This window comes from Schistocerca gregaria, chromosome 7 (assembly GCF_023897955.1).
Source record: "Schistocerca gregaria isolate iqSchGreg1 chromosome 7, iqSchGreg1.2, whole genome shotgun sequence".
Classification (NCBI taxonomy): Eukaryota; Metazoa; Arthropoda; class Insecta; order Orthoptera; family Acrididae; genus Schistocerca; species Schistocerca gregaria.
The window spans coordinates 537,126,332-537,414,689 of NC_064926.1; the positions used below are offsets into that span (position 1 = coordinate 537,126,332).

At 39.9% G+C, this 288,358-nt stretch overlaps 2 protein-coding genes across 3 annotated transcripts; one reads left to right on the top strand and one right to left on the bottom strand.

The window, feature by feature from the left end:
• Positions 1-15,721: 15,721 nt before the first annotated feature.
• Positions 15,722-116,557, top strand: LOC126282067 (uncharacterized). The gene is made up of 5 exons (XM_049981512.1): positions 15,722-15,761; positions 46,536-46,636; positions 62,728-62,969; positions 90,636-90,743; positions 114,239-116,557. Exons 2-5 carry the CDS (start codon positions 46,543-46,545, stop codon positions 114,521-114,523), a joined length of 729 nt encoding a protein of 242 aa, XP_049837469.1. The 5' UTR covers positions 15,722-15,761; positions 46,536-46,542; the 3' UTR covers positions 114,524-116,557.
• Positions 114,369-223,045, bottom strand: LOC126282066 (uncharacterized). 2 transcript variants are annotated; one of them, XR_007551322.1, is made up of 7 exons: positions 222,417-223,026; positions 192,968-193,200; positions 170,982-171,188; positions 170,552-170,739; positions 168,610-168,885; positions 118,303-118,360; positions 114,369-114,455 (listed from the first exon to the last, which is right to left on the bottom strand). XR_007551322.1 is itself a non-coding variant. In XM_049981510.1 (6 exons), the coding sequence occupies exons 1-5, from the start codon at positions 222,644-222,646 to the stop codon at positions 168,637-168,639; spliced, it is 1,107 nt and encodes a 368-aa protein (XP_049837467.1). In that variant the 5' UTR covers positions 222,647-223,045; the 3' UTR covers positions 142,045-147,811; positions 168,610-168,636. The 2 variants fall into 2 exon arrangements, 1 of the variants encoding a protein (XP_049837467.1); XM_049981510.1 differs by lacking the exons at positions 114,369-114,455; positions 118,303-118,360 and adding an exon at positions 142,045-147,811 and having other exon boundaries at positions 222,417-223,045.
• Positions 223,046-288,358: the final 65,313 nt, after the last annotated feature.

Here is a 288,358-nt window from a genome sequence, read left to right on the forward strand (position 1 = left end):
TATTTTACCATTTTCATCTCTGATGCAAATACTTGGAGAGCTTGATAGCCCTTTAGATGATTGTTAAACATCTGAAAGAATTCCAGGAGTTATTTTTAACAAAGCTGTTTTGTATGCCAAGAAGTTGTGACTTCTCAAAAGATTGTTTAGCACTCTTTATTATATTTACTGTTTCAGTCCTATTAATTTTAAATTCATCAAGGTGCTCAGTCTTTCCAGAACATTTTCATTTTTCCCATTGTTTTGTTCTTTCTGCAACTGCTTTCCCACAGGTTTCATTCCACCAAACTTTCTTCTTCATTTTTCTTGATCCAAGCACATTCTTCGATGCCCTGTTGATTTCTTTGGATAATTCTTCCCACTTCCCTGATTTACCTATTTTAATTTGTTCTTGAAAATGTTTATTGCTTTATTTGTGACCTATAGCCTGTCTGTGTCACATTTAACCAATTTTTACTTTCTCTTTTGGTTTTTATTAGGGAGTAGTTTCAGTTTAATCTTAGTCAGGTATTGATCAGAATTAAATTACACGGTTCTTGTTAGTTTTACATTCACAATTTCTGTAATATTGCTCTGAGAAATAGCCACATTATCTAATTGCAACCCCCCTAGTAATATACTCTGAGAAACCAATGTCTTTGGTTTTCTTGGCAACATTTGAAGGAAGTTCACACTAACTTCAACTGAAATGTTTTACAAAGATTAATTAATCTTGTGCCAATTTTGTTTGTTCTTTTATAGGCTGGATATTCTCTTATCATTTTTCCAAAAGTTTTTCACTCCCTATTTGTGCATGAAAATCCCCCTGTAGTATCACAACATCTAATTTTGGAATTTCTGATATTTTATCTTCCATAAGTTCCCAGAATGCTTCTACTTTACTCAGATTTTTCTAACTGTCATAATTAATTGGAGAATGATATACTGTTCTTTCTGAGCCATAGCTAGACTTATATAGCAATTCCTTTAGTATTTTGCCTGAAAATGTACTGGGATGGGTGCACCTTGAACCCACCAACATGCAATATGACAAGACACTGCACAATAAATTCCAAGAAGCATATCTGTTGAACTTCTACTACTGTTTTGATGGACACAATTATAAATCACAGCTAGATCCTTATCCTTATATATAAAATTCTAGTGTCACAGTGTTAGTTGCCGCACTCCTCGAAAACGGCTCAATCGATTCTGATTAAATTTTACATGCATATTCGGTAGGTCTGATAATCAGTCATAATCTGTTTTTCATACCCCTAAGTGATAATGGTGCTCAACCCCAAACATTTTTTCTTATTTTCTGGGCATAACTTTATATTTTTTTTATTATGTAGCATTAAAAAACACACGCAACCCTAAATTTTCACCCTTCTACCACCAATCCCTATTTTTAATAGTGATTTTAGTAATTTAATAATTTTCAACCCCAGTCGGTAACTGGTCAATTATCACTCGATCAGTTATCAACACCAGATGTATACCGGTGATAGTCTTTCACTATTCGATAGATAGGTAATTGAAGAAAACGTATCAAAAGCAACGACTCGAATATCCCTCTTTGAATCGACCTAACTAGACAGAGAAGTTTAACTAGGTAGCACGCGTCATTTGCCAAACTGACATTTAGACGTAGCACACACACATCAGTTTTTATAGTGTGGAAATATATTGTACGATCAAATTCTTTTAGTGGAACAAAGAAGTTCCTATGCACTCCTTTGTTCCTCTAAAAGAATTTAATCGTACAATATTTTTGTGTGTGATAAAAATCAATTGATGTGCACTTGGCCTTCTTCATAATGCCGGTGAACACGTTTTGACACGAAATTGCCACTATGTTTGTATGCTCATGGTCGAGCCGTGTATCAGCTTCAATTGTTAAATCCGTGATCTACCGTAGAAACGATAGAACTAGTGAATAGTGTTTTATTCGTCTCATAACATACAATTTCTAATCATATGATTAGTGTACAGGAGACATGTCAAAAAAATGGATAACACAAGTTAGGCCTAATTGGTACAAAGAATTTTAAATTTAACATAAACTTTTATTTTTCTTTCCTCCCTTTTGTGAAGGACAACTACATTTACACACAAGACTATATGTAAATTTATCCTGCTCAAATGTTCAGTTCATCCTTCATGAACTCCTCAACAGTGTAGTAGTAGCATTTGACAAGTATATCATATAGCTTTGTTTTCAGTGTCTCTAGGTTCATACTCAGAATATTCTTTACTTTTAGCTTGTTATGAATTTTCATTGCCATATACTGAGGAGACTGCACATATAGGTTTAAGCAATGAGTGGGAAGCATAAAATTGTCTTTGTTTCTCGTATTATATGCATGATTGAAACAGTGTTTCTCGAATAACTCTAAACTGCTATGTAGAAAGATGATAATATCATAGAAGTATAAGGAGGGAACTGTAAATAACTGTTGTTTTTCAAATAGTGGGTGACATGATGTCCTCAGATGGGCAGGACACATGTTCCTTATTATTCTTTTCTGTAGCTTTAGTATGTGCAATATATTGCTTGAATTTCCCCAAAAAATAATACCATACCTTACAACTGATTGAAAGTAGCTGTCGTATGCAATTTTCCTTGTATTCATGTCTGTTGCACCAGCTAATATTTGCATAGCAAATGCAAAGCTACATAATTTGTTCAACTGGCAGTCAACACGTTTATTCCAATTCAAATTTTTATCTAGGTTTAACTCTAAAACTTCACAGAATCTACTTCTTCTATATCCTGATTTTTATGAGTTATTTTAATTTCTTGGGGCTTTGACTGTTTTGTTCTGAACTGGACCATGTGAGTTTGGGGATGTTAAATCTTAATCCATTCAGTTGGAACCATGTTTCTAGTTTGTTCATTGTGTTTATTATGTAGAGAGGGGTGTATTCTGGCTCCTGGTTTTCAATTAATACAGATGTGTTGTCTGCAAATAAAACTGATGGAGTTTTTATATTGTTCGGTAAATCATTAACATAGAACAAGAACAAAATAGGTCCTAGAATCGAGCCTTGAGGGACACCTTGGGCTAATGCTTTCCATTTTGAATAGTAATTTGCTGCATTTGATGAGACAATCACTCTTTGTTTCCCATTTGATAAGTATGAAGTAAGCCAATTTAGATCATTACCCTTGATCCCATACTTGACAAGCTTATAGATAAGCAGTGCAAGATTTACAGAGTTAAAGGCTTTTGTGAGATCACAAAAGATTCCTGTGCAACTTTATTGTGGTTGTCTAATGATGTGCTGATCTTGTCGATAAACTTGTCAATTGCATCAGTAGTACTTTTGCCAAGCTGGAAACCAAATTGGTTTTCCGTAATAATAACATATTTCTCGATAAAATTTCGAATCTGCATAGTAGCAGCATTTTTAAAGATTTTTCATAGGATTGGAAGGAGGGAGATGGGACGATAATTCCCCATATCATCTCTTGACCCTTTTTTGAACAACGGTTTTACTTCCGCATACTTCAGCACCTCTGGGAAGCTTGTTCAAAGGATTGGTTTATTATTTTAGATAGTGGGTATCCTATTATTTTACACACAAATTTAAGGACTTTTGCTGGTATTCCATCCCAACCTGCATAATTTTTGTTTTAATATAATTGTTTCTACATCTATTGTTGAAACTGTTTTGGATATTGTGAGGCATTCATTCAGAATTATGATGTAGTCCAAAGGGACATAATTGTTCTCATAATCTGCAACATTAACCTCTGGTTTCACTACATTAATGAAGAACTCATTGAAGCATTCTGAAATTTGAGCCGGATTTACAATGATCTCATCTTCAAGCTTAATTGTACTAATTCCATGTCTAATGGCTTTGATACCTAATTCGTGTTTTACAACTGACCACACTGCCTTTGATTTATTCTCATGTTTTAAGATTAATTTATTATTTGTTATTTGCTTTTCTGCTTTGACAACTTTCTTAAATGTACTTTTGTATCGTTTAACATATTCAATAAATTCAATTTTTTTAATTATATCTTAGTTGCTTATGTAGCTGCCTTTTCTTAGCACTGGAGATTTTTATGCTTTTAGTGATCCATTTTAATTTTGTCATTTTATTAAAGTAAGTTTTTTGTGGAAACATTTCATTGAAAACACTTAGAAAATCCCTTAGAAATGCTTCAAAATTTGCCAAGCATGAAATATTTTTTTCAAAGTGCCATTCTGTCTCCTTGAGCTTATCATGAAATAGAGTCAAAGTTTCTTGGTTGAAGACCCTTTTTACATAAGCTTTTTTACATGGGACTTCTCTACCTGCTCTGGGTAGCTCAATGAATAATGCTACATGATCAGAAATTCCTAGATCTAGACAAAATTTATATCCATCGTCAAATACGTAATTCGTTAAAATATTGTCACTACTAGTGGCCGATACTGCTGGACTTTCCCCTAAGCCTTTTCTCACTTCCTACACAGTTTTCGGCCATTATTATTGTTTGTGTCATGAGGTCCCACCAACAATGTCTATTGTGTTGCACGTACACATTGTGTGACATGTATACATTGTTCTTATAGACTAGAGATAATTTATATGGCAAAACAGCGTTTGCCAGGTCAGCTATAAAATATAAACATTTTAGAGGCGGAACAAAGTTTGCCAGGTGTACATTGTGTTACACGTATACATTATTCTTATAGACTAGATATAATTTATATAGCAAAACAACGTTTGCCGGGTCAGCTATAATATAAAGATATTCAGAGGCGGACCGAAGCATACCTTGTAATGTATAAAATGTACTAATCTGTTCAGATAAAAATATAATCAGTAAAAAAAACTTTTCCATACTAAATCCTAACAAATCAAAAAATAGGAACTACTTGACCAATGACATTTTAGAATTAATTCTGAGCTTGGCTACAAAAATAGTTGAGCCAAACATGGAGACAATTGCTACAGAGTGTCTCACTTCACATCATATTGTGTAAATAGCATTTCTTTGTTAAATAAAATGAATGGAATATATAAGTAACTGTGACCCCCCCCCCCCCCCTCCCTGTCCTTTACCAAGTCTGTACACTCGGATAGCACTTTCTTTAGTCCTTTGGCCTGACATCCAAAGCAAAACCATCACACTCCCTCCTCCCTCCCTCAGAACATGTCGGTGGTTGGTGCATGGGTAGCAGCCATGCTGCAAGGCACTGTATTCATCAGGCTGCTTGAAATGAGTAAGATCTTGATCACATTCGACTCATTAAGTGCTGTATATCATAAGCTCTCAACATCTCAGAAATGCATACAGACAACAACGTTAATCTTATAAATATATTGCAGAAAGTGGCTGAGGTACAGGGCATTAAACTTGTTCTGCATTCCACTATGCCAAGGCCTCCAATGGAACCAATATGTAGACATTCTCACAAACTTGCAACATAAAATGGAAATCCACCAACTTTTTTTTTTTTCAACAATGCATCTAAGCACATTCCAAGAACTTAATGCAAGGGCTTACAATCCTTGGAAAGAAACATGGTGACAGAGAGGCCAGCAGTACTATAATCTGAAAGCTGCTCTTCCAGAAGATTGTGATACGTGGTAGACAATCACCTGATTACAGTCATTCTTTCAAAACCACTGTGGAGTGAATGGTACGGGAGAATTTAGGAGATTGCAGCATATTCCTATATCTCTCAGTTAATACCTGTTCTTGAAATTTGTCAGTAGTTCTTTGCAGGACACTGCCAGTTCAGGTTATTCAGCAGTTCTGTGAGGCTCCCCTGTGAGTAAAAAAAACCCGTGACCATTCATGCTGCCCTCCTTTGTATTCATTATTATCCCCTATTAGCCCTATTTTTTATGGGTCTGAGAGACTTTAGGGTCATTCCATCTCAAATCAACTAACAGTCTGAACCTTGATATCTCAGATTTGGATGAATTTTTTTAGATAGTGTACCCACCAATATTATTTTAAATTTGAAATTTCCAATTTTTCTGACCTTTGGTTTTTGAATTTCAAGGGTTTAAAAATCAAAAAAACCTCCATTTTGATCAATCGATGACTGTTTTAAAATGCTGTAGCTCAAAAACTATACAACCTAGAGAGTTCAAACTTACACCGTTGTTTTCCTCTATAAATTCCCTTCAATTTGATATGTGGCATGACTATGCTACCTAAATTTGAACATTTTAAACTATTCCAAAAAAACATTTTTTGAAATTTTCAAAATACGTACCTTGGATTTTTTTTATAAAAATTGTATGTGTTGTCCAAACTAACAGGCTACATGCATGCAAAATTTCAAGATGGGATCTCAATGGGTTCTTGTATAAAATAATATTTTACTACCGCAATACACACTAGTGAGTTGAAAAGCAGACTATTTCTACACTATTAATACTAAGGTAGGCCTATGTAATTCTAACAAACTTAAATTATTATGTTAGCCTTTATATGCAACATTACCCTCTTATTGTTTGTTAATTCATTAAATGATATTTTAATGCGAGAATAAAATATATAAAAAATAATAACTTAAGAATCTTACAATTTTGTATGATATTCACTTTTTATTATGAAAAAACTTGAGATTTTCATATAGGGTCAAGGCTCTAGTTTAGGCCACTACCCCACTTATGGCCACGTTGATGTAACGGGAAGCTACACTGCATCCTTTCATCATATATTATAAATGGGAGGGAAAACTAAAAAATCTGCAGTATGTCTTCATATCAGATTGCCTGAAACATAATGCAGTTGCTTTCTATGTATTCCAGAAAAAACTGCTAAAAATCATAAACCAAAACTTGTCTTTTACACTTAAAAAAATTACTTACTTTTCTGATGGCAGCACTTCACAATATAAAAATAAGAAAAACTTCCTTAATTTGTGTTTGCATAATACTGATTTTGAAATTGAGGCAGAGTGGGAGTTCTTTGCAACATCCCATGGCAAGAGCACATGTGATGGCCTTGGCGGACGTGTTTAGTGGCTAGCTGCTAAAGCCAGCTTACAAAGACCATATGACCAACAAATCTTAACGCCCAAATCACTTCATGTATTTGCCATGGAAAACATAAAAAACATTGACTATGAATACTGCAAAAAAGAGGACTATGAAGTGACCAAAGAATACTTACTTCCTTGGTTTAGTGACTCAAAAGCGATCGTGGGAATACAAAAGTTTCACTCATATAAACCCTGCACAGAGAGTCAAATTACTGTCAAGCCTCATCATTTTAGTCTTGACGAGTCTCTTGAATATGTGACAACACTGAACCAAAGAACACCGTCACATATGGAAAATATTACTGCTGGTTTTGTGACAGCATATGACGACTCTTGGTGGTTAGGATGCATTGAAGAAAAATAGTGACATGTACCGAATAAATTTTTTATACCCCAATGGTCCAGCCCAGTCTTTTTACTATCCACAACCAAGAGATATATTAGATGTCCCAGGAAATACTCTTTTACAAACAGCGAATCCAACAACAGCTACGGGAAGAACCTACACTTTAAGTGCTAAAGAAATAAAGTTGTCGTCTCTTGCTTTGGAAAAATATCTTAAAAGATCATAAAAGAAGCACATTTAAGTTATGTTACACCTACCCTCACTAGGGTAAATTGTTATAGGTACAGAAAGCTGGCTGAAGCCAGCGATAAATACAGCCGAAATTTTTACAAAGGCACAGACGGTGTTTAGAAAGGATAGATTGCATGAAACCGGTGGTGGTGTGTTTGTCGCTGTTAGTAGTAGATTATCCTGTGATGAAGTAGAAGTGGATAGTTCCTGCGAATTATTATGGGTGGAGGTTACACTCAACAACCAAGCTAGGTTAATAATTGGCTCCTTTTACCGACCTCCCGACTCAGCAGCATTAGTGGCAGAACAACTGAGAGAAAGTTTGGAATACATTTCACATAAATTTTATCAGCATATTATAGTTTTAGGTGGAGATTTCAATTTAGCAGATATAGACTGGGATACTCAGATGTTTAGGACGGGTGGTAGGGACAGAGCATCGAGTGACATTATACTGAGTGTACTATCTGAGAATTACCTCGAGCAATTAAACAGAAAACCGACTCATGGAGATAACATCGTGGACCTACTCATAACAAACAGACCCGAACTTTTCGACTCTGTAAGTGCAGAACAGGGAATCAGTGATCATAAGGCCATTGCAGCATCCCTGAATATGGAAGTTAATAGGAATATACAAAAAGGGAGGAAGGTTTCTCTGTTTAGCAAGAGTAATAGAAGGCAGATTTCAGACTACCTAACAGATCAAAACGAAAATTTCTGTTCCGACACTGACAATGTTGAGTGTTTATGGAAAAAGTTTAAGGCAATTGTAAAATGTGTTTTAGACAGGTACGTGCCGAGTAAAACTGTGAGGGATGGGAAAAACCCACCGTGGTTCAACAACAAAGTTATTAAACTACTGCGGAAGCAAAGAGAGCTTCACTCCAAGTTTAAACGCAGCCAAAACCTCTCAGACAAACGATGTCAAAGTTAGCGTAAGAAGGGCTATGCGTGAAGCGTTCAGTGAATTCGAAAGTAAAACAGAAAATCCTACGAAGTTCTGGTCTTACGTTAAATCAGTAAGTGGCTCGAAACAGCATATCCAGACACTCCGGGATGATGATGGCTTTGAAACAGATGATGACACGCGTAAAGCTGAAATACTAAACACCTTTTTCCAAAGCTGTTTCAGAGAGGAAGACTGCACTGCAGTTCCTTCTCTAAATCCTCGCACAAATGATAAAATGGCTGACATCGAAATAAGTGTCCAAGGAATAGAAAAGCAACTGAAATCACTCAACAGAGGAAAGTCCACTGGGCCTGACGGAATACCAATTCGATTCTACACAGAGTACGCAAAAGAACTTGCCCCCCTTCTAACAGCCGTGTACCGCAAGTCTCTAGAGGAACGGAAGGTTCCAAATGATTGGAAAAGAGAACAGGTAGTCCCAGTCTTCAAAAAGGGTCGTCGAGCAGATGCGCAAAACTATAGACCTATATCTCTGACGTCGATCTGTTGTAGAATTTTAGAACATGTTTTTTGCTCGAGTATCATGTCGTTTTTGGAAACCCAGAATCTACTCTGTAGGAATCAACATGGATTCCGGAAACAGCGATAGTGTGAGACCCAACTCACTTTATTTGTTCATGAGACCCAGAAATTATTAGATACAGGCTCCCAGGTAGATGCTATTTTCCTAGACTTCCGGAAGGCGTTCGATACAGTTCCGCACTGTCGCCTGATAAACAAAGTAAGAGCCTACGGAATATCAGACCAGCTGTGTGGCTGGATTGAAGAGTTTTTAGCAAACAGAACACAGCATGTTGTTATCAATGGAGAGACGTCTACAGACGTTAAAGTAACCTCTGGCGTGCCACAGGGGAGTGTTATGGGACCATTGCTTTTCACAATATATATAAATGACCTAGTAGATAGTGTCGGAAGTTCCATGCGGCTCTTCGCGGATGATGCTGTAGTATACAGAGAAGTTGCAGCATTAGAAAATTGTAGCGAAATGCAGGAAGATCTGCAGCGGATAGGCACTTGGTGTAGGGAGTCGCAACTGAAGCTTAACATAGACAAATGTAATGTATTGCGAATACATAGAAAGAAGGATCCTTTATTGTATGATTATATGATAGTGGAACAAACACTGGTAGCAGTTACTTCTCTTAAATATCTGGGAGTATGCGTGCGGAACGATTTGAAATGGAATGATCATATAAAATTAATTGTTGGTAAGGCGGGTACCAGGTTGAGATTCGTTGGGAGAGTCCTTAGAAGATGTAGTCCATCAACAAAGGAGGTGGCTTACAAAACACTCTTGAGTATTGTTGATCAGTATGTGTGGAATCCGTACCAAGTCGGCTTGACGGAGGAGATAGAAAAGATCCAAAGAATAGGGGCGCGTTTCGTCACAAGGTTATTTGGTAACCGTGATAGCATTACGAAGATGTTTAGCAAACTCAAGTGGCAGACTCTGCATCGCGATGTCGCTTGCTCGCCAGGTTTCGAGAGGGTGCGTTTCTGGATGAGGTATCGAATATACTGCTTCCCCCTACTTATACCTCCCGTGGAGATCACGAATGTAAAATTAGAGAGATTCGAGCGTGCATGGAGGCTTTCAGACAGTCGTTCTTCCCACGAACCATACGCGACTGGAACAGAAAAGGGAGGTAATGACAGTGGCACGTAAAGTGCCCTCCGCCACACACCGTTGGGTGGCTTGCGGAATATGAATGTAGATGTAGATGTAAACACTAACTTGTATCAATACCATGTGTATTAACTTTGTAAATACCAATTGGTATTAGAAATACAGTCCTATCCATGCAGATATCAAGTTAATCTTTTTCCCAAGTGAAATTACTTATATGCTAATTTCTAATATAAGGAACTTGTTGTAAATACCCTAATTACAAATAACACTGGAAAACCAAGAAAAAGATAATCTCTGTAATTTACAACTAAGGATGAAGATGAATGGCTTTATTCAAAATTTTAACTTGTAGCACATATATTACCAATTAAAATGTGTTCACTTCCTTCTGATGCATAGTTAAAAGAATCATGAACATTAAATGAAAACAACACTATGTCATTTAATGAATTAACAAACAATAAGAGGGCAATGTTGCATATAAAGGCTAACAAAATAATTTAAGTTTGTTAGACTTACATAGGCCTACCTTAGTATTCATAGCCTAGAAATGGTCTGCTTTTCACCTCACTGGTGTGTATTGTGGTAGTAAATTATTATTTTATACAAGAACCCATTGAGATCCCATCTTGAAATTTTGCATGCATGTAGTCAGTTAGACTGGACAACACATCTAATTTTTAAAAAGAAATCCGAGGGTACGTATTTTGGAAATTTCAAAACGTGTTTTTGGAATAGTTTAAATTTTCAGATTTAGGTAGCATAGTCATGTTACATATCAAATTGAAGGGAATTTATAGAGGAAAACAATGGTGCAATTTTGAGCTCTCTAGGTTGTATAGTATTTGAGCTACAGTATTTTAAAACAATCATCGATTGATCAAAAACAGAGGTTTTTTTACTTTTAGACCCTTGAAACTCAAAAACCAAAGATCAGAAAAAATTGAAATCTCAAATATACACTAGTGTTAGAGGGTACATTACCTGAAAAAAATTCAGCCAAATCTGAGAGGTCATGGTTCAGATCATGTAGTACAATTGGTTGATTTGACATGAAATGATCCTTTAGCAATATATTACACTGCTGTGTATGCTGGCCACTAGGTTGGTAAGGACTTCTTATGGTAGGACATTCAATTCCCCAAGCATCACAGTCAATAACTGCTAGATGATCATTGGTGCATATGGACATGCAGCAATATGTCTCACCAATGCATCCCACATGTGCTTCATGGGATTTAAGTTGGGAAAGTGGGTAGATCAGACCATTTGCCAATTGCATTTGCCATTTTCTCCACCTATCCTTTCAAAGCCGCCACGCATTTTCATCCAAAAGAATGACGTCAGTGCCAAATGTGCTCCTGAAAAGATACACAGGGAGAAGGAGCACAGAGTCACAATAAAACTGACCAGTGAGTGTACTGTGTTCAAAGATATCTGATGATGCTAAGAGCATAGAAACTGGACCAACAAGGCGTAGGGCCACATCTTCTTCTTGGATGAGGATGGATTCAGTCTGAGTAGTGATTCTGGATGTACTCTCAAATGGCGAGATGTGGGAAGACGTGATGTACCCAAGAACTCTGTTAAATATTATTATTCTCATGGTCCAGCTGTTATGGTGTGGGAAGGTAGAATGTTGCATCAGAATACTGACCTCCAAATCTTTGAACATTGTACACTCATAAATCAACATTATTGTGACACAGCATACCTTCAAACTGAGCATCTTCTCAGGTGTGCATTCAGCCCTAACTTCACTGGTTATATATGACAATGTGTAAATGCACTGTACAGTGCAAGTCGAGGAACTCTTGGAACTAGAGGATATTTGGCATTCCCATGACTTAAATCCCATTGAGTATGTGTAGAACGGAGCTGATATGGCGATTGAATGTCCTACTACAAGAACTCCTTGCCAACCTTGTTGCCAGCATGAGAGTACATTGCAGAGCATGCACTGCTGTCAAGAGTTGATCATATATCATACTAAGAACAATGTCCCTCTTTCTGCATTGTCCAGAGGACCTTTTAAATCATGATGGCTTTAATGAAATTATTGTCCACGAATAAATGTTTCATTTCTGCTTGTCTCATTGCGTATTTCTTTCGGTTACCTTCTGCACTATACTATATTGGTTCTTTCTATGTATGGTCCAAGTTTCATTAGTTACGTTGCTTGGCAGTGTCACATCATGCGAAAGTTACTTTTGTCCTTATGTTTTGCACACCCATGGTGGCTACCCAAACTTTCACAAAAAAATTCCCCGAGTATTCTTGGTTGATGATGACAGTAACCACTTTTCTTTCCTTACGTCTGAGACATACTAGACAATAAGCAGTTCTTCAACTGTCGTTTTTTAAAATCAATAATTTATAAGGAATACTAGTCATCAAGTAACACACTTTGAAATGCCAAATATTTTAAAATTCATGATTGATAAAGCTCAATAGAATTGCATTAGAATGCTAGGTTAAAAACACAGAATTCCCTACCATTTTATGAAATTCTCTGAGATCTTGCTAATTTTTCCACATGCAATTCCTTGAGAATTTCAGCTTTTCCAGAAAAATTGCCCCCTGACACTAGTGTGGAATGGGCTCCACTAGTATTCTGTAAGCCATCTCCTTTGTAAACAGACTGCCTTTTGCCAGTATCCTGCCAATGAGCTCAAACTCAAACTCATAATAACTTTCTGATTCAAATTGTAGGATAAATCCTAGAGACTCTCCACCTTGTTCATACAATTCAACATCAGAAGGTAATTTAAACCACATATCCTTTTCATGTGAGTAATACTGTAAACAACAAGTCATTAAGTGCAACTATTAGCCTACTATAGTTGAGTCAGTGTAAGGTGATCCCTGACGATCACGGTGGACTGATCGCGGCGGCTTTGCACGTCTGCCTCGACTCATAACGTAATGTGATTTTGTGAATGTATCCATGGCAACATGTCAATCTTGTCACAGCTTTGTAAATAGCTACTGTTTTTGCCTGCATCTTTTAGCTTTTTGTAGCTGGAAGGTTGACAACAGAAGTGCCAGTTCTCAGGGTTCTTCTTATGGTGTCTCGGCTATTATTACTAACATCACGTCAGAAAACACAACGTACAGAATTGTCATGGACATTTTAAGAGACTGTAATATCCACATTTAACTGACTCTATTTGCTAGGAGACAGCCTTTGTACCATTGAATGGACTGTCAAGACAGGAGTGCTATAACTACGCCTGCTTATGGAACCATTGTATGACCAGAAGAAAAGAATAATACTGCAGTATCATTTCCAGCAAATTGCCATGTCTTTACCTTTTATCTCTTTTATAACCTAAAAGAACTGTGCCGCCACTTACTATGATGTGTTATTATGATCTGTTATCAAAAACTAGACATACACCTGCAAATCACTGTTAAGCTCAGGGTATTGGGTACTTCCCATTGTGCCAGTCATTAAAGCTTTTTCCAAATCCATTCATGTATGGGGTGCAGGAACAATGATTGCTCAGCTGCCTCCCTATGTACTTGTCTTGTCTTGTCTTCACAATCCTTACAGGGACAATAGATTGGAGGTTATATATTTCTTTGATTACCTATTTAAAGCTGATTCTTGAAACAATGAAAGTATGTTTGCAAATGATAGTTTGCACATATTTTCTAGTGACTGCATGATAGTTTGCACATATTTTCTAGTGACTGCCAGTTCAGTGTCTTCAGAATTTATGTGAAGCTCTCCCACAGGTCAAACAAACCTATGATCATTCATGCTGCCCTTCTTTGTACACATTCAATATCCCATGTTAGTCCTATTTGTTACACAGCCCACATACTTCAACTACATTCTAGTGTGCTTCAGATGTGTATTTGTAAGCTATCTTCTTTGAAGACTAATTGCATTTACCTAGTATCCTATCTATGAACCAAAGTCTACAACAGGTTTTACATACGACTGAGTCTGTGTGACTCCACCATATCCCTACAAATTGTTACAACAAAGTATTTCTTTTTGATTTAATGTGGTCAACTTTGACCTTTGTGATGCCATTACAGATGAAGCAACCATCCAAGCCCCGTGTCAGTGTTAGTGTTTGATGTTTTCATGCTTTGTTCATCACTATTTTTACCTCCTTCCTGGATTCCTGGATGGGGAATGAGTAGGTAAACAGACCTAATATATATATATATATATATATATATATATATATATATATATATATATATATATATATATATATATATATATATATATATATTCCTGGTGCTGACTCATAAGAAGAAATTCAGATATGGATTGGGAGTGTTCAATATATATATATATATATATTCCTGGTGCTGACTCATAAGAAGAAATTCAGATATGGATTGGGAGTGTTCAAGGACGAGAAAATATTTGGACAAACAAATTCAACTATTCGAGAACACACTGCAAAAAGTGAAGACTGAGAAAATGAAGAACTTACACTAGAAAGAGATAAACTTGGAGGAAAATGGGTGATGGCAGTGGAGTATAAATAGACCCAGAACTTGTTCACAAGTACAACAATAAGGTGTGTGGAGATTTTTGGCAATTTCCCAAATCACTTAATGATTGATCTCCCCATCTATTTTCTAAAGAAAGCAATATATACTGACCGAAAAAACTGGTACCTGAAGGTTCACTGGAAAAGCAAGGTTTTTATTCAATCTTAAAAATCAAACCTGAAAAAAATGTAGTCCGACAAGTTTGTTTTTCAATTGTTTTGAATAATAGTATTAAAATCGAAGTGTTTGTCTTTAAATCTAATTAATAAAAGGCAATCCAAGAAAACCTTGATTTAAGTGGCAACTTCTACAAAAAATATTAGGAAAATACGAAATTGGTAATGTGCTTTCGGAAATTCAAAGTTGCTTTATATTCAACTTTCGCTGCATAATTTCACACCGTTAAGACAAGTGGGAAATGATTCCTCGTAAGTAAAACAATCAAGTCACAGTTCTTGTTATATTTATTGTTTCCAGCGCCATCTGTCATCACAACAGGCAGAAATAAGGTAAAAATTGCGTACCGTTTGGGTATATTTTTGTGGAAACTTGATAATGTATGTGGATAGCTTGCTTGATTCAACGATTTCATACTTTTTTTCGTTACGTAGAATGAATTGCGCCACGTAGTTGCAGTCTTGGAAGGCAGCAGTCACTATAGTAGTGTTTTCGGCTGGCGATACATTGTTCTTGAAAGTACATTGATCTGTTGGGCTTGTTAAGACTGTACCTTCATCTGCGCACTAAAAAAAGAATGTTGTATAGGAGTTCATGACAATCCACTAAATAACTTTTGCGAGGACTTCCATAACAATGTCAAATTTCACGACAAGATTGTAATAATTCAACTATAAGCACAGGAAACGAGCAAAAGCAGGGGCCGCGCCATGTAAATTCCGCATCGCTAATTAGAACGAGAGAGATTATAAACAGAGCTTGACCTACCGGTACTGTGGACCAGTTAATGGAAGGCGTGACAGAGTACCGTTTCCGCCAAGCAAGTTAAGCATCAGGATCATTTACGAGCTACATTTCGTCATTGTTGCCTGAGTCGTCCACGCCGCGTATTCCAAGGTAAATGGCTGTCACTAATATTGTACTGTACTGTGCTGTGCTACTGATACAGCTTCGGAGGAGAGTTAAAAATTGTTTCTTATAATGTAATGACACTGAATTTTTCCCTCGCTAATCAGTAGAAGCTTTAGTGTTTAGAAAGAGGTACGAATGACAATATAAACCGGCACTCGAGATACTGCTGTAATTTGAGGACTCAAGGTTCCACCCCATTTAAATATATTATTTCAACCTCAAAATGCGTAATTAGCAAGTTAAATACCATACAGTAGGTTTCAAATAAATCTTCACATTACCATCCAAAAGTCATCTCTTTGTACAGGTATTTGTCTTTGTGATAATGCTAATACTCACCACATGCTTCATACAACTCTTCCTTACGCGACGAAGTCGTCAATTCCAAAACAAGGTCATCAAATTGTGCGAAGATAATTGAATTATTCAGTGCTAGTCACATACATTGTTAACTTCGACTATGGCCACAGATTTTTTTTTTTAATACCAAAGTAGGTCTATGTATCTCTGTTAATGGAATCCTGTCATACCATATTATATATCACCTATGAGCAACATTTGAACTGAGACGAAAAAACAGTTGTTTCATTTAGATATTCCATGTCGTTGATATGTTTTCGTTACTTTTCAACTGGAAGGATCGTTCTCAATAGTAAAAATGCTATTAAGACTTTCTCGAAAGTATAATAATAAGAGAACAATTACCGGTAGCAGTTCATTTCGTGAATCTGGCTTGCGAGATTCTTCCTGTTCCTTTTCCGACTGTTTGTTGCAGTTTTGTTTTAAAGTCCCATATTAACACGAGTGAGTACCCACGCGCGGTTCTCTCTCTCTCTCTCTCTCTCTCTCTCTCTCTGTGTGTGGGTGTGTGTGTTATGAAACAGTGTGTCACCTTGATTCAGCTTAAGTTACCGTATGTCTGATTGGTTTTTTATTATTATTACTAAGAAATCCCGCTGTTTATACCCTAGAGAGACGGATTAATGAAAAACATTTTTAGAAACGTTCATTGCATGGTCTTGTATTTCATCTCAATTCTACCATAATTCCTGGATTTTAATGGCAATTTCTAAACCCATTACGGTATGATAAATGATTATAAAAGAAATAATAATTTTCTTGTGACTACCATACAGTAACTCATAACACCAAACCACATTACACAACCACTATGACGTAACTTTAACGTAGCAATGTTGGTAGGGGTGTTGTGAACTACCTTTACAACCCGTCATAGATTTCGTGTGATGTACTTATTTTAAAGGCACTACTACATGAAGTGCAAAGGTCTGCAAGGAAACCTTACCTTAATACTCTGTTTATTCCGTTTCGGTGTATGTTATATGTACTGCGTTGCTCGTTGTTTTCTTATTCCGGAATGAGTGAAGAGACGAATTCTGGTCCACTAATGTGTTGCAGAATTAATTAAATCCTTCCTGCAGTAGGTGGGAAAGCGTCTGAGTTTTTATATAAACTTAGCCATGAAAGAAGAAATATTTACCACACGTTTAAAAAAAAAAAGTGAATTTGATTCCTATTTAGAAAAAGGCACCAAGGAAGACCAAGGAAATTAAAGACGAATAACTGTTACACTTGTCTTATCCAAAATAATTGAAAAGACAGAACAGTAAATTTTGCAGGAAAATGCAATACTTTGAATAATGCACGGGATAGGTTTAGAAAGGTTTGATCCACCAAACTGCACCATCTGAGTTTTTGGCATTTGTAAATAAGGCCCTAGATGAATAGAAGAAAGTTTGTGCTACTTTTCATGACTTTTCAAAAGCATTTGATTGTGTATACCCCAATATATTAGAAAATCTTCGATGTTATGGTATAAGGGAGCATTCAGACATCATAAAATCATTCATGGAAAATGGAGAAGTAGAAATGAAACATAAAAGTGAACAATACTACTACAACTGCATATTCAGATTTTGGATTTGTTAAAAATGGTGTGCATCAAGGATCAGTACTTGGCCCACTGCTTTTCTTTTTGTACAAAGCCTATATGATTTGCACAACATAGTGTGTGGAAACGGTGCCATGTATGCAGATGACACTTCATTTGCTGTATGTAGTGTTTTTACACATACCTTATAAGAGAAAGCTTTTCTAAATATACAAATGGAAATAATTATTTCAGCAAAAATAAGCTTCTTATAAACGTTAATAAAAGCACACATATGACCAATATAAGGAAAAGGACAGAATGCTACTCACCATAAAGATGGCACATCGAGTTGCAGACAAGCATAACCGAGAGACTGTTACACATTTAGCTTTCGGCCAAAGCCTTCTTCAGAAAAGGAAACACACATACACACTCTTTCACACTAGCAAGCACACCTACGTACACAAGACCAGCAGCTCAGACTGGAATGCATATATGGAAATACATGTAAACAAAACGTGTAAGTTGAACAAAGCTACTGTTAGTCTTGAGTGACATTGATATTGTAGAGATAGAAAGTCACAAATTACTGAGTGTGATGGTGGATAGGTAGAATTAGAGAAACGATATTTGTTATAAAGAGAGTTTAGTTTAGTTCTAACAACAATAATGTTGAGGGCAATAAACTCTCAAACACTAATAGCAATGTACTGTATACTAGTCCATTCACAAATATCATGTTATACTGATCTGTGGAAATGCAGCAAATGTGCACTCACAAAGAGTACTAAAGCTATAAATGAAAGCTGTAAGATGCACAGCAAAATTGTCTCCTAGAGATTACTACAGAAGTAAATTCAGAGAGTTAAACATATTAAGAAGATCTCACTATGCACATATATGAAATAATTGTGTGGATGCTGCATTGCTAAACAGATATCCATTATTATAGCACAAAAATGAAAATGATTATCATGTTGAGGAAATGGACTCAAATTAACTGACAAAGAGCCTGTAAAAATAGGAGGCTTTCCATACAACAGTTTGGCACACTATATAAAGATACCAGAGATGTCTGTTTTCAAAAGTAAAATGAAATGTTATGTGGTAAAACTAATCCAAACATTGTTAAAGAATACCTTGAAGCTAAAAGTTTAACTCATTTGTTCGTATGTACTGTTAACTGTGAAAATATGTAATTTTTTCAAGTCGCATAAAGTGACTTCTGTCTGTGATACACATACACACACACACATTGCTTATAAGCAGTTATTTTACGAGAAATAAGTATGTCTTCTATAGATGTATATCTGTACAACTCCTTGAAACATACTATAACTGTATTAGATTAGATTAGATTAGATTAATACTTGTTCCATAGATCATGAATACGACACTTCGTAATGATGTGGAACGTGTCAGGTTAATAAAAGATGTCTGTACAAGAAATTACATTACACAAAATATTGCATGACACTAATGATTAAGTTTTTTTTGTTTTTTTTTTTTTTTTACTTAGTTTATATCTAAAAATTCAGCCAATGAGTAGAAGGAGTTGTCATCTAGAAATTCTTTTAATTTATTTTTAAATGTTAGTTGGCTATCTGTCAGGCTTTTGATGCTGTTTGGTAGGTGCCCAAAGACTTTTGTGGCAGCATAATTTACCCCTTTCTGTGCCAAAGTCAGATTTAACCCTGCATAGTGATCATCCTTTCTCCTGGTGTTATAGGTATGCACACTGCTATTACTTTTGAATTGGGTTGGATTATTATCAACAAATTTCATAAGGGAATATATATACTGTGAGGTTACTGTGAGGATCCCTAGATCCTTAAATAGATGTCTGCAGGATGACCGTGGGTGGGCTCCAGCAATTATTCTGATTACACGTTTTTGTGCAATGAATACTTTTCTACTCAACGATGAACTACCCCAGAATATGATGCCATACGAAAGCAGTGAATGAAAGTAGGCATAGTAAGCTAATTTACTGAGATTCTTATCACCAAAATTTGCAATAACCCTAATAGCATACATAGCTGAACTCAGACGTTTTCAGCAGACCATCAATGTGTTGCTTCCAGTTTAACCTCTCATCAATGGACACACCTAAAAATTTTGAAAATTCTACCTTAGCTACAGACTTCTGTTCAAATTCTATATTTATTACTGGAGTTGTGCCATTTACTGTACGGAACTGTATATACTGTGTTTTATCAAAATTTAAAGAGAGTCCGTTTGCTGAGAACCGCTTAATAATTTTGTGAAAAACATCATTTACAATTACATCACTTAGTTCTTGGTTTTTGGATGTTATTACTATACTTGTATCATCAGCAAAAAGAACTAACTTTGCATCTTCATCAATGTGGAATGGTAAGTCATTAATGTATATCAAGAACAGTAAAGGACCTAAGACCGAACCCTGTGGGACCCCGTGCTTGATAGCACCCCAGTTTGAGGAATCAGCTGTTGTTTTAACATTACACGAACCACTTATTTCAACTTTCTGCATTCTTCCAGTTAAGTATGAATTAAACCATTTGTGCACTGCCCCACTCAAACCATAATGATTTAGCTTATCTAAAAGAATTCCATGATTTACACAATCAAAGGCCTTTGAGAAATCACAAAAAATACCAATGGGTGATGTCCGGTTATTCAGAGCATTTAATATTTGATCAGTGCTCCTATATATATATATCAGTGTTCCTAGATCCTAATATTAAGATAATCATTCATTTTATTGATTTAGTCATGTATGTAACTGTTTAATTTTTAAAGTTATAATTGTTTTATCTTCAAACACCATGTAAATATGTAAAATTGACATGTCCAACACCATCGTACAGAATGGCCCACAGACAAATGAAACCATTACTGTTATTACTATGATCAGAAAGGATTGGCAATTCCTAAAACCACATGTCAGTTCTGTTTCTGCATAAGCACAGAACAAGGATGTAAACTGCCAGCCATGTGAGAAGAAAGCGGGACTTGTTCACCCCCATTGCTTTCACCTCATGGACAGTCAAAATTCTCTCTCTTCTTCTTCTTCTTCTTCTTCTTCTTCTTCTCTCTCTCTCTCTCTCTCTCTCTCTTCCTCTCTTCCCCCCCCCCCCCCCCCCCCACACACACTCATGGCTGGCTGCCACATTATAGTGTCCCTACTATGCTATACAATAGTGTTTACCAAAGTATTTTCAGTTTAAGTCAACTACTGAAAATACAATTTTATAAATTAGTAGGTACTGTAAAGTAATCCACTGGAGTCATAGAATGTCTGATTGACATGTAATTCTGGACAGGCAACTAGCATAACGTTTGCCCATATCAGTATGATGTTCTTGCACCCTATTCAGGAGAGGCTCATTGTTGTTCACATAAAGTTGTGACAAACAAATTAGATTCATATTTGACTTTCCATATGCTATCAATCGAAAACAGTACAAAAATATTACCACCTGAATATTAATGCCTTAACTACTGATATCTACACTTCTCTCATCAAAGGATAGGTAACAACTACTGCATTGATATTTACATGACAGACCTGCAATTGATATAAAATAATGTCATTCCGTCTTTCGGCAGTTCACCAGCTATACAGTTGATTTGAATGTTGGCAAGTAGTGTTTGTACTTGTATCATTTGAAAAAAATATTATCGCATAAACAATTTCTAAAATATGATAACACTAAATTGATTTTGTCATATAGCAGATGCTGGCAGAAAAATGGGCTAACATTATCCCAGTTGATGGTCCTCGTTTATATTTCAATCTGCATCATTTTCGTGTATACCTACTTGGAAAATTTCTAACATCACACGGTTGATATGGGTCTCTTGCTGTGTCTGGTGCTCAACTTACATGCGTACCATTCTTTTGAAGGTGTCGCTGAACTCTTTGTGGCGAGCATATAATGGAAAGTATACTTTTCAGATGAGGCTCAACCATGTTACATGCCAGAGCCATCACAAAAATCAGTCCTATCATTACTTCTACCTTTGAATGAGCCAAATGTGGCACATTAGAGTTCACACAACAAGCAGTTCCAACTAACATGAAGAAAATGGCCAAACACAATGTTGTTCGATCTCGTTTGGTGACTTCACGAATAAGCTCTGCACATTTGTCCGAGACTGTCCACAACACCTTCTGTCATGTTACAAAGCAGAGCTGGTCAAACAGCACTCCGTGATCCTTCTGGCCACTCTGCTGCCTAGCACTCCAAACACAGCACAGCAGCAAGTGGGGCTGAGGGCAAAATGGAAGAGGTAAAGGAAGGCTGCAGCCAGACGCCTCTAGAGTGAAGCAGTCAGCTGGCAAGCAGTCTGCTGACAGTACTAATTGCGTTAAATTAGATTTACATTTTGCATTAGGAATACTGTGGTATGTGTGTACTTGTCTAAAACAGGTAAGGTGATGAAGCCACATCACTGAATGCCAAATGGAAATTGCTTTTGTGTTTGTATCATTTGAAGGTCATTCTTAAAATGCCAACACACTATTATGACCTAGAAAAGCACATATTGGAACGTCATTACAACACCAGCCACAAAGATGATATGCACTTGTCTTCTGCCAAATGACAATAAAAGCTGGCTGAACTAAAGGTGGTAATTAATGGGAGTATAAGTGGTCAGTTTGTGAAGATTTTAATTTTATTTATCCAGAATTATTGTGTGGAATTCACTGATTAATTTGTTGTATGAATTATTAAATTTAATTCAAACTGATAGATAAAAAATCTACTCAGTAATCAGCAGCAGGAGAACCTTTTGGAGGCACTTGCTCTTTCTTCTGACAGAAGAGTTGATGAGGAAGAAAGAGGGTGAAGGACCAGAGAAGTTTAGGCTGTTGGCACAGCGTGGGCGGGAGCAAAGGCTGCAGAATGCCCATAGAAGAGTCGCACCACACTTCATCTGAAATGCCCGGTAACTTAGCCTTGGTAAACACGAGCAAAGACTGCAGAACCTGAGCATCCTTGTTCAAAGCCTGTAGGTTGGTGAGGTGGGATCAATTGATGATACTTTAAATGACATTGCTCCGCAAGAGGAAATCAGCAGGGATGTTCTCTGTGCCTTTGATGTAGCGTACGTCCATAGTAAATTGAGAGACCAGGTCAAAGTGGTGGAAACTTCGTGGGAGGGGGAGGATCCTCTGGCGGGTTGCAGAAGGCATCTTCCAGTAGTTTGTGATCAGTAAGAATGAAGAAAGGACGGCCCTCGATGTCAGTGCGGAAGTGTTTGATGGCCTCATACACTGCCAGAAGCTCTCTATCAAAAGCAGAATATTTCTACTGTTTTTTGGAGAAGAAATGAAGTGGTGAGACTGTGTCGCCATTGCTCTGTTGTAATACTGACCCGACCGCGATGTCACTGGCGTTCGTAGTGATGAACAAATTGGCAGACGGATCAGGTTGGACGGGTATGACTGCATGAGCTAAACTTGTTTTAAGAGGACTGACAGCCTCTAGCATGGGTTCAGTCCAACAGACTGGTTTAACGCCCAAAATTTGTTTGTCAGAGATTGAGTCCATCAGTGGGGCCTACACAGCGGCGGCAGAAGGTAGATGATGGAAGTAGTAATTTATAGTACCTAGGAAACTTTTGAGTTCTTTGTACATAGCTAGGGGTGGCAATGATGTGATAGCCTGCACGTGGGATTTGGGAGGCTGTATTCCGTCTGCAGAGACAGTGTAACCTAGAAATATCACAGAAGACTGATGCAATTGTAATTTTCCTTTGATGACCTCTGCACTCTTGGATGCCAAAGTCTGGAGGACCTGGGATAAATTATCTTTGTAGTCTTCAGTCGATTTGCTGAAAATGAGTATGTCATTCAGGTATGCGAAGCAGAACTCAAATCGTAAGAGTCAATGAAACGTTGCCACATTTGTGCCGCATTCTTTAATACGGGTGGTATGATGTTGTACTGGAACAAACCGAGTGGCGTGATGATCTCAGTCTTTGGAATGTCTTCCGGCACTACGGGAATCTGGTGATAAGCACGTTTGCAGTCAATCACAATGAAAATTGTGGCGCCTAATAACATATGAGTGAAATCATTTCTGTTTGGCACGGGGTAATTGTCCATGACAATGCAAGGATTTAAATGTCTGTAATCACCACACATTCGAAAAGAATAGTTGTGCTTGGTGACGAGGTGAATTGATGAAGACTAATTGCTGTCCAATGGTCGTAGAATGCCTGCCTCCAGAAATTTGTTAATTTGCTGCCAGGCCACGCGCTGTTTAATGGGGTTGAGGCGTCTAACCTTGTGTCTAATAGGAGAGCCAGCAGTGGTAATTATCTTGTGTGTCATTCCATCAGTGACGGAAGAGACTGAGAACTGCACACGAGGCTGAGTAATGTTCTGACTTAGAGTTTTGGGATGAGTGGGGCGCAATGAGGCATAGACGTTAGCACAAATGGGAAAAGGCAGTGTGAAAGTCACATGTCTATTACATGAGCATGGTGTGCGTTTGTTTGTAGAGGTCGGCTGCAAACACAGCACAGAGTGATGTGGGTCACGCAGCGACTGTCTGTTGTTAACTTTGCCTTTGGTAACCGGTGTGGGCAAGAGAGGCACTGACGTTGCGCAAGAGGCACTGGCATTTTGCGAGGGACAGTGATGTCTGCCGAGTTGCTCGGCTGGTGTGCGGAAGAGGGAGAATGTTTATTAACAAGCGGGGCGGCTGCCTGCATAGTGGGTGTGGTCATGCTGTGCAAGCGACTGTTATTAGAGACACTGTTTGAAACATGAGGCACTGCACGTAGTGGGCATTTGGGCAATGCATGAGTCACTGAATGCAAATTGTCATGCACAGTGAATGTTTTTGAACTAACCTGATGAGTGTTTGAGCTGATTCTTGGCGACGAAGTTTAATCCGGTGAAGAAACTGCGGATTACAGTTGCAACAGTGAGGTGTGGGCCACAGTGAGCTCGTTGTAAGTGTGAGGAATGCATTGTTTCAGCTTGTCATTCTCCCGATGGAGGTGCACCACTGAGTCATATTCTGAAAGTAGGTTAGTGATGCAGGTCACAATCATACCTGCCAGAGCAAAACACTCGAGAACTAAATCCCATGTTGCGGCGGAAATGGAACGAGGAGTATGAGTGCCAGAGCATGGTATCTGAGTGTTAGATGGGTGGTGTAACACTAAACACTGGACTATGTTTGGGGAGAGCTTGTAATGGGACAAAAAATCCATACCAAGAATTGGTTCATCGATGTCAGCAATGTAGATGGTCCACAGGAAATGGAGAGATAGGGATACGTGTACCATCACTTTCACAGAACTGACAGATTGTAACATTGATGCATTGACTTTGTCGGTGAAATTCAGTAGGAGCCAATGATCGAGGTATGATTGACACATCAGTGCCAGTATCAATTAGGTAGACAAATTGCGATGAAATGTCTGTCACGTATAAATGACCGCTCGGCTGAGGGGACGATTGGACGGAGTGCAGTATTAGGGGATGGCTGTGAAGTTCCCCGGAGGACTTGGCATCATTTAGTCCCTGCAGCTGGCATTTGGTTGTTGGCATGGTAACCTGCACTTCTTGGCCTCTGCTCCAAAAATCTTGTGGTACCTACAGTATGGATGAGCCGGATGTGGCCGTGACTGTGATAGTGGGGGAGGCTTGTCCTCCTTGATCTGTTCTGGTAAGTTAACAGGGATGTATGGAGCGTGGGTGAGTATTGAGTGCTTGGAAAGAGGAGAGAGTGAATGAGTACTGCCTGATGGCGTAGAAGGCGTAGAAGTGGAACAAGCCCTACCCCTGCCTGCAGGTGGCCGGTAAACAGGATGTGTAGTCTCACACAGCGATGGGGCATGAGCTGGGTGTTTCTGATGCAGGAGTGCATACAGCTAATCTGTGATGCATAGCAAGAACCGGTAGATTAGAAAGAGTGCGGCAGTAGGTGTATCTGTAGGTCGGTAGGTAACTTGGCAGACCATACCGCCTACAGAGTGACATCTGGCGTCGTGTGTTCACTCACGAGTAACCTGAGGCAGTGCCAAAGTTGTGACAGAGTGCAGTCCCCCAGGTGCTCCTCGTACAGAATCTTGATTATCAATTCAATCAATTCATGTGGTGAGCAGGCAAGTTGGTCCAATATCGTTTTCTTGGTGAACTCGTACTTCGGTGGTGGTGGAGGCGAAAGTAGGAGATCCCAAAATAAATCCAAGTGGTCGTGAAGGTGTGTGACCAAACATAGGAACTTGGAGTTGTCATCAGTCACTTAATGGAGCTCGAAGAGGTGCTTCACCAGTGTGAACCATGAAACTGGATTGTCCTCTTATGGGGGAGGTAGCTTGGGTAGGCGGCCTGGAGGTGGAGATGAAGGTGGCTTCAGCATGTCTTGGAAGGCCTGCGGTCCTGCTACACAAGAGTTCATCCTGGGATCTGGCATCACCGGAGTGGAAATGTTACTAGCACACACGTTTAGAACAATGGCTAGTTGTAATGTCTCTGAAGACGCCCGAAAACACAATGCGGCAGGCACGGTCAGTACCGTGGGAGCGAACAGGCGAGGGGTGCGTAATGAGGGCCCGAAAAGTGGACTGGAAATTTCAGAAATAGCACTGACGTTGTCCAACTCAGAAATGACATGGAAGGGCGGCGCAGCTGACGCTGACGTTACTAAGGGAGGACGAACAGTTGTATGGTAGGAATCGAGGCCCCCATGTGTGATGGGGAGAGGAGGTAGGAGGGTGGGGTGGCCTGGAGCTTAAAGTGGCAACAAGGAGAGTTTTTCACACACACTGGCCACACACCCTTCATGGTAGGACCATAAAACACTGGTGAAAGCTGTTGGCGGTTGCACTGTTATAGTACAACATTGCTGGGTGGAGAGGCTATGTTGGGTGCACTCGTACCCACGTGGTGACGAAACTGGGCCGCCGATCCGGTGGTTTGTTGTGGCGACTGGCTGCATAAAAATGTCTGTTATCAATTTTACTGATTTGTGAGGAAGGCGAAGCCGGCGTAGCTTCGTAATAGTTGACTGCATGTGCATTTTCCACAAATGGTGGTGTTGCACATGGCACTACTGTAACTGACATCATGACACATAGAGGATCAAAGCATGTGTGCGAATTTCGGTCCCTTTGAACTTCGTATGAGTGATTGATCGTCACACTATTTAGTAGATCATCCACTTCACTTTTCACTTGTTGTTGTGCGTAATCCGGTGAAATAAAGTCTGAGTCCATTGTTTGAGGTAACTGCATAACACTCGGTCATTGTGGAGTTGCTAAAGCAGAGGATCGTAGATCATTGTCTGTTAGCTGTGAAATAACCAATGGCGGAAGTTTATGTTGGCCTGGTCGTAAGAGCTGGGCCTCAAAATCTTCGTGAAGAATGTTCGTTGATGTAGCCGTGGCACCCTATGTGAAAGCTGTTGATTCTATACGACTGGTGCGGAAGACGTAGAACTTTTTTGTCTGGGGTCACCTATATGGGATTCTGGATATGGATCATAATATACTTAAGAAACCGTTCCCAAGTTTTCTATTTACACATATATTTTATCATAGAGACTGATACACATGAACACTGCACGAAGTACAAAGGCAGAGTGAATTAAACATGGCGGCTTGTCAGAGCAGTTAATATTCCAACGATTGTAATTTGTGTGGTCAATGTGACCTATCGATGCCACAACATATTCATTTCTTACTCTTTCAGGATCGCAGCCTGCTACGACTTCCTGAATTTTCATACCATATTGCACAATTCCACAAACATCATCACTATTAAAACTGTTTTTTACCATTTCAGCCACACCACAAAGTAAATCTGAAATTCATCAGCGATGATTTTCTGTGGACTTGCCATGGCTGTTTACGTGACAAAATGGCCGTATGTCATTCACCAGCCACAGCTCGACAGACAATGTCAAGATACCACATTATCAAAATACATGAATACAGCTCTACTATGATAGGAATTTAATTCCGCAAGACATATTTGAGTTATAAATTAGATTACAATAATATCACAACAATAAAATAGATACAAGTATATAATGAAATTAAATATAATGGTTGCTGTTGGAGTCATTGAACTGAGCTGCAGTTCAAGTTAACACTATGCTGTTACTAGAGAAGAATTCTTCAATACTGTAGAAGGGTTGCTCTTTTAGCTTACACAAAATAGTAGTTTTAAATTGCTCCCATGGTAAAGACTGAATGTCATTATGTAGAGCATTAAACAGTTTTAGGGCCTCCATTGGGAAGCTGTTGTCTTTGCTAATCGACACCTTGGCATGTCGATACTGTCTTTATTGTGAGTGCTATAATTGTGAACTTCATTTCACTTTCTGTAGATATCATGGTTCCTCTTTATGTGGAAGAGGCAGTTCAATATATACTGGCTGTAAACAGTCAGATCTCCTAACCTGGTGAAAACTGGTTTACAGTGGTCTGTTTTTTTGCTTGAAGTAATGATCCTCATTGCTTTCTTTTGCAGTAAAAGTACATTCTTGCAGCCTGCAGAATGGCCCCAAAACAACAGCTCATAACTGATGTGGCTGTGGAACATTGCGTAGTACACAATTAGCAGGTACTGTTCTTGTACTATACTTTTCTGTTTCCTCAAGAGGTACAGGACCCGTGAAAGTTTGGAACATTCATGTTTGGTGTGCTGTTGCCAGGTTAATTTGGTATCAATGAGAAAGCTCAGAAGTTTAACATCTGCTGTGTTACCCAGTGCTCCAGTGTTGCTGGGGCTGCATATCGTCCTCTGAGTTTTTTCTTCATTAATTTTCATTTTGTTCATGATAAACTAGCCCTTAGCTTTGCTGAACAAGACTTCTGCTTGTTGCAATGCTTGTACAACATTCTCTCCTTTTGAGAACAAGGTTGTATCATCCGCAAACTGCAAGGTGTGCCCATTGGAACCTATGTCATTTACAAAGATAAGGAACAGCAGCAGCCCTATATTACTGATCCCTGTGGCACACCATGCTGTAGCTTCTTCTCACCTGAATCAGCTCCTTGCACAGAGACAATCTGTCATCTGTAGGATTCAAGAGTTTGCAGGGCAGGTCCCCCTATACACTATGTTTTTAGCTTTCTGAACAGGGCCTTATGTCATATGCAGTCAAATGCCTTACCAAGGTCACAGAATACTAGTGTTATAGACTCTTTGTCTTCAAAATCCTGACTTATGTTTGTAACTAAGTCAAGTACAGCTGTTGTTGTTGACCCAGGCGCGCTGCCAAGATTACGTAAGCTGGTCGGCGAGTTGCGTCAGCCGCCTTTGTGGCGTGACATGCTGTTGCCTCCTTGAGCCCCCCGGTTCTAGATGTACCCTTGTCCGGTTAATGGCTGACGCTACAGATCAGTTTGCAAATAAACAATTTATTTATGAAAATATACAGTACAGTCACCAACAAACTTTACATATTCACACACACCTTTTCCTTTAACCCAAATAAATACAGATTCGTTTACAGATATTTTCCTCCTGTTATGAGTATATAATGACAAAGAAGAAGGAGAAACATATGCTGATTTACCAAAATCCTTATTAGCCAATTCAGAAATATGGTAGGTGCGAAAAGCAATAATGTCTCTGTTAACAAAACTTTCAAGTCCAGGAACATTTGGTACTCCTGTACCACCACGAACAACGGCAACGGTAAACCATCCGTTACCATGACCAAATGAATCATTTATATCTAAACTAAAATTAAGTCTGCAACTGACGAAAACAGCAGGACCATCCAGCAGCGCTTGTGCAGCGACAGACTTAACTGGAATACGATTCTTCTTGTCTCCAGCTGTTGTAGCAAATTCGATGTTCTCGATGATCTTGTAGACTGTTTGTTTACAACCGCGGCGATATCTTCTGACCCGCCCTTCCAAAAGCCCTATAGCGCATCATAAGAGAGACTATTTCCTTCAAAGTAACTTAATAGTTGTTCTTTCATTATTGACTCCATCGCCTTCGCTAGTACTGGTATTGTAGATATGGTCCTGTAGTTTGACGCATCATGTGGACTGCCATTTTTATAAACAGGCACTGTGCATGCTACTTTCAGGAAGTCTGGAAATTCCCTTGCACGGAGGCTTTTATTTATTACTACTGTTAATGGCTGTGCAATTTCACTGATTATAGTTTTTAACATAGTACAAGACATGCCATAATATCAGGGCTCCCTGAATATTTGTAGCTTTTTATAATTTTTATTATTTCTTTTGGATACACTCTCTTCCACATTACCATGCTGCATTTATTCTCAAATTTCACAGCAGCTGCAGGATCTATTCCAAAGTCAGGAATTTCATTTACTGTGTTTTCCACTATTTTAATAAAACAGTCATTGAACTCATCTGGACTGCAAGAATTAGAGCAAGAGGTGGGGTTTTTCCTGTGCTCATTAGGCAGATCCCATGCTGCTTTACAAGGATTGTGAGCTTCTTCAATAAATCTGGCATTGCTTTCCTTGTTTGCGTTTTCTACTTCCTTTCTGTAGATCCTTCTCATCTGTAAATTACAGTCTATCCTTAATATCTATACCTTTAGCAGCTTTTACCTTGTAATTTAGTATTTGGACAATACATTTTATTTTGGCTAGTCTAGGAGTATACCACCTCTTTAATTTGTTAGGTTTTTTGTCTACATTTTGATTTAGCATTTGAATATCTCTTGGGTTTTAATGGGAAAGGTTAATCAAATTTCACTTTAAGGGTCTGGAACATGTGATTGAAAGCAGAATTTGGTGGCAATTCATCAATTGTTTGGCGCCAATCTGTAGAAGACACTGTAGATTTGAAATCATGTAAGCTTGTCTTTGTAATAACTCTATTTCTGAATACATAATTTGAATGCCAGCTGGGAATTTGTTGTGTACTTGCTGAGTTTGTCCATAACTTCATGATTACTACATGGTGATGTGCTAGTATAGGGTCCACCACACTTTCTTTGCAGTCCCAACTATTTAGGTTTGTCACAATTGTGTGAAGACAGATAGCTCCTCTTGTTGGTAGAGAGTTTCCTATGAATAGCCCATAGCTGCTTAATAAGTTCATGAAAGCTCTCTCTTTATCATTACCTTCTCTAGTATGAATGTTGAAGTCTCCACATAAAGCAATTTTTGTCCCTAAGTGCACTAGATGACAGAGACAGCTTTCCAACTGGTTGAGGAAATTTTCAAAGTTTCCATCTGGCAACCAGCACACAGAAACAACAATTAAGTTGGAATCTGACAGTCCCAAAGCAGCTAATTCTAGGTCCAGATCTACACAAAATTTACTTACACCAATATTATTGGCACTGAGTGTACTATTTACATACACAGCCACACCACTATGGATAGTAGTTTCTCTACACCAGGCTGTTCCAGCTCGTCGGCTCCGTTGTGAGCCGCGGAGCGCTCCTTGCTCCAGGGAGCCGTGTCGCTCACTGTGACCATTCAAGTGGTCCAGCAAGCCGGCACGGCTGGCTGAGGCAGGCGGCAAGGCAAGCGTTTTGATGTTCCAGCTGCGTCTTACAAGATCGACAACCTCATACTCTTAGGTGCTAAGACGTGGTGACATGTTACACCAGGAAATATGATGTTCAGAAAATAAATAAGAAACAACTATTGTACAAGAAATTGCATACTATATTTATTGGGCCTCTGTAGCTTGAAATTTTCATTACAAGATCAGAAATATCAGGCGTCAAAGTGTTCCAGTGTTAATGCGGAGGATGGCCTTCATTGTTGCATTCTGAAGAAACGATCGTTCCTTACTTTTTAATCTTTTCATTGCTGAGAAAAGCTGCTCACAACACCATGTAGATCCAAACACGCACATGATATGAGCGGCATTGTTGTGAAGCTTGGGAAATGTTTTTTGCTGTAATGAATGATACCATCATGTTGTAGTACCTCTCATTCAACAAAGTTGAATTTAGCAAATCAATAATCTCAAATGGAAGTGACGATGACAGGTCATCAGGGGAAACTGAAAGAGGAGTGTTGAACACCTTAAGTTCCATTTCCAAACTAGTGAGGTCTCGGAATCGTGATCAAACGATGCGATGAGCTGCTTTAACTTTGCTTGGTAATCGCCGAAAGTAGTACCCTCAGGTAGTTTTGAAGAAGCAAGACGATTATTCAGATGCATAGTTATGTCAGCTAGGAACTCCAGGTGTGATATCCATTTTATATCTTTCAGACAACGCATTTGTTCCCCTTTCATTTCGAGAAAAGGGGATATTTCCTCACGAATGGCAAAGAAAACATCAAGAAATTTCCCCCAACTCAGCCAACGAACTGTACTGTGGTAAGGTATATCCCCATACACCGCTTCCATATCTTTCAGGAATCATTTGAATTGGTGATGATTCATACCGTGACGCCACAAAAATTTCACACACTTCACGACATCTTTCATTACGCCACCTAGCTCTACTGTTTCAGCACACAGTGCCTCTTGGTGAATAAACCAATAAAGAGTCAAAATGTCTTTCCCAAATTCATCTCTGAGTTTATTTTTCAAACGAGAAGCAAAACCTTGGTGACACCCAATCATTTGTGGTGCACCGTCTGTCACTACACAATGGAGCTTATCCCACTGCAAATTCATATTGTCCACTGATCCACAAACAGCTTAAAAAATGTCATGTCCTGTTGTGGTGTAATTGAGTGGTACCACAGCCAAGAGTTCTTCAGTTACTTACAGTTCCATGTCAACACCACGCACAAAGACTGCAAGCTGAGCACAGTTCGATATGTTGGTGCTTTCGTCAGGTGCTAGTGAAAATGCAACAAAGGTCTCCACTTTTTTCCTGAGCTGTGTCTCTAAATCCGATGCCATGTCTAGGATTCAACAAGACATTGTTTGCTGCGACAGGCAAACCCCTTCAATTGCCTGCACCTCCCTTGGAAACAAACATTCTGCAACTGCTGCCATGCACGATTTTACGAATGGTCTCACCGAAAACAGCTTGCCACTCATCCCAATGGTGTGAGTGACCCTGTAGCTTGCTCGAATTGCAGATTCAGTAGTGTTTTCTCCACTCTCATTCACCTGAAAATTATAAACGCATTACAGAACATCAACTATATGCATGTTTGGTACCCTCCATATTACGAAAGCTTTTTTAAACTTAGGTTTCCTGGTATGTCGTTCTTAAGCCTGGCTACCAGTTCTCTGCGTGCAACGCCTTCTACCTGTGCACTGCATGAAGACGTGTATAATGTTGTTGTATATTATAGCTCTTCCCAGAATTAAATACTTTATGACATACAAGACACTGCGGATGACCATCCCTCTCAATGAATAGAAAGGTATCATCCTCCAATAGAGGTACAGGGCTCCCGCCCCTAGTCATAGCTGTCATCGAACATGGATTATTGTGTCAGTTGTGGCTGCATGGGGCCAGGGGGCAGTGAGTTCGCTTTCCCACTCCACGCGGGCTCCGAGCTGCCGCAGTGAGCACTCCAGAGCGCCCCAACTCCCTGGAGCTTGGTTGGAACAGCCTGCTCTACACCATGCGTTCACCATTTCTAAATATTCAATGTTTCTATAGTATTCTGTTTCTGGTTGGGATAGCCGGTGCTCACATATACATAATACATCAGGTCTCACTTCGTCAACAGTGATAATGTATCAAGTTTTGTTCTGAGGCACTGCACATTTACACTCGCTATAACTAAGACAGCATTTTCTTCAATGATATCATTTCCTTTTTCACTGGAATGTTCTTGGTCTTGGTAGTTTATCGCACTGGTGCACTGGGGATCCTCTGGAATAAAAAAAACATTTTATCACAATGTTCTTCGGCCATATACTGTTCTCCATTATTTTATCTTTTAGGTAGAAATCAACGCCAATTTTGAAGCAATTATTTATTCCCTTTGTTTCCAATTTTTCAAATGTAAAATTGTTGTAATTGGGGAAAGTGTTCTGTAAGAAGTTAGTTACAGTTTCAGCTGTGGTGCCACCTCTTAGTTCGCTTAGGTGTAACCATAAAGCATTCCTTTTTCATCGCCAGTACCTATTATGGCTTTATTTCTGTTTTTAGTAATGTCATTCACAAACGTTTGTATAGTGGGCTTCAAACACTGTTACCATATTTTCCATTTCTTAGCACAGTCTTGTAAGATGTTTTGTTTTCTTTTCTTGTGTCTTCAGTGGTTTTGGCCAGTTCATTTTCTTGTTTTGCTACAGTCAAATTTCTTCTGCCTCCTCGCTTGTTTTTCACTCCTTGCCAGTCTGTACTGATGCTTTCCAAAGAGTTTCCATCCATCAGATTGTTTATGTCTGTATTTGGTTTGTTTCTAATGTGGGGTTGAGTTTCACTGACACACTCATTTTTTACATTTGTACTAGATGCCATTCTAGCAATGTTTGGGTCTTCAACATTATTTCTCATTGGAAAATTACCACTTGATGAATTTGCAGGCTCTTTGCTGTGTGGTGTGCAATTTCCAGTCATTGAATAATCAGTGTTCCTTGATGGCATGGTGACTAATGAACTGTACATGAAGTTTTTGGCAGATGGTTTCATCACCATTATCCAAAGTGACGCTGATTTCAATAAAATGTGGCTCGTGCTTGATGGAGCTCAACTCAATCAAAGCAGGTGAGTGCTTGGTGTCCTGGAGGAGGACTTTGGGGACAGCTGGCCTTGATTGGTCACCATATTCTCCAGATCTGAACATGTGCAACTCTTTTTTGTGGGGTTGTATTAAAGACAAGCTTAGCTGAAAACAGCCATTCAGGAGGTCATCGACACTATCTGTATTCCGACACTTCAGCGGGTCATCCAGAACTTCACTATTATTTTGTGCCACATCATTGCCAATGATGGCAGGCTCTAAAATGGCTCTAAGCACTGTGGGACTTAACATCTGAGGTCATCAGTCCCCTAGACTTAGAACTACTTAAACATAACAAACTAAGCGCATCACACACATCCATACCCGAGGCAGGATTTGAACCTGCGACCATAGCAGCAGCGCGGTTCCGGACTGAAGTGTGTAGAACCGTTTGGCCACTGCGGCCGGCTGGATGGCAGCCATATTGAGCATGTCGTAACCAGAATCTGAATATCTGTAGTGATGTTTACATGTTGAATAAAGTGTACACATGCTGTAGTTTGTAACTAATTTTTGTTTTCTTCATATAGTTCAGTAATTGTCACCCTGTATAAGCACCACACAAGAAAGGAGGGACCACAGAATATGCTGAAAGTCAGATAGCCAAACTGACAATAAAGGATTATATCTTATCCAGTTACTTCAGTAGATCTAAACATAAAGGTGGTGGAGTTTCCATACATATTAAAACAGGAAAGCCCCTAAAGACTGCAAACAGTAAAGGACCGAAATTACCCATAGCTAGAGAAAAAGACTGAAATTACTGGTGTAGTGACTGATGACTTTAGATTGTTATGTGTGTACAGACCACCAAGTGGCAAAATTAGCATCTTTCTGAAAAAAACTGCCAACTTAATAAGAATGAATGCTCAGAAAAATATTGTTATATGGGGATACTTCAATACTGATATGGGAAAAGAATCAAAAACAATATAAGATTTTGAAGAATTGTTAATACACTACAATATGGAGGCAACAATATTTGCACCAACAAGAGTGACTTCTCAAAGTCACACAGTTACTGACTTCATCATTACTAATATTAATAGGTATAACTATGAGTCAGATGTAGTCCAAACAGAAGTATCTGATCATCATGGACAGCTGATCTGCTTCTGCAGAAGTAAGCATATAATATCAGAACCAATACAAACAACCAAGGAAATCAGTGAACAAAATATTAACATCTTTAGCATATTATTAAGCAGGGACACCTGGAATGAAACCCTACAGTTTCAGAATGTAAACAAAAAGTATCATTCACCAATCAAACACCATTTTAATGTAGATTCCCCAAAGTAAAGAGACAAGGAAAGCTACAGGATCAGACAAAGTAGATTACCAGTGAAATAATAACATTGTGCAGGAAGCTGCAGGATTAGAGACAGAGGGCTGAAGCTCAAAATTGTAAATTGCTTATTTATTTATTTATTTATTTTGATCCAACATCAACTGATTACAAAAAAGGTTTTTTTTGTTCCAGTCTTCTGGATAAGTCAGAGCCTTACTTACTAGGGTTACATATTATTGGCTGGCACTTTTATCTACACAACTTTTTCTAAATTTAGTTGAGAGAACAGAGTTACATATATGGACTATACATAAAAAAAAATTGTTATTGCCATACTTAAATTAAGGAATCTACAGTTTGTAACACAGTATTTATATCTGACATTCAAATATTTACAGTTTGTGACACAGTATCAGATCTGAGATTACATATATTTTTAGATAGATGGTCTTCCATCATAGAAGTGTACTAAATCTAGAAACTCATCTATTGAATATATTGGATTGTTTACGAGCCATTATCTTAATTTCATTTTTAGTTTTGTAATGGGCAATTTGGAGATATTAGGATGGAAGAAATTAAGTAGTTTTATGCCTGCATAGTGAGGGCTTTTCTCATAAAGTGTTGTTCTATGAGAGATGATGTGGGGTCCCTCTCTACCTCTAGTGTTGTGATCGTGTACGTCTTTATTAAGTGTTTTGTTGCTGTTTACTGCCATAATGATCATCTTCAGCACATACAGGTTATGAACAGTTAGTATTTTAAATTCTTTAAACAAATTTCTGCAGGACTACCTGGTACATTTCTTTCCCATAATTCTAAGTGCCTTCTTTTGTAAGGTAAGTACACTTTTCATATTACCTTTACTGCTGGATCCCCATACCTCTATCCCATAACTTAGATGGGATTCAAATAGTGCAAAATATATTTGCCTCAGCGTGGTGATGTTACAAAAAGGTGTCAGTTTTCTTAGGACATATATGGTAGTACATAGCTTGCTGTGAAAGAAGCATAGAAAAATAATAAAATAGACAACAGCAAGAGCAATGAATACCACCACAATGAACTAGGCAGCTTGCAATGCAATTAATAGTGAAAGAAAGAAAAATGCTGGATCGAACAACGAAACAGATATCAAATCAATGAAAATAGACAACACAGTGGTTATAGATTGTAGGGAAATAGCTAACATACTCAATGGTGACTATGTAAATGTGGTAGGCAACTTAAAACTGGAAAAAAAAGAGTTATTAAGCTAACCATGTTCTTGAAACACCAGTCACAGAAGATGAACTGAGGAATACTATACAAAATCTGAAGTCCAATAAATTGGCTGGTAATGATCAAATATTGAATCATATAATAAAGCAAGTATGTGAGCAAGTAATCTCACCATTGATCTCGTTCAGAGATGCAATTTTTCTAGAAAAACTGAAGATAAGCAGGGTAGTGCCAGTGTACAAGAAAGGGGATAAGGATGACCCCAACAACTAGAGGCTAGTTTCACTGATATCACATTTCTCAATAATCCTGTAAATGCTTACATACACACACCAACAAAAGTTTTGCATCACATTGGTTCTGAGAGTTCCGGAACATGTACAGAAAACTGGAATAGAGATCAACATAAATATTATTTCCGCCCTTTTTATTGCTTATGAAAACCACACATTGCATGTTGTACCACCATACAGCAAAACCTTCAGGGGTGGTTGTCCAGACTGCTGTATGCATTGGTACCTCTAGAACCAAGTAACCTGTCCTCTTGCATTGATGCATGCCTGTATTCATCGTGGCATACTATCCACAAGTTCATTAAGGCATTGTTGGTCTAGATTGTCCCATTCCTCAATGGCAATTTGGTATAGATCCCTCAAAAAGGTTGGTGGTTCTTGACATCCATAAACAGCCCATTTCAATCTATCCCAGGCATGTTCAATAGGGTTCATGTCCATAGAACATGCTGGCCACTCTAGTGGAGTGATGTTATGCTGAAGGAGGTCATTTAAAAGATGTGCACAATGGGGACACAAATTGTCGTCCATGAAGACAAATACCTTGCCAATATGCTGCTAATATGGTTGCACTATCATTCAGAGGATGGCCTCCACATATTGTACAGCCATTACGGCACCTTCCATGACCACCAGCGGCATACGTTGTCCCCGCATAATGCCACCCCAAAACATCAGGGAACCTCCAGCTTGCTACCTTCACTGGACAGTGTGTTGAAGGCACTCAGTCTGACCAGTCCGCTTCCAACACATCTCTGTTGATTGTCTGGTTGAAGGCATATGCGATACTGATCAGTGAAGAGAACGTGATGGCAATCCTGAGTAATCCATTCGGCTTGTTGTTGGGCCAGTCTTTACCGTATTGCATGGTGTCGTGGTTGCAAAGATGGACCTAGCCATGGATGTCAGGAGTGATGTTGTGCATCATGCAGCCTATTGCGCATAGTTTTAGTCATAACGCAACGTCCTGTGGCTGCAGAAAAAGCATTATTCAACATGGTGGTGTTGCTGTCAGGGTGCCGCTGAGCCATAATCCGTAGGTAGCAGTCATCCACCACAGTAGTAGCCCTTGGTCAGCCTGAGCGAAACATGTCATCGACAGTTCCTGTCTCTCTGGTTCTCCTCCATGTCTGAACAGCATTGCTTTGGTTCACTCCAAGATGCCTGGACACTTCCCTTGTAGATAGCCCTTCCTGGCACAAAGTAACAATGCGGACACGATTGAACTGCAGTATTCACCATCTAGGCATGTTTGAACTGCGGACAATACGAGCCGTGTACCTCCTTCCTGGTGGAATGACTGGAACTGAACGGCTGTCAGACCCCCTCCATCTAATAGGTGCTGCTCATGCATGGTCATTTACATCTTTTTTAGTGACATCTCTGAACAGTCAAAAGGATTGTGTCCATGATAAATATCCACAACCAATGTCTATCTTCAGGAGTTGTGGGAACCGGGGTGAAGCAAAACTTTTTTTGGTGTGTGTATAATAGATTAGTTGATTATCTGGACAAATGCAACATTCTTATACCATCACAGAATGGTTTCAGAAAGAGTAAATCTACAGAACCAGTGACTGACAGTCTGACAGGCTATAATATAAAATATACAGTCCTTAGATGAAAAACAAGTTGTATCTGCAATGTTTCTGGGTCTCTCTCAAGCATTTGACACCACTGACCATGATATAATGATAAGAAAATTGGAAAACTATGGTATTTGAGTGCAAGCAGGTGAGTGGATAGAATCATACTTATTCAACAGGTAACAATATGTACCTGTAGGGAGTGCAAGCACGACTCACGCCTCGTCCTCACAGCTTTACTTCTGCCAGTACCTCGTCTCCTACCTTCCAAACTTAACAGAAACTCTCCTACGAATCATGCAGAACTAGCACTCCTGAAAGAAAGGATATTGCGGAGACATGGCTTAGCAACAGCCTGGGGGATATTTCCAGAATGTGAGGATGGGGCATGAGTCGTGCTTGGGTAGCTCAGTTGGTAGAGCACTTTCCCGTGAAAGGCAAAGGCCCCGAGTTCTAGTCTCGGTCTGGCACACAATTTTAATCTGCCAGGAAGTTTCATATCAGCGCACACTCCGCTGCAGAGTGAAAATCTAATTCTGGAAACATCCCCCAGGCTGTGGCTAAGCCATGTCTACGCAATATCCTTTCTTTCAGGAGTGCTAGTTCTGCATGGTTCGTAAGAGAGCTTCTGTTAAGTTTGGAAGGTAGGAGACGAGGTACTGGCTGAAGTAAAGCTGTGAGGACGTGGCGTGAGTTATGCTTGGGTAGCTCAGTTGGTAGAGCACTTGCCCGTGAAAGGCAAAGGTCCCAAGTTCGAGTCTGAGTCCGGCACACAGTTTTAATCTGCCAAGAAGTTTCACCACAGTCCTGAAAAATGGAATTTTTGTAAACCTAAAAAAAGACTATGTATGCAGTTATCAGAAATGAAGAGAAGGCTGTGCATTTGGGTTTAGAAGTGATGAAATGAGACTGGAAGAAGTAGAATCCGCTAGATACTTAGGTATTACTGTGGATAATGAGCTGAAATAGAAGCAATATATTAATTCTGTCTGTAAGCATTTCAGCTCCAACATGTTCATAATGAGGCACCTATCACAGTATGCAAACAGCTTCTGTGCACAGTATATCATGGACTCTTCAAACCATACGTTCAGTGAGGCAAGATAGTGTGGGGAAACCAAACAAATTTAAGAAATAAGAAGGGTGTTCACATTACACACACACACACACAAAAGGAATGAGGATCATATTAAAAAGAAGACTTCTGAAACATGCAGAAACTGCTTTAAAAGACTAGGCATCTTAATTTTACATCCTTGTATATAAATAAAATTATAACACATAGCTAGTGTACACGACCACAACACATGGAGGAAGAATGACATATGAAGCATACCCTAATGATAAAAAATGCTTGAAAAAAGACTGCAGTACTCATGTATCAAGTTACTTAGAAGTTTGCCTAAAATCTGCATGTTAATGTACATGACACTAAGTTTTCAAAGAACTTCAAAGATTTTCCGGTGGAAAAGGAATTTTACAGTGCTGAAGAGTACTTATCACATTAAATTTGAATATATTGTTACTTATAATCAATGATGGTAGAATGTAAGAAAAAAGGTTAGGAAGTATATGATAATGAATGTTTTCTATTTTTGATGTGCCCTATATTACATGTACATCCACTGTACACCTTGTAATCCTACAGGATAAAATAAAATTCAACACAATTCAACTATGATCAAGGTCACACAAACATTGCTGTAAAGTAATCATTCCTTCAATATAAATTTATGCTCTTAATAAATGTTTTGATCATAAATTACTGTTACATTTCTTTAATCAAAAAAGAAAGAAAGCTGAGGACAAGCCAATGAGGGTGCTGGAAACCCATTGCACCTCGAGTGTAATTATCAATACTTTGGTTAAGTAGAATGAATATATTCTTTGCTCATCAGACATCAAGCAAATGTCATTTCCTGTTATTGATTGATCATTGTTGTAACTTCTTCTGACTAATAAACTAAAATTCTAGCAAAAACTTGTGCTTGATAGCCATACCTCTTGCTTGGTTTTTACTTACAGTTAATAAGACAAAGCAAGAAAATCAGCTAAATTATTTACACTAAATTAACCCACCCACCTCAAAAAATGTGTATAATCAAACCATGTAGGCTACCATAGACATTTTTAGATTTTAAACAGTATGTATGTTAATATTGGCAAGCAAGAGTAATTACATTTTCCAAACCTTTTGTTGCTTACCTACTATACTCCTTTACTCTTTATTTTCTGTATTATGAAAAGCTCACAAATATCAGACATTAGCATCCTTATTTCCTTACCAAATCAGTGTATGAATAGGTCACACAACACAGGTGGGTTACGTTACTTTGTCACCTCAGAAAAGCCCCCAAACTAATAGTATGCCACTTCTATAGAAACCATCAAACACACCTTCCCTAAAATAAAAATCCCAATTTCACAGTGATGGTGTTCTGTATATCAATTATACTTCATTGAGACATAGGTCATCCGTTATTGGGTTCACCTACCCTATTTATTACATCATTCACATATATAACAGTACAGTAACCCGTTTAATACAGCAAATTGCCTCCTCTCTTCTTTTCCTCCCATATTTTAAGGCAACTTACTGCTATTGTACCTAGAACCCATACCTGATTACTTAGCTTCTTTATCTGCTGTTTCCCAAGTGTGTGCTCCTGCATTTGTCTTACTGTACCCAAAACTTATTTTTGTTCATACAAATGTATTTTGCTGATGTGGCTTTTAATGCCTCTATGCAGCTTTCATCTGGATTCCAGTTGTATCTTGCCTGAAGTGTACCCTCCCTTTTTCCCCCAATGGTTGTGACACCACTAACAGTCAATATTAATCTATTTAACTTTTAAAAAATTAATTACTTCATCAATGTAACCTTGTTATAGTTTTGTAGTAACAACACTGATGGAATGGTATATGACATAATGTACTCCTGAGACACTCCAAAAAGGGACTGTTAGTATTATATCTGGCTAGATAATCTTCCAGATAAATACAAACTCCTTGTGTGGTTTTATTCTGTATTTATGATCATTATGTTCTTAGAATGCCTGCGAGGGAGAAAGAAGGTAATTGCCATATTGTTATCATAACATTACATAGATCTTATTATGGTTATACAGGGTGTTTATAAATGAATATAGGGATTTTAACTCTTTTTAATATTTATTACATTAAACTTACAGTTATAAACGATATATCAAATGAAAGAGCAACTCAAACATTTTTACCAAGAACCTTATAAATGTTCAATGTGAGCACTGGCATAGCGAAGTACACGCGATTGGTTGAACTTCATTGTACCCAAGCGTTGGATAGGTTGCAAGGGGCCCAATGACAGGGCTTGCTTTGCATGGCCTCCACATTCACCTGACCTAACACCATGCGATTTTCTCCTTTGGGGCTTCATCAAGGATCGTGTGTATGTGCCTCTGCTACCAGCAGACCTTCCTGAATTAAGAAACCAGATTGAAGCTGCTTTTGCTACAATCACTGAAGACACACTTGTCAACATTTGGGAAGAATTCGGCTATAGACTTGATGTGTGCCGTGTGACAAATGGTGCTCACATTCTTGGTAAAACTGTTTGAATTGCTCTTTCATTTGACATATCATTAACAACTGTAAGTTTAATATAATAAATATTATAAAGCGTTAAAACCCCAACATTCATTTATAAACACCCTGTATTACTGAAATAACATTTGCACTTAGGTAACATACCATTAATATCTATCAGAGATGTTGAGTTGCAGATAGGCACAACCAAAAGACTGTCAGAAAGTGAGCTCTCAACGAAAAAGGGTTTCATCGAAATTAGATCTCTCTCTCTCTCTCTCTCTCTCTCTCTCTCTCTCTCTCTCTCTCTCTCTCACACACACACACACACACACACACACACACACACACACATGACCACAGTCTCTGGCAGCTGAATTCATCCTGGATTTTCCATTTTTTCATTAATATATATGACATGTTAAGCATGTTGTTTAATCATGTCACTTCAATAACCACAATATATATGTGGCATGAGTGTGGAGGTGCTAAGTATATTGAAAATACCCATGATTAGTTACTGCTCACTACTTTTTATCTGTAGGTGTAGTTTGCAGGAAGTGCCTGCTACAGAGATCTGGTAGACAGTTAATATATCATTTGTAGCTCTGATCCTCTAATCAGTATAGATAGGATAGATTATAGCACAACCTCATGCCATGTGATACAGATTCCTGTAACATTCTAAACAATATTTAGATTAATATTTAATATTTGGAACACACATACTCTTAAGCATAGTCGTCTATTAGCAACCACATCAAATACACATAAAACATCTTTACCTTTCATTATTTACAACTTGTGCCATTTTTACATAATTTCTGCATATTAGACACAAGTGGCTTTGGTGCTTCACATTGGTTAATGCTCTCAGGTAATTGTGTCAATGTCACATGTGGGTGCTTTTTTTCCAGGACATTTCACACTCCAAAAAGGTAGGATCAGAGAGTTCACAGTTTTATCATTTGGATTATGTTTGTTTCATTATTTTAAATGCTTGTTGTTTGCCCTCTGCAGAAATAATGGAGTTTCAGGGGGGTGTTTATTATTTATTTATTTCGTCCCAGGGCCATCTAATAATGATATGGGAGTTGTCATTATAATACAATAAAAATCAGTAGCTCAAAATATAGATATACACAGGATAGCTAAGTGTGCTCTATAAGGATAGGACAGGTGGTTGGCCATGATGAAGGAACCAGCCTTGCATTTGTCTGACGTGATGTAGCAAAACCCAAATCAGGATGGCCAGAGAGAGTGGACCATGTCCTCCTGAATATGAAGTTAGTGCCTTAACAGTTACACCACCTCATTCGGTTGGTTCCTGTTGTATAACATTCTTTGATTTGCACACAAATATCTTTTGACAGGTAATAATATAAAAACATAGTTTTGCTCTTTGTTGCACCAGACATTAAGGACACCTGCTGATGACTTACCTGGAAAATAAAATGCATCAGTGGGATATTACTACCATGCACTTTAGATCCTGACACAGGAATTTCTTGTAAAAGCTGTAAATCAATATCATTAATTGGAATGTGACAGGATGTTGTAGTCAACCCCTTTCACTATTACCCACTGCTCTGAGTCTCGAGTAGTCTTTAATTGTGTATTATGCATTAGTTATTTTCTGCTGACAATGGAAATATGGAGTAAGATAACCAACAATAAATATGGTTGCACCATCATTGCTCTGTATTTTATCCTACTTATATGCACAGTGATAGGAAACACCTGTGAGCCAGACTACATAAGTGCAATCAGTGAAATAGTAGCCAGCATTCTTCATCAAATTACAGATAGGATAGCAAAAGAAAAATTAACTTTAAGGATTATAGTACAATATAAGGAGAAGACTGTCATGTGGAAATCTAAATAAGAAGAAGTATAATGGACAACCTTGTGTGGGCATCACTTTGCGTTGTTCATACAGGACATGAATCCACTGATGCTAATGGCACTTAGCATCATTACTGTGTCCCTGTGACATTGAAAAGGCCACACGAGAAGTTACCCTTGATACATCAGTCGACCTACACACCCCAGTTTGCTTAGTATGTGCATGAAGGCATTTGCCTTTATTAAAAAATACACTTTTTGTCTTCTTTTAACTCTGCATAAACATTTAAAATTTGTATTTGCATAACATAAAGTTTAAATGTGAATGCTTAGCTGTACTTGACTCCATCCTTTTCGTAAGTAATCAATTTACTAAACATTAACCCCAATTCATTTGTACTTAGTCTTGTAGCATATGAGTATACAGCATTGTGTAAACATCAGAGATGCCAGAAAACAAATACCAAATACCATAGGCCTACAAAAATCCAAACAATCACGTTTAAATTATTGACAAGAATCTGTCAATAATGTAATTATAATTGTGCATCAAAGGCAGATAATCTTTTTCAAATAGACTTATTAGTTATAACTTCTGACAAAGGAGATGTGTTAACAATTAATTCATCATATTGCTGCTACTCATGTCTGAAAGAGCAGACACTATTTGTTTTGATCCCACAGCTGTAGGTATGCATGACGAAGTTGAAATTCCGCCCTAGCTGCAATCTGGCAATGAAATAAATTCAGTGGAAACAAGTGTAAATTTGTGCCAGACCAGAACTCTAATGTTGATTTCCTTCTTTATGTAAGTAGTCGCCTTAACTGTTTCAGCTATCCGAGCATGCCCAAGCCAAATTCCCAACTTGCCACTCACTTCATACTTAGTGTCCCCTGTCCATTGTCCTCTTTGCTCACAGCCACATGCTGATTCTCTAAAGAGGTTGGATGAAGAGTGCATCTGTACTGAAAGATCTTTAATTGCTATCAAGTTGCATATATTTATATGTGTGGTTTCTGTTGTTGCAAATGCCTGTGTAGGTGGGAACTGCCCTCCAGTAAATCTTTTGTTCTCACAAGGTAACAAAGCCTGCACAGTGTTGCGGACAGAGAGCTGGCTGGAACCAGAGTCTAATAGCAATGAAATTTTAAACTCTGATTGGAATGTTTATAGCAAAGATAGGTTGATTGCTGGGAGTGCAGGTATGTTTGCAGCAATGAAAAAATACAACAACATCTAGTGAGACTTGTATAGGTTCAGAATGCAAAATAATTTATGTGAAGAATAAAGTTAAAAGTGAATCAAACAGGGTCATTGGATGCTTGTACAGACCCCCACCTCACAACAGTAGTGTCTTAACAGTTGAGGGAAAACTTAGAGAACACTACATGTAAATTTTGTGTTCATATTACAGTTTTAAGTGGGGATTTCTATTTACCAGCTGTAGACTGGAAGACTCCAGTGATTAGGTTGGGTAGTAGGGGCAGACTCCTTCCCACTCCTGAGTCTTTCCTCTCCCATATTTCTTTCCAGACCTCATGTCATTACTTTAATAGAGAACCACCTGCTCCCCCCACCCCCAATGTGCCCCTTCTCAGTTACCCCTACCTCTCACGTATGTGAACCTGAGCAACCACTCAATCTGTATCACAGCAGCAGTGTACTTGTGTACCTGTGACTGTGTGTGTGTGGGGGGTGGGGGGAGGGGGGGGTGGCTGAGGTGAGGGTAGGGGGAGAGGGATAGAGCGACATCATGTTTCCACTAGAAAAAGAGCTGTAACTTCAAAATTATTGAAGTTTGTATGTTGTTACAAATTTCTAAGCTATAGGTGAGTGGTTGTCTTTTGTCCTTTTTATTGAATGTTTCCATCCTGGAATTACAGTTATTGTAGTTTAATAACACTTATTTAATAATAATAGTAATAATAAATAATAGTTATTATTTAATTAATAATGTAGCTCATAAAAGCACATACTCACAGTTATGGTAACCATATGTTTTGACTCCAAAATGACCCTTTCTCTGTGTATATGAAACTTTCTGCATAATGAGCCAGAATCAAACCTGTACCCTCACCTTCCTTTATGTTTTTACTCATTCCTGATCTTTCCTCATCATGCAATCAGTAGAACTCAATATGTCAGTGGTTGAAGAAACTCGATACAGTGCACAACTTTTCTGACATCCACTATTGAAATCTGAATTTTCTGTTAACTTGTGCTCAAAACTAGAATTCAAAAGTTGTCTCATTGTTGTATTAATTCTTTAAGATAATTTCATTGCATGAATTAGTAACAGAGAATGATAATGTTATACTTTTAACTCCTTGGAACATAAATGCTGTTAATATTTTCTATCTAGTTTTTAGTTCACTTTGTATGAATGTAGTCAGTCAGTTTTTTCAGATATAATGCAGTTACCAATACTGTACCATTTTGGACTGCTTTCAGGTTGTGAATGCATATAACAATGTTTGTGCAGCCACTGTTGCTTCTCACTATAATGAACTCTTGGGTTGCTCAGAATGCTCAAGGCTTGATGTGCAGTGACAGTAAGTAGTGATGCAATTTAAATATAATTCTATTGTGAAAATTAAAATGTAACTTGTTTATTTAACATTAGATTACATTTACACCTATGTCTATATTCACCAAGCCACTTTACAGTTTATAATTGAGAGCACTTTGTGTGCCAGTGTCCCTTTACCTTTTTCCTGTTCCAGTCACATACAATTTTTGGGATGAACAATTGCTGGTAAGCCTCCATTTGGGCTCGAATCTCTCTAATTATATCTTGATGGTCTTCTCATGAGAGATATATAAGTGGAAGTAATATATGAGATGTGATCAAAAAGTACTGGGAATTTTTGTTTTTCTTAAAGAATCTTCATCAACATCAACTTTGACCACTTCAAATTAATCCCCCTAAAATATAATGAACTTGTGCCAGTGCTTTTTTCAGTATTGAAAACTCTTCTGGAACTCACTTTTTGGTATGGTGTTTGTCTCCTTCGGCAATTCTGTTTTTATATCATCAGTGGTGGCAAAACAACATCCTTTCATGGTTCTCTTCAGCCTTGGGAATAGAAAGAAGCTGTAGGGGGCCATGTCCAGTGCACATGGTATCTGATTCAACATAAGAGCTTTGCTTTTGCCAAGAAATCATGATCAAGCATTTAGGTGAGAGTGGGAGCATTATCGGGATCCAATTTTCACAACTGGTTTTGCCATAATTCTGGTTATTGTCTTCGGATGCTTCACACACACAAAGCATAACTTCCAACTAGTATTCCTTATTGACCATATGAACATAAGGCAGGAACTCATGATGCACTATGCCACTGTAATCAAAGAAAACAGTAATCAAAACAGTGAAGAACCTATATATGTGAACAAACTTGATAAATGTTTTTCAAACTTGGCTCTTCAGGCTGTTTCCATTGGGATTATTGAGCCTTGGCTTCAACATCATAGCCATATATCCCATTTATCCATATTTTTCCAGCTGTTATAAGGTTCTTTGAAAGTTCTAGATCATTGTCGATTTCATTCAGCAATTTCCGAGCGATTTTTACATTATGTAGTTTTTGGATGAAATTCAACAATTTCAGAAACAAACTTTTCTGCTAAAAGTTTCAAGCCCAAAACATCTGCAAAATGCTTGCCATGAGCAGAAGGATATGCCAACATTGTCAGCAACTTCTCTGATGTGATTTGGCAATTTTCCAGAATTATTTTCTTTGCTTCTTCCACATTGTCATCAGCAATCTACGTGCTAGGGCATCCAGGATAGTCATCATCTTCAAAATCTTCTCACCTCTCTTTGAAACATTTATACTACTCGTAAACTCTTTTCTTACTGACAGTCGATTTACCAAAAGCCACAGTCAATCACATGAATGTGGTAATGCACTTTATTTCATTTTTCAAGCAAAATTTAATACAAATTCTTTGATACATCTTTTTCAAAAGTAAAAATTCACTGGACACTTGAAAATACATGTAATCTTTTCGACTATCAACAATAAACTAAATATTCAAAACAAATGAAAAATCCACTTGCTGATTAAACCTAAGACCAGAACTTCATAGGATTTCCTGTGGAGTAATTAGATAGAGTTTTACTTTTTTATTCATTGAACTCTTCATGCCTCGCCCTCCTTAGACTAATTTTCACTTCATTGAGCTTTTGTTTGTCTTTGAGGCTGTGGCTACATTTAAGTTTGTAGTAAGGTTCATTTTGCTCTCATAGCAGCTTCCAAACATGGTTGTCAAACCACACTAAGACTTCTCCATCCCTCACAATTATGGTTGGGCCACATTGAATGATGCTCTTGAACATTGTCCATTAATTCTCAGCAATACCAGTGCTGTAGATTAAATTTTTATGATGACCTGTCAAGTAATCTGAAACATCTTTCATGTCATTCTAGCTAAACGGAAAGATCTTCCTGCTTTCTTTGTGTTCCTATTTACAGCCATGTTGAGTGGTTCTGTAATGGCATTATGGTCACTGATTTCCTCTTCTATGGCAACTGAGTCAAAACGTTTGGTCTGTTTGTCAATAGCAGGTCTGAGGTATTATCTTCAGAAGTCAGTTCTCTGATTAACCTGCTCAATGTAATTTTTGGAGAAGGCATTTAGAACAATTAAACATGATTCTCTGCCCCTACTACCCAACCTAATCACTGGAGTCTTCCAGTCTACAGCTGGTAAATAGAAATCCCCACTTAAAACTGTAATATGAACACAAAATTTACATGTAGTGTTCTCTAAGTTTTCCCTCAACTGTTAAGACACTACTGTTGTGAGGTGGGGGTCTATACAAGCATCCAATGACCCTGTTTGATTCACTTTTAACTTTTATCTTCACATAAATTATTTTACATTCTGAACCTATACTAGTCTCACTAGATGTTATTGTATTTTTTCATTGCTGCAAACATACCTGCACTCCCAGCATTCAACCTATCTTTGCTATAAACAGTCCAATCAGAGTTTAAAATTTCATTGCTATTAGACTCTGGTTCCAGCCAGCTCTCTGTCCGCAACACTGTGCAGGCTGTGTTACCTTTTATAAGTGAAATTAGTTCCAGCACCTTTACATGGACACTTCTGCAGTTAACCAATAATATTTTATCATTTTCATTCTCCAATCTGCTGGGACAGATGCTACTCTGTCTGAGCTTAGAAGACACCTTGTCAGGCCTATGGTGGGATTTCTCTAGCCAAAAAACGTCCAATATATGCAGAGCACTCTTCATCAAACAATAAAAAACAAGGAATCATATATTAGTAATGTGCATCACAGCATTAGACTCTATTTCATTATTATTTCTAGCTGTATTATTTGAGATTTTCTTGTCTTTTGTTACTGTATCCATGTCCCTAAAGGTTCTCTTTCCTCACTGAATCTACAGAAGATGATGAATTAATGTATAAGGTTACACTACACTAGTGACAATTTTTCACTGTCTTCATCTCTTCCCCTTCTTTTTTTTTAAACTGCCTCTACCATGGATCATGCTAAGAAGTGGTGCAGGGAAATGATAGAAACATTATCTCTAACAACAATATGGGAAGGGGAGATCACTATTGTGTGTGTGTGTGTGTGTGTGTGTGTGTGTGTGTAGATTTATAATATGTAAAACTTACATACATCTAAATATGAAACTCACAGAATTCAGACATTTTGAAAGTAGGCAAGTTTTTTTTTTTTTTTTTTTTTTACCACATTATCAAAGAACACACTTAAAAAATGTGAGATTATTATGATCCATAATAACATGGATGACACTAGATGGAAGGATTTCTAGATCTGTTTCTGATGTAGATAACAATAGCTATATTTCCAACGGGTTAAAGTTTAATGGAGAACCCCAAATGGAAGGATGTGATGCTTAGCATTAGGAACTGTTGGAAGGTACCATATTTAACTGTGAAGGTTACCAACATGTGCAGTGTGATAGTTTTGTCCCATAGTATGTTGTTTTTATGTATAGTAAGGAAAGTTCTGGTGGAATGTAGATAATTTGGGAGAAAATTAGACTACTTACCAGATTTCAGAAGCATTATGTAGTTGTCAGACACACCCAAGAGAGAATGAAAGCATTGATAGCTTTTGGAAGAAATTGCATGATGAGCTAGGTTATGAATACACACACAGACTTGTACTCAGTTGCACTGTGTGTATGTGTGTGTGTGTGTGTGTGTGTGTGTGTGTGTGTGTGTGTGTGTATTATTTAATGGGCTTCTTTGCAATGAATCAAATACAGCTCTGTTTATGAACTCTCCCTCTACATCTAACTCTCCAATAAAATGTGATATTATTCTGTTCAAACTGTAAAATTACTGCCTGCAGAATAATAACTACTTAGAATAGTTTGGAAGTCACCTCATGATGGAAATATATTAGATCTAATGGCAACAAATAGACATGACCTCTTTTTATATATTCACATTACAATGGGCATCAGTGACTATGATGTTGTTGTAGTAACCATGATTACTAAAGGACAAAGGACAGTTAAAATAAGCAGAAAAAATTATCTGTAAACCAAATAAAATTTTAGTACTGTCATATCTCAAGAAGGATTTTAAACATTTAGTTCTGGTCAGAATGGCTTGTGTAAGGACAAACAATAGCAAGAATTTGCGAAAACCTATTACCCAGAGGTGATTGGCATGAGAAGCCATGATTGAAGGAAAAGCAAAACAGTGCCAAAAAGTATTCTAGTGTGTTTTTGTAAATATCCTTAACTGGTTCACGAGATACTGTGGCTGTGTGGCATTGTTAGCTGCCTCATACAAAAGATGTGCTTTATGGGGCTCCACAATTTTAGTTGTTTTTAATGTGATACTGTTGGTGTTCGTCTCTGGCATGCTAGTGTAGAAGGTGTCATGACACAAGTTACAAGCAAAATCCATGCATTGTGCACAGTTATTAACATATACAAACATAAGGAAACTTGCAGTACTTCTTTGCTGCCTAATTAAAGTCCTGTGTCACATGAATTCACTTTGCAAACCTAAATCTTAAAACTTTACATAAAATTTAAATGTGATTTTCATGCTAATTGTATCATATCTCATTTATCTACATCTATACTCTGCAAACCAATGTGAGGTATATGGCAGAGGGTGTATCCCATTGTACCAGTTATTAGGGTTTCTTCCTGTTACATTCACATATGGAGCGTGGAAAAAATGAATGTTTGAATGCCTCTGTGCAAGCAGTAATTATTCTAATCTTATCCTCACAACCCCTGTGTGAGCAATACGTAGGGGGTTACAGTGTCACATTCAATAATAACTCATTGAAGAGCCTTTGCAGATCTTCATTTTCCACCTGGAGCTGCTACACCCTTGGTTGCAATTGTGCATCCATCTCCAGCTCTCCCTTGACCTGATCATGGGCATCTTTTTAAACAAATACACCTCAAAACAAACAAAAAGTCTTCATGGCAGTTATCGCTACATGCCTCTGGTGGCTTCACCTTGGCAGTATCTTCTCACTGAAAGTTAAAGCTCATGACTTATGTCTGCTGATCGTCAGTCAGTGTGGCAGTTTCATGCACTGGCATTTGGCATCACCCAGCATTGTGGTGGTGCTCAAGCAGCTTCGTGCAGATGCAGCAGCAGCAGTGGCTACACTGGGTAGAAGGTGATGTGTAGCCCAGATTGACTGTGCTAAGCTCTCACCTAGTTCACCTGAGTGCACAGTTGGATAGCTCCACATGACTGTTTAATACACCTGTCCATGGCTTAGTAAATTGAAGACAGCACCACAATGCCAAAAACAGGTTACTAAAATGACACGTTTTATAATGCCAGTTTGTAGTCTCACATGGTGAGTAGGGCTGTAGGCTGATTTTAAAAGGAGTTGACCTGCAAACAACATACTCATATTTGGAAAAAGAAATTGTATCAATCTGTTTTCTTATGAGGATTGCATGTTATGATTGCCAGGGGGAGGGAGGGTGAGAGGATGTTAACCCTTCAGTCTCAGACCTGTCCAGCAGGAAGTTTAAAGATAAGGAAGACTAAGACAATTAGTTACTGCTCTTATGGTGATTTGGAAGAAAAGGGAACTCAGTTCTATGGCTATTGCTCTTAGACCCTGCTGCATGATTTTATTGAGAAGGTGACTTTGCTGATTACGATTCAGCGTATTCTGGTTTGAACTGGACAATTGTTGTCACAGTAGCAGTAATGTATAGGATGAAAAAGGCAGCCTTTTCATAAAATTTAAATAATAAAAATTTCTTGTATTCTGAGTATGCAGAACTTTGTGTTATTTATTATTATTATTATTTTATTTATCGATCCATTGACAATAAATATTGTATGGATGTTGTCAAGGGTACATTAAGCCATTTCAAATAAATGGGACACAAACAATACGTAAAAAAGTACAAAACAAAATAATACAATGAAGTTAATAATAATACAATGAAATTAATATAGCCTGTATACATCCCTGCTTGTTATTTTAAATGCATAGTCTGTTTTTCATAAGGCTTTTGTTTTGTCCTCCCTAAACGGCCAAGTCCTTATATACACAACACTGCTCAAGTATATATTTACATCACACAACAGCTGTCCTTTAAGTATGTAAATGTAATGAATGATTAGGTTCAGATAGAGTATTTTCCATTTTTCCTTTATAAATATCATCATAAAAAAATTTATTGACCTACATAGTCATTTACAGAATAAAAACATTGTTCTGCTAGAAATTTTTAAAATTCTGTTTTAAATTTGTCATCATCTTCTAACTGCCTGATGTTGACTGGCAGTGCGTTGTACAGTTTTGCACCGATACGGCTCACATGCCTTTGTGTATTCGTTCTTTTTGTTCGCTGTGTATGGAGTGCTGCGCTATTACAGGTATTGTAGTTATGAAAGTCAGCATTTGTCTGACAATCTGCAATGTGGGTCCTGACATACAATACACATTTGTATATGTATAATGATGGTATAGTAAATATTCTAAGCTTTTTGAATATGGGTTTGCAGTGTGTCTGTGGATGAATGTGAGTTATTATTCGGATGGCCCTCTTCTGCAACAAAAAAAATTGTTTTATGTGCCCTGTTGTGGAACCCCAAAATATTATTCTGTATTTGACAAGAGATTGAAAATAGTCAAAATATGCCATTCTGGCACCCTCTGAGGTACAAACATTTGCAATAATTCTGAGGGCAAAACAGGCTGAATTAAGTTTCTGTGCAAGTTTTATTACATGCTCACTAAAATTTAAGTTTTCATCCACATGAATCCCCAGCAATTTTGTGGATGTCACTCTGTCTAAGGCTTTGTCACCCAACACCAGATCGAGATTTACATTTTGACATCTTTTCCGAAACTCAGAATCAGACTTAGTTTAAAGTTTTTTGTCTGCTGTTCTGTAAAACATTGCAGCAGTCACAATGTGGACCCACTGTGAATGCTATTCTCTAACAAGAGATGAGTTGTTGCTTTTCATATGCTGCTGGCAATTGCCCTGACTGCTGTATAATGATTGAAAGCTGTTGTCAGTGGATGTGGTGAGAGGGAGATCGAGAATACATACTGGAGATACCAAAGGTACCACAGGTACAGTCCTCTCCTTTGAATACTCTTTCCTCTAGAGGAAATACATATCTATCACTTTTTATTTATTTATTTATTTTTCTTTCAATATATAAACTTTACAGCCAACCAGTTGCATAAGTTTAGTTTACAACCCTTGACCAGATTTCAATACCACTAAGTGTGTCTTCTTCAGAGGGAAAGTCACCTACAATGTTTTAAACACACCATAAAATAAACTTCTAAAATACTTAATACTTTACAGCACTGAAATGAAGTACATAAGATAAAATTACATGACTTTAAAATTGTAAACATACATGATGAGCTAAGGAGCTTCCGTCAAAAAATAGAAAATATGGAATAAAGTCTTCCATGGAAACAGTAAAAATTTTTACAGCATGATAAAAGAGCAGACATTGGACTGAGTGTGTGACAACTAGTTATAACACCAGGTAAATGTGATATAGAGTGTGCCACTTGCTGGGAGCTAGCAGAATGATGAACACTCAGCTGTATGAGATATTCAACTGTAAACACATCAGTATGATACTACAACTACAGTCAAGAAACAAAAGCTTCTTTAATGCCTTTAAGCCACTGCTCACAAATATATAATACTTTGGTTCATGCTTCCATTTACTTCTATTTCAGAAACATTGTTTCTCCCTTTCCTTTATGGGCTCTGTACTTCCTTACTGATAGCACACCGTATGGCACTGTATGCACATACTGTTTGCAGATATTATGTGATGCATATTATCTCCTCCCCTCTGTTTTGCTTACTGTAAATGCTTGATAAAATCCTGTCATAGTACATTTTCATTTTGTGCAACATATAGTCATCGTCATTTTTACAAAAAAATATTTTGTTCTGTTTTTATCTTGGATACATTCTTTCTCTTATACTACAGATAATTTCAAAATGTACTTTGTTTAAACATCTAGATACATATCATACTGATGTATTACTGTGATAGTTGTGGATTTCATATAGTTAAGTATTTGTCGTGTTACTAGCACCCAGTAAGTGATGCACTCTACACCATGTTTACTTGGCAGTGCAGGTAGTTGCCACGCACTCAGTCTCATGCCTGCTCTTCTAACAGGCTGTACCAGTGTAACAATTTTTACTGTTTCTGTGGAGGACTTTATTTGCTGTGGAGGACTTTACTGGATATTTTCTACTGCTTGACTGGAGCTCATTAGCTCAACATGCATGTTTACAATTTTAACATCATGAAATTTATGTAAGTACCAGTTTTACGACATGTACTTCCTTTCAGTGTTGTAAAGTATTAAGTATTTTAGTTGTTTAATTTGTGATTATAGGTGAGTTCCCTTCTGAAGAAGATACTCTTACTGGTACCAAAACCTGGTCACAGATTTTACAGTAAACGTATGCATTATAAACTGAAAATTTATTTACAGATGCTGTGCCAGCCATGTTTAAAATTGTGATATTTATCACCAATCATTCACTTGTCTGTGAGTGATATGTCAGTAGTAGGTTTGCCGCCCTTGTACAGTGGAGCCAGGGCCAAGGAGAGCTCTGGGTATTGCACTCATATGCCCCCCTCGCTCCCCCTCACCCCCTCCCTCCCCCTCCCCCACCATCCCAATCACATCCCTCCCAATCAACAAATATGACGTGCTGCCTTCCAATCATTGGCAGGTCAAATGTACGGTGAATAATGGTATCCCTTATGAGAATGGCAGCAAGGGATGGGAAGGATCATCTTGTGCACTCAGTGTATATGCCAGGAAGACTTGTTCAGCATGATGAAGAGGATGTTCCAGCAGCCATCAAGTGAACATCATACAACCAACTGCAGATTGTGGAGCATATTGGAAAAACTGATATCCATTGTCTAGGCTATGAGGTCACATTTGCATCATTCTAGTGGCTGGCAGCTAAGATTCAGCAGACCAGCCTTGCTAATAGAATGTCAATGAACTTCACAATTCACAGCATTTTTCCTTAAGGTGATCACAGTCTCTGGGTCTGAGTGGACTGGATGGGTTGAATCAGAGATTTTTGAGATACTGTGACAAACTTAGCTGTGTAGATTTGCACCATAGCTTTGATAACTGTAGGGCCCCCATAAATGGGTCAGGTGTTGACTCTCCATCCAGTCCAGAAATTCATACCTGCATCTCACCCTTAGGTATTAGAAGAAATGTGTCTCTTAAATGTCCATATAGTATATTAGTGCCCTTGCAGACAATATTAATAGTAACCTCAGACTTTTTGCAGATGATACAATTATCTACAATGAAATCAGTATGAAAATGCTGCAGAAATATGCAGTCGGATTTTGATAAGATTTTGAAATGGTGGAAGGATTGGTAACTTGCTTTTAAAACTGTGCATTTTACAAAATGAAAAAATGTAGTAACTTATGACTGCAATACTAGTCACAGTTGATACCAGTTATTGCATACAAATAATTGGTGATAACAATTTGTAGGGATATGAAATGGAATGAAACATAGCTCAGTCATAGGTAAATCATATGGAAGACTTCAATTCATTGGCAGGATACTGGGAAAAATGCAATCAGTCCACAAAGAAGATTGCTTACAAAACTTTTATGCAACTTTTGAAAGGACTTATTGCTGGGCATGATGCTGGACTCAACAGCCTGACAGTTGTTGCTGGAGAATAATTAGTTTTCAATGGGACTTCATAAAATTTAACTTCAGTGAGTTATTTAAGCCCAACTAGTCTTGTGATTCATCACACTCTTCACATATGTCTGAGGATAATAAACAATTAACTGAACTTTAATTCTTGTGTGTGTTGACTATAATAATTTAAAATTAGCCTAACATCATAATTATTTTGGAATATGTTCTTGAGGAACAATATGTGATGCACACAAATCATAAACATTAAGTAGTTATCCATGCAATGTGTTCCATTGATGGTGTATGGTCATCAACATTAAGAAAGTAAAGTTTATTTTATTTTAAAGCCCCAGACGGGACCAGAAGTGTCACAAACTCTAACCATTGATCACTGCCTCAGCGATATTGGATAGGTTCTGGTAGCAGTCAAGCCACCATGTGAAACCTATCACATAGTTATCATAAATGATTTTAATGCAGTTGTTACCAAATATGGAATCGACTGAGAAACTTAAGTACATTTCTTGTGCTGCAACAGTGCACAGAGAGTTTATTAATCACAGATTGTGCCATATTTCTGTATTACATTCATATGCAACACTACTCTAAGTTGATTTTACATCTGAATCTACATCTATACTCTCCAAACCACTGTGAAGTGCGTGGCAGAGGGTAGGTCCTATTATACCAGTTATTAAGGCATTCTCCAGTTCCATTCACCTGTGGAGCATGGGATGAATGAGTGATTAAATGTCTGTGTGCGTGCTATAATTAGTCTAATCTTTTATTTGCAATCCCTATGGGAGCAATACTTAGGAGGATTGCAGTATAATCATAGATTCATCATGTGCAGTTGGTTCTAGAAATTTTCTAAGTTGGTTTTTAGGGATAGTCTGTGTTTGTCTTCAAGTGTCAGCCAGTCCAGTTCTTTCAGCATCTTTGTGACATTCTCTCAAAAGTTGAAAAAAACCTGTGACCAATCCTGCTTCCCTTCTTTGAATATGTTCAATATCTCCTGTTATTATTATCTGGCAAGGGTCTTACACTTTTGAGTAACTTTCTAGGACAGGTTGCACAAGTGTTTTGTATGCAGTCTCCTTTGAGGACTGATCATATTTCCCTAGCACTTTACCAATGAACCCAATGTGGTCATTAGGCTCCATATCCCAACAAACTGTTACACCCAGTTATTTGTATGAGTTGACCCATTCCACCTGTGACTAATTGATACCACAGTCATATGATACTACGTTTTTTGTTTGTTTGTTTTTTATGTTTCTAACACTTAAAGCAAGTTGCCAAGCTTTCACCAGTTTGAAACTTACCAATATCTGACTGAATATTTCTGCAGCTTCTTTCAGACAGTACTTTATTATACATAATTGCATAATCTGCAGAAAGTCTGAATTTGCTATTAATATTGACCACAATGTTGTTAATATATAACATTAATGGCAATGGTCCCAACACACTTTCCTGGGGGCACACAAGAGGTTTTTTTTATGTTTTTCAATGACTCTCCATACAAGATAACTTATGATATGCTTCCTAGCAAAAAATTCTCAGTCCAGTCACAAAGTACAGTTGATAACCCTTACATTCGACAGTAAGCATTGATGTTTTACTGAGTCAAATACTTTTTGGACATTGAGAAATACTGCATCTACATGATTGCCTTGATCCATATCTTTCAATATGTCATGCGAGAAAAGTGTGAGTTGGATTTCACATGGTCTCTGTTTTCAGAATCCATGCTGGTTGACATGGAGGATGTCATACATACAACAAATGGATGTCAAGGACATTGGACAGTAGTTTTGTGAGTTACTCCTGTTACCTATCTTGTAAACGGATGTGGCCTATGCTTTCTTCCAACTAATGGGCAAAGGTTTTTGTTTCAGGGATCTATGGTAGATTATATTAAAGAGATGGGCTTACTCAGCAACAAATTCAGTATGGAATCTGATAGGGATTCCATCTGACTCTGAAACTTTCTTCTATTTTAATGATTTCAGCTTTTTCTCAACACCACTGACACTATTATCTATGTTACTCATTTCTTAGTGATACAAGAACTTGGATTTCTGTAGTAAAGGGACATCTGAAAATAGAGTTAAGCATTTCTGATTTTGCTATGCTATTCTCAATTTCAGTTGCGTCACTTGTGAGTGACTGGACACTAGCTTCAATGCCATTAACAGTATTTACTTATAACTAGCATTTCTTTGGGTTTTGTGAAATATCTTTTGACAATACTGTGTTATGGTAGTCATTGAAGACTTCATGCATTGCTCTTGTGACAGCCAAAGACATTTAATCCAGCCTTTGCTTTGTTTTACACCTATTCTGCAGTAGTATCTGTTTCTTTAGCTGTTGCTTTACAGTGACTGAATACCATGGAGGATCACTCCTATCATGAAATATTCTACTTGGTTTACATATACCCACTGCATAGTCATATATTCTTTTAAGCTTCTGTCATAGTTCCTCGGCATGCTCCTGAGCTAAAAGTTTCAAGTTGCTCATTGATGTATGACACTAGTGCTTCTTTATTTATTTTACTGAATGTACATATCTTTCTACTCGTTTTAGTTGCCCTTAGTACTTTGGTAATAATTTTTGCTACAACAGCCACATGGTCACTGATACCAGTTTCAGGTTGGACATCCTGAAAGAGGTCAGTCTGTTTGTTGCCATTAGGTCTACTATTTTTCCATCACAAGTGGGGTTTTAATAATTTGTTCTGGGAAGTTTTTGGAAAAGGCATTTAGTAGTGTTTCAGAATATGCCATACCCACCACTAACAAAACTGTAATTTTCCCAGATGATTGTTAGATGGTTAAAGTCTCCTCCAATGATTACAGTATGATTTGGGAACATGTGTGAACTGAGGTTGTCTCTAAAGTTTTTGGTTGCATCAGGAGGAGGGTCTGGTGGTCAGTAATAGGATTCAAATATAATTTCATGCCCGTCCCTGATATAGTCTTGCCCAAGCAACTCTCATGCAACTCTATAAGCTTTCCCGACGATCTAATGACATCTCGGGGTTTTGGGTGTTCTGCCAGAATCAGCATCATTCTTGCACAATATTTTGGTAATGTAGCTTGTAACCTTCATCAGGTGCAGTCTCAGGTCGCACCTGATGAGGGTTATGAGCTACTTTACCAAAATATCATGCAAGAACGATGCTGATATCCAGCAGAACACCCGACAATCCAAATTGTAACTCTCATGCAGCTTTAATTTCTTTCTATCTTAGTAGATTTGAGATTCTTGTCTGCTGTGCTGAATAAACCACCTCCATTTCCCATTTGCCTGTTCTTTCAGGATATGCTGAAATTTCCCCAAAAATCTCACTGCTGTAACTTCATGTTTTAAACAGCTTTCAGTACCTAGCACTGTGTGAGCTTCACTGCATTTTAGGAGACCATCAGACATTGGCATTTTGTTGCAATTCCTTTGGCAGTTAATGACTAGGATTTTTATATACTTTCCTGTAGGGGGCATTTCTTTGGATCTTTAACTGATACTTCCAGGATTTCTGCAGCTAGATTGTTTGCACCCCACACACTATCAGCTACCTGTGTAGCAGCCACTGACATGTAGTGCACACCTGAACCATTCAGAGAAGCCCCACAGTTCTCAACCCTATGGCACAAGTCTAGGAATTCACAGCCTAGTTTGTCATAGAACCTTGACAGTGTCTGGGTCAAGCCTCCCACTTGACTCAGAAGCAGGCCCATGAGGTGTTACAGGGACAATGCTGAAGACTATGAGCTTCATTGAAACTCCATGAGCAAGGTCAATTTCCTAAACCTTACCTACCAGCTGCTGAATTTATCCATCTCGGAGCTGAGATTACAGGCATAATTTATCCCATAGTGTGCCACAATCTGGAGTTGTTTACAGCCTATTTTATCAGTGACTGAAGAAACAGAATCTTCAACATGCTGAATGAGGCCTCCAGGCATATACACAGAGTGCACAATATGATCCTTCCCATTCCTTGCTGCCATTTCCCTAAGTGGTACCATTATTTGCCATATGTCGGAACTGCCAATGATTAATAGACCCTACCTTTTTGTATTTGCCTCACCTTCACAATCCCTAACAGGTGAAGTGAATCACTGCTTTATTTTGGTTTCAGTGGATGACAGCATCTCGGACTTGTTGGTTAGGGGAATGGGTGTTACAACCTAAGTTCTCCTCTGTACTGTCTCACCAGTACAGGACACCCAGACCTACCATTGTCATGGCACTCAGTCAAGTGGACAATGAAATGTTAGTAGCTAGCAGTTATAAATAATTTCGGGGTTTTTTACTCATCCGTATCTGTCACAGCCATGGTCCTGAATTCTTAGACAATAACTGTAAAATAGACAGAAAAGTCCAATTAATATTTCATCAAGTATTAAGTTTCAGAATATTGATAATTGTAATTTCGAAAAATCCAACCTTCCTTTACAAAAATTCAAATAGATTTTAACATACTTACAATAATGAAATGAATATTGCTTAACAAGCTACATGTTTTCTGTCCAATGTCATACAAAGTACTGCCCCCATGCCAACATGTCTCCCACTGTTTATATAATCATTAACAATCTACTGTATTGTTGTACATGCTTCTTTAAATAAATAACAAACAAAATTAGTTTTTAGTACAGTATTTCATAAATTACATTGACTCTTATACATTAAACACATGAGTGAATCTTAGCATATTTATTAATTTAAAAGTGTACACACTCTTAAGTACTGTTCATTAAGAATACATAAGTATTTATTATTAATTACAGAAAATTCATGTTTAGGGCAATATCACTACAAATTACAGAACCTACACCCCTCAATACAATTATAATGTAGTAACTGCCCTAGTTGTATATATTCCACAAGTACATGTTTACCTACACCCCTATAGTATTTACGTCAGAAATTTTCTGTTTATGGTCAAAAAATATTTTTAAATCAGTTTTAATGGACTGTTATGTCTCAACAAGTAGTGATAGATCCTAAATTTCCTGCGGAAGGGATGGTATCCACAGGAGAAAATAATACTTGGGGTACCTTTGGTATTTCTGGTACATGACTCTTGGTAATCCTCTCAACATGCCCATTTGCAGCAGCTTCCAGTTGCCTGACAGTACTCAGGGCACCAGCTGCTTAACATCAACTGTCTCATCCAATAGCTGAGAACAGCATACACCATGGATCCGCATTATGCGTGGTGCGGTATTTTACAGAACAGTAAATAAATAACTTTAAACTAAGCTTTTCGATTCTCTTTTAATTTATGGATCTGTCATGCTGCAAGTATTGCCAGTAGTATTTTAGAACTGAAGTGACTAACAGCAAAATGAGATATCTATTATGACAACAACAAAACTTGATACAAAATTTCCTGTTTCTTTGAAACATGTTTTATGTTGTGATCAGCAACAGATTCAGTAAGAGCATTAATTTATTATAAATGTTGACAATATACACTCTTGTTAAAAGAGAAATTAATGTGACACTTTGTTAGTTATTTCTGATTTACTATGAAATAGGTTACACACGACACTTGCAATTTAAAAAAATTCATGAACATACGCATTTGCAGTGTCAAAAAATTCTCAGGAATGTGCCTTTTTTCAGACAAATAATGAATGAAATCGTGGAATGATTTTTTAAAATAAGGATAATGTGGCGAATAATTTCTAAAAATCATAAATTAAATTTACATTTGGCCATATAGTACGAGTTTTTTTTTTTTGGTACTTACAAATTTTTAAAAAAAATCATTATGATGTACATAATTATTGACACAATTAATGAAAGATTATGTGAACAAGACATGAACAGAATAATATCATAATCTAGAATTTCAAAGTAGACCTATCCAACACAAGGGTCTCTCACACAAAGAAAAATTCAGAAGTTGGCTTATATATGTAAATAAATGTGCAAATTGCACAGATTTTTTACTTAGCTGAAATTGTGACCCTCTACAGTGCATCATTCAGTAAGAGCATTAATTTTAACATTTGGAAAGTAGTGGAGCATCAATCAAAGAACGTCTTCCGCTTGTCATGGCTAACAATGTTTGGTAACTTCCTTCTCCTGTCTGTCTGTCTTTTCCTAAACAGGACAACTTTATGTTTTTAATTGATATATTTATTGTTATTTATGAGTTGTCTTGCTTGTAGCTTTTAGTAATAAATAACATTTGATTTGTTCCTATTTGAACGGATGTATCTTTGCTTCATTTATCACTTCGCCTTAGTTTTGCATGCCTATTTTCTCTCATTATCTCAAAAAGCAAGAGACAATTTTTCTGAAAAACATGATGAATTTCCATCTTGTTATTTATTTTAAATTGAACTGTGTTATCATAGAATTTTAGTTATCTTTATCATGTTTGGAACTATGTATAATGGAATATAATTTGTTCAACAGTGACACTTCAAGAAGCAGAGCAGCAGCATGGTGCTGAAATAACTGGTCTTAATACCAGCTGTAATGTAGCGCAGTTAGTTAGTTCAGGCCTGTTGGCCTTGAAGCAACCACAGACCCCAAGCAGCAGGGACAGGGGTGGAAGTGGTGGCAACACAGTGGCGGCTGTATTTCGATTACTTGGTTTGGAGCCTTCACGTCTTCGAGCAGTCACTCTCAATTCTCTTCTTTTTATTGCACAGCTTGTAAGTAAATATTACTGCAGACTGGATTAGCATTCCTTGCACTTATGAAACTCTGAAATAAAGTTGTATTCTTGACATAGAGTTCTGCCTTACTTTTTTCTATTTAAAGCAGTATAGTGCATAGTATTGATCGCATAGAGATATTTTCTATAATAAAATGATCACACTAAATATATACAACTAACAAAATTTTCTCCACAGTGTTATATATTACTCAGCAGAGCATAACAACTTACCCTGTTATACCAATACCAATGCTGAATGTTGAAACTAAATCAGAAACTTACTTTCTGTGGTTACTTTTTTCGTTGACACATCCTGTTGTCTTTCCAAAAGCATATTTTGTCAGTTTTATATTTTAATTTATACTATTTCACTATAAATTTAAATGTAGCCAAAGACTCACAGACAAATAAAAATTAATTGTTGCCAAAATAGCTGTGCATGAAGTGTTCAACAAATTTGAAACTTGACAGAAAGTCCAAAGAAGTTTTGGTGAACAGATCAAAGCCACCCATCCAGAAACTCTGTGACCATTGTGGTGCTGAAATGGAGGACAATACAAAAAAGCCCAAAATACTAAACGTCCTGTTCAAAATAGTTCTGCAGTGGAAATCATCGTACAAATGACAGAATGGCTGATCAAATTAAGTGACCATGGGGTAGAAAAGCAACTGAAATTGCTCATCAGATGGAAGGCCACTGGACCTGATGGAATACTAATAAGATTCTGTAGAGAGTATGCAAAGGAATTCCCCCTGTCCTAACAACAGTGCGCCACAAGTACTTGGAGGAACAAAGTGTTCCAGATGATTGGAAAAAAGCTCAGGCTATTTCTGGTTAAAAGAAGGGCCATCAAGTAGATGCTCAAAACTGTAGGCCTATATCTCTGACATTGGTCAGTTGTAGATTTTTGGAATATTTTATCTTTGCATATTATGACACTTATGGAAGCCAAAAATATCCTTGATAGGAACCAACATGGTTTCTGAAAACAATGAGCAAATGAAATCCAGCCTGCTCCGTTCACCAGTGACGCTCAGAAAGCAATAGATATAGGCACCGAGGTAGATGTTGTGTTATCTTGACTTCCGGAACTCATTTAATAAGTTCCACACTACTGCGTAATGAACAAAATATGAGCGTTGAAATATCAGACCAGTTGTGTGAATGGATTGAAGAGTTTAGCAAACAGAACACAGCATGTCATTCTGAATGGAGAGAAGTCTCCAGACATAAAAGTGTCTTTGGACATGACCCAGGGAAGTGTTACAGGACCTTAAATTTATGTATTTATTATCATCCCATTGATCACATTTGTGGTATATGATTTGTCAGGATACATTTAAAAACTACATAATATCTTTACAAAAAAAATTTCTATGCTGAATTCATATGAATCTATCTTATGTTTAATATAATATGCAACTGATAAGTGTTTTTTATAACATAACTTCTTATGTGCTTGACAGACCTATTCCTTGATGTTGTGATTTCATTTGTGACATTTATGCTATCATATATTCTTATACAGTTGAGCAGAGCTATTCACTTACACTGTAGTGACATTTGTTAAACATGTGGTTCTTAATTTTCTTATGTGCTTGACAGACATATTCAATGATGTAATTTCATTTGTCACATTAACTTAAAAATATATTCTTATACAGTTGCGCAGAGATATTCACTTATGCTGTAATAACATTTGTCAAGCATGTGGTTCTTTATATTCTAATACAGTTGAGCATCGAAATTCACTTACACTGTAATAACATTTGTCAAGTATATTATAACAGTTTTAAATTATCCTCATTTTCCAGTTCTTTGATATGTTTTGGTAGTGGATTAAAAAGTTTGATGCCTTGATTACATACATGTTTCTGACTTTGGGTCCTTGTTACAGCTTGTAAGTGGAGATCTTTAAATTGCTGTGTATTGTAATTATGGTAGTCTGTATTGGTTTTCATTTTGTCCTGTTTTTTTTTTTTTTTTTTTTTTTTTTTTTTTTTTTTTTTTTTTTTTTTTTTTTTTGCATTCAGTGTTAGCTTGTTTGCACTAAACCATTTTTATATCTTGTAGGACATTGTCCACAGTACTGTGCAATGACTGCTTCATACCACTAACTATTAAACTAGTATCATCAGCAAATAACATGATTATAGCTTTTCTCTCTGACACCTGAATATCATTAATGTAAATGAGGAACAGCAAGGTGCCTAATACACTTCCTTGGGATACTCCTACTGTGACCTCCCTTGGATCTGATCTTAGTTTAATTTTTTTGGTTAATATTTGGTGCTATAATTTCAACCACCTGCATCCTCTTTTCCAGATATGACTCAAACCACTTTTTTACCGGTCCTCTGATACCTATAGCTTCAAGCTTTTCCAAAAGTATGCTGTGGTCAACAGTGTCAAAGGCTTTTGACAAATCTAGATTTATCCCAACTACACTTTTTTTCCCTCTTCCAATTTACTGATTATTTCTTTTGTGTATTCCAGTACAGCTGTTTCGGTACTTCTCCCAGCTTGAAATCCATGCTGATTACTGTTTATCAGATTGTGGATATTAAGATAATGTGTTACTCTATATTGCATTAGTATCTCTAAAACCTTAGAGAAAGTTGAGAGAAGTGAGACAGGTCTGTAGTTTTCTATTTTAAGTTTATCACCCTTTTTCAACAGGGGAACGACTTTAGAAATTTTCAGTTTCTGCGGAAACACGCCCTCAGCCATTGACAAGTTTGCTATGTACACCAATGGTTTTGCTATTTGATTAGCTGTTTTCTTTACTGGTATTATTGGCACCTCATCTACTCCAGCTGACATCTTGGACTTGAGACTATCAATCACTTTTAAAAACTTCCTTTTCGTTTGTTGGGACTGCCATCATTCTGCTGGCTGCCTTGGGTGCTTCCATCTTAATCTGCTTCCCAAAATTCCTGGTTAATGTCTGGGGTGTATTTAAAAAGTAATTATTTATGTAATTAGGCATGGCATATTTATCTACCATTCTATTCTCCTCATCTTTTAGAATAATTTCCTTATCTTTGATAGGTACCCTGGTTTCTTTCCTCACAATTTCCCGAGCTATTTTGGTTTTATTTCTATGTCATTACTTAGTAACTTTGCATTTGCAATAACTCGGTATATTTTCCTATACCTTTTTACATATTCTATAAAATCAGTATCTGCACAGTCCCTCAACTCTTATCTGCACAGTCCCTCAACTCTGAATTGAGTTTTTTCATGTTTTCACATGATTTCTTAATGCCGAAAGTCATCCAAGAACTTGACTTTATGTGTCCAGTAGACTTGATTCTGGTCAGTTTCTTTGGAAAACACATCTCAAGGTTCATCATATAAATTGATGCAAATACACTTTATGCCTCATCTGTACTTGTTTGTTTCATAACATCTAACCAATTTTCATTTGCTAAGATACTTATGAACTGATGACAGCTGATCACAGAGAAGTTTCTTTTGTAAATATTATTTACACCTTTATCTTCCTTTGACCTTAAAGGGATTTCAATCGTGAAAGAATTGTGGTCAGACAATTCTAAATCTATGTTTGTTACCTCGACGTCAGTTGTTGACATGTTTGAGAAAATGTTCTCTATGAGGCTATTGGAGGTGTTTGTTATTCTAGTTGAATTGTTTATGTGTGGTGACATATTGAAACTCTTTAATATGACAAAAAATTGCCTTTTTTGTTGACTTTCAACTAGAAGATTAATATTGAAATCACCACAAAGAATAATCACAGTTTCTTTTTTGTAATAAGTATTTACCAACAATTCTAATTTATCAAAAAATACTTCTATGTTTCCACATGGTGACCTATACAGTGTTATGACTATGACTTTTTTCATCAGGCCATATAGCTAGACAGTACCTGCTTCAAAGAACTTTTCAATACTTAAGTTCTCTGCTTCACATCTCTTTTTAAATTCTAACTCTTGTCTAAGGTAAATACTGACTCCACCACCTTTTCCAATTTTCCTACTATAATGATTTGTCAGTTTAAATGGAATAATATGAACACTACTAATTTCATGGTCCTTACACCAATGTTCAGTAATACACAAGACATCAGGAGGTTGGGTGTTACTGTTATTGTGAGTTCACAATATTATTTATTGAGGCACTGCACATTTAGAGTCATCATCTTTAGAACACCGATGGTATTTCTCCTTTCGTTTAACACTGTTAACTTGGAGTTTTCATTAAGGCAGGATACCAAAAATCCTGTTTCTGTTGCTTTTCCTACTTGAAATGGATGATGCTGATTAATTGTGCATACTAGCTGTGGCAGCTGATGACATTTTAATATTAACTATAGCAGATGTTGATGTTTTTAGTGCTTCAGGAAATGTTGCTCTTGTTAAGGTTTTCATTTCTTCTGCTTCTGCCCTCATTTGGAGTGGGATTTTATGGAACTTTTCTATTAATATACAGCTTATTTCTTCTTGTATCTTTCCACCCATCATCTTTTTTCCATAATAGTTCCTATGCTCCCCCCCATGAACCATGGACCTTGCCGTTGGTGGGGAGGCTTGCATGCCTCAGCGATACAGATGGCCGTACCGTAGGTGCAACCACGACGGAGGGGTATCTGTTGAGAGGCCAGACAAACGTGTGGTTCCTGAAGAGGGGCAGCAGCCTTTTCAGTAGTTGCAGGGGCAACAGTCTGGATGATTGGCTGATCTGGCCTTGCAACATTAACCAAAACGGCCTTGCTGTGCTGGTACTGCGAATGGCTGAAAGCAAGGGGAAACTACAACCGTAATTTTTCCCGAGGACATGCAGCTTTACTGTATGATTAAATGATGATGGCGTCCTCTTGGGTAAAATATTCCGGAGGTAAAATAGTCCCCCATTCGGATCTCCGGGTGGGGACTACTCAAGAGGATGTCGTTATCAGGAGAAAGAAAACTGGCATTCTACGGATTGGAGCATGGAATGTCAGATCCCTTAATCGGGCAGGTAGGTTAGAAAATTTAAAAAGGGAAATGGATAGATTAAAGTTAGACATAGTGGGAATTAGTGAAGTTCGGTGGTAGGAGAAACAAGACTTCTGGTCAGGTGACTACAGGGTTATAAACACAAAATCAAATAGGGGTAATGCAGGAGTAGGTTTAATAATGAATAGGAAAATAGGAATGCGGGTAAGCTACTACAAACAGCATAGTGAACGCATTATTGTGGCCAAGATAGATACGAAGCCCACACCTACTACAGTAGTACAAGTTTATATGCCAACTAGCTTTGCAGATGATGAAGAAATTGAAGAAATATACGATGAAATAAAAGAAATTATTCAGATAGTGAAGGGAGACGAAAATTTAATAGGAATGGGTGACTGGAATTCGAGTGTAGGAAAAGGGAGGGAAGGAAACATAGTAGGTGAATATGGATTGGGGCTAAGAAATGAAAGAGGAAGCCGCCTAGTAGAATTTTGCACAGAGCACAACTTAATCATAGCTAACACTTGGTTTAAGAATCATGAAAGAAGGTCGTATACATGGAAGAACCCTGGAGATACTAAAAGGTATCAGATAGATTATATAATGGTAAGACAGAGATTTAGGAACCAGGTTTTAAGTTGTAAGACATTTCCAGGGGCAGATGTGGACTCTGACCACAATCTATTGGTTATGACCTGTAGATTAAAACTGAAGAAACTGCAAAAATGTGGGAAATTAAGGAGATGGGACCTGGATAAACTGAAAGAACCAGAGGTTGTACAGAGTTTCAGGGAGAGCATAAGGGAACAATTGACAGGAATGGGGGAAAGAAATACAGTAGAAGAAGAATGGGTAGCTCTGAGAGATGAAGTAGTGAAGGCAGCAGAGGATAAAGTAGGTAAAAAGACGAGGGCTGCTAGAAATCCTTGGGTAACAGAAGAAATATTGAATTTAATTGATGAAAGGAGAAAATATAAAAATGCAGTAAATGAAGCAGGCAAAAAGGAATACAAACGTCTCAAAAATGAGATCGACAGGAAGTGCAAAATGGCTAAACAGGGATGGATAGAGGACAAATGTAAGGATGTAGAAGCTTATCTCACTAGGGGTAAGATAAATACTGCCTACAGGAAAATTAAAGAGACCTTTGGAGAAAAGAGAACCACGTGTATGAATATCAAGAGCTCAGATGGCAACCCAGTTCTAAGCAAAGAAGGGAAGGCAGAAAGGTGGAAGGAGTATATAGAAGGTTTATACAAGGGCGATGTACTTGAGGACAATATTATGGAAATGGAAGAGGATGTAGATGAAGACGAAATGGGAGATACGATACTGCGTGAAGAGTTTGACAGAGCACTAAAAGACCTGAGTCGAAACAAGTCACAGCTGCGAAATACTAACGCGAATTCTTTACAGACGAATGGAAAAACTGGTAGATGCGGACCTTGGGGAGGATCAGTTTGGATTTCATAGAAATGTTGGAACACGTGAGGCAATACTGACCGTACGACTTATCTTAGAAGAAAGATTAAGGAAAGGCAAACCTATGTTTCTAGCATTTGTAGACTTAGAGAGAGCTTTTGACAATGTTGACTGGAATACTCTTTTTCAGATTCTAAAGGTGGCAGGGATAAAATACAGGGAGCGGAAGACTATTTACAATTTGTACAGAAACCAGATGGCAGTCATAAGAGTCGAGGGGCATGAAAGAGAAGCAGTTGTTGGGAAAGGAGTGAGACGGGGTTGTAGCCTCTCCCCGATGTTATTCAATCTGTATATTGAGCAAGCTGTAAAGGAAACAAAAGAAAAATTTGGAGTAGGTATTAAAATTCATGGAGAAGAAGTAAAAACTTTGAGGTGCGCCGATGACATTGTAATTCTGTCAGAGACGGCAAAGGACTTGGAAGAGCAGTTGAACGGAATGGACAGTGTCTTGAAAGGAGGATATAAAATGAACATCAACAAAAGCAAAACGAGGATAATGGAATGTAGTCAAATTAAATCGGGTGATGCTGAGGGAATTAGATTAGAAAATGAGACACTTAAAGTAGTAAAGGAGTTTTGCTATTTAGGAAGTAAAATAACTGATGATGGTCGAAGTAGAGAGGATATAAAATGTAGACTGGCAATGGCAAAGAAAGCGTTTCTGAAGAAGAGAAATTTGTTAACATCGAATATAGATTTATGTATCAGGAAGTCGTTTCTGAAAGTATTTGTTTGGAGTGTAGCCATGTATGGAAGTGAAACTAGTTTGGACAAGAAGAGAATAGAAGCTTTCAAAATGTGGTGCTACAGAAGAATACTGAAGATAAGGTGGATAGATCACGTAACTAATGAAGAGGTATTGAATAGGATTGGGGAGAAGAGAAGTTTGTGGCACAACTTGACTAGAAGAAGGGATCGGTTGGTAGGACATGTTTTGAGGCATCAAGGGATCACAAATTTAGCATTGGAGGGCAGCGTGGAGGGTAAAAATCATAGAGGGAGACCGAGAGATGAGTACACTAAGCAGATTCAGAAGGATGTAGTTTGCAGTAGGTACTGGGAGATGAAGCAGCTTGCACAGCATAGAGTAGCATGGAGAGCTGCATCAAACCAGTCTCAGGACTCAAGACAACAACAACAACAACAACAGTTCCTATGCTGTCCATGCCTCGTGAAATGATTTCTCTCTGAGCTGTTTGCATCCACAAAAGCTGCACACTTAAAAGCACAGCAGATCTTCCTAAATTTATTATTTGTTGACTTTATTTCTATGTTTACACATGATTCCTTGATTAGATCATGTCTATGTGGCACACTTACACGAGACCCTTTAAATTTAGACCTGACAGCTTTTTTAGAATTGTTTGAAGTGCCCTTGTCACTAGTTGGTTTTCATTTTTGTATATGTCATTTGCTCCAGCTATTAGCACACAGCATGTTCCAGCCTGAATTAAGTTTTCACAATTATTTACTATTTCATTAAGGGGCGCACCAGGTTTGACAATGCCTGTTACTTTAAATTGGGACTGCCGATCGCTTATTATTTGTGCCACACCCTTTCCATGACTATCACCTAGTAAACAGACTTGATATTTGATATTGTTAGAAGCTTCATGGGGCTTTTTGCAGTTGATGCTAGAAAATTATCTCAAAATGCAGGAGGCCCTGCAGAGGAACAATGCTTGCTGCAAGGAGTGGCAGTCAACCCTCAACATAAATAAATGTAACATATTGTGAATAGAAAGATCCTTTATTGTATGATTGCACAATTGCAGAACAATCACGAGAAGCAGTTACTTCTGTAAAATATCTGGGATCATATTACTGACAATCAACCATAACGGAACTTCTTTTTTATGAATCTTCTGAAGACCATATAATATGGGTGCACAGAGAACAATGAGGTCTTAGTCTTTTGGTCACTTTTTGCAGAATAGAAGTAGAATTCAACAGTGCTGATGTTTTCCTTTCCACTTTTGCTGTGGAGTTTTTGTCAATCTTCTGATATATTGGTTAATTCAGAAAGTTATAAATATTCTGTTGATAAACCTCAAGTGGCAAAGCATGTTGGCATTTCCCATATCCACTGGTGAGACCACTGTGTGAGGATCTTCTCACAGTTTTGATAGTGCGGCCCTTTCTATGGCAAAAATGTTGCTCTTCTGAGGCTGAGCTTTCGTGAGTGCATGACATGTTTCATGTCTTATTACTTCTGCAGAATCACTAGGAACAGGTCTAACAGCTTCCTCAATAGCACTAATAAAATCAGTCAGAGGCAGGTTTCTCAATGTAGGGGTGAAGTTCAAGCCTTTGCCAAGCACAGACAGTGTTATGTTGCCCAAAACCTTATCTGTTAAATTGACCATGGAGCATGAAAAAAATATCTGCTTGCAGTAACATTGCTAATAGGTGACTTATCAATGAAAACTGTCCTGATGTAGACTCCTTATGAACCCAGTCTGATTCTGCCCAGGTCACACCATCGACCCATGCCTAGGAAAGTGATGGCAGGCTGGATGCAACCTTCATATACAGATGAAACAACTGTTTCGATATGGCGTCAGTTCACATCAAGTAAACCAGATCCTCTCTTTCATTAGTGCTAGGCTCACATTTTGTGTAATGAATTTTGCAGTGGTGGTCTGGATAAAATTTCTCACTCTGGCAAACTTCGGAATAAGGCCATTGTCCTGACACTTCAGTAAATAACGCAGAACTTTACAATCTCGCTTGCTTATTGTGTAGCTTGTCCAACTTCTGAATTTTTAATGCCATCACCACCCCAAAGAGCTATCTGATATGATTCTTGAAGTTTTCCCGGCATACTGAATATTTGATGATGTTTCGGGATTGCAGTCAGATCATGTTGACTTCTTGCCACAATATTTCAGCTGCTAACCGTCCAGCCATCTTCAGGTGAGTGTCCACCACTGGAGACTGAAGATGGTTGGACAGTGGCCAAAAGACTAAGACATCATAGTTCTGTTCTACTCAGGTTATATGGTCTTCTGAAGATTCATCAAAAAGAAGTTAGGATATGGCCGATTGTCAGTAATATGATCATCTATGATTTGGTATACATCTCACCTCTCTGCTCAGACATTTTGTGGGGAATAGTGCACATCATTTTTGTAACTTCGCTGACTTTATCAATAGACTGAAGTCACTTCAACTCAGTGAAACAGAGCTACTAGTGAGATTCAATGTCATCTCATTTTTCACTAATGTGTCTCTTATGGACTCATTGTCACTCAACAGCAGTAAGTTCACAGCCGACAAAACAACACTTTTTCATCATGTCCTTTCCTCAAACTACTTTTTATTTAACAATGAGCAGACTGATGTTGTTGCCATGGGCAGTCTTCTCTCCGCCTTGGTATCAAACTTTTTTACGGAAGACTTTGAGGAAAGGGCACTCGATTTGCCAGAACTTAAACAGTCTTCTGGCGATATGTGGATGACGTTTCTGTAGTGTGGCCCAATGCTGAAGAAGAACTGTCATGTTTCTTGCAACATCTGAATGCAACCCACAAGAACATCCAGTTTATGATGGAAATAGAGAAGGATGGTTGTTTACCATTTTTGGACATCTTGGTTACTGGAGAGTGGATGGCTCATTAGGACATTCTGTCTACCATAAGCCCACACATACAGACCTCTACCTCTACCTCCAATCATGGATTTGCCATCACCCTTCACAAACTACCGGCATCCTTAGAATGTTAGTGCACAAGGCTCATGTTGGTTCTATGAAGACAGCCTTACAAAGGGGCTACAACATCTACAGTCGGTGTTCAAAGATAATGGTTACCCTCCACACCAGATTAGCACAGCGCTAAAGAGGAAGAAACATGAGAACCCACAACATCAAGAAGAGAAGCAGCTGTTCAAGACCAGGGTCTTCCTTCCATACATCAGCAACCTTTCATCTAAAGTAGACAGGATACTAAGGAAACATCTTCTGGCCACGCTTCTCATTGTGGTAAAAGACAATCTGGTTCTGCGGAAGACTGGTTCTACATAATTCCTTGCCAGTGTGACAAGGCTTACATAGGTCAGACAATACACACAGTACATGATAGGTGCATTGAACTTGAGTGCCACACTCACCTTTCACAATCCTGTAAATCAGCCGTAGCTTTTATTATCACAGGAGACTCTATGGATATTTCTGCCACAAAAATCTTGGCCCCAGCGAGAACTTTTTGGGAGTCAGTAATTAAAGAATTTGTGGAAATACAACTAGCACAAAATCTTATAAATGATGATAGCGGCTTTCAACTGGACAAGGCGTGGGACCTGGTGATCTCTCTAGTTTCTTCTGGGAGAAAACAGTTTATTCATAATGACATGGCTGCCAACATCTGGTTTTAGTGTCATAAGTGCACACTCCGACAGAGGGCGGACATGTAACTTCACCTTTACGCATGCGCCTGTGCACCACAGATAGAACAGTATTTGCAGAGAGCGCAAATTGGAGTAGACGACACTCCTGTGATGGCCACCAATTTTTGCTATAAAGCTGATGCTGGAAACTTGCAGTCTCCAGTAGTGTACACTCACCTGAAGATGGCTGGACAGTTAAGTGCCAAAATATTGTGACAATAAGTCAACATGATCCAGCTGCAATCCCAAAACCTCATCAAATATTCCTCCTATGTATATATTGTGAAAAGACCACAAGAGAGATTTGAGCCCATGCTGTGGTTTACCACAATTGTTATGCCCGCAAACTATTTACGTCTGGAGCAGGAAAGAGGAGAAGTGACAGTGCTATACAAAGTACTCTGTGCAACTCACCATAAGATGGCATGTGGAGTATAGATGCAGATGTAGAAATCACCTACTTGAATTGCTGCCCATCATTTACTTTCAAGATGTGAAATGCATAGCATTGCTGATAGACAGGTATAAAAGTAAATGTGACACATATCTCAGTTTACGAGCTAAAAATTCCATGCTCGGGAAGGAGAGAGGGGCAGGTTGGGGATGATTAAAAGGAAAGGGCAGGTCACTCCAATCCTAGGATGAGAGGGATCAACCTGCAGTGAGGACAAGAATAGACGAAGATGAAATGGGAGGCATCAGGGAGAGTGGTTTAAAGGTGGTACATTGGTAAGCAGCGAGATTCTGCTATAAATTACCTTCTTGAAACCCTTAGAGAAAACTCAAAAGACGGAGATTAGTCTATAATTAGAAGTAACTTGTTTGACTCCAGTTTTACAAATAAGTCCTTACCACCTCATATTTCTGCCTTCCAGGTGATACACCTTTCTTTGACTAGTTACAAAGATAACTCAAGGGAGTTGCTTCCAAGTAAGCAAAAGATTTTAATGCTTTGTTTGAAATAGCATCATAACCATATGGCGACAGATCCAGGGTTTGGTTTAGGGTGGGGGGGGGGGGAGTCAGGTTCACATTTAAATTTGTTACTGCCTGCTCCATCCTTCCCCCCCCCCCCCCCCCCCCCAACAAAAAGAATATTAATTGTGGTCATCCTCACTTCTATAATACCAAAGATGCCTACAATCATAATAGGAATTGCAATAAAGTATATGTATACATAATATTTGAATACAATAATAATAATTAGTTAAAACCATTATTTAGTACATTGTTTTAGCATAACACCCATGACCTTGCAATTCAGAGAAACATAGATAGCACTTGAAGCGCAAAAAATTGAGAAGAAGACAGGCCATAACATTAATTTAAGAACTATAATAGTAACAAGCTCTAACAACTTTGACAAGGAAACTTCCTGGCAAATTAAAACTATGTGCTGGACCGAGACTCAAACTTGGGACCTTTGCCTATCGCGGGCAAGTGCTCTACCAAATGAGCTACCCAAGCTCAACTGATGACCCGACATCACAGCTTTACTTCCACCACTGCCTTGTCTCCTATCTTCCATTCTGGAAATTTTGACAATATCATAATTTGTTGCGTATAAAATAGAAATGTGTCCTAACCATTATCAGCAGTTCACTTAGTACAGCAGCTGTGAACACAGATCTGGAGACAATACCTGTGTGAGCATGTAAATGTGGAGGAACACTGTTCCTTTGAGACATTTCTACTTGTGGGAAGTCACTTTTTCACCTTTCTTCTTCTTTTGTTTTTAATGGAAGTCTAGAAGTAGCATCTTTTACTACTAATCAAAATGTCATGGGTCCAGTGTTTGATCGAAGCCACTGCTTAAATTTCGAATAAAATTCAATAGTAGTGGTAGCCAAAAACTTCTGATATGAATCATTCTCATTCTACCAACAGCCTTGTCAAAGATGAAAGAGGATCACATAAATGTTCAGAGTATCCTCTTGCCCTTATTTTACAAAACAGGTGGCTCCTTTCCAGCTGTTACGTTTTTAAATTTCATTGTATCTTCAGTAATGTTATTTTTATGACATGTGCACAGTACCAAAAATTCCAAATATTGGCACAGGCCTGACTGACTTAACTTTATTGTCAGTCAAATTCCTTGCATTACCAGTAGATAATGAGCTAATTAGTTTGCCTAAGAATCATACTAATTGCAGAAAATCTAAAAACTAAAGTAAACTCTGCCCGAATAGGCCATGAAGGTGCAACGGTACTGACTGGTCACCATGTCATACTCAGCCCATAGGCATCACTGGATGCATATACAGAGCGACATGTGGTCAGCACACCGCACTCCTGGCTGTATGTCAGTTTACGAGACCAGAGCCATGACTTCCCACTCAAGTATCTCCCCTGTTTGCCTCACAAGGGCTGACCCACTTGCCAACAGTGCTCGGCAGACCAGATGGCCACGCATCCAAGTTCTAGGCCAGCCTAACACCGCTTAACTTCAGTGATCTAGTGGGAACCAGTGTTACCACTGTAGCAATGCTGTTGGCAATTACAAAACATCACTGATTTTAAATTTCATTATTGTTGTTCATATGTAAACATAGTACCCAATTACTACCTTCCTGATAAGATAATTCAAAAAGATATAGAAATAACTGTGTATATATACAACTAATAACAGAGACATAAAAAGATATAGAAATAACTGTGTATATATACAGCTAATAACAGACACATATTAGCAACATTTGCACTCGTTCAGTTCCAGATAATTAGCTTCTTTAGTAAAAACATTGTTTCTGAAATAGAATCCCATGTTTAGGCAAACTAGCCAGCATTACTCAGTAGAAATTATTCTTGTATCTAGAAGTTCTTTTTAAAACAAATCTCCCTCTTCTATTCATGTGCTCAGAAATGTAAATCTTTAATTGTAATTACTTTAGCCATATAAAAAAGTCATGTTGGAACCTATTTTAAGTCAGTCTGTGGTAGGTTATGAAACAAGTAAGATCTTTGTCGAAAAGTATGGGGTAATGTACCGCAGATGATGGAGTACAAATTGCAAGTAGGAAAATGTACGGTGTTCTATCTAGATATTGTGTTTGGAAGTTCAATCTGTGACTCAGTGGATGTTTTTTAATGGCTGACTGTGTAGCTGTAATAATTTTCATCAAAGTGTACAACAGTTAAAGCAAATGATAATAGCAGGATCAGACTATGTACTGTGTCATCTCCAATAGTTACTTATTGTGTACATATTTTGTGTATTGCTGTAACTATTAGACTTCAAAGAAAATTATTTAATAACTGGATTCAGTGGCCACATTAGTCATATATGTTTGCCACATGTGAAGTATTGTGAATACTTATGCTAATGTTAGGTAACTGCATTCAAACAATCATATTGTAGGATATCAACCTAGCATAGTATGTGGCTACACATTTACCTGTGTATAATTTAAATAAATGAGACTGTATCTGGCCATAAAGAGCAGTTTATTCAACTTCAAAGTGTTATAAAAGTGTTTGAATTGGAATCTTGGTGCAGAATAAATCATTGACAGTTGCCTACTTTTTGACAAACACTTTTCAGGCACATTCAATGGAGGTCCAGTTGCCAAAGGCATATTTGAACAGGTAATGGATAGGCTACACTGCTGTGGGAAACTGCTCCCAAAATGTGGAAAAATCAGCAATGGCCAGTAACATGAGGGTACAGAAGACTGTGGAAACCACTGCATTAAAGACACCTAGTGTGCATTCACAGGAAATGTGAACTGTAATTAAAAAAGTGTCATGATGATCTCTCTGTTGGCAAAAAATAATGGATTAATCCCCCATTCTGACCTCCAGGAGGGGATTGCCAAGATAGAATAACAACCAAAGTGTAGAATGTCAGATGTTTGGACATGGTACGGAATCTAGAAAATATGGAAAGGAAAATGCAGAGATTTAGTGGAGGTAAGTTAATTGAAATGGAAAAAAGATAAAGTTTTCTGGTCAGACAAATATAGGGTAATATTGACATCAGAGGAAAATGATGTAACAGATGTAGGATTCATTATGAATTGGAAAGTATGACAGAGAGTAAGTTACTTTGAGCATTTCAGTAGCAAGATTATTTTCATCATAACCAAAATCAAACTAATGCCAGCAACAAAAGTAAAAGTATATCTACTGATGTCACAAGCAGAAGATGAAGAGATAGAGAAGTATATAAAGGTACTGAACATGTAATTCAGTATGTAAATGGAAATGAAAATCAAATAATCACAATTTATTGGAACACTGCAGTAGAGGAAAGTACAGAAGGCAGAGTTACAGGAGAATATGGGCATGGCAGTGTGAATAAGAGAGGAGAACAATCAATTTAGTTCTGCAGTAAATTTCAGCTAGTAATAGAGAATACCCCGTTCAAGAGATACAAGAGCAGAAGGTATACTTGGAAAAGGCCTGGAGACATGGGAAGATTCCATCTGGATTACATCATGATGAGACAGAGATTGTAAGGTGTACCCAGGAGCAGATATGGACTTAGACCACAATTTATTAATGATGAAGAATGTGTAAAAAAACTTAAGTTTAGGAGAATAATCTGCAAGAATGGATATGGAAAGAAGTGGGACAGTGAAGTTCTGAGGAACAATGACATGTGCTTAAAGTTTTTGAAGGCTGTAGATACTGTGCTTATAAATACCACAATGGGCAGTTCCATTGAAATGGAGTGGACATCACTGTGAAAACCAATCACTGAAGTTGGACAGAAAATATAGGTACAAGGAACATAACTGTGAAGGAAACTTGGATAACAGAAATACTACAACTGATCGATGAAAAAAGGGAGTAAAAATGTTTAGGGAAAGAAAGGAATACAGTAATTCACTTAGGGATGACATGAATAGGAATTGCAGAGAAGTCAAGAAGGGAGTAAAAGTGTTTAGGGAAAGAAAGGAATACAGTAATTCACTTAGGGATGACATAAATAGGAAGTGCAGAGAAGTCAAGGTGAAATGGTCCCAGGAAAGAAGAAAAGAACTTGAAATGGGTGTCAGAAAGACTGTTTCAGCTTTTAGGAAAGTCTAAACAGTCTTCAATGAAATAAGAAGCAAAGGCATCTAGACAAAGAATTTCACTTATAAACACAAAGAGGAAAGTAGATAAATGGGAAGAGTACACTGAAGGCTTCTATGTGAGGGAGAAACTGTCTGATGATGTAATATTTTTTTATTTTGATATGAACTTCACATATTGCTTCGTGAATAACAGTTACATAACATATAGATGAAAAGGGATTGTACAAAATTTAAATTTAAAAAATGAATCACAAACATTGACTACAGTTTTCAGCCAAGCTGTTCACATCTGTAGCAGGGTACTACACGTACTCTCATGGTAATGCTAAATGAACAGCAACAATGAACTACTACTGTCTAATGGTCTCCAAGTGAACACATTGTGAGGCTAAATTCAAAGTGAAAAGTCTCTTAAAGTGCAAGAAGATGAATGGGAGTTGATATGGAAAACCTAGGGAATACTGTATTAGAGTCAAAATTTTGATCAAATAAGGCAGAAGACCTCTGGAATTTCTGAAATCTAGAGTTTATGGGTCTGGAGACATACCATCAGGCTTTCAGAAAAATATCATCCATACAACCCTGAAGACAGCGAGAGCTGATAGATGCAATAAATATTCCACAGTGTGCTTAAAAGCTCATGTTTCCATGTTTCTGACAGGAATAATTTACAGAGGAATGCAAAAGAAAATTGAGGACCTGTCAGATGACAATCAGCTTGGTTTTAGGAAAGACAAAGGCACCAAGAAGCAGTTCTCATGTGCTCAATAATGGAAGCAAGAAAAATCAATGCGTGTTCACTGGATTTGTCAATTTAGAAAAAGTGTTCAGCAATGTAAAATTGTACTAGATGATTGAAATTCTCTGGAATTGGTGAAAGCTATAGGGAAAGACAGTTAATATACATAATGTACAAGAATCAAGAGGAAAAAACTAGAGTGGAAGACCAAGCATAAGGTGCTTAGATAAAAAGGGTATAAAACAGGGATTTAGTCTTTTGGCCCTACTTTTCAATTTACTTATGAAAGAAGCAATTGAAATTCTCAGGATAGCAGGTGAAAGCTGTAGGAAAAGGCAGGTAATATATGATATTTACAAGAACCAAGAGGGTAAAAAAAACAAGAATGGAAGATCAAGAATAAAGTGCTTGGATTAGAAAGCATATAAGACAGGGATTAAGTCCTACAATTGCACTGTTCAATCTACAAAGATGAATTGATGGAAATAAAAGAAGGGTTCACTGATGAAGTTTCTGTTTTCAGTGAATGTGAAGCTGAAGAATCAATAATCTAATGAACACACAGTTTGAATTGAGATTAAATCATAGAAAGATGAAAGTAATGAATGGCAGAAATGAGATAGCTGTAAACTTAATGCCTGAATTGGGGACCACAAAGTGGACAAAGTGAAGGAATTATTCTACTTTGCAATAACACTAACACATCACTAAAGAAGCAAGGGGGACAATAAAAACAGTTTCACAGAGCCAAAGAGGGCATTCTTGACCAAAATAACTATTAGTATCAAACATTGGCCTTAATTTTTTCAGACTGTATGTCTAGAATCCCCTCCTCCATGAACCATCGACCTTACTGTTGGTGGGGAGGCTTGCGTGCCTTAGTGATACAGATATCCGTACCGTAGGTGCAACCACAACGGAGGGGTATCTGTTGAGAGGCCAGACAAATGTGTGGTTCCTGAAGAGGGGCAGCAGTCTTTTCAGTAGTTGGAGGGGCAACAGTCTGGATGATTGACTCATCTGGCCTAGTAACACTAACCAAAACAGCCTTGCTGTGCTGGTACTGCGAATGGCTGAAAGCAAGGGGAAGCTACAGCAGTAATTTTTCCCAAGGGCATGCAGCTTTACTGTATGGTTAAATTATGATGGCGTCCTCTTGGGTAAAATATTCCGGAGGTAAAATAGTCCACCATTCGGATCTCCTCATAGGAGGACGTTGTTATCAGAAGAAAGAAAACTGGCGTTTTACAGATCGGAGCATGGAATGTCAGATCCCTTAATCGGGCAGGTAGGTTAGAAAATTTAAAAAGGGAAATGGATAGGTTAAAGTTAGATATAGTGGGAATTAATGAAGTTCGGTGGCAAGAGGAACAAGACTTTTGGTCAGGTGAATACAGAGGTAATGTGGGAGTAGGTTTAATAATGAATAGGAAAATAGCAATGCGGGTTAGCTACTACAAACAGCATAGTGAACGCATTATTGTGGCCAAGATAGATATGAAGCCCATGCCTACCACAGTGGTACAAGTTTATATGCCAACTAGCTCCAAAGATGACAAAGAGATTGATGAAATATATGATGAGATAAAAGAAATTATTCAGATAGTGAGGGAAGACGAAAATTTAATAGCCATGGGTGACTGGAACTTGATAGTAGGAAAAGGGAGAGAAGGAAATGTAGTAGCTGAATATGGACTGGGGGGAAGAAATTTAAGAGAGCCGCCTGGTAGAATTTTGCACAGATCATAACTTAATCATAGCTAACTCTTGGTTAAAGAATTATGAAAGAAGGTTGCATACATGGAAGGAGCCTGGAGATACTGAAAGATCTCAGACAGATTATATAATGGTAAGACAGAGATTTAGGAATCAGGTTTTAAACTGTAAGACATTTCCAGGGGCAGATGTGGACCCTAACCACAATCTACTGGTTATGAACTGTAGATTAAAACTGAAGAAACTGCAAAAAAGTGGGAAGTTGAGGAAATGGGACCTGGATAAACTGAAAGAACAGAGGTTGTGGAGAGCTTCAGGGAGAGCATTAGTGAACAATTGACAAGAATGGATGAAAGAAATACTGTAGAAGAAGAATGGGTAGTTTTGAGAGACAAAATAGTGAAGGTAGCAGAGGAAAATATTATGGAAATGGAAGAGGAGGTAGATGAAGATGAAATGGGAGATATGATACTACTTGAAGAGTTTGACAGAGCACTGAAATATTTAAGTTGAAACAAGGCTCCGGGAGCTGACAACATTCCATTAGAACTAGTGACAGCCTTGGGAGAGCCAGGCCTAACAAAACTCTACCATCTGGTGAGCAAGATGTGTGAGACAGGCGAAATACCCTCAGACTTAAAGAAGAATATAGTAATTCCAATCCCAAAGAAAGCAGGTGTTGATAGATGTGAAAATTACCGAACTATCAGCATAATAAGTCACTGCTTCAAAATACTAACATGAATTCTCTAGAGATGAATGGAAAAACTGGTCGAAGCCGACCTCGGGGAAGATTAGTTTGGATTCCATAGAAGTGTTGGAACACGTGAGGCAATACTGACCCTACAACTTATCTTAGAAGAAAGATTAAGGAACGGCAAACCTACCTTTCTAGCATTTATAGACTTAGAGAAAGCTTTTGACAATGTTGACTGGAATACTCTCTTTCAAATTCTAAAGTTGGCAGGGGTAAAATACAGGGAGCGAAAGGCTATTTACAATTTGTACAGAAACCAGATGGCAGTTATGAGAGTCAAGGGGCATGAAGGGGAAGCAGTGGTTGGGAAGGGAGTGAGACAGGGTTGTAGCCTCTCCCTGATGTTATTCAGTCTGTATATTAAGCAAGCAGTAAAGGAAACAAAAGAAAAATTAATCCATGGAGGAAAAATAAAAACTTTGAAGTTCACCGATGACATTGTAATTCTGTCAGAGAGAACAAAGGACTTGGAAGAGCAGCTGAACAGAATGGCCAGGGTCTTGAAAGGAGGATATAATATGAACATCAAAAAAAGCAAAACGGGAATAATGGAATGTAGTCGAATTAAATCGGGTGATGCTGAGGGAATTAGATTAGGAAATGAGGCACTTAAAGTAGTAAAGGAATTTTACTATCCGGGGAGCAAAATAACTGATAATGGTCAAAGTAGAGAGGATATAAATGTAGACTGGCAATGGCAAAGAGAGCATTTCTGAAGAAGAGAAATTTGTTAACATCGAGTATAGATTTAAGTGTCAGGAAGTTGTTTCTGAAAGTATTTGTGTGGAGTGCAGCCATGTATGGAAGTGAAACGTGGACGATAAATAGTTTAAACAAGAAGAGAATGGAAGCTTTTGAAATGTGGTTCTACAGAAGAATGCTGAAGATTAGGTGGGTAGATCACATAACTAATGAAGAGGTGTTGAATAGAATTGGAGAGAAGAGAAATATGTGGCATAACTTGACTAGAAGAATGGATCGGTTGGTAGGGCTTATTCTGAGGCATCAAGGGATCACCAATTTAGTACTGGAGGGGAGTGTGGAGGGTAAAAATCGTAGAGGGAGACCAAGAGATGAAGACACTAAACATATTCACAAGGACGTAGGTTGCAGTAGGTCTTGAGACATGAAGAAACTTGCACAGGATAGAGTAACATGGAGAGCTGCATCAAACCAGTCTCTGGATTGAAGACCACAACAACAACAACATGTCTAGAATGCAGCCTTGTATGGGAGTGTATCACAGACTATGGGAAATCAAGAAAAGAAGAGAATCAGAGCATTTGAGATGTGTTGCTGTAGACAAATGTTGAAAATTAGGCGCAGTGTTAAGATAAGAAATGAGATGGTTTCTGCTGAATCGGCAAGGAGAGAAACATGTGGAAAATATTGATAAGAAGAGAGACAGATGATAGGCCATGCAATAAAAGAAATAACTTCCACAGTACCTAAGGGAGCTGTAGAGGTTAATAACTGTAGGGGAATACAGAGATCGGAGTATGACCAACAAATAATTGAGGATGTGAGGTGCAAGTACTACTCCGAAGTGAAGAGGTTGGCACAGGAAAAGAATTCATGTTGGGCCACATCAAACAGTTGGATGGTTCCTTCCTTGCTGTCTTCCCTCACTTCCTGTGGTTTTTTTGTTCCATCTGTGGACTTATGAACCATGTCAGATTTGTGGTTGATAGCAGGTATTCTCAGCCTCAGAATGTGTGCCTTAACCTGGCTAGAATGTTCCCAGCCAGATCATAATACCATCCACATGAGCATGCCCTCAAAGAACAGCTGTGTTATATGAAGTTTTCAATTTCCCTGCAATTTTTGAAACACTTACATTATTCTCCAAAAGTTAGCTCTGAAATTGGAAAAATGATGTGCAATAGACTCTCAGTTATCTGCAGATTAACTGCAGACTATTCATCCCACTTCTTTTTGCAGCTATAAATTTTTCCTTAAACCAGGAATGGTTGTGGTTGAGTGATAATCTCACATTACAACACAAGTTTACTAAACAGTGTACTACATGATCATTGCAAGTGTTCGACTGTATTTTGTTTCAAAGTAGTATAAGGTAATGTGAAACTGGCTTTTATCTGTAACCTTTGTAAGTATCGAATTTTCACATAAACTGTGATGATTAAAGTAAAATTTGTTATAAACATTATCTGCATGATTTTAATTATGACATTGTAATTAATTTTTGTTTTTGAATAATCTTAATACACTACTTTGTATTTTAATTGCAGGTTAATCATGGAATTCAATTATCCATGGTTTTCAAGTCCCCAATTACTGTGGGTAATGGAGAGTGTATTGTATGTACAAATATAAACTCTTCTACTGAAATATGTTTTTTGGGGTGGGATTCATTAACTCCATGACAACTTCCTCTATCTCCACCCTCTCTGGATCCCCATCTATAAACGCCAAAACCTTAAGTGACCTAAGTTCTTCTGGTGTCTCTCTAACAACTGATTTGGAAACACTGGTATATTCTGGTGGAGTCAAAAACTTTGTAATATGATCATTAGTATTAACTAGAATTTGCATCACGAAGTTCAAATATTCTGATAAATTATAGAAAGAGTGTCCAGTAATGAACTCTTTTACTATGTTTTTTACTATATTGGGATTTCAAATTTCTTGTCTGATTGTTATTGGTTAGCTGTTACTCTGAACTGTAGGTCAGTATGCACAGACTGTACACACATCATTTTTATTTCTAGCATTGTTTTCAAATGTTCAACATTCTTGTTTAGGCCCAACTGTGAATGTTGTGAATATCAACTGAAATACACAAATAACCATAACCAGTCCCTTTAATGATCTTACAACAACATGTTTGAAGGACTAGATCTCCATCTCTTAGGTGGATATGTTTAAATAAAATTAAACTGCCTGGCAGATTAAAATTGTTGGACACGGACTCGAACCCGAGACCGTTGGTTTTCCTTTGAAAAGAAATTAACTATTTGGGTACACAGTTTTTCTGGACAGAATGTGGGACTGTCTGGTAGTGAACAAGGAGACAAATTGTTTTAGTGGTTGACTCAAAAGTTATGTGGATGAACAAATAAATCAACAAATAAATAAAATAAAACTGAATTACAGGTCAAATCCAAGTAATACTTGCAGGGGCATTCTCAAAAATGTCCAAGTCCTCTAAAAACTGCAGTAATTGGCACACTGCATTTCCATTCGGGAGGATGACCACTCAAATCTGTGTCTGGCCATCCAGATTTAGGTTTTCCATGATTTCTCTAAATCACTCCAAAGAAACGCCAGAATGGTTCCTGGCTGGTTCCCCATTCTTGCAAAATTCTGATCTTGTTCTCTGCTCCTAATGACCTTGATGTCAAAGGGATGTTAAATTCTAATGTTTTTTCTACTCTAAAATAACAATATAAGTTAGTATAGTTTGCTTGTCACCACACAGAGAAGCCACTGTGCAGCAGACAGGTACTTTTCAAAGTAGACTGTTGGAACACTCATACAATTACAACTCACACGTGTATAGCCAATTTCATTTCCAGTTACTGTGGCAGTTAGCAGTTTATAGGAGAGGCGTAGGGTGGGAAGAAGAGAGACGGCAGGGTATGGAGAGGTGAAGATGCTTCAGGGCTGCCTGTGGAAGTGTGCAGAGACAGCACAAGGGCAGCATAAGGTAAGCTGTGCTTGGTGGGGGAGGGGAGAGAGAAACAGGGAGAAGGAGCAGGGAATGTAATAGAAACAGATGGGCAACAGTGACCAGTAAAGGTTGATGGTGGGGAAACTATGGGAATAAAAGATGTGTTGTAGGAAGAGTTCCCACCTGCAAACTCCGAAACATGGTGGCGGTGATGGTGATGGCAGTGGAAGGAAACCAGATGTCATGGATTGGAAAGCAGTCATTTAAGTCAAGCACATTGTGTTGCATGGCATGCTCAGCAACTGGACAAATAGTTGTCTGTTGGCCATAGTTTGGTGGTGGCTGTTCATAGGGACAGAGAGCTTGTTAGTGGTCATGGCCACGTACAATGTCTCAGACTGACTGCTGCAAAGTTGGTATACTAATGGTTGCTTACACATACCCCCTCAAAGGCAGGGTGACTTAGCAACCATGCAGTCTATTAACTTAGTTGTAAACACTGTGCAGTACTTTATGCACACATCCCTACTAACAAGATTTCTTCATGTATGGACACTGCCAAAAACTACCCAAGAGACAGCTGGATGAACCAGTTGCTGAGCATGCCATGCAACACAATGTGGTTGACTTAAGTGACTGCTTCACAGTATATGGCATCTGGAGTCCTCCCAACACCATCAGCTTTGCTCACATTTCAGTATCACAAATGCCTTCTGTCCCCTCAACTCATATACATAACCTTTTCTCTCTCTCTCTCTCTGCATCTCTCTTACTCCCCAGCACAGCTCTCCCTATGGTGCACCTATCAGTACACCCCTCCTGTCCTTGCTCCATTTGTGCACGCTCTCACAGCACCACTACAGTGTCTCCCCTTCTCCCTACCCTACCGTCCCTCCTCCACCTCACCCCATGTCTATTCTGTATCACCACTACCCACTCCAGGTGATATCACTATTCATTGCAGTGGTGCTGCAGCACCTGGAGATGACAGTGTCCATGCGTTTGTAAGTTGTACATGTATGTGGTGCAGTGGCACACAGAGATGACAGTGGCGCTGCATGTGTGAGTTGTGCATGTGTGAGTGTGTATGTTTATTTCTCATCTGATGAAGGACTTTGTCCAAAATCTGATATTTTCCAACACTCTACTTTTAAAAGTGCCTATATGTCATTTAACACCTCCTCTATGTGGTGAGTTGCAATTTATCATAATTTATATTGTTATTCAGTTCTAGAATTAATCCCTTTAAAATAAATACATGGTCACAGCTAACCTCCTGTCCTCTTCAACAGCATATTAGAAAAAATGATAAGAATTTGGAATGAAAACTAAAAAGAAAATCAAATATCACCAATGAATGTGGTAAGAAAGAAAGAGTATAGTGACATAAACTGCTTGGCATTTACAGACAATTTTGCTGGCCTATCTGAAAATCTAGAAGATGAAGAAATATAAGCCAATCTCTTGAGCACATAGCCAGTAGAGCAGGTTTAAGAATCTCTACTAGGAGAGATAATTCAAGAAAGTAGATTAGAAAAATCTTCCATAAATAAAATGAAACAGAAAAGTGGAAGAGCATATGGAATAAAAATGTTTAAAATAAAAACGCAAAAACAACGCATTCCAGCATTGAGCTTGTTGTGTACAGCGAGAAGTCTTTTAACAAATGCAGACTTATATTTTTTGGACATTTATATGGAAGTAATGGCAATAAGCTGGCAAAACAGGTCTTCAGGTATCTCTGGGAAACTAAGTTGGATCGAAGAAGTTAAAAAAGATTTAGAAATAAACAACATGAAAGCAGAAGAAGCAGCAGAAACAGTTATTTTCAGAATGAAAGATTTCAGGGCAGAAACAGTAAGACAACAAGTATGAAGTTGTCTGTAAGGAAAAGAGAGGCAGCAGGAAAAAAAATGAAAGGATACTCGAAGAAAGAGTAAAAGCAAATGAGCAGGAATCAAAGTTGTCACGTAGTATCCAGCTGCCCAGAATGTAAATGAAAACATCTATAAAATTCACCACAGCTGGCAGCATTACATTACTACATGTTTCTTGTACTCATTGGAACACAACCATTGCTTATTTTAATTTAGAGGAAGTGTGTATACTCCAAATATAAACCTTACTCAAGTAAAAGGCAGGTTAGTCACAGAAGTTTTCTATTTGTTTGTTTGGTGGGATTAATTCATTCTCTCTCTCTCTCTCTCTCTCTCTCCCTCTCTCCCTCTCTCTCTCTCTCTCTCTCTCTCTCTCTCTCTCTCTCTCTCTCTCTCTTTCTCTCTCCCACTCTCTCTGCCTTTTTCTCTCTCTCTCTCTCTCTCTCTCTCTCTGCCATATAAGTGAGAGCTTGAAAAATCTGTACATCCAATCAAAACATGGACCTGTATTCCCAGGCTATCTTCTGATAGTAAAATGAATTTTCTTTATACTCAGTATGCTTAATGTCAAATACAGATATGGATGGAGCAAACAAAAAACATATATCAATACCAGAAAAGGAAAGTTGCTACTCACTATATAGCAGAGATGCTGAGTCACGATAGGCACAGTAAAAAGATTCACACAATTAAAGCTTTCGGCCATTAAGGCCTTTGTCAGCAGTAAGCACACATACACACACACACACACTCACATAAACGCAACACTCAGCTCTCTGAGAATGCAGATGTGTGTGCAAGTTGTGTGTGTGTGTGTGTGTGTGTGTGTGTGTGTGTGTGTGTGTGTGTGTGTGTGTGTGTGCGTTTGTGTGTGTATGTGCGTATACTGCTGACAAAGGCCTTACTGGCCAAAAGCTTTAATTGTGTGAATCTTTTTATTGGGCATGTACAGGTACAGCTGCCCATGCAGCTTTAACACAATACCACAGTTCATCAAGAGCAGTGACTGGAATATTGTAACGAGCCAGTTGCTCGGCCACCATTGAGCAGACGTTTTCAATTGGTGAGAGATCTGGAGAATGTGCTGGCCAGGGCAGTAGCTGAACATTTTCTTTATCCAGAAAGGCCCGTAAAGGACCTGCAACATGCAGTCGTACATTATCCTGCTGAAATGTAGGGTTTTGCATGGATCGAATGAAGGGTAGAGCCACTGGTCGTAACACATCTGAAATGTAGTGTCCACTATTCAAAGTGACATCAGTGTGAACAAGAGGTGACCGAGACGTGTAACCAATGGCGCCCCATACCATCATGCCGGGCGATGCGCCAGAAAGACACACGCGAGACAGATCTTCCAATGTGCGTTCACCGCGATGTCACCAGACACAGATGCGAGACCATCATGATGCTGTAAACAGAACCTGGATTCATCTGAAAAAATGATGTTTTGCCATTCGTGCACCCAGGTTCGTCATTGAGTACATGATCACAGGTGCTCCTGTCTGTGATGCAGCGTCAAGGGTAACCAAAGCCATGGTCTCTGAACTGATAGTCCATGCTGCTACAAACGTCGTCGAACTCTTCGTGCAGATGGTTGTTGTCTTGCAAACATCCCCATCTGTTAACTCAGGGATCGCGACGTGGCTGCACGATCCATTACAGCCATGTAGATAAGATGCCTGTCATCTCGACTTCTAGTGATACGAGGCCGTTGGGATCCAGCACGGCGTTCCATATTACCCTCCTGAACCCACTGATTCCATATTCTACTAACAGTCATTGGGTCTCGACCAATGCGAGCAGCAATGTCGCAATACGATAAACCGCAATCACGATTGGCTACAATCCGATCTTTATCAAAGTCGGAAACATGATGGTATGCATTTCTCCTCCTTACACAAGGCATCACAACAACGTTTTACCAGGCAACGCTGGTCAACTGCTGTTTGTGTATGAGAAATGTGTCGGAAACTTTGTCATGTCAGCATATTGTAGGTGTCGCCACTGGTGCCAACCTTGTGTGAATGCTCTGAAATGCTAATCATTTGCATATCACAGCATCTTCTTCCTGTCAGATAAATTTCGTGTCTGTAGCACGTCATCTTCATGGTGTAGCAATTTTAATGGCCAATAGGGTATATCAGGATCATTGGTAGAGTACCTAGTGATTCATCATGGCATACACATAATAATTTGTAATAGTTTACAAATAAGTCTGTCTTTTTTTCTGTTAGTGCTGTAAAGGAGGAGAAGTTTAAGGCAGAAACAGCAACTGACAATTTTGCTTATGAGATAGCAATAACATGTCTCCTTTTCTGTATTTTTAAATGATGCTAATGATTACCTTAATATATTTAGAGAAATGCAGTTATTTTTATAAAATGTTTCTGTCTTTTTCTCACCTTTTTTACACTTTGTGAATTTACTAGTATCACTTTCTGCATATGATTATAAGTGAAATCTAGTGTTGTCTTTATGCCATTATTTGTGCCTATGTGCCACACATCACTCAACTTCTGATGAGTGGCTGCCTTTCCTTATTTTGTTTGTTGCTTTCATCCAGTAATTTCTATTATTAAATAAAGATATAAGTTAATGCTATTTTGTCAGATAAAGACATGCTTGGATACCATGGCTGTTGTATGAAATAAAGTATTACGATGGTATACAGCAAGCAGCTACACATTGGTTTTAGGCTACTTTATTCGAAATGGTGTACACCATCAACAATTTATTAATGATATAAGTGATTTAAACAGAAAGTTTCATTCTATGTCATGATATAAGGGGGGACATTAAAGACTGTGGCTGCAACTGATCAGATATAGGAAGGCCATAAGAATCAGATAAATGACAGATGTGTAATGGTTAATACTTCAGCCAAAATATAATTGTTAAATAATATGGAAGAAACAAAGAAAATGTTGTTCACAAATTCAGAGCAGATTTTAAAATCTTCTCAAATTCATATTGTTCTTTTATCAGCCCTCATTATACACAGTGATTATTTAGCTTCATATTATAATCTGAAAATGATGCGACCACAAATGAAAGTAAGTCACTTAAAGCAACATTCATTAACAGATCAGCAATTTCTTCATCCAACAAGGAGCACCCAAAAATACCGGGAAGCAAGGAAAAAAACATCAAGATTCTCTGCTGCCATGGATCCTGCAGAATCCTACAGTTCAGGTTAGTTTAAAAACATAAAAACCATTTGCTCAACCTGGAAAGAAGAGCTGTTTCAGTTGGAGTACATATTGATTAACATGTGAAAAGATAGCATATTATATAATGTTTATTCACTATTTTTAGTGTTATTTATTTTGGTAGAAAAGTCAAAAACTTTTTATACAGGCTCCATATAATAGTACTGTTCACACAGATATTAACTTTCAATATAACACAGTACCAGGCTGTAGAAATTTGAGTGGCAAAGTTCTGTATCTGTATTGGCTGACTTTTTGAACATTAAATACCATGAAATTACAAATTAATGAAACATGTTACATTCTTGTAAATGCACAGAATGGTTTCAGAAAAAGCAAATCTACACAAACAACTCTCTTCAGTTTCCTAAAACTTGTTTACGAAGCTATTGACAACAAGGAACTGATCTGTGTGTTGTTTATGGACCTCTCCAAAGTGTTCGATCTTATAAAACATCATCTATTGCTGTTAAAACTGTATAATTATGGTGTCCATGGTATTTCCCACAAGTGGTTCAAGTCATATTTAACTGAAAGGAAACAAAGGTACAAATTTCTCAGGATCGAAATGCTCACCATTCAGAATATAAAAAAGTTAATTATGGTGTGCCCCAGGGCTCCGTATTGGGACTATTGTTATTCTTGATTTTTATTAATGACCTACCTCAACAGTTTCCAACAGCTGAGACAATATTATTTGCTGATGATACCAGCTTCATTATGAAAGGGAAGAATGACTATGAGATGCAGCAAAAAATAGACAAAACAGTAAAAGTGGCAGAAAAATGGTTTAAAGATAACTGTCTAGTTGTCAATGACAAGAAAACTGTATGGATGAACTTCAACCATATAGGGAACAAAAATAGGACAAATGTAAAATGCACTTTATCGAATAGCCTAATTCAGCAAAAGAATCCCATAAAATTTTTATGATTATGGGTGGATGAGCATCTAAGATGGGAAAAACATATAGAAATGCTTAAAAAAATTTAAGCAAGTACTGTTACATATTAAGAGTGCTTAAAGATTTCTGTGATACCGAAACAGTGTTAAGTGCTTATTATGCACACGTGCATTGTCTACTGAAGTATGGAATAGTGTTCTGGGGAAATACCTCTATTGCAAAGCAATCTTTTAAGCTCCAAAAGAAAGCTTTAAGTTAATAAGTGATGTTGCTACAGAGTACCATGTAGAGATATCTTTAAGAAATTAAAAATCATGACTTTACCATCTGTATTTATATTTGAAAGCATATGCTTAATTAAAAACCATCAAGTGTCACCTTTGAATAGTGAGATCCACCATTATCAAACAAGGAACAGGGATGACTATCATAGGGATGTGCACATAAAATCAAAATATCAGGACAGTGCTGTTTAGAAACCAAAAATTCTGTACATTGCATTGCCAGATAGCATCAAAAAATATCAAACAGTAATACATTAAAAAATAACTAAAAAGTCTTCTAATAAACAACAGCTTCTAAAGCATTAATGAATAGCTGGAATTTTGCTCAAATCTGTAGATCTATTTCATAACTCTCTAAACAAAACTTCATAATTATCAACCATACCTAGATAAAACCAAACTTCTTTCATCCATGTATGTATGTAATTATGCACCTAGCTTTTGTACTGAATTTCACTATGCCTAGTTAACTAAAGTATTGGTATTTAATAGCTTTAGTAAAATCAACCAAGGGGTTTCACAAACTTTTCTTCTATCTCTATGTAGCCTACATAAGCAGAATAATGTTTTTGTTATAAAGATGTGTTGATACCAATAATAAGATTTTGTACATGATGTAAATACGTAATATTTTATACTGTTTGTACTTTGACAAGTCCAACATCATGAATGTTATAATATGAGTGCTAAATAAACAAACATGTCATTAAGTAATTTACACATTTGTACACTTGCAATCTGACATGCTTGGACTTGCATATCTATTTTAGAGATTGCATGGGTTGAAATATTTAAATGACAAGTGTCTGGAATGTGTGTGTGCATGTGTGTGGGAGGAAGGGGCACACGGAACTCTGTAAAGAAGAGTCCAAGATACAGAGCTGTGCTCACATAAAATGTTTTCAATGTAATGTACAATGCATCATTTAAGATTTTAGTATAGAGTCATCCAAAATGCAGATTTCATTAAAGGTAACTATTTTCACAGACTATATATTATTGGATGATATAATTTGCTCTTACTATAAAGCTACAGGCCACATTAAGAAAAGCTACCCTGAACGTAGAAAGTGACGTTCCTCTTCATCTGATACAGAACCACCAGAATATAAGAGAAAGAATCCAGAAGCTGAAAATAAAGGCTCAAGCATCAATTATTGATCAGCAATATAAATCACGAGATAATGAAAATTTCAACATTACTGTGGAAAAAACACTATTAATGATAGCAAATAATACTTCAGCACATCAGCTGCAGACAGGCACAGTGAAAAGATTGTTACACATCACAGCTTTTGGCCAAAGCTTCCTTCAGCAAAGAAAATACACACACATACACACAAGCAAGCAAACATCACAGACACATGGCCACTATCAGCAGCAGCTATCACCAGAATGTGAGTGTCACATGAATAGCAACTTGTAGCAGGGTGGGTAACGGGGAGGGATAGCAGGATACAGGTGGGGGGAAGAGCACTGTCTGGCAGGCAGGCACATACTAGAGACTGCCAGGTGCAGCATTGAGAAGTAGGTCACACAAAGAGCAAAATGAAGAATGGAAAAGGAGAGGAGCGATAAAGAAGATGAGCAAGGAACAGGAAAGGATGGATGAGTATACTGTCAGTGTGGCACAGAGGATTAGGGAATGTGAAAAGGGTGTTGGTAATAGGACGAGAGAATGGAAACAGGTGGGTGGAGGATGTGTGGACAGTAGGTTACTGTAGTTAAAGGCCAGCATAATTTTGGGAACATAGAATGTGTTAGATAACTCCCATCTGCACAGTTCAGAAAATCTGGTTTCAGAGGGGAGGACCCAGATGGCCTGGGTTGTGAAGCAGCCATTAAATTAAGCATGTTGTGTTCAGCTGCACCTTGCACCACAGGGTGGTCTAATTTGCTCCTGGCCACAGTTTAAGAGTGGCTGTTCGTTCTTGTGGACAGATGGTTGGTAATCATACCAATATGAAAAGCTGTACAACAGTTGCATTGGAAGTGGTATACAATATGGCTGGTTTTATAGGTGGCCTGGCCATTGATTTGGTAAGATAAGCATGTGTTGGGACTGGAATAGGAAGTGGTGGCTAAGTGGACTGAGTAGTCTTGCACCTGTGTCGTCCACTGGGATATGATACCTGTGGCAAGGGGGTGGGAATGGCATATGAATGGACTAGGATATTGTCAAGATTGGGTGAGCAACATAACACCACTTCAGGAGTGGTGGGAAGATATTGGGTAGGAAGTCACTTACTTTAGGACAGGAAGATAGGTAATCAAATCCCTGGCAAAGGATGTGGTTCAGTTGTTCCACTACAGAGTGCTGTTGGGTAATGAAGGGGGCATTTTCTTGTATATGCTTTTGGGAGTGGTGGGAGGATTGGGGGTGTATCAGGAAATAGCAATGGAAATCTATTTGTGGACTGTGCCCTGGGGAAAGTATCTATGAAGGCCCTGGTGGGACCCTCAGCATACTGGGAAGGGAGTTCTTATCACTGCAGATACAGTCTCCAGTTGGCAAGGTTGTACAGAGGGATTTTTTTGATGTGAAAAGAATGGCATCTGCCAAAACGTGGGTACTGTTGGTGGTTAGTGTACTTGATCTACATAGAGGTCTGGATGGAGTCTTCAGAGAAGAGAGCGTCATTGTCTAGGAAGATGGCATGCTGGTTGAGGAGGACCAGGTGAAGCAGATGGGAGAGAAGAGAAGGTTGTGAAGAAATGAGGATACATTGTCTTGCTCTGAGTCCAGATCATGAAGATATAATTAATTAACCTGAACCATATCAGGGCTTTGGGGTATTGGAAGGCTAGGAATGTTTCCTCTAGATGGTCAATAAACAGGTTGGCATATGAGGGTGCCATGCAGGTGCCCATGACTGTGCTGCAGATTCATTTGTATACCTTCCCTTTAAAGGTGAAGTAGTTATGTGTTAAGGATAAAGTTGGTTATAAGAATGAGATGGTCGGTTAGGAGTCTGAAGGATGTTGGGAAAGGTAGTGTTCATCTGTAGCAAGATCATGGGCATGAGGGATGTTGGTGTATAGGAAAGTGGTGTCAAAAGTGACCATTGGGGAACCAGCAGGTAAAAGAGTGGCAGTGGTTGATAGTTGGTGAAGGAAGTGGTTGCTATCTTTGATGTGGTAGGCTAGATTACAGGCAATTGATTGGATGTGTCAGTGAGGCATGAAATTCTTTCAGTGGGAGCACAATAACCAGCTAAAATAGGGTATCCAGATTTATAGTGGCAATTATGGTATTGGGAAGTGGGAAGTGTCACAGTAAATGGACAAATGAAGTTATCCAACCTGCCATCATCCTACTAATGTCTTGGGCACCATTATTCTTACCCTATCCCATCCACAGTGTTCCTCCTCTTCAATACATCATAGCACCCAGACCCTGCCTAGTAGACCTTTTCAACTTGCCACATCCCCTAAAACTCCCTACCAACACTTCAAATCCAGAGCCTAAACAATACTAGAACACTGTTGCTAACCATTCCACCAAAATCCTCAGCCCCACTGAAGTTTCAGTCCTATTCAAAGGCCTCACCTTTAGCCTTACGCCCAAATTTAACCATGTTGGACTAGTCAAAGACCTATTCTCCTTCTCCTGATACCTGCAATGGAAGTACTTCTTTGCCTCAAATCCCTCCAACCAAAACCAACCTATTTCCAACATTGAACTCTGCCTCTTCCAGTTCATACCACCATCCCACCTCATCCCCTCCCACATAACCACCTTCTGATTATCTTCCAGGAATTCCTTGCTCCAACTTGGCTTCACCGTCCTTTGCCAGGTCCCTTCCTAATAACATCGACCTTCCAGCAGAAGAAAGGGCAGACATACACAATCTTAAAACAGATCCTGACCTAACCATCCTCCCTGGAGAGAAAGGCTCCACCACTGTCATGAAGAGTCATAGTAATTACTGGTCAGAAAGCCTCTACAAATTGTCTGACCCGTCTACCTATAAACACTGACAAAATGATCCCACCCAAAGGGTCCAACATAACCTCAAATCCCTGCTTAAAGCCTTAGGTTCTTCCCAGAACTTCTCCCCTGAATCCATTTACCTTCTATACCTGTGACTCCCACTACATCCACTTTCCAGATGCTCCCCAAAATTCACAATCTTAACTATCATGGGTACCCCATTACAGCTGGTTACAGTGGCCCCACTGAAAGGATTTAGGCCCTCATTGACCAACACCTGCAACCAACTGCTCATAATCTAGCCTCCCACATCAAAGATATCAAACACTTCCTCCACTGACTCTCCAACAACCCCACACCTTTACCTCCCTTTGTTTCCTAATGGTCACTGTTGATATCCCTTTCCTGTGCATCAACATCCCTCATGCCCATGGTCTTGCCTCAATTGAACACTACCTTTCCTAATGTCCTTTTGACTCCAAACCCACTGTCTCACTCCTCATTCTCCTATCCAACTTTACTCTAACACATAACTACTATTCCTCTGAAGGGAAGATATACAAAGAAATCCACAGCACAGCCTTGGGCACCCGCATGGCACCCTCCTGTGCCCACCTGTTTATGGGCCCTTCTAGAGGAAGCCTTTCTTGCTTCCCAAGACCCCAAATGACTGGTCTGGTTCAGGTTCATTGATGATATCTTCATGATCTGGACCCAAAGCCCACATGGTCTTTTCCAACCTAGTGTGACACCTTTCTAGATGTTGACCACCTCTTCTCTGATGGCTCCATCCACATTTTTGTCCAATTCAAACCCACTAACCACCAACAGTACCTACATTTTGATGGCAACCATCCCTTCCACATCAAAAAATCCCTCCTGTATATCCTTGCTACCTGTGGACAGCGTATCTGCAGTGATAAGAACTCCCCTTCCCAGTATACTGAGGGTCTCACCTAGGCCTCCACAGACAGACAGTATGCCCTGAGCATAGTTCACAAATAGATTTCCTGAGCCATTTCCACATACAGCCCCTAACCCTTTCACCACTCCCAAAAGCCACCCATAGACAAATTCCTTCTTCATTACCCACCACCACTCTGGACTGGAACAACTGAACCACATCCTTCACTAGGGCTTTGATTACCTGTCATGCTGCCCTGAAATGAGGGACATCATACCGAAAATCTTTCCCACCCCTATTTAATGGTGTCCCCTCATTTTCTCCACCCCCACTACCCATTACCACAACATCCTAGTCCATCCACATGCAACTCCCAATCCCAATCCCTTGCCACAAGGATCATATCCCTGTGGCAGATCCAGGTGCATACTTGGTCAATCCACCCACCCAGCACTTCCTATTCCAGTCCTGACACAGGCTTATCTCACCCCATCATAGGTTAGGCCACTGTGAAAGCAATGTTGCACACCAGCTTTTTGTATTGGTATGACTACCAACCAGCTGTCCACCAGGAAGAACGACCACCACCAAACTGTGGACAAGAGAAAAGTAGACTATCCTGTGATAAAATGTCCAGCTGAAAACAACATGCTTGAATTCAGTGGCTGCTTCACAACCCATGCCATCTGGATCCTCTCCTGCACTATCAGCTTTTCTGAACTACACAGATGGGAGTTATTCTTACAACGCATTCTCTGCTCTCGAAAGTATCCCAGCTTCAACCTACTGTAACCTACTGTCCACACACCCACTACCCACCAGCTTCCATCCTCTCATCCTGTCACCACCACACTTTCCACATTTCATCTTTGTGTGCCACCCTCTGCCAATGTACTCATCCATCTTGTCCCCTTTTTCACTCCTCTCCTTTTTCATTTTCCATTTTTTCCCCAATGTCCTGCCTCTCAATGCTGCACTTGTTGGACTTTTTTACCTGCTTGCCCTGTCAGACTGTGCTGTTCTCCCCCCCCCCCCCCCCACATGTACCAAGCTATCCCTCACTCTCCTCTCATCCCCCCCCCCCCTCCTCTCATCCCCCCCCCCCCCAACTCCAGATTGCTATTCATGTGACAGTTGCTTTCTGGCCAGAGCTGCCAGTGGTACCGGTCATGTGCACATGAGGTGTGCTTGCTTGTGCGAGTTTATATGAGTTTTCTTTGCTGAAGAAGGCTTTGGCCAAAGCTATAATGGGTAAAATACTTTTTGTTGTGGTTGTCTGAAACTCAGAGGGTCATCGTTTGGTGAGTAGCCACTATCCTTTTCCTAATGTTGTTAATATTTCAACTTGGAGTTTCCATTGTTTGACACCAACAGATAGCTTCATAAGTCATTGATAATGGATGTTCACTTGTTAGTGCACAATGATAGATACGACTTCCCACTTACACACAAGAATCAAATGAGGAAGTCCAACTAATACAGACTCACCTTTCAGAAATTAATATACACTCCTGGAAATGGAAAAAAGAACACATTGACACCGGTGTGTCAGACCCACCATACTTGCTCCGGACACTGCGAGAGGGCTGTACAAGCAATGATCACACGCACGGCACAGCGGACACACCAGGAACCGCGGTGTTGGCCGTCGAATGGCGCTAGCTGCGCAGCATTTGTGCACCGCCGCCGTCAGTGTCAGCCAGTTTGCCGTGGCATACGGAGCTCCATCGCAGTCTTTAACACTGGTAGCATGCCGCGACAGCGTGGACGTGAACCGTATGTGCAGTTGACGGACTTTGAGCGAGGGCGTATAGTGGGCATGCGGGAGGCCGGGTGGACGTACCGCCGAATTGCTCAACACGTGCGGCGTGAGGTCTCCACAGTACATCGATGTTGTCGCCAGTGGTCGGCGGAAGGTGCACGTGCCCATCGACCTGGGACTGGACCACAGCGACGCAAGGATGCACGCCGAGACCGTAGGATCCTACGCAGTGCCGTAGGGGATCGCACCGCCACTTCCCAGCAAATTAGGGACACTGTTGCTCCTGGGGTATCGTCGAGGACCATTCGCAACCGTCTCCATGAAGCTGGGCTACGGTCCCGCACACCGTTAGGCCGTCTTCCGCTCACGCCCCAACATTGTGCAGCCCGCCTCCAGTGGTGTCGCGACAGGCGTGAATGGAGGGACGAATGGAGACGTGTAGTCTTCAGCGATGAGAGTCGCTTCTGCCTCGGTGCCAATGATGGTCGCATGCGTGTTTGGCGCCGTGCAGGTGAGCGCCACAATCAGGACTGCATACGACCGAGGCACACAGGGCCAACACCCGGCATCGTGGTGTGGGGAGCGATCTCCTACACTGGCCGTACACCTCTGGTGATCGTCGAGGGGACACTGAATAGTGCACGGTACATCCAAACCGTCATCGAACCCATTGTTCTACCATTCCTAGACCGGCAAGGGAACTTGCTGTTCCAACAGGACAATGCACGTCCGCATGTATTCCGTGCCACCCAACGTGCTCTAGAAGGTGTAAGTCAACTACCCTGGCCAGCAAGATCTCCGGATCTGTCCCCCATTGAGCATGTTTGGGACTGGATGAAGCGTCGTCTCACGCGGTCTGCACGTCCAGCACGAACGCTGGTCCAACTGAGGCGCCAGGTGGAAATGGCATGGCAAGCCGTTCCACAGGACTACATCCAGCATCTCTACGATCGTCTCCATGGGAGAATAGCAGCCTGCATTGCTGCGAAAGGTGGATATACACTGTACTAGTGCCGACATTGTGCATGCTCTGTTGCCTGTGTCTTTGTGCCTGTGGTTCTGTCAGTGTGATCATGTGATGTATCTGACCCCAGGAATGTGTCAATAAAGTTTCCCCTTCCTGGGACAATGAATTCACGGTGTTCTTATTTCAATTTCCAGGAGTGTATTTCCAGTTATGGCCAATCCATGGATGAACTAGATAATGCAGTGTCAGAGTTTGAATTAGTGCCATCAGCACTAACGTCATACAGTGCAAAAGCATGTTATTTCAAAGGTCAACTCTTCTCTCCTATCGAATTTACAAGGTTCTTGAAAGCCATTAGGCATACTAAAAAGTTCCTCTCAGTAACAAAACAATTCGACAAAAGACACCAACTCCCTAAAAATTCAGACAGAGAAGAGAATTTCCAGAATGAAAAATTTTAGAACAACACAAAATTTTCAACAACTGCCTCGCCTTGGAAACAGAAATTCTATCATGACAGGCATCAAGTACATTCACATAAACTTGCAGTGTTCTGGTGGTGCAATACACAGTCTTTAGGAATTCATACAAGGAAACAACACACATATAGTGTTCACCGAGGAACCATACTGTAAACAAAATAAAATCTATGGAATAATGCCAAAGTATGGAAGTTTCAGTGCATGAATAGAAAGGAAACTGCCACAATAATAGACACTGGCAAATTTGGAACCATTATGTAGACACGGACATTGTGGTAATAGAAATAAAAATTGGAGGGGACATAGAATTTGATTTAGGAAAAGTTGATAAAATTTTGTCTATTAGAAAAGGGCTGGTATTTTAACCGCCACTGATAGAAATGTGGCATGGTTCAGTAACCAATAACTTGGAAGAATACTTGAATATGATAGACTTATTCATTATGACTGAAGCCAGTGACACAACTGCTTTCATAAGTAACGGAGGCTAAAGTTACTACACACAACACGGTACACTCACATGCTACCTAAAACACACACATCAAAAAAACATTTTGCATCACCTCAGTTCCCGAAACTCCTGAAGATAGACATTAATTGTGAATATTGTATCACGAGCACAGTCCCTTTGACTGTTCAGAGACGTTACTAAACCCTCCCAAAGATGTAAGCAACCATGCATCAGCAGCACCTATTAGACAAGGTGGGAGGGGGGGGGGGGGGGGGGGGGGGGGCTCTGACAGCCACAATCAGTTCTAGTCATTCCACCAGGAAGAAGGTACACGACTCGTGTTGTCTGTAGTTCAGCCATGTTTAGACTGTCAATAGCGGTTTGATTGCATCCACTTTGTTACTTTGTGTCAGGAAGGGCTCTCAACAAGAGACGTGTCCAGGCATCTTGGAATGAACCAAAGCAATGTTGTTCAGACATGGAGGAGATACAGAGAGACAGGAACTGTCGATGATGTGCCTCGCTCAGGCCACCCCAGGACTACTATTGCAGTGGATGACTGCCACCTACGAATTATGGCTTGGAGGAAGTCTGACAGCACCACCATGTTGAATAATGCTTTTCCTGCAGCTACAGGACGTTGTGTTATGACTCAAACTGTGCACAATATGCTGCATGATGTGCAGCTTGACTCCTGATGTCCATTGCAAGGTCCATCTTTGCCACCACAATGCAGTGTGGTACTGGTGGGCCCAACAACATGCCGAATGGACCACTCAGGATTGGCATCATGTTCTTTTCACAGATGAGAGTCGCATATGCCTTCAACCAATCATCAAAGATGTGTTTGGAGGCAACTGTGCCTTAGGCACACTGTCCAGTGAGTGCAGCATGTTTGAGGTTCCCTGATTTTTTGGGGTGGCATTATGTGGGGCTGACGTACGCCACTGGTGGTCATGAAAGGTGCCGTAACGGCTTTACAATATATGAATGCCATCCTCCAACCGATAGTGCAACCATATTGGCAGCATATAGGCAAGGCATTCATCGTCATCAATGACAATTCGCGCCCCCATCGTGCACATCTTGTGAATGAATTCCTTCAGGATAACAACATAACTCGACTAGAGTGGCCAGCATGTTCTCCAGACATGAACCCTATGAAACAAGCCTGGGATAGATTGAAAGGGGCTGTTTATGGGTGATGTTACCCACCAACCACTCTGAGGGATCTATGCTGAATCATTCACTTCAGTATAGGAAAACATGTGGCTAAACTCAATGAAAACTTGATTTCAGACAAATTCATCACCGACGAATTTGATGAGTATGTCGCTGAAGAGCTTATCTATGAATATTTTAAACAGTGCGACAATGAATACAAGGGAAATAGGCGATAAGGTGGACCATTTAGATGAAAGAGAAACAGAAGTGCAAAAAATTGAAGATGAATATAAAACAATTAAAAAAATGGATTGCAGTAAAGTGACACACGCAGTAAAAATCAATTCCTCGTCTGCATATGAATTACCAAATAAGATGAAAAATGCACATGCAATTAGGCAACTTTATCAAAGGATGAAAAGTGATGAGGAGTTAAATGGTACATAGAAAAGAGAAGTAGTAAACAGATTGATGATGATAACTTTGAAGAAATCAAATAATACTAATGTAGAAGACACAAACATGTATATGCTTGATTATTTTGCACCACCATAGGAAGAAACAGCAGATAATGAGCATCACAAGTAAATACAGTTTCAGACACATAAAGCTGTAGAAATGACTGATGACGGAATATTTACAGAACAATAAATCCTTGAAATATACGGTACAGTCATATTAATGTGACCAATGCCTATGTTCAACGTCAACTTACAATAACCACTCACATGCTGCAGGTGGCAGCTCTAGTGTTAGAGGGTATATAAAGTGTTTTAGGGGGATGCAGAAAACAGTAAAGTCATTGTTCAAAAATGGTTCAAATGGTTCTGGGCACTATGGGACTTAACATCTATGGTCATCAGCCCCCTAGAACTTAGAACTACTGAAACCTAACTAACCTAAGGACAACACACAACACCCATCCATCACGAGGCAGAGAAAACCCCTGACCCCACCGGGAATTGAACCTGGGAACCCAGACGTGGGAAGCGAGAACGCTACCGCACGGCCACGAGACGTGGGCTAAAGTCATTGTTGTAATGCAAAAATGGAGTGATTTATCTGACATCAAAGAGTGCATGATCATTGGCTTTTGGTCCGAGGGTGGAAGCACTTTTCAAATGGCAAAGTTTATAAACTGTTCATGTGCTGCCATGGTTTAAGTATACCACATATGGAAAAATGGCATTATCCAAACTGGCACTGAAGCAACTATGGTGCACCATGGGTCATGGATGACAAGAGTAAATGGAGGCTGTAGAGATGTGTACATGTGAATAGACATGCAACTGTTGAGCAACTGATCACCCAGATGAACATAGGGGCTACCAACAGTGTCACCTCAGTGACTGTTCAGTAAATATTGCAGTTTGTTGGTCTCCACAGCAGGCACCCAGATCATACGCACATGGTGACTGCTGTTCTTCAGCAACAAAGGCTGAAACTTACAAGCCAATACCACAATTGGATGTCCACTTAGTGGAAACAGGTGGAGTTTTCAAATCAATTGGACAGATGGCCATTGGATCTAGGCCAAAGGAGGAGTTGTTATGATCTGGGGCATGTTTTTATGGCATTCCTTGGGTGATTGTGTCATTCTAGAGGGTGTAATGTATCAATACAAATATTGCGTTCGCCCCTACATGCAGTTCGTTTTTCCTCAGCGTGATGGCATCTACCAGGGGGACAATGCAATGTATCATACGGCTTGCAGTGTATGTGCATGGTTTGAAGAGCAGCAGAATGAGTTCACTGTACTCACCTAGCCACCAGACTCCCTGGATTTAAACCCAATTGGGAATTTGTGGGACCACCTCAACAGGGCCCTTCATGCCATCATTCCCTCAACTGAGAAACATAGCACAACTTGCCACAGCACTGGAGTCAGCATGGCTCCACATCCCTGTTGGTACCTTCCAGAACCCCAGTAGCTCTCTTCCTCCATATCTCACTGTGGAGCATGCTGCAAAAGGTGGTTATTCCAGCTTTTGACAGATGGTCACTGGATAGTGTTATAAAAGATTGAATCAAAATAATAGCCCTGGGAATATGGAATCAACAATACAATACTCCTTCACATGTTCAGCCTTTTTCCAAAGTATGTCACAGCAGTGTACAACACATGCTCAAAACATGGCTGTAGTAAGGTACTAGCAGAAGTAAGGCTGTGAGTACCGGGCATGAGTCGTGCTTCGGTATCTCAGATGGTAGAGCACTTGCCTGCGAAAGGCAAAGGTCCCGAGTTCGGGTCTCGGTCGGGCACACAGTTTTAATCTGCCAGGAAGTTTCATATCAGTGCACACTCCGCTGCAGAGTGAAAATCTCATTCTGGGAATATTATCTATGTTATCATAGGCAGCTCCAGTATGGATTAACACTCTAAATTGGCAGTCTAACAAAGCTGTGCAGTGGCAATGAATACAAATGACTACAATGATTAATTAATATCCAGAGTGGCAAAACATGTAGAACAGTATCATGAAGTGCTTTTTATTCTGTTAGCCCTAACACCAATATTTATTAAGGCCAAAGACATAATGAATGAATATAATAAAATTAAAAATGGATATATTAAACAGGTATTAGAAAATGCTGATCATCCAGCTGGTACAGTCATTCTTAACAAAAGAAATAACAGGAGACTGCTCTAGATAGAAGTATTTACTGACATGAGTAAAACTGAACAAGGAGTAGGATTAGGCATAGCAAATTTTATGAACAAAAAGTCAACATACTTGCTGAAATATAAACCGAGAAATAAATGTTCAAACAATCAGGCAGAATGCTTTGTTATTTTAAAGGCTCTCGAAAAGCTAAGCATATCAGATGGCTTACAAAGAATGGCAGTAATACAGACTGACAGTAAAGCGATATTACAGTCTTTAAGGAATCCTAACAATAACTACAGCCTGATTTGGGAAAGAAGAAATAAGATTAGAATGTTGCAGAAGAAAATCTGTGTTATAGACTTTACATTGATTAAAGCTCACACAGGCATACACGGAAATGAAATTACAGACCAGCTGGCAAAGAGGCAACCAGATCACACAAGGAAGTTAGCTATATCAAACATTCCAGAACCTTCCTGAAACAAACATCACAAAAAGCAGTTCTGGAAGAGAGCGAGGAAGAATGGCAATAGCCTACAAAAGGAATTATTACAAATGAATATTTTTTCCAATGAGGCACCAAAGACTGGCACTGAGACTAGCAGTCTCTCCTAATTTCACAGTGATGATAATGGGACACAGAAAACTGAAGGCTTACTACCATCAATTCAGAATAACCAACAGTGTCATATGACCATCTGCTGGAGGTAATCAAACTGTAGACCACATGTTATTGAAATGTAGCAGCTTGAAGAGGAGGAGAAACATACTACCAAAAAATGTAATAATGAAACATGGAAATCGGCCAGTTAGCAAAAATGAACAGGTACAACTCTTTTTAAGGTACTTCTACAAATTCTGTAATTCAATTGAATGTCCAAATGTAAAAATTTCACTCACCAGGCTCAAAACAAACTCTGTACTAATTTGAAGGCAGTAAACTTTGTACAAGAAACTATGCAATATTTAAAATATCTTTTTTGTATCTATGACAAAAGTTGTAATTAAATAAATCAACACATGCAATATTACTCTTTGTAATGGATCATGTTAATATAAATAATAATAATAATAATAATAATAAACAATGGTTCATTGTCACTATACTTAAATTTCTACATCTACATCATCCATATATAGGCAAACCACTGTGATGTGCATGACAGAGGGTATGTCCAATTGTACCAATTATTAGGGTTTCTTCCCATTCCATTCACATATTGAGTGCCAAAAGAATGATTGTTTGAATGCCTGTGTATGCGGTAATTATTCTAATCTTAGCCTCACGATCCCTATGTGAACAATATGTAGGGGATTTTTGTACGTTCCTATAGCAATCATTTCAAGCTGGTTCTTAAAACTTTGTTAATAGACTTACTCAGGAAAATTTACCTCTACCTTCAAGAGTCTTTCAGTTCAGTTCCTTCAGTATCTCTGTGACACTCTCTTATGTGTTAAATAAACCTGTGACTATTCGTGCTGCCCTTCTCTGTATATGTTCAATATCCTGTGTTAGTCCTATCTGGTATGGGTCTCACACACTTGAGCAGTATTCTAGAAGCAGTCACATGAATGATTTGTAAGCAATCTCCTTTGTGGACTGACTGTACTTCTCCAGAATTTTCCCAATAAACTGAAGACTACTACCTGCCTTACCCACAATAGACTTTATGTGATCATTCCACTTCATATCCCTACAATGTGTTACACCCAGGTATTTGTATGAGTTGGCTGATTCCAACAGTGGCTCATTGATATTATAGAATATTATGATATTTTGTTTTGTGAAGTGCAAAATTTTATGTTTCTGAAGCAAGTTACCAATCTCTGCACCACGTTTAAATCTTATCAGAATATAACTGAATGTTTATGCAGCTTCTTTCAGATACTACTTCATTATTTGCAAAAAACCTGATTTTACTATTAATATTATCTGCAAAGTCATTGATATATAACATGAATAGCAAGGTTTCCAACGCACTTCCTAGGACACACCTGAAGTTACTTCTGCTTCTTGATGTCTAATTCCATTGGAACTATGTGCACCACAGCCATATTATTGTCAATGTATTTTGGATAAATGGTGGCATCAGCTGTAAAGAATGAAATCCTTTATTTTACTGATCAATTTTGATCACTGTGTGACCAGCTTCAGTGCAAACTATTTAAATATTCACTTTTACTGCATACAATAATTTTGAAATTACAGAACAATCTCTCTTGTGGCCTTACCAGTTGCCAAACCAACATACAGTCAGAATGTATGTTGGAACAACAGCTGCTGTCATGAGAGAGGTTTTTCTATAATTTTAAAATTATTGTACACAGTAAAAGTGAAGATATCTGTTGGAAGTAATCATCACAGTACATGTTACACTTTATAGAAAATGTGATTTTATTATGATATGGGCCTATAGTTTGCACTGAAGATGGGCATACAGAGACAAATGAGTTTGTAAAATTAAGTCTTTAAGATTGATGTTGCCATTTATCCAAAATATATTGACTTCTACATCTGACAATGTCTCCCCATCCAAGATAACATGTTATGTCCTTCCTTCCAAAAAGTTCTCTATCCAGTCACCACTTTCACTTGATATGCCATATGATCATACTTTTGAAAATAAGCATAGACACAGTAATGAGTCAAATGATTTTCAGAAATCAAGAAATGCTACTTCTACCTGGTAGCCTTGACCTAAAGCTTTCACTATGTCATGTGAGAAAAGTGTGAGTTGGGTTTCACATGATTGATGTTTTCAAAATCCTTGCTGCTTGGCATTGAGGAGGTCATTCTGTTCAAGATACTACATTATGTTTGAGCTCATAACATATTCTAAGACTCTACAACAAACTGATGTCAAGGATACTGGATGGTAGTTTTGTGGATCATTTCTACTGCCCTTCTGGCAGATGGGTGTGACTTGTACCTTTTTCCAAGAATTGGAAGATGTTTTGTTTGAGGGCTCTACGACAGATTACACCTAAAAGAGGGGCTAACTCAGCTTCATATTCAGTATAGAAACTGACAGGGATTCCTTGGGGCTGGAGCTGTATCAGTTTTAACAATTTCAGCTGTTTCTCAATGCCACTGACACTAACACTTATTTGTTTCATCTTTTCAGTGGGGCAATTCTTCTGGGTTTTCCTTTGTAAAGGAACTTTTGAAAATGGAGTTAAGCATTTCAGGATTTGCTTTCTATCCTCGATTTCAGTTCCTGTCTTGTTTGCTAGGGACTGGATACTGACAGCCTTTACATGTGACCAGATTTCTTTGGATTTTGTAAAATGTCATTTGACAATATTCTGCTATGGTAGTTGCTGAAGGCATCTCGCATTGCTCTCTTGACAGCTGAATGTTTTCATTCAGCATCTCTCTATCTATAGACCTACACTTTGTATTACACCTGTTATGCAGTAATCTCTGTTTCTTTAGAATTTTCTTGACAGTGAACATATACCATGGAGGTTCTCTCCCTTTATGAACTGTTTTACTGGGTACACATCTATCCAGTGTGTGGTCATCTATTCTATTAAGCTTCAGCCAGAGTTCCTCTACATGCTCCTGACCTTTGCTGAAAGTTTCAAGTTTCTAATTGAGATATGACATTATCTTTCTGCTTGTTTTAGTTGACCTTTGTACTTTGGTAATCACTGTTACCGTAAACGTGTCATGGTTGCTGATACCAATTTCAATATAGATATCCTGAAATACATAAATTTAATAATTTGCACCAGATTGTGCAATTAATAATAAGAATTTTAAGTATGGCAGACATTTCATAGTTTCAGATATTTCCAAAAGAAGAATAATTTTAGCTGTATCAATCATAATAAATTAATTTCTTTTTATACATTTTAGTCTGAAATAAAATACATCATATACAAAATCATATGAAGTTCATTTAGTTAAACAACTGAGATAATGTTCACCTGTACAAGAATTGATAGTATAAATGGTATTGATTAGTTCTATATATTTAAAAAAGTAATGTTAGAGGAGGGTGTCCCATAGCCCCCTCACAAAATTTGGAAACAGGGTGTTTACAATATTTTGTGACAGACTATAAGATTTGCCAAATAAAGTACAAAATGATACCCAAAAGATAAAATATAGATGTATAGAAGTATCTGCTACATAACGTATTACAGAAAACATAAGGAAAAAAATCTACTACACATGTTATATGCTATACATATATCAGGACATGGCATTCAGACTTTCAGATCTGTGGAACATACTATCACAAGACAAATATTACAAGGTCAAAATTATAACATTGCATCACTAAACTATAAAAATAAATAGAGACGCAAGGTAAATTACTAGAATTATAAATTTTAAGGTAACATCCATACAATCAAATGTTCAAAATCTTCAAAAGAGAAGAGCGACTATTTCAGAGCCTAAGTGTATGACGAATGAGCCAGCTTGAAAACCTCATAACAATGGGGACAGACTAGAAAATATACTCATTCATGAGTAGGAATCAATCAGCCACATAAACCAGAGTATTTAAGGGTATGTTGACTCATGAAAGAACAAAATAATGGAAAAATTTTAGGGCATGAGTTCACAATGGGGGAATATATCTAAAAACAGAGATGCTGTAACTTACCAAACGAAAGTGTTGGTATGTTGATAGAGACAATAAACACACACACAAATTTCAAGCTCTCACAACCAAAGGTTGCTTCATAACGAAAGAGGGAAGGAGAGGGAAAGATGAAAGGATGTGGGTTTTAAGCGAGAGGGTAAGGTGTCATTCCAATCCCGGGTGCGGAAAGACTTACCGGGGGAGGGGGGGGGGGGGCGGAGGACAGGTATATACACTCACCCACACGCATATCCAGACACAGGCAGACAACAAAGTAAAATTTGATAATGAACTGAGAAAGTTTCACCTTGACAACTCTTTCTATTCTGCAGAAGGTGGTGGGTAGGAATTACTAAGTCACATCTATATATCTTTTTTGTTTTTTGTTTTGTAAATGCGAATGTAAAATGATTAGTTCTACATCAGTATGATCTATCATGCAAAATGATCCAGGGAACTTGTAATTAACTACAGGTCGGTCTGTGTCTGTGTATGTGCGGAAGGATGTGTGTGTGTGTGTGTGTGTGTGTGTGTGTGTGTGTGTGTGTGTGTGTGTGTGTGTGTGTGTGCGCGCGCGAGTGTATACCTGTCCTTTTTTCCCCCCCAGGTAAGTCTTTCCGCACCCGGGATTGGAATGACTCCTTACCCTCTCCCTTAAAATCCACATACTTTCGCCTTTCCCTCTTTCCTGATGAAGCAACCTTTGGTTGTGAAAGCTTGATATTTGTGTGTGTGTTTATTGTCTCTATCAGCATACCAACACTTTCGTTTGATAAGTTACAGCATCTCTGTTTTTAGATATATTTTTTCCCATGTGGAATGTTTCCTTCTATTATATTTATATATAAACTTATGTACGTTTAATCCCATAGACATTTTTGTGCCTTACAAAAATGCCTGTGAGGTTAAATGGACATAATGTTACATATACAGGGTGTTACGAAAAGGTACGGCCAAACTTTCAGGAATCATTTCTCACACACAAATAAAGAAAAGATGTTATGTGGACATGTGTCCGGAAATGCTTAATTTCCGTGTTAGAGCTCATTTTAGTTTCGTTAGTGTGTACTGTACTTCCTCGATTTACCACCAGTTGGCCCAATTGAAGGAAGGTAATGTTGACTTCGGTGCTTGTGTTGACATGCGACTCATTGCTCTACAGTACTAGCATCAAGCACAACAGTACTAGCATCAACAGGTTAGTGTCCATCACGAACGTGGTTTTGCAGTCAGTGCACAGTTTACAAATGCGGAGTTGGCAGATGCCCATTTGATGTATGGATTAGCACAGGGCAATATTCGTGGCGCGGTACGTTTGTATCGAGACAGATGTCCAGAACGAAGGTGTCCCGACAAGAAGATGTTCGAAGCAATTGATCGGCATCTTAGGGAGCACAGAACATTCCAGCCTATGACTCGTGACTGGGGAAGACCTAGAACGACAAGGACACCTGCAATGGACGAGGCAATTCTTTGTGCAGTTGATGATAATCCTAATGTCAGCGTCAGAGAAGATGCTTCTGTACAAGGTAACGCTGACCACGTCACTGTATGGAGAGTGCTACGGGAGAACCAGTCGTTTCCGCACCATGTAGAGCGTGTGCAGGCACTATCAGCAGCTGATTGGCCTCCATGGGTACACTTCTGCGAACGGTTCATCCAACAATGTGTCGATCCTCATTTCAGTGGAAATTTTCTCTTTACGGATGAGGCTTCATTACAACATGATCAAATTGTAAATTTTCACAATCAACATGTGTGGGCTGACAAGAATCCGCATGCAATTGTGCAATCACGTCATCAACACAGATTTTCTGTGAACGTTTGGGCAGACATTGTTGGTGATGTCTTGATTGGGCCCAATGTTCTTCCATCTAGGCTCAATGGAGCACGTTATCATGATTTCATATGGGATACTCTACCTGTGCTGCTAGAACATGTGCCTTTACAAGTACAACACAACATGTGGTTCATGCACGATGGAGCTCCTGCACATTTCAGTCGAAGTGTTCGTACACTTCTCAACAACAGATTTGGTGACCTACGGATTGGTAGAAGCGCACCAATTCCATGGCCTCCACGCTCTCCTGACCTCAACCCTATTGGCTTTCATTTATGGGGGCATTTGAAAGCTTTCATCTACGCAACCCCGGTACCAAATGTAGAGACTCTTCGTGCTCGTATTGTGGACGGCTGTGATACAATACGCCATTCTCCAGAGCTGCATCATGGCATCAGGTATTCCATGCGGCGGAGGGTGGATGCATGTATCCTCGCTAACGGAGGACATTTTGAACATTTCCTGTAACAAAGTGTTTGAAGTCACGCTGATACGTTCTGTTGCTGTGTCTTTCCATTCCATGATTAATGTGATTTGAAGAGAAGTAATAACATGAGCTCTAACATGGAGAGTAAGCGTTTCCGGACACATGTCCACATAACATATTTTCTTTCTTTGTGTGTGAGGAATGTTTCCTGAAAGTTTGGCCGTACATTTTTGTAACACCCTGTATACAGCTACTATCAGTGATGGAACAATATACATCTGATAACTGTAATTTGCCAGCCGGTGTGGCCAAGCGCTTCTAGGCACTTCAGTCTGGAACCACGTGACTGCTACAGTCGCAGGTTCGAATCCCGCCTTGGGCATGGATGCGTGTGATGTCCTTAGGTTAGTTAGGTTTAAGTAGTTCTAAGTTGTAGGGGCCTGATGACCTCATATTTTAAGTCCCGTAGTGCTCAACGTCATAGCTTTTATTTCAGTTTTGTAAACGCACAGCTGAAATGTCTTTTGAACCTTACGTTGGTCTGATCCTAGACTGAAATTGATCATATCTGATAAAATATAGCATTACAGCTGTGTATTGCATAAAACACCTCATAACAGTCATTTTGTCCCACAAAATGTTTGTGAGGTTAAATGGATATAATGTTATACACATACATATCAATGATGGAACAATGTACATCTGATAACTGTTATTTAAATTACACAAATGCATAGCTGAGATGGATTGGACCTGATGATAGTCTGATCCTAGACTAAAAGTGATAGTCTCTAATAAAATATACTGATACAGCTGTGTATTGCATAATGAAGTTCTTAACATTCATTAAAGCTGTACAACACCACGACCATAAAATATTTACAACTGGAAGTCATCAGTGTACAAGTGGTACTTGCAGTAGGTCAAAACTGATGACACTTTACTGGAATACAATGAAGAGAGTACAGGACCTAATACCAAACCCTGGGGGACACCTGATACTACCTGCCTCCTCTGTGGCTTCATAGTGCTGGACAGGATGCATTGCTGTGGGAAGTTAGGTATGAGCGAAACCACTGCACTTCACTTTGGAAGAAATTTAGGCTGCTAAGTTTTGCAAGTAAAATGTCTAATTCAACAGTGTCAAAGACTTTGCTGAAGTCAAAGAAGCGCATGGTAGTCGCCGCTTGTGCATCTATGACAAGCTTCAGGTCATCTGTTACCTTTATTAAGGTGGACGTTATTGTGCAGCATTTGCAGAAACCTAATTGATATTCATGTAGTAGTTATTTGTAGTTAGGTAGACTGTCAATTGGCCAAGACCTATATATTCTAAAGCCTTGGACAGTGCAGAAAGGATGCAAATAGGTTGTTAATCAGACAGTGCTGTGACATCTTTTTACGTAGGGGCTTAACTAGTCCCTGTTTCCAGGCTGCAGGAAAAGCTCTTGTAGTTAAAGACTGGTTGAAGGTGCCTGCTACAGTGTGTAGTAGTGGCTCACAATAAGCTTCATCATTTGGACTGTGACAGCATCTTGTCCAATAGATGCCCATCTGATATGTGTGATGGCCTCTCTGCTGGTATTGCAAGTAATATGCTTTAGATAGAACTTTTCATGGTTTCAGTCATTTATACCCAAGAAGTTATCAATAAGTCTCTGTTTTGTTTGTGCTTCAATTGCAGTTGTAGGTATATGAAGTACCAGTTCAGTTCTTCAGCTGGAACAATAGGATCAACTGCAGCTTTTACTTTGCCTATGCCAAGACCACATAGTTTTTCCATAGGACAGCTGGTCTATTTCTGTTGTAGGTCGATGTAATGTCATGCCTGAATTTTGAATTTCTCACAGCTTCACTGACTCTACTCCACTTCTGTCTGTAAGCTATATGGTATATATCAGAAAGGACAACAAATTTGGTTGTTATCATTTGTTGAAATCATAACAGATGTAGTAATTCCAACTTGGTATGTCTCAGTGCCAGAAAACAGCAGTAGGTCTTTCCATATTACTAAAGCCACCTCTTGTTTCTCATTTAGCATGTTACGGTGACAATTTTGTTCTTTTCGTACTATGCTTTTTTTCATTCCCAACTGCAATATGGAATATTGCTTTGGGGTAACTCCCCAGGGGCTGAAGAAAGCAATCAGGTGCATGGAGGGGTTAGCACCCAGAGAGGACTGCTGAAATTATTTTAAATATCTTGGTGTAATGACAGTGCCAAGCATGTACATATATAACTGTCTAATATATGCCAGAGAAAATCTGAAAAAATTGAACATGAGGTGTGATGTGCATGCACACTGTACAAGAAACAGTCACCTGCTGCACTTGCCTTCCGCAAGACTTGCTGTAGTCCATAAAAACTATAAGTATTTAAGCATAAAATTTTTCAATAAGTTACCATGCTCAGCTCGTACAGTACCACTAAATAAATATAAGAATACATTGCAAACCTGGCTAAAAAAACAACAAATTCTATGCAACTGAAGAATTCTTAGAAACTAATCATCAAAATATAGGTTTTACCTAAGTTGTGAAGAAAATGTTTTGATATTATATAAGCTAGTTATTTACTGTGATTCTTTTCTTATGTGTGTATTTAATTACTGTATAAAACATTGTTTTACATAATGCCAAAGAAAAGGTCTTTAGTTCTTTTTCTCCCCTTTCTGTAACTATTTGAATATCGTGCTGAAAGTAAAACCCTCTGTAAACTTTGATGAAGCCAATTGTATGAAAAATACTGAAAGGCTAATAAAAATATTCTATTCTATTCTATTCTTTCTGAAATACCTTACTCCATGCGCATTACGGTTTCAACTTGTCTTGGACTGTGAGCAATTTATTTCCATTTCATTCATTTTCTGACTTCTTCTTCTATTCGTAAGTTACATAAAAATTGTGTTTTTGTAACCTAAGCCACACTCCCCTGTCTGCTGTACTCACAGCTTTCTGTCATGGAGGTGAGTACTGAGATCTTTATTCTTTGCAATAATTTTACATTCTTATATTTGACTTTTGCTGAGAAAATTTTAAAAATAAACAAAATAAAATAAATTCCAGAATGTAAACAGTAAATATTATATGATTATTCTTGTTGATGGAATTAGAGTAACACTACTGAAACACTCATATTTCCATTATTTTCAGAAGTTTGTGCCATCTATAAAGGATCAGTCCCTGGCTGATCGTGTTATGGATGCTGTAAATGGTCACATTTCACAGTACGCCAATCTGACATGCTCTCAGCTGCTTATTTGTAGACTCATGCCATTCATTCGTGGCATGCAGAGATCTGTGATTCCCCTTCTATCAGAAGCAGACTTTTACTCCATGACAGGGATAAATATTTTCTTCAGCAGTCTCCCTGAGGAAAAAGAAATGGAAGACATCACAGATAAATGTGATTTGCAGTACCCAGGATGTGTGTATTAATATTTAATAGATACTGGAAAGAAAACACATTTTCTAAACTAAACTTGATGGGGTAATGACAATATTATGAAATGGATAGATTGCCACTTACCACAATGGAGATGCTGAGTCGCAGATAGGCACAACAAGTGGTGAGTAGCAATCTATCCTTTTTTGTAAATTGTCATCATTCCATCCTGGATTTGCATTGTTTGAACTTGATGGAGTGCAACAAAGCAGTCATTAAAGTTACTGTAGTATTATGTTGAACTACTCAGTAATTTACTAAGTCTTACATATTCCCAACATACTGTTGGCTAGAACAGCAACCAACACAATAAGAAAAAAATATGTGTTTTACTCTATAGTCACTGAGTTTTATTTTTAATTTGCCTACTAGGTACACAATACCATCCCCAGGTCCTCGCGTGGCACAAAGTCATTTCACTCGCTTCCCTAGTAGGTGTGTCAAATACTGACAAATAACACACCTTCTTGGAAAATGAGCATGAAGACTGTGTGGCCTGAAGATGGTATTGTGAACCAAAACCAGTAGTCATTATGCACAGTAGTAATAAAAATTGTGACTATATACTAAAACACATATTTTTTTCTTATTAAGTATTGTTATGGTGGAAATGGACAATTAACGTTTTATTTCTGAACATGGAATACAATCAGGATCGACTTTTTGTCCCATCATCAGCATTGGCAAAAGTGAAACTCATGTAAAGCAAAAAATAAAAATCAATGAAGAGAATTTGAATAACAAACTCATAAATAACAACCCATATGGCTCAAGTTTTGAACTGCTGATCATATTCAAAACTAAACATGTTTCAAAACTTTATTTTGTTGTATTCATGTTAAGAAATGTAAGAAATACGCCCATTTCAAAAACCAAATTTTCACAGCAAATGCTACTGTGTCATTCTACTAAATATTTTTTGGTGAACCTAGGAATGCACATAACGTCTTTGTCTTTGTATAAATAGAGAGTTAAGCATGGACTATTGTACTCTTTCCAACATAAAAACAACCTGATAGATTTCTGTTATGTATTTGGATTTGCTCATACATTTGTGTGGACAGTTGATTGGTGGCCATGCCCACATTAAATACTGTGTAAAAGTTACAGGAAAGGTGCTATATGCCTATACTGTTTTCCTAGGTGTCTCTGCCCCATTGTGTTAGAATATGACTATGATGGTCTGTGTGTGTGTGTGTGTGTGTGTGTGTGTGTGTGTGTGTGTTGGGGCTTATGGGCGCTCAACATCGAGGTCGGGTGGGTGCGTGAGACAGGTCTTACACTGGGGCATCCACAGAGGTTTCACCCATGTGACAAGAGTTTGAAAATAGGAATGGTATAAGAATGGACCTAGATCTTTTTCTCTAATGCCTCCTAACCCCTCCCTGTTCCCTTTCTCCCAAAGTTCATGGCACCTGATACAGCTGTCATCCTAGATCAGCTGCAGGCTGGAGCAGTAGTCGGCTGGGACAAAGTAGCTGCACAGGTGTATGCATGTGCATATTTATTATTTAACTGTTAGCCCTGAAGAAGACATTGCAAGTTACAGTCTTGTTTAAGTGCCTATTGATCACTCAATGCCTCAGTTACATAGTGAGTAGTGATGTTTCTTGCTTCCATCATTTATATTGCACCAAGGAATTTCAGTTACCAAATTTACAAGTTAGTGACTGTGAGAGGAACTGTTGGTTCTGATGAAAATATTCTATATGATTTGTTTGTTTTCTATGAGATCAATTAACTAGGTAAATTCTTTGGCTCCACTAAAATATATACGTTGAAACAATTAGTTGCACATACATTATCTTCCATACACAATATTTAATATTCATCCTTTTTACACTGCACAACCTCAGTACTCATATATATCTGGACTTTACAAAATATGTGACACACATAGTACAGTACAATCATTTTCCGTCAACTTACAACTTAAACTTGAAGCTGACTTGCCAAGAAGAATAAATACATTACACATCTAAGTAACTCTTTAACTTAACAAAGAGCTTGCATATTACCATTCTTATCCAGTGTTATTTTGAGAGTTTGTAATTAATAGTTACAACATCAGTAACTTCAAATGTAATTACAATTTTGAAATAAACTGAAAATATGAAAAATAGTTATGTTATTTGAAAAATAATTAAACTATAATTATTTGCATTAGACCTTTCATTTGAAAGTATATTTTTATATTTGAATGTTAATAAAATATCACTTTACTACTTGCTTACTCAGAAGTCAAAATTTATGTGATATCAGAAAAATGTTTGTGTATCAGATACCCAGATTATATGTATGTCAAATAATCCGATTCTTTCTGTGAATTGAGAAGTTCTGTATGTAGTGAAAGATGAGCCACTAATGAGTTCCATTACAGCATGTGGCTGAATAACAGTTTAGGAGATGTGGGAATAGTTGATAGTAGATGTATATCATCCCTAATAATGTTTTCAGTCTTCTTAATGTGCTCTTCAACTGTTCCAACACCTCAACTATATGGTATGGAAATGAGGGTTGGGAGGCCCCTTACGGGGCAGGTCTGGCCGCCTTGGTGCAGATCTTATTACATTCGACGCCACATTGGGCGTCCTGGCGCTTGATGGGGATGAAATGATGATGAAGACAACACAACACCCAGTCCCTGAGAGGAGAACAACACAACACCCAGTCCCTGATAGGAGAAAATCCCCAACCCAGCCGGGAATCAAACCTAGGCTCATAGGATGGCAATCCGTCACATTGACCACTCAGCTATCAGGGTGGACAAGTATTTGGTGACTTGTAACCTTTACTCTTTCTATTATTAACAATGAACTTGATTCCATAAATGATCAGTTAGAAGACGGTTGGAAGAAACAAATTGAAATATCTGTGACATGACCGTATTGCTGCTTATTGGTAGGTATTACATGAGCACAAGCATCAGGATGACCTTTATAGATGCATACATGAACACAGAGAAAAATTAATTGGGACTTGGAAAAAGATATGCTCATTCACTGAGTCAGATGTAATGACCTTCTCAGAAAAACTTCTCGATAAAACATAATATTCTCACACTCAGCATACTTAGAATGCAAAAACGTTATTTTATCAAAAATAAGAAGAGAGCATTGTAATTCTTTTATCAAAAGTAGGAAGAAAACATTCTAATCTCATGACTGCACTCATAACCTACACATAGACTAATCCTTAAAGGCAGAATTATGATTAATCACAATACAATTAATTAAAAGAGTTCAATAATGAACATACCTTCAAATGAGGGACAGTGGTATAAAAAAACATGGTATTAATGGTGATGGTGAAGTTGCCTGCAGGGAACAAATATAAACAGATTTTCAGAAGTTGATAGGATGGATAACTGTTGAGGATTTGTGTAGTGTGTTACAAGTGGATGTTATGCAAAGCAGAAGTTGGGCATTGCGTTTAGTGCCTTGAGAACTGTGGAAGGTTACCTATCAAAATATCAGCTGATTTGGACATTTCTTCCTCGCTGCAATCTGGTAAACTAAACAGTGTATACATAAGGAGAAGTCTGCCTCCACAGCTGAGGGGTCAGCATGTAAAGGTCCTAGGTGCAATACCCGTTACTCCCAAGGACTTCTTTTTTATGAGAGGACTGGAATAGGGAGCACTATATACCAGTTAAAATTACTTTGTGCGTTTCCATGAGATGAGTGATAGGAGTCAGCCATCAGCCAACTGTAATTCATTCTCAAGCACCACATGCTCACTGTATTGCCAGCATTGCAGGTTATGTGCATACCTTTTGAAGTGTGACTGGCTGGCTGCTTGCTGGCAACACTGCTTCCTGCCACTGCACCCTGTCAATCATAAAGTATTTTAATTGAACTAGAAGTCTTGTGAGGCCAATTGAGGAACTATATCAATGAGAAATAGCAGCTCTAAAGCCTGAAAAGCTGAAAACACCATGAAGAGCCATGTGCTGACTCCATGCCCCTCCATACCACTTCCAAATTAGACCATTTGACAGAGTATGTCATGGCAGCCAGCCTGCATCGTATGGTTCTCTGGGCCAGGTTGTAAAGTTGCTTTTTCTCTATACACTGGGTATATCTCAGTATTCACACAATGTACCGAACATTTATGCTGTTGGAATATAGATGTATAATAAAAATATTTTTCCTTTTCTTGTGCCTTTGTCCTGCATATGGTCAGCATGGTTATTGACAGATTTGTCATGGTTAACCTAATGGGTGGCCGGATGCTCTTCCTGTCACTACCCATTACCCCACGGATGGAATATGTGTACCCAACTGTCTGCATTAAGTGTTATGTATGTGAAAATGACTGAAAGGTTTTCTAAATGTTTGTGAATTGTGTAATTGAGGCAGAAGTTGGTTACCATCCTAGTATTCACCAAGTGTGATGTGTGAAACCACCTAAAAACGACATCCACATTGGTTGGCATACCTATGCCCGTTGTCAATCCACCAGGCAGGTTTAATATAGGGTTGGCACACTGAACCATCCTGGAGGTGGCACTGTGACATGTATAGAAATCTGGGCAGGTACTATAAATGAATAATAATAATAATAATAATAATAATAATAATAATAATAGCAGTAATAATAACTTGCCAAATGAATTTTTTTAAAAAGTGCAATACAAATCAAAAAGATCTCTTTTAGAGAAAAGCTGTTATATGGTAAACAATTTTTTGGAAATAGTTGGATATAGTTTGTTGTGTAACATATCATTTTTTGGAAAGTGATGTCTCTCTAATCGATGAATGATGGCCATGACTCTGACCAGTGATTTTGTGTTAGTTAAGTAGTTAATTTTGAACTGCATATTGTGTGCAGGACTTTCTTTCTTTTGTGCATTTGCCTGAGTTTAGATGAACAGTCTTTCTGTACTTTGTGAAGACTGCTAGTTGAGCAATTACTCCTTGTCAGCACTGTCCTGACTCGGAAATATGCTGAGGGCCATGGAATCTAGAAGATCGTGACAATACTGATGATGTCACAATAATTGAAGTAAGCATTCATTAACTAAAATTGAAAGAGGATTGATAAATTTGTACAGATAAGCATTTTCCATATAAATCTGTAAATGATCTGCAACTGAAATGTTTCTAATTTAAATACGAGATACAATATATACGGTCTTTGCTTAGCTCACTGGCACACAACACAGAACATTTCATTCTGGTGCTGTTTGTAACAGGACCCATGACACGCCTATTCTAACAAAACAATGATATTTGAATGATATAAATGCAATTAATTGGGATTAAGAAGAAAGTCATGAGAACACTGTGTTTGTTCTTAGCAACTAGGTCAACAGTCACAATTACAGCACTGCACAAGCCATTACACATATGGCAGCTAAGAACTTATGAAAAATTAATCTGTTAAAGACCTATTATTAAATTCTTAAACAATTATTATCTCAAATAAGAGTTTTAAAAGTCCACACGTCAGAAGATCATTGACTTCAGTGATCAAGGGCTTCAATTGTATAAGCTGTACTTTGGCTACTTGGAGCTGACAGCAATTCTGTCTCAAGAGTCCTCAGTCTACATCATCTGCAGCTGGAGCCTTGCACCCACCTCCAGTGCAGCAGTTCACCCCACACAACACAGTTCATATTTCACACTGCTTCAGCTAAGCGTCACCACCACGATGCCGAGATATGTGCAAGTGACTTGGTGAGATGTAGTTAGTTCAAACTGGGTATTCTTAGTAGATGGTTGTGTTGGTGTCTTTTGGGGTGACAATGAGTGGTTTCAAAACTCAAAATACTGGTTTTGTTTGACAAAGGTGCATGCCTATTAGTATAGTTAGTGGTTGACTGTAGTTAAATATAGGCTAACTATATTCTTGTTGTTGTTGTTGTTGTACACTGGTAGTCACAAGAGACAAGGAGGTGAGCATGAGTTGTTTAAAAAGTCTGAGTGTGCAGTTTAGTGCCCATATAAATACTCAGCTAGATATTATTAATAGACAATTAAGTGTTGATCCAAGTACTAATCATATAGTATCAGAGAGAGAGCCACCTGTGAAATCACACACGTCATTATTTGAACAGTGTTTGGCCTTTTACATCAGCATGATCACCATTCAACTATCTATCAGATGAATGGGCATAAACAGAGGGTGTATACCAGCAATACATACAATATCTCATTGCTGAGCATGCTCTACAACACGACAGTCATGACGTCGGTGCGTGCTTCACCACACCCAGCACCTGGAATTCTTCCCCCAGACACCAGTTCCTCAGAGCTCTGCAGGTGGGAACTAGTTCTACAAGATATACTTGGTTCTTGCCACCCACCTGGCCTTCATTTATGTTAATTTCTTCTGTCTCAGCATTTCTTCACAGTAACTATCCCTTTCTTCACTACGGTTTAGTTTTCTACAGCTTTCACTTTTTGACCATCTATTTTTCACCGTCCCCTTTCCAACTCTGTTACATACAATGCACTTAGCATTTCATTCTTATTAACTTGTGTACAATGTTTTTGTAGTAATCTCTGTCTTACATATTACCCTGTCTTCCACTTTTAAGCTCTCAGATTTCCAAATCTCATGCACTACAATCCCCAAAAATCAGTCATTGCTTCTTATCCTGTCTGTTAATTCTCCCCAGACGTGGGGTTTTGGGTGACTTTTCTGATCTGTACATCTTTTCCTTAACCTCTCCAGTTCTTTTCTTTACCCCTTTTCCTCCCCCTTTAACAATTCTGCCAGAAGAAGGAGGCACTATCTCCGAAAGCTTCTAAAAGTTAAACTTTCTGTGCATGTGTTCTCCTGCCACTGCTTGATGAGGAGATTTTTTACTTACTATTAATGCAAACATTAAAGCTCAAAGTGATGAACTAAAGGGTGCTAATGGGAGTATTAAAGTTCGTGGTGCTGAGCTATGTGCTAAAACAGGTACCTCAGATGCTGATTTAAGTACTAAGCTTGATACAAATGTTACTGACGGATGACAGAGTGAACTTCTAGCATTAAAGCCCAGGGAACTAAAGTTGAGCAAGTTCTTACTGCAATGCAAAGTACTAATTCCAACCTCGAGAAACACATCAGTGACTTATCTCAGAAAGAAAAAGAGATAAATAATAAGATTCTGAGATTGAAAACTACATAGTCTACTTTAATAGAGGAGTTACATGCTGAAGTAATATGACCTGCTAAGAAATAAAGTTAGTGAGCAGTTTAGAACAGTATAATGACTTAAAGCAGATTAGAGACTTAACAGAACTGGAGTTTAAGACAGTACATGAGCAAATCTGAGACATACAAGTAAGGTTAAATGAGTTAAAGCAAGACTAAGATTCTGAGGTAAATCAAGATTCCAGTGATTACTTTCGCTAATTTGGAGGAGCATGTAAGTGACTTGATTGATCAAAGGTGCAGGAAAAGATTGAATCATCTGTCAGAACACCTTTTTTCCTAACTGGTAGATATAGAACTCAGAGTGAATTTCAGAATATGTGGAAGGAACCTGCAAAAATCAAGGAGGGGTTAAAGCAGGTTGTCAGTGGAGCTGACTAAGGAATTGCATCTGGGAACAGGGATAAATTTATACAAATAATTCCCAAAATTCATGCCAGATGGGGATGTTCATCATGCATATTTTTAAGGATTTTTTCCAAGTCTTTCCTTTGATTCCAAAAGAAAAGATTTCACTCTTGTTCATGTGGAAAGGAATGCAGCTGATATGGAAAGCGATGCAGCTGAGTGGGGGATAGCTCAAACAGAAGATTTCTCTTCCTGAAATGATTTTCAGGAAAAATTTAATAGGAAATACTGATCACTGGATACTCAAGAAAAGTTAACACTTGAACTACTTGACCCTAGATATTATAATAGTAAATGGGGTAGTCACAAGAAATATGCTGAGTGGCATCTCACAAAGTCATAATATTTAGGCAATCCCATAGAAGAGAGCCATTTAGTTAAAGTGATGGTGCAAAGATTACCTTACCATGTAAGGAAAGAAATTTGATATCGTGGATAGACAACACAGAATTTAATGTCCACAATTTGAAATAGATGTGTATAACCAATACACCAGTTACTACCAGTAGCTGGTGTTTATGTGGTAGGCATTACCGGCAGTAGATGGAAGCCTATAAAAGAACAGAGAAGAGTATCTCCAGTAATTAATAATTTTACTTTTCATCATGCTCTATTGGTTATGGTGAATTTAAATTTAGTTATATTACTAGGATTAGATTGGCTATTGCACCACACCACTTAATAATGCAATTTTATTTGAGCAAGACTCCAGAGTAGTAGCCCAAGTGTGTCTACAGTTGCAGAAAGTTGTAGGTTGCAGTAGTTATTTGGAGATGAAGAGGCTCGCACAAGACAGAGTAGCATGGAGAGCTGTATCAAACCAATCTTCAGACTGAAGACCACAACAACAATAGAAAATACTATTAGAGAAACAGAAGAACTAATAGAACATACACAGCTCCAGTCTCAAGAATCAAGTATATTAACTGAAGAGCAGAAAAGGAATTTGTATGATATCTAACATAAGTACAAAAACTTTTTTCTGACAAACCAGACAAGATTAGTGGGTGTGTATTAAGTTTAAGATGAAAGATGACATGAAGTTCTTCAGCAAACCTTATTCCATTCCAATGGGTCTACACATAAAAGGGGGTTGAAAATGGCATTATTGAGCACAGTTAAAATGTGTATAAGAATCCATTGCTGGATGTGAGAAAACCTGCTAGGGGTGTACTCTTGGTGTTACACATCCGAACATTAAATAAGCATATAGAAACTGAAAAGGATAGACCAGTAGACATAGAAGAATTATTGTCAAGTTTGAGCAAGCTCTGTTCTCTAGTTTCACACAGTTAACAGGGGCCTTTGCGTGAAGATTCCAGACTTTATGTAGCATTTCTATTTGAGGGCAAATCTTTCCAATTATAGATTCTTTCATTTGGATTAAATATACATGTAATAATTTTTATATGAGCATCAGGTCAGGCCTCTGGTAATGATTTGGTGAAAGACCTAAATATGTACATAGATACATTACAATTAGTATGAAAGACATGTGGGAACATTGTGTATTATTAAGCAGACTGCTGAAGAGAGACTCACAATAAAACTGGCTGAGTCTCATTTTGGTGTGGATTAGCTAAAACTTTTAGGACATACAGTGGGTGTAAAAGGAGTACAACCTGAGCCAGAAAGGATTTGGTTGATAAAAGAGTGCCCTAAACCATACAGTGTGGAACAATTATGTTCATTTTTAGGATTGGCTGATTTTACCAAAAGTGTATAAGGAGATGATCAGTGCATGGTCCATAACTTTTGTCCTTGCTTAAACAATGACTGAGGTTGATAAGGTATGATAGTGTAGCTGGTATATTTAATAATATTACACTGTGTCTGTATGGTGCTAAAAATGTTTGTCACACAAAGATGCATCAACCATTTAAATTAGCCATCGATGCTTTGGAGCATGGAGTAGGATGTGGAATGTTTAAAGAAGAGTGGGATGGATCTTCAGCAAGGGGCATGTAGTACAACAGCTTCTGTCAGCATGAGTCTTCAAATATGAGTTAAATTACACAGCAACCAATAAAGAACTGTTATCCATCATTTGGAGTTTACTGAATTTTCAACTCTAATTTGGTTCATAATGGCTGTGAACACTATGGGACTTAACTTTTGAGATCATCAGTCCCCTAGAACTTGGAACTACTTAAACCTAACTAACCTAAGGACATCGCACACATCCATGCCCGAGGCAGGATTCGAACCTGCGACCGTAGCAGTCGCGTGGTTCCAGACTGTAATGCCTAGAACCGCTCAGCCACTCCGGCCGGCTGTAATTTGGGAATCTACAGTAATCATATATAGCACCATACACTACTTTTTCTTTTTTTAAAATGGAAAGCAGATTACTGTATAGCCAGTTAATGATGTGAATACTATTTCTGCAAGAATTTCAAACTGGAATAAATTGCGTCAAGTATCACCTAATACAATCCAGACACACTGTATTGATTACCCGTAGATGTGAATAAAGAAATAAGAGTTTTGGCAAGGAAGATAAGAGAAGAATTGAGGCTGGATGAGTATTTCAATAACAAGGTGTTATCATGGCCACAAAGAAAGTTACATAAGAAAGAAAAGAATTGTTGACCCATACACAAGAGTGTGTTAATGGGACAACTTGAAGCACTGGAAATCATGTGTTCCTCAAATACTGGCAGAGAATCTAATTTGGTTCCTACATAACTATTGTGGACATTTTGGAATAAGAAAATGCATGAAACATTTTGTTAAGTTCAGTTGTTTTAAAAATCTAAGTAGGAAATTAAAGAGTATATTAAGAACTTGCAAGCTGTGTCAAAAAGCGAAGGACGACAATAGTCAGGAAAGTTATAAGATTTATGCTTCAGCACCAAAAGCACTGCATGATTTAAATGCTGCAGATTCATACAGAGCTTTGCCAAGGAATAGGTAAGGTAATGTCCACATTTTTGTATTAGTCAAATGCTAGTCCAAATATATGAAAGTATATCCAGTAAAATTAATTGATTCAACTATGTGGATTAACTGTTTAAGAGAGTGCTTTGCAGATGTGGGAAATCCCAACTGCTTAATCAGTGATAATGCATTGTAATTTACGAATAACAGCTTTAAAGGGTTTTTATCCTGCAAAGGGCCTAACATGATATGGTTTCTAAATATCATCCACAATTTAACTGATCCGAGTGTATACTGAAAGAAATTCACTGATTGTGTTGAACATATTGCTCTTCTAAATGTACTGCCTGGACCCAAATGATTCCAGAATTTGAAATTATTCTCAATGAGTTACCATATTCATCTATGTGACTTTTGCCTGTAGAGGTAATGAAAAAAAAAAAAAAAAAAAAAAAAAAAAAAATCCATCTGGGACGCCTTACTGAAATATTTTATTTGGCCAGGCAGGGAAAAGATAAACACTGATGGCATACACAAGTATGTGGGATAATAACTGAAGAATCAAGCCAGATACAGGTTGTGGGAATCCAATCAAAAAGCAATCTCACCTCTTTTCGATCTATATGAGCTGGTATTACAGGCTGTCTATGATCCAGGACAACTGGGAGATCCTGGAAAAACCCATGAATTTTTTCATCCTGGAGAAAACTGGGAAAAACCCGGAATTTTTTTGAATTCCGGGAACTTTTCATTGTTTTTGTTCTCAGTTAAATTTTTGTATTTTTGACTGGTAAGAATAAGAACCAATATTCTAACAAAGGATATTACTGTATACTGCTACTGCAGAATAATACTGCAGCAATAAAACATGAACGAGAAAAAAAAAACTAAAATAAAACTTAAATTGCAAAGGAAATGTGTTATATACTGCAATGAAACATAGTGCTCATACAAGCATCTGCCAACAGCAAAATGTGTCAAAGACTTTAGGAAGACTATGCAATGCTTTGTAACAACAAATTGCCTCCGATGAGCATGACATCACAACTATTAACATTAGATCTGTTTTAGCAGTTACGAGTGGGATCATGCACATGTGCAGTTGAGTAGTATCTTCTTCTGCTTCTGGCTACAGAAACGTGGCTGTTTGCTGTGTAAGCAGTCATAACAAAAGAAAAAAAAAATGAAAAGAAAAAAAAGGCAGCTAGGCCATCCGCGGATGGATATGTGTGTGTGTGCGGTGTACACCTATCCTTTTTTCCCCCTAAGGGAAGTCTTTCTGCTCCCGCGATTGGAATGACTCCTTACCCTCTCCCTTAAAACCCACATCCTTTCGTCTTTCCCTCTCCTTCCCTCTTTCCTGAAGAAGCAACCGCCGCTTGCGAAAGCTAGAAATTCTGTGTGTGTGTTTGTGTGTTTTATTTATTGTGTCTATCTACCGGCACTTTCACGCTTGGTAAGTCTTGGAATCTTTGTTTTTAATATATTTTTCCCATTTGGAAGTTTCTTTATATATATATATATATATATATATATATATATATATATATATATTAAAAACAAAGATTCCAAGACTTACCAAGCGGGAAAGCGCCGGCAGACAGACACATGAACAAAACACACAAACACACACACACACACACACACACACACACACACACACACACACACACACACAGAGTTACTAGCTTTCACAACCGATGGTTGCTTCTTCAGGAAGGAGAGGGAAAGACGAAAGGATGTGGGTTTTAAGGGAGAGGGTAAGGAGTCATTCCAATCCAGGGAGCGGAAAGACTTCCCTTAGGGAAAAAAAGGACAGGTGTACACTCGCGCGCACACACACACACACACACACACACACACACACACACACACACATATATCCATCCGCACATACACAGACACAAGCAGACATATTTAAAGGCAAAGAGTAAGGGCAGAGATGTCAGTCGAGGCGGAAGTGCAGAGGCAAAGAAGTTGTTGAAAGACAGGTGAGGTATGAGCGGCGGCAACTTGAAATTAGCGGAGGTTGAGGCCTGGCGGAAATCGAGAAGAGAGGATATACTGAAGGGCGAGTTCCCATCTCCGGAGTTCGGATAGGTTGGTGTTGGTGGGAAGTATCCAGATAACTCGGACGGTGTAACACTGTGCCAAGATGTGCTGGCCGTGCATCAAGGCATGTTTAGCCACAGGGTGATCCTCATTACCAACAAACACTGTCTGCCTGTGTCCATTCACGCAAATGGACAGTTTGTTGCTGGTCATTCCTACATAGAAAGCGTCACAGTGCAGGCAGGTCAGTTGGTAAATCACGTGGGTGCTTTCACACGTGGCTCTCCCTTTGATCGTGTACACCTTCCGGGTTACAGGACTGGAGTAGGTGGTGGTGGGAGGGTGCATAGGACAGGTTTTACACCGGGGGCGGTTGCAAGGGTAGGAGCCAGAGGGTAGGGAAGGTGGTTTGGGGATTTCATAGGGATGAACCAAGAGGTTACAAAGGTTAGGTGGACGGCGGAAAGACACTCTTGGTGGAGTGGGGAGGATTTCATGAAGGATGGATCTCATTTCGGGGCAGGATTTTAGTAAGTCGTATCCCTGCTGGAGAGCCACATTCAAGGTCTGATCCAGTCCCGGGAAGTATTCTGTCAAAAGTGGGGCACTTTTGGGGTTCTTCTGTGAGAGGTTCTGGGTTTGAGGGGATGAGGAAGTGGCTCTGGTTATCTGCTTCTGTACCAGGTTGGGAGGGTAGTTGCGGGATGCGAAAGCTGTTTTCAGGTTGTTGGTGTAATGGTCGAGGGATTCAGGACTGGAGCAGATTCGTTTGCCACGACGGCCTAGGCTGTAGGGAAGGGACCGTTTCATATGGAATGGGTGGCAGCTGTCATAATGGAGGTACTGTTGCTTGTTGGTGGGTTTGATGTGGACGGATGTGTGCAGCTGGCCATTGGAAAGATGGAGGTCAACGTCTAGGAAAGTGGCGTGGGATTTGGAGTAGGACCAGGTGAATCTGATGGAACCAAAGGAGTTGAGGTTGGTGAGGAAATTCTGGAGTTGTTCTTCACTGTGAGTCCAGATCATGAAGATGTCATCAATAAATCTGTACCAAACTTTGGGTTGGCAGGCTTGGGTAACCAAGAAGGCTTCCTCTAAGCGACCCATAAATAGGTTGGCATACGAGGGGGCCATCCTGGTACCCATGGCTGTTCCCTTTAATTGTTGGTATGTCTGGCCTTCAAAAGTGAAGAAGTTGTGGGTCAGGATGAAGCTGGCTAAGGTGACGAGGAAAGAGGTTTTAGGTAGGGTGGCAGGAGATCGGCGTGAAAGGAAGTGCTCCATTGCAGCGAGGCCCTGGACGTGCGGGATATTCGTGTATAGGGAAGTGGCATCAATGGTTACAAGGATGGTTTCCGGGGGTAACAGACTGGGTACGGATTCCAGGCGTTCGAGAAAGTGGTTGGTGTCTTTGATGAAGGATGGGAGACTGCATGTAATGGGTTGAAGGTGTTGATCTACGTAGGCAGAGATACGTTCTGTGGGGGCTTGGTAACCAGCTACAATGGGGCGGCCAGGATGTTTGGGTTTGTGAATTTTAGGAAGTAGGTAGAAGGTAGGAGTGCGAGGTGTCGGTGGGGTGAGGAGTTTGATGGAGTCAGGTGAAAGGTTTTGTAGGGGGCCTAAGGTTCTGAGGATTCCTTGAAGCTCCGCATGGACATCAGGAATGGGATTACCTTGGCAACCTTTGTATGTAGAGTTGTCTGAAAGCTGACGCAGTCCCTCAGCCACATACTCCCGACGATCAAGTACCACGGTCGTGGAACCCTTGTCAGCCGGAAGAATGATGATGGATCGGTCAGCTTTCAGATCACGGATAGCCTGGGCTTCGGCTGTGGTGATGTTGGGAGTAGGATTAAGGTTTTTCAAGAAAGATTGAGAGGCAAGGCTGGAAGTGAGAAATTCCTGGAAGGTTTGGAGAGGGTGATTTTGAGGAAGAGGAGGTGGGTTCCGCTGTGATGGAGGACGGAACTGTTGCAGGCAGGGTTCAATTTGGATAGTGTCTTGGGGAGTTGGATCATTAGGAGTGGGATCAGGATTGTTTTTCTTCGTGGCAAAGTGATATTTCCAGCAGAGACTACGAGTGTAGGACAGTAAATCTTTGACAAGGGCAGTTTGGTTGAACCTGGGAGTGGGGCTGAAGGTGAGGCCTTTGGATAGGACAGAGGTTTCGGATTGGGAGAGGGGTTTGGAGGAAAGGTTAACTACTGAATTGGGGTGTTGTGGTTCCAGATTGTGTTGACTAGAATTTTGAGGTGTTGGGGGGAGTGGAGCTGGAAGTGGGAGATTGAGTAGATGGGAGAGACTGGGTCTGTGTGCAATGAGAGGAGGTTGAGGTTTGTTGGAAAGGTTGTGGAGGGTGAGTGAGTTGCCTTTCCGGAGGTGGGAAACCAGGAGATTGGATAGTTTTTTGAGGTGGAGGGTGGCATGTTGTTCTAATTTGCGGTTGGCCTGTAGGAGGATGCTATGTACAGCCGGTGTGGATGTGGGAGAGGAAAGATTGAGGACTTTGATTTGGGATAGGAGTTGACAGGTGTGTTCATTGGCCGAGTCGATGTATAGGTGAAGGATTAGGCGGGTGAGGGCTATGGATTGTGCTGTTTGGAACTGGTATAAGGACTGATGGAAAGAAGGATTGCAGCCAGAGATGGGAACTTTAAGTGTGAGGCCTTTGGGAGTAATGCCAAATGTCAGACAAGCCTGAGTAAATAAAATATGGGAGCGTAATCTGGCTAGGGTGAAGGCATGTTTGCGGAGGGAATGTAAATAAAATTTAATGGGGTCGTTGTAGGGATGTTGTGTGTTTGACATGGTATTAGTAGGTGGAAAGGGTAATATGAGGTTAAAGTGAAAGTAAATAGAGATTTATATAGGGAGAGATAAAGGTGTGAAAAAAGTCGAAAAAGTGTTGGTTTGAGATGAGCTATGTTGATCATGTGCTGAACTTAGGTTGGTGAACAACAATGGGTGCAAAGGTTGGGTAGTTATGTTGTCTCCAGATCACGTTAAAGGGTGGGGAAATTCAAGAAAATTTCGAAAAAATAATTTCCGAAAAACTAAAATTCTAAAAAAAATTTCGAATAAAATCTCGAAGAATATGTGTGTAAAAGTATTCAAAGGACTGGTTATGTACTGGCAGGTTATGAGAATGAGGCTAACAATTGTTTGATGAAGAAATAATAACGTGTAAACCTGTGGGAAGCTGCTAAAAAATGATCGGTTATGTGGGAAAAACGGGAATGGAAATAAAACGAAAGTTGTTGGAAAAAACTGAGATGGTTGTGTAATGGGTGAAAGGAACTGAAGCTGTGAAATAGTATTAACGAGTCTACACAAAATGTTTGTAAACTTGGAACAATGGATTTTATAGCAGCGGTTATGTTGAAAGCGTTGAAAATTTTAGGTTATGGTTTGGAAGTAAATTACGTATTATTGAGTATAATTAGGTAGGATAAAATGTATGGTAGATTACGGAAAAATGGAAGATGAATACAAAGTGAAACTTATTGTACAAACGAAAAGAGAAAGTAAGACGATAGAGAAGATTTCGAAATGCAACAGAGACAATAACAAACGTAATTGTTGGGTTCAAATTAATGATGATGTAAATAAAATAGAAAGAAGCTTCCACATGGGAAAAATATATTAAAACAAAGATTCCAAGACTTACCAAGCGGGAAAGCGCCGGCAGACAGGCACATGAACAAAACACACAAACACACACACAGAGTTACTAGCTTTCGCAACCGATGGTTGCTTCTTCAGGAAGGAGAGGGAAAGACGAAAGGATGTGGGTTTTAAGGGAGAGGGTAAGGAGTCATTCCAATCCCGGGAGCGGAAAGACTTCCCTTAGGGGGAAAAAAAAGGACAGGTGTACACTCGCGCACACACACACACACACACACACACACACACACACACACACACACACATATCCATCCGCACATACACAGACACAAGCAGACATATTTAAAGGCAAAGAGTAAGGGCAGAGATGTCAGTCGAGGCGGAAGTGCAGAGGCAAAGAAGTTGTTGAAAGACAGGTGAGGTATGAGCGGTGGCAACTTGAAATTAGCGGAGGTTGAGACCTGGCGGAAATCGAGAAGAGAGGATACACTAAAGGGCGAGTTCCCATCTCCGGAGTTCGGATAGGTTGGTGTTGGTGGGAAGTATCCAGATAACTCGGACGGTGTAACACTGTGCCAAGATGTGCTGGCCGTGCATCAAGGCATGTTTAGCCAGTACATGTGCCCAGTACATGCCACCTAATTTTGAAAATACATGAAAGTATAGCACAACAGTTAGTGTTTCATTCCATAGTTTACATAATTACCCATACCTTTTGATGACATACAACATGCCATGTATGACATCTAAGTACTTTAAAAAATTCTACCTACTCCTCCTACAACATGATGTGCTAAAATAACTTTCTTCAATTAATAGCACTGTTCAGCTGTATGTTTTACTGTGGACACAAAAGTATGTTAGAACCTGCTGCCTCTCCCTCCCAGCTATCCTCCACCCTTTATCGGCCTTCCCTTTTGCTCCCTCTTCCTTTCTCACTTCGCCCACTCCACTATTCAACAAGTCTACTATTATATGAGCTGTTATCTTTACTCTTTAAATATTAACATTCGACCAGAAGTGTCTATTACAATATCAATATAAATTCTCTATTTCTCTACAAATCTTCATACTCAGTTTGCAAAGATCCAACACTATTTAAAATGTTCATCACTTGAAAAGGTATACTATACTGGGTGTTCAGCTTGTGTCAGTCTTGAAAAACTTGTTTGAGGTGTACAGTACCAAATTTATGTCTGGAGTGTAATTAACACTTATTCATGTACAATTCTCAAGTGAAAGCACTTTTATTATACATTGCTAGCTAAAGGTTGTGTTTACTGAAACATTTGTTCACATCAGTATATATGCATTTCAAAGATGTAAAAATAATCTCAATCCTCTTATCTGTATCACATTGAAAATTTGGAAGAATGATTAGGGTTCATTGTATCATTGGTGATGAGATCATGATAAGATGGAGCAAGAGCTTGAATTGGGAAAGGACGGGGAAGGAAATCAGCTATGCACTTTTTCTGGAACTATCCTAGCATTTCCCTTTTTTTGCTTTGTTGGAATCACGGAAAACATAAATCTGGATGGAGATTTGTACTATCATCATCCCAAAAATGAGCCCAGTATCTGACCACTGTAACACCTTGCTTGATCCTTATAGTTGGTTCTTTGGTCCTGTACACTTCCTCACTTAGGTAATTCAAGCATCCAAATTCTGCCTCTCCCATTCACTTTACCTGGTCCTCCTCAAACCAACATGCCATCTTCCTGGACATTGAACTCCTCCTCTCTGATGGCTTCATCAACACCTCTGTCCCTATTAAACCCACCAAACTCCAACAGTAGCTGCATTTTGACAGCTACTGTACCTTCCGCACCAAAAAATCCCTCAGATCTGGGCTAGAAACAGATTTCCTGCATTGTATCCCCACACAGCCCCAGTCCTTCCACCACCCCTAAGTACCAGCTACAAAGGAGTGCCCCCTTCATCACCCCGTACCTTCACAGACTGGAACAACTGAACCACATCCTCTGTCACGGCTTTGACTATCTACTATCATGCTCTGAAATTGCGGATATCCTACCCAAGATCATTCCCACCCTCCCTAAAGTAGTGTTCAATCACCCACCCAACCTCCACAACATCCTAAACCATCCCAGTTCAAAACTTTTGCCATTCCGGTCAAGAGCAAAATGAACAACCTGTGGCACAACATGCAGCTAAACGTAACATGCTTGACCACAATGGGTATTTCACTACCTGGACCATCTGGACTCTCCCCTCCATCAATAGCTTTTCTGAACTGCGCAGATGGGAGTTAACTCCACAACTCATTCTCCATTCCTGAAATTATCGTGGCCTCCAACTTATGTTAGCCTATCATTACCACACCCTCCACCCAACATTTTTCACCCCCTCTGTCTTATTAAATCCTCCCAATTCTCATCCCATCACCCTCAGTGCGTGCCACTCTTTTCTATTGCATACACTGGTCTCTTCCCCTTCTCTGCTTCTCTCCTTTTCGCTCTCTCCCTCCCTCCTCTCCCATGGCCTCTCCACACTGTACGCCTGGCAGCCTTGTCCTGCCACCCTCTAGTCCCTGCACATTACACCAAATATCATTCTTCCCCCCCCCCCCCCCTCCCACACCTGCTACCTTGCCCCTTCTCTGCCCCTCTTCTGATTGCTGCTTTCTTTCAACACGACAGTTACATTTTGGCCAGAGCAGCCGGAGATAGTGGTCATGTGTGCTTGCTTGTGTAATTTGTGTATTTTCATTCCTGAGTAAGGCTTTATCCAAAAGCTCAGTGTGTAATGGTTCTTACAATGTGCCTGCCTGCAATTCAGTGTGTTATATTTATAGTGAGTAGCAATCTATTCTTTTCATAATATTGTTGATATTCCAACCTGGTTTTTCCATGTTTAAGATTTTACCATTATTGTTTGTTCCCCATGTATATCTCAAGATCTTTTATTCCTCCTTCTTCTGCTCCTCTCGTATCCAAACTCTCACACACATTATCAGTGGCTCTGTCACATACAATGTGGCACTTCTGATAGTTGCCTCAGTGTGTTGTAATTTAGCATCTATTTTGTATTACAGTTTTTAAAATAGTTGTGCCTTTCAGTTGTGCTCTAGGTCCGTAAATTACTTGCTGGGTTTGCCATAAGTATCAGATGCTGTTAACCCTCTGTACCATACGGCTTCTTACTTTTCAGATCATTTCTGCGGCCAATATATTAGCATATTACTGTTTCTCATTTAGCAGTATTGTATCATTCAGAGTCTGCAAGCATCTGTCATGGAGCTTCGCTTAATATTGCATTCATTCTGTAAAACTTCATTCCCATGGATCTGTGCACTTCACTGTCTGCCCAAGTTGTTTAGAATCATGTTAAATAATACTTTGATAGGCTCTCAGTGGTGAACTTGTAACTTTATGCCAAAGCTGTCTCGACAACTGCAGCATTTCACTCTCGTAATTTTCAACTTTCTACCAGCAATATAAATATCACAGTTTCCTGTCATCTGCTTCACAGCATGTGTGGCACGGTTTTGAGTTCTACAGGATCAGCTATTCATTTATTCTTAGCACAATATTTCTTCCTGGCTGCAGTGTTCATTATAGTTATGTATGAGTTGCAATGTATTGTTTTTATTGTAATATTTTGGCCTTCTTGCCTTCAAAAGGAACTAATGCATAAGACTTTGGACAAGTTTTCGATTATGTAATCAGCCAATTTGAATTCCCTCAGATTGACAATCTTTTTGTTCATGTAGTCCATACTTTCCTTCACAACTTACTATCGGTGGGTGCAGAACTTGTCTTACATCTGTGGTGTACCATAGTGCCAAAGTTGTTGTATGCATAAGAGTTTTTCTATAGACTTCTTACTTACCTAGCTGTAGTTCATCAGCTCAGCCTTTCACGCAAAAGTTCAGTAGATACATAGCATATAACATAATTCATGATTTTTCATGGAAAACTGTCTGAATTTTTCACATCATCATCATCATCATCATCATCATCATCATCATCATCCCCACCCCCTCCCACTTCTTCTCACAGTCTCAGTCTCAAGACTAGCAAGTCCGCTTTCTTTTTTGCCTTCCTTGTGTCTGTACTGCATCTTCACATACCATTTGGCACCACCTTTTTCTGTATTTTCATATTATTAACAGACAATCATTCTGATTCTGATCCAATCACACCAAAGCATTACAGATAACTGTGTGTTTCTTTTTGCTCTTGATTCCTGTTACTGACTAACCATATACTACTATTTTCAACCATTTACTACTATTTTCAGAGCTTTTTTATTTGCGGGGAGACTGCAAGAACAGAAAACTTTTCAAACCTACATCTTGTCATCAAACTTCCTTTCAAATTGAATTTAAAGAAAGTCAATAGTGAGTTCACATTTTGGAATGGGATGGGAAAATTGAAAAGATTTGCGTGTCATGTGCCTCAACAGACTGTGAACCTCAATTGCAGGATTGGAATATCAGCATGTCTACTTCCTATGGAATCCGTCACTTATACATTACACCAGCTTGCTCTGCATCATCTAGTCAACAATTAGCATATATACATATACTAACCTTGCAAACTGTACGAAACACAGTATTTATTTTCTCATTATACCAGCTTGATAAGCATCACCTAATGTACATTATTTAGCATGTATACACTCACATCAAAAAAGGTTTTGCATCACCTCGGTTCCGAGAGTTCTGGAACCTGTCCTGAAAATTGGAAGAAAGATCAACATAAACATCATTTTTGTCCTTTTTATTTCTCATGAAAACCACATATTGCATGTTGTACCACCATACAGCAAGACATTCAGAGGTGGTGGCCCAGACTGCTGTACACACCGGTACCTCTAATACCCAGTAGCACATCTTCTTGCATTGATGCATGCCTTTATTCTTTGTGATATACTACCCACAAATTCATCAAGGCACTGTTGATCCAGATTGTCCCACTCAACGGAATTTCGGCGTAGATCCCTTGGAGTGGATGGTGGGTAACGTTGTTCATGAACAGCCCTGTTCAATCTATCCCAGGCTTGTTCAATGGGGTTCATGTCTGGAAATCATTCTGGCCACTCTAGTCAAGCAGTGCCATTATACTGAAGGAATTCATTCACAAGATGTGCACTATGGGGGTTTCTACCTCTGGGTCCCAAGTTCAATTCCCGGCCAGGATGGGGATTTTCTCTGTCCGGGGACAGGGCATTTGTGTTGTCATCATCATTTCATCCTCATTGTCGTCATTTGTGACAGTGGCTTGAATGGATTGTGAAAAAAATTGGACTGCGAATAAAGTGGGACTTTGTACAGGTGCTGATGACCACATAGTTGAGTGCCCCACAAACCAATCATCATCATCATCATCATCATCATCATAGTCATCACCACCACCTGGTAAGCCCACTATAGACTTTACTTATCACATTCTTTCTTGTACTCCATATCATGCATTATTAAATAACAGAAATCTATAGGCCTACAGTAGCGATACCTAACAAACGTACAACAAGCATTTTGTAACTATGGTACAGCATTCTCTGATGTACAGTAGCGCTGTTAACAAGATGACTGTTGACACTGTAGCCTAGTATATAGCATATTTTAGATATGCGAGATGATGCTGAGCTGAGCTGGTTTCATTATATTAGGACATACTGTAAAACAGGTATATCTCATCATATTTAAAGTGTATGTTTCCCACATGTGTGTTAGTAATGCTTTTCATTATGGTCTATGTAATTGTTTTATGATGTAAAAAATCCACTAGTTGTATCTGTGTTTTTTTCCACATTTTGCTGCAGATCTGAAGATGGTCATCTCTGGCCAAAACCGGAAGTCTAAGGACCTAACAACTTTATCATCATAGATGGAAATAAAAGAAATTTATTCTAATAACAACATAGTTGAGTCCCTTTATATGTACAATCATTATCATTGTGGAACACGTGAGGCAATACTGACCCTAAGACTTATCTTGGAGACTAGATTAAGGAAAGGCAAACCTACGTTTCTAGAATTTGTAGACTTAGAGAAAGCTTTTGACATTGTTGACTCGAATACTCTCTTTCAGATTCTGAAGGTGGCAGGGGTAAAATACAGGAAACGAAAGGCTATTTACAATTTGTACAGAAACCAAATGGCAGTTATAAGAGTTGAGGGGCACGAAAGGGAAGCAGTGGTTGGGAAGGGAGTGAGACAGGGTTGTAGCCTCTCCCCAATGTTATTCAATCTGTATATTGAGCAAGCAGTGAAGGAAACGAAAGAAAAATTCGGAGTAGGTATTAAAATCCATGGAGAAGAAATAAAAACTTTGAGGTTCACTGATGACATTGTAATTCTGTCAGATAGAACAAAGGACCTGGAAGCAGCTGAACGGAATGGATTGCATCTTGAAAGGAGGATATAAGATGAACATCAACAAAAGCAAAACTAGGATAATGGAATGTAGTCAAATTAAGTCAGGTGATGCTGAGGGAATTAGATTAGGAAATGAGACACTAAAGTAGTAAAGGAGTTTTGCTATTTGGGGAGCAAAATAACTGATGATGGTCGAAGTAGAGAGGACATAAAATGTAGACTGGCAATGGCAAGGAAAGCGTTTCTGAAGAAGAGAAATTTGTTAACATCAAGTGCAAATATAAGTGACAGGAAGTCGTTTCTGAAAGTATTTTATGGAGTGTAGCCATGTATGGAAGTGAAACATCGACAATAAATAGTTTAGACAAGAAGAGAATAGAAGCTTTCAAAATTTGGTGGTACAGAAGAATGCTGAAGATTAGATGGGTAGATCACATAACTGATGAGGAGGTACTGAATAGGATTGGGGGAAAGAGAAGTTTGTGGCACAACTTTACTAGAAGAAGGGATCGTTTGGTAGGACATGTTCCGAGGCATCAAGGGACCACAAATTTAGCATTGGAGGGCAGTGTGGAGGGTAAAAATCGTAGAGGGAGACCAAGAGATGAATACACCAAGCAGATTCAGAAGGATGTAGGTTGCAGTAGGTACTGGGAGATGAAGAAGCTTGCACAGGATAGAGTAGCATGGAGAGCTGCATCAAACCAGTCTCTGGACTGAAGACCATAACAACAACAATTATCATCACCACACCTTATTCCAGCAAATGTTTTGTCACCAGCCATTTTTACGAGAGTATTTGTCACTAAAAGTGAGGGCAAGTATAGTAGTTTAGAAATTAGCCAGATATGCATTTTACAGGGATGTTTGAGTTTTGAGCTCAACAATTTATTTATTATCTATGTGTTTCCAACTAGTAAACATAAAAACACTCCTCTTCAGTTAAACAAAGGAAATTACTGTTTTTTTCCTTCACTCCACATAAAATCAGTTTGTCCACATTCACCAACTTTTTAAAACACAGGTAGCAACCTGAGAACATAGTCACAACTGAAATGTGGTTGAACATCTACTAGAGCCAAAATACACTGTAGAAGCTTAAATCTGCAATCAAACCTGCATTTCCAGAATTGTCCTTAATCCGCGAGCAGCAGACGCTTACCAGGTGTAGAAGTTATTACAATGATAAAACACAACAATTTAAAATCATAACCAAAGTTAAATTTAGACAGCTGAGAAGGAAATTTTTAAGTGATTATAATCCTGGTATACTCTTGTCGTAATTTTAGATGTAAATGTAATAACATACATAAGAACAAAGTTATTGAGCAAACAGAATAATATAAAAATTACAAAATAAATACAGAAAGAAGAATAAATGATACAATAGACTGCAGTAAGCAATCAGTGACTTCTTGAGGTGTTTCTGCCAGAATGCAAGCATAGGTAAAAAGTGGTCAGAGGAACTTAATCGTCTCATACTCTGTAACATGTCATTCCAAGAAAAGAATGATAAAACACTGTACCAATCGATTAATAAGACTGCCTAGTAAATGAAATACATAAACAGAGAAGAAATGAGTATATATGAGAGTAAATAATCTCAACCTAAGAAAATGAAGCAAATATTTAACGCATTCTATAAGAGGTAAAGACAAAGGCAAAATATACACTGCTCAGAAGAATTAGGGGAACATAAATTTGAGAGCTTGTCATACTCCACTGAGCAGTAATTGATGACTGGGTATGTTACCAAATTATACCTTTATCCTCCACAAATAAAGTACACAACAAAAAATCATTACATCTTCATTCATTTACAGAGCAAGAAAAGAACTGTCTGACAGGTGATGAAAACAAAGTAAAAACAATCATTCGTACCATCATCATGAGTGCTTTCCTCTCGACTTTGAGAGCTTCAATAATGTGTATGCTCTACGTAATCTTTTATCACCGACTGACGCCTATGTGGCATGGTGTGCATAAATCTATGGAAGTCACCTTGAGGTATCCATTCTCACTCTTCAATGAGAGCCCTTAGAGTTCTTGGGAGAGTATGTGGTGGACCAGGAATGAATGTGTCTGTCAAGCATGATCGATGGAGTTTAAGTTGGGAATCAAGGTCCAGGGCTTGCAACACACCTGCCACATGGATCCTGGCATTATTGTGCATGAGAAGGAATTCAGTGTCACCACCATGTGTCACAGCCACCATATGGTCCAACTGGATCTGTTCGAAGTACTGCCTGGTGATAAGATGACCATGACCTCCCCACACCATCACAAAACTTTGGCTGAACCTGTCAATTTCCTGAACAACATATGGCAGGTACTGCTCACCATGACGTCTCCACACACAAAGATGGCCATCACCTTGCGTCAGAGGAAATCTGGACTCATCTGTGGATAGAATAACATGTTCTGCCAGTGACAAAGTTGCCAGTTGACTTAGGAACGAAAGAACTGGAGGAAAGCCACGACATAATGTCGTGTCAAGAGGGGTACTTGAACAGGATGTCTGGGTTGTAAGGTTCTTCCTTATAACATGTTCCTTAATCTGATCGTACACAGTGGCTCTAGTGGCCCTTCTGAGATCATCATGCAATGCCTTGGCAGTAGTTGTACAATGCCACAATGCTGAGATGGGCAGATATTGGTATCACATGGGGTTGCAATGCATCAATGACCTTGTCCAACTCGTCTTGTGGACTGATCTGTCTCCTTGTAGTGTGTCCTCAACCTATGGATGACAGATGGAGAGACACTGGCATCTGCAGCAACACAATGGTAAGTGCATCCTTCTTGGGTCAAACTGACAGCCCTTACAATCTGCACTGCATTAAGACGTCGCATTGCATGTGCTTGGTTGAATACATTTTCCACAAATCACAACTGCCATCTGTGTACCTCACTAGAGGACACAGGGACATAGGTAAACACTTCCTTCTGAGGGGTCACCTGATACTGTAATGTACAACACAGCCGATAGATGGCGAATGACTTTAATTGTTGCATACATTGAAAGCAAAGATCTTATGCTACTTAATATGACACAGGCACCGCCTGCACCTGCTGAAAGCTGTAATTGTGTGAATCTTTTTGTTGTGCCTATCGCGACTCAGCATCTCCGCTATATGGTGAGTAGCAACTTTCCTTCTTGGGAATACTGTTTTTTGTGTAAATAGCTACTCCCCCACCCCACAAGGAACTCCTTGAAAAACAGCCAGCTAATCTGTATCCTGATAAAGGAAGTCTCTGAATTGTCAAATTATTTAAGTGGTGCTCCGACATACCAATAATTTCATAGTCAACATCTATAAGCAGTTCACTAACTTTATCTCTAATAATTCTTATATTTTGATGAAGTGTCCTAAATCCTTCTCTGCTTGGAAACACGACGTCCTCTGAAGGTGAGCCCTTAGTAGGAGGGACTTCCTTTAAACAGGTATACCTATCAGCTGACTTCAATCTAAAAAAGGTGCAGCTCTAACACCAACTACTACAGGAATTTTTCCATGAGTGATCCCACCACCACCTGCTACACTGTCACCATAAGCTTTGCCAGCCTCTCCTTCCCATACCTATTGAGGTGCAGGCCATGCCTAGTGAAACCTGATCTGCTGATAGACCCAACTGGCACCACTGAAATGTGACCCACACCCTCTGTCATCAGTGCCCCCTCCAGACCCTTGTTAACACGCCAAACAGCTGCATTAAGATGAGGCTGATCATGATGTTGAAACAGTTGCACGAAATGATTAGTGCCACCAGTTTGAGTCGCTATCTTTACCAGATCACCACCTACATCAAATTCCCCATCTCTATCAAGACGCTACCTGCTCCACCCACTATCACTACCTGGTCCTCCTTTGTAAAACTCCTACATAACTCCCCTATGGCTGTCAGTCACTTGAGCCAACCCTGCACTAGGTTTCACAATGCTGCTGACCTGGTACTCACTCCTCAACACTTCCTATAACTGCTGGCCCACACCTCTACAGTGTGAAGTACCTAGCAGCAGAACCTCCTCCTTTCTGTTTGACTTTGCAACTAACCTAGGCCTCCAAACTGCTGATGACTGCTGCATGTTCCATACATCTACAGCTACAAGAGGCTCCTCTCCACTTAGCTCTGACAGTTGGTCAAATCTGTTGCATATATGCAAAGTATAACTGCCTGAATACCTCTTCCTCCGAGCTATCTTCTTGCCAACTACCAGTTCCCATTCCCCACCACCCTTCAACCTCCTCAGCCTATCTAGTTCCTCCTTTGCGCTTTGTAACTGCACCTGAAGGGCACAGATCTTGCACTCCTGCTCCTCTACCAACTTATTTCTACTACAGAGTCTGCGTTCCCAGGAGAAGAGCTTGCTAGAATGCGCACTGGCTTCCCCCACTGCAACCCCCCCCCCCCCCCTCCCGCTCATGAAAATACATCCCACACAGTAATCCACTACTCACAAACCTACAACAGAGCCCACACTTCTCACTCATGGTAAAATTTGCTACCTATAATGAAATACTAAAAAGGGAAAGTCATTATATTATTTTATAGTGCTCTATGTGTGGCTATTAATGCAGAAATAGGAACGTGTCTCTCTCACTGAGAAGTTTTTAAGGGATTACAAGTCTGTCTTCCATCACTGATTACTTTGCACTCCCCTCCTCATAGTTCTTGTATTCTAGTTGGGTATAAGAAAACAGTTTCGAACTCATTAAATGGCATACAGTTCCTCCTCAAGAGTAAACTGACTTCATAAGGAAATTGCACTCTCTTTCTTGAAAATATGACAAAAGTATAGACAAATTCACTTTACTATGCTGATGAAATTGGAACAGCTGTTTTGTACCATCTGTGCAAAACAATTGAACCTGGAAAACTTCTATTTGATCAGGCAAACAAAATAGATTCAACCCTAATATGTGATGGTAAAAAATCATTTCCAGAATTTGGTTTTTGTCTTCTGCAAGATGTCCCACACGTAAATGTGGTGGCTGTCTTCAACTTTAGACATTAACCCAATAAAGGATCCAGTAAGGCTCTGACACGAAAGTTGGCTGACATTATATTATTATTTATTGGGATTCAATTCTCAAGAATAAACACTGATTCTACTATATTAAATGCTTTATATTTCTTAATAACCAATCAAATCACACTAATCATTGATACAAAAAAATTAGTCTTCTTTATCACATTTTAAAACAGAGAATGAGCATTTCGTGTAATCTTAAAAAAGGAAGAAACATATTGCTTTATATCACATGCATTGATTATAGTTTCAAAATACAATAAATCAAGCTCATTTACACGTTAAGATCTGTCACAACCTAATATATAGTATTTGTACTATAAACACATCAAATACACCAGTAAGTATTCTACACAAAATGCATATCAGGCATACAATGTAAATTATATATCTGTGACCAGTATTTTTGAAAACCTGTCTTTTTTTTTTAACACATGACTCACACAATATGATCTTCAAAGTTAAATCCCAAGGTATTTAGTGAAGCATCTGATACATTTATTTCTGAAACTCTACAAATAAATTTAATCATCAGTAATTAACAAAAAATGGGTTTCGAAATTCTGCAGCAAGACCTTCAAGAAAATTCATAACAAAAATAATTATGTGTTTAAAATAATTCACCTACATATTTTGAATCATGTGAACATTGGGTATCAAAATCACAAGGTTTTGCAATTCATTTCCAAGGAAGACTGAGATGGTAATATATAATTCAGATGAGTACTCACCTACGACACACAAAATCAAAATTAAGACAATGTACTTTCAAAATTTCTATAGAAAACATGGAAGACAAAATATTTAAACAACTGAGCTGATTACACAACCGATGCTGCATTAAATAAATTGCAGACTATCAGTCTCTAAGATCTATTGTATAAAAATTCAAATATGTACACATCAAAAGAAGATCTACAATATTATTCTTGGACATACATCAGAATAAAGTCAAAGACAATATCACATTTTAGAACATCTACTGAAACTTTGTAGAATATCAGATGCATATATTAAAAGGCTCAAGAAGAGTTCTACCACATACCGCACATAAAAACTCACTCTCCTCATTTCCTGCTACTGCTAACAGTATTTAAAATCTTCATAATTAGAAAAACTAGACAACTGAGACTACCCACAGTGAGTTTTGAGAGAAAAAAGCAGCTTCAAGGCGGGAAGGGGCAGGGCATAGTAGTTTTTCTAATGGACTAGAAATGCATGTGATATTTTTTCCTTTCTTTTTTTTTCTACTGTGGACAAGACACTGATTAAAATGATTAAAACACAGCATCGTGAAGAAGTTATTCAAATTCATGATCACAATAACAAGACAGCCAAACTTTGTCTGTCTGTTACATTATTTATTTAACATTCACTTTTAAATTTCACAACACAATTACTCCACAAATATATAAATATTTAAAAATTTACCATATCTTTGGTGTCTCAAAATGGTGTCCCATTGACTACTGAATCTCAGTTTTGTTTTTATTTAGTTTATATTTTATTTTTTAAGTGTAACAGGTGTAGATAACTGATGACTGTTGTAACAGATTGTCAGTCAATTTCACAATTTATCATCATTTATATGGACCACAAACAAATTGTAGGCTCTATCTGAAGATCTTTTAATAAATTTGTGTCGAGATTAATGCACCTGCCATTTGACTGTATGCTTGCAAAACTGTAAGTTCTCAAAAACCTGACTGTGTTGTGGGGAAGAGAAGTGACTTCACAAGTACATGCTAAAAGGTTAGTGAAACTTGTCCATTTTCCTAAACTTCCATTAACCACTGTATTTGAAAAATTTGTTTTGGCACTAAAAACAGATCTCATTTCATGAAGTGATTGCACAAATTACACCACACAGTAGTGGATATTTCAGTGTGTATAACATACACACACCTAAGTGTAACACCAAAAATATGAGTGTGATTTAAGAAAAGAGAATAAATTAAACATAATGCTATGAATATTTAAAAAATTCAAACATAAAAGGAAAGAGCTGCCTGCAATGGAAATGTGATTATGCAGCTGGGCTATCACTATCATGAGCATTTTAGAAGAGGAGGATAATACCACAACAACAAACCCATGAACACTGTATGTAGATGCATACCTAACATGTCAAATCTTTTGCATAAAAATGACAAAATATATTATATGGAAACATAAAGTCCCACATTACACTACTAAAAAAGGAAAGACAATTTATACTGCAGGAGCAGAGCACTCAAATTCATAAACAAAAGTATTTGTAAAGGCACCAAAAGAAAAAACAATCATATGTCCTGAAAGCTAAAATGTAGCAAAGAGAAAATACTAGGAACTGGTATGTATGTGTAATTTCTGGCACCCGGCATTAGACTTAAGAATTCTTTTTCAGATGTTTTAATATAAGTAGTTGCCCATGGAATGTGCATAAATGCACGCACCACTAAAGAAATGAGAATATTATTAGAAAATAAGACATGTGGATTAGAGACAAAGATCCTACAATTATTATGAAATAAAGGCCATCATAGGAAAAACTTAAGTCAACATATAACCTTGAAATGGAAAATATCTGTCACATTTCATTTATGAAAGACAGATAAACAGATAGCCATAAAGAATTTGCAAAAAATACTAGAGTCATTTTAGGGTAACTTGGTAGTTACCTATCTTAGTCATGAGAGTTAAGAGTAATATAAAGATATTTTGTGTATTTTACAAAATAGATTGCATACACTGTGTTGTAAACTTTTGTGAAAAAGTTATCAATGAGTAAAAAACTGCAAAAAATTCTAAATATTTGAACACTTTCATCAAAAATATATGTATTAAATGCAAGAATTCACAAAACTGGGCTCTTCTACATGAAAGTGTCAATAAACTTTTCAGTGTCGAAAGGTAAAAACTGATGAAACAAATACTCATTTTAGTAGTAAATGTGGATGCACATGAGTATGAAAATTCCAAAACTTTAAAAAGAAAATGTTTTTTGTTCTTTCCACTATTTATTTGGAGAATGAGAAGTGTGTGTCATGACCATTTATGTATGGTTATTATTGTAACAATCTGACACATTCTACATCCTAGCAATGCAGTTGTGTCAAGGATCCGTGAAATTTGAAAATAAATAAAATATATTCAATTAATCTTTAATAATTGGAAAGAGGGACACTTTGCATTTATGAACTAAAAATTGCGAAGATACTTACTAATAATGTCAGTACTATTGCTTGACATCAAAAATCTACTGAAATAGTAAAGATGTAATATCCGTGTCTACATATCTAAAACTTCCCTATTTAATATGTTAACCAAATGCTGACTGTCAACTCTAACAAAATGTGTCTCAAAGGAGTAAAAATGTGCTTTTAGTCTGAAGTATTCATGTGAGATGTCTGCCTGAAAACTTCGAGTCAGCAAACTTAACACTATGAAAACTTTAACACTGGTCTAGGAGATCTGGTATTTCCCATGCAATCCTCAACAGAATAGAGAGATTGATTTCTGTCCACACAAATGTCAATATCAGAAACAGTGCAAAAATGTTTTCAAAACTAAGTGATGAAAATATGGATATGGAGGAAAACGAGGAGGAAGTGAAGTAATAATCAAATGGGGGGTACCAGTGATAAAAGAGCAAGACAGCCTTAAGTAGAAATATGAAGAAGACCTGATGCATATCTAACTAGTATGTAAATCACAAATCAAAAGTTTATATTTGATAGATCAGCTATCAGGAGAATCATAGACATATATAAACACACTTAACAAGAGCTTACCGACAGGAAATTTTAGCCTCACGAGACAAAATAGTACAACAAAAACAGTGAGCAATGAAAAAAAAAAACTATGATTATCCTTTAAATGTAGAAAATACAGGTGGAATGTATAGGCCAAACAACACAAAGAGCAACAGCAATGAGAAAATAATGAGGGAGAAGAAGAGTAGGAAGGCTGGGCTACTGGGAGCAACACTAACCAGCACTGCTCAAATGCATCAAAAATATGTCTCCTGTGTAAATTGTAAGCTATTGTATCAACAGTGTTTTGTTGTCAATTTGCTGCTACAAAACATCACCTCATTAAATGGAAATTTCACAGTTTAACTGTTTAAACACTGCATGAGGAAAAATTATGAGGAGGACAAGTTAACAGAGTTAAAAAATTGAAATTTCTTTTAGCAGGATAAACGTGAACACGGCAAGAAGAACTAGCAATAGAACCAAATCAATCAAATTTATGATAGTGGTTCAAGCTTTGAGTTGTACACCAAGATGTGCGCATCATGTAAAAACAAGCTACAAGCAGAAGCTGGATTGGATATAAGAAGCTCCCCAATGTTAAATTCACACAGGTGACAGCAATAAAGGTTACAATATGAACACTTATTGTATCACTAAGAAAAAGGCAAAGGGAAGTTGATGAAACAGAACTGAGAAACATCAAAGAAATGTGAAGCATTACAAAAAATGAAGTTAGGATGAAAAAGAAGGGTAAATAATGCTGGGACATCCATTAGACCTCTCATGGAGATATACATCTAAAATGATATTTAAACATTGAGGAGGGAAAACACATTATGAAAAGGACCAATGAATCCACAGAGGGGGACAACTTGCAGAAATAAGTAATATATTAACTGAACAGGGATTAATGGCAGCAATTTTCATGTTAGTAGCAACTAATATGGCTGGATAGTTGAATTTCAGCGAAAACAGACATCAATGAGATTTATCCTGGGAATTGTCAGTACACAACATTCATGTGTATTTAGAGTTATACAATGAAGATGTCACTTCTGCACATTGGATACATATTTATTAAGACTTATTCTTAGTTACAGAAGTTGTTTCTAATTAAAATGTTATTTTTTAGGTTTACCCAAAGCAGTTAACTCATATAATGTGTTATCATTTGTAATGTTTTACAAATTACACTGTTTTTTATAGTTTAACACATAATGAGTTAGCTGTTTTCATGAGTATGTCAGCTTACTCTCGGTAAATACTCTAAAATGGCTTTTTAAACCCAAGCTAGTTGTGTAACTAAGAGATCTTACTCAATGTGCAGCATAAGAGGGAAAATGCTGAAGTAATTCAATAAATTCATGAATGTGGTCCCACTAATAAAAAAACAGAATTTAATAAAAAAGAATGAAACGCAAAAATAAAGTTTCGAGTACACTGGTGAACACAAGGAAGACACACAAACCTACAAAAAGTATAAAAAGAAATGGTTAAAGAAAATATGCAAAAAGATTAAAGGCAAATGAATTATAGTTTCAATCCATACAGGCAACCTCCTCACTGTTTGCATTTACTTAAATTCTGAATATATGAGAATGACTATCACAATTTTTGCATATGATAAATCACAGCATGATAATAACAAACAGCATATTATTACAGTACAGTGTATCAAAATAAGTTCTCTGCATAAGTCATGTCATTGCTCCTTCACAATAATTCAGTGAACCAGGTTGTGATCACACCAAAGTTATCTCAATGCACAAGGAAAGATTTGTACAATTCCTTTCTCTGATTGTTGGTAGACTACTGGTTTATTGTTGCTGTCAGCATAAAGCACTAACACATCATCATGTGTATGTAAATGAAGAATTCTGTTTGTTTTGGTGATAACACACGTTACTTCCATGCCTCCCAGCAATGCAGCTGATGCTTGGGTTTTTCCTTACAGCTGCTGCTCCTCTTATTCCAAAAATAATTAAACTTGACCAGATGTCTCCTCAAGGAAGAGCTGAACAATTGTTTTTCAGATCATCTCAGCTGCAGGCACAATAAGAAACAACAAAGTTACCACTTGACTACATTTCAAAGTGCAATTTTAAACTAACAACCAAATGCTAATCTATAAACTACATTATTAGAGCAGAAAATGTTGACTATTACACAGTTCCATTTTATTAAAATATATTTTTGTATTTGACCTGACAAAATTAGAGTTTTAATATCTTCTCTAACATCCAAAGACTACTCCTTAGAGAGTACATCCAAATAATCAGCCTTACAGAGTTAACACTGTAACATTCACAGCACTTGAGATGTACTGCATGGCAAACCAAACTGGTAACATGGCCATCTGGCATCACTGTCATGTTTATGCCTGATAAGCAGGGAGGGAAGGTAGCAAAAGTGAACAATCTAGTACTCTTACAAATGGAACACTGTGACAGTCTACATGTCTTTAAGCAACACTGAATCAAGTGCCCATTTAGAACAAGAACAGAAACAGAATGTACAATATTTCTCACAGTAGCCATTCATGATGCTTCACTGACAGTATCCCAAAAACTACCCTCACTGATGATGTTTCTATTTTCTGCAATGGTGATTGTTAATTCACTGTCTGCTACTTCAGCTGTGGATGATAATGTCGACTCTTTGCTTGAATCTATGCCTATTGATTTTATTATGTTTTAAGTTTCTCGTCTGCCTATATTTCTCCTACAGCAGTCATCAACACTTTTTTGGTGTGATCCATGGCCTTTTAAGTCTTCTGTCACAACAGTCCAAGTTAACTTCACAGCTGCAAAAGCAAACTGACCATATGGGCTAGCAGTTAGAGTTTTTGGCTAACACCAGGGATCAGGATAAATTCTCATTGATCACTTCACTCTTTGCCTTTAAATATGTCTGCTTGTGTCTGTGTATGTGCGGATGGATATGTGTGTGTGTGTGTGTGTGCGAGTGTACACCTGTCCTTTTTTTCCCCTAAGGGAAGTCTTTCCGCTCCCGGGATTGGAATGACTCCTTACCCTCTCCCTAAAACCCACATCCTTTCATTTTTCCCTCTCCTTCCCTCTTTCCTGACGAAGCAACTGCCAGTTGCGAAAGCTCGTAATTCTGTATGTGTGTTTGTGTGTTTTGTTCATGTGCCTGTCTGCCGGCGCTTTCCCGCTTGGTAAGTCTTGGAATCTTTGTTTTTAATATATTTTTCCCATGTGGAAGTCTCTTTCTGTTTTATATATATATATATATATATATATATATATATTAGGAAGGGTGAGGGGAGGGTGGGGAAGTTCTGGATGCAGGCCCACCAAAGCTTGAGAAGCCAACTGAAAAGCTACTTGAACATAAAACCAGCAAAACCGGTGTGCAAATCACCGAAGGAGACTTACACCAGGCTTGCAACAGGCAAGATGACTCATGATCTTCATTAAGTAACTGCAAAAGCATCAGCCATTATGTTTTCAGGTTAGAGTGTGAGATGCCTGATGTACTACGAATCTTATTCTTTGCAAGATTTCAGACCAGTTCTATAGAACTTAGGCCTAAATGATATGGTGGCTGTAGAATATTGTCAGTGGACTATAGAGGAGATTGTGTGTGCTCCTTAATTAATGCTAAAAGTTCAGCTTTCCCAGTCTCCAAATATTTTAATTGTTTTCTGTCCATTTCTATACATCAGTTAGATTTCCTGTTTCAGTCAACAGAAACATAAATGACCATTAAACAAAACTCTGCATTCACAACAATGAAATGTTACCTGGCATTATTGTTTGGCATTACTTGTCAAATACTGCTCAGCATTTATTCACAGTGCAGTGTGTACGAAAGACAAATAACAATTCATTTATTCAGGTACCTTCTAAAATCAAATCCCATAGATGGACAGTTTCTTCTCGAATTTCTTTGCTATCCTGGGAATATAGTTTTGTGTGACAAAGGCCGTATATTTATGCTGAGACAATTTTCTCTGCATTGTTCCTAATATAGCAAATATTGATGTCTCATGATACATTATCTGTATCATTAATGGAATGTTTATTGTGTGCATTTAACTTATAATTTGGAGCAGATACCTGAATCCTCCTCCACATGGCTTCAATACCCTTCCTTCCATAATTTTCACATGATTGACTCAACTTCTGCTTATCAACATTTGTTTGCACCTACCATTGCCTCCTCTGTCCAACAATATCACACTTTTTTTGTTCTCATTGTCAGTAATACTAATTATGCTAGCAGCAATTTGTCATAGCTTCATGCAAAGGTATTTCCTATGATCATTTTTTGTGATCACTTTTCATGTTGATATATGAACCATGGACCTTGCCATTGGTGGGGAGGCTTGCGTGCCTCAGCAATACAGATAGCCATACCGTAGGTACAACCACAACGGAGGGGTATCTGTTGAGAGGCCAGACAAACGTGTGGTTCCTGAAGAGGGGCAGCAGCCTTTTCAGTAGTTGCAAGGGCAACAGTCTGGATGATTGACTGATCTGGCCTTATAACAATAACCGAAATGGCCTTGCTGTGCTGGTACTGCAAACGGCTGAAAGCAAGGGGGAAACTACGGCCGTAATTTTTCCCGAGGGCATGCAGCTTTACTGTATGATTAAATGATGATGGCGTCCTCTTGGGTAAAATATTCCGGAGGTAAAATAGTCCCCCATTCGGATCTCCGGGCGGGGACTACTCAAGGGGATGTCGTTATCAGGAAAAAGAAAACGCGTTCTACGGATCGGAGCGTGGAATGTCAGGTCCCTTAATCGGGCAGGTAGGTTAGAAAATTTAAAAAGGGAATGGACAGGTTAAAGTTAGATATAGCGGGAATTAGAGAAGTTCGGTGGCAAGAGGAACAAGACTTCTGGTCAGGTGACTACAGGGTTATAAACACAAAATCAAATAGGTGTAATGCAGGAGTAGGTTTAATAATGAATAGGAAAATAGGAATGCGGGTAAGCTACTACAAACAGCATAGTGAACGCATTATTGTGGCCAAGATAGATACGAAGCCCACACCTCCTACAGTAGTGCAAGTTTATATGCCAACTAGCTCTGCAGATGACGAAGAAATTGAAGAAATGTATGATGAAATAAAAGAAATTATCCAGATAGTGAAGGGAGATGAAAATTTAATAGTCATGGGTGACTGGAATTCGAGTGTAGGAAAAGGGAGAGAAGGAAACGTAGCAGGTGGATATGGATTGGGGCTAAGAAATGAAAGAGGAAGCCGCCTGGTAGAATTTTGCACAGAGCACAACTTAATCATACCTAACACTTGGTTCAAGAATCATAAAAGAAGACTGTATACATGCAAGAAGCCTCGAGATACTAACAGGTTTCAGATAGATTATATAATGGTAAGATAGAGATTTGGGAACCAGGTTTTAAATTGTAATACATTTCCAAGGGCAGATGTGGACTCTGACCACAATCTATTGGTTATGAACTGTAGATTAAAACTGAAGAAACTGCAAAAAGGTGGGAATTTAAGGAGATGGGACCTGGATAAACTGACTAAACCAGAGGTTGTACAGAGTTTCAGGGAGAGCATAAGGGAACAATTGACAGGAATGGGGGAAAGAAATACAGTAGAAGAAGAATGGGTAGCTTTGAGGGATGAAGTAGTGAAGGCAGCAGAGGATCAAGTAGGTAAAAAGATGAGGGCTAGTAGAAATCCTTGGGTAACAGAAGAAATATTGAATTTAATTGAAGAAAAGAGAAAATATAAAAATGCAGTAAATGAAGCAGGCAAAAAGGAATACAAACATCTCGAAAATGAGATCGACAGGAAGTGCAAAATGGCTAAGCAGTGATGGCTAGAGGACAAATATAAGGATGTAGAAGCTTATCTCACTAGGGGTAAGATAGATACTGCCTACAGAAAAATTAGAGAGACCTTTGGAGAAAAGAGAACCACTTGTATGAATATCAAGCGCTCAGATGGAAACCCAGTTCTAAGCAAAGAAGGAAAAGCAGAAAGGTGGAAGGAGTATATAAGGGGTCTGTACAAGGACGACGTACTTGAGGACAATATTATGGAAATGGAAGAGGTTGTAGATGAAGCTGAAATGGGAGATACGATACTGCATGAAGAGTTTGACAGAGCACTGAAAGACCTGAGTTGAAACAAGGCCCCCAGAGTAGACAACATTCCATTGAAACTACTGATGGCCTTGGGAGAGCCAGTCCTGACAAAACTCTACCATCTGGTGAGCAAGATGTATGAAACAGGCGAAATACCCTCAGACTTCAAGAAGAATATAATAATTCCAATCCCAAAGAAAGCAGGTGTTGACAGATGTCAAAATTACCGAACAATCAGTTTAATAAGCCACAGCTTGGATTCAGTTTGGATTCCGTGGAAATACTGGAACATGTGAGGCAATACTGACCTTACGACTTATCTTAGAAGAAAGATTAAGGAAAGGCAAACTTACATTTCTAGCCTCTGTGGACCTAGAGAAGGCTTTTGACAATGTTGACTGGAATACTCTCTTTCAAATTCGAAAGGTGGCAAGGGTAAAATACAGGGAGCGAAAGGCTATTTACAATTTGCACAGAAACCAGATGGCAGTTATAAGAGTCGAGGGACATGAAAGGAAAGCAGTGGTTGGGAAGGGAGTAAGACAGGGTTGTAGCCTCTCCCCGATGTTATTCAATCTGTATATTGAGCAAGCAGTAAAAGAAACAAAAGAAAAATTCGGAGTAGGTATTAATATCCATGGAGAAGAAATAAAAACTTTGTGGTTCGCCGATGACATTGTAATTCTGTCAGAGACAGCAAAGGACTTGGAAGAGCAGTTGAATGGAATGGACAGTGTCTTGAGAGGAGTATATAAGATGAACATCAACAAAAGCAAAACGAGGATAATGGAATGTAGTAGAATTAAGTCGGGTGATGCTGAGGGAATTAGATTAGGAAATGAGACACTTAAAGTAGTAAAGGAGTTTTGCTATTTGGGGAGCAAAATAACTGATGATGGTCGAAGTAGAGAGGATATAAAATGTAGACTGGCAATGGCAAGGAATGCGTTTCTGAAGAAGACAAATTTGTTAACATTGAGTATAGATTTAAATGTCACGACGTTGTTTCTGAAAGTATTTGTATGTGGTGTAGCCATGTATAGAAGTGAAACGTGGACGATAAATAGTTTGGACAAGAAGAGAATAGAAGCTTTCGAAATGTGGTGGTACAGAAGAATGCTAAAGATTAGATTGATAGATCACATAACTAATGAGGAGGTACTGAATAGGATTGGGGAAAAAGAAGTTTGTGGCACAACTTGACCAGAAGAAGGGATCGGTTGGTAGGACATGTTCTGAGGCATCAAGGGATCACCAATTTAGTATTGGAGGGCAGCGTGGAGGGTAAAAATCGTAGAGGGAGACCAAGAGATGAATACACAAAGCAGATTCAGAAGGATGTAGGTTGCAGTAGGTACTGGGAGATGAAGAAGCTTGCACAGGATGGAGCAGCATGGAGAGCTGCATCAAACCAGTCTCAGGGCTGAAGACCACAACAACGACAACAACATAGCAAGTTAAGAACACATAATGATGATGATGGTGCGTTTATAGGGACTAAACTACTTGGTCATCAGTCCCTCCATTTCATGAGAAAAATATGTAAAAAGGTAAAAAGCAAAAAAGGGGGGTACTTGGATGCTGCAACTATACAAGTAAGTCAAAGAGTTAGAAAAAGGGTGTGACAGTAGTTGTAACATGGTAGGTAAAAGAAAATAGAGACAACCCAGGCAGCATTTTGCACAAGAGGGGTCTCAAGGCACAACAAGGTGAGGGAGGAAGAAAGTAACATGCAGTCGCATGGAGGGTACTGGCTGCTGGGGGACGATATTGAAAGTAGAAGATTATTGTAGTTTAGTGTAAAATCCACTCTCCCACTGGAAATGCAACACTTTGGTAGTGGCGGACTCATCATCTGCAGGCATCTACGGTAGTGATGTTGACAAGCCGAGAGTGTGCCCGGATCGGTCAGCAGGGCCCACTCAGCAAGAACATGCACTTTTGTCAGTAGACTACTGCAGTTGCAGTGAAGAGAACCCTTCTGACGCAGAAGGAACTCATCAGTGAGTCTCATGCGGCTGCCGCGTTGTCGGCACAACATAATGGCATCTTTCTGAAAGACCTGGAAGGATGTATGCCACACGTTAGCAGAACTTTTAATAACTCTCAATTTGTTTTGGGTCATAATAGCCTGCCATTCCAGTCCCCAGAACCTCAAAAAGTTCTAATCTTATGTGACCACCTGGAATTCTAACGTCAAATTGATCTCCTGCCATTGCATCTTTAGCTAGATGCCTCTGTGGCTCGGTGTCTACATGAACTTCACTGTTCAAAAATGGCTCTGAGCACTATGGGACTTAACATCTTAGGTCATCAGTCCCTAGATCATAGAACTACTTACACCTAATGAACCTAAGGACATCACACACATCCATGCCCAAAGCAGGATTCGTATCTGCGACCATAGCGGTCGCGCGGCTCCAGACTGAAGCGCGTAGAACCGCTTGGCCACTCCGGCCGGTGAACTTCACTGTCTTTTCAGAGTTGTACGTGTCAACTAATAGGTCCTGGGTGCTGGCAACCAAAAGATTTTTAGGATAGCACAGGCATATGTCTTTTAAGCAACTCGTAGAATCGTTACAGATCTGAAAAAGTTTGCCATCGCAAGGGATTTGACATACTGCACAGCCTGAGATATGGCAACCAACTCTAGTGTATATACTGCAGGCATTCAGCAGAGAACACTTCTTGTGCCCCCTTGCATGTACTAAAGTGTAACCAATGCAATGACTTTCGATCTTTCTGTGTAAATGCATGCCAAATTAGAATAATCATAGAGCATCACAAACATTGAAACAGGTGACAGAGAAGGGTAGGACGAACTATGTGGTCTGTGCCCCACTAGGAGTGACTACGAAAACAAGAGCATTCAGCTTCTTCATGCAAGTTGCCTCAAGCTGGCAGACATAAGGCAGCCAAGTTAACGTGTTGTCAAATAAAATACCTAAGAACTGAAAAGTTTCAAGGACTTCAAGTAACTGGTCATCAAGATGAATTTCTGGGTGTGGGTGCACTGTCAGGAGTCAACAAAAATGCATAACTCATGATTTTGCAGGAGAAAATTTGTAGCTGTGATTCAGGGCCTGGTCATGGACCGTCCAGTCAGCCCCCTGAAGATGGCGTTTAGCAGTGCGCAGTGATGCAGAGGCATAGTAGAGGCAAAGATCATCCACATACAGTCACAGAGACTACTATGAGGCCCATTGCATTTATGATACCACAGCAAACAATGTTACACTCAGAATCGATCCCTGAGGGACTCCAGTTTCCTGCACATATTGGTCACTCCACGTCAAACCTATCTGAACCCAAAAAGTTGGAGAGATAGAAAATTCTGGATAAAAATGGTTAAATTGCCCCAGAAACCCCATTCATGCAGTTTAGACGGGATGTGACATTGCCAGGTGGTATTGTATGCTTTCTGTAGGTCAAAGGACGCAGTAATCAGATGTCAATGACACGTGAAAGCATTGTGTGCTGCAGATTCCACCAGCGGTTCACCATTCCTTCGAATAGGTTACACAGCCCATTCATGAGAGAGACTGGCCGGAAGATAGTTAAAATATGCAGGTCCTTTCTAAGTTTCAGAAAAGGAATAATAATACCTTCCTTCCATTGAGAGGGAGATTCTCCAAATATGACGAGGGGTAAGATACTTGGACTCTAAACTTTGAGATCAGTAGTTGATTATGCTCCATGGGTCACACTGATATGTGCTACAGCTGCATTGTTGGGTAGGCAGATGTCCAATTCTGAAAGGAGGGGTCCCAGTACTCAGCCTCTGCGAGATAGTGCCACTGCCCCACAGAGGATTATGGGCATTAAGTCCCCCAGTAAGAGGAATGGGGAAGGAGCTCTTCAACTAACTAACAATTCGTGATATTGGAAAGGTTGTAACACCGGAAATGCATATCCTCCTATTTCCATCTACTGTACTATAATTTTTTTTCTTATTTTGTCACCTGAAGATATGGCATTTCTGTCTCTTTATATATTGCAATTGTTTTACTGTTTATATATATATATATATATATATATATATATATATATAAAAACAAAGATTCCAAGACTTACCAAGCGGGAAAGCGCCGGCAGACAGGCACATGAACAAAACACACACACAGAATTACTAGCTTTCGCAACCGATGGTTGCTTCTTCAGGAAGGAGAGGGAAAGACGAAAGGATGTGGGTTTTAAGGGAGAGGGTAAGGAGTCATTCCAATCCCGGGAGCGGAAAGACTTCCCTTAGGGGAAAAAAAGGACAGGTGTACACTCGCACACACACACACACACACACACACACACATATCCATCCGCACATACACAGACACAAGCAGACATATTTAAAGGCAAAGAGTAAGGGCAGAGATGTCAGTCGAGGCGGAAGTGCAGAGGCAAAGAAGTTGTTGAAAGACAGGTGAGGTATGAGCGGCGGCAACTTGAAATTAGCGGAGGTTGAGGCCTGGCGGATATCGAGAAGAGAGGATATACTGAAGGGCGAGTTCCCATCTCCGGAGTTCGGACAGGTTGGTGTTGGTGGGAAGTATCCAGATAACTCGGACGGTGTAACACTGTGCCAAGATGTGCTGGCCGTGCATCAAGGCATGTTTAGCCACAGGGTGATCCTCATTACCAACAAACACTGTCTGCCTGTGTCCATTCATGCGAATGGACAGTTTGTTGCTGGTCATTCCCACATAGAAAGTGTCACAGTGCAGGCAGGTCAGTTGGTAAATCACGTGGGTGCTTTCACACGTGGCTCTCCCTTTGATCGTGTACACCTTCCGGGTTACAGGACTGGAGTAGGTGGTGGTGGGAGGGTGCATAGGACAGGTTTTACACCGGGGGCGGTTGCAAGGGTAGGAGCCAGAGGGTAGGGAAGGTGGTTTGGGGATTTCATAGGGATGAACCAAGAGGTTACGAAGGTTAGGTGGACGGCGGAAAGACACTCTTGGTGGAGTGGGGAGGATTTCATGAAGGATGGATCTCATTTCGGGGCAGGATTTTAGGAAGTCGTATCCCTGCTGGAGAGCCACAGTCAAGGTCTGATCCAGTCCCGGGAAGTATTCTGTCACAAGTGGGGCACTTTTGGGGTTCTTCTGTGAGAGGTTCTGGGTTTGAGGGGATGAGGAAGTGGCTCTGGTTATCTGCTTCTGTACCAGGTTGGGAGGGTAGTTGCGGGATGCGAAAGCTGTTTTCAGGTTGTTGGTGTAATGGTCGAGGGATTCAGGACTGGAGCAGATTCGTTTGCCACGAAGGCCTAGGCTGTAGGGAAGGGACCGTTTCATATGGAATGGGTGGCAGCTGTCATAATGGAGGTACTGTTGCTTGTTGGTGGGTTTGATGTGGACGGATGTGTGCAGCTGGCCATTGGAAAGATGGAGGTCAACGTCTAGGAAAGTGGCATGGGATTTGGAGTAGGACCAGGTGAATATGATGGAACCAAAGGAGTTGAGGTTGGAGAGGAAATTCTGGAGTTGTTCTTCACTGTGAGTCCAGATCATGAAGATGTCATCAATAAATCTGTACCAAACTTTGGGTTGGCAGCCTTGGGTAACCAAGAAGGCTTCCTCTAAGCGACCCATAAATAGGTTGGCATACGAGGGGGCCATCCTGGTACCCATGGCTGTTCCCTTTAATTGTTGGTATGTCTGGCCTTCAAAAGTGAAGAAGTTGTGGGTCAGGATGAAGCTGGCTAAGGTGACGAGGAAAGAGGTTTTAGGTAGGGTGGCAGGTGATCGGCGTGAAAGGAAGTGCTCCATTGCAGCGAGGCCCTGGACGTGCGGGATATTTGTGTATAGGAAAGTGGCATCGATGGTTACAAGGATGGTTTCCGGGGGTAACAGACTGGGTACGGATTCCAGGCGTTCGAGAAAGTGGTTGGTGTCTTTGATGAAGGATGGGAGATTGCATGTAATGGGTTGAAGGTGTTGATCTACGTAGGCAGAGATACGTTCTGTGGGGGCTTGCTAACCAGCTACAATGGGGCGGCCAGGATGTTTGGGTTTGTGAATTTTAGGAAGTAGGTAGAAGGTAGGAGTGCGAGGTGTCGGTGGGGTCAGGAGTTTGATGGAGTCAGGTGAAAGGTTTTGTAGGGGGCCTAAGGTTCTGAGGATTCCTTGAAGCTCCGCCTGGACATCAGGAATGGGATTACCTTGGCAACCTTTGTATGTAGAGTTGTCTGGAAGCTGACGCAGTCCCTCAGCCACATACTCCCGACGATCAAGTACCACGGTCGTGGAACCCTTGTCAGCCGGAAGAATGATGATGGATCGGTCAGCTTTCAGATCACGGATAGCCTGGGCTTCGGCTGTGGTGATGTTGGGAGTAGGATTAAGGTTTTTCAAGAAAGATTGAGAGGCAAGGCTGGAAGTGAGAAATTACTGGAAGGTTTGGAGAAGGTGATTTTGAGGAAGAGGAGGTGGGTCCCGCTGTGATGGAGGACGGAAATGTTGCAGGAATCCCTCGACCATTACACCAACAACCTGAAAACAGCTTTCGCATCCCGCAACTACCCTCCCAACCTGGTACAGAAGCAGATAACCAGAGCCACTTCCTCATCCCCTCAAACCCAGAACCTCTCACAGAAGAACCCCAAAAGTGCCCCACTTGTGACAGAATACTTCCCGGGACTGGATCAGACCTTGAATGTGGCTCTCCAGCAGGGATACGACTTCCTAAAATCCTGCCTCGAAATGAGATCCATCCTTCATGAAATCCTCCCCACTCCACCAAGAGTGTCTTTCCGCCGTCCACCTAACCTTCGTAACCTCTTGGTTCATCCCTATGAAATCCCCAAACCACCTTCCCTACCCTCTGGCTCCTACCCTTGCAACCGCCCCCGGTGTAAAACCTGTCCTATGCACCCTCCCACCACCACCTACTCCAGTCCTGTAACCCGGAAGGTGTACACGATCAAAGGGAGAGCCACGTGTGAAAGCACCCACATGATTTACCAACTGACCTGCCTGCACTGTGACGCTTTCTATGTGGGAATGACCAGCAACAAACTGTCCATTCGCATGAATGGACACAGGCAGACAGTGTTTGTTGGTAATGAGGATCACCCTGTGGCTAAACATGCCTTGATGCACGGCCAGCACATCTTGGCACAGTGTTACACCGTCCGAGTTATCTGGATACTTCCCACCAACACCAACCTATCCGAACTCCGGAGATGGGAACTCGCCCTTCAGTATATCCTCTCTTCTCGATATCCGCCAGGCCTCAACCTCCGCTAATTTCAAGTTGCCGCCGCTCATACCTCACCTGTCTTTCAACAACTTCTTTGCCTCTGCACTTCCGCCTCGACTGACATCTCTGCCCTTACTCTTTGCCTTTAAATATGTCTGCTTGTGTCTGTGTATGTGCGGATGGATATGTGTGTGTGTGTGTGTGTGTGTGTGTGTGTGTGTGTGCGAGTGTACACCTGTCGTTTTTTTTCCCCCTAAGGGAAGTCTTTCCGCTCCCGGGATTGGAATGACTCCTTACCCTCTCCCTTAAAACCCACATCCTTTCGTCTTTCCCTCTCCTTCCTGAAGAAGCAACCATCGGTTGCGAAAGCTAGTAATTCTGTGTGTGTGTTTGTGTGTTTTGTTCATGTGCCTGTCTGCCAGCGCTTTCCCGCTTGGTAAGTCTTGGAATCTTTGTTTTTAATATATATATGCATGCCTAGGGAAAACTATGCTATCGAACGAATACATCGATAGGTCGCGTGGTGAACCAAAGTGTTTAGGATCTTTGGTAGTGTTAACTCGGTCGCGTGGAGTGCGGGCAGAGGGGAGTCTGGAGTGCAGTGGAGCAGGTGCGTTGTGTGACGCTCCCATGAGTTGCCGCACTTTCGGGGTTTGGCAGCATGTAATTGCACTCGAATTGCTGTTAGTTTCTGACACGGTGTCGCGGATGGGAAGCATTAGCTGGCGCACATCAGGAGCCCATTTCACCTGGTGACCGTGTCGAGAAGGAGGCGCGCCAACATCCAGCTTCTGCAACAGCGATGGCCGACAATGAGTGACTGTCGCCACCTCCTCGATCGACGGCTTCAAAACTTCAATCAACCAACAAGGAAGACTGGAAGCACGTAAAGTTTTACAACTGTATGGCAGACCTCAGATTTTAAAATGGTTGCATCACAAAATTACAGCAACTTAGCATGAACCTTTGTTGCTCATTGTCCCAATTGCATTACCAAGCAGGGTCCCTTCCTTTTCCAAAATGAACCCGAGTGTCGTTGAAATTCAGATGCCAGCATTAAAGTAATATCATTCCATTTCACTGCTTTAATTTCAAAGTTCAGTTAAGGTATTCATAGCTGGCTGCAATATTTAGATTACACAAGCACAAATTAAGAGTGTGAGTTTTGTTAGCATATTTTAGCTAACCTGTGACTGCAGCTCAGCTTGGCATGTAGTAAATGTTACTATTGTTAATTGTCCAGAATCATTTAATTCAAGTTCAAAGTTAAATCTCTTATTTCTGAATTGTGTAGATTCAAGTAGCTTTTGAAATGATTGTTGAGGTAGCCCAAGTCTAATCTAATTTTACTGAATTTCGTAGCGATTCAGAAACAAATTTCACTATTAATTTCAGTCACTAAATTAACTTTCAATTTTCCGGTTTTATTAATTCTTTTGCTAAATTAAGTCAGTGTGTAGCGAAATTTATTATTTCTGACAAACTTTCAGTTTTCACACAACACGTGTCAACCTTCAGTTGCCACGCTTTTTGTGCTAATTATATGTGCAATAACCTTTCTTTTTCAGTTATTATAGTAGTTGTCCATAGGACTGGCGACCATAATTTTCCCCAAATCTCAAATATCTAATTAACCCCAATTAATTGTTAATGTGATGACCGCACATTTACTTTCTTTATTAATTTTACCCTTTTCTCAAAAGTAATTCCCAGCAATTTCATTTGCATTTTTCCTTTCATTTAAATGTAACCCTTCCCTCCCTCTTTACCGACTGATTAACTTCGGTGACGATCACTTTCCCCAAATTCCCATTAGGTACACGTGGTTTAATTTTTCACTGTCAGTAAGGTCGAGATAAGTGACGGGGAGGTTACAAAGTCCATCCGGAGGCTGATAGACATTACATATTGTGATCAGAACTGACAGGTAGACACTAACAGCCATGCCTTTAGTGCAGTGGTAAGGGGCAACTGTTCACTGGAAGTGTCAAAAGCGTATGAGGGTACAGACCCCACTAAATGCTCTCCTGACATTAATGCAATTGGTACAGTAGGAATTGCTGTTTTCCTGAGTGGGCAAGTATGTTGCTGTAAACTTTGTATTCTGAAGTGCTACGCCAATTAAATGCCATTACATGATGGAGTTGGGTCAGATGGTGACGGTAGCCATGACAGTTGAATTGAAGAAGCTGAAGTCAGGTCTGAGAAAGTGGCAAATGGAAAATTTGGGTGTAATTACTTCATGACCAGGTCATATTCCACCTGGTTGTGTGATCCATCATCAGTGTACATAGACTCACCCTCTTCAGGGTTTGGGAGCAGAACACCCAAAGCCACAGAAAGTAGTTTATCTTTCTTCTTATCCTTGTGAGACTTAGATTTCCATGAAGATTTCCCCATGTTATCTTCTGGGAGCGAAAAAGGATTGTATTTTTCTTCAGCCCACAGCCTGTGGCTGCTGGTCCTTGTCTTGACAGGTGTCCTCATTCCTGATGAAGTCAGAGGATGGCTAGACACCCTGACCACAAGTATGGTGTGGGAACCACTGGTGGTGTACATGTATGGGGCAAGGGGGCTGACATTCCCTCCCCGACTGTAGGATAGGCCCTGGAATATGACCAGTGCCAGGAGGTGTTGTGTGAGACCTTTTCATTGCGTGAGGTATGGACTGTGACAACAGTCGCAAAATTTGAGACCTTATCAGTCAGATGAAGCCTTTCAAACTTTTTCTTTGTATCTTGATAATACAGGTGATCAAGGATTTATACCCTTGAATTTTCTTTCCCTCTTGAACTCTGGGACATTGTGGTGAATCAGGAGGATGTGGCTCCATACAGTTTACACATTGAGGGGGTTGGTCATAAGGACTGCCCACGTGGACACCCGTCCACATGCACTACAGACAGCCTCATTAGGATAGGCCTGTGAACAAAACTTTGGCACTTAAAACATCTCATCAGAGGAAAAATAAAGCCTGACATCACACCTATAAGCCATGAGCTTAACTTTCTCATGTAAGACATTGCCTTCAAAGGCAAGGATGAAAGCCTCATTATCTTTAGGACCCTTCTGGATGCAGCAAACAAAATAGACTCCACACCATGCCAGATTAATATGCAGCTCTTCAGCAGTTTGTAGTATTAAGTACAGATGCAAGATAACACCTTGAATGCTACCTAGCTTGTTATGAGGAGAAATGATGATTGGTATATCATAGGCCTGATGTGTCCATGATCAGTTGGCGTGTGATGTTATGAACAGCAAAGATCCATTTCTCATCTACTCTGTTGCAGTAACCCCCCCCCCCCCCCTCTCCACAAAAAAAAGAAAAAGAAAAGAAAAACACACACACACACACACACACAACATGATCTCCAATATTTTCAATGAAAAACAGTGCCTTTGTTGCTTTGTTGTGGTGAAAGATTCACTGTCAGTTTGGGAACAAACCAAGAGCTTGGCAAACTGTCCACTTTTATTTCTTCTTATCTGGCTCTCATCTTGAGGCAGAGACTAAGATAGAAATGCCTTAGGATTGTAAACCTCTGCATTAAAATCACTATTCCTGGCTGCTGAGATGGCTGCAATGGTTTGGACATCATAAAGTTTGATCCACTTCACTGCAGATCACCCATCCCAATGCCACTCACCCTGATCGGAGCTCTTCCCTTGGGCACCACCCTGCCAAGGCAAAGGGCACCTTCCAGAAGTACCAATTGTCCAGAGTTGTGGTAACCCCAATTGGATAGGTACCTACTCCTTGGCTGACATGGGGAGGTTACACCTCAGGCATCGGCAGGGTGACACCTGCGTTGCCAGGGGGGACTACCACTGAGAGGGTACGTGACAACTCCACCATAACAGAGTGGCTACAGTGGCAGAATCTGTGTGCAAAGATAGATCCACTCAATTGATAGGTACAAAAAATAAACAGTGCACAGTGGAGCGTTATTGCACCACAGTAAGGTGTCCTTCCCCCAAATGGCTTGCATTTCTGTAAAATTTGAAAAGTCGAGGTCAAACCCAAAAAAGATAGCAAAATTTTAAAAGCCAGAAAAGGTAAGAGAAATAGTGTAAAAAAATGAAACAAAAATCTTCAGAAGTAAAAAAGAATAGGCAAAATATCCAGGTAAAAACATGACCAAATAAAAAGACTCCTATTAGTTGCCTCTTACAACTGGCAAGGAGTGACCATGGGTTTGTTTATCCCCTGACACAGCAGGGGGAAACAAAACATTTTACTTTGAATCAGAACACGACTGTACCTAATTATGTGATGAAGTTCATTCCTGCTCGGGTTTCACTTCACCTTGCGAGTAATAAATAATAATAATAACAATAATAATAATAATAATAATAATAATAACCATGACTATACGGTATTAGAGTGTTGTCCATCTTATTAACATTGTGTTAAGTGTTTCTCCTGTTTGGAAGCATTTATTTCCATTCTCTTCTTTCAAAGCGTCACTCATAAGAGTTAAAAATAACTGCACTTGTTTTTAACTTTTATGTCTGCAGGCTAAATGTTTACCTTACACATATCTTTATAAAATTTCCCTGTCCTCTGATCAGTGAAATTAATATGCACTCTGTTCTGGTTCACTTGCTCTATGTAGCTAAGCACTACTAAGATACCATCAAAATTTTAAACTGCCTACTCTGTTGTCTTATTCCTGTGACTTATGTTTCAAACTGATATAATGTTTATATTGTCGATTTGAACAAAGCCCACATAAAAATCTTAAAACAGATATGCAATATCTGCTGTTTGAAACTGAAGCTTTCTTATTCTTTGTTTTACCTGTTGGGGTCATTGCAAAAATGAAATTTTACTGTCTAGCCTTCTTCTAGAATTAATGTCATACTGTCAACTGTCAATCACTAAATGTTAACATGTACACAATCAAACATACATGATCAAAGCTATTTCAGCCAGTACGTGTCTGCTATAGTTCGATTCTTTTATCTTGGCAGCTCGCGCATGTCCGCCTGGACGTGGGAGATTGCTGCGTTGCCAGTTGCACACGACGCACACGTCAAGAGAAGCGGCGCTATAGTATAGGATAGTTTGCAAACTTACGTTTAGGGGGAAGCGCACAGTTCATGAAGTAAAGCCACCATGGCTGCATTAACCCTTTCCCTGCTACAAAGACGTGCTCCCCGCATTCTGCGCTGTGCGTGATTTCGTCGCCACTGCACTGCTCGCCTGTGCAGACACATGGTGTTCCGACTGCTTTGACACACTTATCATTTGATTTCACAAAAACTATTTGGCCCAAAAATTTGATTTTTACACATCTTCTAGACTGATACCTTCCTCCCATAAATGACTTAATTTTGTTTCAATTCTTAACACGGTTATTATGCAGCATTGAATGTAGTAAGCCATTGCAGAGTTTGCTGAGGTCAAAGTCCATAGCGTATACTCTTCAAAATTTCATGCAATGGTTTACTACATTTAATGCTGCATAATACCTGCGCTGAACATCGAAACAAAAGTAAGTCATTTATGGGGGGAAGGTATCAGTCAAGAAGATGAGTAAAACTCAAATTTTTGGACCAAATAGCTTTTGTTAAATTGAATGACAAGTGTGTCAAAATTGGAACACTATGTGTCTGCTCAGGCGAGCAGTGCAGTGATGACAAAATCGCGCACAGCGCGGAATGCAGGACGCACGTCTCTGTAGCAGCGAAAGGGTTAATGAAGAGACAAAGCACTAGAAATTTCAAAAATTTACATTCAAATGAATAAAATCCATGAAGTAAGACACTTCGATATTGTTTTTAGATAAAGAAAATATTAAGCACCGCACAAGGTTTGAACTCATAACCTTTCGCTTAGCAGCCCAACACCATAACCATTGCGCTAATGCAGTTCGTCCAGCAGTAAAACTCCTTGATGACTCTGAAACGTCACGCAAAATACTGACAAACGCTGTTGGTATGACTATGAATTACTCACACTTCATTGAAGTACAATAGGAAATAAACAATTACCGCTGTTCTTTATTGCAAAAAAGCGATTCGTGAGATTGATACAAACACCTTTCCTTGCTATCGCCTGAATTAGGAGGCTTATTGCTTGTTTGGTTTAATTAATTAATAGAATATGAAGCAGTTGGTATAAAGAATGCTTTTTCCAAACTTTCTACAAAAGAAATTCTGCTATCAAGACATTGCTTTTGTTCTATTACTTTATTTATGACTGAACATTTCTAAAACTGAAGACACTCGTCCGTGCACTGCACTGCAGTCGAGCTCTGGCAACGTCGTTCTCTGTTCTCTGTTCACTGGCTGACTGTGTTTTGTGACATCAGATGCGCAGAACGAACCTAAACTCAGCCGCCGTCATAAATGATGCGCACTATAGCACTGAACACCTCTCCTCCCTCCCACCCCACCCCGTGGATGCCACCAACCTCTCCACGTCTTACCTCCACCCCCACCCCCCATCCTTTCTTGCTGACCCTACCTTCAATAGATTGTCTTCTCATCTTCTCTTCTCTCCTGTGTCTCCTCCCTCTTCCCCGCCAACATACGATGTTAAACACTCCTCTCCCCGCTCTCAACTGGAACCAGCACCATTAAGAGTATCCCTTCCCTGCCAACCTTTATGTGCAGCAACATACTTATCACCTCCTACTATACCACCCATGACCATTCTTTTTCAGCTAATGTTTGTAAACATGCCTCATGTTTTGAATGTAGGTTCACAATGTTTCACAGACAGCTTAGGGCATTCTTTCACTTTCCTCTCAAACATCAGTGACATGCTATTTATCGATTTCTGTTATAGAATGTTAAACTGAAAGACTACCTAATAACTTTGTCTGTTACATAATACAAGCAGACTGAAAATGTCTCAAAGAATTTTGTGTTAATTCTGAATTTCATTTTTGTGTTTCCTGCATCACTGGCTTATAATTACTGCACTTTGAAGCATACAATTATCAAGGAGCTTTCACATTCTTTTATTTTGATTTTGTGTTGATTTTATGACTTCAGAGTCAAATTCTTCAAATATTTTCTTGTGATGTTTTGTTAATAAAGACTTAGCATGATCTTGATTTATATATGTACTTGACTAACCTTTTGTTAATTCTAGAACCTGATAAAGACATACTGAGGAAAGCACTGTGTTCTCACATGGCTTTATTGAACTACTTTGTGTTAAACTCTTTCCTTTGTATGTTGTTTTGGGGGCGCAATCTCTTGTGCTACATGAGTAATATGATCTAAATGTTATGCCAATGGATTTTAGGCCAATTATTTAACGTGCTTTGATGAGATGCTTAACTTTTGGTGTACTGGCAAATTAATAGCAGGTGTTGGAGTGACTGTCTGAAACCAGGCCTTGTCTATAGCAACACTTAAGTAGAGTAACTTTTCACTCATGTAACTGCACATTTTCCTTCTTTTGCCTAGTTGGAATTAGCAATTTTTCATGTGCTTTAGTGGCAAAAGGAACTTAGAGTGGTATTGAATTAATGGATGGGTCTGATTCAGGTTAAAGATTCTAGGAATTCATGTTGAGGTTTCTTACTTTACACTAATTGTATACAGAGGAACTTTCAGAACTGATTAGTATTTTACAAACCACATTTGATGATTATCTCTGTCATAAATATTGCACTATTTTATAGGTTTAATTATTTACTACTCCATTCTGTATCAATTTAAGTGAGAAATTGCTTGTGATTAATGATGCACCCAAGTAAAGTGGAGGATAAATTACTGTGGTTGTCCATTAGTATCTATGTAACCCCTGAATTAACGATATGGACTGATCAATTTGAAGATGAGGAAATGCAATACTTTTTACAGTGAGTAGGTATATTATTTCCTTTTCTTCCATATGATGTCTGTTTGGAGTTTTGCAGAATACTAACTTGTTATGTTTCCACTTATTGTTTGTTTTTTTTTTTTTTTGTCTCCTTATTTGTATTGACATTTTCATAGAGGATGAAATGCTACATTGTTAATATTGTGTAAAGCATATATTTGACAGATTATTCTAGTTCTGAATTGTCACACATAAAAATAAAATCCTGGTAACAGTCTTTTTGGCAAACCTTGATACTACAGCTACGTTTAAGTCCCTCCCACATACACTAAATGCTAGCAATTGTAATAGAGACCTCCAAGAGTTTTAAGATCCCATCCGGGCAACCTGCCTTCCTGATGAAGTGTGTTACACCCTCCGTAACCAATATAAGGCATCACTTCTTACTGAAGAGGTAAGGATGTGCAGGGTTGCCCATTAAATTAGAGGTTTTTAGGAATTTATACATAATTTTATTTCAAACGTCATTTTTTGTAGAGCTTTTCAAGTACTTCACCATGTTACTGCACACAACATCATGCCACTGTTCCTGTGAATCTTCTGAATAAGCTGGCTTATGCACAGTACACACACCACCGTTTTAACCCTAACGGAACATGAGAGGTGCATAAAGTGTGTGGTTGCTAGGAGGTCTTGGGGTGCAGACAACAGCTACATCTCTGTCCTACTTCCTGACTTTTATTCAGAGCAAACACTCTCTCATGCTGCAGACTTCAGCAGGAAAATGGCTCCCACTGTCTGTCCTTGGCTGGGTGCACCAGAACTTGCCACCAGCCATGCAAACATTAACCACCACCTCTCCCATTCCCTATTACTCCAGAGCTGGCAGTCAACCTCTACCTCTGTCTCTGCCTCCAGGGCATGTCCCTCCTGTATTCCATTACTGACAATATATCCCAAGTTTTCATTAATTAATTCCTTTTATTTTGCCACCTCCCTTCTGACACTCAACAATCGCAATCCACATCCTGTACAGCTGATATGGCAAGTAAATGGAGAACTTTTTATTCAAGAATAACAGCTGATAATATAGAAAGATACTAGCTGTCACTAGGGGAGGCATCCTTAAATAAGACATAAATCTGTATTCCACATGAAAGTTGGTTGAACACCAGAGTGCATAATGCATGGTCCTACTGGACATGGTGTGACCTTCCACAGATGTTTGGAGCTGACTTAGTATCAATTATAAGGACACCTACAGCTTAATATGGACTCTGAACCATTACACAACTTATGTTTCATACATCAGATCATCATGAGAGGTGAGAAAAAAAGCAATGACAAAAAATCCCTGGATCAACTGAGGATTGGACCTCAAATCTCTGAATTAGCAGTGTAGCACTTCTGCAGTTAACCACAAAACCTCATTATTTGAGCAGATTAATGCAAAAGTCAGTTGTTAAGATGTGATATAGATTAATATGCCACTTCATTTCCACAAAATATGACATTTTTCTTAATATGACGCAATTAGTATTTTTAACATTAAAACATTTTCAACATAATTTACTACAAGAGTAAAAAATATTCTTTTACATTTATTACAAATTACTAATGCAAGTATAGCACTAGATAAAATCAAGTTTCCAGGTTACTTTTACTAATGTAAAAAAAAGGAATAATATGACCAATTCTTTCATATAATTTGTGAATATGTGAACCATTGTGCTAAGAAACTGTAAAATACACTTTGATAGACACATACCTTTTGCAACAATGGCTATACTCAAATTCAGCTGAGAGTATCACGCTGACTACATGGACTATCAAGGGCAGATGCAGGATACGACTCCTCACTTATGGTAGACAATGCCTTGCGATCCTTTGGAGGTAGTTTCTTGTGACCAAGGGAAGCCACTACCGTGTGTGGTTGTTCACCATTCCCTAATGATGTAAAGTCTGATACAAATGGTAGCAGATGTGGGCTCAGTGGCGATGTCATTCTCTGATACTGATGAAATCCAGGCTCTGATGTACCGTCCTGCAATTTTTTACACATACCATTAAAAAAAAATTTATTGGAACAAGTAGATACTAATCACTGTAATGTAATGTATGATGATGATGATGATGATGATGATGGACTGTCCAGCTTATTATAAAATGGCATTTAAAGAACGGCATACGATCAGTTGTGAAATTATGTGATGCAATACCACTCATTTCTTTTCCATCACACATACACAAATTCTGAACAACTGTGCTATAAGAATCTACCTACATCATTTTACCCAGGGATGAGGTCATTTTCCTCAGAAGCGACACATCAGTGGGTGATACCCCACATTCCTCAATAAATTAATTTTATCACATAAGTAACACATTGAGCACCCCCACCCCTCCATCCCTCCCCTCCCTCATACATTAGTTGCCTTTTCTTGGGCTCTTGGTAAGACATTTAAAAAATCTAAATCTAGTGATCTTGGGAACACATTGTTTTCACCACTAATTATGATACACACTGTGTGCAAATTCTGCATTAGGGGCACCTATGGTGCCCCTCTCTGCTTGACACCCTAGTGAGCCCCTTGTCTCACTTGGGTCTGTTTTTACCTGATATTGTCCACTATTACATCTAATAACAAAATTTTATATATAATAATTATTGCACATATGTTCCAATGAGGAGATCACCAGTTAAGTTCAGGCAAGTCAAGCCATTAGGCAGAACTCATTTTATGAAATATGAGAAGAATGCAAGAATCAGATTCAAAACACATGAGTACAGGAAGATTACGGTGAGAACACAATTTAAAATGTTAAGACTAGATTTGTGATTTTAATGTAGTTAAGTCAAAAGTGTGTTGACTGAGAAAATCAGTACCTGATTAAATGTTTGTTGGCAGGAAATATGCAAGATGATGGACAAAATCAGAAAATAAATTACAGTTTATGAGTTTATAAGGGAAATATAGAAAATTCTAAATGGGAGATTCTGTGAAGACCAGTGGACTTAGTATCAAAATGCAAAGACTGACTGTTAGCTCTACCTGACACTTTCATACTATGGCAATTGAGATTCATATTTACTACATATGAAGGGAATGAGTGTAGATGGATAGAATAAGGTACAATCGTGTTTCACATCAATTGATAACAGTTAGGAAGCAGTATTATAATGAATACTTAATAGCCTTCTGTTATCTATGTAATTCATTTATCAATGTTATGTGGTGCTATCATAATATCTGTGATTGCATACAATGTAGTATAGTTCCTGCTACAAAGGGAGAACATATATAAAGCTACATAAATGTAAATAAATTAATAAATAAAATTATTTTTTGTGTAGTCTCAACAGCCACTCATGTGAACTGATAATTTAGTAATTGCCAAATTAAGGTATCTTGTCATTGGTAATTAAAAATGATGTATTCTCTTGAGCAGCTCTTCCTTCTATATCATACATTCAATATCTGTTAAGCAGTAACATGCAGTGGTGATTTTTTAAATAGTGTTAACATATAATGAGATTATTCAGTTTCATAGAGAAAGTGACACACACATGCCCTAAAAATTAAAACAGACAGTCACAAACTTCCTTTCATGTCAGAAAGTAACATTTATCTTTGCTGGGTTCAATAAGCAATTAACACTGCTGTACAGTTCACACGAATAGCACATTTAATTTGCCTGAGCTTTCTCACCGCTGTGTTATAACGGCTTGCAAGGGCAACCTCCGAGTTATGAGTATCTCCTTCCACAGGTTGAAACACACACAATAAAGTCCATGTAGGAACCAGGAACTTTACAAGCATTAAAAGTGATGCAACCATTGAATAGAATATCTGTCTGTGAGCAAACAATGCACTGCAGCCTTCAGCTTCGGTACCAACTGAAACAGAAAGAAGAACAAGAAAAGTACTTATAATAGAATTCTTAATAAATTTTGTTGTATTAATAATAAAATATATTTTTAACATATTTCAACATGTGTTTCAATTTATTTAGCAAATAATTACAGTAAACTTAATCAATCTTACCTTTAATGTCTTACAGATTTCAGACCACTGTAATATAACCTAGCATGTGACATTGACTTTATCTTTATGACTACATCTGTGACCTGATACTTACCAAATCGCATAACAGCATCGTGGGTAACAGTAAGCAGAGCAGAAAACTCATACACAACAATTATACTCCATAAATCTCGCTTTTGTGTGCCCTTGAATGAGGCAAGAGAAGATATTCCATCAGCACGTCTGGTAACATATAGTGCTACACCAACAAATAGTTGCACCATTAGTAAGTCCGCAGATGACAACATTACATAGTAAGGTCCTGCAAAAAACAAATAACTTTTTAGTTCGAATCATGGAGAATGGGATATTGAATTTATATTATAACAGTATATACTAAACTATAAGTAATACAATTCATGTAGAAGCATATATTTAAATATGAAAAATGTGAGCTATCACTAAATTGGCACAAAAACTTCAATGAACCTCTTCAGTTGCTTCAGATATAGTAGAACATAATGAGATAACGCTGTGACATGTGATGTGCTGTATTACCTACAAAACAGGCAATAACAATCATAGTCACTCTATATATTGCATGCTACAGATTTGGTTGCCATAATTTTCTTCATACACTGCTATCAGTAAAGCTATTGATCTCTAAAGTATCAGGAGTGCAGGCTATAGCTTGACCACAGAAATTTCTCCCATGTGAGAGTGAATTCCAGTAATGCTGTTTCATTTATTGCTGGAATGGACCATTTGTCACTGCCCTCTAATAATTAAAGATTAATTTATGAAGATACATAGCTGAAACACAGCAAAGGATATAAAATCTTGTTTTATCTGGTAACTGTTAGGTGGTATAAATTTGGGGACTGCAAACCACTGTTAGTAATATAATAGGGAATGCTTCTCGTACTGAGTAGTCTCGAGATACAATAGCAACTTATTTTAAGAGCACAAAAATTATGTTCTTTTATTCTTTTAATCCCTTTTATCTGGTACTGTTCTTCTGAGTGCAAACACAACTCCGAAGTCACAAAATCACAGACAGTATTTTCTTTTTCTTCTGAAAGATGGTTGAGGATTTTCAGTACCCACTACCACCAGCAAAACTTTAAAACAGATATAAAAAATTTTACTCTCAAATACATGTATACACCCACCCTCTTGCATACAAATCTTCTATAAGTGTTCTTTTTTTTCTTCTTTCAATGCACTTATCAAATACAAATACAATAGAAGCTCGATATAACATGGTTGTCGGGGGACATACTTTACTCCCACATTCTAGCATACCTGCGGGATATTGTGAGTGAGCCATGTAATGACAAACTACATATGGAAAGTTAGGAAGAACATATAATGCAAAAGTTGTACATACCATACTATACTGTATTTAAATTTAAAGAACATTAGAAGTAAAACATCTCAGAAGGTTACCAGTGTGTAACAATTAGACGAACTTCGCTCAAACTTTGTCCAAACAGTAACATGAGTTCTGACACGATCTGTAAAGTATACTATCAAATACAGTATGGTAATTTATAACACAGCCTGCAAGATACAGCAAGTAATTATTCTACTGCAATAAATAAGTCAGTCAGCTTTCTTTGTGCATCATTTCATATGGATTCTGTAGTGCATATTGTTTTTTGCTTATCAGGTGCAACGGCTCAATTTAGTTTGGTCCAATTTGTCGCTCTGTCCACATAATCTGACATGTACTGGGATCATCATCTATACTTCCTTCTTCAGTTTCGTCATCCTCATCGTCAAGTGTTTCACTACTCTCACTTAGACCAGAGTCAATAATGTCCTTGACACCTATAATCTCCACATTCGGTTATTCGTTGTTGACGACTACCCAACGGTTAGTCTTCAAAATCGATATTGCACTGTATAACATTAAATGCAGACTGGATGTCACAGTAGTTGAGATCTACATCACTATAGCATTCATATGTTGCATGTTCTTCAATGAGAAACTTGTTCCAGTAATTCCTAATAGTGATTGGATCAATGCTTTGCTGCGATGCCAGGCCTACTGAATACAGAACTCTCTTTAGATTACAAGTTTCAAGAAGATCTCCACTTCCTCATCTGAATTTACTATCAGTGAGAACAATTCACTGCAATAATGTGCCTTAAATGCACACATGATGCCCTGATCCTGTGGCTGAATTAATGCCATCATGTCGTTTTAGTAAAAACAAAGTTTTTTTTCTCTTTTTATCTTCCAATTGCAGCACATCAGAAGGTGGAAGATGGACAGTGATCAGGTGCTTACTCACTGACGGAACAAACTCTTCTTGAAATCAACTGGTGAAACTGTCACGTCATCCAAGCATTCTTTGAATGCCTATAAGTGAATTGTAAAGATGACATGTTTACATGCCTGAAACATTTTGGGCTTTTACATTTACCTATACAAAGATGTTTCAGCTTATGTCAGCCCTGTTTATTTGTGGTGGAAAAGAAGAGAGTTATTCTGTCTTTATTCATCTTCAGATCCATTTTGTTTCCGGATTTTTTCTATATCGAGAGGTCTGGTTGGAAGCAACTGGTAATAAAGCACTTCATCACAATTATAACCTTGATTATCATTAAATTTTCATCTACTATTACTATGTCCACAATTTCAGGAAACTGTGAAACAGATTCACTGTTACAAGACCATGCATCTCCTTCAATGGTCATTTGAGTGAATCCCATGGCAATATTTCCGTCTGGGAAACCATCCATTGGAAGCTATAAAACCTTTGTTTCCATGTAAATCAAAGTTAAGTTCTTCAGCTTGGGCTTTAATCATTGGCCTCAATAGTGGCACACCTTCACTTCTCTTGGTTAAATACCACCTAAATGAAGACATTTGTCAAGTTCACTGTCTTCTCCTAGTTTAGTCCTTTTTCTGTCCATTCCCACATCACTTTCAACTGTATTTACAAAACTTCTAAGTTTATTCTCTTCTTTTGCCCATCCTCTGGTAGTTACTTTTGATACACCACACTTGCATTGATAAACTTACTTTTGTTTCACAGCTCTCCACAAGATCAATAATTTTTAGCTTATAATTCACAGAAAATGCTTTCCATTCCTGCAATGCAACAAGCACACAGAAATCTAGCCACTGAATACATAACTTATGATCCACAACCTGCCATTTCAATTATTGCCAAGCACTGCTGCATAGTCACTTTGCTGACCACATCACAATGTTAACTATGAGAGGTGTATTCAAAGCTTCTTTAAAGCAACAGTCCTGATATGCTGATAAGACAAACCGAAGGTTGAGTTCAATTACACCCAGCTATTCTCGTTATTGTTTAGAAAGCTTGGAGGCTGTAGGTTCATACAGACGGTAATAAGATTTTTTTCCCTTTTTTTCAAGTTTATAAAATATACTAGAGTGCAAAAATCATTAATAAATGATATTTTATCTTTATACAAAATTATATCTGAATCTGTGGTGTACTAGACCATGTATATCAGTCTTCAACTGTACAAACATGGAAGAAACTAGAACAGTTAGTCAAGATACTTGGGATGACTTGTGAATTACACAAAAACACAGATGAGACAGGCACCCTGAGTACACAATATAATATCCTAACAGTTCAGGTGAACTTTGATTAAAAGAACTTCGTACTGATGTTTTGGTAAGTTGTGTGGTAGAGGCCAACAGCTAGCCACTTTCTTGAGTGCCGTGTGTTCTACGTCTTTTCTGTGCTTTCAGGGCCTTGTCAAGCAAGGCAGCCTGGTAGGCTGTAAACCAGCAACAATGTCTCCCCCCACCCCGCCTCTGTAATCTGTTATTTGAGATACAGAAAGATGAACACAACACACAGCCCCAAAACACATATCACTTTTTTTTTCTTTTGTCACTTACAATAGGGTGTTGAATAGTTAGTAAACAAGATTCTGGTTTCTCATCATGAAACAAAACACAATAATTTAAAGTGTGACATAGGCCTACTGAAATATATATGCCACAAGAACTTCACAAGGGCAGTTTCTTATGTGGGAAGATCCCTTGCATTATAGAACATTGCCTTAAATGGCAATGCATTAATTCATTCATTAATCATCTACTGTAGATCTCATCAAGGAGGAGAACCTTCAGCGGTGTTGAACACATTCAAATGTGTTCAAATAGCTCTGAGCACTATAGGACTTAACTTCTGAGGTCATCAGTGCCCTAGAACTTAGAACTACTTAAACCTAACTAACTTAACTAACCTAAGGACATCACACACATCCAAGCCCGAGGTAGGATTCAAACCTGCAACCGTAGCGGTCGTGTGGTTCCAGACTGTAGCACCTAGAACCACTCAGCCACACCGGCCGACTCAATGTACACATTAACACGAGTCAAAGAACTCATAGAAACTTAAACTGTATACTATATTAACAATAAACTATCACTATACTGCTTAATGTTATTCATGCTTATGCTGTATAAATTTAATCAAGTAAATCAGTGAGGAAGCTACTGGGTCAATCCAAATGAAGTGGCCCAATAAAAATTAAATTGGTTGCTTGACCACTTTTAAATATTTTTTATATGTGATTACTGTATAATTGAGAAGTTCAAAACAGCCCTTTTTTTTAATTACCTTTCACCTTTACTGAATCGTGGCCATTTTTATTTGAAGGTGCGTGACGATTTTTCAGTTTAGAGACGTTAGAAAAATATGAATATCTCTACATTGGGTTAAGTTACAACATTGCAATTGACATGATTGTTTCTTAGAAAGGTGTCCTCTACAACATTGTCTATTACACAAAATACCCTAAATTCAAAAATAACCGATCAAAATGACCTCTGAAGTTTGGTATCCAAATTTTCAAAAATCCAATTTTTAGGCCCAAAAATAACCTACACGGAGTGATTTGTGAGAGTCTGTTTTTTTCTTATAGTTAGATATCAAACACTACTAGCCTCATATGGAGCAAGAACATTTACAGATGTTTCCTTAATTTTTTATGAATTTTTGAAATTTAAAAATTTTAATTTTTTTTTGAAGTTTGGGGTTAGTTATCTCAGGTGGGACTGAATGTAAAAATTTGATTTATGCACAGTTTGTACACCTATACGATAGCAATGAACTGTAAAAATTTCAACATTGATATCTGACTGTGAACAAAGATATGAGTTTTTGAAAATTAGGAGAAAATTCACATTACAGCTGATCTTATGGCTGTTGCCTATTCATATGCGATATTGGCAGGATATAATCAATTATTATTGAAGTAAGGTACTGAATTATAAACAAAAAAAGGAAACATCACTGAAATTAACATTTATATTATTTTGAAATACTTAAAAAATATTTCCAATTAACATCCTTCGAGATGCGACTGTTCCTAAAACTGGTGGTGAATGTTAATAACACTTATTTTCTTCACACAGCTTCTGTGATGTAGAATAAGACCTTCCAGTTGCTGTGGTAAGTTCAAGCACTGAAAGTTTCCTTAAAACATTCCTCATTGGTATCCAAACTTTGTCACTAGTAGATTTCTTGAATGATGTTCTTGGGCCAGCAGGGTGGTAAAAATGCACAAAAACATCATTGTTTTCCAAACTTATTCTTTCAAACTCTGCAAGCCATCACTGTTCATCATACACACATGCCACTATGTCATTCAACGTTAAAGACAAAAGGCAGCGATGTAATTTTACTGACACAATGATCCTCATAAATTATGGTTTCTGATGTTACATAGCATCACCCCCCCCCCATGAACCATGGACCTTGACGTTGGTGGGGAGGCTTGCGTGCCTCAGCGATACAGATAGCTATACCGTAGGTGCAACCAAAACGGAGGGGTATCTGTTGAGAGGCCAGACAAACGTGTGGTTCCTGAAGAGGGGCAGCAGCCTTTACAGTAGTTGCAGGGGCAACAGTCTTGATGATTGACTGATCTGGCCTTGTAACACTAAGCAAAACGGCTTTGCTGTGCTGGTACTGAGAACGGCTGAAAGCAAGGGGAAGCTACAGCTGTAATTGTTCCCGAGGGCATGCAGCTTTACTGTATGGTTAAATGATGATGGCGTCCTCTTGGGTAAAATATTCTGGAGGTAAAATAGTCCCCCCATTCAGATCTCCGGGCGGGGACTACTCACGAGGATGTCATTATCCGTTTTACGGATTGGAGGGTGGAATGTCAGATCCCTTAACTGGGAAGGTAGGTTCGAAAATTTAAAAAGGGAAATGGATAGGTTAAAGTTAGATATAGAGGGAATTAGTGAAGTTCGGTGGCAGGATCAACAAGACTTCTGGTCAGGTAACTATAGGGTTATAAACACAAAATCAAATAGAGGCAATGCAGGAGTAGGTTTAATAATGAATAGGAAAATAGGAATGCGGGTAAGCTACTACAAACAGCATAGTGAATGCATTATTGTGGCCAAGATAGATATGAAGCCCAGGCCTACCACAGGCGTACAAGTTTATATGCCAACTAGCTCTGCAGATGACGAAGAAATTGAAGAAATGTATGATGAAATAAAAGAAAATATTCAGATAGTGAAGGGAGACGAACATTTAATAGTCATGGGTGACTGCAATTCGTCAGTAGGAAAAGGGAGAGAAGGAAACGTAGTAGGTGAATATGGTTTGGGGGTAAGAAACGAAAGAGGAAGCCACCTGGTAGAATTTTGCACAGAGCACAACTTAATCATAGCTAACACTTGGTTCAAGAATCATAAAAGAAGGTTGTATACATGGAAGAATCCTGAAGATACTGACAGGTTTCCGACAGATTATAAAATGGTAAGACAGAGATTTAGGAACCAAGTTTTAAATTGTAAGACATTTCCAGGGGCAGATGTGGACTGTGACCACAATCTATTGGTTATGAACTGTAGACTAAAACTGAAGAAACTGCAAAAAGGTGGGAATTTAAGGAGATGGGACCTGGATAAACTGAAAGAACCACAGGTTGTAGAAGAGTTTCACGGAGAGCATAAGGGAACAATTGACAAGAACGGGAAAAAGAAATATAGTAAAAGAAGAATGGGTAGCTTTGAGGGATGAAGTAGTGAAGGTCGCAGAGGATCAAGTAGGTAAAAAGATGAGGACTAGTAGAACTCTTTGGGTAACAGTAGAAATATTGAATTTAATTGATGAAAGGAGCAAATATAAAAATGCAGTAAATGAAGCAGGCAAAAAGGAATACAAAAGTCTCAAAAATGAGATCGACAGGAAGTGCAAAATGGCTAAGCAGGGGTGACTAGACGACAAATGTAAGGATGTAGAGGCTTATCTCACTAGGGGTAAGATAGATACTGCCTACAGGAAAATTAGAGAGACTTTTGGAGAAAAGATAACCACTTGTATGGATATCAAGAGCTTAGATGGAAACCCAGTTCTAAGCAAAGAAGGGAAAGCAGAAAGGTGGAAGGAGTATATAGAAGGTCTACACAAGGGCGATGTACTTGAGGACAATATTTTGGAAATGGAAGAGGATGTAGATGAAGATGAAATTGGAGATATGATACTATGTGAAGAGTTTGACAGAGCTCTGAAAGACCTAAGTTGAAACAAGGCACTCGGAGTGGACAACATTCCATTAGAACTACTGACAGCCTTAAGAGAGCCAGTCCTGACAAAACTCTACCATCTGGTGAGCAAGATGTATGAGACAGGTGACATACCCTCAGACTTCAAGAAGAATATAATAATCCCAATCCCAAAGAAAGCAGGTGTTGACAGATGTCAAAATTTCCGAAATATCAGTTTAATAAGTCAGAGCTGCAAGATACTAACGCAAATTCTTTACAGACGAATGGAAAAACTAGTAGAAGCCGACCTCAGGGAAGATCAGTTTGGATTCCGTAGAAATATCGGAACACGTGACGCAATACTGACCATACGACTTATCTTAGAAGCTAGATTAAGGAACGGCAAACCTACATTTCTAGCATTTGTAGACTTAGAGAAAGCTTTTGACAATGTTGACTGGAATACTCTCTTTCAAATTCTGAAGGTGGCAGGGGTAAAATATAGAGAGCGAAAGGCTATTTACAATTTGTACAGAAACCAGATGGCAGTTGTAAGAGTCGAGGGACATTAAAGGGAAGCAGTGGTTGGGAAGGGAGTGAGACAGGGTTGTAGCCTCTCCCTGATGTTATTCAGTCTCTATATTGAGCAAGCACTGAAGGAATTGAAAGAAAAATTCAGAGTAAGTATTAAAATCCATGGAGAAGAAATAAAAACTTTGAGGTTCGCTGATGACATTGTAATTCTGTCAGAGACAGCAAACGACTTGGAAGAGCAGTTGAATGGAATGGACAGTGTCTTGAGAGGAGTATATAAGATGAACACCAACAAAAGCAAAATGAGGATAATGGAATGTAGTCGAATTAAGTCGGGTGATGCTGGGGGAATTATATGAGGAAATGAGAAACTTAATGTAGTAAAGGATATAAAATGTAGACTGGCAATGACAAGGAAAGTGTTTCTGAAGAAGAGAAATTTGTTAGCATTGAGTATAGATTTAAGTGTCAGGAAGTCGTTTCTGAAAGTATTTGTATGGAGTGTAGCCATGTATGGAAGTGAAACATGGACGATAAATATTTTGGACAAGAAGAGGATAGAAGCTTTCGAAATGTGGTGCTACAGAAGAATGCTGCTGAAGATTAGATGGGTTGATCACATAACTAATGAGGAAGTATTGAATAGAATTGGGGAAAAGAGAAGTTTGTGGCACAACTTGGCCAGAAGAAGGGATCGGTTGGTAGGGCATGTTCTGAGGCATCAAGGGATCACCAGTTTAGTATTGGAGGGCAGCGTGGAGGGTAAAAATCGTAGAGGGAGACCAAGAGACGAATACACTAAATCAGATTCAGAAGGATGTAGGTTGCAGTAGGTACTGGAAGATGAAGAAGCTTGCACAGGATAGAGTAGCATGGAGAGCTGCATCAAGCCAGTCTCTGGACTGAAGACCACAACAACAACAACAACAACAACAACATAGCATCAAACTAAGTTTTCTGCAATGCCAAGGAATTTGTGGGTTTTTCATATGCAGAATCATTTCTTCTTTCTTGATCAGAAAATAGGTAATGCCTTTAATACTATCCTTGCAAAAGACATACATGTCCTGTACTGTACCCGAAACACTGTCATGAATCTTTTCTCCAGAAGCTTTAGCACCACAGAAATATCAGTCCTTTCCAAAGGCCTTACCTTTTGTCCCACTCCCAAAGCCAATCATGCACGACTTGTTAAAGACCTCCTCTCCTCCTCCCGCTCCCTACAGGGGAAACACTTGTTCGCCACCAACCCTACCAATCAGACTCAACCCATAACCAATGTTGAACTCTGACTAACTCAGTTCACTCCTCCATCCAACTGTGATCCACCTCCACTGTTCCCAAATCACCCCCCCCCCCCCCCCCCCCTGCCCGTTATCTTTCCAGAATTTCTTAATCTCGAACCTTGCCGCACTATCATTCCCCAAATCCCTCAACATCCAAACTAACCTTACATCCGCAGAAAGAGCCACAGTCCACCATCTAAAAACTGATCCTGACCTTATAATCCTACCTCCATACAAAAGGCTCCACCACTGTTGTTTTGAATCACAAGGATTACCTGACAGAAGGACTCCATCAGCTGTCAGACACATCCACCTACAAACCTTGCCACAGTGAACCCATTCCAGAAACCCAGCAGGATCTCAGCCACTCCCAAATCTTTAGGCCCAGAACCTCTGTCCAGACTCCATCTTTCTGCTCACCCTACCATTCCCCACACTCCTACCTTCTATGTGCTTTCTAAAGTCCATAAACCCAAATACCCAGAACGCCCCATTGTGACTGGTTACTGTGCCCCCAATGAGAGAATCTTTGCTCTCATAGACCAACACCTTCAACCTATACCAGGAACCTACCCTCCTATATAAAATACTCTCCACAGTTCCTGCCCCTTTACCACATGGTGCCCTGCTCATCACTATTGATGCCACCTCCCTTTACATTAACATCTCTAATGCCCATGGCTTTACCACTATTGAACATTACCTTTCCCAATGCCTGACAGATTCCAAACCAACAACCTCCTTCCTAATCGCCATGACCAACTATATCCTCACCACAATTACTTCTCCTTTGAAGGTATTATCTACAAACAAATCTGAGGTATGGCTATGGGCAACCGCATGCCACCACCCTATGCCAGCCTATTCATGGGTAATCTAGAGGAATCCTTCCTATACAGCCAGAATCCTAAACCTCTCACCTGGTTCAGATTCACTGCTGACATTTTTGCAATCTGGATCGAAGGTGAGGGCACCTTATCCAAATTCCTTCAGAACCCCAATAACTTCTCCCCCATTTGCTGCACCTGGTCCTACTCAGCCCAACACGCAACCTTCCTCGATATTGACTTCCACCTCAAAGATGGCTACATCAGTACCTCTGTCCATATCAAACCTACTAACCACCAGCAATAATTCCACTTCAACAGCTGCCACTTGTTCCATACCAAGAAGTCCCTTCAATACAGCCTACCCACCTGTGGTTGTCACATCTGCAGTGACAAGCATTCCCTCTCGAAACAAACCAAGGGTCTCACTGAAGCCTTCACAGACCATAATTATCCTCCCAACCTTGTATAGAAACAAATCTTCCACGCTTTATCTTTCCAGCCACCCACCACCTCCCCAAGTCCCACCGTCCGGCCACAGAGGTGCATTCCCAACGTAACTAAGTACCACCCCAGACTGATGCAACTGAATTACATTCTCTGCCAGGGTTTCGTCTACTTCTCATCATGCCCTGAAATGTAAAATATCCTGCCCGCTATCCTTCCTACCCCTCCCACAGTGGTATTCCGTCGTACACCAAACCTACACAATATACTTGTCCATCCCTACACAATCCTGCTCCCAACTCCTTACCTCATTGCTCATACCCCTGTAATAGGCCTAGATGAAAGCTCTGCCCTGTACATCCTTCCACCAACACCACTACCACCACCACCACCACCACCACCACCACATACTCCAGTCCGATCACAAACATCACCTATCCCATCAAAGGCAAGGCTACTGGTGAAACCAGTCAACTACTGTGCTACAATCTATGTGTAGGCACGACAACTAACAAACTGTGGCCAAGAAACAAGTTGTTCACCCTGTTGCCAAGCATGCTGCCGAACATGACATCCTTCATTTTAATGACTGCTTTACAGCCTGTTCTATATGGATCCTTCCCACCGACACTAGCTTTTCAGAATTGCGCAGGTGGGAACTTTCCCTGCTATATCCGACATTCCCATAACCCTCCTGGCCTCAACTTTTGTCAGTCATTGTTCTCATCCATCCAGCCTCCTTGTTCCCATTCCAGCACTATACAGCCCTCAATTCCACCATCACACCCAGTCTTTCTGTCCTTCTCTCCTTTTCCACTAACCCCTCTCCCCATCTCTGCCCTGCCCTCCATCTACCCTCCGCATTACACATAGCTGCCATATCCTCTCCACCTCGACCTTGCGCGCTCCCCAACAGCACTGCACTGTCCGCCACCCCTACCCACTATCCCTCCCCGTCTCCACTTCAGGCTCCTCCTTACTCCACCCAGTTGCCACTCTCGTAATGCACTGGTGCAGCTGCTCACAGTGTGGCTAAGGTTGTGTGTGTGTGTGTGTGTGTGTGTGTGTGTGTGTGTGTGTGTGTGTTGTCGTCTATTTTTTATGAAGACCTTATGGGCCAAAAGCTTTATTTCTAACAAGTCTTTTTGTTGTGCCTATATGTGACTTAGCATCTCCACTATTGGTGAGTGACAACTTTCCTTTTCATAATATTATTTCTGTGTTTTGTGTTGTGACTGTGAATCTCACAGTTCAGCTGAAACTGATGTTTTGCTATCAACAACGGAAACCATTAAGGAGTCATTGTATTGGGGTGAGAGTGTATGAATTCCAAGACCCTTAAAATGACTTCTGCAAGTTGTATGGTTATCAACTTTTTTCATGTACATCCTCTCGCCTGTTCCAAGCCCATCTGCATTCCCTTGTCAACTTATTAGTTGTTTGTATTAACGTTTTCTATGTCTTTTGTCAATAAACCAGATTGTTACAGTGACAAATAGTTTCCTTTCATAGTTTGATGGATCCCGTTATCAGTATGTCCATGTGAGGTATGACACACATACTCTCATTTTTAATTGGGCCACCCCTAGTAATTTTCATTTAATAAACCATTATCTTTCAATTCACATGAGATTATGAGCAGCTTTCCATATCTGTAGGTGGCTGGGAATAGTATTTGTAGCATCTCAGGTGTATGCCAACCCACAGCCCATAGAAGGTACAGGAAACATGCAGTTACCTTCTTTTAGGCATGAATTTTCGGGTAAATTTTTAAAAAAGAAAGAGAACAGTAGAGAACTATATTACAAACATGGTTAAACAGATAATAAAAAAAATGGCAACTTGGTCGGTGTAAGGGTAACAATGCACTTATCCATTAAAAAATTTAAACAATCTGTCAAGGTCATCTTCTCGTATCACGACAGCAAATTGGAAAAATCTGAAGATATCTCTATGGATGGGTTATGTACAACATAACATAATTTTTAAAGCACAGGAATTGAACAGATGCACCTACACAGATATAAATTGAGAATCATTTAAAGTCAGTCAGGACAATTACAATGGAATCTGAGACTGTGTGGCTACAGTCTGGAATCAAATTACGAGAGGCAGTCATAAAGTTTTACTCATTACCTGAAAAACATCAAGCTGTGGCCATGAAAATCTACATCTACATTTATACTCCGCAAGCCACCCAACGGTGTGTGGCGGAGGGCACTTACGTTCCACTGTCATTACCTCCGTTTTCTGTTCCAGTCGCGTATGGTTCGCGGGAAGAACGACTGTCTCAAAGCCTCCGTGCGCGCTTGAATCTATCTAATTTTACATTCGTGATAAGTAGGGGGAAGCAATATATTCCATACCTCATCCAGAAACGCACCCTCTCGAAACCTGGACAGCAAGCTACACCACAATGCAGAGCGCCTCTCTTGCAGAGTCTGCCACTTGGGTTTTCTTAACATCTTCGTAATTTGCAAACACTCATCACATTTTGCTGAACCCTATGCAATATAAGTGCCTCCACCATTGCCAAAGTGGCATGCACATGAGCTATTAGACCATGTTCATCCAGGTGTGGCATACTATTCACTTATATTAACAAATAAAAATCAAGTGAGTTAAGGTCTGTGGAACTTGGGGGCCAGAACACTGGAACTCCATGACCAATCCATTTTCTGGAAACACTTCATTTAAATAGTTATGCACATTCATTCCAAAGCCTGGCACTGCACTAAATTACTGAAAACATAGCTGCCCCCGAACAACAAGTGGACTGTTTTCTAACGCATCAGTGAAAGTATTGCACAAAACCATACAATAAAGGGGCGCATTCAACTTGTCTGGCAATAGGTAAGGACGCCCCCCCCCCCCTCCCCCCCACACACACAATTACAGCCCACAGGTTTATGCCAAAGTGTACCTGAAAGCCACGTTCATGGCTGACAGAGGTTGTGTTCCCATCAGTAACAGCTGCTCTGGTGGTTGAAAATAATGTCATCAGTGAAGCTATATTCATTAGACCATTTCATGTTATTTATAAAATGTTTGTTATCTTCCACTCAGTGCAAAAGCCATTCACAAATGCACTCTTCAGGCCATTGGTGTTGAGTTAACCTGTAATGATATGGATGCAGTTCTTCATCATGCAACACTTCAACAGCCAGTCTTTGAGATGTCTGGAAAAACTGGCAGAATCTGACCTTGGGAAAGATCAGTTTCGATTCCGGAGAAATGTAGGATCACACGAGGCAATACTGGCCCTACGACTTACCATAGAAGATAGGTTGAGGGCAGGCAAACCTACATTTATACCATTTGTAGTCTTAGAGAAAGCTTTGACACAGTTGACTGGAATGTTCTCTCTTTCAAATTCTGAAAGTGGCAGGGGTAAAATACAGGGAGCGAAAGACAATTTACAATTTGTACAGAAACCAGATGGCACTTATAAGGGTCAAAGTGCACGAAAGGGAAGCAGTGGTTGAGAAGGGAGTGAGATAGGGTTGTAGCCTATCCTTGATGTTATTCAATCTGTGTACTGAGCAAGCAGTAAAGGAAATTAACGAAAAATTTGGTGTAGGAATTGAAGTCCACGGAGAAGAAATAAAAGGTTTGAGGTTTGCCAACAACATTTAATTCTGTCAGAGGCAGCTAAGGACTTGGAAGAGCACTTGAATGGAATGGACAGTATCTGGAAAGGAGGATATAAGATGAACATCAACAAAAGCAAAAAAAAGGATAATGGAATGTAGTCGAATTAAATCAGATTATGCTGAGGAGGGGATTAGATTAGGAAATGAGAAGCTTAAAGTAGTAAGAGAATTTTCCTATTTGGGAAGCAAAATAACTGATGTTGGTCGAAGTAGGGAGGATATAAAATGTACACAGGCAATGGCAAGAAAAACAATTCTGAAGAAGAGAAATTTGTTAAAATTGAGTACAGATTTAATTGTTGCAGAGTCCTTTCTGTAAGTATTTGTGTGGAGTGTAGCCATGTATGGAACTGAAAATAACTTTTGAAATGTCGTGCTACAAAAGAATGCTGAAGATTACATGGATAGATCACATAACTAATGAGGAGGTACTTATAGAAATGGGGATAAGAGAAATTTGAGGCACAGCCTGATTAAAAGAAGAGATTGGTTGGTAGGACACATTCTGAGGCATCAAGGGATCACTACTTTAGTACTGGAGGGAAGCACGTGGGGTAAAAACCATAGAGGGAGGCCAAGAGATGAATACAGTGAGCAGATTCAGAGGGCCGTAGGTTGCAGTAGTTACTTGGAGATGAAGAGCCTTGCACAGGATAGAGCAGCATGGAGAGTTGCATCAAACCAGTCTTTGGACTTCAAGAACAACAACAACGACAACAACGACATGTCCCGTCAAAGCTGTCAAGTTGAACTTAAGTTTACAAAACTGAATTTTTCAACTATGATTGATTGTGATCTGCTAGCCAATTCTACTGTATCTTTTAAGAATGCCATGTGTATTTACAAATGCTGAGTATGTCAATATGGTATTTGTGTAGAATTGTGTGCTGCTGCTGCTGCTGCTGCCGCCTGTAGAGAATACAGAAGGCAATTTCCTAATCACTGAATACCAGATTCAAGAGAGTTTACTCATGTTTCCAATCAAGTGTGTAACTGGTACAGTGCCCAATAGACACATTTCATCTGAATGTAGGGATGAAGAAGATGGCATTATTCAGTTGTTGGAATTAGTTCTTCAACAAGCACTCACAGAATTTCTATGTGTATACATGTTCAACACAGAAGAATATGGTGAACATTATTAATGTACAGCCTCTATCCTTATCACTTACGGTGGAGTCAATACCTTCAATAAGGAGATGAAGGTAGATAATTAGAATTTTGATACTGGGTAATGGCACATCAAGGAGTAATCTCACTAATAATGTGTAGTGATGAAGACACACTCTTGATGGTATCAATAACATTCATAACTCACAGTAGTGGTCTGACGAATATTTCCCAAGCCTTTGTGGACAGACATTTTCAAGAATACTTCTCAGTAAATGTGTGGTGTGGTGGTGTGTGGAGTGGTACTGATTGGCCCTGTTGTGTTACTGTGTTGTCATACAGGGCCCTCTTGTCCAGACTGCCTTGGAAATGAGCTTCCAGCATTACTGAAAGAGGTTCCTTTGGTACAAGGATGAGTGATGTATCATCTAAATTTAATATTTCCCTGAAGACGAATTGACAGAAATGGTTACCTTTTCTTTGCCACTAAGGTCACTGGACCTTATCAATTTAAGTTTTAGTCTGAGGGGATGGTTGAATACCAAAGCTTACAAAGCAAAAGTAAACACAATAGACAAAGTGAGCATTCAGATTATGAATGGTGTTACGCTCATAAAAGAATTTCAAGGTGACTTCAGAAGACATGTCATGTTGTTAAGAGAATTTGAAAGTGCACTGAAGTTGGAATAGGATTTTATTAAAATCATCTTTGAACTTAAATGATTTGCCTTTGCTTAACACCTCCAGTGATTACTTGGGTTACATTCTAACAGCTGTATCTCTGTAATCAATAAAGCTTGGACACACAATATGTGGAATGCTTTATTTGAATTAGTTGGTATTATCACCACCTAAAACACTTCCTATTGCTCCTACGACACCTTGTATACACAATTCAAGGAAGCCTGGTTAACATACAATCATGGAGGCTAGCTGTTTGAAAGTCCTTTGTCCTACTGAACTAGATCAACCTGGAGGTTCCAGCTAAAATGGCATGAAAAACCACTCCACGATCAGCACTACTTTGTAAATTTCCAGTTACTAATGTTCTCTGTCATAATCTTCTGTTGTATGGTAGGTAAGGTCAATAAAGCCTTCATTCTACAGACACATGCAGAAAGAATATTCTTTAAAATTGTTAATTGAAAATCTTTGAGAAGCCTCCTCAAGAACCTTGAGATTCCTGCACACACATACCAATACAATTACTCCCTAATAGGGTTTGTGGTTAATACACTCCTGGAAATGGAAAAAAGAACACATTGACACCGGTGTGTCAGACCCACCATACTTGCTCCGGACACTGCGAGAGGGCTGTACAAGCAATGATCACACGTACGGCACAGTGGACACACCAGGAACCGCGGTGTTGGCCGTCGAATGGCGCTAGCTGCGCAGCATTTGTGCACCGCCGCCGTCAATGTCAGCCAGTTTGCCGTGGCATACGGAGCTCCATCACAGTCTTTAACACTGGTAGCATGCCGTGACAGCGTGGACGTGAACCGTATGTGCAGTTGACGGACTTTGAGCGAGGGCGTATAGTGGGCATGTGGGAGGCTGGGTGGACGTACCGCCGAATTGCTCAACACGTGGGGCGTGAGGTCTCCACAGTACATCGATGTTGTTGCCAGTGGTCGGCGGAAGGTGCACGTGCCCGTCGACCTGGGACCGGACCGCAGCGACGCACGGATGCACGCCAAGACCGTAGGATCCTACGCAGTGCCGTAGGGGACCGCACCGCCACTTCCAAGCAAATTAGGGACACTGTTGCTCCTGGGGTATCGGCGAGGACCATTCGCAACCGTCTCCATGAAGCTGGGCTACGGTCCCGCACACCATTAGGCTGTCTTCCGCTCACGCCCCAACATCGTGCAGCCTGCCCCCAGTGGTGTCGCGACAGGCATGAATGGAGGGACGAATGGAGACGTGTCATCTTCAGCGATGAGAGTCGCTTCTGCCTTGGTGCCAATGATGGTCGTATGCGTGTTTGGCGCCGTGCAGGTGAGCACCACAATCGGGACTGCATACGACCGAGGCACACAGGGCCAACACCCGTCATCATGGTGTGGGGAGCGATCTCCTACACTGGCTGTACACCTCTGGTGATCGTCGAGGGGACACTGTATAGTGCACGGTCATCGAACCCATTGTTCTACCATTTCTAGACCGGCAAGGGAACTTGCTGTTCCAACAGGACAATGCACGTCCGCATGTATCCCGTGCCACCCAACGTGCTCTAGAAGGTGTAAGTCAACTACCCTGGCCAGCAAGATCTCTGGATCTGTCCCCCATTGAGCATGTTTGGGACTGGATGAAGCGTCGTCTCACGCGGTCTGCACGTCCAGCACGAACGCTGGTCCAACTGAGGCGCCAGGTGGAAATGGCATGGCAAGCCGTTCCACAGGACTACATCCAGCATCTCTACGATCGTCTCCATGGGAGAATAGCAGAATGCATTGCTGCGAAAGGTGGATATACACTGTACTAGTGCCGACATCGTGCATGCTCTGTTGCCTGTGGTTCTGTCAGTGTGATCATGTGATGTATCTAACCCCAGGAATGTGTCAATAAAGTTTCCCCTTCCTGGGACAATGAATTCACGGTGTTCTTATTTCAATTTCCAGGAGTGTAATAGAAATGAATTTAGTATGAACCAAAAAAATTCAGGATCACAATAAATTAAACTCCTCCCGAACAGGCCACGAAGGCCCAACAGTACTGATCGGCTGCCAAACAATCCTCAGCCCATAGACGTCAATGGATGCGGATATGGAGGGGCATGTGGTCAGCACACCACTCTCCCGCCACATATCAGTTTCCGAGACCGGAGCCACTACTTCTCAATCAAGTAGCTCCTCAGTTTGCCTCACAAGGGCTGAATGCACCCCGCTTGCCAACAGCGCTCGGCAGAACGGATGGTCACCCATCCAAGTACTAGCCCAGCCCAACAGTGATTAACCTGACAGGAACCAGTGTTCCCACTGTGGCAAGGCCATTGGCCACAATCATGATAGAAGTAAAAATAATTTCCATACAGAATATCCCTGTCTAGAGTTCAGAGAAGAGTTTTATATTCTTGTGAAAAGTCTAAAAGGTTGCCATCAAATATCAATGAATCATTCCCTCTATGGTTTATCAGAATATATAGACTAGGGTTAACACTGATTCCCACATCAAACAGGCCTTAAATGCCTCAGTGCAGAGAGAGCTGATAATTTTATGTGGAGCATTTATATAAAAGCATAATTTGAATTATTTTACACAAACATCACTGAATAGTGTAAGGACAATTTTTTTCTTCTAAATCTGTTATGATTCTGGCAATATACTTCTAAAAAAGTAATCTTAAGTGTACCATAACTGTGCTGTCCAGTCAGATTAATGTGACCACCTGTTAAAAGCCAGAATAACCACCTTTTGTGTCCTGGAAGATACCGATTGGGATGTGGAGCCAACCACAGTGCAGTGGCTAGCTATGCTAGATTTCTCAGCTGAGGATCCGTGGCAATGAAGATGGTCCCACAGTTTGTCAACTGTGTTTAAATCTGGGGAGTTTGGTGGTCCAGCAAGTACAGTAAATTCATCCTGGCGCTCTTCAAACCACACACATACATTGTGAACAGTGAGACACATTGCACTGCTCTGCTGCCAAGGGGAAAAAAAACTGCATGTATGCATGTAGGGGTGGACATAGTCCCCAAGGATAGGTGCAAACTTATATTAATCCACTGTGCCCACCAGAATAATGAAATCACCCAGGGAATGCCACAAAACATTCCCCAGACCATAACACTCCCTCCTCCATCCTGAGCCCTTCCAATGATTGCTGCACAACGTTTACCTTCAGACATCCATTGTCAGATGGAGCACAGAAAGGGATTCATCTGAATAGGCCACCTGTTGCCATTTGGTGGACACCCAGTTGTGGTACTGGCATACAAATTTCAGCCTTCATCACCGATGAACAGCAGTCAACATGGGTGCATGAACCAGGTAACTGCTGTGGAGGTCTATACGCAGCAATGCTCACTAAACGGCTGTTGAGGAGCCACTGTTGGTAAAGCCTTGGTTCATCTGGGCAGTGAGTTGCTCAACAGCTGCATGTCTATTCGCCTATACACATGTTCTTAACTGTCACCTCTCATATCTATGGCACATGCTGCGCCACAGTTTCCTTGGCACTAGTTTTGGATAGTGCCATTTTGCCATGCAGGGTATACTTTAATCACAGTGGCATGTGAACAGTATACAAACATAGCTGTTTCCGAAATGCTTCCACCCTTGGGCCAAAAGCCAATGATCATGCTCTTTTGGATGTCAGATAAATTGCTCCATTTCTGCAATACAACAACAACTGCACTGTTTCCGGTGTCCTCCTGGCACGCTTTATACACTCTCCACTCATAGTGCTGCCACCTGCCAGCTGTGAGTGGTTGCTGTACACTGATGCTGAACATAGGCAGTGGTCACATTAATGTGCAATGTGATTGGACCATGTATCTATGTGACTACATTACCATTAGTTGTAACTGGCTCATTGTCTACTTTACAGTTGTAAGCCAGTAATTATGCTTCTGCCAGCTGACATATAACAAGATTCATTCCACATACCTAAAGGCTCTCCATCATGACATATTTATGGAACCTAATGTGCAAATGAATGACAGTGACTGTTACTGCTTGCAAATCTGTGGTGACTACAACAGGTGAGGTACAATTTCACTACCCTCACATACAGCAATGACTTATTTCTCTCAGCAGTGAGAGCCCTTATGAAGTGTGGGCTGAGTGACAAAGAGTTTACAAGAGTGTATTAGCAAGCCTCGTAAAAAGTCAATATAAAATTGCTTTACTTTTCACCTCATTGAAGAAGTACCTGAATCCATAGTTGAGGACACAAATATACACTACCAAGATGGAACTCAACACAGAGGTAGCTAATTTGAATCCTGGTAGTGGAAGAAACTTTCTGTCACCAACATTTGCAGTAGCAAAAGGAGAACTGGTAGCAGAAAGCTCCTAATCATCAAACCTCAAAGCTCCTAATCATCAAACATCACACCACGGTTCTAGATTAAATTTCAAATCTCCATGCAGTGTTTCAAGGTGTGAAAAAAATGAGACTGTTGGTGGCAACTTTTTTTCAATGAGAGAGTATCTTAGTGCCTTATCTGACACTAAATGAGATGCACAGAATGTTTGCTGGCTGATAATTTCACACTGGTCCATCCTTTGATTGTGTACTCATCCATGAGAACACAGAAATAATACTGTACTGCACAAGCACTCATCACAGTGCAGCCCAAGACAGATAACACACTTGACATTTTACAACAGGCCATGCAAAGAGGACAGGAAAGTACCACACTAAATGTTGCCCAAAACAATAGTTTAGAATTCTTCTGTCATTCTCAATACATTACCTGGTTACTGAACCAACTGTATAAGTGGGGCCTGTCACACTAAATACTATGTTAAGAACACATTCATTTTCTTATTTTATGAAAATTTATTTCCATTAATTCATACATTTTCCAAAACAGGGAATATGAATAAATCACTTCAGGCCAAATCAGAAGAACAATATATGTGAAAAACCAATTCAAATTCCAACTTATGCTTCTTCATTACTGTTATGCTGACATGAGCATTTTTCTACTGTGCCAATCTCGAAGGTTTTCAGTTAACTTCTGTTTCAAACATTTGAATAATGGAGCACAGTAGGATCAAATTATAGTCTTGCCTATCACTGAGTAAGCTAACAGCATTACACACTGGGAATTCAAGAATACAATGTCCATCATTGGCGAAATACTTTCCAATTGCTTTGATGAAATCTCACAAGACTTTGTTCACAATTTTGGTTTCTGTTTCATCCAAAAAATACAATGGTAGGTCCAAACTTTAACTGCTGCCACTATTGCACGAATGAATTCTCAATGAATGGACCTAAAAATTGCTAAATTCTGGATGTAATTGTTTCTCTGCATCTCTTTCTGGTCAAAAGTCTGCTAGTTAGGTACCCAACACAGGATTCTCTCCTGTTCACTTTTCATGATGAATGCAATTTGCTCATTCAATTGAGACATCTACAATATTAACTAGATGGTTTTCTACGTTTAATAACAATGGACAATTCACTTTTTTAATATTTGAAGCTATACATCACACTGCAGATGTCTGCCAACTACCAAATGCACATCATATCCACTTGAAAACTTCAGCAAAAATGTTATTAAATTAATGTTTTCGATGAGATGGCAGTTTAATAACAATTCCCCTTTCTTCATTAAAATTTTCCTAACCTATCACTCTACCCTCTAAACATTCCTCTTGAAGAACTAAATGGGATATTCTTTTTGAATTAGCAGTTTGGTCCATGATTGATCTTCTCACCATTTACATATATAACAATGTGAGAAATAGTGCAACAAGCACAATTTCTTTAATAGAAAGAAAGCAGTGCAACAAGCATGATTTCTTTAATGGAACTATTTATTTACTGATAGTTTTTTTTCTAATTTAAGTCTATCTTTAGATGGGAGCAAACATTTCTTGTGGCATTTACTTTCTTATGCAGATACAGTATTATTTTCTAAAACAGTACAGAGTACACAATGTCTTCTGTTGCCATGATGACTCAAGGGTCTCCAGCAATTTATGGCAAATTTAACTTAATTAAAAGCATATTTGTCAAGCTCACGTACAGAGAAATCTGTAAAAATACTTACGCATACATTGTGTCCATGTGTCAGATATGTCAACCATACCCATGAGTGCAACTGTAGTGCAGTAAAGAATATATAGGCAAAGGACTGGATTGACAACATTCTGCACAAGCACAGGAGTCCTTGCATACAGTGACCAGTGGAGATGACAGACTGCAGCTAGCTGCAGCAACCGTAAAAAGTAGGCGGCAAATTCCAGTTGTGGGACAAGAAGGTTGGCAGCAGCTGCAGCAGCACTGCAAATAACATACAAACGCAAACATACTCTTCAACACATGCACTTGTTGCATTAGCTCTATTGTGTATCAAAATGACAAGGTGTGACTTGAGGAAAGGGTACAGAAGGACTACGTATTGCTCAGTTGTTGACCGTATCCTCCAGCTTACTAAAATGTTAGTAGTTTAGTTATTTACACATTCCACAAACTGTAGACGTGCAATCTTCAAATTTGTCACTTGATTTATTGTAATACACATATTTTCAGCAAATATACAGTTGCATGAAGATCAAATACAAAAGTTCATTGTACTTATATATTTTATACTCATTTAGTTCTAGATTTGTTTTACTTTAAAATTTCTTCTGTCAGCATCTTTAAGAATCAGTTAATAGAGTATTATGGCTGTGTAAATAACTCATAAACCTAAGAAACTGTCAACCAATGACAGGAAAATTAAAGTAATATTAAATACAGACTTCGCTCCAGTTAATATGGCAGTGACAGGCCATTTAATGAACAGAAAGGTTTGTAGGGAACGCAGCACACCACAGTGGTGTCAGGTGGAAAGCTGATTCACTTGAGGAGCTGTCAACAGGGTTCAATTACTGGCTGCCAGGAGTACTGTGATCGGTTTCTCCTTGCCACAGTGTGAAGTTCTGTGACTATTTATTTCTGTGTTTGAATTCTCATTTGGTTACCACACAAACTTGATGCTATGCATTTGTATGTTAAATTATTTATACAACAGCTTCTCTGTGAACTGTTCCAATTGTTCTACACATGAACGTGCATGACTGTCCTGAATAAAACACTGTCTCAAGATACCGCGTTACATGTAATGTGTGTGTCCTCACTGTATTACAACTCAGCATACGTATTAAGTTCATAAGTCTATCAACAGACTGTGACAGTGATGATCCTAATGTGATACAACTACAGGAAAAAAGTCAGCAATACATAAGCATCACACCAAATTTTCAACAAACAGGGAACTTCCAGACAGAAGGCACACCAGTAATATCCAGACTAGCAGTCTGGCTACTCCCATGTTGATGATAGAACAAAGAACTCTGAATCACCATCCACAACAAAAGAGAGGTGCCATTACAATCCTTGCCCATAGAGCCACAAGGATTTGCACACCAGAATACCTGTATGCCAAATTAAAACATCTAAAGCATGCTTTCAAGGAAAGACGTACACAGAATTCTAAGACCAAACAATGAAAGGCCAAAGGACAAGCATGAAAAACAATGATGGGAGATTACAGTTTTTATTCCTTTTAATAAACAAGGTAAAAGATCAGATTGTAAAGATTTTACAGAAACATCACATTAGAACAGTTTTTAGACCAACAAAGAAAATAGGTCAAGCACTCTAATCTGTGGAGGATAAATGTCTTTCTCTGTCAGCATTTGGCATATGTAACATACCTCACACATGCTGAACAACCAAGAGTAGTGTGAATACACCTGTCAGATGGCAAGACTCAATGGAGGAGCAACGCTTCTGAAGGAGTCCAGTGCAGTTCTGGATGAAACGTTATGAACAGAAGAGTTTTATGGACCACGACCTTATACCCTGAAAGGTTTATCAGGAGCAATAACTCCATTTTGGCCACAAAACCCAGAGTTATGGATCGTGCAGGCAGAGGCAAGTTTTCTCCACGCTGGAGTGACCATGGACTCCGCCAAATTCATGCTGGCAGTAAGCCAATCACATCATCGTTAAGCAGAAGAGGTGTAAGGCATGATAACTTTGCCTCCAGATACAAAAGCACTCGCAAAGCTCAAGGTTGAGTTAATTTGTAGTGTGTCTACTTCGCAAGAAGAATGAGTGAGACAGGTACTGAAGCAGGAGGCCACTGGACAGAGAAAACCATTCCAGTGACTAGTCCATTTATGAAGCAAAATTGACGCATGCATGGTGCCAGATACATTGTTATGCACATTATGAAGTTACCACCTCACATCACAGGTAAAAGCCATTATATCTTACCAAATGGAAATGTTGCTACACATTGTAACTTACTTGACAGACAGGATTCAGCATGCAATTGTGCCGACCTCCTGCACTGGAAACCTAACAGGTCACAGCACACCAATAGTGACTCATGAAGATTACAACAGCTTCACAAACAAGGTCAATGCACTGAGTAAACAGATTAGTGAGCTACTTTGTGATTGGCATGCTAGGTAGTGTTTCCGTAAGGACTCGTCCTACATAAGTGACATAAGCGACTGCCAGCAAACGACACCTGGATATGCAACTTTCCAGCTACAAGCAGCAGCTTCATGCAATATGCTGCGGTGGCCTACGTATGAGTGTCAAACTCCTACTCAGAGATGGCTACCAGAACCAATCAGCTATTTCTATAAAAATAACAAGCTACCACCCTGCAGGTAATGGTAGGTTTGAACACTGCCATCGGTCGTTAAAAGCCACACTAATGTGCCATGAGTCAAAATGGACATCTGCTTTACTGTCGGTCTTATTTGGCTTACATAACATATGCAAGCCTAACCTGGACTCTTCACTGGCTGAGTTAGTATATGGAGTTCTATGGCTACTTGACGAATTTGTTGATCCATGTGCAGCCAAAGTCAATACCTTAAATGAATTACATTTCATTACTCACTTAAAGACAATGAATGTCACAAAACCAGCCATGGAAGTCCACAAACCTTTGTGCATCAAGAGCTGCAATCCTATACATATGTAATGTTGCACAAAGATGGGGTAAAACCTAGACATTCCCATCAGTACCAAGCCCAACTCTGTCTCAATTGATAGGGTGACTCCATTTGCAAGAACTATCACAACCAAATGCTGCACAATGCAACCAGTCCCAGCTTACACCCGATATTCAATAACCTCCATCAGAATGATAATCTGCTCAACAACCATGCCACATGTGTTCTGAGCAGTACATACTCTTTACAGTGTAATTCTTGGATGACACTCCTAATGCAAATAAAGAACGATTCTCCGCTTTCCCCAAGAGGCCTAGAGTAGTGACACACAAAGGCTTCAGGAGGACAGTGGATTGAGGAGCTGTCAACAGGGTCACACACTCACTGCCAGGAATGCTGTGAATGGTTCCTCCTTGCCACAGTGTGAAGTTCTGCGAACATTAATTGCTGTGTTTTAATTCTCACTTGGTTAATGAATAAACCTGATGGTATGTGCTTGTATGTTAACTAGTTACACATCAGTTTCTCTGTAATCTGTTCTAATTGTTCTACACATGAACATGCATGATTGTTCTGAATAAAACACCATCTCAAGATACTACACTACATTTCATATCCATCCCCACTGTATTAAAACTCAGTATACATATTAAGTTCGTAAGTCAAGCAACTGACTGCAACAGGTTGATAGCAAAATAGCATCAAGTGATGGTAATATCATGTAGCATACAACAACACGTTGATATGCAAGACAAGATATACACTATGTGATCAAAAGTATCCGGACACCTGACTGAAAATGACTTACAAGCTGTTGCCCCCCATCAATAATGCTGGAATTCGATATGGTGTTGGCCCACCCTTAGCCTTGATGACAGCTTCCACTCTCGCAGGCATATATTCAATCAGGTGCTAGAAGGTTTCTTGCGGAATGGCAGCCCATTCTTCACGAAGTGCCACGCTGTGAGAGGTATCGATGCCAGTTGATGAGGCCTGGCACGAAGTTGCTGTTTCAAAACATCCCAAAGGTGTTCTAAAGGATTCAGGTCGGGACTCTGTACAGACCAGTGCGTTACAGGGATGTTATTGTCGTGTAACCACACCATCACAGGAAGTGCATTATGAACAGGTGCTGATCATGTTGAAAGATGCAATCGCCATCCCCAAATTGCTCTTCAACAGTTGGAAACAAGAAGGTGCTTAAAACATCAATGTAGGTCTGTGCTGTGATAGTGCCATGCAAAACAACAAGGGGAGCAAGCCTCCTCCATGAAAACCATGACCACAACATAACACCACCGCCTCCAAATTTTACTGTTGGTACTACACCTACTGGCAGATGACGTTCACCGGGCATTCGTCATACCAACACCCTGCCATCGGATCGCCACATTGTGTACCGTGATTCGTCACTCCACACAATGTTTTTCCATTGTTCAATCGTCCAATGTTTACATTTCTTACACCAAGCGAGGTGTCATTTGGCTTACCAGCATGATGTGTGGCTTAAGAGCAGCAGCTCAACCCTGAAATCCAAGTTTTCTATCCTCTCACCTAACTGTCATAGTGATTGCAGTGGATCCTGATGTAGTTTGGAATTCCTGTGTGATGGTCTGGATAGATATCTGCCTGTTACACATTACGGCCCTCTTCAACTGTCGGCGGTCTCTATCAGTCAACAAACGTGGTTGGCCTGTACACTTTTGTGCTGTACGTGTCCCTTCACATTAACACTTTACTATCACATCAAAAACAGTGGACCCAAGGATGTTTAGGAGTGTGGAAATCTCACATACAGATGTATGACACAAGTGACACCCAATCACCTGACCACATTCGAAGTCCGTGAGTTCTGAGGAGCACCCCATTCTGCTCTCTCACAATTTCTAAGGACTACTGAGGTCACTGATATGGAGTACCTGGCAGTAGGTGGCAGGACAATGAACCTAATATGAAAAACATATGTTTTTGGGGGTGTCTGGATACTTTCGATCACATAGTGTATTTGTGTGTTGTGGTTGACAATAAAGAACTGTAGATACTACAGTATTTTGATGATGAGGTGGTTTTGTTTCCGCATTTGTTCCACGATTATGATGGATTCAATGTTGGTTCAGTAATTACAAGAACAGCAGTATCTGCTGCAACAGCAACATCAGCACTAACAGCAGTTTGAGTGACAGCAACAGGACTTTGGGTGACAACAGCAGCAGTCAGATTTGCTTTGTCAGTCAGTTATAAGTTCTCACAGTGCTGATGCCCATCAGACACCATCCTCTACATGTCCAACCACTGCTCCAAGTGAATAAAGATTGAGATTGATACGCGCAATGCTTGCAGCAAAATTTCACATTGTTTCAGGTAGAGGACTTGTCTTGGACTGAGTCCAAAACATTTAATTTGTTCCCAAAACTTGCTCCATTGAAGGATCTAGTGGCTTTTTTTTTTTTTATTGTTGAACTGTGCGAGTTGCTCAGTGTGTATTATCTTAAACAAACCCACTAAGTGCTTCCCATAATGATTGCTCTACCTTCGTGGTTTAACTTAACTAGGAAGTGCATATTTGTTTGTGTTCATTGTAGTCAGTCCTATGCTAACTCTTTGATACGTAACATTGCTATCCATTGTGATCTGGCCAGGGAAATATGTCGCAGGGCTTTGCGTTAAGAAGATCCTACAGTGGAGGTGATTCTGACTATTACAGAGGCATTTGAGGTGACCAGGGCTGTGACGTAACTATTTGAGAACACCTTGAAAGCCATGTTGGTGCATGCATTCCCACAGCAAAGGTGTCGATCACTAACACCCTCGTCATGCTCATTGGGTTTGCGCTGCTGTTTGCTGACGGATGGTGCTCCCTCCTGACAAATGAATATGCTGCCCGCACCAGAAGGCATTGTGCATGCCTTGTCATAAACAAGGCCACACAGCAGCTATTTGCTATGGCTACCCGAACAGCCAGTCCTAGTCACAGACATGGAGTCCATAGCATTATCACAGTGCACATACGGGAGCTCAGTGCAGTAAGATCTATATTACGCTTCACATTCAGCTACAGTAATTCCATCTCCAGGTCAATATTGAGGGCCACTACATCTCTCATGAATCTTGAAACCTGTTATCACTTGGGTCGCCCCACTCTTCCTCAACAGATTGCTGTTTGGTCAGTTATGGTGAGCAGCACATTCCTGTTCATTGCTAGTTCACAATTGACATCACCTATCACCAAATATTCCAGAGATAATATAGCCCCCATTCAGATCTCTGGGCAGGGACTACTCAGGACGACTTAGTTATCACAAGAAACAAAACTGGCATTCTAAGGACTGGAGTGTGGAATGTCAGATTCCTTAATCGAGCAGGTAGGTTAGAAAATTTAAGAAAGGAAATGGATAGGTTAAAGTTAGATATAGGGAGAGTTTGTGAATTTTGGTGGCAGGAGGAGCAAGACTTCTGGTTAGATGAATACAGGGTTATAAAGACAAAAACAAGTAAGGGTAATGCAGATGTAGGCTTCAAAATGAATAAAAAAAATAGGAAAGTGGATAAGATACTATGAACAGCATAGCGAACACATTATTGTAGCCAAGGTAGACATGAAGCCCCACAAGTAGCACAAGTTTATAAGCCAACTAGCTCCTCTAATGATGAAGAGGTTGAAGAAATGTATGATTTGATAAAAGAAATTATTCAGACAGTTAAGGAAGACAAAAATGTAACAGACATGTGGGACTGGAATTTGATAGTAAGAAAAGGAAGAGAAGGAAATGTAGAAGGTGAACATGGACTGGGGGCAAGGAAAGAAAGAGGAAGCCACCTGGTAGAATTTTGCACAGAGCATTACTTAATCATAGCTAATACTTGGTTTAAAAATCATGAAAGAAGATTGAATATGAGGTAGAGGCCTGGAGACACTGGAAGGTTTCAGACAGATTATATAATGGTAAGACAGAGATTTAGGAACCAGGTTTTAAATTCTAAGACATTCCCAGGGGCAGATGTGGACTCTGACCACAGTCTATTGGTTATGAACTGTAGAGTAAAACTGAAGAAACTGCAAAGAGATGGGAATTCAAGTAGATGGGACTTTGATAAACTGGAACATTCAGAGGTTTTAGAGTGTTTCAGAGAGAGTATTAGGAAACGACTGACAAGAACGGGAAAGAAATACAGTAGAAGAAAAATGGGTAGCTTTGAGATGAAATAGTGAAGGCAGTAGAGGATCAACTAGGTAAGAAGATGAGGGTTAGTAGAAATCCTTGTGTAACAGAAGAGATATTGAACTTAATTGATGAAAGGAGAAAATATAAACATGCAGTAAATGAAGCAGATGAAAAGGAATACAAACATCTCAAAAATGAGATCAACAGGAGGTGCAAAATGGCTAAGCAGGAATGGGTGGAGGACAAATTTTAGATGTAAAAGCATATATCACTAGGGGTAAGATAGATACTGCCTACAGGAAAATTAAAAAGACTTTTGGAGAAAAGAGATCCACCTGTATGAATATCAAGAGATCAGATGGAAAACCAGTCCTAAGCAAGGAAGGGAAAACAGAAAGATGGAAGGTATATATAGAGGGTCCATACAAGGGCACTGTACTTGAGAGCAATTTAGAGAAATGGAAGAGGACATAGATGAGGATGTAATGGGAGATATGATACTGCCTGAAGAATATGATATAAGCCAAAATAAGGCCCTGGCAGTAGACAACATTCCCTCTAAAATCTGGTGAGCAAGATGTCAGGGACAGGCAAAATAGCCTCAGACTTCATGAAGAATGAAATAATTACAATCCCAAACAAAGCAGGTGTTGACATGTGAAAAAATTACAACTATCAGTTTAATAAGTCATGATTGCCAAATACTAACACGAATTCTTTACAGATTAATGGTAAAACTGGTAGAAGCCGACCTTGGGGAAGATCAGTTTGGATTCCATAGAAATGTTGAAACACGCTAGGCAATACTAAACCTACGACTTATTTTGGAAGATTGGTTAAGGAGAGGGCAACTACATTTCTTTTTTTTGTGGGCTTAAAGAAAGCTTTTGACAAAGTTGATTGGAATACTCTCAAATTCTGAAAGTGGCAGCAGTAAAACACAAGGAGCAAAAGACCATTTACAATTTGTACAGATACCAGATGGCACTTATAAAAATTGATGGGCATGAAAGGGAAGCAGTGGTTGAGAAGGGGGTGAAACAGGGCTGCAGCCTATCCCTCATGTTATTCAATCTGTATATTGAGCAAGCAGTAAAGGAAACGAAAGAAAATTTGGAGTAGGAACTAAAATCCAAGAAGAAGAAATAAAAACTTTGAGGTTTGTCAACGACACTGTAATTCTGTCAGAGACAGCAAGGGGGGCAAGGGATCTGCAAGAGCAGCTGAATGGAGCAGATAGTGTCTTGAAAAGAGGATATAAGATGAACATCAACAAAAGCAAAATGAGGATAATGGAATGTAGTCAAATTAATTCAAGTGATGCTGAGGGAATTATATTAGAAAATGAGACATTTAAAGTTGTTGATGGGTTTTGCTATTTGGGGAGCAAAAGAACTGATGATGGTCGAAGTAGAGAGGATATAAAATGTAGACAGGCAATTGCATGAAAAGCGTTTTTGAAGAAGAGAAATTAATATTGAGTATATATGAAAAGTGTCAGGAAGTCTTTTCTGAAGTATGTGTGCGGAGTGTAGCTATGCATGGAAATGACACATGGATTATAAACAGTTTAAACAAGAAGAGAATAGAAGTTTTTGAAATGTGGTGCTACTGAAGAATGATGAAGATTAGATGGATAGATCACATGACTAATGAGGAGGTACTGAATAGAATTGAAGAGAAGAGATATTTGTAGTACAACCTGACTAAAAGAGGGGATTTGTTGGTAGGACACATTCTGAGGCATCAAGGAATCACCAATTTAGTATTGGAGGGGACTGTGGAGGATAAAAATTGTAGAGGGAGACCAGGAGATGAATGTATTAAGTAGATTCAGAAAGATGTAGGGTGCAGTAGGTATCTGGAGATGAAAAGTTCTGCACAGGACAGAGTAGCATGGTGAGATGCATCAAACCAGTCTCTGGACTGAAGACCACAACAACATCACAAGGGCAATCACATTTTTTGGCAATCAACATTGCAATTTCAGAAAACATTTTCGGTCTTGACACATTCACAGTTTTTGAATTTCATGTTCAGGATTCAGCGCATCTTTTTTCGAACTGAATTCTGTTCCAGCCACTGCCAGGCATTCAGGTCTCTGTTTTCATGTGGCCTGAGTGCCACGATGGATTATGAAGCTCCCATCATCATTAACCCCATGGCCATTACCAAGTTTTAATACGCTCAAGCTATTCTTTTTGCTCTGTGACTAGCTGCCAAGGATGACTTAGGTTGCAAAACCTGAGCATGATTGAACCAGTTCACTCTTCCCAGTAAGCTATGCCTTTGATGGTTATGTGTAAGCCTGAGGGGGCACTTCATTTGTGCAGGAATTTTAAGTCCACGATTAATGTGTTTATAGTCATTTGCTATTGCATTCCATGCACTGAAAAAATTCTCAGGAAGTGAAAGTCAGTGAGTGTTTTTCAAAAACTGAATTGGCAGAGATGTACCTGCCGGTCATTAAAACTCCCTTCTGGTCATAGCAATATGCATGCATGCATGCCATTCAACATCGTGAGTGCTTTCACAGTTTTTCAGAGATTTTTAGATAGTTATTGCAGGATGTACTGTGCTGCACCAACTATCTTGATGATATCATTGTCACTAGTCCCTCACAACAGGAACATCTCACTAACCTTCATACCCTGCTCACTAAACTACAAGAAGTGGGCCTTAAGTGCAATTAGCAAAAGTCAAAGTTTTCCAGATGGAAATAGGGTATCTGAGCCACCTTCTTTTGAAGTATGGTGTCAAACCTATGGAACAGCAAGTGACAATAATTCCCAACCTACCTCCACCACAGAACCTGAAGGAACTCCTTCCCACAGATGCTTCCCCACACACGGTTACAGCAATCTTGGCTCACAAAACTGCTGAGGTTCTAAACAGCCTATCGCTTATGCCTCCAAGATATGGATAGCAACACAATTATTCTCAAATCGAAAAGGCGGTGTGCGCCCGCAAGCTCACATGTGGTACCAAGACGACCGCAACAAATGCCATCTCTTCACCAATCATAAGCTGCTTGTAGCACTCCTCAGCCCTTGTTTGCAACTTCTCCACAGAACCTTTGCGCTTTGTATTCAAGTGTTTATCACTATGAGATTCACTACAGATTGAAATCACAGCATGCAAATATGGACACACTGCAACACTTGCCCATGGCACCTGACCCATATTTTAACAATGCTCAGATTGTTTGTTTTCAGATCAATGATCATTTACAGCAAACACTGGATTGACTTCCAGTTAACAGCCCATCATACAGCCCACACCACCTGTCAGGATCCTATGTTGCATCAAGCAGTTCAGTTTTTGTGCAATGGTAGGCCCAAGTGTTTGCTCACCAAGGAGACTGAACGGTGCACTCCTGCTTAGCACTATTTCAGATGACACCCACGTCATCATCCCTCCAGTCCTGAGAGCTCACATACTGTTCTCCTTCAATGTGGCCAGTGGGGCACAACCAACATTCAGGTACTGGCACAGTGCTTTGTCTACTGACATGGCATTGACTCAAGATACTGAAAAGGTCTTCAGTGAGTGCAGACAGTGAGTCGAGCAGCAGAGGGCTCCACCATAGACTTATGTTCCATGACCCACTCCCAATCAGCCATGATACCACATCCACATCAACTTGCAGGCTCCTTCTGTAATTCCATGTGGTTGACAGTAACTGATGCATTGTCCGACCATCCATACGCTATTTGCATGCGCACCACAGTAGAAGCTACTATGTAGGCACTAACCCAGGTTTTCACAAACAAAGGTGTGCCCTGGACAACCATCTCTGATAATGGCCCATAGTTTGCTTCGGCATTGTTCCAGACTTTTTTGCACCTACCACACTTTACCCACCTCACTTCTGCTCTGTTTCACATGCAGTCAAATGAGATGGCAGAGCATTTGGTGCACATATTTAAGACTGAGTTAAAACAGTGTTTGGCAGATTTGTCAGCAGACTCAGCGTGTACAGGACCACTCCATTGAACTATGGCTCCTGGCAGAAATCTTCCATGGTTATCAGCCCTGAACTCTGCTTCATCTGCTCTACTGTGCACCACAACCTGAGGTGTGTTCGTGTCCTTCACTTTACAGTCTGTGTGATACTGTTTGGGTGGGCACTTCCTGATTGTGGTCTGGGTGGGCTCCATCAATAGTGCAAATGAGGCACAATCAGTGGATGTCAATGGTGGATGCCAGCGGGGTGACCCTCTACTGCCATCAGAACCAGCTGCGCAATCGATGGGGTCCTGAACCACCTTGTCCACGTCCGCCAGCCCACGTGTGAGTGCTACCCCACCTCAGGGGCAGGCGTAATTGGTGTACCTCTGGCCATCACCAGCGGGTCACCTTGGCGGACCCCATGGCCTCCTTGGCCATGCCTGGCTGTTGCTGGTGGCTCTGCACATTTTGTTCTCTGCCTTTGTTCACTTATATGCCTGCCGTGTCGGCTCCCCAGAGGAGGGGAGAGGTGTGATAGCGTGCTCACATATGCTGCCACAACGAGCACAACTTCTACATTCAGCATCACCCACAAGAAGGTAATACGAGGGTGCCTGCTTCATTTGATGGCAGTGCCACTGCTGGACACATGTTTCCAGTGGCACACAGCAAGCAAAGCCTCATTCTCTTGTGCTTCAGCAGTGCTATGTAGATGTTCCACTCACAGACTTAAAACAGTTCCGTGGTGTTGTTGGGCGAACATTGCATGCAATCTGACTTGACCTACACTCTTGGTTAATTTTCACGCATGCTTGCATATTTCCAGTGCTTGGTTGACCACCGATGTTCATATCTGTGTGTGGCTACCAATAAAGAACTGAAGATACTACAACCACACAAAAAAATAAAGCAAAGCTGTATTCGGATAGAAAGGTTGGATTAAATACCACAGTGCTTTACTACTCATGCTCTTATTGGAGATGGTGTGTCCTTGCCTTCCTCAAATCTTTGCACTAACTTACTACATCAGTTATAAGAGGACCTACAGTTAGTATGGACTCCCAACTGTGATGCAACTTGGCATATTCCACATGGATAAATTATAGCCAGATGTGAAATAAGCCTTAAGTGCCAGGGAAAAAAATTCTAGGACTGACTGGAGATTGAATTCCTGGCTTTTAGGGCTTGTAGCCTGGCACTTATCCACTGAGCAAAAGAAAAAAGGACAAGTGCAGCCAGAACTCACACTGTTAGGGTTCGATATAAACTTAATTATGTATGCAGACAATAACAATAATAATAATAATAATAATAATAATAGTGTCATGTAGTCCAATGGCCTGGTGCAAGTCTTTCTATGAGTTTGCAAGTATCAAAATGTGACATGCATGGTCATACATTTTGATTGCACTGAGTTAGAAGTTTAAATCACTTACACTGGCAAGGGACCAAAATCACTTACAGCTCTTCTTAGCATTTGCCATAAATTTCAAATTGATACATAAACCCATTCCTGCTTAAAAGGAGTCTTTACAGATGGCTGCACCTTTTAATTACATTGACTTAGAAGCTTAAATCTTTCACTTTGCCAAGAACCGTAGATATTACTATTTGCCAAGAACCATAGATATTACTATCTGACAAACTTCAGCTTTATACCTCGTCCCGTTCCTGACAAAAAGGCATCTTCACAGTCAGACAGCCAGACAGACATACAACAAAGTGATCCTGTAAGTGTTCCATTGTTGCAGAACAAGTTACAGAACCCTAAAAACTATGGGAAAGGACAGAACTAATAAGTTTATATTTGATTGCACATGGAAAATTCAGAAGATAGTTTTAAAGGTAAGAAACCTCCATAGCAGGAAGGGATGCCAGCTGAAACACGACAAATAAGACATATCCCGACAATCATTCTTCCCACGTACTATTCATGAGGGGAATATGGTTGGAGGGATCAGCTAGTGGTACCGAAAGTACCCTCCGTCACATACCATTAGGTGGCTTGTGGAGTATGATGTAGCTGTAGATATATTAACTGTAAAATGAGTGCTCCCTACAAGGGATGATTTCAGTACCTTGGATGAAAGTTTTAGTAACTATCACCAGTGAAGAGCATGATAACTCCATTATTCTACAGACCCATTTGTCTCTTAAATGTTCTGCATAAGGCATTTGAGAAACTAATATGTTAGTACAGCATGATGCGTCTACATCATCTAGTGTTTAAGAGGCATAAATCCAAATATGGTTGTGGCAGATTTACCAACAGTAGTGCTAGTAGTTTGGTAATCAGGGTAAAATATTAATGGTAGTTATGTAAAGTAGGAATGAATTACCTTGTAACACCACTAGGGCCATACATGAAAGTTCTTGGCCTGTGTCAGAAACTGGGTCAACATCCACAAAATTTTGTTCTGTTATGTTGTTGTTTTTCGTGCAGGGTACTCAGCACTGTAGTTATCACAGCCTGCCTAACAATTTAAGTAACTGAGCTGCAATTAACACGCAGGATTTTATGTGGCAAGGACCACAAACAAACTGTCCACCAGAGTTAAAGCCGCCATTGTGGCCACCACCAAACTGTGACTAACGAAGTTGACCATCCAGTTTTGTTTTGTTTTATTTTATGGCACAAAAATAACTAGGGTCACACACGTCTATGTCAGAACTGTATAACAAGAAGGTAAAGAGAGGAGTTAAAAACAACTACACGTTAATCCCAATCAACAGAAGAGAAGACAGCTGACAACAGGGACATGGAGAGAAAGAGCTATAAAATACGCCATAGAGAAACGGAGGTCCTGAACTAAAAATTAAATCTCCTTTGCCATATTGCTAAGACAGATCAGAAGTAAAATGCACTTGACAACCCATGCTTCGTTCGCTAGAATGGCTGATAACTCAGATGGCAAACACAAACAAGAATGTAAGTGGTTAAAAAAAAAGGCATTCTGTCAAGAAATGGTGGACTGTCAAAGGTTGAGCACAAAGTGGTGAGGGAGCGCTACTTTGCAAATGGCGATGGCTAAAAAGACAGTGCTCAATACACAACCTAACAAAAACGATCTCCTCAGAGTGAGAGGGCTGAGAGGAGGTTGTCCATGAGAGGCTTACTAACCCGTAGTTTGTTCCCATGAATGGAGGACTAGTGGTGATGCCAAAGTGACAACACCTGCTAACAGATGGCAACACAGAGATCATCAGAGGTGTAAGGACTGCAGCCTTGACAGCACCAGTGGCCTCGTTTCCTGTCAGACTGACGTGACCAAGAACCCACATAAACATCACCATGGGTCCATAAAAAGTGAGCAAATGACAGCTTTCCAGGACCCATTGCACTAAGGGATGGATGGTGTACAGCACACAGGGGCTTCAGAGGGCACTGAGAGTCGGAGCAGATGATGCAATTGAAGAGCCTGTGACACAGGATGTACTGCATCATGGCCTGATAGAAGGTGAAGAGCTCTGCTGTAAATACTGAGCAGTGTTCCGGAAGCCGATACTGGAAAAATGTCGGTGTCAATGACGGAGGCACACCTGACACCATGGTCTGACCGAGAGCCATCACTGTACACAAAGGTATTATCGCAAAGTTCCGTGGGAAGATTGTGAAACTGAAGGCAATAGAGTGAGGCCGTAGTAGAGTCTCAGGAAGCGAATGAAGGCCAAGGCAAACAAGTGTGAAGTCAAGCTCCAGGAGCAAGAGCCGAAAACAAACTCCAGGAGGTAATGGAGAAGAATAACGCACCTCATACTGGCAATCAAATGACTCATCAAAGAAGGAGGTATGGGATGCATGGCCAAGCATGGCAGACAAACGACATGCATATCTGCTGAGGTGAAAGTCACGGCAGTAGGACAGCAGTAGTTTGGCAGCTTATGCATACAGAGTCTCAACTGAGATGGTGCAAAAGGTGCCAGTGGCCAAACGGATGCCACGGCCATGATAGTGGAGAGTATTAAGACAGCATAAGAGGGATGGACATGCAGATGCATAAACCAAACACCCATAGTCTAGTTTTGAACTGACAAGGGACCGGGACAAACGAAAGAGAGTAGTTCGATCTGCTCCCCAGGAAGTATCACTGCGGACACACAGGACACTGAGCGGCCTCTTACAGCAGGGGGTGCCAGGTAAGACACATGGGAGGACCAAGAAAATTTCTTATCGATCATGAGCCCCAAGACTTTCGTAGTTTCAATTAACAGAAGAGCAACAGGCCCAAGATGTAAAGACGGTGGATGAAATCAACCGTACTGCCAGAAATTCATACAAACGGTTTTGTCAGCGAAAAAAGCGAAAACCATTGTCAATGCTTCATGAGTAAAGACAATCAAGAAATCACTGAACATGCCACCTATGAGACAAGTCCTTGGAGAACTTAAATAGATTGCAAAATAAGGGAGCCGGAGATGTCCAGTGGGAGACAGATCATTATAGAGTTATGGGCAATAGCAATGAGGACGATGCTCAGGACGGAACCCTGAGGTACACTGTTTTCTTGGATAAAGTCACTGATAAGACAGAACCCACATGTACCTTGAAACCTCGGTCTTTTAAAAAAATCTGAAGAAAACAGGGCATCCGGCCACAGAAGCCCCACATGTAGATCCCAGTTCTCCAGCAGGTGATGTAGGCATTTGCCAAATTGAAAAACATGGCCACAATTTGGAATTTCCGCAGACAACCATTCATGACATGGGTGGACAAAGTGACAAGATGGTCAACTGCAGAATGGCTTGCTCAAAATCCACACTGTGCAGTGGTTAGTAAACTGTGAGACTTGAGCCACCAAACCAGCCGGGCATGAATCGTATGTCCCATTGCCTTGCAAACACAGCTGGCAAGAGAACTGGGGCAGCAGCTAGAAAGAAGGGTTTGTCCTTGCCGCGCTTGGGCATGGGTAAGACTGTGGCTTTACGCCAGCATCTGGGAAATGTGCTCTCCGCCCAGATGCGGTTGTACGTATGAAGCAGAAAGTGCTTACCTGCAAGAGAAAAGCACTGCAACATTGGAATGTGAACTTTATCTGGCTTTGAGGCAGTGGATCAGGATGAAGTGAGAGCATGATACAGCTCAATCATAGTAAAGGTGGCATTTTAGCACTCATGATTCAGAGAAGACAAGGGTATCAACCAGGCCCCTTCTGCTTGTTTCTGATGGAGAAAGGCAGGGTGATAGTGGGAGAAGCTCAAAATCTCCACAAAACGGTGATCCAAGGTGTCAGAGATAGCAATAGGGTCCACTATGACATCGTCTGCTACTGTCAGGTCGGAAACTGGGGAATGGATATTGGTCCCAGCGAGCCGTCGGAGGTTGGCCCACATGACAGAAGAGGGAGTGCAGCTGTTAAAAGAACGAGTGAATGAAATCCAGCCAGCTTGTTTGCTATCCTGAATAACATGATGGCACTGTGCATGTTTATAAAGAATGCAGTTTGCTATAGTAGGATGACAATTAAAAATGCAGAAGGCACATACCCGCGCACAAACTGCGACGTGGAATGCCTCAGTCTGCCAAGGGGTAGGGACACAGCATGGTGAAGAGGAAGTGCAGGAAACAAAACATTCTGTAGCAGTAAGGATTATGTTTTAAGATATTCTACACGGTCAATTGGGGAAGTGCTGTTTGTTTAAGGTCGCCAGGGATGGGTAAAGCCTCCAGTTAGCCTTAGAAAACTGCTATTTAGGTGTGCACGTATGTGCGGTAGGAGCCAGCAAATGGATGGCACACGGGAAATGGTTGCTCATGTATGTGTCAGAGAGAACGGACCATTAGAGACAATGGGCAATGCAGAAGGAAAGGTCCAAATGGTAATAGGTGTGTGTGGAGTATGAAAGGAAAGTGGGTGCTCTTGTGTTAAGGTCAGCCAAAGGGGATGGTGCGCATAAAGGGAAGCAGAAAAGGGAGACATAACTGCTCAATAAGCTGGAGGAAGTCTGCCCTGGTGACATTGAACGATGGACGAATGTACTGGTAAAGAGGGAGAAGGTCAAGTGAGGAAGGAAAAGGCGAACTGCAACAGCTTGAAGGCAGGTAATCAGGGAGATGGGTTGACTATGAACGTCATTCCGTATGAGCAGCATGACTCCCCTATGACACAGAATACCTTCCTTGGGAGGAAGGTCAAAAAAGACCATGAAGAATTGCGAGTGCGGAAAGAAGTGGTGAGGGTGCAATATTGTTTCCTGGAGGCAGAGAACAAGGACACTACTATTCTAAGAGCAGCTGTAAATCCTCTTTGTTTGATTGAAGGCCATGAACATTTCATTGAAGAAGAATTATAACGAGGAAAGGGGAGGAGGGAAAAAAAGGGTTGTCACCTTGGCAGCTGCCTAGTGCCAGCCTTCAAAAGCACGCTGCTACGGGGTGCAGCAGCTGGAGGACCCTGCCCCATGAGATCTACAGAGGCTTCAGCATTCTCTCTCTCTGTTGATCTGTGGAGTCCAGGACAAAAAAAATCAATTAGCAGTGCACATCAGCAACATGGAGGTCAGCCGGGCGAGGGTATCACATGGCAACATTGTCAAAGAGGTTCTCCGAGTCTGTGAAGGAGACGACCATTTGCCTTCTTGGAGCCTTTCTGGTTGGTAGCAGAAGATCGAGATGTTTGTCGGCTGGAGGAACATAGGAAGTCTTTGTGGGAGTAGTCCTTGTCTCCTTTCCAGCCTGCCAGTTGTGTAGCAGGTGACTTCCCCCCGTGAACGAAACTTTGGTGAATTGTTGCACAGCTGGACGAGGAGAGGATGACTTTACCATGACACTGGGTGATTTCACAATCACAGTGCTGAATTTGAGGTCACATGTCTGTGTGGCCACATCCTTCACGAAGCAAGATGTGGCGAGAATAGTACTGTAAGTGCCAGATGGTAGAACGCAGAGTTTGCAACTAGCCAATAACTTGCGAGCGACCAGATAAGGCACTTTTTCCTTTACCCAGATCTCCAAGACAGCCTGCTTAGCGAGATACATGGGACAATCTCAAGAGGAGGCAGCATGGTTGCCATTTTAGTTGATACAGCAGGAAAAAGGAGGCACACAATCACCATCGTGAGCTTCCATATCACAGGTTACACATTTGGCTGGGTGTCAACAGGACATTCGAGTGTGGTTGAAACAATGACAGAGGTAGCAGCACATTGGGTGCGGAATGTACTGTCGGACTGCGATAACTTCATAATCTTCTTGGATCTTGGATGGTGGCACCACTCTACCAAAAGCGAGAAAAAGTATGTGTGTGGACACTGAGGATGCATCTACCTTTCTCATCATTCAATGGACAACAATGACAATCTGATCAGAGTGTTACATTTGGATTTCTGCCTCTGTCAGACCATCAAGCAGCCGGACCTCAACTCTAACACAATAGCCATGGAGAAGCGATGTAGCAAGCTGTTGTTGTGTTTGAGAATCAGAAGTAGTTTCCGAAAGCAAAGTGGCATTGTGTAAATGACAGCAGGATTTCACAAGGGCTGCCAATGCATCAACACCTTTCTGAATAAGAAACAGATTTACCATTGCAAAAGACTGACAGTCTTCAGTATGTGAAGCCACGAGGAACTGTGGTGCAGCTGGGAGGGTGTTTGAATTGGGAGCTTCATTCCATTTATGTTTGGTAGACATTGACTATGAAGATGATGACTGGCTCATTACGAGAAAATCCCCATGATTGCCAGCATCTCCAATGGCATACTCCTTCCAACTGGTAATCCCCTTCAAAAGCGAGCACACCTGCCTTAGGTCACACCTCCTGAACACCTGACAGGGGGAATAATCAGCAATTTGGAAAGGTAGCAGCTCAGGCAATCACCCCTCCATGGGCTTGGCCTGTACCAGCGGGTACGTGCGAACCCTAGCTGTTGACCTGGGACTGTGAGTTAGGCATTACCCAGTCACCTGTTATGCGTCAGATGCATGGACTGGCCTTCAGGAGTGCACAGGGAGGAAGAAGAAAAAGAGGAAACTCAAACTCCAAAGCAGAGTAAGGGTAGAAGGAGGTGAATGAAGAAAGAAAAAAGGTGGGAAAAACAGTGGTAAGACTGTTCTAATGCCAGCTATGGAAAATGAGGAAAACAGCACAGACATGTTCACCAAGGGAGGGGAAAAGTAATAGAAAGAGGATAGACACACAGCACAAAAGGGAAAAGATGCCACAAAGGCTGGGGCCTAGTGGTAGCCAAGCACGAACCTACCAGAAAGCAGCGAGTCCCATGTGGGGTTGACACCCAGTGGCACAACACACTACTGAACACAGTATGCTCAAGTTTAATGGCTGCTTCACAAACTGTACTCTCTGGATCCTTCCCTCCAGCATTGGCTTTTCTGACCCCTGTAGATTGGAATTATTCTTGCAACACACCCGTCGCTCGCATAATTCTCCTGGCCTCAATCTCCACTCACTCACTGTCCTCACACCCTCTAAACAACTGTTTCCCCTTTCTCTGTCTGTCACACCTTCCAATCCACACCACCATGTTGCATTCATGGTATGCTGCACCTCACTGGATATGGTACCTAACTGCCACAAGCTCACCATGTGCACCTGCCACCCTGCCCTTCGAGACACCAGCTACCTGTCTCCAATCCCTCCTCCTGTTACTGCCTCTTTCTCTCTCTACTCACCTCAACCAACACAAACCACACCCCAATCCATTACATGCTAAGCATCACAAATGTGTGGTTCTTCGTGTCTGAGAAGGAAGCCATGTTTTAGGAGGCTGTGTCCTACTCAAAGACATGATAAGCAGATTTCATACTTCTAATTGGTGGAAGGAGATGCACACGCTCTTATAGTCCACTTTACTGATGCAATTTATTTTCCATCATGGACAGCCACCCCCCCCCCCCCCCCTCCCGACATGTTATGGAGCATCTCAGCCATGATATAAAGGCACACATAGGCACAGGACACTGACTGGCTAACTCATTCCCACAAATTATTCTGTGTTGTGGTACAAGCTGTGTTATAACATGATGTGTCAACTTGACCTGAAAAATAGGGATATGCGACTTTTAAAAATCGTAATCCAATGCATATTTCTTAAAAATGTTAAACTGAAATACAATCATGTGACATAATTCTCTGTTTAGGACAATTTACTACCAACAGAAATACTTCTAAATATGTGATGGTTTACAGCTACACTGCAGATTAATTTTCAACAGTTAAAAATGAGAAAACTGAAATCAATGAGACTATACTTCTCTTGTAGAAGACTGAAAGACATCACAAAGCTGGAACAACATATAAAAAACAGTCAGAATGTACAATATCTGACAATCAGCAATTACAAGTGAACACCGCAGATATGTCGTAAGGAACAGAACAATACATGAAGGATTAACTTAGCCTAAGAGAAAAATAGAATTGACATCCCCAGGGGATAAAAAGAAGACAGCCTTGATTGAAATGTGGTAAAAATGTACAAGTAGCCTTTGAAGCCTGAGGACTGCAAGCTGGGGTTTGAGTAGAACAAAAAGCTTTACTAATGAGATGTAAGAGATGGCAGCATGCGTAACCAAACACCAGGTGAGTTAAGTATAAGAAAGCTTTGTGCAAAACAGATCCTATATTTACAAAATGTTGACAAAATGTAAAAGCAAATTTCTACACTCCTTTTAAAATAATGCGATTGATTATGTGTGCCTATTGATCGGTGTCTCAAGAGATACGGATCCACTACTTCACATCATAAATTAAACATCAATCAAAACAGTGGTGGAAGTTTACAAACACATGATAAATCACACAAAGTCTATTTATCATACAGAAAACATGGCCAATGTATTCTGTAATGCAAAAGGAATTATCCTCTTTGGCTAGCTCACAAAGGATAACAGTAGGTCACGAATACTGACTACATCTGTACTTCTGTCCACATCAAACCTACCAACCACCAGCAATTTCTCCAAGACAGCTGCCACCCATTCCATACCAAGAAGTCACTCCCATACAGCCAAGCTATCCATAGCTTTAACATCTACAGTGACGAGTAGTCCCTCTTGATATATACCAAGGGTCTCACTGAGGCCTTCACAGACTGTAATTACCCTCCCTACCATGTAAAATAACAGATCTCCTGTGTCTTATCTTTCGAGGCAACCACCACTTCCCAAACTCCCACCATTTGGCCACAAGAGAGTATTCCCCTCATGACTCAATACCACCCAGGACTGGAGCAACTGAACTACATTCTCTGCCAGGGTTTCAACTACCTCTCATTGTGTCCTGAAATGAGAAATGTCCTACCCACTACTCTTCCCATCCCTCCCACCGTGGTATTCTCCTGCCCACCAAACCTACACAATGTCCTCACCAATCCCTACACAAGCCATGCTCTCAACCCCTTACCCCATGGCTCATATCCCTTTAATAGATGTAGATGCAAGACCTGTTCCATACATCCTCACACCACCACCTACCCCAGTCCAGTCACAAACATCACTTATCCCATCAAAGGTAGGTGTACTTGTGAAACCAGTCATGTGATCTACGAACTAAGCTGCAACCACTGTGCTGCATTTTATGTAAACATGACAACCAACAAGCTGTCTGCCCGCAAGAATGGCCACCAACAAATTGTGGCCAAGAGACTACTGGACCACCCTGCTGCTGAGCACGCCACCCAATACGAAGTTATTCATTTCAATGACTGGTTCAAACCTGTGCCATCTGGATCCTTCCCATCAAAACCAGATTTTCTCAATTGTGCTGGTGGGAACTCTCCCTGCAATATACCCTATGTTCCCGTAACCCTTCTGGCCTCAACCTTCGTTAGTCACTGTCCTTACCCATCTAGCCCCTTCCCTGTTCCCATTCCAGCATTACTCAAGTCCTCTATTCCACCAACACACCCGGTGTTTTTACTTCTCTCCTTTTCCGGTACCCCACCCACTCTCCCCTTCTACCCTCTATCTAACCTCCCAACTGCACCCAACTGCTCTACCCTCTCTCCATCTTGTCCCTGCATGCTCCCACTAGCAGCACTTTACCTATTGTCAACAAAGGTCTCATTGTCCAAAAGCTCACTTTCTGACAGTCTTTTTGTTGTGACTACCTGCCACTCAGAATCTCCACTATATGGTGAGTAGCAATGATCCTTTTCATAATGTTGTTACATTCCATCCTGGATTTTCCACTGTTTTGTGCAAATCTTCAGGATGAACTAGATTAAAAATATGGGAGACACAGCTTCACTGCCAACAGAAAAAAAAAAAAAAATCTTTGAAGATCATGAAAGGAGCTTTGGCAAGGGGAAACAGGAATAGCTCATACAAGACATGATTGCCTACACACAGAATACAAAATTCTTATATTGATCAGGGGAAAGTCTATTACTTTGATATGAAAAGAACACCTCTTCAGGTGCCTGTGGATTGTGTCAGTGCACCTGACTGTTCTTATTAATACCTATCCACCACTCAGACCAGTCTCACACTCATTATGCAGAGAAACTGCAAGCAAGTATTTCTTTATTAGACATGAGAGATTCTGTGTAATATCATTAAATTTATTTCGGAAATAGGGATTGAGGGAGTTAAATATTTGCATCGCACAACGGTTGCTCAACTGAATCTCTGTAAAAAGGTTTTCAATCCAATAGAGGTTATGGCACCTGTAGGTTGATTGGCTGGAGATGGGAGGTATGGGGTGGGGTTAAGTTGCTAAATAGTGATGTCATCAATCCCTCATTCAAGGGATAGTACATCTGGAGTTAGTAACATCAGCCAGAAATTTGATCAAATTGTAATCAAGGAGTAGTAAACTCAGGATACGGAAAGCTATACTGACGCCAGATATGAGAAGTTATTGAATGAGAGGTAAAAGTATATTGTTTGGGTGGGTCTGCAGGTCAGAATCAGACAAGGATTTCTCAGGAGTCATGTGTGGCGAGAGAATATTATAAGGGGGACAAACAAGAATAACTGAATACGGATTTGTAAGATATTTACAGACGACTGGAAAGCATTTGACTTTGTCGCAATAACATCAGTGCTGACATCACTTGAGAAGCAACATAAGTTCGCTGAGGAACATGTACAACAATATTGCAGGTGCCATTCAACTGAATCAACAGAGAAAAATTTCTGAACTGGGAGAGGAATTAGGTAAGTTGATTCCAATTCACCAAAACTGCTTTCTCCCACCTGAGAAGAGGTTTTCAAATGATTAGGTTGCAATGAAGAAGGAATACATGCAAATTAATCTTACCTAAACCACCACTGTTTTGTTGGTTTCAAATCCAGCAAACAAAGGACAGAGGAACTGAACAGAGCAAGAACGACAATGGAACTGAAAATTAATTACAGTAAGACCAAAACACATTATCTGATCAAAACTATCCAGACATCCCTTCGTAATGTGCAATTGTCCACTAGTTGTCATGAGAGGCAGACCTGCAACTGTAAAAGAGGACAAAGAGTATCATGCTCTCAGTAGAAAAGCAGAAACAGCAGAATGAGTCAGTCAGGGGAGCTCAGTGACATCAAACATGAACTAGTCATTGGATGCCATCAGAGTAACAAATCTGGGATGGTTGGTGATGTGATTGTGAACTGGAAACCAAAGGAACAACCATAGCTAAATCAAAGTCAGACAGACCTCATGTACTGACAGGTGGCGACTGTTGAGCAATGTGAAAGGGGTTGTAAAAAATCTCATTAAATCAGTGGAACCACTTGTGAGTTCCTAAGCAATACCAGCAGTCCAACTAGCACATAACTGTGCATAGAGAGTTAGAAAGAATGGGATATAATTATCAAGAAGCTCCTCATAAGCCACACATTTCTGTAGTCAATGCTAATGGGGAGTAAAGATGGTTGGTTGGTGGTTAGTGTTTATCTTCCCGTCGACAACGAGGTCATTAGAGGCGGAGTGCAAGCTCGCGTTAGGGAAGGATTGGGAAGGAAATCGGCCGTGCCCTTTCAAAGGAACCATCCCAGCATTTGCCTGAAACGATTTAGGGAAATCATGGAAAACCTAAATCAAGATGGCCGGAGACGGGATTGAACTGTCATCCTCCCGAATGTGAGTCCAGTGTGCTAACCACTGCGCCACCTCGCTCGGTGTGGAGTAAAGAGCCATGTGGAAAGTGGATGATTGGAAAGGATTGATTTAAAGTGATGAATTGTGCTATACCTGTGGCAAACTGATGGAAAGGCTTGAATTTGGCTGGAGAATGTTACCTGCCACTCATGTATAGTGACAACAGTTAAGGATAGAGGAGATCATGTTCCGTATTGAGATGTTTCTTATAGTCAGAGTGTAGTCTCTTTATGGTGCTTAAGAAAATGCTAAATGCAGAAGGGTATGAAGACATTTTACAGCACTGTGTACTGGGTACAGTAGAGACCATTTCAGATATGATGACTGACTGCATCAGCAACACAATGCACCATGTCACAATGCAGCATTTGTGAGACAATGGTTTGTGGACAATATCATTTCCATAATTGACTGGCCTACCCAGAGTCCATGTCTGAATCCAGTGGAACATCTTTAGGATAAGTTAGAATTTGACTTTGCCCCAGACCGCAGCAACCAATGTTCACTAGTTTCGGCTCTTGAGGAAGAATGGGCTGCCATTCTACAGCAGATAATTCAGACAACTCATTGAATGTGTCCCCAGCAAAGTTCAAGCCATCAAAGGCTGGACAACTGCAATACTAATGTCCACTAATATGTATCCAGATGCTTTGATAAGATAGTGTAATGTACAGTCAATATTATGATAATTATATACCAAAAATTAATGATTAAATTATAGAAACAGTTAACAAATTTGTATACTTATGATACATAAAAACAACAAGCCTTTGGACACTTAAAGAAAGAGACGGTGGTGTAAAAATGCATTGAAGTTCATGTGAGAAACAGAAAGCTGGATTTAGAATTAAATTCCCTACGTTTCTTAAAAGGTAAAACCTTTATGCTGCCACTACTAATTTATGGAAGTAAAAACCAAAGACATTAAAGGTGCAAGATATAAAAAAATTAAGGTACAAGATATAAAAAATAAAGGTTAACAAATAAAAATTGAAAACAGCACTTAAGGAATGACAAGAGGGGGCAGTAACACAAATAACTGAATAATAGAAAAGACAGCAATTGAGGAAGTAATACTGACTGTTACAAAACTAATACAGTGAAACAAACTGATGGTGGGCAGACTAAGGAGATGAAATTCTATGTTTGCAGCAATATCCTGTATTAATTTCTAAACCTCTCTGTAGTTTCTGATGGAGTGAAGGTAAGTTACAATATTGACAATTCTCTATCTGTTAGGAGTGGATGTTAAGCTTGGCTGTTTGATAATATTTCACAACTGTATAGATCACATGCTGCTCTCCCTCATCACGAACACAAACGAACAATTATACTCCATACACTCTCATCACTGTCACCTACCAGGACAGTTACAATTAAAGAAATCTGAAATGCAGGCCTATAACATGGCATCAGCTACATGGAAGGAAGGAAGGAAGGAAGGAAGGAAGGAAGGAAGGATGGAAAATCAATTTTTAACACTGCACTAACAAGTCTTTGCAGACAGAGAACAAGTTCAAATATGAAAAGGCTGGGTGAAGGGCAACACCATGCCACAGTACTAATGCACACAACTGGAGGAGCCAAAACCAAATGTTGTAGATAATATAATAAAATGGAGTATGTGGATCACCCAATGCACTCGAAATCAGGTTAATAACCCACAATAAAACAGTCAAATCTCAATCTAACTTAGACTTCGAGCTGCACTATAGATCAGTAAGTCACCACAACTAAGATTTTGTATTCACATTCAGTAAATACAGCAGCTCACAAACCTAACTAGACCTCGGGCTATCCTACTGATCAGTCTGTCACCACAACTTATGTCAAGATTCCGTTCTCTTTCTATATGTGCATGTATGAAGTCACATGTCACATCATCATTAAATTCCAGGGTGAATCTTACAACTGGTGTTTATAGTCATGTTGACCTGAGTATTGTGGCATAATTTGTTTTCAGCAGCAGCAGAAATATTACAGATGTGTCAGACCAATCTAGTTGACTTCAATGATGAACAAGTTGGCCTGACATAGCTGCAACATTTCTGCTGCTGCTTGACACAAATTATCACATGACACTCCATTTTATCAATAAGTTGCAGCATACTGTTTTGGTTCCTCTAGCTGTGTGTTACACTACTGCTGCACGGGTATTTCAATGTACATACGGACTGCAGGTTGTACTTTCAAATAAACAAATTAGTATGTAACTTTAGTTTATAAGATGATAATTAAAAGTTTATGACCATCCCTTATAGATTTGCAGAAACCCTTTGTCTCAATTTTAATATAATCTATACTAACAATCTATGAGAAACAAGGCACTGATTCAACCTGTATTAGGTACACTGAAAAATGTACTTATTGGTGCTAACACTTCCATGAGACTATATAATGATGAATAATTCAGAACTGACTGTTTCAGGTATTGAAATATCACCAAAATAATACTCAGTAGTCCTTGAATGAATTATCACTTTCCAAAACTGAGAAAACAGAGAATGAACATGAGTTAATGGGAACACACTTTAATCATCTTTGTTTTGCTGCTGATACTGTACTGTTTGCTTCTAGTCAAATAAATTTCAATAACTAATGAGAGTACTTAATGCAGGAAGATTGAATGTAGGGCTAAAAATTGATTATAATAAGCTTAAAATAATGTAAAATAAATCAAACAGAAAATTTTACAATTTAACAATGAAGTAAGAGACCAAGTTTACAAGTATTTGTAAACAGGATGAACAACAAAAGAAACAAACAGAGAAATAAAAATTGCCTTCAGTGATTTTGGTATTATACTCAACAGTTTTCAAAACAAAGTTTCTGATGTGTTTCAAACACAACACCTACAATTAACGAATATTACAAATTCTGAATTGCAATAGTGATAGTGATACACTAACTATAAATCTGAATATCATTAAAAACCTGGCAGTTGCTTATGGGAAATAAAGAAATTCACATTACAAGTTACAAAGAGACAAATGAAAGGGAACAAATTGTTCAAGAAAGTGACAGCTTTATTCACAGCTGCAATGAAAATGAAAAGATGCAGAGGGGGGCATACACTATGGTGATCAGATGGTCTGTGGACTACAGAAGTACTTTGTTAAATTCCAAGAAAAAGACGAAGAAGTTAAGTACATAAAGAGAAACCACACAGGAGCAGAATGGTTGTGGCGATGCAAGAGGAGAATGGATGTGATCTGGTATTATTACAGACCATAATGCTTGAAGAAGTCTGAAGATGCATTAATCCAGACAGTGAATATCAAATGGCCAATAGTGATGATCATAATGACGAATATATCAGCACTCTGCAAATATTTTGTAAGGAATATAAGTCATCAGGCCAATAGTGATGACCATAATTATGAATATGAATATATGAACACTGTAAATATTTTTGTAAAAACATCAACTTGTGCTAATATCCAGCTATTGCATACTATTTAAACTGCCTAAGTGATCACATGTGCACAGTTTAAACAATTCATGCCCAATAACGTGCCAATCAAATCTTGAAACAGCAAAACAAAATTTTTGTATTAGCCTTCTACCTTTTATATTACACATAAAACAAAAATGTACTGGTATGAAATATTTAATAGTCTTATATTCATCTTTTATTTTAATGTTTTCACTCGACTTTCAAAGTCCCCTATTAACAAATAATAAAGTTTATTAATCTCACTAGTTAAGAAACTGGAAACAGCGATTTATTATCTTTGTATCATATTTCCCTTTTTAGTGATCAATGGTCTGATAATACATTTTAAATTATAAATGTAAAGTCTTCCAGTCCATACTCAGTAAAGCTTTACCTACTTGGCTTCTACTAATTTTGCCAAATTTTTATGTTTTCTGTTTAATATCCGCATTCATATTCCTGTAAGTGTGAGAATTACCACTCATCATGAATATTTATACTGTTCAGATAAAGAAGTCTGGCAACATTCTGCAAATATTTTGAGATACAGCAATAAAATGTTTAAAACTCTTTAATTCAGAGTAGGTAGGCCTATAATTGTCATATGAGGTTAACAACAGACAAACATGACTTGGCAAACTGCATACAAAACCTTGTTTAAAAATATGCAGTAGCCTACTGTATTATTAATGAAAAAATGTCCCACACAATTGCTTTAGAGATGTTATTAAAGATGTACTTACACTAATTGATCCATTTGAGGGGAGGGGGGGGGGCAAAAATTGAGGTCATAAGTGTCCATGTCATGACCTTAGAACAAAAAAAAAATAAATTTAAAAGCGACTACACATTAAGCCCTATTGACGGATGTCATTCACATTTAACATACTGTGTAATAATATGAGGCATATAAGCGGACTGGTGAAGCTAAAAAAGGGAAGCCATCAGATGTACTGCAGTATACCACAAAAACTATCTTGCAAAGTAAAATTCAAAAATTGTGACAGGTCATATTTCAAATAAACTGTGCACTAATACTAAACAGAGAACTACACAATTACAGCTCAAATCAATTGTGTGCGACATTTTTTCATTAATAATACAGTAGGCTACTGCATATTTTTAAACAAGGTTTTGTATGCAGTTTTGCCAAGTCATGTTATTGCCTCAACAGTTTCTCGCTGTAAAAGATCCTATTAAAGGTGGTTGCTTAACATAGAACAGACTACAAGGCAGTCTTAATAAAAAAAAAAAAATTAAAAAAACTACCAGTCTTCAAAACAAGAGTACTTGAACACAACATGTCCATACAATGATAAGGAATATTCAGAGACTAGCCTACACCGAAACTTGAAAAAAAGTTATGGCTGTGTCAGTGAGCAGTGCATATATGGCATTTTTTTTATATTTAATAAACACTCAGGCTTGCAGCAGAAAGTGATATTGGGTGTCTATATCTAGTAAGTTCAATAAATAATAAAGTTTTTTTTTTTTTTCTATGTTCTCATTTATTGTGTGGTTTTGTCAAATATTAGAAGTGCTCAAATTATATTTTCCCCTGTAACTGTGCATATATTTTAGTGTAATACAGCTCTAAGAAGTGATCAATGGATGGATAGATGGATATATATGTATGAATAAATAAATAGTCTAATTATTCCTAACTTACATAAGTAACATAGTTAGCCTCCTCTGCTTAACACACTGGTTGTTACTTTCTACATCTACATCTACGTTACACTACAGATAAACTGAGCAATTACATTTGTCTTTACTAAAATTAATGACACTGTCATCCTGTCACCCCAATACTGTGATAACATGCATGTTTACATAGCGTACAGTAAATTATATGGAAAATAAATTGTATTAACAATGTATCTCTGACGCGAAGAATTTTCCAGTGTAGTGAAGAGAAAAATACACCGTAAAAACTCACCATAATACGATTTCTCCTGCTGATATATAGAATATTGCAAAGTGGTGAATTTGAGGATGTCTGAGTACATGGTATTTTATAAGTTTCAGGAGTATCAACAGCAAAGTAAGTATGGCAAATATCACTAAAAGGCATGTACGAACGCATGCTAACGTGTCGAAGTATATAAAACAGCTCTTGTTTGCAACGTCAATCGTATCGTTTCCCAGCTTTCGTCCCCTCGAAAACATTGTTTTAACGCGCCCCTTTATCGCAGAATTCGGGGACTATCACTCTCGCCAAACTCTAACTATGGAACTATTTCTAAAAAGCTGCATTTATAAAATCTAGATGTTTCAAACCATTTTTTTACGCGTTAGTATTACACAAAGAAACCAAAACATTTAGGGAAGCAGCATTTCATAACAGGAATGTCACGGATAGTTTGATTTCCTCATAAAAGCATGGCAGAGCCAAATCGAGATTCATAGTGCACTGGCGAAATAAGATGGTTCATTTTGCGGTAACGTTCTCTCTATTAGTTTTTCCATTTCACGCCCCTCAAATTAACAGCAGCCATACTAGCAGTCTCTTCCCAAAAAAATGTACAGCCGCAGCTGTCACTTGTTTCTGCTTACGTTTAACAAAACACAATCTGGAGAGTGGTTGACATGGGCGTGGAAACTGTAACTAAAAATGTTACTCTTACGCTTTATATCTGACAACGCATCGCGAAAAGTTTAGTGTGTATCGCGATAATAATTATTAAAAACAAAAAACAGTATCAGATTTGCACAGACAAGGTTTTGTGGAAAGAACTTGGGTTAAATAAAGCTTAAAAATTCGGAGACACGAATAAAAATTAGCGTAAGAAAAAATTATAAAATGTAACGTATTCGGTAAAGAATTAAAAAACATCTGTTTCAGGAAAATATATCTGTTTCAGGAAAATATATGCGGGATAATTGAACTAAGAGGAAGTGACTTGTAAAAAATAAAAAAAATACAAATATCCATTTGTGTTGAACATTACCTTTTTTATTAATTCGGGTAGGAAATGCCAGAAATATTTTCCGTCACAGCAAATTTATATTTAGAATTGAGAAAAACATATTGAAAAAAATAAAAGTGCAACTACTTGTAACAAACTGCCCTTTTAAAATTTGAAGAGACAAAGAACAGGAAGAAACATAAATTGGTGATAGTGGTGTTAAAAAATTGTCACTGACAGCTGCTAATTCTTATTGTGATTTGCTGTGTAAATTCTCGGAATAGGAGGTAGCATGATCGAATCCTAGTGGTAGAAACAGTTTTCTTCTGCAGCAGGTCTACGTGGCTGGCCAAGGGAGGTGAGGCTGAGAAGTGAAGTTCCTGAGCACTAGACATTATGTCCTGGTTTAAATCCTACAACTGTGTTCAATCTCTCACAGTGAGAATTTATGTGATTTGTCAGAAGGGGATGTTGAGCTCATTGGCTCTTTCTGTTCAACAGAAGTAGGCTACCTGCCACCAGCAGGATTCCCTTCTGTTAAACAATGGATACCAAAACAAACATGACACTACAACTCCACATGCACTCATTTCAGCCACCTGCTCTAAACACATACGGAATACACTGATCAGCCAGAATATCATGACCTCCTACGTAATAGCCAATGTAATTACTGAATTCCTGTAAATTCTGTGGAGGGGGCTAAGAGGTCTGGCACATGTTCCATAAGATCCCAGATGTGTTTGATCAGGTTCAGATCTTGAGAGTTGGTGGGCCAGCACATCAACTGGAACTGCAACTGTGTTCTTCAAACCACTCCATCACACTCCTGGCCTTGTGACATGGTGCACTACCTTGTTGAAAGAGACATTGCTGTTGGGGAAATGATCATCATGAAAGGGTATATGATACTCCTTGCCTTGCATGAGCTCCACTGGACACACAGATGCCCAAGTGAATATTTCCTAGGGCATAATGGAGCAGCCACCAGTTTGTCTCCACCCTGCGGTACAGGCTTCAAGGAACTGTTCCCTGGGAAGATGATCCAATGGCATGATGATGAAGGTATTGAGATCCATCAGACCGTGCAGTCCTTTGCACACTACACCAAAATCCAGTGCCGATGGTCAGGTGCCCATTTCAGTCATAGTTGCCGATGTCGTGGTTTTACCACTGCCACATATGGGTCATCAGCTGCGGAGGCCTATTCCTAGGAGTGTTCGGAGCACTGTGTGTTCAGACACACTTGTACTCCGCCCAGCATTAAAGCCTGATGTTAGTTTTCCCACAGTTCATCGTCTGTCCTGTTTTACTGGTCTGCCCAGCCTATGCTGTCCAACACCTGTAATTAGGGGTGGCAGCCCAACTTGTCAATGTCTAGACGTGGTTTCACCTTGGTTTCGCCACATATTAAAGACACTCACCACAGCACTCCTTGAACACCCTACAAGTCATGCAGTTTCTAAAATGCTCATGCCGTACCTCCGAGCAACACAATTTGTCCTTGGTCAAACTCAGATAGATTGCATACTTTCCCTATTCAAGACATGGATAGCGTGCTCACTGATAATACATGCACCATGCATTTATCTAACTAGCAGTCATTCCTTTCCATGTGACACTGCTATCACCTGGATGAATTTATATTGATAACAGGTCGGTGGTCATAAAGTTCTGGAAGATCATGCTATATGGATAAGAGGCAACTCCCCTCAGTTAGCCAAATAATTTCCAACTAAGTTGCTGAAAATACCCCTTTATGCCTCTGGCCAGTAATATATGATGCTGCGCAGTGAGCTACGTTAATTAAGTATTAACTGTATTTTTCTTTCTTGTCACTTCTTCTTCTGTCTGTTTTTGCTTTTAGGAAGCTTTAATTTTCAAGTGCTAGTAATAGTGTTCTATAGATTTTGTGTTTGTTTTGAATACAGTCAGAGAGAGTCCCTTTAGTCAGCTGTAGTACCGGTAGTGATAGTGTTTGCTTTGAATACACACCAGAGACAGGTAGTGCTGTTTTCATTGTTTTCTACAAGAAGTGGCTAGCAATCACAGTTTAGTCAGCTATCAGTCGCCTTTAGTGAATTAGCAGTCTAGTTAAAAGTTTATTAACTCTCTACAGTAAATTGATCTCTTAGGATGGATAGGATGTGTGACTGCTGTGTACGGATGCAGGAGAAGCTGGCCACTGTTCACGAACAGCTGAACATGTTGATGGCTCCGGTCAGCCGTCTTCAGGCTGCCGCCTCGGACTGTAGCGGCAGTGGGGAGTCTGGTGCATCGCATGGTACACCCCAGGTGTTACATGCTTCACCCACAGTCCCTGCTGTCGAGACATCTTCGCAGGTACCGGGCGCAGTTGGGCCACCCTCTCCCCAAGGGGAGTGGCGGGTTCAGCGGCGTTCATGGCACACAGGGCGGAGGGTCACTGTGGAGGCTGGCCGTGTGGCATAGCCCACTCTGCCTGTGAGTGGACATGCAGCAGCTCTTTCAGCAAGGTCCGAGCAGGCACATGGGGATAGGGGTTTATTGGTGATTCGGAGCTCCAACGTTAGGTGGGTGATGGAGCCCCTTAGGGAAATTGCGGAAAGGTCTGGGAAGAAGGCCAGTGTTCACTCTGTCTGCTTGCCGGGCGGTCTCATCCAAGATGTGGAGGAGGCCCTGCCAGTGGCAATAGAGAGCACTGGGTGCACCCGACTACTAATTGTTGCTCATGTCAACGTCAATGACTCCTGCCGTCTGGGTTCAGAGGTCATCCTCAGTTCGTACAAGTGGTTGGCGGAGTTGGTGAAGGTAGAAAGCCTCGCTCGCGGGGTGGAATCTGAGCTAAGTATTTGTAGCATCGTTCCCAGAACCAATCACGGTACTCTGGTTTGGAGCCAAGTGGAAGGCTCAAGCCAGAGGCTCAGACGATTCTGGGATGTAAATTTCACGACCTCCACTATCAGGTGGAGAAATGTAGGGTCCCCCTGAATAGGTCAGGCATGCACTAGACGCAGGAAGCGGCTACAAGGGTAGCGGAGTACGTGTGGAGTGCACATGTGGGTTTTTTAGGTTAGAGAATTCCCTCCCTAGGCCCGACAAGACACCTCCTGAAACGCGACAAGATAGTAGTAGGCAAAACGCAACAGGGAATGACAATATTAATGTGGCAATAGTACACTGCAGGAGTGTCTATAGAAAGGTCCCAGAACTGCTCTCGTTAATAAACAGTCACAATTCTCACATAGTACCGGGGACAGAAATTTGGCTGAAACCAGATGTAAACAGTAATGAAATTCTAAACTCAGATTGGAATGTATACCGCATAGAGAGGCTCGACAGTGAAGGGGGAGGTGTGTTTGTAGCGATAAAAAGTGAAATAGTATCGAAGGAAATTGACGGAGATCCGAAGTGTGAAATAATTTGGGTGAAGGTCACGGTTAAAGCAGGCTCAAACATGGTAATTGAATATCTCTATAGGCCCCCTGGCTCAGCAGCTGTTGTGGCAGAGCGCCTGAAGGAAAATTTGGAAAATATTTTGAGTAGATTTCCCCACCATCTTATACTTATGGGTGGAGATTTTAATTTGCCGGATATAGACTTGGAGACTCAAACGCTTATTACGGGTGGCAGGGACAAAGAATCCAGTGAATTTTTTTAACTGCATTATCTGAAAACTACCTTGAGCAGTTAAACAGAGAACCGACTCATGGTGATAACATATTAGACCTTCTGGCGACAAACAGACCCAAACTATTTGAAACAGTTAACGCAGAACATGGAATCAGCGATCATAAGGTTGTTACTGCATCAATGATTTCAGCCATAAATAGAAATATTAAAAAAGGTAGGAAGATTTTTCTGTTTAGCAAAAGTGACAAAAAGGAGATTTCAGAGTACTTGATGGCTCAACACAAAAGTTTTGTCTCAAGTACAGATAGTGTTGAAGATCAGTGGACAAAGTTCAAAACCATCGTACAATATGCATTAGATGAGTGTGTGCCAAGCAAGATCATAAGAGACAGTAAAGAGCTACCGTGGTACAACAACCGAGTTAGAAAACTGCTGCAGAAGCAAAGGGAATTTCACAGCAAACATAAACATAGCCAAATACCTTTCAGAAAAACAAAATTTACGCGAAGTGAAATGTAGTGTGAGGAGGGCTATGCGAGAGGCATTCAATGAATTTGAAAGTAAAGTTCTATGTACTGACTTTGCAGAAAATCCTAAGAAATTTTGGTCTTATGTAAAAGTGGTAGATGGATCAAAACATAATGTCCAGACACTCTGTGACCAAAATGGTACCAACACAGAGGATGACAGACTAAAGGCCGAAATACTAAATGTCTTTTTCCAAAGCTGTTTCACAGAGGAAGACCGCACTATAGTTCCTTCCCTAGGTTGTCACACGGATGACAAGTTGGTAAATATTGAAATAGATGACAGAGGGATAGAGAAGCAATTAAAATTGCTCAAAAGAGGAAAGGCCGCTGGGCCTGATGGGATATCAGTTCCATTTTACACAGAGTACGTGAAGGAACTTGCCCCCTTCTTGCAGCAGTGTACCGTAGGTCTCTAGAAGAGCATAGCATTCCAAAGGATTGGAAAAGGGCACAGGTCATCCCCGTTTTCAAGAAGAGACGTTGAACAGATGTGCAGAACTGTAGACCTATACTTATACCTCTAACGTCGATCAGTTGTAGAAATTTGGAACACGTATTATGTTCGAGTATAATGACTTTTCTGGAGACTAGAAATCTACTCTGTAGGAATCAGCATGAGTTTCGAAAAAGACGATCGTGTGAAACCCAGCTCGCGCTATTCATCCACGAGACTCAGAGGGCCATAGACACGGGTTCTGAGGTAGATGCCGTGTTTCTTGACTTCCGCAAGGCGTTTGATACAGTTCCCCACAGTCATTTAATGAACAAAGTAAGAGCATATGGACTATCAGACCAATTGTGTGATTGGATTGAAGAGTTCCCTGATAACAGAACACAGCATGTCATTCTCAGTGGAGAGAAGTCTTGTAAAGTAAGAGTGATTTCAGGTGTGCCTCAAGGGAGTGTCGTAGGACCATTGCTATTCACAATATACATAAATGACCTTGTGGATAACATTGGAAGTTCACTGAGGCTTTCTGCGGATGGTGCTGTGGTATATCGAGAGGTTGTAACAGTGGAAAATGGTACTGAAATGCAGGAGAGAATCTGCAGCGAATTGATGCATGGTGCAGGGAATGGCAATTGAATCTCAATGTAGACAAGTGTAATGTGCTGCGAATACATAGAAAGAAAGATCCCTCATCATTTAGCTACAATATAGCAGCCAACAACAGGAAGCAGTTAATTCCATAAATTATCTGGAAGTAGGCATTAGGAGTGATTTAAAATTAAATGATCATATAAAGTTGATCGTCGGTAAAGCAGATGCCAGACCGAGATTCATTGGAAGAATCCTAAGGAAATGCAATCTGAAAACAAAGGAAGTAGGTTACAGTACACTTGTTGTCCCACTGCTTGAATACTGCTCACCGGTGTGGGATCCGTACCAGATAGGGTTGATAGAAGAGATAGAGAAGATCCAACAAAGAGCAGGGCACTTCATTACAGGATCATTCAGTAACTGTGAAAGCGTTACGGAGATGATAGATAAACTCCAGTGGAAGACTCTGCAGGAGAGACTCTCAGTAGCTCGGTATGGGCTTTTGTTGAAGTTTCGAGAACATACCTTCACCGAGGAGTCAAGCAGTATATTGCTCCCTCCTACGTATATCTCGCGAAGAGACCATGTGGATAAAATCAGAGAGATTAAAGCCTACACAAAGGCATACCAACAATCTTTCTTTCCACTAACAATATGAGACTGGGAATAGAAGGGAGAACTGATAGAGGTACTGTAGGTACCCTCTGCCACACACCATCAGGTTGCTTGAGGAGTATGGATGTAGTTGTAGATGTAGATATGACTATGACTGACTATATATATGCTGCATATTATTAATTAATTTCAAAGTGTGATGGGAATATACAGGATGTTTCCTTAAAATCACACAAAGCTGGAATTAAATAGTGGCCATAGCACTATGTATTTTAATATAGGGTCATCTGGCCTTTGTGGGCAGTGATGAAGGTACAGTTACAAAACTGTATATGAACCATGATGTTCTTGTAGTTTACCTATCATCCAGAAGGTGCCTCTGTTACATCTAAATATACTTTTTATAGTTATATGGAAGAACTATTAGAAAATTTCAACTCCTTCAAGAAAGACAATTTTGTATTTGGATATTTCAGTGATGATTTCTCCAAACCTAATAAATTTAAATATGAATGTGAAAGGTATACTGAAGTTTCTGAAGGGTTCTGTAAGTCTGAAATAGTGCTATGTTCACACTGTGAGTGCTGTTATTCTTAAATACTGAACTGTGGCCTCCTGATTTACTATTCAGACAATTGCTTAGCTATTCTTGACACGAATTTCTTGATTGTTGCAACTGTTCCCATGCCGGAATCTGGAAGCTCCAATCTATTCTCAATCTTCTCTATCAAAATAATAGAAAGCTCTTCCTTTCAATACAGTTATACTGCAGCTCCAGTTATGATATTGTAAGTAAGGTAACATTTCATTTACAATTTGTGAGCACATATTGATCTGACATTAACCCCTTATAATGTTCATGAAGTACAGTTCTATACATTCTTTACAATAGAATGAATTTTCTTTTCTTTTCCTTGTCTGGCATATGCACAGCTGTCATGTGATATCAGTTTTCTCAATTGTGTGCCCCGCTTTTCTGAGCTGGGACATCATAGATGGAATAGCTTCCCACCCAGCAAGTACCAGAACACACAGAAAAACTGCTAAGCCCTGCCTTGGAGACATATGGCATCCATCAGGGCCAGTGCACATGAAAACACAACACAACTTCCACACAGTTTACAATTGTAAACTCACTCTGCCTTCAGGCCACGAGTGGCCTACCGGGACCATCCAACCGCCATATCATTCTTGGTGGAGGATGTGGATAGGAGGGGCGAGGGGTCAGCACACCGCTCTCCCGGCCGTAAGATGGTATTCTTGACCGAATCCGCTACTATTCGGTCGAGTAGCTCCTCAATTGGCATCACGAGGCTTAGTTCACCCTGAAAAATGGCAACAGAGCGTGTCGGGCTGGATGGTCACCCATCCAAGTGCCGACCACGCCCGACAGTGCTTAACTTCAGTGACCCATGGAAACCGGTGTACTCACTGCGGCAAGGCCGTTGCCACAATTTTAAACAAATGAACTAATAATAAATGATTTCACTGAGGTGATTATCTTTCATTGGTCATGTAAACATTGGGTAACAAATCACTTTACCAAAAAAGTTATATATCACAACAGATATCTCCACCTTTAAATTGAATGATGTCATTGCAACCATAGTAAACAACTACATAAAAGATATTTGTAGTTCTGAACACACTTTAGGGTTAACCACTAAAATAATGACAATTTGTCTCTCTTATTTTATCCATTTTTAAAATTCTTGCACTGGCATCTGTTTATGCATAGCATTTGTGCTGGATACCAACTCCCATAAAATTCAACTTAGCCATAATGTGATTTAGCTAATTAAAACCTTTGTCTCCGTTCATGTTTACCTGTGGACTAACTGCAAAGAGGGTTTGTAAATCAGTTGAACCTGTAATTTATACACCAGTTCTTCAGTTACATCAGGGTAAGAAGACATCACTTAACTATGCTAATTAGTCATCAAGTAATTATCCTTCTGGTTACTGTCTTAACCTTGTTTAATGTCTTCTGGAAGCTACTTGTACATTTGCTACATCTTTGACAATCCTGCAAAAACAGTTTTAATATTTGGATAAGAGAAGGATTTCCTCAATGGAAATTGTTTAATGTGGAAAGAAGAATGATAGATGTGATACTCCAAGTAGAGAAGAAATAAAGGAATGAAAAGACTATAAATACTAGAATCAAAGAAAGAAAGAAAGAAAGAAAGAAAGAATACAGGCCTCAACAACAGAAATCCATCCCACTCCCTGCCACAAGGATCCCTCCCTGGGAGGTACTTCACCAGTTGTCTGGAGGACGAACATGTTCATCAATCCTATAGAATGGATACCACTGGCTTCACATCCACAAGCCTAAAAAATTTGTTTTAACACTCTGTCATTAAGAAATTAAAGAGTATGTAGCAACACAAATAGTAACATCTATCCAATTAATTAGCTAAAGTACTAAAGGAAGTTGTGAGTCATATCCCTCACTGCCGTGCAGAGCGTCTCAACTGCACACAGCTGTGTGCGTTGTTGTGTCACACTCAGCACTGAAAGGCTTAAGAGAGAACTTCAATTTATAGTTAGAAGTGACATGATTTCTTTGAGTGAAGAAAACACTTTGAGCTATCAGTAGTAGAGTTAAAAGAACAAAATACACTTAAAAACTGATTATACTGAATTTATATAAGGATCCTAATTATAATGTCCGTATTTGTTTTTTACTAAGTTAATGCACTTGCTAGATATATGTACTTCTAAAGGACATATTCTTATTTGTGCAAATTCAGATGCAATATGATTAAAGTGGATTAAGTCACCAACAGGGTTTTGAATATTTTGTACAGTTATGGTAGATATCTCACAATGGGTAACAAGTGCAACAAGAATAACCAAACACTCTTTATCAGTTATTGATCACATCCTAATAGTTATCAACAAAAAATACTGTGTGGTTGCCATTAAAAACCTTGTGTTGCCAGGTCATTTTTTTTTCCAACTGCAAAAGGGAAGGGCAGCTCAGGGAAGGGCACACCAGCAGATGCAAAAGCCTGCCATGATTCTTGTAGAGGATTGCAGCCTACAGCACTGTTGTCCACCCTAGTGAGCAAGACAGGCATATAGCATCAATTTGCCTGCAGAAGTTCAAGTGGTGGAACTTCCTCACTGCCCCAGTCACAAATGGTGGCCCTCATGGGCAGAAGGATGGCTGCTACTGGAGTGATCACACAGATCGCCCACCAGCTGGAAGGTACCAGGTCCATAGGAGTTGACTTGAACTAGTAGTAGGCTCATCAGTGATGGAGCCCGTGTCTCGTAGTGGCCGCTTCCAGAATCATGTCACCATAATGCCTGGCATATTTCTTCCTTCATAGATGGTGCTGCCAGAATGAGATGCCTTTGGCTAAAACTGATGGGTATTTACACAGGCTCTGTACCTACTTGTTGCACCAAGGCATCACATCCAACCACATACACCAAAACAAGGTGGCAGCCAGAAGGTGTAGCAAGTGACTTTGCTGCTGTTGCCATGGTCACCCTACCTTTCTACAGTGTCATTGGTATTGTGGCTGATGGCTCTGGCTCACAAAGTGGTAACAGGGTGATGGTATTGCTGCATCTGATGTATAGGTGTTGTGGTCAGCTTTGCTCTCACTTGTTTCCATCCTCAATTTCCAACAGCAGTGGCAGCATTGTTTTTTAACACCATACTGCTGAAAAATAGTGGCAGCAATACATAAATCACCCCCCCCCCCCCCCCCCCTCCCTCTCTCCTCACCCCAGTAAATCCAGTCTCTTGTTCTTAGCTAAGGGTCTGCAAAGACTCAACATACATTTCTACACTAATAATAGTATACCACACATTTTCGTAAGTGTAGACAGTTTGACTCACAAGTTCATCAAATGTATATTAAGCCTACTACACTAGCTCTGCCATTTTATTAACATATGTTCTGCAATTTCTTTAGGTGATTACTTATCAACTAACAGAGTAATGTTAACAAATTCTTCTCCCCCATTGGATATCCCTTAATATGTGTTTAACAGAGAATCGGTTTAATAGATCCCTTGAAAAATTACACACTTCATCATGTCATAAACTGCTTACATCTCTTACTACTCATAATATAAAAAATTCTTAAAGCATTATGTCATCAGTCTCCTTAGTGCACTATAGCTCAAGATCCAATCACACAAAACAGTCAAAAAATCTCCAACATCATCTGTAAAAGATTGTTAATCATGGATACAAATATTCCTATCATTCATCACAAAAAAATGAAATGAAATGATTGTATGGCAATAAATATAGAACAAATGAGTAGAACACTGGGATAAGTTTTTCCCTCTGAACATTCTCTTGTGTTTCTCACTTAATTGCATCCTGCACTTATCAGTTAGTCCAACCTACTGGTATCTGGTGTACATGGGTGGGTGGCTCTCTGGCTAAAGTAAATAAAGGCTGCACAGCACAGAGTCAAAGCTATTAATGTATCGGATATCATGACGCTCAAGGACACAACCACATGATATCGGTTACACAGTATTGCTATAAGTGTTGTGGCATCTGTTCTGCAGAAATATGCCACTCCTGGGTTGCTATGAGTTGGTTCAGTGTGAGCATGATTTTAGGTTCTAGAGTTCTATAGTGACAGGTCAGGTTTTGTGCTGGGAATACCCCTAACAGTTTATCCAGCCAGTACAACAGTGGCAGATTTTTGTTCATCCTGGTGGTTCTTGTAAAAGTGGCCAGGAGTTGGTGCATTGGCTCCAATATGGCACAAGCTGTCCTATTTCATCGCTCAGTGACCTGCTGCCATGCAGATCCAATTGCATCACCCCTCTAAGTCTCCCTTGCTCATAACAATTCATTACTACTGCTACTGCTACTATGGCATGTTCGTGGAGTAGATCCAGTGCAAGCCCGCTCACTGAAAATAGCATTGCAGTTCCAGAACATCCCATTTGCATCCCTATTTGTCTGTCTTGCCTAAGAATAACTGACTTTCGCATGTTTTGTTGCCAGTCTGGAACAAAGGGACCACTTGTTCCTTCTGTCAGTTCAGAATTCTTCCTTTGACATTACAACATGCCTTCCCCTACCCTCTGAGATTAGCTCCATTTCTGGAAGTGATGCCCTCTGAACCTTTCTTAAGCCAGCCAGGTACTGTTCCAGTGCCAGTAGCACCAGTGTCAACTATCTGTGCTTGACATGGTGTATGGCATCCAATAATTCCATCAATTTCACATGAGCAGCCCTTATGCTGTCAGTTAGTAACTGGAAAACCTTACAGCCATTACCCTCATATAAATAAAATCCTGTTTGTATAACCCCAGTATCCTTGTTCACCATATCTACAGTTGTCTTACATATTCCGTTTGCTCTGTGGTCAGCTTTCACAAAGTGTGTGTGTTGTTTACCCCATCCTGCTCCAAGTTCAACAGTTGCATAGTGTGCCCTTCTAGTATTACTGATAATTTTAAAACTATGGCACCCACAGTTAAAGTAGTTATACATAATTGACTGACCAGTTCATACAGTATAACAGGTATTTACACATAAGTGTTAAAACTATTGAAATATAAAATTGAATGAAAAATGCAATAGTCCACTGTAGCTATATTTATTTAAGGCAAAAAAGTTCCACACAACCAGCTTCATAACTTTTAAGTTACACGTTCTGGCATGTATAAATGCCATGTCATATGTAGAGGGAGTTGTTACAGAACACCACAAAGTAACAGTTGATACGGCTAAGCAAAGTTTATGTATATTGGTTGCCAACATAATCATAAACATAGCATCAGACAACTAAAGCTACGAGGTGTCCAGTGTGTTATCACAGCATGTGAAATGGCTGCCATTGGGGTACTGACAAACTTAATAGTTTAAAGCTGTATGTAAACACTGTTATACAGTACAAATTGACCAATCAGTCATGTATTCTAGTAGCACTTTGTTACTATATGCCACTTCCCTTATTCTTCCCATGGTGCCATTCAGTACTCCGACATCATTGTTGTTTGCACACCCAATTACTGTTTTTAATATTTTCTCAACAGCATTCAAACATCTCGTTTTGCACCATTGCAAGTTTTGTGGTACTACATGTACTACATGTATTACATGCTGCAGTTGCCCCTGTAACCACTCGTAGGACATGCACATCCTGCTATATTCCCCCTATATTTCTCCAAATATTCCTTTATCTTTGCTTCCCATTCTAATTTCAAAAATATTTCCTCCAGCTTCCACACCTCATTCCTCATTTCCCGTACGTCAGCCTAAGAGCCCATCAGTGACTGGTGAGTATAATAAGAGGATATACTTTTGTCTGGTGAACAGCACTCCACTTTCCAATGCTGGTTTTGCAGTGCTGCTACTCCACCCTCCATGAAAAGGTGTAGCACTGTTAAGATTAGGATGCCTATGAGATCTGACCTCTAGTATGCAGCAACCTGGGAAAAATAAGCCATTCTTATTACCCCCCTTGAGAAGACCTGACATCCTCCACAGCACTTCTTGCATGGAAGGGAGGGGGGGGGGGGGGGGGAGGCCGTGAAACCCCTGATGCAAATCAACAATTTTTACGGATTTCTTCCATAGTCTTTCTAAAAAAGGAACCATGCTGTGCAACAATTACTTGCTGTCCTCCCCAACTCTTTCATAAGTGCACCTTAATTAATGGTTCAGCCCAAAATAATCTTAGCCACTACTTACATTAAACTACATTTCATGGCACTCCACATCTCTCTTTCTTGCTTCTGAGATATCAACCCTTACAGTATCACACCAGTAGATGGTGCAAGATCTTTTGGTTTTCATTCTATGTTTTCTTGCTCTTTCTTAGCTATTGGCACTGACTCCTGTGGCAATGATTCTGGAGGCCTTGAAACATGTAAATATGTAACATGTAAATGTAACTAGATATTTACTAGTGACATAACCTCAGCCACTTGGTATGGTCCCTGGTACCATGAAATAAACTTCTTGCTAACTTTTCTGTACGTTTCCCCACCTCTTCCTGACATTCCAGGGCTCTGACTTTTGCCCTCTACACGTTTCCATATGTCCCTTAATATCTTTATGACATTCCAAACAGTCTGTACCTTCTGATTTTTGGTTTGGTTATATTGAATGGTGAAGGCATCTTCCCCCATACACTGCCTCAAATGGAGAAAGACCAGTGCTGGTGTGCGTTTTGGAATTATATGTTGCAACGACAAGTGGTGAGTAAACATCCCAGTCATTAAGGTTGTTGCTGACATAGTAACCCAATACCCTATGAATAGTACAGTGCACACATTCCATTCGACCATTAGCTTGTGAGAGCAATGAGCTATTACTTAGTTTCTGAACTCATAGGAAATGACATAATTGCTTCCTCAAGTGTGGCATGAATTTAATACCTCGGTCTGTGATTACCATTTCAATGACACCATACTTCAAAAACTAATTATTCACCATGGTTCTGCCACTGTTGTTGCTTGTTGATTTGAAATGTCAATCATAGCAGTGTATCATAAGAAATGATCAATAGCAGTTAGAGTGTTACAATTTCCCACTTGTGTCTGGCAAAAAAGATCATAAAATGTCCATCCCTATTGTCTCAAAAGGCTTGGCTGCCTCTGGTAACCTCTGTAGCAGTGCTTTCTAAGGGGAGTATCACACAATAATCCATGAGGACAATATTGGTCTAGCGCAAGAGCCATCCAGCACTTGAACGTGTGAAACTATGGAAATTAGCACACACATTATCCATGCACCAGAATAGAGAGCAGTTCTAAACTGCTGTCAATCTGCACATCTGCACTAGACAGCAATAATCTGCACATGCACAGAAGAGGGTACCACAGTGCTTTCTGCTTGTTATTTGCTTATTGTTAGGTGACTAATGGCTAATTTCAGATTTTTGGGTTGGGGATTTTCCGAATTTCTTCAGTAAGTAGATTTTCATAAAAGTAGTGAGAAAATCAATATTTTTTGCCAGTAGACTTTCTGTTATAGAAACTGTTTGTGAAAGCATTTTTTCTACTGATTGCTTCATATTCTATATAAAAAAAGGGATGGAGCAAAGAGGTATCAAGCATCTTAATTCAGGCATACAGCGGGAAAGGTGTGTGTGTGTGTGTGTGTGTGTGTGTGTGTGTGTGTGTGACTTGCACAACCCACTGTATAATAATAAGGTATGTTGGTAACTGTTTATTTCTGAGTAATATACATATAATGTTACATGGTGGCTTTTGATTTGTATCATAATACCTTAGCATACAAAAGTTCGTGTTTCATTTGACTGCATCGCTTGCTTTATTTCAGCATGCCAGGAAAGTGAAACTCGTCTGTATACCAAAACCGCCCACATGGGTTCAATAATGTTGAAGTCCGGAGACTATGCTGGCCAGGGAAGATTCTGCAGTTCAGTTGCATGCTCCTCACACCATGATTATACTGTCATGGCTGTGCGCATAATTGTCCTGAAATATGGCATCATTGTTGGGGAACAACAAGGTGCACCTGATCCCTAAAATGTTCACATAATCATTGGCTGCAACATGGCCATAGAGAGTAATTATGGGACCAGCAGAATACCATGATATGGCTGCCCACACCATCACACTTTCATCTCCGTGCTTCACAGTTGGAATAAAGCAGCCAGGATTGTAGGCTTCTTTTGGTGTTCTCCAGACATAAGCTCAGCCCAATGTTGGAAATAACAAAAACGTTGACGTGTCGGACCTATGATGTGTTTCCACTGATCAGTCATCAAGGATTTATGCTCCTAACACCATGTTTTACACTGCTTGGCATTGGCTGTCATCACTAATGGTTTCATTATAGCAGCTTGTCCAAGAATATTTGCTTTATGGAGTTCTCAGTGGGGTCTTGAAGATAGCTATTGAGCTCTGAAGTCACTTTAGCTGCCATAGTTTTGTGTTGTTTTGACACAATTCGTGTTAGTGTACAACAAGGTCTGTCATTTAGTTTTGATTTGCACCTACTATTACATTTACATTATGATGTCTTTCCATACTTTGTGTAGGCTGTCACAACTGTCAAAACAGTTGCTTTTGTAATATTCAGTAAATTGACTGTCTTGGTTACTGATGCTCCAGCTTATCGGGCCCCCACAATCTGCTATCTTTGTAACTCGTTTAGGTCTTTCATTGCATGCCAACCTTGGCCTCTGAATGCAAATACAAAGTGTGCTCTACTCATAAACAACCTGCAATGATGCCTAGTCTCTACCGAACATGCAACACGTGCCTTACTTCTGTTGTTGACCGTCAAACACAACCACCCCCTTAATACCACTGTTCACATTACTTTGCCTGTCCCCTGTACATTCCAAACTCGGAAAAATAACACAAGTGCACCTGTAATAAGTTCTGGCCATTAAAAGTGTTGAAAATTGCAAATACATCCACAAAAACTTTCGAAATGGTGGGCTGTGCTATTCTGTGGCTAAAAGCCAGTCTCGGAGAAGATTCCCCAGTCACCAGGAAAAGTAACATTACAACCAGCCTGCAGGATAACAGGGCTTTTACCAGTATTTTATCAGTGATCTAGGCTGGTATGATCAGAACACATATAAATATATGATTTAATTCTTACTTTCGAGAAGGCGAGAAAGCCTCACTCATGACTATGTCACACTTGCTAATTCTATCTTTTATCATAGACAGCAGCTTCTTGAAACAGGCCCTGTACATCCTCTCAAAAATCTGAAATCCTTGCTGATCTTTGGGCCTTAGTTCTTTCATCATCAATGAGTATATTCCCCAGCCCTCATCCTTTCTTTTTAGCCAGGTTAGAACCCAACAACAACTGGCTTTTCATTTTTGTCATTGTTCTGCAATAATCCAAAGATTTACTGTCACTACCAGGTCAATTGCTCCAAAAACAAGTTGGTCCTCCATGTGCGAAACACTGTATAAATATAATTTAGATATACACATACCCCTGTAACCAAGTGTCGTAGTGTAAAACTAACTGTTGTTTTGTTGTTGTCTTCAGTCCTGAGACTGGTTTGATGCAGCTCTCCATGCTACTCTATCCTGTGCAAGCTTCTTCATCTCCCAGTACCTACTGCAACCTCCATCCTTCTGAACCTGCTTCAGGAGTCTGTAATTCAGAACAGTAGTAACCTACATAAGAGAATAACAGTTATTTAATAAATAATGATAAAAACAATTTCTTATTAAATGGGAATCTTGAGCTTACATAAATAATTTGAACAAAAGACATTACAATTTATCACATGTTCCCCTAGTGTGGTAGAACGAATGACTTTACAAGAGATCAGACTGTTGTATTTGTGTTTTGCACATTACTACTGTCTACTGTGCATATGTGTCAGGTATATCCCGTGTGGATGGTGTAATAGGTCAACGGAAACCAGTTACAGATTCGCATGACTGGGGTGCTGGTGCATAGGCGCACAGTTTAGATGCATCATGTAATAGGGGCTTAATGGCTCCGACACACTCACTGTGAATATGGTACTCAATTCTACACATACTGGTCTACATCCTTTTTCCTTGTCCTCCTCCTGAAACGTTCTGCCACTCTTGACCCATCACTATACGTCCCCCATACTCTCTGCAGTACTTTTCCTTCAGCTTAGCTGGTAGCGCGGTGCACACTCCCAGTCTCGCTCCCCTACGTGACGACCCATCATGCACAATGAACTGTGGCTGCGTTATAAACATTTGGCAGTCCGCATCAGCAGCCTGTGCTGCCTGCTACTCTACTAGACTGTGGCCTACTGACCATTCTATTGTAGCATTCCTGCTCAATCCATCTATATTCCCATGCTTCCTGCCTAGTTTATGGAATACTTCAAACTCAAACTCAAACTCACTTAGGGCTCAACACACACTTCATGAGTCTGCTTGATGGAGCCTTCAATCCTAACGATCACTTCAATGCCAGTGACCAGTTACCACCTTGAATTGTTTACCACACAGATAACGTCTATGATATGTAACCCCATACATCAGGTTCAATATTGTGTTCTCCACTGTGGAGGAATTCCTCTCAGCATTATTCAGTTGTCATGAGGCATGAGCTACAGTATGTTCTTCGCCATGTTTTACCTGATTCAAAACATATCCCAATGCCTGTTTGGAAGCGCCACATGACAGTACAAACTCCTTCTCATAATCTGGAAAGATCAATACTGGATCAATGTCACATCCTCTTTCAGCCTATCAAACAAGGTGCAACACTATGCTGTCCATTGAAATTTTACCCAATTTTACAGCAATTGCATTGTTGTGGCATCGATAGTTCGTATCGACCATGAAACAATATCTGTGAACTCTAAGCGCTCCGTCGAGCCTCCATCTTAACTTTACTTTAGACAGTTCTTTGTTATACTTCATTCTGTATGGATACAGTGTCAAGTGTAAATATATACGAGCTACAACATATATGGGAATTAAGTTTTCTATATCCCAATTACTAATCTCATTCCCATAGTGGTGACCCCGCAGTTCGTTCGTGTTTTGCGTCTTCCATGCCAATGTTCATGCAACAAGTTATATGCTCTATGTTATGACCACGCCAAACAATGCCTTGTTCAAAGATGGGGGAGCACAACTCCGCTCACCAAGTTTCATCATTTCTTCGCCAATGGTGTATTCATCATTTACGCACAGTGATTTGCATTCTCAACCAGTGCCGTGTGCTAACCTCATTAGTTTTCATCGGTCGACAACTATGCCATTAGAGTGAACAATGGATTCAGGTTTCGCATCACCAGATTATGCCCATATGACAGTGAAATGTGAACTGAACAATGTTTTGAATTGTGTCTCTTCAAATTGAGTGTTTCAAGAACAAAGTGATCTCCATTCAAACACATCTTTAGCCACCCATCAGCATGCTAAATCAGTTACTGTTAGGTCGCATGCAATGCCACCATTACTACAAACTGTGCCAGATCCGTTCCGCACACGTGGTGTTGTTGTGTGCAATTTACGTGCACAATTCGGTGCTTCGCGTATCATGGACCCCTTATCTCGCCTCAGTGGCCCACCGCATGCACCACAGGTATGTTATGCATCAGATAGTTTCCACACGGGTGGTGTTCTCAACCCCCCCCCCCCCCTCTCTCGCTTGCGGGGTTTCTGTTTCCGGTCACTTAACTGCCTGCCGCTCCCACAGCACTGCCTGTGTCTACCACACCAGTGTCTCACCCTGTTCCAGAAGCGGGTCATTTCCATCCAGCACTCATCACTCACGATCCAGTTTCTGGGCCCCCCTCGTGTGCTGTCCATCTGCCCGTTTCCATAGCACCGTCCATGCCTGTCACACCATGTTTTCACGACACACAGTCAACTATGCCAGCTGTCGCTACTACGGATTCACTCACCTGGTTTAAATCTGGGCCTACTGTGCCAGACTCTGACGTAACCTCAGTTCAGCCGTTACCCCAGGAGACACCGAAGCCACCATCGTCACCCCCTCCTGGCCACCTGCCGAAGATACTACGCTTATATGAGGACAACCTGGCATCGTGGTTCACACTCATCGAGTGTCTGTTCGAGTTACAACATGTGTCTGATGACAATTCAAAGTTTCTCTGTCTTGTCACACACCTCCACGACCACTCTAATTTGATTTGTGACCTGCTCCTTTTGCCGCCACCCGCACCAAAATACGAGTTTGCAAAGAAGACTATAATGGAAAGACTTGCCTGCTCACCACAAGAGTTAATAATCAAGATTCTCTACAAGGAGCACTTGGGGGAACGCACCCCCTCATAACTTTGGCACCACCTCTGATTGCTCGTGAATGAGCATATCATGTCCAACACCACGATATGGGCTGTGTGGTCTGCCAAACTACCTACCATCTACAGATGCATCTGTTCTCGTACCTTGCTTCTGCAACTGCAGTCCAAAATGCCGCCACCTAAACAAGATTGCTCGGCTCAGCCTAGCTTCCACAAACTTTACTTGCGTGTGATGTTCCAAACCCCCCATCGCGCTCGCCTCATCCAGTGCTGTGTGTTTCGAACAGTGCTGCTAATGACAGTAGCTAGTGCGTTGCAACCATGCCCACCTCTTGGACTGCTACCACACATGTTGATAAACATTCCTCCTCTCTCACTCACCAGCCGCATGACCCAGGGGCCATTGTGGCCCCACGTGTGATGCCAGCACTGTTCTCGCCCGCGCCAGTTGTCCAGTGCAAGGTTAACAGCGGACAGTCGCCACCCATTCCCCTTCGTTCGGCACTGCACACGCACCCACCCTCTCCATACAAGCGCATGCTGTGCTCCCATAAGAGACATGTGCCTTTCCCCACTTGCGCTAACGGCTACACCTCGTCACGCCCTATTCGTCTGAAGACTCGGAGTCAGGACGTTAACTAATCTTATGTGCAGTTCTCTGTTTCTTCCATCACTGATGGAATGACACACAAGATAGTTACCACTGCTGGCCCACCTATTAGGCATAAGGTCTGACACCTCAACCCTATCAAGTTGCGTTGTGGCCCAGCTGCAGATTAATGAACATTTGGCGGCAGGTGTTCTGCAACCTTCAGACAGCAACTGGACTTCACCAATCAATCTCATCCCTAAATGCGATGCATATTTTCAAATGTGCGGTGATTACAGATGCTTAAATGCTCATACCGTCATGGACAAATGGTTCAAATGGCTCTGAGCACTATGGGACTTAACATCAGTCCCCTAGAACTTAGAACTACTTAAATTTAACTAACCTAAGGACATCACACACATCCATGCCTGAGGCAGGATTTGAACCTGCAACAATAGTAGTTGTGTGGTTCTGGACTGAAGCACCTAGAACCGCTTGGCCACTGTGGCCGGCCGTCATGGACAATTACCTAGTGCCAAACATCAATGACTTCACTCATATGTTCTTGCGTGCCACAATTTTCAGTGTTATTGACTGTAAATGCACCTACTACCAGATTCCCGTGGCACTAGAAGACACTCCGAAGATGGCTATTGTCATGTCGCTCAGTTTATTCCAATATCACTTTATGCCGTTCAGCCTAAGAACACGGTGCAAATGTGGCAACGTTTCATTGAATCTATCTTGCGACAATTCGAGTTTTGCTTTGCTTATCTGGATGGCATTCTCGTTTACAGCAACTTAGCGGAGGAACATGAAAAACATCTGTCTACGGTCATCCAGACCTTGAACTCCAACGGTGTCAAGGTCAACAAAGACAAGTTTCAGTTGCGCCAGGCATCAGTCTCCTTCCTAGGTTACGCCGTCTCCACTGACGGAATACAGCCTCCCAAATCTCGTGTGCAGGCTATCACATCACTGCCGCCCCCGGCTACTTACAAAGAGCTACGTCATTTCCCCAACACCATCAATTACTATTGTCACCATCTGCCTTCTGCCACCTCTGTTCAGGCACCCCTGACGGATGCACTATTAGGCAGACAAACTTCTGGTATCAAACCCGTCTCTTGGACTGCTCCGATGCTAGACAACATGGTTTCTACCCTTTATTTCTTCCCCAAGAAACTATCTATGGCTCAGAGAAAATAGTCTGCATTCGATAGAGAGCTCCTTGCTGTTTACGAGGCAATCTAACATTTCCACCCTGAAGTCGAGGGACGATCGTTTTTTGTGCTCACTGGTCAGAAACCACTGGCAGAAGCATTTTGCAGCCCACCTGAGGACCCACCCCCTCTACTTTACCGCCACTTTGACCTGGTTTCTCAATTCACAGCAGACGTCGGTTACATCAAGGGGGCAGATAACGTCACTGTGGATTCCTTCTTGAGGATCAGTTCTTGCGGATCAGTGCTGTTTCCCGCACTGTTGATCTTTATGATCTGGCCTGCCTCCAAGCTTCTGACAAAGATTCTCAGGCTCTCCTACGAGACCCACAAACAACACTTGTTTTCACAAAGGCTAAATTTCCTGGCGTTTCTGATGAGGTGTGGTGTGATTCTTCGACCGGCACCCTATGCCCTTTGCTCCCACCCGGGCTGTGCCAACAGGTTTTCGACGCCCAGCATAGCCTAGCCCAACCAGGTGTTGGCGCCACCACACGTCTCATGTCAGAATGTTTTATTTGGAACAATATCAAACAGGACTGTCAAACATGGGCACGCAGCTGCATTGCTTGCCAGCTCAAGATCAGCCACAACACCTCCCCACCTCTGGGCAACTTCGACATTCCCGCAGAACGATTCCGTCACTTACATATTGATCTGATCGGCCTCTTCCCGACCATTTGTCTCACTGAGCCAAGCCTGTCCCTTTCCCTAACATTACTGCCAAGACAGTAGCCAAGGCTTTCATTGGCTTGTGGATCACTCGTTTCGGGTGCCCGACCACTATCACTACTCATCAGGGTCGACAGTTCGAATCCTCCGTTTCCACAATCCTCTGCAACATTTGTGTATTAAAAAAATACACACTACCACCTATCACCCACAAAGCAATGGGATGGTGGAGAGATGGCACCGCACCCTCAAGATGGCCCTTCAATGCCTTCATTGTCTCTGGTCGGAAGCTCTCCCGTGGGTGCTACTCGGTCTACGCTCGACATATAAACCTGAGCTACAGGGGACTATATCTGAATTTGATTTTGGCGAGAATCTGGTCCTATCAGGGGAACTTATTCTTCCACAGGTTAGCAAGGATCTTCCCCCTTCACCAGATTTCATTAGCCAGATGCGCATGCATTTTCAACAACCCGAGACTTATGTTCCCACTGCATTCTCTGACTGCTCCCATGTCATGCTGTGTGATGATGCAGTTCGGCAGCCTCTTCAACCTCCTTATCTTGGCCCTTACAAGATCCTGAGGTGGGGGGGACACGACTTTTGATATCACGATTAAAGACCGCTCACAGACAGTTTCTCTGCATTGCCTGAAACTGGCTTTCATCAACCCTGATGGTCTCTCACTGCCGCAGTCAGACTCTGCTGATGATCCATCCTTGATCAAGAAAGAAGACGTGCACCCATCAACCTCACCGCACACCTCTTCTGCCAAAGACTGTTCGCCACTTTCCTGACCTTGCCCCCTGTTTCGCCCTGTGCAGGTTTTGTACCCTCACCTTCAACGTCCTTCAACGTCGGACACACACACACACACACACACACACACACACACACACACACACACACACACACACACACACACTATCAGTTTGTAGTGCAGTGTGCCGCCGCAATGAGTAAACAACGTTTCTATAGTGACGTTCGATGACCGAGTGCACATTCTTTTAACAGATACCGAGGTCCCGCCATCCGACGATCCTTTACATGTCAACTTTGCACACAACCTCAGACTCCCATGCAAGTGTGACCAAGCATCTCTATATGCTTTCATTTCCACAGAGGGCTTGACCCACTTAAGGGCCACGCATGCCTCCACCACACCTTTGACTGTCCCGCCCGCTTACTCCCGGGCTGGCCGCCGTCTCATCTGGCCACGGTTGCTGACCAACTACAAAATGGACCTGTCTCTTCCCACTACACGTGCACAACCCACCTCGTTCGAGATGGAAGTACCTGTGGTGCACCTGCGTATGCACACAATTTCCACCAACGTCGACACCCGTGCACTCTCAACGTTGGACATCTGTAACACTCCGTACTACCGGGTGGGGGGGGGGGGGGGGGGGGGCTGTGACCTCTAGGCGCTCTGTTAAGCCTCCATCTTAACTTTTTACTTTAGACAATTCTTTGTTGTACTTCATTCTGTATGGACGCAGTGTCAAGTGTAAATACATACAAGCTATGACATTTATAGGAATTAAGTTTTCTATATCCCGATTACTGATCCTGTTCCCATAATGTGTAATGTGTGCAAAGCCCTTCAAGAATTTTCTGTAGTAATTGACTATGCCCAAGAATGTCTGTAATTTGTTAGTTGTGCAGTGAGATGGAAAATCCCACAGCACATGTACTAATTTCAGGTCAGTCTTTATCCCTTTGTGACTAATCACATGTCCTAAATATCTCACTTCTTCCTGAGCAAAATGACACTTTTCCATACTTATGTATGGCATGCAGCATATAATCTCTTACACACTTCCCTCAACTGCCATGTCTGTTCGTTCATATCCCTTGAAAACACAATTATATTATCAATGCACATCATATATTGATGAGGTTCCAAACCCCTCAGTAATCTGTCCATCAACCACTGATACACGGTCAATGCATTTTTCAACCCAAATGGTATTTGTCGCTACTGGTAATGGCCAAAGTTGACTAAAACAAAGCTTTTGTTCACTCCCTGAAACTGCTTCAATTGATGAACCTCAATTGATGATACTAGCTACTCAAATTTATCATAGAGAAGCACTGGCACTACTGCAAGTTGTCAAATGTATCATAGTTAGTTATTGGGTATGCATCTTTAACTATTTCACTGGTAGGATGTCAATAACGACAGTTAAATATATATTGTTTTGTCCATCCACTGGTGTTTTCAGTGTCATGACAACTGCTGCCCCCTAAAGGCTAGTGCTCTCATCTAATAAGCCATCATTCAGTTGTCAGTTAAGTCCTCCAATACTGGCTATAGATTCCAAGTCATACATTATGGTTGCATATACATGGGTTACACTGGCAGTGGGCTCTGAGGATTAAATAGTTCCTTGAATTCCAGTAATGTTCGTTCCATCTCTACTCTCTCTGTTACCATCAAGTGCTCTGCCTTTGCACATAAAGTGGTTCGAGTGGCAGCTTGTGCATCATTATGGCCCACATGTCATGTGCCCAAATCATTTTTGTCCAAAAGGTCTAAACTCACTACCAACAATCCTTTGGTTAGCTTTACCCCATTAGTGCTAAAGTTATCTAAACTGATGGATATCATTCTCTCACCCCCCCCCCCCAATTCCGCTGTATTTATACATACTTCTCCATACAAAACACCATGATGCACAAAATAAATCATTCTCTTCTGGTGGCTGTATCATTGTCCATGTTTCACTTCCATACATTGCTACACTCCATACAAATACACCGAGAAAAGACTTCCTGACACAGAAATTTATATTCAGTGTTAACAAATTTCTGTTATTCAGAAACACTTTTCTTGCCATTGTCAGTGTACATTTTGTATTCTTCTACTTAAGTTGGCATAAATTATTTTGCTGCGCAAATAGCAAAACTCTTCTGTTACTTTAAGTGTCACATTTCCTAATCTAATTCCCTTAGCATCACTTGATTTAATTAGACTACATTCCATTATCCTTGTTTTGCTTTTGTTGATATTCAACTTAAATCATCCTTTCAAGATACTACCCATTCTGTTCAACTGTTCTTCTAAGCCATTTGTTGTCTCTGACAGAATTATGATATCATCATCAAACCTTCAAGTTTCCATTTCTTCTCCCAGGATTTTTCTTTAGCTTCCTTCATTGCTTGCACAATGTACAAATTGAACATCAGAGACAGCGTACAATCCTGACGCACTGCCTTCTCAACCACTTCTCTTTCATACTCCTTGACTCTTATTACTTCTATCTGGTTTCTGCACAAGTTGTAAATGTGCTTTTGCTTCCTGTATTTTATCCTGGTACCTTCAGAATTTCTGAAAGTGTATCCCAGTCAATACTTGCAAAAGCCCTTTCTCTAAGTCTACAAGTCCTATAAACGTAGTTTAGCCTTTCCTTAACTTACCTTCTAAGAGAAGTCGTAGGGATAGTATTGCCTAATGTGTTCCTACTTTTCTCCAAAACCCAAACTGCTCTTTTCTGAGGTTGGCACTTGTACGAGTTTTTCCATTCTTCTGTAAAGAATTCATGTTAGCATTTTGCAGTGATACTTTATTAATCCCACCGTTCAGTAATATTCACACCTATCAGCACCGGCTTTTTTTCGTATAGGAATTATTATATTCTTCTTGAAGTCTGAGGTTATTTCACCTCTCTCATACATCTTGTACACCAAATGGAAGAGTTTTGTCATGGCTGTTTCTCCCACAGCTATCAGTAGTTATGACATAATGTTGTCTACTCCCAGTGCCTTGTTGCAACTTTGGTTTTTCAGTGTTGTATCAAATTCTTCGTGCAGTATCATGTCTCCCACCTCATCTTCATCTACATCTTCTTCCCTTTCAATAATATTGTTGCAAGTTCATCTCCCTTGTGTAGACCCTCTATATACTCCTTCCATCTGTCAGCCTTTCCTCCTTTGCTTAGGACATGTTTTACATCTAAGCTCTTGATGTTCATACAGCTGCTTCTCTGTTCTCCAAAGGCCTCTTTAATTCTCCAGTAGGTAGTATCTATCTTTCCCCTATTGTCCTCTAGCCATTCCAGCTTAGCCATTTTGCAATTCCTGTCAATCAGATTTTTTAGATGTTTGTATTCCCTTTTGCCTGCTTCATTTACTGCATTTTTATATTTTACCCTTTCATCAATTAATTTTAATATCTCCAGTGCCATCAAAGGATTTCTATTTTGCCTTGTCGTCCTACCTATTTGATCCTTAACTGCCTTCACTATTTCATTTCTCAACGTTACCCATTTGTCTTCTGCTGTATTCCTTTCCCTGTTCTAGTCAATCACTGCCTCATGCTCCCTCTGAAATTCACAACATCTGGTTCTTTCAACTTATGCAGGTTCCACCTCCTCAATTTCCTATCTTTTTCAATTTCTTCAGTTATAATATAAACAATAAATTGTGGTGAGAGTTCATATATAACCATCATATAATCAGGCTGAAACCCTCCAGTGTTTCCAGGTCTCTTCCACATGTACAGCCTCCTTTCATGATTTTTAAACGAGGTTGTTAGTGATAATTAAACTGTGCTCTGACTAAAATTCTACCAGGTGGTTGCCTCTTTCATTCCTTTCCCCCAGTCCATATTCACCTACAATTTTTCCATCTCTTCCTTTTCCTACTATCGAATTTCGGTCATCTATCACTAATAAGTTTTCATCTCCGTTAACTACGTGAATGATTTCTTTTATCTCATCATACATATCTTCAATGTCAGTGGGGATAGTTGGCTTGTAAACTTTTACTACTGTGGTTTTCATGTCTATTGTGGCTACAATAATGCATTCACTATGCTGTTGATAGTAGTGTACCCACATTCCTATTTTCTTAATCATGATTAAACCTACTCCAGCATTACCCCTATTAGATTTTGTATTTATAACCCTGTATTCACCTGACCAGGAGGTCTGTTCCACCTGCCACCAAACTTAACTAATTTCTACAATTTTTAACTGTAGCCTATCCATTTCTGTCTGTAAATTTTCTAACCTTCCTGTCTGATTAAGTGATCTAACATTCCATACCTCCAATGTGTAGAACGGGAGTTTTGCTTCTCCTAATTACGACATCATCCTGCGCAGTCCGCCCAAAGAGATCTGAATGGGTGACTATTTTACCACCAGAATTGTTTACCCAGGAGGATTCCATCACTATTTAACCATATAGCAGAGCTGCATGCCCTTGGGAAAAATTATGGCTGTAGCTTCCCCTTGCTTTCAGCCATTTTCAGTAGCAGCTGTTTCCCCTGCATCCATTGATAAGGCTACTGCCCCTTATCATGGGCCATACGCATATGTTTGTCTCACCTCCATTGCGGTTGCACCTGCTGTATGGCTGTCTGTATTACTGAGCCATGCAAGTGCCGCCCCCCCCCCCCCCCCCCCCCTCCACACACACACACAGGGCAATGTCCATGGTTCATGGGAGGAGGTTACAAACAGCACTCCACAAATATTAGGAATCAAAGCCGACATGATGCTCATGGCAATCACAATAAGGTAACTTATAATATGAAAACGGTAATAACATGAACTTCTATGTAAACAAAAATGTGACGCCATAATGAGACAATAGTGTGTGTAGCTAGTAAAACATTTCAGTTACTTACTTTCATCAGTAATTAAAATGGAACGAACATATTGGAGTAGTTAGAAAAAGAATTACCACAGTCTGCTATATCCTACAAATATCAACAACAGTGTGTAGTGGCCCGTGCCTATAACAACATACTTTGCAAAAATACATTCTATCATCAATTATGGCATAGGTATTTTAATAGTTACAAGTAAATACATCTTTCAAATTACAGTTTTCATATGGAAATACGTTGAGCAATGTATACCAAAACAGCCCCATACACGATCAGTAAACCAGATAGAGTGTTTACTTGTACCTTGACAGAAAGACTAAAGGTAAAACGCAAATAAGTATGTTTTACCAAGGTGTCAAGCTACATAAGGGACAACCAAAAGAGACAAAAAATATAAAGGATCTGTTTAAATTTAAAACATGTCTTAAAGTATATTCACTAAAAATAGTTTTTGCTCAGTAAGATCAGGCAAGAAAAATTATTACAAAAACATAATCAGGTTGACCAATAACAAAACATGTCTAGTTTGTAAATTGTTCCATATAATTAAAAACTGATCTGTATTATTAGAGAAGTCATGTGATTCATCTCTCTAGATTTAACCAGCTTCTTTCTGTTTCTTTAATCTTGCTTCACATAATTCAGTGATAAATAGCACATACATGTCTGAATCATGAATTTGTTGTGTATATCTTTTTTTCCCCCCATTATTCTCATCTTACATAGTTCTTATACAAATAATGCATGCGCGTACACCCCCCTCCCCCCCACACACATTGAAAACAATCCATTTTTAAAAATAAGTTAATTGGGTACATAAAAAATTTACTTGCCAAGTGGCGGCAGGACACACACATAAAAGAAGATTATAATTAGGCAAGCTTTTAGAACCAGTGGCTCCTTCTTCAGGCAGAAGGGTTGAAGGGGAAAGAAGAGGGGTGAAGGAAAAGGACTGAAGAAGTCTAGGGAAAGGAATAAATTTCAGGAAAGTGACCCAGAATTGCAGGTCAAGGGAAGACTGATTGTTGAGAACTGCATCGGACATGATTGGAAAGCCTGAGAGCTTAAAGGTGGAAGACAGGGTAATAAATGCTCAGGTTTTCAAATCGCATCTGATGTAGTCCCCAGCAATCGTCTTTCCTTCTCATTCTGTCCGATAAGTCTCCCCTGACCCATAGTTCAGGGTGACTTCCCCAAATTGTACCCCTTCTCCGAGATCTGTCCAGTCCTTTTTCTTTACCCCTCTTCCTTCCCCTTCAACCCCTCTGCCTAAAGGAGGAGCCACTGACTCTGAAAGCTTGCCTAATTATAACCTTCTTTTATGTTTGTGTTCTGCTACTGCTTGGTGAGTAGATTTTTTATCTATCAAATTAATATATCCAATTAACATATATATGGTGTGTGTGTGTGTGTGTGTGTGTGTGTGTGTGTGTGTGTGTGTGTATGTGTGTGTTTGTTTTGAGATTTCTATACAGGGCATATCACAATTAGAAGCAGCCCCTTTGGTTTCCAAGTTCAGGTGGGAACCAGATGTGCTTAAGTGCAATATTTGTATACAACACTTCTCACAATATGCTAGCAGTGAAAACTTATATGAGTGAAAGTGTACAAGTTAAAAAAAGGAAAGGAGGTCGGCAGTGTCAAATGATAAGTCACTCTTGTAGAAACATATTCTCTTGAGAAGAGCAAACTGGACTGCTGTTTACAGTTCAGACAATACAGATGACAAGTCTGATAAATTTATGGCGACAAACAAACATTTTTTGAAACAGTTTTTCTCGAGCAAACATCACTAATACACTTTATACACTGTTCAGATTACATGAATACTCAAAGCAAACTACAAATCTTGTTTTTATTAACTGTTTTAAACACTATATTTGAAGACTCACAGAAGTGATACCACAATCAAAGAAAGGAAAAAAATGACAAACAGGTTGCAAATTCCAGGAACAGTATCAAAGAAATCTTGAAAATTATCAAAGACAAACCATAGTACTTGCTACTAAATTTAACAGGTAAGGTGGCAGGTATATGGGTTGGCATGACAGTAGCAACATGCGGGAGGTGGCACATAGTGAGAATGTTTTTGAGACGTGAATTGGGAGGGACTGACAGGACTAGGGATGGGGAAAGTGTTGGATGGAGGGTGCGGAAACAGTGAGTTACCTCTGATTGAGGTTAACTCCCTCTCGCATAGTTCAGAGAAATTGGCAGGCAAGGGAAGCGTCCACATGGTTTGAGTTGTGAAGCAGCCATTGAAACTGAGCATGTTGAGCTCAGCTGCATGTTGTGTCAAAGGATGGTTAGCTTTGCTCTTGACAACAGTTTGGTGGTGGCCATTCATCCTTGCAGACAGCTGACTGGTAGTCATACAAACATAAAAGGCTGCACAGTATTTGCAGCGAAGTTGGTGTATGATGGCTGCTTTCACAGATGGCCTAGCCTCTGATGGGATAGGATAAGCCTGAGACAGGACTGGAGTAGGAAGTGCTGGGTGGATGGGTTTGGTAGGCCTTGAACCTTGGTCTGCCACAGGGATATGATCCCTGTGGCAAGGGGCTGGGAGTGGGAGTCGCATAGGGATGGACTAGGATGTTTTGTAGGTTGGGTGGGTGACAGAACATCACTTTACAAGAGGTGAGAGGATTTTGTGTTGGATGAGAGGTAAGCAAAGCCCTGGCAGAGGGATGGGATTATTGGTAGTTGGGAGCTCCAACATTAGGCAAGTTATGGGACCCCTTAGGAACTTGGCTGAAAAGAAGAGAAATAAAACCAAAGTGCACTCCGTGCGCATACTGGGTGGTGTCATTCCAGATGTGGAAAGGGTCCTCCCGGGTGCCATGAAGAGCACAGGGTACAGCCAACTGCAGGTGGTTGCTCACGTCGGTACCAATGATGTGTGTCACTTTGGATCAGAAGAGATTCTCTCTGGTTTCGAGTGGCTAACAGAAGTGGTAAAGGCTGCCAGTCGTACTTGCAAGACGAAAGCAGAGCTGACCATTTGCAGCATAGTCGACAGGACCGATTGCAGACCTCTGGTACAGAGCCGAGTGGAGGGTCTGAATCAGAGGCTCGGACTCTTCTGCGAGTGTGTAGGCTGCAGATTCCTCGACTTGCGCCAAAGGGTGGTTGGGTTTTGGGTTACTCTGAATAGGTCAGGTGTCCACTATATGCAGGAGGCAGCTATTTGGGTAGCAGGGACTGTGTGGCATGGACTGGGCAGTTTTTTAGGTTAGAGGGTCTCAGGAAACACAAGAAGGGCTTCAGTTACAAAGGGTGCTGGCCAAACACACGAAGAAAGTAGATACAGGAACCATTGGTGTAACAGTTGTAAATTGTCGTAGCTGTGTTGGGAAAGTACCAGAGCTCCAAGCGCTAATAGAAAGCACTGATGCTCAAATCATTATAGGCACTGAAAGCTGGCTAAAGCCAGAAAACACAGCTGAAATTTTTGCGAAGAACCTAACGGTGTTCCGAAAGGCTAACCTAAACAAGGTTGGTGGTGGCATGTTTGTTGCTGTTAGAAGTAGTTTTACTTGTTGCAAAATTGAAGTAGATTCTTCCTGTGAGTTAGTCTGGTCAGACGTTATTGTTGGCAACCGGAATAAAATAATAATGGGATACTTTTACTGACCTCCAATTCAGATGACCTTCGACTCATATGACAATAGCTGGTGGTGACTTTAACATACCCTTGATATGTTGGTGAAACTACACTTTTAATTCTGGAGGTAAGCATAAAATATCAACTGAAATTGTGCTAAATGCATTCTCTGAAAATTATTTTGAGCCGTTAGTTCATGAGCCCACGCCAGTAGTAAACGGCTGTGAAAACGCACTTGACCTCTTAAGCAACAAATAATCCCGAGTTAATAATGAGCATCAAAACCAATACAGGGATTAGTAAATACAGGATTTTCATAGCGAGATTGAATACTGTAATCCCAAAATTCTCCAAAAATAAGCGAAAAATATACCTATTCAAAAAAGCAGATACAAATTCACTTGACGCCTTCCAGAGAGACAATCTACACTCATTCCAAGTTAATAATATAAGTGTAGACCAGATTTGGCTTGAATTCAAAGAAATAATATCAGCAGAAATTGAGATATTTATACCAAATAAATTAACAAACGATGGAGCTGATCCTCCTTGGTACACAAAATGGGTTAGAACACTGTTGCAGAAACATTGAAACAAACATGCCAAATTTAAACAGATGCAAAATCCCCAAGATTGGCGATCTCTTACAGAAGCTCAAAATTTAGCGTGGGCTTCAATGCGAGATGCTTATAACAGTTTCCACAACGAAACTTTGTCTCGAAACCTGGCAGAAAATTCAAAGAGATTCTGGTCGTATGTGTAGTATGTTAACGGCAAGAAAGAATCAATGCCTTCTCTGTGTGATAGCAATGGAGATACTATCAAAGACAGTGCTTCCAAAGCAGAGTTACTAAACACAGCCTTCCAAAATGTCTTCGCAAAAGAAGATGAAGTAAACATTCCAGAATTCGAATCGAGAACAGCTGCCAACATGAGTAACATAGAAGTAAATATCCTCGGAGTAGTGAAGCAACTTAAATCACTTAATAAAAGCAAATCTTCTGGTCCAGACTGTATAAACAATTAGGTTCCTTTTTGAGTATGCTGATGCATACTTAAAAATCATATACAACTGTTCACTTGATGAATGATCCGTACCCAAAGACTGGAAAGTTGCACAGGTCACACCAATATTCGAGAAAGGTAGTAGGAGTAATCCACTAAATTACAGGCCCATATCATTAACATCGATATGCAGCAGGATTTTGGAACATATATTGTGTTCAAACATTATGAATTACCTAGAAGAAAACTGTCTATTGACACACAGTCAACATGGGTTTAGAAAGCATCATTCCTGTGAAAGACAACTAGCTCTTTATTCATGAAGTGTTGAGTGCTATTGACAAGGGATTTCAGATCAATTCCATATTTCTGGATGGCTTTTGACGCTGTACCACACAAGCGGCTCGTAGTGAAGCTCGTAGTGAAGCTGTAAATTCAACTAAATGCCTAGGTATTACAATTATGAACAACTTAAATTGGAAAAAACACATAGAAAATGTTGTTGGGAAGGCTAACCAAAGACTGCGTTTATTGGCAAGACACTTAGAAAATGTAACAGGAGACTGCCTACACTATGCTTGTCCGTCCTCCTTTAGAATACTGCTGCATAGTGTGGGATCCTTACCAGATAGGACTGATGGAGTACATCAAAAAAGTTCAAAGAAGGGCAGCACATTTTGTACTATCGTGAAATATGGGAGAGTGTGTCAAAGGAATGATACAGGATTTGGGCTGGACATCATTAAAAGAAAGGCATTTTTCATTGCGACGGAATCTTCTCATGGAATTCCAATCAACAACTACCTCCTCCGAATGCAATAATACACTCCTGGAAATTGAAATAAGAACACCGTGAATTCATTGTCCCAGGAAGGGGAAACTTTATTGACACATTCCTGGGGTCAGATACATCACATGATCACACTGATAGAACCGCAGGCACATAGACACAGGCAACAGAGCATGCACAATGTCAGCACTAGTACACTGTATATCCACCTTTTGCAGCAATGCAGGCTGCTATTCTCCCATGGACACGATCGTAGAGATGCTGGATGTAGTCCTGTGGAACGGCTTGCCATGCCATTTCCACCTGGCGCCTCAGTTGGACCAGCGTTCGTGCTGGATGTGCAGACCGCGTGAGACGACGCTTCATCCAGTCCCAAACATGCTCAATGGGGGACAGATCCGGAGATCTTGCTGGCCAGGGTAGTTGACTTACACTTTCTAGAGCACGTTGGGTGGCACGGGATACATGCGGACGTGCATTGTCCTGTTGAAACAGCAAGTTCCCTTGCCGGTCTAGGAATGGTAGAACGATGGGTTCGATGACGGTTTGGATGTACCGTGCACAATTCAGTGTCCCCTCGACGATCACCAGAGGTGTACGGCCAGTGTAGGAGATCGCTCCCCACACCATGATGCCGGGTGTTGGCCCTGTGTGCCTCGGTCGTATGCAGTCCTGATTGTGGCGCTCACCTGCATGACGCCAAACACGCATACGATCATCATTGGCACCAAGGCAGAAGCGACTCTCATCGCTGAAGACGACACGTCTCCATTCGTCCCTCCATTCACGCCTGTCGCGAAACCACTGGAGGCGGGCTGCACGATGTTGGAGCGTGAGCGGAAGACGGCCTAACGGTGTGCGGGACTGTAGCCCAGCTTCATGGAGACGGTTGCGAATGGTCTTCGCCGATACCCCAGGAGCAACAGTTTCCCTAATTTGCTGGGAAGTGGCAGTGCGGTCCCCTACGGCACTGCGTAGGATCCTACGGTCTTGGCGTGCATCCGTGCGTCGCTGCGGTCCGGTCCCAGGTCGACGGGCACGTGCACCTTCCGCCGACCACTGGTGACAACATCGATGTACTGTGGAGACCTCACGCCCCACGTGTTGAGCAATTCGGCGGTACGTCCACCCGGCCTCCCGCATGCCCACTATACGCCCTCGCTCAAAGTCCGTCAACTGCACATACGGTTTATGTCCACGCTGTCGTGGCATGCTACCATTGTTAAAGACTGCGATGGAGCTCCGTATGCCACGGCAAACTGGCTGACACTGACGGCGGCAGTGCACAAATTCTGCGCAGCTAGCGCCATTCGACGGCCAACACCGCGGATCCTGGTGTGTCCGCTCTGCCGTGCGTGTGATCATTGCTTGTACAGCCCTCTCGCAGTGTCCGGAGCAAGTATGATGGGTCTGACACACCGGTGTCAATGTGTTCTTTTTTCCATTTCCAGGAGTGTATTTTGTTGACACCGACCTACATAGGGAGAAATGATCACCACAATAAAATGAGGGAAATCGGAGCTCGTATGGAAAGATATAGGTGTTCGTTCTTTCGGCGCACTATACAAGATTGGAATAATAGAGAATTGTAAAGGTGGTTTGATGAACCCTCTGCCAGGCACTTAATTTTGTAGAGTATCCGTGTAGATGTAGATGCCAAAGGGAATGATTCAGTTGTTCCAGCCTAGGGTGATAATTGGTAATGAGGAGGAACTCCTTTGTAGTTGATTCTTGGGGTTTGGTGGAGAAATGGAGATGTGTGAGGATACTACATGTGAAATCTGTTTGTGGACTAGCTTGGGGAGGGGGGGGGGGGGAATTGCCTGTCTTTGAAGACATTTTTGAGGCCTTTAGTGTACTGGGCAAGAAATTCTCATCAGTGAGGCATGTCATCCACGTGTGGGTAGGCTGTATGGAAGCAATCTTTTTGGTATTGAAGGGATGGTGGCTGCCAAAATGCTGGTACTGTTGATGGGTGGTGGGTTTAATGTGAACAGAGATGTGGGTCGAGGTTTCAGAGAGATGGGGGTCAACACTCAGGAGGACCGGGTGAAGTGTATGGGAGAAAAGGTGTTGAACTTGTGAAGGGTGTCTTGGCCCTGAGGTCGGATCATGAAGATATCATCACCAAACCTGAACTAGACTAGGGATTGAGAGTATTGGGAGGTTAGAAAGGTTTCCTCTAGATGGCCCATGAACAGGTCAGTAAAGGATACATATGGCTGTGCTGTGGATTTATTTGAAGGGAAGGTTTATAAACAAATCCATAGCACAGCCATGGGCACCCACAAGGCACTCTCCAACGTCAATATGGTTATGGGCCATCTAGCCTCTGAATCCCTAGTCTGGTTCAGGTTCATTGATGATATCTTCATTATCTGGACTCAGGACCAAGACATCCTATTCACTACGAATGAAAACACACAGAATACTCGTGTAATATTCTACAACATTTATCATTAATTTCATAAATTGACTTTTTGGTGTTATGCTAACACAAGGTATATAGGTAAATATGTGGTGCAGAGAGACTTAGTTGGATCAAAGATTTTAAACTAGTGCATTGACAAAGTATCTCCATTTTCAGAGATGAAAATGTTAATGTTAGATTTAGGAATAAAATGAGAAGAATTCTTTCAGTGTAAATGTGATGTAAGATTATTTCACTATGATAAAATATGTGATATGTTAACTAATGAACTATACACAAATTACAACAATTGTTCACAGAAGAAAATAAATTTAACAATAAACTTTGGTGACAAGTTCCATAGGTGTGGCTGAACAAAATAATCTTGTCTGTAATAGGTTCTCAACTAAAAACAGATAAGATATATTAGTGAGATTAAAAAAGGTAAGTGAAGCAGCTATGACTATACAAAACAATTTTTTGAATACGACAAGAGAAATTATAGTAACTAAGATAAAGAAAAAAATGGAGCACACGAGTACGAGGGGTGAAATATAACATGGCCTGGATGGAACTATGATAACTATCTGCAGTTGGAAGAGGTAAGTAAGGGAACTGTGTCTCGCCATTCAATATTAAGGTTGGGAGCTGGACATCTCATCTGTCCATCTCCTCCTTCCCCTTCTCTATTTCCATTTCTTCCTCCACCCCTTCCTGTCCATTACCTCTTCCCCCTTCTCTCTGACTTTGACATTGTTTATTGTTATTAAAAATTCAGATTCAACAATGTAGGAAAAGACAGATTGTTACTTACCATAAAGAGGACATGTCATGTTGCAGAGAGTCACAATTAAAAGATACTTACATAAAGCTTGCAGCCATAGCCTTCATCAGTAAAAGAGAGACACATGTTACTCACACACAAAAGCAAGCAAATCTCATGCACACATGACCGCCACTCCAGTACCTCAGGCCAGAATGCAGCTATCATGTGGGATGCAAGCAGCAATCTGGAAGGTGCAGGGAAGGGTAAGGGATAGTAGTGTATGGGTGGTGAGGGAGACAAATGCTGTCCAGTGGAGTGTTTAGGGACTTCTGAGCCTGGTACCAGATACCTTTCAATCTCTTAGCAAAATTCTGATCAGAGGATACATAGTTGATACAATTCCAATGGGGATGGCATCTTTTACCCATAAACAACCTCATGTGATGATAACTCTTTACTTTCATGTACCTTTGAATTATGGTGCAAGTCAGTATGTAGCGGCTGTCACAGATGTTCAGTTTCTATTTCATACACAGTAGTTCAGTTTAATTTGTTTTCATGTACTTCTCCAAAAAAGTGAATTGTACCTGTGTATTTTACTTTGTAGACTAGTGAGCATTAACTTACTCAAAGTTTTTTGCATAAATTTTTGGTGCATTAGCTTTGCATGAGTCAACTTTGGAGTGTTGTATAAACTACATGTAGTGTAGCAGCAGAACTTCTTCGCTTAGTGTTACATTACTTGTGACATACACAAAAACTGATTAAAGTTGGACAGGGACTGCATCTATTGTGTATGGATACAAAGGGAATTGGACACACTCTGTAAACAGCTGGAAGCTATGTTGCCCACAGTTGACAGGCTTCCAGCTGCTGCCCTGGTCTGTGGTGGCACTTGGGCACCAGAGAGAGATGTTTTTACTCCCCTGGAGCCTATAGCACCACCTGGGATCCCTGATCTCACTGTGCCTTCCTATTTGCAAGTACCAGCTGGTTGACACTTGCCTGACAGTGGTTGCCAAACAGTGGCAGAGACGAGAAACTCTGGGCAGAGGGCAAAAGTGGGTAACAGTCACATGGCTGTCCCCATACCCCTTAAAAACAGGTCTTAGGTATTTTCCACTTCTGTAAGTATACCTTAGCCAGCACAGGGCACCTCACCTGTTGGGACTGTGGTTGACCTTCCAGAGAGGTCTGGATGAGGACAGAGATTGCTTCTCATTGGGAGGGCCAGTGTTACATGGACCTCTCAGAGAAATATCAGGCAAATCAGGAAAGAATGCTAGTGTCCACTCTGTTCACTTTCCAGAGCTCTTGTCCAAGATGTGGAGGCGGCTCTGCTGGCAGCAACTAAGTGCACTGGGTGCACCTGGCTGCAGTCTGTGGCTCATGCCATCACTCGTGCCACCTGCTGCCCAGATTCAGAGACCATCCTCGGTTCCTACAGGAGGCTTGTTGACTTGGCAAAGGCAGATTGCCTCGCTCATCCATAATGGATCAACAAAGATCAAATCTTGGATGTGGATTTCTGGATTTCAGCTATTGGGTTGGGAAATGTAGGATTCCCCCCCTTCCTTAAGAGATCAGGTCAGCACTGCCGGAAGTGCCTATTAGGGGACTGGAATAGATGTGGCATGCACATATGTGTTTTTTATAATAGAGAAATCCATCTACAGACCCGATAAGATGCATTCTGATTTCAGGCAGGGTAGCATTCATCATAGCAGATCGGAAAAATAAAACGTAAATATAAACGAGATAATTGCAAGAGACTCTACGAAAAGGTCCCAGAACTAGCCTCACTTTTTAATGGTAGTACTAGGGAGACAACATGGCAGAAACCAAAAATTAGTAGCAACTAAATTCTAAACTCTGACTGGAACGTATACTCCAAAGATAGGTTGAACACTGATGGTGGTGGAAATTTATAAACATAAAAAGTACGATAATATCTAATGAGATTGGTACAAATTCAGAATGTGCAATAATTTGAATGAAAGTAAGTGTTCAAGGTGGATCAAATATGGTCATTGGATGTTCTTATAGACTCCCTACCTCAGCAACAGCGGTCATAAAACATCTGAGCAGTAGCTTGGAGAAAATTTTGCATAAATCTCATGATCATGTTATAATTTTAGATGGAGACTTCAACTTACCAGCTATAGACTGGGAGACTCAAGAGATTACGGCAGGTAATAGGGGCATGGAATAGTGCAGAATCATTGTATGTGACTGATCTGAAAATTATCTTGAGCAGTTAAACAGAGAAGTGACTAATGAAGGTAACATCTTAGACCTGCTGGTGACAAGTAGATCTGAATTTTTGACTTGGCATAGGACTGGAATCAGCAATGGTAAGGGCCTTACGGTATCGCTGAATACAACTGTAAATAGGAACACAAAGAAAAATAGGAGGACCTTTCTATTTACTAACAGCAACAACGAACAGATATTTGGTTATCTGACAGGTCAACATGAAAATTTCACCTCCAACAGTGACACTGTTGATTATCAATGGACAAAGTTCAAGAGCATTGTACAGTATATTTCAGAGAATTATGTTTTGAGCAAAGCTGTGAGGGATGGGAAAGACCTGCTGTAGTTAGACAACCATATCACAACACTGTTATAAAAGCAAAGAAAGCTTTACTGCAAATTTAAATGTAGCCATAGCCTCACAGACAAACAAAATTACCATAAGAAGGGCTACGTGTGAAGCATCTCAGTGAATTCGAAAATAAAATTCAGTCTACTGACTGGACAGAAAATCCTAGGAAATTTTGATATTATGTTAAATAAGTAAGTGGATCAAAGACAATCTGTGCTCATAATGGCATTGAAATGGAGGATAAAGTAGAAAAATGCCAAAATACTAAATGCCTCTTGTTCAAAAACTATTGCACAGGGGAGGATTGCATTGAACTTAATTCTTTAAATCATTGCACAAACAACAAAATGACAGCAAAATAAGTGACCACGGGATAGAAATGCAACTGAAATAGTTCACGAGAGAACAGGCCACTGGAATTGAAAGGACATCACTTTGATTCTACATACAGTATGCGGAAGAGCTTGTCCCGTCTTCTCGCAGTAGTGTACCATAGGAGTAAAGCATTCCTAATGATCCGAAAAAAGCACAGATGATTCCTGTTTTCAAGTAGGGTTGTTGAAAAGATGCACAAAACTACAGGCTTAGATTGTTAAGGTTAATAATTGACCTAATGCTAAATGGGTGTGATTATTGGTCCAACCAACCCAGTAATCCTCCTCAGGCTTATATCTATGACACTGGTATGTTGTATAATTTTGGAACAAGTTTTATGATCACATACTACAACATTCCCCTGCATGAACCATGGACCTTGCCATTGGTGGGGAGACTTGCATGCCTCAGTGATACAGATAGCCGTACTGTAGGTGCAACCACAACGGAGGGTTATCTGTTGAGAGGCCAGACAAAGTTGTGGTTCCTGCAGAAGGGCAGCAACCTTTCCAGTAGTTGCAGGAGCAACAGTCTGGATGATTGACTGATTTGGCTTTGTAACACTAACCAAAACGGCCTTGCTGTCTGGTATTGTGAACGGTTGAAAGCAAGGGGAAACAACAGCCATAATTTTTCGTGAGGGCATGCAGCTTTACTGTATGGTTACATGATGATGGCGTCCTCTTCGGTAAAATATTCCAGATGTAAAATAGTCCCCCATTCGGATCTCCGGCGGGGACTACTCAGGAGGACGTTGTTATCAGGAGAAAGAAAACTGGCGTTCTACGGATCGGAGCATGGAATGTCAGATCCCTTAATCGGTCAGGTAGGTTAGAAAATTTAAAAAGGGAAATGGGTAGGATAGGTTAGATATAGTGGGAATTAGTGAAGTTCAGTGGCAAGAGGAACAAGACTTCTGGTCAGGTGAATACAGGATTATAAATACAAAATCAAAGAGGGGTAATGCAGGAGTAGGTTTAACAATGAATAGAAAATAGGAATGTGGGTAAGCTACTACAAACAGCATAGTGAATGCATTATAGTGGCCAAGATAGATATGAAGCCCACACCTATCACAGGCGTACAAGTTTGTATGCCAACTAGCTCCGCAGATGATGAAGAGATTGATGAAATGTATGATGAGATAAAAGAAATTATTCAGATAGTGAAAGGAGATGAAAATTTAATAGTCATGGGTGACTGGAAATTGATAGTAAGAAAAGGAAGAGAAGGAAATGTAATAGGTGAATATGGAATGGCAGCAAGGAGTGAAAGAGGAGGCTACCTGGTAGAATTTTGCACAGAGCGTAACTTAATCATAGCTAACACTTGGTTCAAGAATCATTAAGGAAGGTTGTATACATGGAAGAAGCCTGGAGATACTGGAAGGTCTCAGATAGATTATATAATGGTGAGACAGAGATGTAGGAACCAGGTTTTAAATTGTAAGACACTTCCAGGGGCAGATGTGGACTCTGACCACAATCTATTGGTTATGAACTGTAGATTAAAACTGAAGAAACTGCAAAAAGGTGGGAATTTGAGGAGATAGGACCTGGATAAACTGAAAGAACCAGAGGTTGCAGAGTGTTTCAGGAAGAGCATTAGGGAATGATTGACAAGAATGGGGGAAAGAAATACAGTAGAAGAAGAATGGGTAGCTTTCAGAGACGAAATAGTGAAGGTAGGAGAGGATCAAGTAGGTAAAAAGATGAGGGCTAATAGAAATACTTGGGTAACAGAAGAAATATTGAATTTAATTGATGAAAGGAGAAAGTATAAAAATGCAGTGAATGAAGCAACCAAAAAGGAATACAAACGTCTCAAAAATGAGATAGACAGGAAATGCAAAATGGCTAAGCAGGGATGGCTTGAGTACAAATGTAAGGATGTACAGACACATATCACTAGGGTAAGATAGATACTACTTACAGGAAAATTAAAGAGACCTTTGGAGAAAAGAGAACCACTCGCATGAATATCAAGAGCTCAGATGGAAACCCAGTTCAAAGCATATAAGGGAAAGCAGAAAGGTGGAAGGAGTATATAGAGGGTCTATACAAGGGTGATGTTCTCGAGGACAATATTACAGAAATGGAAAAGAATAACATGAAGATGAAATAGGAGATATGATACTGTGTGAAGAGTTTGACAGAGCACTGAAAGACCTAAGTTGAAACAAGGCCCCGGGAGAAGACAACATTCCATTAGAACTACTGATAGCCTTGGGAGATCCAGGCCTAACAAAACTCTACCACCTAGCAAGATGTATGAGACAGGCAAAATACCCTCAGACTTCAAGAAGAATATAATAATTCCAATCCTAAAGAAAGCAGGTGTTGACAGATATGGAAATTACTGAACTATCAGTTTAATAAGCCACGGCTGCAAAATAGTGACACGAATTCTTTACAGACGAATGGAAAAACTGGTAGAAGCTGACCTCGAGGAAGATCAGTTTGGATTCTGTAGAAATGTTGGGACATGTGAGGCAATACTGACCTTATAACTTATCTTAGAAGAAAGATTAAGGAAAGGCAAACCTACATTTCTAGCATTTGTAGACTTAGAGAAAGCTTTTGACAATGTTGACTGGAATACTCTCTTTCAAATTCTAAAGGTGGCAGGGGTAAAATACAGGGAGCGAAAGGCTATTTATAATTTGTACAGAAACCAGATGGCAGTTATAAGAGTCAAGGGGCATGAAAGGGAAGCAGTGGTTGGGAAGGGATTGAGACAGGGTTGTAGCCTATCCCCAATGTTATTCAATATGTGTTTTGAGCAAGCAGTAAAGGAAACAAAAGACAAATTCTGAGTAGGAATTAAAATCCATGGAGAAGAAATAAAAACTTTGAGGTTCACCGATGACATTGTAATTCTGTCAGTGACAGCAAAGGACCTGCGAGAGCAGCTGAATGGAATGGACAGTGTCTTGAAAGGAGGATATAAGGAGAACATCAACAAAAGCAAAACGAGGATAATGGAATGTAGTTGAATTAAATCGGGTGATGCTGTGGGAATTAGATTAGGAAATGAGATGCTTAAAGTAGTAAATGAGGATTTGCTATTTGGCGAGCAAAATAACTGATGATCGTCCAAGTAGCGAGGATATAAAATGTGGACTGGCAATGGCAAGGAAAGCATTTCTGAAGAAGAGAAATTTGTTAAAATCAAGTATAGATTTATGTGGTGGGAAGTCGTTTCTGCAAGTATTTGTATGGAGTGTAGCCATCTATGGAAGTGAAACATGGACGATAAATGGTTTAGACTAGAAGATAACAGAAGCTTTCAAAATGTTGTGCTACAGAAGAATGCTGACGATTGGATGGGTAGATCACATAACTAGTGAGGAGAGAGAAGAGAAATTTGTGGCACAACTGGACTAGAAGAAGGGATCGGTTGGTAGGGCATATTCTGAAACATTAAAGGATCACCAATTTTATATTGGAGGGCAGCATGGAGGGTAAAAATCGTAAAGACGAAGAGATGAAAACACTAAACATATTCAGAAGGATGTAGGTTGCAGTAGGTATTGGAAGATGAAGAAGCTTGCACAGGATAGAGTAGCATGAAGAGCTGCATCAAACCAGTCTCTGGACTGAAGACCACAACAACATATTACAACCTTTATGGACTTCAAAAATCTCCTGTGTAGAAATCAATATGGATTCTGAAAGTAATAATCATGTGAAACTCAGCTTCCTCTGTTCTTCCATGAGACTCAGAAAGCAGCAGATTCAAGGAGGTGTTTGATAGTGTTCAGGACTGCCACTCAGCGAACAAAATATGAGCATATGGAATGTGAGACCAACTGAGTTACCAGATTGAAGAGTTTCTAGAAAATAGAACACAGGAATGTAACGTTCCATGGAGAGAAGTCTTCGTACATAAAAATAACTTAAGGTTTATTCAAGGGAGTGTTATAGGACCATTAGTTCTCACAATATACACAGTCCAGTCACATTAACATGTTCAATGTTAATGTGTGATGACTACTCATAGATGGCAGGTGTCACACTAGTGCTGTTCGTGAAGATGCAGCAAACAGTGCAGTCATCATCGTAATGTGGAAACGGAGAAACTTATTTAACTTTCAATGATCATCAGACTAAGTTCGTAAACCCTTTGTTTGCCATCATGGTTAAAGTATACTGCCCACAACAAAATGGTAGTATGCAAAACCAGCACCAAAGCAATGAGGTGCACCACGGGCCATAGATCACTGGAGTGTATGACAGCTGGGGAGATGTGTACAGGCGAATAGACAAGCAACTGTTGGCAAGTGCCCACCCACATGAACCCAGGGGCTGCCAATAGTGTCTTCTCAATGACCATTCAGCAAATGTTGCTACATATGTGTCTCTGCAGCAGGCACTTTGTCCATGCACCTGTGGTGATTGCTCTTCATTGGCAATAAATGCTGGAACTTACATGCCAAAACTGCAACTGGATGTACATTAAGTGATGGCAGGTGGCCTTTTCAGATGATTCATGTTCTATGTTTCATCAGACAGACGATCATCTGAAAGCAAACATCCTGCAATGATTGTTGGGAGGGTCGAGGGTGGAGGAGGGAGTGTTATGGTCTGAGGAATGTTTTCGTGGCATTCCGTGGGTGATCTCGTCATTCTGTAAGGCATAATGGATCAACTCAAGTATGCATTCATCCTTGGGGACCATGTCTACTCCTGCCGGTAGGTCAGTGCAAGTGGTCACACAGCTTGCAGTATATGTGTACAGTTCAAAGAACACCAGACTCCCCAGATTTAAATGAAACTGAGAACCTGTGGGTTCTTGAGAAACCTAGGGCATCTGGCCATGGCACTAGGGTCAACATAGCTCCACATCCCTGCCAGTAGCTTAAAGAACCTCATTGACTCTCTTCCTCCATGTCTTGCAGCAGTCTGCACTGTAGAAGATGGTTATTCAGACTTTTGAGAGATGGTCGCATTAATGTGCCTGGATAGTGTGTGTAAATGACGTAGTAGCTAATGTTGGAAGTTCCACGAGGCTTCTACCAGACGACGCTATGAAATGCAGGAAGATCATCAGAGAGAGGTTGCAGAGTACAGATGTAGATGGTGACTATTAATAGAACTTTACATTTACCCTATTGTTCTGTTTAGCCTCTCTGTCGTTATGTATGTTGTGCAGTAATCTGCAACTTTTCAATTTGTACAAGTCGACACAATGGCTTCATCAGTTAAGACATAAAATTAGTTTTCTTATTGGTTGTTATGGTCTCTGGCATCCCAGACTTTAATAAGCAATGGTTTACCATTGCCTGAGCTACTTTTTCTTCTTATTGATTCAGCATAGCTATCAAAGGTACAAATTGCAAAAAATGGTCACTTTTAGACAACACATACGTTTCCCTGTCAGTGTCAGTGGAAAGGGACTGAGAATGTCCATACCAATCTGTCATGTCCAGAGAGGGAGTGTAAAGGAGACTTTGTAATTACAATTACCTCGTTCAACATAATTGTGGATAAATTTCGTGTAGCCAGCTTGCAGGACTCCACCTTGTAAAGAATCTACAAGCTAAAGAGGGTGTTCAGAGTCACAGAACTTGGTGTAAAGAGAAAGGAAACTCAGGTCTAATCAAACTCAGACTAATAAAGTTCATTGGAAGCTCACTTCTGGCTCTACTGAATTTAGCTGCTTCTATTCAACGCACAATGTTGCGATATACAGCTTCACGTAACTCTGTCAGCTGTCTGCCATCTTATGGTCCTGAGACTAGCTTCTCAGTATTATCTCAATCCCGACATGACTCTAACTGTCCCAAATCCTCAGCCTGACGATGCCCAGCACAGTGGTAGCATACTACATGACTACCAACTGTGCTCCCCCTTGGGTTGGGGTGGTCTTCTTTTTACAATGCTCATTGAGTTTCTACAACATCCCCTCTGATGCACATCACCAATGAGGAGTGTACATTACCATATATGGGAAACTCACAATGCACTTCTCTCAATGTTACAAGCTGCTACATGGGACCTCGGTCATGCACTGGCTGACCAGAGGCTGTTTCCATGTGTACTTAGCCTTTGTACCAACAGTCGCCAGTCTGTCACTATTTGAATACCCAATTGTGCCAACTCCTCTGGCATCTTCCCAAGCGGCCCCTTGCTTACAACAATGAAATTTAATGCTGTATTCCATTCTTTAATAGTGGATTTTGTGACATCTTCCATTGCCCAGGAAAAATTTTATAGAACCTGTCTTCAGGGACTATTAAATTTTCTGTTTGCATCATTAGTAGTGCCACTGGATCACTGGTTCATTAGATTTGTTCCGTTCTGTCAACAGAATTATGCAACATGACATACATCGTTACGTGTGACCATTCATTTTTATCATTGTCAGCAGGATTAGGCAACATTACATACATTTCTACATCAGAATCAGAATCAGAATTTTTATTATCCCATAACGTACAAAGTCAAATCACAGATCTGATGTACTGGGGACTCGTCAACATTACATTTACATTACAATTTCAGTTTGTATATACAGTTTTACAAAAACAACATATCAACACTCCAGTTTACATGTATCACAAAGTAATACAGAACAGCAGTGTTTACGTAGTAAACATATTTTTAAAATCATTTATTTTACACAAAACTGCTAAGCTTAATTTACAGGTGATGTTTCCTTGCTCAGACTTCCACATCATCATTCATAAATTCTTCTATGGAGTAATAACATTTCTCCACTAGTAACTTGTGCAGGTTTGGTTTCAGTTGCCCTAGCTCCATGCTGTTTATTTGTTTCTTTTTTAGCATGTTGTAGATTTTCATGCCCATATATTCTGGGGTTTGTGCATATAACTTTAATCTATGAGTAGGGAGCATGAAGTTTGTCTTATTTCTAGTGCTGTATTGATGCTTAAAATTGTTGTCTGTGAATAACGTAGGGTTACTGTACACAAAAATAATCACTTCATAGATGTACAAACAGGGGGCACTTAATATTTTTAGATTTCTTAATAGTGGGCGGCAAGATTCTTTTGGTCTTGCATTACACATATTTCTAACAATTGATTTTTGTAATTTTAATATTCTAATGATTTTGCTTGTATTACCCCAAAAGATAATGCCATACCTTATAACAGCTTCAAAATAGCTGTGATAAACTACTTTTCTTATCTCCATGCTAGTTGAGTATGACAAAATCTTCATAGCAAAGGTCAGGCTGTTTAACTTGTTTGCCAAGTATTCTATATGTGAAGACCAGGATAAATTTTGGTCCAAATGTATTCCTAAGAATTTAACACAATCTGATTCTTTCAGTTCCTGGTTTCTGCAGGCAATATGAATTTCATTTATTTTACAGTTTTTAGTTTTAAACTGTAGTAAATGTGTTTTTCCAATATTCAATTTTAACCCATTTAGTTGGAACCAGTTTTCTAAACTGTCTAGTAGATTTGTGACAGTTGAGGGAATTTGTTCTGAGTGATTGCTTTCAATGAGGGCAGACATATCATCAGCGAATAAAACTGAGTGTGAATTTATGTTTAGTGGCAAGTCATTTATGTAAAGTAAGAATAAAATTGGACCCAGAATAGAGCTTTGTGGAACGCCTTGTGAAATAATCATCCATTCAGAGAAGAAATTTCCCTTGCTTGATGATATAACTACTCTTTGTTTTCTCTTTGTGAGATATGACCTGAACCACTCTAAAACACGACCTCCAATTCTGTATTTTTCCATTTTATACAGGAGCAATTGATGGTTTACACAATCAAATGCTTTTGTGAGGTCACAGAACAATCCTGCAACTTTGCTAGACTTGTCTAAGGCAGAACAAATTTTTTTCACAAACTCATTTATGGCGTCTACTGTGTTTTTGCCTTTCTGAAAGCCGTATTGATTATCTGACAGTATGTTTGATTTTTCTATAATTTTTTTTATTTGTATTACTACCACTTTTTCAAATATTTTTGAGAAAATTGGGAGAATAGAAATTGGGCGGTAGTTCCCCATATCTTCTCTTGAGCCTTTTTTTGAACAAAGGTTTTACCTCTGCATGCTTCAGGGCGTCTGGAAAGTGGCCTTCTTCGAGTGATTTATTGATTATTGAGGAAAGGGGGTGAGCTATTATCTTGGCAGCTGATTTAACTACTTTAGTAGGTATGCCATCCCACCCTGCGGAATTTCTGTTTTTGAGCTGCAATATAGTGTTCTCTACATCTTTGGCTGAAATTTTTTTAAATTTGTTAAAGCATTCTTCTGCCTTCTGACCTAGTTTTTACATTTACAATATAGTTACACATTTATAAAATAATTCAACATCCTAACACTGCAAGCATCATTGTCCAGTCTGTGCTGGGAATTTATCGTTTATCAGTGCGTAATTGTGGGGAATCTCTTATAGGCTTGAGGGAGTCATTCTCCTTAATCCTCCCTGGCAGAGGACTGGTAGCCCTTCTTAGTTGTAGTTCAGCTGATGCAGGATACTGGATTGACCTAGCATCATAAGTGTCTAGCTCATTCTCCTCGTAGTTCACATCAGTTTGCCGAGCTAGGCTATATCTGTGATATACTCTTTCTATGGGGTCAATCAATAAACTATTCTCCCAACCAATTTCAATAACAAGCGACAAACAATCAGTTATCTTTAAAGGTAATGATAAGGGAAAGGATTAATTCGCCCCAACGCTTCACTTTAGATTTTTCATTTACTGTCACACCCTTCAGTGCAAATCACAGAACACACAAGTGTAACAATGAGAGAATATTTGCACTAATAATATTTGGTACATAACTTAAGAATTACTTAATAAATGATAGGAATCTATGATTACTCCTTTAAACAAACATATATTTAAGACCATATTTAGGATCAACAGTTAATAAAGTCCCATAGAACTAGAGCAAGGATCACCTTTTCAGTCTCTGAATGAAGTCAGTAGATGACATATGGGACACTCAGACATACATTAAGTGTTACACCTTTAAGGATGATCAATCATTAAGAATTTTAACCACAGATTAAAGAAAATTCATCTAAGCAATTAACATCAATAGCAAATAATTAAGTCATGTCTCAGCAAATGCATCAAAACTAAGTCTTTCAGTTCTATAACAATGTTGGATTGTTGAATATGGCTCTGAGCACTATGGGACTTAACATCTTAGGTCATCAGTCCCCTAGAACTTAGAACTACTTCAACCTAACTAACTTAAGGACTTCACACAACACCCAGCCATCACGAGGCAGAGAAAATCCCTGACCCCGCCGGGAATCGAACCCGGGGACCCGGGCATGGAAGCGAGAACGCTACCGCACGACCACGAGATGCGGTGTTGAATATGTCGCACTATCGACACAGAAGGCTTAATTTTACCAAACAGCAGTTTCTCCAAACCTAGAACTATCTTAATAGTGTAAAATCCTTAGATTATCCAGAACTACTCTAATTTGCCTTTCTTGGGCATAACGGTGGAGTAGATAATTAACCACTTACTTCATTCTCCTGGAACATTGAGCAGCAACAGACGCTCAGGCAACTCTTACCCCAGCGTGACTCGGGAAAGAGGATGGCTCCACCAGGAGGAGGAAACATTTACCCGAACCGGAAAGGGAACTCGTCTAACACGATCCACTAAGTTGGATGAAGACCAGTTGGTAATTTTTAATTATTACCCAAAGCTTGCTGCCCAGTGGACGAAAATTACAGAGGCTAAGGTAGCTTTATTTGTGCTCACAAGAACTGATACTTTCTGCAAATGAGATTCTGGCATAAATACTGCCACAATGTGAGGGGAGCAAGTCAACAATGGTCTCTACCCAACATTTCAGACAGACTGAGCAACCCTGAGCAACCGACACCAGTCATGGCTAGGAGGATTACCAAGTAGAAACTCTAGCACTACCTTAAATATAACTTTATTAAAAACAAAGATTCCAAGACTTACCAACCGGGAAAGTGCCGGTAGACAGGCACAATAAAATAACACACAAACACACACACAAAATTTCTAGCTTTCGCAACCAAAGCTAGAAATTTTGTGTGTGTGTTTGTGTGTTATTTTATTGTGCCTGTCTACCGGCGCTTTCCTGGTTGGTAAGTCTTGGAATCTTTGTTTTTAATATATTTTTCCCATGTGGAAGTTTCTTTTTATTTTACTTAAATATAACTAAATAGATAACTTAAATGCCACGGGGACCAAACTCCTTAACACAAGAATATGTACACAATAACAGTGACTAAAGTTAAATATGCCTACATACTAAAACACAACAGATATTGGCGAACATTAATATAATCTCTCATTTCAGACATCCATAAAATTACTTGGCTACAGTTCACAATTAATTGGTTACAGTTCACTCTCTCTCTCCGCCAGACAGTACAAGGTTATTTAAATATTTTACAATGTGCTTATCCAAACAGTGACCTACACTGTCCATGGCAAAACACCAGCTTGCAGAAGGTTCACAGCCAAAAATTTTTCTTTTTTTTCTTTTCTTTACGAGACACACCTTAAGTAAGTCAGCACGGTGTTCAAATGCACAGGGCAAGGGGGCAGTAACACACATGCAAGGCAATTTCCGACCACAAACTCAAAGCAGGGAAACGTTGCCACACAGCTACTAATAGCCCCCACAACGCCGGGAGATTGGCCCCACTAGAAGATGACCGTTGCACTAAGTAGATGAAAAATCTTACTTTCAGTGATGACACCACCTTCTGCAGGTTATTAGCAGCCGCAGATGGACTTCATAGCTACCCCAGCCAATGAACGGAAACCAAACGTTGTCCACAGATTTACGGCCTCTTGTATCCTCTTGCCCCAGGTTTTTGGGCCCATCCAGACTTAGCATAGAGAGACTGAGCGTCCCACTGCAGAACAGTCATTCAGGGCCAAACACTCATCTCAGCTCCTCGTCTGCTCTCAGCATGGCACACTGCACCTCCTCCCACCGGGCATGCTAGCAGCATACTTGTGGGGTCTCCGCAACACCCTCTAGGAAAGCGCGGAAAGTCCAAACAGAAGTAAACCAAGGGAAAAACAGGAACCGTGGCAAACGGCACGGTTCAATCTGACACATGTGCCTGGGGCACGTTCATTTACAATGACATTTGTTACACAGATTCTAGCACAAGAATCTGTACTGGCTATTTGACACAATTTCTTACCACAAGTCTTACAACATCTATAATAAAGACAAGACAACACAAAATTATAATTATAATTAATATAGTGGATCCTGAGTATCCCCAGGTGGAATACTGACTCATCGACCATGCCTTGAAGGTAGTTCTTTGTTGATGATTAATTTCATCTTGCAACTCATCAATCTTACGCTCTGCAGCTTTCAAATCATCCAGCTGACAAACTACATGCTCTAAAGGTAACATTACAGGTATTTCTGGTATTTTCTGTTTTTCATCTTCTATAATACAACAGTCTACTTCTCTATTTAAGGCAGGTACTATGTCTACATTACTTATATTGGTACACAGCATATGCTCTGATTGTAGCATGATCTGAGCTCCATAGCCCTTAAATTTTCTTAGAAATGTTAACTTGCCAGTACCACATACTATGACATTGGTCAGCTGTAACTCATTATACAGAACTGTTAGTCCTTCATCCTTAGGAGCCACGAATAACCATTTGTTCTCCTGTATCTGTGCCCAGCTACTTTTGTTTAGAATTATGTATTTTTGATTGCAATTCTTAGGTACCTCTTGAACTGGCTGCAGCATTTGTGCTTCGCATCTCTCATGATCATGGGTAGACATAAGTACAAAACTCTGCTTACATATCTGATGCTTATTGTTACTATGTTTACATTTTACCTGTTGAAGAGACAGCTGCACATTGGCTTAATTGATTATTAAGAATTCTGTTGTGGGACTAATACTTGTAAACAATCTCTTAGTTGTATTAACTTCTGCAGGTTATGGCTGTACCTTACACACAGTATACTTATTGCTATCCACTAATGGTACATTCATAACATAGCTTAAAGCACCGCTGGCTAAAAATACATCTAAATCTATAATATTTAGCAGTTGGTAACCCTCGACCTCAGTTATTGTGATGGGGACCTTCTGTCTTCCATATCATCTTTAATTAACTCTTACATATCGCACTACCTGTACCGGGTTTATTACGTGAGGCTCTAACAACCCTTTCAGTGCGTTCACTATGGCCGTAACTAGCAAACCAAATTCCTTTTCCAATTCATTAAACACTGATGTTAATCGCACCAACTGTTCAGTCACCGTTATCAGAATTAAGGCTTGCTGTAACTTTTTAGACATACTATTTTTGTAATCTGGCACATGTTTACTTAAATTTTGAAATCCTTCAGCGATTATTTTCTCATTCTTCATGACCACATTGACCGCCTGATTAAAACTCGCTTGGGAGGACTTTGCTATCGTAACTTGGTCCTTGGACAGCCTTAGTAATTCCTGTTGCTGTTCCTGCAGAACATCTATCTTAGCCTTGAAAAACAACATGTCCTCCTCACCTAAAGTGCCAAACAAAATCTTACTTGATTCCCCTATAAAATTCAAAATTTCTCTTTTCCGTTAGGCAGTTTCATGTCTCACTAACTGCCCTATCAATTCTTTTGCTGTATTTATTTTTTCCACATGCCACATTATGGTTTGCTGTGTATGTTCACACTCGACTGTCGCCAACTTCACTTTTTGTAAACTCTTTATGCAAGTTGACACCGCTAGGTGTCTTGTCAGACTTATCATGCAAGTCCTTCAAATTAAAATATGTCACTACGCAACAAGTAGTACAGTATAAACTAAGCGTTCCTTGATTGTCATAATAAATTCCAGGTACAGACTGAAGTCGTCATAACTGTATGCCCCTCACCGTCTCTGTTTGTACCGCTATGCTGGTTACCATACTGCTGATGATTATCCACCCCCACAAGTCTTTTACTCCTGCCCTCTGTAATTAGAATAATTCCTTCAACCTATTTGCATGTACCTTCATACATTTCTGTCCTTTTATCCTAATAATCACATTTGGTCCATCCACAGTGACCACTTGATAGGATCCTCTCCATTGGTTGTCTAATTTCCTCGATCTACCCCTTTGTACCCTCTCATCATACAATAACACTCTGTTGTTAAACTTGAATGTCTTGGGATTTTGCGTTCTATCATACTGAATCTTGTTCCTTTCTTTACTTTCTTGTGTGGTTGCCCTGGCATCTTGGTGTAACAATTGCATCCTCTGGCATACCTCTGTGACATAATCATGGTAGTTATAGATAATGTTTGCAGCTTCTTTTGCAAAAGTTCTGGTATGTTGCATTTTCTGCTGAAGAATAAATGAAACAACATATACCCTGTAGCACTATGGGGGGTCATATCCAATACGAATGTTACAAATGGCACCCACATAGAACAGTCAGTTTGATCTCTGTTTACATGTTGTCTTAGCATTTTTGTTAATGTTCTGTGCATTCACTCCAGTACTCCATTTGTTTGTGGGTGGTAGCTCATCGTTTGCAGCTTCTCCATTCTTGTCAGTTTGCATACACATTTCATCATGTCGCTCACGAAATTACTGCCCATATCGCTCAGCAGTGCAGTTGGTATGTCAGATTTTAGTATAATGTTCTCTACTAACTTCCTCGCAGTGGTATCTGTATCCTGTTTGTCTGGTGGCTCTGCCACAACGAATTTCGTCAGGGAATCTTGAAATGTGAAAAGGTACTTGTTAACAGCCTGCAACTATGACAATGGACCCACTATGTCCACATCAAATCACTCGAATATAAATTCTAGGGAGGGATGTTATCTTTAATAGTTGCTTAGTCTTAGCCTGTGTAATTTTATTTTTCTGACAACTTTCGCACTCACGAATAAATGTCTCTATGTATGCCTTCATTCCCGGCTAGCTACAATTTAACTTTATTCTCTCATATGTTCTACCCATACTCTCGTGTCCCCAAATTGGAGACATGTCCAATTGCTTCATTATTGCTAGCTTCTCATTGTTGCTTACATCGGTCTTGTTTACTCCTTTTGGCGGCTCTCCTGGTGCTGTTTCTGACAGTCAGACAGTACTGTTCTCTCCTTGCCTTATCTGCGAGTCATCACTGATGGCCTGTGTCTACAGTGTTATCTTCTCCACTCATGGTGCTTCCTATTGCTCTAGTCGCTGTGTCACTTTCTACTTTGCGTGCAGTCCAAATGCAAGACAATGCATCAGCAACCTTATTTTGTTTGCTTTGTACAAAATCTGAAAGTCATATTCTTCTAATTTCAGCCTAAACTTTATCAGATGGGAAGATGGTTCAGAGATGCTACTGAGCCATGTGAGTGGCTTGTGATCTGTCACTGTCTTGAAATGTCTTCTGAACAGATAAGGCCTGAAGAACTACTATGCTGTAATTTTGTCCAGCTTTGTTGAGTGTTCAGGATGTAAAGGCTATTGGTAGGTCCTTGCCAATTGGTCCTTGACTGAGTATAGGTCCAATACCATAAAGGATTGTGTCCATGGTCACTACACTCTTGTTCGAAACCTGGGCTCTGTAATATAGGTGGACTAATTATTTTCTTCTTTAACTGTTGGAAAGCTTCTTCCTGTTGAGTCCCCCAGCTATACATAGCTCCCTTCTTCAGCAGTTCGTATAACATTTTGGTTATCTTACTGAAGTTGCTTAAAAAATGCCGGTAGTACCCACCAGGCCTAGATACGCTTTCAGCTGTGTCATCATTTGCGGTTGTAGGTATTTCCTGATGGCTTCCACTTTGGATGGGTTGGGTTGTTTGGGGGAAGACACCAAACAGCGAGGTCATTGGTCTCATCGGATCAGGGAAGGATGGGGAAGGAAGTCGGCCGTGCCCTTTCAAAGGAACCATCCTGGCATTTGCCTGGAGCCATTTAGGGAAATCACAGAAAACCTAAATCAGGATGACCGGACGCGGGATTGAACCGTCGTCCTCCCGAATGCGAGTCCAGCGTGCTAACCACTACGCCACCTCGCTCGGTCCACTTTGGATGGATCTGGCTGAACTCCCTTGGCCATCAACATATGATCCAAGAAAGTGACTTCTATTCTCAGAAATTCACACTTATCTATCTGTAGCTTTAAAGTGTTTTGTCTCAGTCGTTCAAACACTGCCTCTAATTGAGCGTTATGCTCCTCGAGGGAAGTTCCCATGATGACTATATCATCTAAATATATGAAAACTTGGTTAACCTGTAACCCTGTGTTCAACACTGTGTTCATCAATCTTTGGAATGTGGATGGTGCTGTCTTCAATCCCATGGCCATTTTATTACATTCAAAGTGACCTGTGGGATTGCTAAATGCAGTTTTCTCATGATCTTTTTTGTCAATATGCACTTTATAGTATTTTTTTGCCAGGTCCAATCTGGAGAAGTATTTTGCTTTTCCTCAGCTGTCCAGTATTTTGTCAATACAAGGAAGAGGATACACTATGTTGAGTAGTATCTCATTTAACTTTCAGTAGCCAACTACTGCTCTTCACTTTTGTTGTTCACTTACATCTAATTTCTTTGGCAACATTATTAAAGGAAAGTTATAAGGACCGTTACTAGGGGATATTATTCCATCTTCTAACATACCGTCAGCCTCCTTCTTCAGTGCCTCTTGCTGGGTGTGCAGAATTCTGTATAGCCACTGATTGATAATCCTGCCTGCTGCGTCTGTAGTAGCGGTATCTGGTGCTTCACTACTGTTGTATGTGTTAGTTGATCACCCGGTAAATGGAACATCTTGTTGTAAGCAACACACAATTCAGTAAGTAATTGTTTCTCTTTGTTTTGATATGACTTACTTGCATGTTCCCTAGCAGAAGGTTTTTCCTAGACTTAACAGTAATGGTTGGGCCTCTTCATATGAGTCTGATTTTGCAGTCAGTTGGTGGAGGCACAGGCTCTGCAATTAACTCTGGTATTGGCATTTGCACTTCCTCTTCACGAGTGTTTATCACACTTGTAATGCACATTCCATCCTTCAAGGTCACTATTGCCTCTGGTGTGAACACACCTGGTCGTATTTCTTGTCTTCAAATAATAGCTTCGGTCCCTTGTTTCGAATTTATCTTACTTTCACAAAACACTCTTCTTGTGCTCCTATCTGCACTTCTGTGTTAACTGCTGGTTGCCGTTGCTGCTAGCTTCTTATCGTTTAACTACTGTTGTTCCTCTGCTGCCTGGCAACACGTCCTTCTGGTGAAATTTGCGGTTGCGATTCCTTTCTTTCTGTGATGCTGATAGGCTTACCGCTAGTTGGCCGCATGAAACATGTGCTAATGATCTGTTTGGCTGCCTCTGCAGGGGGCCCGTATCTCTAGTTCTGCTTGTGTTTACTTTCTTGAGTAAACATCCCCTCCATGACTGAGCGGCTGCTGGTTTCTGCGCTATCGCTTCCCTGTTTGTGTACCTCTGGTTCCATGTAACTCTTGTGTCAGTACTTCTGTTTGGTGGCCTTCCCAATTAGCAATTGTGGCATATTTGTCTGCCTCTTGCAACTCAACCCACTCGTTCCATATATTAAGTCTTTGGCCAGCGCGGTCCACAGTTATGCTGTGCTGGTACAGGAAGCACCTTCCCAATATCCCATCAAAGTGTAAATCAGTTCTTGCCCCAATGACATGGAAATTTTTGGAATGTTCTGTCATCTGTGGAGTCTACAAGAATAATCTCACTCTGCCTTTAGTTCAGATCTCCTCATTCACAATATTTTGAATAGTGACAGCTTTCTTTTTATCCCAGTTTTTCCCGGGCCCCACTATCTATTAATAACTTTACCTGTAGGTTACATGAATATGCACAGTTCAATTGAATAAAATCATTCTTGCTGGTGCAGTCTGCAGCATGTATAATGCTGGATGGAGTGTAACATGGCTGGTCCATTACGCTTTGTGTTCGTTTCCCTACCCAGTCTTCTCGCGCATATTCAGCCATGGCTCTCTGTACAATCCCTGGTGTAGAGTCCCAAGCGGTGACGGGTAAAACATGTCCCTTGTGTACACGGGGGAGTATGTACTGTCAGGTTGCACTGACTGCACTGTACTGTACTGGAGGTGGACACTGCAATCTGGACCCATTTCCTCTGAAGTAACAAATGTCAATCTCTTTAATAGGAATGCTACTCTGACCTTGTCTTGGTGGAGGAATTTGAGTCTCTACAATTGCACGCCAAATTACCTTCCTGACTACACACTAAACACTTAGTATTCACTCCACAGCTTTGTTTTAGAGGGGCTGACCCCTTGAACTTTTCTCGACCTCAGGTCATGGCATCACAGCAGTCTCTTCATTCACAGCTAAATCAGCGGCTTCCAACAATGTCGGACATTACCCCTGAGCTCTAATGATTGTTTTTATCCTATGCTGAATATCAGAATATAAACTGCCCGTCCGAGTTTTCCAATCAATGCGTTACTTCCCGAGACATCATCTGCATTTATTATGCGTTTCATGGCCGCTCTGAAATAAAATTGCATCTCATCTATTCTGGTGCTCCACTGAGCCACACTTTCATCCTGTGCTTGCCTAATGCTGAATAATTTGCAAGTATAATAGTTGAAAGTTTGCTTATTTTCAAAATTTCCAATTAGAGTCGAACAAAACTGCGGACTGGGTTTCTTATGTTTATGTACTAATAATTTATTATGAGCTGACCCAGTAATTTATCCTGTAATAAATTTTAAAAATACTTTCTTACAACTAGGATTCACTAACTCATATGCTTTATCACAGTTGTTTATGAATTTGGACAACTGTTCATGATCACCATCGAATTTTCGTGGCACTAGTTTGGTTGTTTCATTATAAATTAAAAATCTTCTATCCCTACTGTCTGGGAAGTCACTCCCTGCCTCGTTATGTGGATTCATGTTCACTAACCTTGTGTTACTGTCATCGTCATTCTCCCGATGTCTGCTTCCGAGTTAGGTCAGCCTCTCCCTCACATTGGGTGTGTTGGCAGCGGCAGCAGCAGTGATGGCAATGGTGTCGGCGGCAGCAGCGGTGACAGTGCCAGCCCTCTTTGGCCTCAAAATTTTTTCCTCTACACATTCCTGGTCAGTGTTAGTGATCCATTGCGCTTCTCAACACCTATTCCAGTACCCTGATACGTGTAAGTACTTGACTCAATTCGCCTATTCAGTACTCAAAACACATCCTACCCCACACCTAGCACCAAAAAGAGTTCACCACCCTTGTGCCCAGAGAGGGAGAGAGAAGGACATGTTGTAATTACAGGGCTTACCTCGATTGATCTAACTGATGAGCAAATTTTGTGTAGGCAGCTTGCAGAAATCTAGCCTGTAAAGAATCTATAAGCTGAAGAGGGTGTTCAGGAACACAGAAATTGGTGTACAGTGCAAGGAAACTCTGGTCTAATCAATCTCAGACTAATAATGTTCATTGGAAGTTCACTTCTGACTTTAGCTTCTTCTATTCAAAGCACAACATTATGATATATGGCTTCACATGGCTCTAACTCTCAGCTGCCTTCTGTCTAGCAGTCCTGAGACTATCTTCTCAGTATTATCTCGATCCAGACCAGACTGTAACTGTTCTAAGTCCTCAGCCTGGCAACACTCGTCACAGGAGTAGCATCCCAGACTAACAACTGCATTCCCCCTTGGGTTGGGGCAGGTCCCTTTGTTAAAACGCTCATAGTTTTTCTACAACATTCCCTCTGACACACATTGTCAATGAGGTGTGTACAGTACCATATATGGGAAACTCACAAGGCACTTGTGTCACTGTCACAAGCTGCTATACGGGGCCTCGGTCACACACTGGCTGACCAGAGGCTGTTTCCATGTGTACATAGGCTGTGCACTAACAATCACTAGGCTGTCGCTCTTTGAATACCCGATTGCACTAACTCTTCCGTTGTCTTTCCAAGTGGCCCCTCGCTTACAACTTTGAATTTAATGCCGCATTTCATCCCTTAATAGTGGATTTTGCGACAAATTATTTGGAATGGTCTGCTGGCCTGTTAATCTTTATAATGGAATCTGTTAACAACTGAGCTGAGATCTCTGCGTACACATAAGCAGTTGTTAGTGTACTGTACCACATCCAACTTATGCATTCTCTTCCAATAATTTTTCGCAACACGTTATTCTGCAGCTCTCAGTCTGCATCTACATCCATACTCCGCAAGCCACCAGACGGTATGTGGTGGAGGGTACTTTGAGTACCTCTATCAGTTCTCCTTTCTATTCCAGTCTTGTATTGTTCGTGAAAAGAAAGATTGTCGGTATGCCTCTGTGTGAGCTCTAATCTCTCTGATTTTATCCTCATGGCCTCTTTGCAAGATATACATAGGAAGGAGCAATATACTGCTTGACTCCTCGGTGAAGGTATGTTCTCGAAACTTCAACAAAAGCCCATACTGAGCTACTGAGCATCTCTCTTGCAGAGTCTTCCACTGGAGTTTATCTACACTCTTCCACTGGAGTTTATCTATCATCTCCGTAACGCATTCATGATTACTAAATGATCCTGTAACACAGCGCGCTGCTCTCCGTTGGATCTTCTCTCTCTCTTCTATCAACACTATCTGGTACGGATCCCACACCGGTGAGCAGTATTCAAACAGTGAGTAAACAAGTATACTGTAACCTACTTCCTTTGGTTTCATATTGCATTTCCTTAGGATTATTCCGATGAATCTCAGCCTAGCATCTGCTTTACTGATTAATTTTATATGGTCATTCCATTTTAAATCACTTCTAATGCCTACTCCCAGATTATTTATGGAATTAACTGATTCCAGTTGCTGACCAGCTATATTGTAGCTAAATGATAAATGATCTTTCTTTCTATGTATTCACAGCACATTTCACTTGTCTATATTGAGATTCAATTGCCAGTTAATAGATTGTGTGCAGTTGAGTCCTTGATGGAAACAAAGATTTGGATAATGTATAGTGTTTCATTTGCTGCGTTTAGCCTATGTTCAAGAGGATGATGCAAGTTGGATAGTGCCTGTCAATTTGGATAATGTTGGTTCAGTAGAAGTAGAGTTATCAGGAGGTGCAATGATAACTGACTTGGAAGTATTAGAGGAGGAAGAATTAGACAGAGGGAGGAATATTCGAAAACACGAGAGTCTGTCAATTTAGCTACACTGCGGGAAAGTGTCATATTTAGAAGTATGTGATAGGGAGAAGATGAAAAACATTCTTACCAGAATATACAAAGTTGTATAACCCTCCATGACTGTTATCAGCTACCCCACAAATACAGCATAGGAATCCCACTGGAAATGAACCAGCAGATGTAGAAAACCATACCAAATTCCACATCATCTACAACCAGTGATGGAGGAATTTTTAACCAGCAGCTGTGTAAAGGAATTATGGGGAAATGTACCAGCCACTATTCAGCAGTGGTAGTGACTGTACCAAAAAAGAGCTCAGACAGATGTAAGGCTTATAGCTTTTGTTCCAATTATTTGTTTTATGACCAAGGATTTGCAAAGTGGATACCATCCATTAGAGGTAGCACAATAGGATCAATGCAAGATGGCATGTGCAGTCCCATTCGGTATTTTCAGCACTGGTGAATGCATTCGGACTGAAGAATGTGCTGTCTACAACAGCACATTTTTGACAGGGTACTATGTGGTCTGAATACAAAACAATGCATGGTGTACCTGGATGATACTGTAGTCTTTTCTAAGAACATTCACAAACACTTGAGATGATTACACAATGTCTTTAATAGATTACGAGTGATTCAACTAAAACTTTGTTTGGCAATGTATCATTTTGTACTGAAAGAAGTTGACTACTTTGGCCCCATTATCAGCCAGGATGGAGTGTGAACTGACCCTCAGCTTATACAAGCCGTGCAGTAATTCCCAATGTCTAGAACAGAGAAAGAACTGCAATCTTATTTTGGGACAGCTAATTGTTATAGGAAGTTTGCGCCAAAATTTGCAGAAATATGAAAACCCTGACACATTTATTAAAGAAGGGGATGAAGTTTCAATTGACACTGGAATCTGAAGAGCCTTTGTACAATTAAAGGATTTTTTGACCCTTGATCCTATCCTCACTATTCCGTATTATCAGAAACAGTTTGTGTGCCTTGGGGCGCATTTTTAGTCAGGAATTATAGAGCATCCGATTGCTTATGCTTCTAGACAGCTAAATAAGGTGGACCATGATTACTTGATTACTGAAATAAGGGAAGCTCAGTTTGACAAATGGAATAAATTATTTTCGTTGCTTCTTGTAACAGTCGACGTTTTAAAGTTAGAACAGATCTTGCAGCACTGACATGGCTCCTGGTCCTTAAAGATCTGTTTTACTACTTGACGTGGTGGCTATGTGGTCAAGCGTGTTCAATTTTGAAGTCACACGTGGGAATCCAGACATGGTGAGTAGCAGTATTTCTCCCATAGGACAGCAGTTCTTTCTCTGTTCTAGACCTTGGGAATTCCTGCACGGCTTGTATAAGCTGAGGGGTCAGTTCATACTCCATACCTGCAGACAAGTAGCAAAATGCTCAGTCCGCTGACCACAATTGTCAGTTGTTCGCAACATAGTCTCACTTCAATGCTGACAACGGAGTATTGTACAAACAAAAAATGTGAGATTGATGCATAACCATGCTGACACATTTAAAGCGATGAAGCACTGAGGCAGGCTCATGATTCTACCTTCACAGGGCATGGAGACCCATGAGCCTAAGCCTACACTATGGTGAACTTCCATGCAAGCCTTGAAGAATTGCCCCCCCCCCTCCCCCCCGCCCCCACTCAGAAACACAACCTAGCTCCACCTTCACCACTTAGCCTACAAACTCTAAGAGGCATCTCAGGAGGCAAACCACATGAAAATATTTCTACTGTCGTATGTTTTTACCTCCTGCAAAATGGACTTATGGATGTTGTCGTCACCTGTCACTTCATACATTATCTTACTTATGTTTCTGACGAAACTGTCCTCCGACTTTCCCTGTTTCTGACTTATCACATTAAGTTATTCCTGGTAGTATCTAAATGAGTTCTTTCTTATAGGATGGCAGTTCAGAAAGTTGCCACCATTCTAGCATGGCATTAGTATTTGTGTGTGGAGTACCGCCATTTTCACCTTTGCATTTTCCTTGTCTCACTAAGTGTCCAGCTGTGAAAGTGTGAACGTCATTCTTTTGTGCATTTGCTTGTTATAACCTCAAAACATAAGCAATGTAATAAAAAATGCTGCCAAATGGAAGTGCAAGCAATAATAGGATTCCTTTCAGTGCAAAAGTTTCAGCAGCTGACAGATTGTCAATAATGTACTGCATACAGTTCAAACGTTTTGAGTGATGGTGTTGTTTGGCAATGGGTCTTTTCAAAAGTGGTACAACAAATTTTCATGATGTGTTTTCTATTGTGAGTACTGATCTTGTCAAGAAAACTGAAAAACATAAAAACTGACAATTCACTATTTTTGAACAAGTCCTGCAAATTTCTCTTATGGTTTTGTATGAAATTGTTACCGATAACTTAGACGAACAAAAGTTCTATGGTCAGTGAGTAGCAAAATTGCCACAAAACCAAACGAATGGGATCTGCCTTGGACTTAAGTTCTTGCTATGATGCAGAAGGAGAATGTTTTAAGTGAATTGTCTGTTGACTAAACTGAGGTGGAATACATAGATGCCAAAATGCAGTAACAGTAGATTGCTTAGGACCATGTCAGTTCCCCATGTACACCAAAGAAAGCCCACCAAACTTTGTCATCAGTTTTTTAGTAGGACGAGAGGATTTTGCTATTTGAATGTACAGAACATGGAATGATGATCACTTCAGATGTCTACTGTGAATCTTTGAAGATTTGCAGTATGCTGACATCCAGTTTTGTGTTTTTTCATAACAACACTCATCTTCACAGTTCATAAAAAAAAACTCTTTAGAGATTTAGACCCAATTCAGATGGGTGAGTTTTGATCATCCCCAAACTTAGGGCCAAGTGATTTTCAACTCTTCTCTCACATGAAGATGTGGTTGCAAGGCAGCACTTTGATGATGATGACAAATTCAAAATGCTGTGAAAGACTGGCTACATGCCCATGCTGCAGAACTTTATGAAAATGGAATTTGTAAATTTGTGAAATTCTGCAACAAACACTTGATATTAACTCATGACTATGTAGAAAAATGGCAATAAGACATCGGTTCAAGAAGTACATAATAAAATCTTTTTTCCATGCAAGTATTTTTCTGTACAGTCAAATAGAGGTAATTTTCTGAACGGCTCTCATATAATGTTCCACTAGTCCTTCCTACAGATCCTGCAAAGATTGAGCGTTTTGCAACATCTAATACACATAACATGTGCTCTAGCATTAGTCACTAATTTCAGTTGGGCCATACTTAAGAACTGCTTGTTATTTCAGTTCCCTAATTTTGCACCTGTATGTAAATCGTATATAGATGTGTTCAAATTATTAGACTAAAGACCTTTTTCCCAAAACTTTACATTTATTACACATTTACATCCACATACAGAATATATTTGTACATTGAATACTTTGTCTGCATACCTTTGTTCTTAATCCACATTTTTATTCTGTTTGGCATAGTTGTTACTAACTTCTCACATGACATTTTAATATCACTTATTGTAAATTTCCTTATCCTCTGTTTCACAATAGCACATAAATTCTCAACTGGGTTCATGCCAGAGCTACCACCTGGCCAGGGCAACACTTTCAGTTGCTTTTCTTCTAAGTACTTGGAAAAACATTTGGCTTTGTGACAAGGTGCCCCAACATGCATAAAATGGCATCTTTATTAGGAAACCACTATTTTATTTGGGGGGAAAAGTTCCTTTTCAAGGATTTATTTATCATATTCTTGCCTCATTGTCCATTCAACAATGTGTAATCTGAAACTTCCTGGCAGATTAAAACTGTGTGCCCGACCGAGACTCGAACTCGGGACCTTTGCCTTTCGCGGGCAAGTGCTCTACCAACTGAGCTACCGAAGCACGACTCACGCCCGGTACTCACAGCTTTACTTCTGCCAGTACCTCGTCTCCTACCTTCCAAACTTTACAGAAGCTCTCCTGCGAGACATGCAGAACTAGCACTCCTGAAAGAAAGGATATTGCGGAGACATGGCTTAGCCACAGCAGAGTGAAAATCTCATTCTGGAAACATCCCCCAGGCTGTGGCTAAGCCATGTCTCCGCAATATCCTTTCTTTCAGGAGTGCTAGTTCTCATGTCTCGCAGGAGAGCTTCTGTAAAGTTTGGAAGGTAGGAGACAAGGTACTGGCAGAAGTAAAGCTGTGAGTACCGGGCGTGAGTCGTGCTTCGGTAGCTCAATTGGTAGAGCACTTGCCCGCGAAAGGCAAAGGTCCCGAGTTCGAGTTTCGGTCGGGCACACAGTTTTAATCTGCCAGGAAGTTTCATATCAGCGCACACTCCGCTGCAGAGTGAAAATCTCATTCTGGAATGTGTAATCTGCCAGGAACTTTCAATGACATCGCACTCCAGATCATAACAGAAGTTGGATGCTTCACACATTGCTGCACACACTCAGCTTTGAACTGTTCTCCAGGTCTGTGATGAACATAATGGCTTCTTTCTTCCATCACAGTGAATACAGGTTCATCACTGAAGCGCACCTGAAGCATGTGTACAAAATTACAAGTTACTGGATTTACTCAAATCTAAGCCGAACTTTTTTTTCCTGTTTTTGTAATCCAAAAAACCACCTGCAGCTTAGAATCGAGTGCAAAGTAAGCGGAAGTTCTGAAAAATGTTTGTAGGTGCCGCCACAACTAACTTCTGTTGTCAAATATATGTAGCGCTACACAGGCTTGCTTTGCAGGCACAAAGATAAATACTGACGCCAAAACCTCTGCGTCAGTAAATAATAATGATTAAAAAAAAGTGGAAGACGATCTTTTTTCTCCACCCTAAGTTTCTACCACTGCATTTTAATACATTATCCAACGAAGTAAATACAAATTTCGTATTGTTCATCTTCGAATGTAGCAGCATTTCAATGTACTATGAAAATCCGACTGGCAAGACTGTTTGGGGTTTTTGTCAATATGGCCAACTCTACACTCTGAATTTTTTCCTACCTGTGAGAAGAGATGGTTGCTAATAGGAACTTTTATGAATTGTGAATCACATGCAGTATTCTCTTCACCATAAGAATAATACGAATATAAACATTTTGCCATGTATTCTTTCGCGTTTGCTGCTATCTCATTTAAATCCTGTCTGCCTATGAAACTAGAGTGAGACAACAGCAAACCCAGAAGAATATACATCTCATGTCATGTTTATAATCGTATTATTCTTATGCTTAGAAGTGATACAGTCAGAAATGAAGCACGGCAATTGACTAGATTTTTAAATCTAAGATGACTCTAATATCTGTGCAGAAAGTAATATACTAAAGAGGCGTCTGCAAAGATTTTCAAACGGAGAAAATTTTTCGCTAAACTCTCGTTCAGAACATCTTCTATCACACACAGTCTATTATTTGGTTCTTGTTGATCATTATCAAAGAAAGCAGCAGTGCAAGTAACAACAAACAGCAGTCTCTCGCAATTGTTTCGCTAATGAGACGACAGGCCGTAAACGCTCATTATAAGAATGCGACAAACAATGCATGACACAGTATAGTAATGCATTTTCAGCTTAGAGTGACAAACACCTATAACAAAGAGAATGGCAGTTATGAGATCAAAGAAAAATAAGCAAACAATTCAAACCAGACGAAGCACGTGAAAAAGGAAGGGTACGCATATAAATACGGACGGAGCGCCTGACGCATAGCAATGGCTACCTGGTAAAGCTTAACTGCTAAGCTTATGACTTGAACCAAACTACTGTAGCTGTATTGTCATTCATTTGACCTAAATTGGGTTTCATATTAAAATGGACCAACTTTGTATCGATTTGGAGGTTAGGCCTAAAACGTTTCTCTCCCCTTGAATTTCGAGTCTCAAATTTCAGGTGTGGCTTAGATTCGGGAATTTTTTTTCCTTGATTTTGAGTCTCATTTTTCAGGTGCGGCTTAGATTCGAGTGCAGCTTTGATTCGAGTAAATACGGTAGAAAAGTTGGGAATAGTAGCATAGGAGACCCCAACAGTCCCAAAATTCAAATGTGCATTTCTTCAGCATCAATAAAACATCAGAATTTCAAGCAAAAACTCCTCACTTTATACATCAGACCCACTTAATTTACCATATCATTGCGCATACCTTAGCTCAATCCTCGCTTGTCCACTCCTAAAGTTGTTTAGCCCACTGCAATCTTTTGGTTTTCATGCCAGGTGTGATTTTCTGTTTTTTCCTTGGTCTTCATGCCTTTAAAACACATTCAGACGTCACTCTTCAGGCACCCCCATAAACAGTAATCCAATAGGATAAGTTCAGGTTATCTTGGTGGCCAAGCAATGACTCCACGGCGACTGATCCAATGACCAGCATTCGTTATGTTGAGATACTGCGTCACTGGCCATACAGAACGTGTAGGAGCTCCATCATGCTGAAAGTACATAAGAGCTCGTGTTGCCAAAGGGATATCCTGCACATATCCTGGTAACACAATCTGAAGAAACTCAAGATACTGTGTCCCGGTAAGATGGTTATCCAAAATAACTGGCCTGATGAGTTGGCCATCAACAATAATACCGCAACACATGTTGACTGAGAAACATCACTGAAAATTCATTTCCACAGTAGTGTGCACATTTTCATTTGCCCATATATGAGAGCTGTGCATGTTGTCGAGTACACACTGCCAATGGAAGGAATACAGACCATGCTCGTATACTGTGCATATCACTCT

Coding starts and splice junctions, on each gene's coding strand:
- LOC126282067 (XM_049981512.1), top strand. CDS start 46,543: ATGCATATAACAATGTTTGTGCAGCCACTGTTGCTTCTCACTATAATG. Junction 46,637..62,727: donor AGGCTTGATGTGCAGTGACA/GTAAGTAGTGAT, acceptor TTTGTTCAACAG/TGACACTTCAAGAAGCAGAG. Junction 90,744..114,238: donor TGCAGAATCCTACAGTTCAG/GTTAGTTTAAAA, acceptor CATTATTTTCAG/AAGTTTGTGCCATCTATAAA.
- LOC126282066 (XM_049981510.1), bottom strand. CDS start 222,646: ATGTTTTCGAGGGGACGAAAGCTGGGAAACGATACGATTGACGTTGCA. Junction 171,189..192,967: donor CACATGGACACAATGTATGC/GTAAGTATTTTT, acceptor TGTTTTTTGCAG/GACCTTACTATGTAATGTTG. Junction 170,740..170,981: donor CGATGCTGTTATGCGATTTG/GTAAGTATCAGG, acceptor TTTCTGTTTCAG/TTGGTACCGAAGCTGAAGGC.